The following is a 288,358-nucleotide window of genomic DNA, read 5'->3' on the forward strand; positions in this document are numbered from 1 at the left end:
GTTAGATCATGAAGGCTGGCCTGGGTTTGAATATTGATGAAAACAGTGACCAGGCTTGGCTGGGTTGCTTTTACTTCATTCTACTGCCTGGATAGTAGACCCATGGTCCAAAGTACATGATTGAGATCCAGGACACATGATGGTGTAAGGAGACGTGTCTTCTAGGGAGCTCTTAGTTCCTCAAACAGAGCAAGAGGCCTGGTCAGGTCAGAGGATTCCAGAACCACTTTATTTCATTTTTAAAGACAGTGGGGACTGGGGGCAGGCTAGCCCACTAGCCTGCCACTGTTTACCTGGACCTAATGTTTCGGATTCTGAATTTCTTGCTGCATCACAGTTCTGTAACTACAGGTTGTATAATTTCTTTCTTGCTCTTGTTATGCTCTTGTGCCTCCTTGAGTTTTGAGTACAGTAGTCCTACCATGACTTTCCACTACAAACACTGATGTTCTCAAGTGGAATATGAAGGGAGGAGGGAAGGACCATTATTATCCAGTTAGACATTTAGATGAGTTTTTCAAACTGCTTAGCATAATACTTATATAATCATAAAACTTCCATCTTTAGCTTTCCCAAATGGCGTTTTAAATGGTTAATGGTAGAGAATTTCAACGAAATAGCCTATTTTTTTTTTAAGAGTTATTTATTTATTTGAGAGAGACAGTGAGCGAGCATGAGCAGGAGGGGCAGAAGAAGAAGGAGAGAGAATCTCAAACAGATTCATTGCTGAGTGTAGGGCCCGATACAGGGCTTGATCCCAGGATCTTGAGATAATAACCAAGAATAGGACGGTTAGCTGATTGCATTGTCCAGGTGCTTCTACTGGACTATTAAAAATGTTTTAGAGCAAGTGGGTGAATCTCAGATATCAGAATCATTAGGTTTGGATGGGATAGGAGGTAGAGGAGAAAATTCAAGGTCATTAGCTATAAGAAATTTAAATTCACATTTGCTGAAAGGATGAGTGATAAGAGAAGGTGATCTGAGAAGAGAAGAACATTCAAGAGGGAGCTGAATTGGACTACTCCTCTTCTAAGACCATGTGGTGTGCTGGCAAAGAGCTTGGGTTCTGGCCTGGGTCAGCAGGCTTCAAGTCTTATTTAGCACTCATTAGTCTTAAGGCCTTGGAAAATTTATTTAACCTCAATGTGCCTTATCTTTAGAGTAGGGTTATAATAATAGTGTTTTCTTCAAACGGTCATGATGAGGACTAGATGAGGTAATTATGTGAAAGTGCTTCATCCAAAATCTGGTGCACAGTAAATATTCTATATATGCTGGACTAACTGTTGCTGTAAAAAGGCCTTTGGCATGGGAAGAAATTTTTGCTAGGGTCAGGGCATGGTACAGATGTCTGGTCCTTGGAGAAAATAGATTCCTAACACTTACAAGACCAAGCTGAAGAAACACACAAAAAATCCACAATTGATTACAATAGATGAAGAGGATACCCAAGTACCACATTTTTTTGGAGGGATTTAATGAATCACACAGTCATTTTTTCCTAATGGATTTGAGATATGAAATAGAGGATATTGGTATTGTATGTTTGATAAAACTGAAATCTGACATTAAAACAAAAGAAAAGGGGAAGAATATAAGTTACAGGGTGAAATAGCTGTGACTGAATTTCAACATTACATCGGACAATGTCTTGAGGCAAATGGAATGCTTACCTATTTTCAGTTGATTTTTTATGGATTGAGGGTGTAGTGGAAGGGGGTGAAGAAGGTAAGTAGGACAGTAGATGATTCTGCCATGGCTAAGGAAGCAGGAAAAGCTTGTAAGATGGGGAGGGGTGGTTAGTAGAAGAGGTACAGATCAAATTAGTAAATTGAGTGATGCTAATTTGAAAAGTGATTTTAAATTTAATGATTTTAGCTGAATGTTTTGTAAGACTGTTTGACAGCAGTGATGAAATCTCATCCTGTCCTTGCCTTGCATTCCTCATTACAAATGTTCATGTTCCTTATCATGGACTGACCTGTCCATCCAAAAAATCCACCCATCCATCCATCTCTATGTTTAGTCTCCAAGTAAAATAGAGAATGCCCAGAAGGATGGTGGAGCATACATGCCAAAACCAGCATATGGTTCCTTGCAGGGCCATTGGGAGCCACCCTTTTGATGTCAGATGAACTCTGCTTTGAAACTGTTGCTTTCCACTCAAATAAGCACATCTTCCTGCCTTTCATCAGCTCCTTTGTATAATAGGTGTGATTAAGAAAAGTGTGATGACTGACGGAATAAATACATTTGATTGAACAATGAACACTTATGTGATTAATCCCCTTCCAAGGCCTTTTCCCCAGACCCCATACAATGGCCCCTCCTCACCACTGCTTGCTGAAACACATCTGAAACTCATCTTTTGAAGTTACCTTCAAGTGTGTTGGTTGAATCTGATGATTTCCGGGGTGTCAGAGGTCTTTTCCTTTCATGGTCCATTTTAATTTGAAGATCATCAGCTAGATGTCTTGAGGAGACAATTTAGGTGAAACCACGAATTTCAGTGTGACATGAACATTTTTACTTGCCAGAAATTGGAAGATGGTGGTGAATGGTCTTATGATTTTAATGACTGGTTAATTTTATGCTATTTGAAGTTGTTGCTAACATGAATAAAGCCATTGATGGGCTGGAGTAAATCAGTCAAGAGTTGACTTATTCTTGATGGAATTTTCCTGGAATAAATTTCATCTGCTGAGGTTCTATCCTTACCCTGATCATTAATCTTTCCTAACTTCTAGAAGCCACCTGCATTCCTTGGCTTGTGACCCCTTCCTCTATCTTCAAAGTTAGCATCCGTGCCTCCTCAAATCTTGCTCTGACTATCCTGTTTCCTTCACGCACTTATGAGGGCCCTTGTGATACGTCGAGCTCACTTGGATAATCTAGTAGATGCCATCTTTCAAGAGTCTTAATTTATTCACACCTGCAATTTCCCTTTTGTCACTTAAGGTAACAGATTTAGAGGTTCAGAGATTAGGGCATGGACATCTTTGGGGTGGTGGTTGTATTATTTTTTTTTTTCTATCACTTCAACCTTGAATTTTCTGTCCCTTCCTGGCTTCCTATTACTTAGTAAGCCACAGCAGTAATAACCTAAGAGCCATTGACTCTGGGAGAGACCATGAAATGTTGGGGATATTTGGCCTTTGTGTCCTGGTCTCTTAGGTCTGTGCTCTTAGCCTTTGGCTCAGACCTTTGGTTTTACCTCTTTTGAGTTAATTTTTCTTTCCTTTTGGGGATCTGCATTTTTAAAGGCACTAGGAAAATTAACAAATTTTCTGGCACTAAAAGCAAGACAGAGGATGACAAAAATTTGACAGATATCGAAACTGAGGTTTCAACAGACTCAACAACTTGTCCAAACTAAGAAGAACTGAGCTTGAATCCTTAAATTCAAGGCTCTAAATTCTAAATCCCTAAATTCAGGCTCTAAATCTTCTCTTTTTCTTTTTCCTAACCTGAGAGTTCACTTTCAAGGAAGAAAGCAAGAATTACTACATAAGCGGAGACTAAAGATCTGATTTGGTATCAGTAATAACAGTAGAAACCTTTGAAAAATAATTTTCCACTTACAAATCAAACAGATTTAACTGCAAACTTCAGAAGCAGGAAACAAATGCATCAATATTAAACATATTCGAGGGGTGCCTGGGTGGCTCAGTGGGGTAAAGCCTCTGCCTTCGGCTCAGGTCATGATCTCAGGGTCCTGGGATTGAGCCCCGCATCGGGCTCTCTGCTCCACAGGCAGCCTTCTTCCTCCTCTCTCTCTGCCTGCCTCCTCTCTCTCTTCTCTGCCTACTTGTGATCTCTGTCTGTCAAATAAATAAATAAATAAAAATCCTTAAAAAAAATTTGAAATTTCTGGAGGAAGACAAAAGGTAGTGTTTCTCTTCTATATGAGTGTTTTTCAAATTTCATTTCCTCTTTTGAGGAACATAAACATACACTCTGCAACAGCTCTGATTCAGTCCCTCTGTCTGGTTGAGAGTCATGGCATCTCTTGTACATTTCCAGCCATCGAGAGGCTGTTGTCAACCTCTGTGGTTTATATTCTGTACTCTGTATTATGGAAGCACACCTTTTTTTCCCAACTGTAAAATTCCACTGTACTTCTTAGATTTATCTTTTCTAAACTACTTAGTAGAGAATCCCTGCCCTCCCAGAGCTGAGATGTGGGTTTCTGCATGATTCATGCAGAATCGTGGTACAGTATGAGGTTCGGTGCTTGGCTTGAGTGTAGATATTTTGAGGGTTGACATCCTTTGCTCTCAGGAAAATATAATTTACTGCTTCTGGAGTCAAAACAAAATTAATAAATGATATAGCACGCAAACCCATCTTGGCCTTATGCTGCTTAGCAGTGTTTTAGTCAGTTACATTTGAATGAATGAGAAACATATGGATGAAATATCCCTTGTGGGCTACTCCTGGACTCAGAGATGGAAGGGGGAATGTGCTTCACCAAATGAACCATATTTTTCTAATACCGTGTTTGAGAATGTATTTGGATCTATTCTCTAGAGCCAGTGGGAGACTGGTCTTTCTCTTCTGTCCCTAAAAGTCCATACTATCAAGGCTGGTGGAAGCTCCTCTGTGTCCGAGTCTTTGGCTAGGAGTTGGGGGTAGGGTGGGATGGCTAGAGGTTAGAATCAGATGGTGGTGGGATTCTCAAGGCATGGTAGTAGTAAGTGTTGACTTGGAACTGGGCTGTATTTCTTCCTTTTAATGTGAAATTGTGCTCAAGCAACTGTTCTGGGATATTAGATTTCCAATAAGCCAGCGGGACAGAGGGACATCCTCAGAATCAGAATACAATGAGGGAGACTCTCTAAGCAAAATTTCTTATTAGGTGGAATGGTTGACCAGTTGATTCTGCCAAAGATTGGGAAACTCGGTGGCAGGCCCTTGACATTATCTCAGTGCTGTAGTGATATCTCAGTTATCTCCATGCTCTAGTGATAGAGGAAGGCCCCATGACTCTCTTTGCTTCAGCTAAGATTGATCCTAAGGCTTTCATGCAATTCTCTCTTCACACCTTGCAGCAAGCTAATCAAGGCAAGTGCTGTTACCTGACTCCAAAAGAAAGAAATTTACAGTTCAGAGAAGAAAAACAATCCACCCAGCGTTGCCTGTCTAGTCACTTTCAGAGGTAGGCCCCCCCACAGTTTCATCTGAGCCCCCGTTCCCACGATCTTTGCTCTGCACCAAGCAAAGAGTCACACAGGGGGCCCCACTTAGCACTTCAGATGCTATGACTAAACTGACGGGAAGCATCCCTGTTTTCATCTCTGCCTTCCCCCGAGACAGTCCCTCTGGTCTGTTTCATTCTCTTCTCTTATTTTTTTTTGCATGGTGAGTCACCTAATAATACCAGTCTCAGTGAATAGGTCAGTGTTCATAATCCACTTTATTCCGGCAGAAGGGTTTCAGGATGAAAAGGCCATGCAAACAGGTGAACACAGGTTTCTGGCTCAGACCTAGATTTCTCTTGGAAAGGACGGTGGCCTTCATCTGATGTCTCTCCTTGGTTCTGACCTGTTTTTCTCCAGCTGGTCAAGCTCACCTTCATAGAGTCTGAGAGAGCCTTTTTGTGGTGTGTGGCTGTTCCTCCTCAGTTTTGGGGTAGGAGGACCCTGTGAAACCCCACAGCTGGTTACTTGCTTCTCCTGAGCTTCTGGCTAGAACCTGCCAATCCTGTCCCCTGAATTAATGCATCCCAGGGGGGCGTAGGCCTCTCGTCTTTTCCAGTTCTGTGACATTTAGTCTACTCTCTTGTTTGCTTTCTGCGACTCTTGTTCTGGCTTTTCTAGGACCTGTTCATGAAGCCCTGTGCTCTCCTTTCTCAGGTGGTATCACACGTGGCCTTTCCTTAGCCCTAATCACCTCTGCAGGGAAACGGGCTTGGGCTTTTATATTTCTTCATCGGCATACATCACGGTGGGAAAAAAAGTGAGCCAACATTTAAAGCATCTGTCACCTAGTACCCATTTGCCATGAAAGAAAGTTGAAGAAATTGAGTGGCACAGGATATGGTAGATCAGTGGTTCTCAACCAGGGGCGATTCCTGCCCCTGCCCAGGAGACAATTAATTGTAATGTCTGGAGACATTGTTGGTTGTCACAAGTGGTGGGAAGGTGCTACTGGCATCTAGCAGGTGGAAGTCAGGGATGCTGCTAAATGTCCTTCAAGGCGCAGGACAGCTCTTTACGATGTAGATGTCAGCAGTGGTCAGGCTGAGAATCATTACCACAGATGATAAACTGTACACTTTGAGCTCAAAGGCAGGTATGAGTATGACTTTGACCTTTGTAATATTGATGTCAATATATACTGATTATAACAATGAATAGCCATAATAAAATCAATATTAACATTGATATTGTATTATGCAAAAACTTGAATGAGCAACTTACTATAAATCAGGCAAATATATTGGTGGGTTTAATGATTTTTATTTATTTGTCAGAGAGAGCAAGCACAAGCAGGGGGAGCAGCAGGCAGAGGGAGAGGCAGACTCTCTGCTGAGCAGGATGTGGGGCTCGATCCTCGGACCCTGGGATCATGACCTGAGCTGAAGGCAGATGCTTAACTGACTAAGTCACCCAGCACCCCTATATTAATGGGTTTAATCATCACAATATGCCTTTTAAATGTATTTACTTTCATCATCCTTTTTAAGGTAGGATGAAAACAAGGCTCAGAGAGGTTGAGTCCCAAGTCATGTTTAATGGAATATGTGTCCCTAATTCCTGTATCACCTCAGTTCTTGAAGGCTATTGGAAGATGTTTGGGACAAAATGACCAGCAGGAGGCAGTCCAGGACTTCTGAGGAGCCTGGTAAAGTTCTTCCTTCAGTGTGAAGTGGAGAATTGGGGGTAATCAAACCTGCCCCTCACTCCTTGGTGAATTCTGGCCTCTTCTATTGGGTTTCCCCCCTCCTAGTGGCTGATAGGGACTCTCCGGTCTTCGGGGAGCGAGCTGGAGATCCCCAGGTTGCTGTATTAAGTCCATTTAGAGGGCGTTTCTACTGACAGCTAATGTCAGGGGGCAGGAGCGTGGAGGAAGGGTAGAAACAACCTGAGATAAGAAAAAAGCCTGTTACCAAGAAAAAAGAGCGTCTCCTTTTTTTTTTTTTTTCTCAGGGAAAGAGCTAGTTCTTTGAGGCTGCCCCACAGTAGTGCGCATACTGCTACAAGGCAGAGGAGGGAGGCATCTCAGCTGCTTAATAAAAAGGAGATGGGGAGGGGGTGCACAGAGAGGTCCCAAGGTCTTTGAATGCTTTCCTTCCCAGAAGTCGTTGACTCTCTAACGAGCCATTCAGGAGGAAGAAAGTCTGCTCGAATGTATTTTTGCATGGGAGGACTTCCTGTGGCAGAAAGGCTCACATGGATCACAGCCTCTGTTCATTGTGCACAGGCCTCTGGCCATCTGGACCACCCAGGGGCCAGTGTTTTCCTAGGGAGGGCAGGATGAAGGCGAGGGGATTGACACCGCAGCCCCAAGGTAATTACCAGATGGCAAAACGCTTGTTTGCGCCGGATGATTCAGAACAACCAGTCACCCCAGGAAAGCTAATCTGATTTCATCTTCAGCATCAAGCTTTTCCCCTTCCAAGATGCGCTCTTCTCTTTCCCTGGACAGGCAGCAGCGAAGCCTCCTCCTAAAGGTTGCAAGACCATTGTCCGAATCGGAGCCGCTGCCCGGTTGGGGTCAACGTCCACTCTCTCCTCTGGGGTGGTCGGCCTGTCTGGGGCCCGCCGTGCCCTCCGCGGGGCCTGCACCTGACTTCAGCCCGAACTGGCTGTGTGACTGTGAGCAAGTTACCTAACTGTTCAGAACGTTAGAAAACGGGGATGATTATTCTTGCCTTGGGGAGTTCAAGAATATATGCCTGTGAAAGGCCTGTCCTTGGCCTGCCGTGTCCACTCTCAAGAGACCTTAACTCCTCTTCCATTCTGGAGCTTCCCTGGCCTTATTAACCACCATCCGACACTTCCCTGATGTGAGGCCTCGGACATCAGCGTATTCGAGCACAGCTGAAGCAAAAAATGACTGAATTCATTTTTTAGTCCATCAGAGTAGGTGGGCACACGCATGGGCGTGTGTGCAAGGAGCGTTGTTCTTTCTGTGCCTTGAAGTCCGCAGACCTTTTGCCTACACCGCTGCACTGCCAACCCAGACTGGATTAAAGGAAAGAAACAGGTAGGGCCATACCCCTCGCATAGCATTTGCTTTGAGGAATGGCTGAAGACTTTACTTTTACATTTTTAATTTTTAATATTCTTCCTTTGAAGCTTCTGTTTTACTCAGCTTCGGAGTCTCTCCCCGTTCTGCTCCTCTTTGTAAAAAACAAAAACAAAAACAAAAAAACGGAGAAAATAGAGCAGGGACCTAGGTATCAGGGAGATTTTATTGAATTGCAGATCAACACTCTGGTTCACTCCTCTCCCCTGAGCCACAGCCCACCCTGCAAGCTGGTCCCCGTGTACCTTACCAGCCGCCAAGTCCACGACCAGCAGAGGGCACCAAAGCACAAGGCACAGGCATCTCCCGGACGCAGCGCTTTCCTGGTTACTTCTGGCTGCAGAGTCCAGCCGGGGCCTGAAGCCAGCAAACCTGGGTCTAAGCCCGTGCCTCAGCCACTGATTCCTTTTTTCCTGATACCTCGTCTGATGGGAAAAATCCCTTAGGAGGGAATTGCAGAGTGGCAGAAGTCACCTAAGTTTTCAAGCAGTGTCTTGAATCCCGTTCCTGATCTGTCCAGGAGCTAACAGTACTAGTGGCCCTTTGTCTGTCAAGGAGCTAACAATACTAGCGACCCTTTGTGGAGTGCTTGTCCCGTGCTCCGCACTGTTTAAGGTCTTCCTGCAGGAGGAGGTAGTGCCTGAGACCAGTCTCAAAGAATGAGTGCGAGTGAACTGATGTCAGCCAGTTACTCTTGAAAATGAGATGGCAATAAGTTTAGGAGTCTTGCCTGGAGTCTATGAAACCCTTCACCTATATTTTAAAAATATGACTTAACACTGTTATAGAAAGAAATAAAGCTTCTCTGATTTCACCCCTGTGATTTAAACCTATATTATTACTATTTTTTGTGTATTATTATCGGTTGTCATATAACCTCATACAGGTTTCCACATAATTGCAAACTCAAGGCTTACTGCATATTACATCTTTTAAATGTGATATTTCAACATGCTAAATGAAGCATAGTGAGCAAAGTCATGGGCCCTCAGTCGGCTCAGGCTGAGTGTCTTGACTCTGCCTCTTAGAAACTCAGGGAACTTGTGGGGCAAATCATACATTATATGTTAATTAAAAAAATAAAAAAAGAAACTCAGGGAACTTGGCTGCAGTATATAACAGCTCTGTGCCTCAGTTTCCTCACCCCCAAAAGAGAGCTAATAATAGCAGTTGTCTTCTAGAGCTGTTGTAAAACTTGAATAACTAAATATGTATAGAAAGTTGGCTCTTGACCAGGGGTGATGTTGCCCCCCAGGGAACATCTTTGTGATGTCCAGAGACATTTTTAGTTGTCACAACCAGGGGACAGAGGTGTTAGAGGCTCCTGGTGGGTGGAGGCCGGGAATTTTGCACATTTCTACAATGCACAGGACTGACCTCACAGCAAAGAATTCTCTGGTTCAAAATATCAGTAGTGCCAACACTGAGAAATCCTGCTGTCAATCGGAATGTAGTGTCTGGCACATGGGAAGTTCTTACTAGATTTCAGGTATTATTATTTCCTAAACCTTCCTAAATCTGTCACCTGACATTCAAGGATGTGAGTGATTACTGCCAACATTTCTGTATTTCTTCCCTATTTCTCCTTGTTACAAACCACAAACTCTAGCCAGCTGGGCCTTCTCACAGTGCTTTGACTATGTCATGCCCATCCCTAAGCATGGGTCTCAGTCCTTCTACCTGGACCTCCTGTCTCCTCAACCATGGCAGTGACTCTGCCCCTTCCAGACCTTTCTTCTCTGTGAAAGCCCTATGGTGATTTCTTGTGCCTGGGGCCCAGCCACTCCACTATGGTTACATGCATGTGGTTTAGCATGTAGGTTTTGATCCCCCTGTGAAGTCCTGGGCCACTCCAGAAGGAGTTTACTCTGGCTAAGGAGCTCAGTGTGCAAAGCTCCAAGTTCACAATGTTCAACAAGGCATGGGCCTCTCTGGGAGGGGTGTATGCTATGGCTTGCTTCATCTGGTTTGCTGTGTAGGTGCTCATTAAGCACTTGATGGGGGCTAAGAGGGGTCATGCAATGAGTTTTGGAGTCTGGCCCACCAGAAAGAGGTTAAATCTAGACTCTGATCTCATTAGCACTGTGACCCTGTTCAAATGACTGATCAAATGACATTCATTTATAATGAGCATGATAAAGAGATTCCAAGGTTGGGGGGAATGGGTTGGATACTTAGTCATGGCTTAAAAGTGTTGGTTCTTTTCTACCCTTATGGGCTGGTTTGCTTTATAAGTACCATCTACCCCACTTGTCTGAGGGCACTCCCTCAGTCCCCATCCCCATGAGAGCCACTCTCTGGGGTCCAGCCTTGTTCTAGTAAACATTTGCGCTCTGACTCAGCCTGCTGCTCAGTCTTTCTGTTTAGGTTGTACATCTGTGGTGTTGAGCCAGGGTTACAGCTCTGAAGTAGGATTCCAGGAAAAGTGAAGCCCTCAACGGAGCTGTACTTGGCCGAGGCTGTGTGTTCCCTGCCCCCTCTCTTCCATGTATCCAGAGTACATTCTGATTCTGAGGAGATTCCTTCTGGGTTGTTTCCACACAGTTGGGGGTAGAAAGAGCATCCCCGATTGGGGAGGTTCTTAATGTATCGCACAGAGGACACGTGTTTTGACTTACACAGTGTATATTGTCTGCTTTGCTGAGTCAAAAACCATGCAAATGTTTTTGGTTAAGCTGTTCATGACGCTCTGCATTTACAAGGCATAGGGCTCCAGGAAAGAAGACAGAAAGGCACAATGTGCTGACAAGCCAAAGGTGACAGTACTTTTCTTTCTCACTGTGGCATGGATGTTTATTAAGTGGGTCCCGGCAAGTCACTTACCCTTTCTGGGCCTCTCAGAGGCAGTTTAGTATAGAAGTTAGAATTAGGTCAGCCCGTATCTGCTGTGTGACCCTGGGCAAGTTACTTAATCTCTCTGAGCTTCAGTCGCCTCCTTTGTAAAATGGAAATAGCAACAACAGGGACAGCAGCATTGTTACAGGGATGAAATGAGATAAAGCTTAGAGAACTCTCAGCACAGCACAGTAAACCCTGGGGGATGTCGGGGGGGTGGGGAATCCTGCAGACTCCCCTAGCCTACCCTGGATGTTGTGTGCATACTTACAGCTTCCTGTGGTTTTCCTCCTGAGGATAATCTGTGGTCTTGGGAAGGTGCTTAGTTCATATGTGTAGCTGGCTGGAAGGCTAGAATGCCAAGGATTGAACGCCCCAGGAGCAATCACTGTGAACAGGATTTGGTGGATCAGTTCCTCAGTCTCCTCACCCCTCAGTGGGACAATCCTAAAATATACTCCACAGTTTCTTGGGGACCCACACTAAGATGGGGTCCTACACTAAGATGGGGTCCCAGTTGCCTACACTTCCTATTTGCTGATGTGCTCTTTAAAAATTTAAAAAAAATTTTTTATTAACATATAATGTATTTATTATTTGCCCCTGGGGTACAGCCCTGTGAATCATCAGTCTTACACATTTCACAGCACTCACCATAGCACATATCCTCCCCAATGTCCAGAACCCAATCACTCTATCTCTACCCCCTCACCCCCCAGCACCCCTCAGTTTGTTTCCTGAGATTAAGAGTCTCTTATGGTTTGTCTCCCTCACAATCCCATCTTGTTTCATTTTTTTTCCTTCCCTACCCCTGCAACCCCCTGCCCTGCCTCTCAAATTCCTCATATCAGAGAGATAATATGATAATTGTCTTTCTCTGATTGACATATTTTGCTTAGCATAATACCCTCTAGTTCCTTCCATGTTGTTGCAAATGGCAAGATTTAATTTCTTTTGATGGCTGCATAGTATTCAATTGTATATATATACCAACTCTTTATCCATTCATCTGTTGATGGACATCTAGGCTCTTTCCATACTTTGGCTATTGGGGACATTGCTGCTATAAACATTCGGGTGCCCCTTTGGATCACTACATTTGTATCTTTAGGGTAAATACCCAGTACTGTGATTGCTGGGTCATAGGGTAGCTCTATTTTTAACTTTTTGAGGAACCTTCATGCTGTTTTCCAGAGTGGCTGCATCAGCTTGCATTCCCACCAACAGTGTAGGAGGGTTCCCCTTTCTCCATATCCTCACCAACATCTCTTATTTCCTGACTTGTTAATTTTAGCCATTCTGACTGGTGTGAGGTAGTATCTTATTGTGGTTTTCATTTGTATTTCCATAATGCCGAGTAATGTTGAGCACTTTTTCATGTGTCTTTTGGCCATCTGGATGTCTTCTTTGCAGAAATGGCTGTTCATGTTTTCTGCCCACTTCTTGATTGGATTATTTATTATTTGGGTGTTGAGTTTGATAAGTTCTTTATAGATTTTGGATACTAGCTCTTTATCTGATATGTCATTTGTGAATACCTTCTGCCATTCTCTCAGTTGTCTTTTGGTTTTGTGGACTGTTTCCTTTGCTGGGCAAAAACTTTTGATCTTGATGAAGTCCCCAAATGAAGTTCATTTGTGCCCTTGCTTCCCTTGCCTTTGGCAATGTTTCTAGGAAGAAGTTGCTGCAGCTGAGGTCAAAGAGGTAGCTGCTGCCTTTGTTCTCAAGGATTTTGATGGATTCCTGTCTCACATTGAGGTCTTTCATCCATTTGGAGTCTATTTTTGTGTGTGTAAGGATATGGTCCAGTTTCATTTTTCTGAATGTGGCCATCCAATTTCCCCAACACCATTTGTTGAAGAGACTTTTTCCCATTGGACATTCTTTCCTGCTTTGGCAAAGATCAGTCAACCACAGAGTTGAGGGTCTATTTCTGGGCTCTCTATTCTGTTCCATTGATCTATATGCCTGTTTTTGTGCCAGTACCATACTGTCTTGATGATTCCAGCTTTGTAAGAGAGCTCGAAGTCTGGAATTGTGATGCCACCAACTTTGGCTTTCTTTTTCAACACTCCTCTGGCTATTTGGGGTCTTTTCTGATTCTATACAAATTTTAAGATTATTTGTTCTTTTTCTTTGAGAAAATTTTCTTTTTCTTTGAGAAAAATTGACAATATTTTGTTAGGGATTGCATTAAATGTGTAGATTGCTTTAGGTAGCATAGACATTTTCACAATATTTGTTGTTCTCATCCATGAGCATGGATTAGAATATTTCTGTCTTCCTCAGTTTTTTTCATGAGTATTTTATAGTTTTCTGAGTACACATTCTTTGGGTCTTTGGTTAGGTTTATTCCTAGGTATCTTGTGGTTTTGGGTGCAATTGAAAATGGGATTGACTCCTTAATTTCTCTTTCTTTTATCTTGCTGTTGGTGTATAGAAATGCAACTGATTTCTGTGCATTGATTTTATATCCTGACACTTTACTGAATTCCTATATGAGTTGTAGCAATTTTAGAATGAAGTCTTTTGGGTTACCACGTAAAGTATCTTATCATCTGCAAAGAGTGAGAATTTGACTTTTTTTTTGCCAATTCGGATGCCTTTTATTTCTTTTTGTTGTCTGATTGCTGGGGCTAGGACTTCTAGTACTGTGTTTTATAACAGTGGTGATAGTGGACATCCCTGGCATGTTCTTGACTTTATGGGAAGAGCTCTCAGTTTTTCCCGATTGAGAATGATATTTGCTGTGGGTTTTTCATAGATGGCTTTGATGATATTGAGGTGTGTAAGTTCTTTCCCTGCACTGTGAAGAGTTTTGATCAGGAAAGGATGCTGTACTTTGTCCAGTGCTTTTTCAATATTTATAGAGTATCATATGGTTCTTGTTTTTTCTTTTATTAATGTATTATATCACATTGATTGATTTGCAGTTGTTGAACCAAGCTTGCTGCCCAGGAATAAATCCCATTGGTCGTAGTGAATAATCCTTTTAACGTACTGTTGGATCCTATTGACTAGTATTTTGGTTAGAATTTTTTTGCATTCTTGTTCATCAAGAATACTGGTCTGTAATTATTTTTGATGGGGTCTTTTGTTTTGGGATCAAGATAATGCTGGCCTCATAAAATGAGTTTGGAAGTTTTCCTTCCATTTCTATTTTTTGGAACAATTTCAGGAGAATAGGTATTAGTTCTACTTTAAATGTTTGGTGTAGAATTCCTCTGGTAAGCCATCTGGCCCTGAGCTCTTGTTTGTTGGGAGATTTTTGATGACTACTTCAGTCTCCATACTGGTTATGGGTCTGTTCAGGTTTTTTATTTCTTCCTGGTTCAGTTTTGTAATTTATATGTCTCTAGGAATGCATCCATTTCTTCCAGATTATCAAATTTGGGGGCATATAGTTGCTCATAATATGTTCTTATAATTTTTTTTATTTCTTTGATATTGGGTGTGATCTCTCCTCTTTCATTCATGATTTCATTAATTTGGATCCTTTCTCTTTTCTTTTTGATTTAAGTCTGGCCAGGGGTTTATCAATCTTACTAATTCTTTCAAAGAACCAGCTCCTAGTTTCGTTGATTTGTTCTACTGTCTTTTGGTTTCTATTTCATTAATTTCTGCTCTGATCTTTATTATTTCTCTTCTCCTGCTGGGTTTAGGCTTTCTTTGCTGTTCTTTCTCTAGCTCCTTTATGTGTAGAGTTAGGTTGTGTACTTGAGACCTTTCTTGTTTCTTGAGAAAGTCTTGTATTGCTATGTACTTTCCTCTCAGGACCGCCTTTGCTGTGTCCAAAAGATTTTGAACTGCTCTGTTTTCATATTCATTTGTTTCCATGAATTTTTTCAATTCTTCTTTAATTTTCTGGTTGACCCATTCATTCTTTAGTAGGATGCTCTTTAGCCTCCATGTATTTGAGTTCTTTCCAACTTTCCTCTTTTGTGGTGGAGTTCTAGTTTCAAAGCATTGTGGTCTGAAAATATGCAGGCAATGATCCCAATCTTTTGGTAACAGTTGAGATTTGATTTGTGACCCAGGATGTGATCTATTCTGGAGAATGTTCCATGTGCACTAGAGAAGAATGTGTATTCTTTTGTTTTGGGATAGAATTTATCTGTGATATCCATCTTGTCCAGTGTGACATTTAAGGCCTTTATTTCCTTGTTGATCTTTTGCTTTGATGATCTGTCTATTTCAGTAAGGGGGGTGTTGAAGTCCCCCATTGTTACTGTATTATTTTTGAGATTTTTCTTTGATTTTGTTATTAATTGGTTTATATAATTGATTTCTTCCATGTTAGGGGAACAGATATTTAAAATAGTCAAATCTTGTTGAACAGATTCTGTAAGTATGAGGTAGTGTCCTTCCTCATCTCTTATTGTAGTCTTTGGCTTAAAATGTAATTTATGTGATATAAGAATTGCCACCCCAGCTTTCTTTTGATGTTCATTAGCACTATAAATTGTTTTCCACCCCCTCACTTTAAATCTGGCGGAGTCTTTGGGTCTAAAATGTGTTTCTTGTAGACAGCATATTGATGGGTCTTGTTTCTTTAATGCATTCTGATACCCTGTGTCTTTTGATTGGTGCATTTAGCCTATTTACATTCAGGGTAACTGTTGAATGATATGAATTTAGTGCCATTGTATTGCCTGTAAGGTGACTGTTACTGTATATTGTCTCTGTTCCTTTCTGATCTACTACTTTCAGGCTCTCTCTTTGCTTAGAGGACCCCTTTCAATATTTCCTGTAGAGCTGATTTGGTGTTTGCAAATTCTTTTAGTTTTTGTTTGTTCTTGATGCTTTTTATCTCTCCTATTTTCAATGACAGCCTAGCTGGTTATAGTATTCTTGGCTGAATATTTTTTCATTTAGTGCTCTGAATATGTCATGCCAGTCCTTTCTCACCTGCCAGGTCTGTGTGGATAAGTCTGCTGCCAATCTAATATTTATAACATTGTATGTTACAGATCTCTTGTCCTGAGCTGCTTTCAGGTTTTTCCTCTTTGTCACTAAGACTTTTAAGTTTTACTATTAGATGACCGGGTGTGGACCTATTTTTATTGCTTTTGAGGAGGTTTCTCTGTGCTTCCTGGATTTTGATGCTTGTTCCCTTTACCATATTAGGGAAATTCTCTACTGTAATTCACTCCAGTATACCAACAGTCCTCTCTCTCTTTCTTCGCCGGGATCCCAATTATTCTAATATTGTTTTGTCTTGTGGCATCACTTATCTCTCGAATTCTCCCCTCGTGGTCCAGTACTTGTTTGTCTCTCTTTTTCTCAGCTTCTTTGTTCTCCATCATTTGGTCCTCTATATCACTAATTCTCTCTTCTGCCTCATGAATCCTAGCAGTAAGAGAGCCTCCTTTTTTTTTTTTTTTTTGTTATTGTACCTCATTAATAGCTTTTTTGTTTTCAGCTTGATTAGATTTTAGTTCTTTTATTCCCCAGAAAGGGCTTTTATCTCTCTGGAGAGGGTTTCTTTAATATCTTCCATGCCTTTTTCTAGCCCAGCTAGCACCTTGATAATCATCATTCTGAACTCTGGTTCTGACACATTACCAATGTCCATATTGATTAGGTCCCTAGCCATCAGTACTGCCTCTTGTTCTTTTTTTGTGGTGAGTTTTTCTGCCTTGTCATTTTATCCAGATAAGAATATATGAATGAGAGAATAAAATACTAAAAGGTTGTCAAGGACCCTAGAAAAATATACGCTAACCAAACCAAAAGAGACCTGAAACTAGGGGGGGAAGAAAGGGGGAAAAATTAAAAAAAAATGTATATATATATGTATGTGTGTGTATATATATATATATATATATATATATATATATATATATTAGATTGGTGAATAGAACAGAGCCACCCACTTGATTTTGGGTATATTCTGGTCTCTTAGAAGAAACTACCTCCCAAAGTTTTAAAGAACAAAAATCTTATATATATATACACACAAAAATAAGGGTTAACATGGTAAAGGAATGGAAGGTGACTGTAGAGATGAAAATTTAAAAATTCCAAAAAAGGAATTAATAACTTGGTTGGAAAAAGAAAAAAAAAAGGAGAGAATGTGATCAGGCTGGAGACTAGAACAAAGCCATGTGCTAGATTTAGGGTATATATATATATATTTTTTAAAGGTTTCTTTTTATTTATTTATTTATTTATTTTACAGAGATCACAAGTAGTCAGAGAGGCAGGCAGAGAGAGAGGAGGAAGCAGGCTCCCTGCTGAGCAGAGAGCCCGATGTGGGGCTCGATCCCAGGACCCTGAGATCATGACCGAGCCGGAGGCAGAGGCTCAACCACTGAGCCACCAAGTTGCCCCTAGGGTATATTTTGATGTATTATTAGAAATTGTATCCCAGAATTTTAAAGAATAAAACCCTATATGTATACAAAAGATAAGATTAAAAATAATGAAGGTATAAAATATGACTATAACAATGAAAACTTAAAGATTTTTTTAAAAAAGATATTGCAAGGATAAAATAGTTTAAAAGTGTTAAAAGAGGAAAGAGGGAAAGTTAAGAAAATAGCATAGGACAAAAATAAAATTTTAAAAATTTAACTTTACAAGACTAAAGAATCATGTGGAAAAAGTCATGAATTCTGTGTGTTGCTTTCCCCTAGCTCTGGAGTTCTGCAGTTCTCATTGACTACTTAACTCAGTCTTGGCTGGATATTCTTGCTGATCTTCTGTGAGTTGCAGTGAGTCTCAAATGTCTTTGCCCGAGGCCTGAGTTGCACCACCCTTGCCAGGAGCCAGGCTAAGTAATCTGCGGGGTTTGGCTCTTGGTAGCTTTTGTTCCCTGAACGCTTTCCATATAGCTTTGTAGGACAGGAATGAAAATGGCCGCCTCCTAATCTCTGCCTGGGGGAGCTGAGAGCTTGGGCCCCCACTCCTCAGTGCTCCCTCAGAGAACAGCTGTCAGTCCCTCCTGTCTCCTTGGTCTTCGGCCACACTCTGAGTGCACACTGTCTGTGACCAAGTGTTTCTATCTCTGGCACATGGCCTCTTTTGGCATCTCCAAACCCAGCAGATTCCTGCAGCGTGCTACTGTGCTGCTTCTCCTGAAAGAGGAAGGAGGGGGTCTCTCTGGATCTGCCACTTGGGTCTCTGCTCAAAGAGCAGTGGCCTGACTGTACCTTGGATCACCGTTTCAGGTAACCCCGAGCTGCGTGCTCACTCCTTGGCTCCATCTCTAGCCAGCTTCTCCGTTCTGATACCTGGGAGACCTGCTGCAGTCAGGCACCCACAGTCTTTCTGTGACCCTGTGGGTTCTGAGACCACATTCTCCCTGTGAGGGCTCCACCCTCACGTTGCCTCTGAAGCATTGTTCCTCAGTGGAGCAGACTTCTAAAAGTTCTGATTTGGGGCTCTTCCCCTCCACCACTTGCCGGGACCTGGCCCCTCCCCACTCCCCCAGTCTGTCTTCCTGTTGCTTCAGATTCACTCCTCCGCATGTCCTACCTTCCAGAACGTGGTCAATTTTGTATTCCTGGAATTGCTTCTTTTCTTCTCTTCTATCTCCTATTGAGTTTGTAGGTGTTTGGAATGGTTTGATAACTATCTAGCTGAACTCCTGGTACCTGATGATATTTCAGTCTCCTAGTCCTCTGCCATCTTGCTTCTTTCTCCTGCTAATGTGCTCTTATATTGGTTTGCCTCTATTCCCTGTCTCAAGCTCCCAGTCCCTCTCAATGTTCCCTGAGATCACATCTCAGAAGAATGATGCATCCAAATTATTGTCTCGGACTCTGCTTTTGGGCAGACCATAGGCCAGGGATGCCTATGCCACATGCCTGCTGTTGGTGTTAAAATGTGGAAGCACCTTGCAAATGATAATATACCCTCCACATATAAGTATGATTCCATTTCTGTGGAGCTAATATGCTGCTGTTACTATATGGTCAGTGACACAAATTTCTATGTGACCTGCAATAAGCTCATTGCAGCAGGTGGTACAGTTGTAGCATGGGTCCCTTTTTGAGACCTAAACTGGCTTTTGTTTGGTTGTGGCCAAGCTTCATGAGTCCTTGGGATATGTGATTACTTTGAATATTTTGATAAAAAATTCTCCTATGATAGTATATACAATATTTTTTCTATGGAGAGTAAAATAGTTGGCAAATGATTTTTAGAGTTCAGGGAAAATGAGAGGGGAACACAGGTTATACATGTGGGTGATTGCAGAAGTCCACAAATTCTTTTTCCATTGAGAGATAGGGTCTAATTCTCTTCCCCTTGGTGGTCTTTCTGACTTACAACCAACAGAATGTGCAGAAGTGATGCTGTGTGGCTTCAGAGGCTAGGCGAAGAGGCATGAAACTTCCAGATGGGTCTATTGGGACATTCACTCTTGGGCACTACCAGCTTTTATTCTGAGAGAACCTCAGACTGCATGGACAAGCCATGTGGGGTTGCTCTGATTGACAGTCTTAAGCGGGTTCTCAGCCTCCTGCCAGCATTGACTTCCAGCCAGGTGAGTGAGATGTTTTGGGCATCAACCTTCAGACAACTGTGGATCCAGTCAAATTCTAACTGTGATGTAGGTGAGATCATCAGCCAGAGCCCCCAGAGGGCCTCTCTCAGAATTTTAGATTCAACATCATGAACGTGGTAAAATGGTTGCTTTGAGCCACTGAGTGGTAAGATAATTTGTTGTGCAATGGTAGATAACCAGATGGGGAAGGATGGTTGCAGAGTAGAGTAACATCATAGGAACATTTATATAAATTAAGGCATATATCTTTGGTAGCATGTGAGTGTGTATATGTGTGTGTGTGTGAGAGAGATTTAAATCATGTGGACAATTCCATTTTTCATTCTATCAGTGAACACATGAAATGAAGTAAGAGTAACATGAGTGATGTCAGTCTTCTAATTAGTGAATTGATTTCCCATCCTGTCATACTGGGTATGATTTTGTCATTTAGAGTTCTGTATTTTAATATAGTATGGTCTGTATAAGCAAGCTGGCTCTTTCATTTGGTGCTAGAACAAGGAAACAATAAAATGTATTCTTATATTAAAGGAGATACAGTGGTGTCAGTTTTCTTGGGAAATGGTATACTAATGTCATACATTATGACATATATTTGGAGGACATAATGTCCTCCAAAGGGAATTCCAGTATGAAATTTTAGCCTCATGATCTGCGTTCAAAGCACTCTTTGGCTTAGATATAACTTGACTGGGTTATAGTTCTTTGTATGACAGTACCAAAATGGTTTCTTCACAGAGTGGATATTTGATAAATATTGGTTGATGAAATGACTTTTGGATTCTGGGAAGAGCCCATTAAGTATATCCATAGTGACAATGTTGGCTCATTGCCAGTATTCCCACTATTGTTAATTGCAGTAGGGAAGTTGAAGTTTCCTCCATTCTAATGACTTTCACTTGAAATAGGATTTTTCTTTTTTTAAAATTTTGTATTTTTTTAATTAACATATAATGTATTATTAGCCCCAGGGGTACAGGTCTGTTAATTGCCAGGTTTACACACTTCACAGCGCTCACCATAGTACATACCTTCCCCAATGTCCATAACCCCACCTCTCTCTCCCTAACTACCTCTGCCCGCAACCCTCAGTTTGTTTTGTGAGATTAAGAGTCTCGTATGGTTTGTCTCCCTCCTGATCCCATCTTGCTTCATTTATTCTTTTCCTACCCCCCGAACCCCCACATTGCCTCTTAACCTCCTCAAATCAGGGAGATCATATGATAATTGTCTTTCTCTGATTGACTTATTATGCTAAGCATAATATCCTCTAGTTCCATCCACGTTGTTGCAAAGAAATAGGGTTTTTCTGTGCTAGAGAAAACTTTGATCACTGCAGGAATATCTGCTGAAGATATGGAAGTAGAATGGAAAGGTAAGATTATGTAGAATTCAACTAAGATGCTTATTTAGATCTTCTAAGTAAGCCTATTGGATGCAGGCATCATCTTGACTCTCAACAGATCTAACAGTTTAGTTAGGAAGGCAGACAGGGAACAAGTATTTAGAAATGTGGTAAGTCTCATCCAAAGGGATACAATGGGAGTGTAGGAGCAAGACATTTGACTTTCCCTGTGGGGTATGGGAAAGCTGCACTAAAGAGATGACTCTGAAAGGTGAGACAATATGGGCCAGATGAAGGGGGTTAGAGGAATGCATTTCAGGCAGGGAGCAGTATGTGTACAGTCTACATCAAGGGATGGCAAACCTTTTCTGCAAAAAAGCCAGACCACGTATTTTAGGCTTTGTGGGCCATATGGTCTCTGTTGTAGCTACTCTGCCATTGAAGCATGAAACTAGCCATAGAAAACTTGTTTAAAAAAGGTGTGTGTGTGTGTGTGTGTGTGTGTGTGTGTGTATGTTCCAATAAAACCTTATTTACAAAAATAGGTGGTAGGCCAGAATTGGATCAAGGACCATAGTTAACAAATCCCTGTATGAGCCTTCGTTTTATAGATGAGATAATAGCACAAAACTGATAAGTAACAGACCTGAAGTTCAAATCTAGTCCCATCAGGACTCCAAAACCTATGTTCCTTGAAACATAGTACACGCTTCCTTTCTAAAATCTTTTCAAAGATTCCAGAGCAACAGAGTGATGTAACTGTTGATCATGAAAATGCCTGGCACATTGTGCTACTGTGCTGACCACAGTGGCTTGATAGGGATGGCTAAGTGATCAGGGTTAAGTACTCTTCAGAGTCTATACAGATTATTTGATATGTATTTATCTTGATATACATATTATTTTCATTCATGGTAGTAACTAATGTTAGCTCAGTTGTGTGTGGTTTGCTATCCTATCAATAAATTCCACAGTCCAGCCATTATCCCAAGTATTCTGAGAATCAAGTGTTTCTTCTGGCATGGCTCTTTATCTGATGTTAGTACTATTGTGAAAACACTCTTGGAAGTCATGGTATTTATAGACATCTTGTTCCTTTGGCGGATGTCTGGGAAAGATCAGAATGTGCAGGGCTGGCATTGTTGGAGTCCTTTGTTCCACATTAATAGTCTACTTTGATGACATTCTCTAAGGAGTTGTAGGCATTTTTATCTCATGTGGTCAAGGTTACTTGGTTTATAGCATTCTAAAATTGATTTTCATTCATGTTTAAACAGTTATCTATAGGAGCACCCGGCTCTTTGGATATTAAGCTATAAATGTTTTGAAATCCATCTCGGTGGTTGAGTGAATGGGGAGCCTTTGGATAGGAGTTGTCGGTGCTGTGGGAGGGCTTCCTGATTCAACTGGAGGGTACACCAAGTAACCAATATTGTCACTTCCACTCTACACCCTGGAGACATGGTGACACCATTAATTTGGGAGTGACCTAGATGCTTCTTCTCTGTCTCTCTGAGTTCCTTCATTCATTCAACAAATATTTGTTGAGGGACACCTGAGTGGCTCAGTTGGTCAAGTGTCTGCCTTCAGCTCAGGTCATGTCTAGGATCAAGCCCCACGTTGGGCTAGCTGCTCAGTGGGGAGTCTGCACATCCCTCTGTTCCTCCTGCTACTCCTGATCTCTCTCTCTCTCTCTCAAATAAATAAAAAAATCTTTAAAGAACAGAAACAGAAACAAATATTTGTTGAAACCATGTGTGTCTGACAGTGCGCAAGGTTATAGAGCAAGAAGACAGGTCCTTATCCTTATGTAGCTTACAGTCTAGTGGGGAAGGGTGTGATGTCAAATAGTCATATCAAGAGTAAATATTTATAAACTATGAAAGAATATTTATAAACTGAGATGAGTCCTTTAGAATAAAAGAATGCAGTACTGAAAACCAGTCTGTCTCAGACTGGGTAGTCAGGGAAGATTCCTTGGGTTGGAGATGCTTAGGCTGGATTTAATGGGTAAAAGAGGTAAAAGGTAGATGAAGGTGGGATATTAGAACAGAAATATCCAGAAAAAAGGAAGTACGTGAAAAAAGACACCATGCAAAAAATTGAAAGGAAGTAGGTGGGCTCAAAACATGACTCCCTGTTCTCCGAGTGAATTACCCCTGGGAAGCCTGCATCCTTGCTCCTGCTGTTGGATGCTGGGCACGGATTCAGTCAGACTCCACGAGGATTTGTTGGCCTAGTTCATCCATTCATTATATTGCTCACACTCCCAGATGAGATGCCAGTATTCATGAGAAGTTTGTGAAACACTCTTCTACCTGGTAAGGGTTTGGACCCTAGAGCCATGACGGATAAAAGGTCTCCTAAGAGCCTGGACAGGGCAAGGGGATGGGCTGCAGGATGCAGGGTTCACAGGTGAATTAAATGTAGCCTCTGAAGACTGTTCTAGTCGTTCTTGAGGTTGGAGGGGCTGGGAAGTGAGGAATATTGACAAGAACAGAGTTTGAAGGCCAAGGGTGGGAGGCCAAGACTGCTACAATGTGACAAGCCAGAGCAAGTGGCTGAATTCATGCTTTAGAGAGTGGTTTTAACCCTTGGCAGGGGTTGGAGGAAATGGGGAAATACTAGAGTCAAGTATAAAGGCTAGATTTTAATATAATCAGATTTTTCTTAGAAGAAATAAAGCTTGGGGCACCTGGGTGGCTCAGTAGGTTGAGCGTCAGACTCTTGGTTTTGGCTCAGGTTGTGATCTCATAGGTCATGACATCGAGCCCTGAATTGAGCTCTGTGCTCTGCGCAGAGTCTGCTTGAGATTCTCTCTCTCCCTCTCCCTTCCTCCCCACCCCCACCCGCCACGCTCTCTCTAAAGTAAATAAATACATTTTTTAAAATCTTAAGAAAACAAAGCTTTCTCAATCAATCTCTTTTCAGTTCTTCTTGGCTCTATCCACCAAAATAATCTAACTCCACCAAGGGTTTTGGCTCCATAATTCAGTTTCTCAGGCCCCATTAACAGCTATCATTTGATCCTACAAAGGTTCTACCTGTAGTAGCCTTTCCCTTTTCCCTTATATTTCCACATCATCAAACATGCGAATTTCGATTTCCTGTTCTCTCTTCCTTTCCTGTCTGTGTGACTGGCTTTGAAACGTTGATTGTGTTTTGCTGTCCTCCTCTTTCTCAGATGGGGACCTTTTCAGACTGATTTCTGAAAAATAGAAAGCACACGAAAGCACCTTGCGCTGTGGTTGGAACATCATCCGAGCTCAGTGACTGTCAGCTTGCTCTCCCTGGAGTTGGTTTGACTTGTCTCTCATTTCCTGTGTGCTTTACCTGCGGACCTTTCTCCCTCTGCCTGTAACAGCCATCCTTGCTCCCACGCTGCTCATTCTCTGCAAGTGTTTGTATCGACCGTGGGCTGTCCACTGGGTTCGCTGCTAAGCCCGTGCCCACTTCAAGAAAGATGCAGCAACATTAAAGCGCAGACATGTGCAGATGGAAGGACTCTTAGACATCGTGCTGCTTTACCCTTCTTTGTTTAGAGATAAGGAAAACAAGGCCTGCAGAAGAAAAGGGACTTGGCCACGACTGTGCAGTCAGATATGGCCAGAGCCAGCTGACGACCTCCATCTGTGTAAGGCTCCTAGTCCATGTGCAGTTTCCTGCCCATTAGTTTGGTTGTTTGGTTTCTGCTTTGGTGAGTCTGGGTGAGTTTACACTTCCCATTGCTGCCTCTACTGTATGTGTGAGCTGGTTTCGCCACCCACCCTCTCCCTTCTCCTCTTTGAACCCTCTCCTTCCCTTTTTCTCCTCCTGTCCCCTCCTTCTTCTTTGAACAGCATTTATATTGCACATGAGTCCCTAGGACACTGTGCTTGTTCACTGTGGGGATGGACAGGAAGAACAAGATAGAATACCTGTCCTCAAGAAGCTTGAGCTTCTTGAGGGCCAAATAGGAGCAGCAACAACATAATAAAAATAACATAAAGGGTAACTGCTAGAATTGAGCACTTTGTGGCGTCAGTCACCGTGTAAGGGCTTTAGATAACACATGTATATTTATTTAAATGTGACCATAATCCCGTGAGGCAGGGACTATTTCCACATCTCACAGATGCGGAGTTTGAGGTCAAGGACACAGAGAAAGGAAGTGGTGGCAAAAAGGTATGTGCATGACTGGGTTGGGGAAGGAAGGGTAGAGAACCTGCGTGTCACTTCCCCAGGGCCATCCTGAGCACAGGCAAGTGGACTCGACATTCTCCAAGCAGCTGCAGCCTCAGGTTAAAAAAAAAAAAAAAAAAAAAAAAAAAGAGAGAGAAGAAGAAGAAAACTGAAGCTCTACTGAGACTCAGCAGGGCTTGAGGCTAGCCCTCCTCTTCATTAGCCTTATGCAGAGAACTTAAAAGAGATCCTTTGCAGGGCGGGACTTGGAAATTGTAGCCATTTACAGCTTCTGGTGATTATTTAGGGGAATCTGAGTAGGGTTAATTAATCAGCCTAAGGAATTTGCCCCTGTGCCTTGGTGGCAGGTCCATGGAAGGTGTGTCAGGCCTTTTCCAGGTCAGGGGCTACTAGCCCTTGACTGGGACCACTCTCCAGGATGCAGAGTCCCTCTTGGAGCCCGATCTCCTTGGGCAGGCTCCATGGCTATCAAGCCAACATAGCCTTTGCCATTTACCAGGATTTCTTCCATCATCTGTGACCCCTCCCCAGCTTCATGCTGTGATAAAGTTCCCCCAATCCTCTTCTGTGGTTTTCCTCCAGCCCTGCCCCGCCAGGCCATGCTGAGAAGCTTGGTTTGGAAATGGAAGACATACAGCATCTTTTTCCAATAGAGTAAGGCTGTCTATACGTGAGCCAAAAAATGTACGTACATCTCAGGGCTTTATAGGATTAAATATGTTTTGGCAAATTCTCTAAATACAAAGAGAGATTGGAAAAAAGGCAATCTAACAGGCTGTTAGGTTTCTATCATGTCCCCTTCCTGCAGAATGGGTGATCATTTCAAGATGGGCCATTTTGTTCAGTTCATTTTTAAGGAAACAAAGATCACTATTATTCATAAAGAACCAGAATGAGAAGCAACCTTCACAATCAAGACACACACACGCATGTATTGGGAAATACACTTTTCCTCTTCCTTCCTTTTCTGTGCTCTGAAATGATGGCTGTTCCTGGTCTTCATTCATTATATGTAAACAGGGTTAACACATTTTGGCATCTGTACCCTGTTTACAACCAAACGTTCTTGTCCAGCCCTTTAATGCTGCTGTGTGGTTTCTGTTGGGCTGCCTTCAAGTGATGAAAACAGGAGGAATCATGGGGGGTGGGATGAATGGGGGTGGAGGTGGGGGTTGTTTGTTTCTTTGGGTGGTGCCTCTCTTGGGGCAATTTGTCAGAGAGCTATTCTCTTCAAGTCCACGTTGCAAGGTTTCAAGTGATTAATAGCCCTTCCCACCACAAGGAATGAGAAAGATGTGATCAGTGAGTTCAGTGAAGTGAGTGGCCAGTGGCTTGGGTGGGGCTCTCCATGCCGGGAGGTCATGGCATGCGGAGTTAGCGGCCCAGGGATCCCCACCGCCAGACTGGGCAGAGGGCCCGAGACTGATGGAGACGAAGCCCGCAGGGGAAGGGCCAAGGAGGGAGGAAGTCTTGGACAATTATTCTTTTTTTTTTAAAGAGATAATCATCCTCTCTTCTGTGTGTTATACTTTTCTTTGCTACTAGATCTCTCTGGTCAGCATTTGAGCACACAGATTTCTCTCCTCTTTGAAAGAGTAAGCCTCCTCCCAGCCCCCATTCTCCTCTGTCATCTGCCTCTCTCTCCCTTCACCATCAACTTGTTGAAATAATTTTCTAACTGGCTTGTGACAATTTTCCAATTCTCCCTTCTTGTACGTTTACTCCAGTCTGCCTCTCCTCCTGAACACCTGCTAGGGTTCGTGTGTCCAGAGTCATGAATGCAAGGTGAGTCCTGAGCCTACATGCCCCCTAGGCCCAAGTCCATGCTCCTGCCCACACACTCCTTTGGGAGGGTTCTCTTCCTCTGTCATCCCTGGGACCAGCCTCCTCCCCATTTTCACCACCTTTGTGACAAAGGCACAGTGTACATTGGTGGCTCATCTTGCTGATGTATGTCTCAAAAGCTGGTATTTTTCTAGGCTTTGTCTTGGGTCATCTTCTTGGGGGTACACAGCAGCACTTACCTCCTTTGACGGCATTAGTTGACAGCTTTGTGTTGAAGACTGACATCATCCCTCACTCCTATTTCTCTGCTAAGACACCGACCTCTATGTCTAACCTTCTTCCAAAACCCTTGGTTGTCTCAGGAAATTTCAATTCATTCAGAATATCCAGAGTGACATTCGCACCCCAGTGAGTCTGCTCTTCTCACCATCTCTGTTTTTGTTTCCCCAAGCAGAATTCTGAAGTGGTCTTTTGACCCTCCCTTCCACACACTCTCTCTCATCAAGTCCTATTAAGTTTGCTTTTTATCATGTCTGCCCTCAGAACACTTCTGTTGATCTTTACTGCTCCTATTCTAGGTGAGACCCCTTCTCCTGCACTAGGAGACCTCTACCTCTCCACGTGGAGGCAATGGAGATCTTTCTTTACATCTATGAGATGTAAATCTGATAATGTTACTAAAGCCTATTATAACATGGTCTTTCTTGTCTTTCCTAACCATTTCTGCCTCTGCTGTAGTACCAAGCAGTACTAAGCATCTTCAGTCTCCTTATGCGGTTTCTGACTTTACTTGGAAATCTTTGAACATGCTTCCTCCCTCTCTCTTAGTTCCTATCCATTCTTTACTGCTACACTTTGTTGATTATGCTTACATGTGCTATCCTCACTGTGGGATGGGGCGCAAGTGCCTCCCTGCTGGTCTCCTTGGGTATGTTGCTGCAGGGAACTCCCCCAGTCTGTTCCCATTTCTCTGGCTCCAGGCCCTGGGTGTCCTGTCTCCAGACAGTGTCCTCTCACACTGGCTCTGCACTTGGCCATGTGGGACAACAGCAAGCGCCATACCTGCAAGAGACTTGAAAAAAAATGCTTGCACTTTGGAGTTTGTCCTCTCCTACTCCGTGTACCGCCATGCATGATAACGCTTACCAGCTTCTTGCACCATGAGAAAGACACAGCCCATCCACCCCTTTCACCCAAGCTAGCAGCCACTTAACCGTCAGGCAGGTAAGAGAACATCTGGAGCAATGTTCTTGGCCTGGGACAGTCTTCTTTCTCATGTTTCCTGTAAAGTACTACTCATCTCTCAGGAGGCAGCCTAAGTGTCCCTTCCTGGAGAGACCTTGCCTGATGCCGATCTAAATCAGGTCCCCTGGCATAGGCTCTCCTGGGCCCTTTAAATTTCCTTCACAGCCCTTACTGTAATTTGTGTTAGATACATTGAGTTATGCGATGATTGGTTTAACCAATGGTGCACTCCACAAAGGTGTGGAACAAATCTTTATCCCATAGCTCCTTGTATGCCCTTGAGTGTTTGAATGAGTGAATGAATGGATGAATGGATGAACCGTTAATGCCCAGGGTCAGAAGTGTTGCAGGAGGAAGAGAGGCCAATTGGAGAAACAGTGAGCAACTTTGCATTTCCGTCTGGCTTGGTTTCTGCAGTGACCCTGTAATATATCTTCTTCCTTGTTTGCACGTTTCTTGGTTTTTATGACTAAACGTCACACCTAAGATAAACGGTCAATTCTAGAACCTTATGATTTTCTGAATTTAGGGTCTCCCATCCCAGACTAATAGTCTGTTTCTGGCACTTTAGTGGTACTGGAATCACAACATTCAACCCTTTTCCATCTGGTATGTGGGCAGAAAAGAAGGAGGGGTAAGGGAGTCCTCAGGCTCAGGTCGGGGTCCCATCTCTGAGAGAGTGCCCAACTGTGTGACCCTGGGCAAATTCTCACATTTCAGGACCTTGTTGTGAGGGCTAAATGTAGTAATATAAGCAAAACCTGTAAGATCGTTCATCATGCACACATTTGTCCATTATTCTTTTTCTCTCTGCTGTGTTTAGCCTATTTCCTCCTTTTGGGGTTTTCTTGGTAACAACAGGCACATGATAAATATTAGTGCAGTGATTGAATGGGGGCACTGGAGGACTGATAATTTCCTGCTTACCATCTTCTTCCTATTAACAGCAAGTTTAGGATCTAGCACATAACCTGAGGGAACATAGCTTGGTATTTCTTGCTCTTCAATCTGTTTCTCGGCGGGAGTCCAGTCATCCACTTCTGACAGATTTTCTGTAATCTATACGTTTGCTACGTGCCAGACCTATGGCACAAACCTATACAGTCCTGTTTGTGCTGGAGTTGACAAAGCCAAGGACATTACATTCCATCTTTATTGGCGGCAAATCCTTCATTTCCAAATGAGAATCAGAGGATGATACTTAAAATAAGAATTCTAGTTGGCTAAGTTAAGGGGTCTGAGACAATTCAAATTCAAGACAATAATCTGGCTCTTATCCCAAGGTTTTTATGTTGGGATATAAATTGGATACTATGTCATTTGCTTTTTTAAAGTTTTCACCTCTCAGGGTCCTGTTTTCCTGAAATCACACACTTGTCCAACAACCACTTCAGTGGCCCCTGGATCGTGGGGCTGGAACTATGAGCCAGCATCGGGGGGGTTGAAGATGAGTCTCTGCAGGCCTGACAGTTCCCTCCCCAGCTGCCTCTCGCCAGTCTTAAACCTCTTTGCAGGCAGGGAGGCCTTGGACAGTTAGCAAGCCAGATGATGAACCATGTGAAGCCCCTGGGAAACATGTGGAGAGTAACTCTATCTCTTCTCTGGACCTGGACAGTAAGGAGGGATACCCATAGTCTCCAGTACATCAAAGGTCATGGAGGGTGGGAGCATTAAGACTTTAGGACATGGCATGTCCTCTCCTGGTCTGATGACTAAATGGTAGACTTTCCACTCACAGAACATTTTGTTTGGAAGATTCTGGTCAGGAACAGATTCTGTACACAAGAAGATGACTTCTATTTCTGTGACTATTTCAACTCTGGTTTTCTTACTACTTATCAGATAAGTAATTGCTTGTTCAAAGTCAGTCTTTCTGATTTGAAAGCTCCATGAGAGTGGGTACCATGCCTGTTTTATTCTTAGCTAAACTGTATGCCCTGCTCTTAGCACAGGGCATGGCAGAGTGGTGGTTGTTGAGTTGAATGATTTATATAGATCACCAGTCTTATCTGTGTACAGCATCACCTTTAATGTGAGGATAATAATGGCATAAAATAAATACATACAAGGAAAGAAAGAAAAAAAATAAAGAATGATCCAAATTTCCAAACCAAGATGGCAAAAAACACAGTTCATTGATTATTTATTCAGTGAATACTGATTAAGCTCTGTACTTGAGAACATTAATGGCCCCTATGTTTCACCTTCTCTGTCACTCTGTTGCGTGTCTTTGCATTTCCCCTCACTTAAGAGGCAGGGATTATTTCCTGGGCTCAGCATGTGACTTGTTTTGACCCAAAGTATGAGGCAGCAGTGCGTGTGCTCCTGTTCCAAGCCTTGCCCTCAGGAAGGCTTGCAATTTCTGATTTCTCTCTTCTGTTCTGTCATTGACATAAGAAGGCCATGCCTTGGCCATACCACTGATCCTAGAAGAGGATGAGAGAATGTGCAGTGGAAGTGCCCCAACCAGCCCAGTCTAGAGTAGGGCCCCAGCCTGGTTATAGATATACATATATATTATGTATGAGTGAACCCAGCTGGGATCAGCTGAGTCTAATCCAATGCACACTTCTGCAAGGTTAATAATAAATGAATATCTTTAAAGCAAATTAATTTTATGGTCTTCTGTTATATAGCATTTTTGCAGCAGTAGCTAAATTGATATAAACATTTATGATATGCTGAGCACTCAGAAGGGCAGAACTACTTGTTTCAGGAAAGCTTTGACTGGGAAATACAAGACTATAAATAACTTCACTGTTGGCTTCTGGAAATTCCTACAGATCAATTTATGAGACAATAGCCTGCTCACTACGGCAAAGAATTTGCTTATCAAAGAAGAATTTACTTGTTTTGTGGTAGGTCCACCAATGTTAAAGTATTATATCATGAGCTTTACCAGTTATAATCCATTCCTGTGCCATGAAAGACCTACCTGAAATCACGGGAGTTCTGACCCCAGTGCCCTACAAATATCCCATTTCTGACTTCTCTCTTTTGAGGCACTTAAAACTCTTTCAAGGAGTGTTTTCTACTGTACTAAGTTCTAAAGAATTTGGCTTTACTGGAGTAATAGGCTATCTTGTGATGTTTTAGAACATTCAACATTGTTTAGTGTTTTTAAGGTTCACCTTAAGTTTTATTCTTTGTAGATTTGTTTCCCCCCTGCCTTGATTCTTATAAGGTTTTCTTCAGTCTCATGATTCAAAAATTATCCAGAATGGTTTAGATATCATTTTTCTTTTATTAACTTTTTACATTGGTTTTCAACTCAAGAACATCAAAATTGTGGGAACAGTTTAAAACACACATAGCCAGGGCCCCCTCCTGGTGACTCTGATTAGGGAGATCTGGGAAGAACTTCCCTAATTCTATAGATTTTAAAAGGATCCCACATGAGAGTTATGGTTCTAGAGAAACAATCAAAGAAAATTGAAAAGTACTTTTCCTGAGGTGAATGAAGGTCCCAGATTATAAGAACACATTGCTGGCAAAAAACATGTGTCCTTAATCTCACCTTCCCTGGTGATTTCTTCATCACCTAGAAAATTGCAGTCTTGGCAGTTAGAATTTTCAGTGCACAGGGACTCTTGTCTGAGCTGGCACCTGTTCAAGTGCCAGGAAATCTCTATATCCTCCTTCTCTTGTCTTCTGATAGTTGAAGGACATGTGTTTGACCGGAAGCCGTGCTCAAAATCGGCTGTTGGGTCAACTGTGCAGTCGGAAACAGTCTGTTCATTCTGTTCATGAAATTAAACAGTTATGTTATTATGTTATTCCAAAACAATGGAATGCTGCCCTCCCTCCATGGTGCAGTCATTTCATTTAATTAATTGGCTTATTTACTCTTTCCTTTGATCAGCAGTGTTTTAATTTAATTCAGCACATAAGATAGAGGATAATTTATTTGTGACACAGTTTGTTTGTGAAAGCCATACGGAAAAATCTGTTTTGTTTCCATGTGATCTCATTTCATACACAGAACAGTGATGACCTGTTCCTTAACTTGTGGTTATAATTTGTGATTGGTTATATGGATAAGACTAGGGTACTATAGAGAACACCAGGCAAAGATCTCCAGAACTTTCTAGAAGAGTCTAGATGTAATACAAGTATAGCTTCCTTTTCCTTAGTAAAATGCTAGCACCTAAGAAGAGGAACTGGAAGTTACTGTCTGAATTCGTCTGAATACTCTTTGTGTGTGTGTCTGTGTGTACGTGATATAGGCTATATACACTGTGCACACTATTTAGTATACTATGTATCTCCTATATAAATACACAGACACTGTATATAGTATATAACATGTTCTCAAAAGTAGTAACAATATAACAAGAACAATATAACAATAAAACAATATAACAATTCCTTGTATATAACAAGGAATATACATAGGCACTATTCTAATGCTTTGCTTACATTCATTTATTTCTCACAACCCAGTGAGGTAGGCACTATTATTATCTGCCTATTAGAGATGAGGAAACTGAGGCATGGAGAAGTTAGGTGACTTGCTCCGCACTCAGCTGGTAAGCAGTGGGTGGAGCCGGGATTCAAAGCCAGGCCGCTTCATTACAGAGCCCCTGCTGATAACAGGCATCATGTCCTGGCCACAGTCTGCTTTCGTATGATGTGGGAGCTAAGAATGTTCTTTTCCCCCCGCTACATCTTTAAGGATTGAAAACAATGAAAAGAATATGCAACAGATACTGTATGTGGCCTGCAAAGCTTCAAGTATTTGTTATCTGATTCTCTTCAGAAAAAGTTCGCTGACCCTTGTGGGTCTTCACAAGTGTGCTCTGCTGCCCTGTGGTGAATAGAACACCCATTCCAGACTATGGGTTCAGCCCTAATAGCTGTCGTTACTGTTTTGTTTCTAACACTTATGAAATTCTTTAGTTTCTTCATGAAGTTCCAGGGAGGTCTTCTTCCCAGTTGTTTTCTTTCTTTCGGGGGAACATATGACCCCCTTTGCTCAGGGCAGTGTTAGTTTACTCCTCTTGTCCTGACTTAATTATTCCATAGCAGCCTCTTTCACTTTCACACGTGTCCCCAGGGTGCGTGCACCCCCTTGCTGATGATAATTGGTTTTGAGTTTGCACTTGCCCACAGCAGAGCACTTAAACCCCAAATCTTTACCTATTTATAACTAGAGAAATATTTTTTCCTCTTAGTTAGCTTGAGCGGTTTTAGTTAGCTTGAGCTGCAAAGTCCAATATCAAGGGACTGGCACATTCTGTGTGTGGTGAAAACTCTGCTTGATTTGCAAATGATTGCCTACTTGCTGTGTCCTCACACGGCAGAGAGAGAGAATGAAAGAGAGAGAGAGAGAGAGAGAGAGAGAGATCCAGAGCAAGCTCTCTGCTCCTTCTTGTAAGGGCACTAATTCTCCCATGAGGGCTCTACCTTTATGACCTCATCTAAACCTTATTATTTTCCAAAAACCCCACCGCCAAATACCATCACATTGGGGGTTAGGGTTTCAACACATCACACTGAGGTGTTAGTGTTTTATATATGAATATATAAAATATACTTAATACTTAATACTCTTCAGTACTGGACCTGTGCAGAATGGTGTCTACTTGCTTTAGTAGGTAAGAGTAACTGATTATAGATGCTGCGGTCAGTTTTGTGCTCTTTCTCATCTTTTCTACTCTTTTGGGAGGTGGGGTTCTGGCTCTTTACTCACTGGCAAGATCAGAGTCTCTGCTGGTTACTGGGTGGTCAGGAATACATTATCCTCCCTTCAGCAGAAAGAGTCTTCTTGGGGTCTGAGCTGCAAGGTGGCCCCATTGTAGAGTCCTGTGACATCTCCTCTGTGGCACCATTAACACTGAAGTCCCTTCCCCATCTTGCCTTAACCCCATTTGTAGGAGCAGCTGTAGTAATACCAGCAGGAATTCACAAAACTTCCTGTTGAGTTGCTTTGAAGCCATTTCTTGCTTATACAGCAGACTGGCATTACCTGGGAGCTTGCTGGAAATGCCAAAACTGGTGCCCCACCCTCCTGTTCACTCTTCAGAACTACTGAATGAGAGAGAATCTGGCAATTTGTCTAAACCTTCAGATTTGAGACCAATGGTTGTTTCTCTTGATTCTTAGAATAACCCTAAAAGATGGATAGTATGATCCCCATTTTACAGATGAAAAAACTGAGGCCAAGAGACTTAATGGTCTTGAATAACATCCAACAGACAGAATGTGACAGAGGCTGTATTTCCAGTAAATACAATCACCTTGCCTGGGGAGCTTGGAGCCCAGATCTCATTCCTGCTCTGTTCCCTCTTAGCTGCATGACTGAGACCTTAATTTCTTCATCTCTATAACAAGTTGGCTGTGCCAGAGGATGCAAGTTTCCTTCTGGGTTCCAAAATCTGTAAATTTAATGGGAACCTGTTTTTATATATGTTCCTTTTTGAAGAGGAGGAATCCACTGAACTTGGGCAATAAAAGAATTGCAAGGGCTGGGATTAGTGGAGGGGGAATTGATCTTGAAATGGACAACCTTCCTTTGCTTTCTATTACCAGGGTGGTATGTATTCCTGACTACTAGCCAGCAACTGTCTGCTAAGTGCAATTCTGATTTCCTTCCTCTCCTGAGTGATGGGGGGAGATATTGTCACCCCAGGGGGAGGATAGGAGAAATACAATTTTGGAACTGTGAGAGAATTCTAACTAACGGTAAGAAGTTGTTGGCATAATACAAAGGGTGGGAGAATCAGACGTGTCTTTGTTTGGGATTTATAGTTTTGAGATGATCTCTTTGGTAGAGAATTGTATTCATAACATAAATAGGAGCCTTCCTATAGAGTAGCTAAATTCTTTTATTTTTTGCTATTAGGGTTATTGCTAGTTTCATACACATGGCTTGTTCTCAGGCACAGTAGCAGAGAGGAGGAGTAGGACAGGCAGCGCAGAATAGTAGATGATGTAATGTTAGGGTGAGGCAGAACCTTATGGTGTAAGTCCTTTTTATGATTGAGAAAATGAGGTCCAAAGGAAGTTGGCCAAGATTATACTCTGCGTGACACAGCTTCAGCTAGAAGCCAGGACTCTGACCCCTGGTGCCTAGCCCACTGCAGCAGGGTTTCCCACACTGCCCAAGATTTACCATGAGGCGATGCGTATGGTCCAAATGACACACAGATACATTCTTTTTACTAGTTACATTTAACTTTTACAGCTCTCCTTGAGATAAATGTCAGTAGTGTTTCATATATTGTAGCGCTACAGAGTTTTCTTTGAAACTGCTATGCTTAGAATACAACCATGAGTAAATTAAAATACTCATTAAATAGCAGTAGAGTTGATCCACAGCTATGCGACAGTTATTAAGGTGGCAAAAGAATGTCTGAAGTTTAGGGCATGCTGTAGAATTTGTGAAGCAATCCACAAGCTCTGGTTATTTGACTGTTCTGTGTTCCATGGAAGAGGGAGGAAGGAACCGCACATTTACTATTACAGTTATATTTGGCTCATGTATATATGGGAGGTGTTCAGTTACCTTTTATCCCCTTCTTAGTATGCTAAGGCAGGACTCAATCTGGCCTATGACTCCATATAGGCAGTGTAGGCTACATTATTTCTCCATGACAAAAGATCTCAGAACCCCAGTGGCATAGTCCCCCTTTTATTGATGGCCGACCCTGTATTTCTGTCATTCATCCCACTTTGGCTTTTCACTCAGAGACCCAGACCGGAGGACAGCCCCTATCAGGGTCTGGCTTTGGAGATTACTAAGTACTTTTAGGCTTTTCTAGAAATGGGGGTGATTGAGTTGTCTTAATGTGCTTTTTCTGTCCTTATGGAATTGGGATGGGGAAGAACAAGAATGACTTGGCCAGCTCATACTCCTACACCATAGGCTTCGGTTACTGTGACCTATTCTGACTTAGAGCAATTGCAGGTTTGTGCTGCTGGCTTTTGTAGCCTGTTTTTTCCCTACCTCCTTCCCCCACTTAGCAACCTACCAGTTACACCAGGCCAGGCCATGATGTGTGATCCAAGTAAACCTGGCTTCCTGTAATAATCAACTGATAAACATATCATCGTCTAATTTAACAAAAATATTGACATTCAAAAAATAGTAATTTATATAAGTAAAAGGTATCAGATGATTAAGCATGCTTTAAAGAAACTCAAAGGCTTTAGATGGTTTTTCCAAGTTATCCATCTCAAGATGAAGTGGATGTTTTCTTTTAAAAAAAAAAAAAGATTTATTTAGTTTAGTTTAGTTTTGTTTTGAGAGAGAGAGAGAGAGAGAGGCAGAGGGAGAGGGAGAGGGAAGGAAGAGAATCCCAAGCAGACTTCTTGCTGAGTGTGGAGCCTGATGTGGGGCTCTGTCTCAGGACCTTGAGATCATGACCTGAGCCAAAATCAAGAGTTGGATGCTTAACTGACTGAGCCACCCAGGCACACCAAATGTTTGCTCTCTTTAAGGTCTTGTGTAGGTGAAGTCAACCTAAATTCTTCTTGTATTCCACGTGCGCCAAGTGGAAAACACAAATTCAGGCATGCGTTGGCCCCGACACTTTGGGCACCTGGGTGGTGGCAGCTTTCTTTCCGTCCTAGTTGTCCCCAGAGTGAGAGATCTGAGAGAACTACAGAAAACTCATGTCTTTTGTGACCTAGCTCCCCCTTTTCCTCCTATCCTGTTGACCTCACAAGTCAGTCCTACTGAAAGTGGAAGGGGGCTACAAAGGGCACAAAAACCAGGAGGGAGGGACCACTGGCGGCCATCTTGGGGACTGGTAACCACATCCAGCTCAGGCCCCATTTCTTCCATGTGACCCGTTGTGTAGCGCACACCTAATAATATTCTTTTCTCTGGACTTCCTTTGTTATTTTTTCTCTGAACTGCTACGGTGGGCCTTTCAGATTCTGCTTCGGATGGTTTCTTGAGTAGGTATTTTTGACTAAAATGCTTTCAATTATAAAGTGGTTGGAGTGCAGATCTTATGATTGCATGTGATGAGGAGGACGGGAGATGGGCACTGAGAACTCCAGGTACTGGGGTGAGTACCTACTCCATTGGGCAAGCCCTTCTGCTGGGCTATACCTGCTTGGAGGAAGGGGTACTCTCTAGGAATTCATACAAAGGCGGGGTCTGGGCTAAGAGAAAGCTCTAGCATGGGTCCTTAGCAAATGTTTATAAAAGGAATACATAAGTGAGTGAGAGTTTGTCCTGGCATCTTGTAGAATTCTGTAAGGACTCCTTGGAACTTTAATCTTTCCTACCAGTTTTAGAGTTCAGAGTGGCTCATCTTCTAGGGATAGTTTCTTATCTTGATGCAAAAGGAGGGCCTTCTCACTTCTGCCTGTGAGTGAATACATGAGGGTGGCTTTGGGAACTGGGTGTTATTAATTTCGTGTCATCCCTGCCATGTTCTGATGAGGGTCTGTGGGCTTGAAGGTAAAAAGTTGCCCTCGTGAGGGGCTTTCCAGACTTGGGCAGAACAGGGTGGGTGTCATTCCTCACCTGATTGTGGGTCAGTGGAAGGACAGACTCTTCTTCAACAGAAGGGCACTTCTGTGGCGATGCAGCTCCCAAACCCTCACCTCTGTCCCTCTCTTCTGCTGAGGTTCAGGGAATCTAGCGGATTCTAATCCAGGCACATCTAGCGGAGCACGTGAGACTTGATTGCTTGCACTGGCTTTTCTGCATGCAGGGCTCTGTTTCATTAATGAGCAAGACATGCACTGGCTGTGTGTCAAACCACCTCAGTATTTACTTGGCTTCAAGCAGGGTCTTTCTGGAACATATATGTCTCCAGGGGATTGAAACTCTTAAACAGTGGTGACTTTGGCGGCTTTGACTGAGCTGTCTCTGCAGTTCTTAAAACCCAGAGCCTGTCTCCCTTGATGGTGATCATGTCCTGGCCATGCACAAGGAGCTTAAAGGAACCATGGAGGGCAGCTTTTTGAGGACAGGAGCCACTAGCAACGATTCTCGAGTTCGAGGTGCCTGTCACCTCCTGGGCCTAAGAGTGCCTCCCTCATTCACCACCCGGAGGTCAAATTTATCTGTAGCAATTCAGTTCTTTCATTCAGGCCTGTTCAGTATGCATCATATTAACATATTTGCATCAGATTAACCTGTAACATACGGTTGAGAGTAGAAATTCTGGAGTCTGAGAAATCTTGGTTCATATTCTAGATCTGCCTCTATTTAGCTCTGTACTTCTGGGCAAGTTCCCTAACTGAAGTTTTCCTTTGCTCACCTGAAGAATGGAGGTGAATGATGGTGGCCAGGCATTTAGGCCCAGTTTGTGAGGGATTTTGGTGGTATTGTGGTTTCTCGTACATTTTTTTCAGGTTTTGGTGGCAGGGTTGTACTGGCCTCATTAAATGAGTTGGGGAAACATTCCCTCTTGGTGTGTTTTCTGAAAGAGTTTGTATAAAATTGGCAATTTTTTCTTAAATGTTTAACAGAATTCAGCAGTAAAATCTGAAGTTCTCCTTATGGGAAGGCTTCTGATAACAAATTTAACGTTGTCACTATTGAGAACCAAGTTGGTGATTAAGCAAGATCTGCGCCGCGGAGAGGCAGGTGCAGAGAGCCAGTGGTGACAGCCTACTGCCATTGTCCTACCAAACATCACCTCACCTACTATACGTGGGATCCCATACCAATGCATTGCAGGCATATGAGGAGCCCTGAGAAAAACAGGAGAAAACAAATTTAGGGAGCTGAGGTTAATTAATACACATCACACGGCTGATAGACTGCAGAATAAAACGAGGGCTTGATTTCAGTTATTTCGATTCACATCCTTTTGTGTTTCACCATTCCCCAGCCAGAACTCACAGTTCTTTTCATCGATTCCATGTCATCCTCCAATAACATTCTACTTCTCTCTGCTCTCCTGGTGGGCACTGGGATCAGGTGTGGGAATTCGCTCTAAGTGGATTCATTCCAAAATCATTCCCATTTGGGGGTGCCTGAGTAGCTCAGTCGTTAAGCATCTGCCTTCAGATCAGGTTGTGATCCCAGGGTCCTGAGATCAAACCCCACATCGGCTCTCTGCTCAGTGGAGAACCTGCTGCTCCATCTCCCAGTCCCCCTGCTTGTGTTCCCTCTTCTCACTGTGTCTCTCTCTGTCAAATAAATAAATAAAATCTTTTTAAAAATTCCCATTTTATTGTGTGTCTTTGAGGCTTGATGCAAACGCACTGCAAAACAAGCAAACAAACAAGGTCACAGGGGTGTGAATGCATTTAGCAAGCTTGAGGGGGGAGATAATTCATTTGAAAAAAGGTGCGCAGATCAAAAGGATACTGGTTTTCCCGCAAACCCCAAAGCCAGAGCCCGTAACTTCCAGCAAGCCTCTGTAGGCCATCAGTCTTCCCTAATCAATGTTCGATTAAGCAACCTCTTCCCAAAGAGTTTCTCCTGACCCCCGATGGGTTTTTGACATTGATGAGATAGCATTGGAAGATATCAAAGTGAGTGGGATTATGTACCAGATGGGGAAAGCGACATTCCTGGCCAAGTGGGGGCAGCTAAGAAGCAAGAAGTGGGGAAGGGGATGGGATAGTTTTTCCTGCTGTTAACATGCCTGACAAAGGGATAACGGAGGTGAGGAAGAAAGTAAGTCCACGGAATTCCACAGTTGAGAAGAGGACCTAGAAATCAGGGACCCTGGTCCCACCATCAAACCTGAAGCCGGCTGCAGGTTCTGCTGGTTATTGGCAGTTTGTGGCACCGCTCTTGCTGGTTGTGCACACCCACACACTCACACACACAGACACACAGCCCGGAAAAACTGCAGCTTCTCAGGGTTCACTTGCTTAATTCCAGCTAGACACACTACAATGGCATTCGTTCCAACCATGTGATAAAAACAGGTCGTTATCAGGCAAAGGTTTCTAAACCAAAATCGTATGTTTAAAAAAAAAAAAAAAAAAGCCACATATAAGGTAGAGCAAATGGCAGGCTCATTCAGGCCCCAAGGAGCCAATGGTCCGTCTGTGGGATTTTCATCTGCAGGTCTTGGCAAGAGGAGATCTAGTAACAATAGTAATAATAGCAGCTGCTGGATATCATGGGTTTTCTTTGTCCTGGACGCCATGCCAAATGTTTTACATACATTAGCTAGTTTAATCGCTCACTTCTATCCCCCTGGCTCAAGCCACCATGGCTTCCCCCTTGGACTGTTTTAATAGCTTTCAAATCGGAGGCCCTTTTTTTACCCTGTCTCCTATAATATCTTATTTTTACAGCTTTCAGAGTGATTATTTTAAAGATAAAATGGCTCAAAAATCCTCCCGTAGCTTTTTATCCCCCTCCTAGTCAAAGCCCAAATCTTTCCAATGGCCGTGGGCTCTCAACTTCCCCTCTGTCATCTCCAGTCTCTCTGCCCCAAACGTCAGCCATTCAGGCCTCCTTCCTGGTTCTAACGTACGTCAGGAATGCTCCTGCCTCTGGGCCTCCTTGCTCGCTGTCCCTGCCAGCCGCAGTGCTTTTCCCGGGGATTCCTTCAGTTTTCCATTGACATGTCCTTGATTAGAAGGGCCTTCTCTGCGGGCCCTTAATTACAAAATTGGCCCAAGCCCTTAATTTATGGTATTTGTCTTCTTACTCCTTAGACCCACCCTGCTAATTATATCTGTACTTGTTCGCTAGTTTATTTCCCCTCTTGACCCCCTAGAATATAAGCTCCCCATGGACAGAGGTTTTATTTATCTTATTTTCTGCTGTGTCCGTGACATTTAGAACAATGCTCCCAATTATTTGTTGAGTGGATACAAGAGAAAATGCACGATACTTTCCCTTACCTTTTTGTATTTCCAGTTGGCTATAAAATGTCTCCCAAGAGAATGTTATTATTTTTAAGGATAAAAAAATGATAACAATGCAAAAAGAAAAAAAAAAAAGACTAAACTTTGAGTAATAACAAGATTATAATCTGAGAAATCTTGTCAATGCACATAGCAATCTCTTTCTGATCCAAGGTGATGGGTGGTCAGTCCTACTTGGCCCTTGAGAACTGGCATGGCGCCCAAACCAGGAGGGGACAAGGCAGTGGATTAGAGAACACGAAGACACGTGTAGCCCAACTAGATATCACCTTTGATATTCCCAGTTATGGGTCTCTAGCACCTTAGGTAGTGCTCTACTCATACTACAGCCATAGCCAATCACCTACATATGGGAAGCTATGTATATGTGTATTATAGCTATTCCCCATGAATTAAATTTGGTCGATTTCATAGTGTGGTTTTAATTTTTACCTAATTTTTTTACAAAAAAGGATAGAACTTTCAGAAGTTGTTGATTCATTCATCCACATATTTAAGATGTGCCTTATAAACGAGAATATAACAGGAAGCGAGAGAGATAAGGTTCCTGTTCTCAGGAAGTCACCTGAACAGGTTAGAAATAAGTGACTTTTTTTTTTAAATTTTATTTTTTTTAAATTTTTTATTTTTTTATAAACATGTATTTTTATCCCCAGGGGTACAGGTCTGTGAATCACCAGGTTAGAAATAAGTGACATTTATTCAGTGTTTCAGACCCTCCATCTCCCAGAAGGAGAGGAGAGATAAGAAGTTTATTTTATGATATTCTCTACACTCCTCCACAGTGAATCCCAGCCCTCATAGGACAACTAAGGCAGAGCAAGACAAGCGCATGGTATGTGGAAAGAGAGCCACAGCATCAAATACAGACTCTTGCCTCCTTTGGAAACTTTTGAGCATTGACTGGATTTTCCTTTTATCTGCTATGGCACTTCTTATAACTCACAGAGAAACCCCAAATATGAATGATGAATGCTAAAATCTTGAATTGATAGTTTGAAGGAAACTGGCCAGTCTATGTAGACGATTATAAACAATGCCCCCTGAAATGCCACAAAGATATAAAAGGTACAAGGCTGTATACAGTTTTTTGGTTGGGTAGATAGAAGCCTAATCCAGATTTTTACAGATTTTCTTGGTGTGCAGTAAAACACAACCTTCTACCCATGGACAAAATGTGTCTTAGCAGCTTCTTTAGTCTTCCCCCTGCCTTGTTTTCTCCATGCCAAAAATGCAATGTTTGGGTTCTTATGAAAGGAAATATTGAAGGTGGCTCAGTACTTAGATTCCTACAAACCTTAATAGATTGGCAAATTCTTTAAAATTATTTATCTCATTTTATAAGTGAGTAGAACAGTTGCAGTAGAGAACTGTTTTTCATGCACAGGATTACCTCTTTCCTCTGATGACAGCATTCCATTTTTCCAGTAGGGAGCTTCCCTCCTTTCCAGCTAATTCTTAGTCATTGTGTCTCATCTCCCATCCCCCACAGCCACAGGATTGATCACACTTCACAGCTGGGGCAGCTGATGCAGGTTGTGCCCCCTGGACTCTGACCCTTCTAGAATCCCGTCCTTCAGAGAACACAAAGTCCTATGATCCGGTCTAGTCAATCAAACCTACTTTCTTGGCATCCTGAAAATGTTTACAACAGCCTTTGCAGATAGGTGATTGAGTCAGAAACTTTGCCCTCAGAAGTCTTCAATTGGGGGGCGCCTGGGTGGCTCAGTGGGTTAAGCCGCTGCCTTCAGCTCAGGTCATGATCCCAGGGTCCTGGGATTGAGTCCCACATCGGGCTCTCTGCTCAGCAGGGAGCCTGCTTTCTCCTCTCTCTCTCTGCCTGCCTCTCTGCCTACATGTAATCTCTCTCTGTCAAATAAATAAATAAAATCTTTAAAAAAAAAAGAAAAAGAAAAGTCTTCAATTGGGAGATAATGGGCATAAATGAAAATAATTACAAGGAGTTGCAGTGATAGCAATAGTAAAGGTATGTAATAGGACTTCAGGAGGATAGCAAAGAGATGTGTTATGGTTCGTCAGAGGTAGAAATGCCAGAACTGGGTCTTTCAGGATGAGTAAGAATTTGTTAGGCAACCAAGAGGAAGGAGGGGAGGAAGATCTTGGAAGACAGAAAAGCGAAGGTACAAAAAGGCATGGAAACTGTATAAAACACTGTATAAATGTTATTATCATTATATTTGATTCTTAATTTCTTTATTTATAAACTGAGAGATTGGATGACTGGGGTGTGGGGTTACTGAGTAAGGGGCTATCATAAGACTCCTGCCTGCTGGGACAAGCCACTTCTGACTCTCAGTATCCAGGAGGAATCTTCCTAACACACAGAACAAATCATAGAGTCACCTTCTCAATATTGGAAATCCATGTGAGAAGCTGGTAAAAGCTGTGAGCATTCTCCTCAAAAACAAGCAAACAAAAAAACAAGTTTAGAAAGAGAAAAAGAAATCTCCCAGAATCCACATAGTTTTACATATAATGCCAATATATGTAAACTTTACATATAAAGTCCAACCAAGAGTGGCCCCCGCCAAGAATAGTGATTCTTGACATTAACTATGGTGACGGACACGTTTTATTTATTTTTCAAAAATTTTTAAAATTTTATTTAATTTTTTTCAGTGTTCCAAGATTCATTGTTTATGCACCACACCCAGTGCTCCATGCAATACATGCCCTCCTTAATACCCACCACCAGGCTCACCTACCTCCACCCCCTCCCCTCCAAAACCCTTGGTTTTTTTTCTCAGAGTCCACAGTCTCTCATGGTTCATCTCCACCTCCAATTTCCCCCAACTCATTTCTCTTCTTCTCCCAATGTCCTCTGTGTTATTCCTCCATGTTATTCCTTATGCTCCACAAGTAAGTGAAGCCATATAATAATAGACTCTCTCTGCTTGACTTATTTCACTCAGCATAATCTCCTCCAGTCCCATCCATGTTGATACAGAAGTTGGGTATTCATCCTTTCTGATGGAGGCATAATACTCCATTTCCCAAAATTTTAATCTGTCACAAATCAATACTATTTCCTAGCTCATATCACAAGATTCCCCTGAAGTGGGACCATATCTGAACTGGTCAACACCCTGATATGAATCCACTGATCACATGCTTGGATATCAATGTCAAGTTTGAAAAGGCTCATTCTCAATTCTCATCTTGGTGGACTGGACCCTGTGGCCGTGGTCTGTTGACCACACCTTGAATGGCACTGTTCTAGAAGTCCGAGGACTCTCTGAGAATGCCTATGTTAAGGGCTCCCAATGTTTATAGACAGAAGTTCATATTCCGCCTCACGGCAGATGAAGCCTCTTACATCCTCTGCTCCAGCCTCTGTGTATTAGTATTCTGTTTCCTTTGCCATCTTACTAATTTCATCCCTGCTTTTACCTTTCTCCAGCTTTCCGTACCTTAACTCCTCTCAACCCAAGGAGGATTTATTGCTTCCTTACTTGTATTCCCCAGGCATTTAAAAGTTACTATTTATCATGATATATTGCAAGTATTTATTATATACCTTTACTTCCCTCCAAATAGTAGTAATCTCTTCAAGTGCAGAGACAGTATCTTTACATACCTTTTTGTGGGAGTGTGTGTGAAGGGCTATTGATAGAACCTGGAACATAACATGTGCTCAGTAAATGCATGATGAAGTGAAGTGAAGCAAGTAAGAGGTATTGGCCCAAATGGGTGGGGGAGCACTGATGTCTAGCTCCCACCAAGTCCCGTGTGTTCCTTTGCTAGTTCCTTCATTGGGGAGAAATCAAGGGCTCAGCCCCAGGTGCAGTTTGTAGTTGATGAGAAAAGCAGAGCTAAAGATTTAGCTTTGGCCAGTGAATATGTTTGTTACTTCTTGGCAGAGATTTGGCTTTGGCTGGAGGAAGGTTGATTTAGATTAATCCTGGGCCTCTGGGGGCTGAGCTCAATGGGAAGAGGGAAGAGAGTATTTGGAAGCTTAGGTACACCTGCTCTTAGCATAAGATGCTGCTACTTTTCATAATGTTTTACTGTCAGAGCAGGAGCCCTTGACTTGCTGAATGAATAATTGATACCACCTCTGGGTGGGAATGTTTATATTTTACTCATGGCCATAGCTTATTGGAAATACCCCCTACTCAAACATTAAAAGAGACCTGGGGTCATCGCCTTAGTGAGAGTCAGGGATAGAATTTGAATTATGTGTGTGTGGGGGAAATGGTTGCTTATTGGGGTTCAGAAGATAGGAGTCCCTTTCCAGCCCAAAGGTAAAGATTGGGGGTGGATTAGGAGAGAAGGAATCTCTGAGGCAACTTGGTTATGCCCAAAATTGGCATTTTTAAATCACTTGTACTTGTATATATTCTGGAAAAGGAATGTGGGCATTTTAGAAGGAAACCATGTATCTAGAAAGTAATGAGAGCCCTGATTAAGCTGAAGGACAGGCGGTAACCACTGGAAATACATTTAGAGCACATAAAGGCAATGAGAGAATGAGGGGATCCGAGTAACAGGCCAGACATATGGGTGATTTAGTATAGATGTCCCTGCTTAGCACTGGACCCGTGCACACAGCTGCGTACAGGCACGCCCCCACTGAAAATACAGTCAGAACCTCAAACTCAGTTGAACTATTGAGAAATATTTGCTCTTGCCCTTTTCTTCCTATGTTGTCTACCTGTGTGAGTGGTACCAGCATACTCTTAAGCCATAGATTTGGATGTGTCTATTAATTTCTCTACCTCATTCATCCTCTCCATCTCAATAATCACCAGGTTTTATTAATCCCAACTTCTAAACATTTTTATTATTTATTTATTTATTTGACAGACAGAGATCACAAGTAGGAGAGATGCAGGCAGAGAGAGAGGAGGAAGCAGGCTTCCCGCCGAAGCAGAGAGCCCGGTGCGGGACCCGATCCCAGGATGCTGGGATCACGACCCGAGCCAAAAGCAGAGGCTTTAACCCACTGAGCCACCCAGGCGTCCCCCAACTTCTAAACATTTTTATAATTCTACCTACCTCTTCCAGTCTTCATGGAAACAGTGTAGGTCAGGTCACCCCCATTTTATGCCCAATCAGTCTTGGTCCCTTCATCTGTTCTCCACTTCATGGCTGCCTTAGAATTCTGTAAAAACATATCTAGTTATGGTATTTCTTGGCTTAACACCCTTCAGCGATTCAACATTGACTTTTGGATAAAGTACAAACTCTTGGAAAAGGCTTGCAAGGCCTTCCATGAGATGCCTCATCTTCTCTTCCAGTCTCATCTCTTCTTGCTCTCTCTCTATTCCAGCCCTACTGAACACCCTCAGTTCTCTGTGCCACATTTGGACCATTTGCTCACGTTCTTCTCTGTTTTACTCTTCGCTTTTCTCCTGATTCTTACTTTCTTATTCTTTAAACCTCACATTGGGCATCCCTTCTCTTGGCTCTCCAAAATCAAATTAATTGTCCATCTTTTCTTTTTTTTTTTTTTTTTAAGATTTAAATATTTATTTGAGAGAGAGCAAGCAAGTGAGTGTGAGTGGGGGAGAATCAGAGGAGCAAAGGGAGAGAATCCCAAGTGGACTTTGCTGAGCAGGGAGCCCACCTCAGGGCCCAATCTCATGACCAAGAGACCATGATGCAAGCTGAAACCAAGAGTTGAATGCTTACCCGATTGAGCCACCCAAGTGTCCCTAATTAATTGTCCTTCTTACTGAGTCATATGTTCCTACTCTCTTTTCTTCCTTATTAATATTTTTCTGGTTTATTCATTTTTTAATTCACTGGGTGATAAGCTACTTGAAAGCAGGGATTGTGTCTTATTTGTGATTGCATTTACAATATTTGACATTCTTATATCTCAATAAACCTTATTTGGTGAAATGAATGAATAATCTCAGAGAACCTCAGGATGAAGTTGAGTATTAAGACCAAGGGAAAGAAATAACGTGGCTGGAGCCTCAAGAATATTGACTTAGAGATGAGTCAGGTAGAGCTGAACTGTACCCCATGGGAAAAGTGAACAACTATCCAGGGACTGAAGGAACCAAATATAGATGAGCTCTGGTGTATTAATAGGATTCTGGAAGAAAACAGAATCCTATTCAGATAGTTTATCTGAAGACATTTTATTCTTTATTTTTTTTTTAAAAGATTTTATTTATTTATTTGACAGACAGAGATCACAAGTAGGCAGAGAGGCAGGCAGAGAGTGGAGGAAGCAGGCTCCCTGTGGAGCAGAAAGCTTGATGTGGGGCTTGATCCCAGGACCCTGAGATCATGACCTGAGCCAAAGGCAGAGGCTTCAATCCACTGAGCTACCCAGGCACCCCTCTGAAGACATTTTAATAAAAGAACAACCTGTAGCAGTGTGGTCAGGGTTGAGGATATCAGCATAGGATATTGTTGTGCCCAGGGACTAGCAACAGTAGGAAGCTGTTACCACTTCCAGGGCTGAAGGAAGTAAGGGAGGAGACAGTGTTGATAGAACCAATGGGATCATTGAGGAGGGAATGCTTGGCCAGAGCTCCAGAGTTGAGCCAGGATGGGAACAGCGAAGGAACTCTGGTTGCTCTCTCTTCCTGATGGTGCCCCTGTTAGCCAAACCCACTGGAAAACCAGTGGATATGGGAACTGAGTGATATAACCTCCCCATAAGTGTCAGTCTCTAAGGGCTCAGTAGGATAGGAGAGGTGGAGTATGAGTCTGGATTCACAAGTGAAGATTAAACAGCACACATAGTTGTAAAAAGGGAGAAAAATATTAAGAAAAGAGAATGCCTCCAAGTGTTGGATTTAGAAGAGGATTTTTAATTATTGGTGGACCAGTGAAAATTGGGTGACCTGGGAAAGACTCTGGAATGCTTTAAGCCTGCATTAGGTGAACTGGAAGACGTCCTGTGATTAGCTCATGGGTAGGCTGTGCATGTGGATATTTGTTCCCTCTTAGGGTTGATGATCAGGAGCCTTTGAGCAATTTGGTTATTGACCTGGAGCAGGGGTTTTGCTGCTTGAGAAGCAGGGTGGGTGGGTGTGTGTGAGGAGGTGAAGGTTCTTGGAGAAGAGAGCTTCGACTTTGTAGATTATTGTGTGAGGCACTAAAAACATGCTATGCTAGAGGCGCTGAGCTCCCAGCCAGACAACCTGCATTCGTCACTGTCGTTGTTGTTGGTGCTGTTTTTATGTGTGTGCACAATTGCACATGAGCACGTGTGCACGTGCTTGTGCGTGTTTATGTGTGTGTGTCTTTGGGAGCATCTGGGGGTGTATATGGGGAATAGACGGCTCTGTTCTTTTGTTATAAGTGACCTGGCAGAATTCCTCTTGGAAATGCAGTACTTCAGAAGGGATTTTGCAAATAATCCACTAGTTTATTACCTGCTGTCAGGACATAATAAGAAGAAACAGTCGTAAGTGACAGCAGGAAGAATTTAGTTTAGACTTAAGGGATGGGTTTTAATAACCCGTAGAATCAGATTCCTTCTTGACTGCAGGGAGACATCATTTGTCTCTTCAGTTCTGAATGACATCACATATGCAAACAGTGAGAATTCCACATTTTAAAATCCACTCAAATGACCTTAAAAAAATATATCTATCTACCAATTTTCTTCAGAATTACTGCTAATATCCGGAATGTCCAGGTTGTTTGTATTCTGATTATTGATCCCTGTTTGTCTAGTCCCTCCTCTCTCTCTTTCCTTGCAGGGTGCAGAGAGCAGGGGAAAGACTCAACCATTGTCTGCTCATACGTGACCTGGCTTGTAGCCACCTCTGACTTCTTTCTCTTTTTCTCCCCCTTGATCACTGAGCTCCAGGCACATTGGCCTCTCAGCTGTTCCCCCTTATATTACACTGCCTCTCCCTTCTGGATGTATATGTTCATGGCTGGACCCTGTCACCTTCCCAGTGAAGCATTCTCTGACCACTATGTCTCTTCCCATCCCTGACATGGAACTGGTCACTATGTGTCAACCTGTTGGTCTTCTCATTGTCTATTTGTCTATTGTATGGTGTCCCAGTGAGAATACAAATTTGACAAGGTTGAGGAATGTGTCCATTCTGCATGTTATTGTATCCCCAACACCTAGACTAGGATCTGGAAAACAGGGGTGCTCAGTAAAGATCTGTGGAGTCAATGAGTGTATTCACAAGAAATATTTTAGTTACTTTAGCCCTTCCTACCCTTCATTATTTTAGGTAGAGAAACGTATTGCCCACTTCTTCATCATTATTGTGTGTTATTCTGACCTGCTGCCCACCTGCCTGTGCTGATACAAAGGAAATCGTGCAGGATTTGACTTCTTGCTCCTCCGCTCGTGTGTAGGCCTGTCCTAGAGAGCACCCAGGCTGTTCTGCCTCTGCGTCATGACGCTGGCCATGCTGCGCCACGAACTGTCTCAGTTAGTGCCTACTGCTGGCTAAGTCTTTCAGATTCTAAGATTCAGTGCTTGAGCTCGCTTGCTGCAGATAGAAGCTGTTCTTTCCAATGTAATGCTATTGGTAATGATGATATTTTAGTTCCTCATCTGCACTCCTTTTGATCCTGTTTCTCATTTGATTGAGGACTCAAGTACAGAAAAGAGACTCTGTGTCAGTAGGATTCTGAGTAAAGTATAAACATCAGGTGTGGGCTGACCCAGAGGCCTATCTTAGAGAATGACCAGGACTTTACCATCTTATAGCTCTGAGTCACTGGACACTACTGACTTAAGGTGCATGTGGAATACCATGTCTCTTTTGCAGTTCAAAGGATGGCACCTGGGTTGGGGGCATGGGGAGGTAGCATGCAGGGCTTGGGCTTCTGTGACTAGAACCCTGAAGGGAGAAATGGTGGGAAACATAGGCTATAGTTTCTATGGGTCAAGTGGCCACCCCAGTCTTTAGCTTTCATCTGTGTGAGTGAGGGGGGGAAACAGCTGTGGACATGCATATAGGTGCTTGTTTTTTCAATGAGCTGAAGGTTCTGTGCCAGTATTGTTCTGCAGAGCTAAGTGAAAATAGCACTAGATTAACAGATTAGTCTGTTGCATCTTAGGAGTTTGATTGCCAGTTTGAGCTCGTTAAACTCCTGTATTAGAGCATGGAAAGCCTGTTCTAAGAGCCCCGTGTTAGGAAAGACACAGAGAGAGGAAATCTCAGAAAAGGTACTATTCTGGAGGAAATGAGTTACTTTCAAGACTTAGTAGCAATAGATCCCTGCCTCATTTCTTCATCTTGAAGAATAGGGACAATTGAAATACTTTGGCTTTGCTATAGTACCATTCATATGTTCAAATGAGATAATAGTCATTTGAAGATGATTCCATCCATGCATTATTTCATATTTACAGTGACTTTATGAATTAGCACATGTGTATTGAATAGAAGGTGTAATTATTTGGAACAACAATCAGAGCTTTCACTTGCTGCACATGCCCCAGTGTAGTTCTTGTATTTGCTTCTTGCCTCCTTGCATGTCCAGGACTCTCCTTGCAAAAGTCATGTAAAATAATGATATCTGCTAAACCTTCTGGTACCATTTGAAAAATTACCCTGGATAGGTAAGGCCCTCTCATGAGACTGGATCTCAGTCCTCGCTGAGTTGCAGTTCTCAACATTTTGAGTCTTTGCTTTCTTGTTATCCAAATACAATTTCTTGAGACCAAGAAAGCTTTGTGTGAAAAGAAGAAGCCACGAGCCTCATGTGTTCTCCTCGAGATCCCTCCACCCCACTGTGTGTTTAAGCTAAATACAACTGTGAGTTATGTTTACATGATCACCATTGGCAGCTTCACAATACAGGAAACCCCATTCCTGTCTTCCCTTGTGACTTCTCAGTGAATCTAATTGTGTGTGTGGTGATGCCATTGACAAGTACAAGGATAAATCTTCTGAACATGGACAATGGAAAAGCCAGAATTAATAGTGCTGGTCTATTTTTGTGTTTCTATGCAGGGAGTAAAACATCTCTTGATACATGTTTGAGGAAAGTTCTTTGGATGTTGGAATATAGAGTTTTGAGGTTACAGATGGGATCTTATCTGCCCTGCATTCACCATGACTGGCAGAATTCAGGCACGAGAGATCGTCTGCTTAAAGTTGAAAGATAAGGGTTGAAAATCATACAGACTTGAGCTTAAATCTTGGCTCAGCCATTCCCTAGCTCTCTGATTTTGGGTAAATTCCAAGTTCCCTGGGTTTCACATCTTTAAAATAGCAATGATAATAATATTAATCAATAGTAATTATTAATTATTAATAATATTAATTAATAATAATAAATAATAAAATAAAACAGTTGTGGGGACTCAATGAAATAATGTGTATAAGGCAGTGAATATCCAACACGCATTGGTTGTTATTGCTGATACTTCTGTTACTATTATAATGACCATCAATTGTGTTGCATTACTTGGATTAGGCTGACCTCTGGGCATTTGTACTCATCTTTCTTCTTTCTAAAAAGTACTTCTTTGTGTGATGAACTCTTATTTATCCTTCAAAACTTTTCAAACATGTAGAGGGAGGCATTAAGACTCAGCCACCTTAGTATCTTCAAAGTCTACTGTAAGAGGGTCTACAAATATTTATTATTGTTTATTGAATAATAACCATTTGGAAGGAGATTTTGAAGATTCCCTGAGAGATCAACATATTTGTAGCCTGAATGTAAGGAGCTGTCCAAATGTTGGTTATCGTTATTATTAATAACAAGAGCACTCAGTCATGGAGTACATTCTCTGATGATGTTACAGAGAAGCTCAGGAAGTAGAATGAACTGAGACACTGGTGAAATGTCCTATATTGGCCAGCTGATAGGGATAGCTAGCCTCTACCACGCCCTCCAAATCTGAGATTGCCAAGTTGCTATGTGACTAATATGCAAGTATGTAGTAAAACAAACATTAGCCTTGGAATCCACAACCCCAGAGTCAATCCTGGATTTCCTTCTCACCAGCTGCATTAATTAATAAAAATCACTTACTTTAGTATTTTTTTTTCTATAAAATGAGAATGATAACAAAACCTGCTTCACATGATTTCTGTGAGGAGTATTTGAAGTAATGTTTATGAAGGTTTTGCATAAAGTTTCATGAATGAGTAGCTACTATTAATGATCTCTGAGACAGTAATGTTAATAATGGAGAATAAAGGGTGCTAATTTGAAAGACAAAAATAAGTCAACCAAAAGACTTTATATACTTGCCTGGAATTTTGAGATTAGTGCAGAGGAAAAAATACTCTGTGGAGAGAACTATCCCATTATTTGGGAAAAGAGCTTAATGCTTTCCATGACAAGCCCCAGAAAGATTCTAGTTACCAAAGGTTGAGACAGAGAAAGTGTCAAAATCCTTTTGTGTAATCAACCATAGGAGTTTTTATTTCTTTTCCCTCTGGTAGGCAGAGGCAGGAGGGCAGAGAGATTTGTTGGATAGGGAAGGGGCTTGGTGCAGGGAAAAAGGATCTAGCAACAAGTTGTGTGCTAGGCCCTAAGAGGAAAATGGCCCAACCTGAGAGAGAGAGACCCCATTGTCTGAGTCAGGTACTCTAAGCTCAATGGCATTACAGCCTAGATTAGCGTTTCCAGGTCTGTGTTGCCATTCACTTCTTTAATCCCATGCCATCAGTAAAGACAATTATATATACTAGACAGTTGCCACTTGAGTTAATAATACTGTGGGAAAGGAAGCAGATGGGGTGGGCTGTGTCCATGCAGAACAGTATAGAAAGGGGGCAGCAGCCAGAAGGAGCAGGTACCAAAAAACCCAGAGCTAATCATAAGGAGTGAAGGGACAAGAGGTAATAAATAACCACCATGTCCTCATTTGAGTAATTTTACTTCCATATTAAAGATAAATTTGACCTAGAAGGCCAGGATACTTGAGGTCGCTTGGGGAATAGTTGTTTTCAGTTAGATTCTGAACCAGGCCCGCAGAGACAAAACTTTTCCTGTTCCCTGTTGTGACTCTGGTGCCTAGCATAGTGCCTGGTGTTTCGTAGATGTTGAGTAAGTGCTTATGTTGCATTTTAAAATTATTTGTTTAAATAAACATTTAATTCTAGAATACTTCTAGATTTACAGGAAAATAGCAAAGATGGTCCAGAGAACCTTCATACCCTTTCCCTGGTTTTCTCCATTAATGTCTTATATTACCATAGGATATTTGTCAACCCTAGAAAATTACATTATGATAAACTAAAACCCAGATTTTATTCAGAGCCACCAGCTTTTCTACCAGTGTCTTTTTTCCCCCCACTTTTGGGATCTCAACAAGGACATGACATTACATTTAGTCATGACCCTGTAATCTCCTCTGGTCTGTGACAATTTTTCAGTCTTTCCTTATTTTCTATCACCTTGTCAGTTTTGAAGATTCCCGGTCAAGCACTTTGTAGAATGACCCTCAATTTGGGTTTGTCTATTGATTTTCTCATGAGACTGGATCTCTGGGTTTCTGGGCTGGTGCAATGCCCACTGGTTTAAGATTCTCCCCTGAAGAAGTTGCAAGTGGGAGGGTCTCTACAGCTGGCGAGGTGGGCACAGTTCAAGGGGCGCTGTAGCCAGCAGAGCTTGCTTTCTTCTGTGCTGAACTGCTGTGCTCCCGAGCTCAGCCACTTCACAGTCAGGACAGGAAGCTACTGACACGTGGGCACAAAGCCATCTGCACTCCTGGACCAATGAGCCTTCCCCATGACCCACAGCCCCTGGCCTGCAGCAGGCAGTTGATTCATGGTCGCTTTTATCACGATGCATCCGGGGGCTAACTTTTCATATAAAAATGACCTTATGATTTCCACCTTGAGAGAGCACGGAATTCCACATCCATCTTGTAGTGATTTCCTCAGCCAAGTGCTTCCTTTGTGAATATTTCTGAGAGGAAACTCAGGTTTTGGGATGGAAAGAGAGAGAGGAAAGAAATAAGTAAGACTCCATGATGTCTTTTTTGAAACTCCTTAAAGCTTATAATCCCAAAAGGCTTTCCATAGTCCTCTCTTTTGCGGTCTCCTCTGACTGATATTCTATTAAGGAGTAGATGTAATTATTAGCTTTTTGAGGTATTTTACCTTGAAGAGTCAACTTCCTGCCTTCTCAGTTTGCCTTCCCACCTGACTGGAATCATGTTGGTCTCAGAAGAGAGTCCTTGGGAAATAGAAAAGGGATGTGAGGTCTGGAGGTAGAGGATTTGAATCCACATCACCCATCAGGGTGTTCACTTGGGTAAGTCTGTTAATTCTCTCTAGCTTTAGGTCTTCATCTATAAAATTGCATGAATAAAACTGACTCTTTAGGAGTGTTGTTCGGACCAAAGGAGAAGTGAAATGTACGTGAAGAGTGTTTGGTAGGTGATGAAGCCCTGTTGAAAGTCTTGTTGCTACTTCCATAATATCCTTCTTATCTCTAAGGCAGAGCTGTTGAAATTATATGGAAAAGGAACAAATAAAGCCAAATGGTTGAGGTCTCCTATGCGGATATTGCAGGCCAGATTTTGTGGATAGAAGAGGGAGGAGACAGGGAGGGAAATGACTTTTGCATACAAACATTCCTTCTTCTTGGCTGGCCATAGTTTATGCTTCTTTCCAGAGCTTACTGGTGTCATTGGACTCCAGCCAGCAGCCAGTTCCGGGGTGTCTCTAGACCTTTGAGATCTTTGGATATCAGCTGAGAAAAACACATACTGGAAGTCATGATGTTTGGTAAACAGGAATCCTTACATGCTCTGAACCTGGGATAAGGGATTAGAGCCTATTGAAGCCTGGTTTTTGGCACACACCCTTCCTTCCTGTTCTGTGAGTTGTAGGCTACATGCAGTGGTGGTGTTTCAAATTCTGGGCCCCCAGGCAAAACAATTCTACAAAGACTGCTACCTTACCTTTTTAAATGGATTATATTCCCTCCTCTTAAACCTCCTAATTGCCTACGCATGTCCCACTGAGTTTGTCCCTGTATGGCAGGCCAAGTTTCCAGAAGACAGCAGGACCTTTCAGAGTGTATGTCAGACTAAGGAGAGAAGCAAGGATAGGAAAATATACCATTTTTAGGAAACTAAAAGCTTCTTTATCTTGGATGCATTTGGGAAGGTTGTGTCCCAGAGGGCTTCTGGAAATCCTCCTACTCCCCCTCCCCCTAAGGCCCCTGGGATGATGATCTTTGTCTTTTAATAGTGTTTGCTCTTCTTTGACTTCCCATAGCATTTAATTTTAATGTACATTATCTCATTTAATCAGCACAGCTCCAGAGAGGTTGCATGGTTACCTGGCCTTTTGGCACTTTCTATCCCATAGAATCAAGACGAGTGCACTGAAAAGCCTTGTTTCCTACTCAAGGCAGAATTTTTCATGAGGACAATGATTGTATCTTGTTCATCTGCATATTTCTACAATACTTTGCTAGTGCATGACACGTAATGTGTTCCCTAGGTTATTGTTGAATACATAAATGGCTTTAATGATGGTTTTCCATATTTTTGTTATGGCAATATTTTGCTCTAAAAACAATGGATGTTTTCAGAGCGTAAATGTATTTCCTGAAACTGTGCCAGACATAAACTTTAAATTTCAAGTGCCACAGATGAAAGAAATTGTTTTGCTCAAGCAGTTGTATTTATTGCCTTTTCTCTGGTTCATAATTCCTTTGGAATTCTGCAGTCCTTTTGGATATGAGAAAAGAGAAATCAGAGCCAGCCGTCAATGTTACTAAAAAGGCAAGAATAGAAAGAAGTATGAGAAGACCGAGACATGGACAGTGGCCCTGTGCTAACCCATCAAAAGAGCCAAAGGAATGAAGTTGCCCAAGACTAGTGTGAAAGCACAGGCATATGTTTTGAGAAAACTGAGTCCCTTTAAGAACTGTGCTCTGGGGCTTCTTGTTTTCTTCTCAAGGAAGTCTTACAGCTGGACTAAATGGAGGGTTGTATAATTTTCATAGATGGGGCTTTGATAATTCCTGGCATGACAGTTTGGAAACTAGAGCCCATCTAGGGGCTGAGCCAGCTACTGACCCATACCTCCATGTTGCTTTGTGTAGTTCTGACTTTTGGTTCCTCAGAGCTATGAGAACTGCTTTGTATGCTGGACCCAGGAGCTAACCAGTTTAGTATTATGTCTCTGACAAGGGGTGTGGTAGGGACATAGCTATTTACCTGGATATGATTGTCATAGGTAATAGATGTGCTCCAGTGTTCCAGCTTTTCTTGATAACCTATGTCAAGCATTGAATAGGTTTTAACTCTTCCTGAAGTGACTTGGTATGTTAGCCTGAACCATTTCTTTGGAGTTAAGACTCATGATTTTTACTGCCTACCATATAAAAACTCCCCTTTGTTCAAAATAAAGTACCTGGTTTAAAGGAAACAACCAGAGTTGGGTCAGACAATGAATTTTAATCTCAGGATTGCTACTTACTAAATTTGCATTTCTACAATCAAATGTTTCTTGGGATACACACACATGTAAATACGGATACACTGAAGTAAAATGACTGAGGGGATTTGCAGTTAGTTAGTCTGATCAGTGTGAATATTGGAATCAGATGGCCTGGTTTACAAAGTTCCTTCCATTACATTCCAGCTGTGAAATTTTGAGATATTATATGGTTACTTAAAGAGTCTAAGCTTCCTCACTCATAAAGCAGATAATAGCAGTACTCGATTCAACGAGTGGTTGCAGGGAATAAAAGGGCAGTTTAATGCATGAAAATGCCTAGTGCAGTAGCCAGCACATAGTAAAAACTTAAAAAATGTTAACTACCATCATTATAATTATTATTTACATTCATATATGTTGGTCGTGCAATCTTATACATCACTTAAAACCTTAGCTTCAGATTTGTTATTTGTGAAATGGAAGACATATAAACCCATTTTCACTGGAATATTGCTTTGTTTATCAGAAATCACTATTTAATTCACTAGAAATCTCTTCCTCAGGGATTCCAGGTGAGTGTTCTCCACTACTGGTATTTGAGATTTTCTGAACCAGTATATACTTGTTTTGTCCACATTTGTAATGGTTTAATAGATTTCAGCCATATCCCTCCTCAGCCTGTGGGTTTTGTTTTGTTTTGTTTTGTTTTGTTTTCTTTCACATTTTTGTCTTCATATGGCAGCTTGCCAAATCTTTTGGTCATTAGTTTAATTTTTTCTGGACCTTCTCCATCTCCATTGTATCATTCTTTATGGAACAATGACCAGAAATTTCCTGGAATATACACACACAGATGTCAAAAGTAGAATGAAGACAGCAGAAAGTTAAAGTGTGTGTTGGTGTTGTTCATTTTTATTTCTGTGACTCTGTCCTGTCAGATCTGGGAAGTAAGCAGAGGACAGATAAAAATTAAACAAGCTCCTCAAGTAGTATCCAAGGAGGAAGAAGGTTTTCTCAGGCCTGAGCCAGTGAGCTCGCATAGGCCAAGCACTTTTGCTGATGGGCCTCTCCCCAGTTCACAGGCTAGTTGTCATTTACTAGACTGACATATATAACTATGGGTGTAGGACAAAGACAATATTAGTTTTCTTTTATGAAATAGAAAATACCCTTTTTTCTGTGAGCTTCACTTCATTATTGCCTAAATTATTGGACAAACAGGAAGAAATAACATGTAAAAAACTACCCACTCCTCTGAATTGGTCCATTCTCCTAGAGAGTCATTGATCCCTGGCTCTGTCAACAAATCACAACTAGAAAAAAGTCATCCCTGCCAGTGAGGACTGGAATATGAACGCTCATTTCCTGGCCCATGGCAGAAACAATCTTGATGGCTTTCCAAGGAGCCTACAGTTTGGAGGGACAACAAGAACCATAAAATAACTTTAATAATGTTTGAAGAAATTTTGACCTAACTAAAAGGTTTCTGGTTCTTTCATGTTGAAAGAGTTAGCTTTTAGAACCATAGCTTTAGCTATATTTACTTCCAAGGGACAGTGTATCACTCTTATCAGTTCATATTCCGGATAAATCAACAGTTTAACTGCTTGATCAGTGACAGAAATTGTAGGCTGGAGTATTTTAAGTAGTTACAAAAAAGCTAATGTGGAGTCCCCTTGTGTCTGTTGCTGGAATAGTTCTTAGCTGTAGGTGCTCTGATGCTTAGGCTGAGGGCGCTGAACTCAGTCATTCCATGGTTCCGGAGTGAAGTCTTTATTATAGACACTGTTGCCTCTGCTACAGATGATTTTGGTTGACTAGTGCCATCTCTCTGCAGTTCAGGGAGAACTGATACAGTGATTCTCGAATCTGTTGGTGCATTAGAATCACCTGGAAAATTAAAGCAAAAGGAATGCCTGATTCTCAACCAATTAAATCAGAATCTGTGGGGTGTGGCTTGGGCTGTAGTAATTGAAAACACCCCATGTACTTCCAAGGTGTAGTGAGGGCTTATTTTATAATGGCCTCCCTGGTATGTCTGAAAAGTGACCCATCATTAGTCACTTAAGCTTCCTATATTCCGCTTTCTTTGGGTAGAACTTTGTGAGGTGGTTACTAGACACATTTTCTCATATTGTTAAAACTACCTTGAAAGCTATATAGTCAAGTAAGATTTATCACTCTTCATTCCCAAGCACACATCCTCACTGTTGATCCTAAGCATTCCCACCTGAACAACTGTCACCATTTGAATGCACAAGGGGACTTTTGTCTGTTTTTTTTTTTTTTCCTTTGATTTATCACAAGTTCTAAGTACAATGCCTGGCACACACACAATAATATTAAAGTCACTTCAGTGGAGAGGGAATGGTAATCTTTTAGAGAAATTAATTGTGCTCTTATTTTGCTACAGAAAATAAGTATTTGTATGTACACATACATATGTATTTGTTAATACAGGAAGAGTAACCAGAAGTCATGTTCTATGTGGTTCTTCATAAATTTACAGTTGGAAAATTTATGAATAATAAGAAAAATATTTTCCCATACTTTTTTTCTAGAAAATCAAAAGCCACAATCCCTAACTTTCTCTAACAGGTTTAAGAAATAAGAACAATAGGGAACAATAATAAGAAATACGAAATAATAACAAATAAGACCAATAGGGATACCTGTGTGGCTCAGTACATTGAGCATCTGACTCTTGATTTTCGCTCAGGTGTTGATCTCAGGGTCATGAGTTCAAGCCCCATGTTGGGCTCCAGGTCTGGGTGTGGAGACTACTTAAAAAAAAGAAATAGGCACAATAAAAATGACAAGTTGAACACTTTCTATGAACCATGCATGTATTTATTGCACTCGTATGCCATTTAATTCTTCAGAAGTTCCTCTTATTATTTCCATTTTATAGAAAAGTAGACTTGGGATTTAGATTGGAATCTTAGTGAGAAGTTAATCTAGTGCTTAAATACCACCTTTTTTTAAAATTTTATTTTATTTTTATTTTTATTTATTTATTTGTCAGAGAGAGAGGTAGAGTGAGCAGAAGCACAAGCAGACAGAGTGGCAGGCAGAGTCAGAGGGAGAGGCAGGCTCCCTGCAGAGCAAGGAGCCCGATGTGGGACTCGATCCCAGGACGCTGGGATCATGACGCGAGCCGAAGGCAGCTGCTTAACCAACTGAGCCACCCAGGCGTCCCTTTTTTTTTTTTTTTTTTAAAATTGCATACCTGGTCTTCTCAAGCCTTATATCAGTTGTGACATTGACATGCCCATTGAACACTTAGCAGTTTCCTCTCTCAGGTTTCGTGTGGAACTGTATTGTGGTGAGATTTTGCTATTCAACATAACTGCCAACTATCAGCCACAGAAGGCCCCTTGGATCTCCATCTCTTCCTCTTGTGACAGTTCCTTCCAGATTTAAGTCACACACATACTCACACTCACACACACAGCTTGAAACACTTTGCCTCCACCCCACTCAAGACACTGCATAGTAATGACCACATTGGAAGTATAACATTTGATGAGTTTTGACAAATACATATGCTGGTGTAACTGTTTTTACAGTCAAGATACCATCGTCCCCCAAATTCCCTAGTGCACATTCAAGTTGTTCCCCCCTACCCCTGTCCCTAGGAACCACCAATCTGCTTTCATCACCATAGATTAGTTTTGGCTTTTTTAGACTTTCATATAAACGGAAACAGACAGTATGTACTCTTTTCTATTTGCTTCCTTCTCTCAGCATGTTGTTTTTGAGACGCATCCATGTTTTGATGTGTATCAGTAGAATGTTCATTTTTATTGCTGAGTAGTATTCAATTGTAATGCTAAACTTCAATTTGTTTTTCATTCCCTTTTTGATAAACATTTGGGTTGTTTAGAGTTTTCTGTTATGAATAAAACTGCCTTGTTAAGCATTTTCACTACCTGCCTCCAAACTTGAATCTCTTTCTTGGAATTTTTTAAAAAATCACTTTTATGACCTCTTTAAAGCCACTCCCAATTTACTTTTTAAGCCAGTGAAGTCCTTTATTCAGAAAATGGAGTGAGGAAGGCCAATTTTAAGAAGCTATTTTCATGACAGCGGTAAGGGAGCCTGAAGTCTGCAACTCACCAGAATTTTACTCAGAATGGCTCCCAGCTATGTGTAACTTGAAATCCCATAGAATTATCTGAAATTCATTGGTGCAGTGGAAAGATTACTGTCCTAGAAGTTTGGATCTCTAAGTTCAAGGGGGACTTCAACATTAATGTACAAGAGGGACTTTGAGGCAGCAATTTAGATTTCATTTCCCTCAGGACATGACTAATTCTGTGTATTAGTCTGCTTGGGCTGCCATAGCAAAATACCACAAACTAGGTGGCTTCAACAACAGATATTTATTTTCACACAGTTCCAAGGCTTGGAAGTATGAGATCAAGAAGCTGATGGGATTGGTTTCTTCTGAAGCCTCTCTCCTTGCTGATGACTGTCTTCTTGGCTATGTCCTCACATGGTCTTTGCTTCTGTGTGTACACAACCATGGTGTTTCTTTTTGTGTTCAAATTCCCTCTTATAAGGACACCAGTCAGACTGGATTATAGCTCATCCTAATGGCACATTTTAACTCAATCACCTGTCTCCAAATACAGTCACGTTCTGAGGGTTAGGGCTTCAACATACAAATTTGGGGGGAACAATTCAGCTGACAGTGGTGTTTATGCTAAGGGTGGTTTGGGCAAATGAGAGATTAAGAGTGGAGTTAAAATCAGCCCCAGATTCTCTTGACACTCCGCTCTCTGAAATTTAAATGATTTTCCTCATCAAATATTAATTGGGTACCTCCTAATGTATTCCAGTCACTTAAGGAATTTACAGTCTAGGAGATAGACTTGTAAAGAAATCATTACAAGTAAAAAAATTAGGCAAAATCTAGTATAGTTGAAACTGCGTATACCTTGTGACCCATCTATTCCACTTCTAGAAACATATCTTCCAGAAATTCTGACACATATGCACAGAGAAACATGTTCAGGTTGTCCAGTACATCATTAATGAAATAAAAAAATAGAGAAAATTTGGGAACAGTGTAAAAGTTCATCAACAAAACAATGGAAAGTGGATTGTGTCATATTTACAGTATGGATTATTTTAAAGTAATAAAAAAAATCAACTTGATCTATTATGTATCAGCATGGATGGATCTGTCATCTATCTGTCTAAATAAAGTAAGCATCTCACAAGTTATAGAGGGAGAGAGACAAAACGAAAAACAAAATATAAAACATGAAAGGAAAGGCTGCATAGTAACTCTGAGGTAGTGGTTGACCAGAGAAGGAAGCAGGGGGGAAGAGCCCTGGAGAGGGGAAATTTTAGTTCTAGGGAAATGTAATTTATATCATTATTATTAGCAACTTTTGACTGGAGGGATGCTTGATGTCTCATCTGATGAATGTACCACCCTCTTGAAAATAGAAAGTGCTATAGAGTTAGTGAAAACCTAGGTATGGCTAAGACACTGATGAAGACCTATGTCCTGCTGGAGAATTTCAGGATTGCTAAAGCTCCACCAGTAAGATCCCAATCTCACTCGCCAGTTTTCACTGGAAGTTGCTATTAATCAAGAAGTCCTTTTTGGTATAGTGCTCATAAATGGGTTTCATCCTGAGAATCACTGATGTTGTGCCCTAGTGGCTGCCTGGAGTCCTGTGCTCTGAACCTTCATATGGGCTCAGTGAGAAAGCACACCTTGATTGAATAGTAATGCCTGCCACGAGTGAGGAGGAGAAGAGTGGTGGTGACCGTTACGAGTATGTGCAGTACGAGACTGAGTGAACCATGAATCCACAGGTGTGGGAATCCAGATAAGCCTGTAGCCTCCTTCCCTCCCCTCTTCCTTCGTCTTTCCAACGTTTTTGATAGTTATGTTGAATTAAAAAAAAGTATTGATTATCTTCTCAATTTAAAATAACATGCTTCCTAATGAGCAGATGAGGATACTGAGGCCGGAGAGACAAACAAAGTTTTTTGTTAGAGGAGAGATGACTGGCAAGAATGACTGGATTCAGAACCAACACTTATGTTATCCAGTTGCCTCCCTTTGGTACCAGTGGCATTCATTCATTCATGGATGCATGTGTGCATTCATTCATTCTTTCACACATTGATTCGATGAGCACTGTGTTCCAGACACTGCATTTCTCACTTATTTATTGATATGGGAGGGGACGTTTAGGAGGCTACTCTTCCACTCCAGAGGAGGCACAGTCTGCAGACAGTGCCTACTTAATGACCTTTGGAAAGTTACTTCTCTCCAGGTCTCTGTTCTTCTATAAAACGGGGATGAAGATAAAATTCAAACCTATCAAACTTGTCATAAAACACTTCATGAATATTGGTGGTTAGCCACTCTCCTGGTATTAGGGAATAAGGATATGTTTTTATGGAACTTTCCTAAAATTTCTGGATCATAGAAATCTCATATTTAAAAGTGCTCTTGACTAGTTACAAATTTGGAAAACCAACTTTAGATCACTTTGTATGGGGGAGAGTTTCCTCAAGGAGCCAATTTCTGCTCTATCTCAAGGTTTTTGTGAAAACTGCTCTTTCTGGCACACATTCACTCCCCTTTTCCTGTACACCCCAGTTTTTCCCCAGAAGAACTGCTTCTCCTCCTTCTTCAGAGAGGCCTTCTCTGAGAGCTCCCACCCCAGCCACCTCCCCTCAACAGAAGCTATAGGTCTCCCTGGAGAGCATTCTTATTATACTTTATGACTTACTGTTTTCCTATAAGCATTTGTCACTGTTTATATTATTTGTGTGCTAATTTGTTTAATGACTGATTCCGATTAGTCTGTGAACCCCATACAAGTAGGAGCTTTGCTGTTTTAGTCATCATGATGTTCCCAGCACCTGCACTATGGCTGGCACCTAGGCGGGAGTCAGAAAGTAGCAGGTGGGTGGCTAAATGCATGCTGGGACTCTGGAATCACGTGACACCTAGTAGATCTCTGACTTCTTGCTAGCCTGGTAAGTTAATTTCTTAACTTCTTTGAGGCCCAGATTCCCTATCTTTAAAGTGGAGGTGGATGGGGGGATGGGGTAAGTGGGTGATGGGCATTAAGGAGGGCACGTGATGCTACGAGCACTGGGTGTTACATACAACTGTAGGATCACGGAGCCCTACCTCTGAAACCAATAATACACTATTAATTAATTGCATTTAAATGAAATTTTTAAAAAAATAGAAAGTGGATGAAAATGTTTTCTTAATGAGGGTAAAAGGATCAGCGGTGGCTAGTGACTTAATGGGGAGGGAGAGAGGAATGAATTGGCAGAGCACAGAGGATTTTTAGGGCAGTGAAACTATTCTAAGACTGTAGTAGTGGGGCACCTGGATGGTTCAGTTGTTAAGTGTCTGCCTTCTATTCAGGCCCTGATCCCAGCATCCTGGGATCGAGCCCCACATCAGGCTCCCCACTTAGCGGGAGGTCTGCTTCTCCCTCTCTCACTCCCCCTGCTTGTGCTCTTTCTCTCTCTCACACACACTGTCTCTCTCTCTCTGTCAAATAGATAAATCATAATCTTAAAAAAATAAAGACTAGTGGTGGAAGCATGTCATTATATATTATTGTCAAAACCCACGGAATGTACAGCACAAAGAAGGACTGCTGATGTAGTCTATGGACTTTTGTAAGAAAAAGGTGTCAATACTAGGTCATCAATTTAAGCAAATGAACCACACTAATGCAAGATGTTAATGATCGGGGAAATGAGGGTAGGGAATAAGTGGGAAATGGAAATTCTCTGTACCTTCTGCTCAGTTTTTCTGTAATATTAAAATTGCTTAAAAAAAAAAAAACAAAACCCAAAAAACAACCCTGCTAACCACAGCAAAATGCTTCCTTCGAGGGCAGCTACGAGGGTCAAGTGCTTAGCACAGATCCTATGAATTCCAGTCTGAATAAGAGCTCTTTTCCTATAAGAACAGTCTTTGTAGCTTTTAGGTAATATTCAGTTACTCGACTTTTATGGCTAACCTTGGAGTGTCCAAATTCTTTAAACCTACATGTCTAACCAATTTGAAGGGCCTCTGAAGGTATCTTGGTGGAAAGCAAAAACGATTTTGAGATATATTTCAAAATAAGCTGCAGAAAATTTGACATCCCTTGAAGATCCCCTCAGAAGCCTCTATTTTGTATTTGTTGTGAGGTAACTCCCAGGGCTTCACGTGCCAAGGGAACGTCTCAGAATCTGAGTGACAGCCTGGCTCTGTGTCTGTGTGCTGTGTGGACCACATGGGGCTTCAACTGACACGGCAGATGCCAAGCCAGCTAGCAACAGGAGACAGGCCAGAGCCGTCCTGGGACTGATTTGTGGGTGGTTCTGAAGCCCGGGCTCCTCCGAGAAGTTCTGTAATTGCCTTGCACGTGGGCCTGGAGCGTGGGTCTGCTGGGATTCTCTGTCTCTGCTACCTTAGGACAGCTTGTCCTTGTCCCATTCTCCCACAAACCCATAGACCTCCCCCCTCCCCCCACCCCCACCGTGGGAGCATTTTAATATTTTTGCTGAAAAAATATTTTTTTTTTTATGCTATAGGAAAACTCGATTGCCCATAAGGAAGAAAACCTAGAAAGTAGACAAAGAAACAATAAAGACACGAAATTAAGCCTAGGGACTCAGTTTGATTTCCCCTGCAGTCATGAGCTTTGATTTCTAATCTTCCTCAATCTGGTTTCAGGTTCAATTACAGACTCTTAGCGGTGGAGACTCACACTGTCTGATTCCCTCTATTTCCAGAGCGGGACTTCATAGCCCACAGGCGTGACCCTAATTGCATGGGGCAACCCAGAGCTACAATAGAAGGCACTGTGCCTGCCTTTGGTCTTTTGAGCTACCTGTTTCACAGCTAATCTTTCTCCATGGAGAGCCTTTTCCACTAATAATATACTATTCTTTTTGCCATAGACCCCTGGGAGGAACGAGACATGATTATTTGCCAACAGACCCTGAACCCCAGATATATTCCTTTAGATTGATCCTTTCTATCATCTCCTCTTATTTTCTTCTGATTTATGATAACAATTGCATTATGTTAGAGGCAAGGGGCCTCCCTTTGGTATATTTTAAGTGTAGTTTCTGCTAGGGATGTTGGAGAATTGTGTGAATAAATTATAGGGCTGGCAATGTTAACAGCCTTTTACTTTAGTGATGAGAAATAGTCATGGAGACCTTGACCTGCACAGCCACAGTCATATTGATGTCTAAGTATGAGCCAGGGAGTCAGACTGAAGACTCTTCAGTTCAGCAAGGATTCAGATCAGAATGCAGAAGGCAGAAGGCGGCTGCCAGGGGACTGTTAAAGTGTATAAAATAAGGGTTGGACCATTAAGATAATGTCCACTGGACAGATTGGAAGTTTAGGCTGGGCTTCCTTAGCCATCCTTTGTCTAGTTTCCTGAGGTCTTTCACTTTCATTGGTCTCAGCATCTCCTATAGGATTAGCCTTAGCTCGCTCACAGATGTTCCATTGGATTCTGAGATCTGTTCTTAGGATAGCTGATGCTGGCTCTGCATGCCGGTGGTACCTGTGTCTCCTTAACCTCCATAGGGACCAGAGTGCAGGAAGTATGAGGAGAGAAGGGCTTGTTGGGGGCCATGCCAAGAAAGAGGAGCAAGTGATGCTACTACTCATAGTTTCTGGGGTCACTGAGACAAAGACAGGGGTTCCTGAGTGACTGTATCTCCCAAGGAGCTCCGGTCCTCTGACCTCTGGATTACCTGCACCCCATAAGTGCTCAGGTGCCCCGTGTGCCTTCAGAGAAGGTGGGATGTCTGAATGGGTTAAGGCAAGAACAGGACGGCATTGAGGAGGCCCCTGTGTGACATTAAGGTGATGATCTTCTCGCCTGTAAGAAGAGGGGTGATGGAATGCCTTCCACGGTTCCTTACAGTCCAGCCACTTCAGGGCTGCTCTGTTCAGCTCTGACATCATGACCTACCTTTGTGCTCCCAGAACTATTCTCCCCATCGGTTATATCACTAAGGATGGGTCCAACCTCAACCAAGCCAGCCCTTCCATCCACTTCCTTTCGGCAAAGTAGCCAAGTGCATGGACACTTCCTGGTTGTTTTATGAAGATGGGCCACTCTTCAGAGCTTTTACTTGCACAGCTGGCAGACAGCCCATTAGAAAGTTCTTATTTGTCTCCATCATGTTCCCTTTTTAAAACCTTCAAGTGACTCTTTACTGCTTATAATCTAACATCCAAGCTACTTTGCATGATTTACACAGCCTTCCTTGACAAAATACCAGACTACTTCTTTCTCCATCTCAGCCTTGAAACAAATGCCTTAACATTGAACTTCCTCACTTTCTTATGTGTACCTTAAATTTTCCCACCATTTGCCTTTGCTCACACTGTGCTTCTGTCTGTAATGCCCAGTTTTTCTCTGGTCTCCCATTTCTTTCTTCAGGATAATGCCCATCATCCTTCAAACACAAGCCAGACATTATTTCATAATAAGTAAGAGAATGAATGGAACAAGCATCAGATGTGGCATGGAATACTGTGATTTTTAAAAAGTTTTTTTTTTATTATTATTATGATGTTCAATTAGCCAGCATACAGTACATCATTAGCTTTTGATGTAGTTTTCAATGATTCATTAGTTGCTTATAACACCCAGTTTTTACCACAACACGTACCCTCCGTAATACCCATTACCCAGTACTCCATCCCCTACATACCTCCCTTCTGTAACCCTCAGTTTGGTTCCTGGAGCCCTGAGGACCATAGGGAAAGGGAGGGAAAACTGAATGGGAAGAAATCAGAGAGGGAGATAATACTGTGGTATTTTCTTGAAACCTTCTAGAATCCATGAATTCTGAGTGAGAAGGAGATTCTAAGTGGTGGTCCCATCCTGAAGTAACCCTAATAGTGCCTGGGTACAGAATTTTGATTTCATGACACTGTGACTCCTTACCTGTGGCATGTCTGCTGAAGATCACTCAGATATTAGTGTCATCTCTCATTTCATAGGGATAGTAAGACCTACAGCAAAAGGTAGTTATGAGGATCAAATTAAATTGTGGATGTGGAAAATGCTATGCAAATGTTAGTTGAAAATCACTCGTGTGTGGTCAGCAAGCTGAGAAAGTTTCTGGCACATGGTAATTAAGAGGATTAATAAATATATATAAATAGCCAGATAATGAATGAGTGAGTAAAGCAGCCCAGAAAACTATAGACAGATTGGGGAGGGTGCCACTCTACTCCCACAGTGTGAATTACTACTATTAGCCAACATTTATTGAGTGTCCTTTATGAGCCTGGCATTGTTCTGAGCCCACAGTACATCGTTAATATTTAAAAGTATCCACTCTGGGGCGCCTGGGTGGCTCAGTCGGTTAAGCATCCAACTCTTGCTTTTGGCTCAGGTCATGATCTCGGGGTCCTGGGATGGAGGTCTGTGTCATGCTCCGTGCTCAGCGGGAAGTCTGCTTGAGATTCTCTCTTGTTCCCCTATGCCCCTCTCCTTGCTCTCTCTCTTACAATAAAATAAATAAAATCTTTAAAAGAATCCATTTTGTAGGTAGTAGTATTCCTACTTGACAGATTTAGGAATCAAGGCATATTATGTAACTATTCTGAGCTAGATTATATTGTCCTCCCTGATTCTTCACTCTTTTGTAACTTTTACCATGTGCTTTTGTACTTCTTCCCACTGAAGAGTTTTGGGTTTGGCCGTGAGACCCATTTTGACTAATAGAATACGGCAGAAGTAATGGTATGCCAGTGCCCAGCTGAGACCTTGAAAGTCTCGTGTGTTTTTGCTTGCCTTCTGGTGCTTTTACTGTAGCCATGAAAATATACCCAGATGCTGAGGAATACAGTTTGCTGGTTCCAGGAGTAGAACTGGAGATATATGGAGCAAAACCACCTCAGGAAAGCTTTCCTGGCCAACCTGAAGGTGTGCAAGCAAGTGCTAGAGGAATCAGAAGAGCCACCTGACAGAGTAGCCAATTCTTGGCTGACCCATAGATATTCATGTGAAATCAGTGCTTATTGCCGAATGCTAAAGAGATTTTTTTTTTTTTTTTTTAGATTTTATTTATTTGACAGAGAGAGAAATCACAAGGAGGCAGAGAGGCAGACAGAGAGAGAGAGAGGGGAGGAAGCAGGCTCCCTGTGGAGCAGAGAGCCTGACATGGGGCTCGATCCCAGGACCCTGGGATCATGACCTGAGCCGAAGGCAGAGGATTTAACCCACTGAGCCACCCAGGCACCCCTGCTACTGAGATTTTGTGGTCATTTCTTAAGCAGCAGAAGCTAACTGATGCGTTGTCCTAAGTCACAGAGTTAGGAGTTGACTAAGTCAAAACTAGAACCTGGATTTGTCTGAAACCAAAGCTTTACCATTATGCCATGCTTGAAGACCCAGGAGGGAGACTTGACCTGAGCAGTTCCTAAGGGAAGCTAATTAACAATCAAAGCCATTTATGGGACACCAGCTATGTTATCTTACTGAGTCTACATAACCTTCTACATTCTATAGCCCAAAGCAGTAGATTATTATTTCCATTTTATAGATGAGGCTTGGAGAGGTTAAGTTGTCTTTCAATTGTTCCCATACTATAAATGGCAGAGCCAAGATTTATATCCAGTTTTTTCTGCCTCCAAAGACAAAGCAGTCTCTGCTACTGCTGTATTTGGGTAGGTTTTCTGGTGTGCACTTATGTGACTATTTGTATGTGTGTGTGTGAATGTGTGTTGTGAGGAATTTGAGGGGAAGTTCCCCCACTCTGTTTTATGTCCTTTTCATGTCTGACTGATTTTCCTACAAGGTGAGGATCCAGTTACCAAGACAGAGTATGCTCCATGGCCAAGAACACAATGTGTTCTGAATTTTCTAGCAAGGGAGAAGGGAGTGTTGCTTCCTCTTTTTTCTCTCTTTTCTTTCTTTCTTTCTTTCTTTCTTTCTTTCTCTTTCTTTCTTTCTTTCTTTTTTTTTTTATTACTACATTCGTGCTTTTATCAATGGCTATCATTGTTTGAGTTTTCCAAAAGTCATCTCATTTTTCCTGTGTGACATTTTCTCCCCTTTCTTAACAAATTGGCATGTGGGAAAGCACATTGCCTCTTTTAAAAGGATTTTTCAAGACGCATCACCAGCACCGCCCTCCCAGCAGACTGCTCATGTCGAAGCCATTGTCAAAATATGGCATTCTGCCATTGGTGAGAATGGAACTTGTCATTTACTCCCAGGGCTATTGTGGAAATTTGTCTTATAGTCGTATCCCAAATCAGCAAGATTTATTTTCCTCTCTTTACGACATAGTCAGAACTCTGACTTCTTTGAGTTCTTCAGATCCTGAAAACCAGCTTTCGGAGAGGAGGACGGTGTAAGGTGAGGGACAAAGAGAAGCGCGAGAGGCTGGATGAGTTCCGTGGGAACGTAGCTCCAGCAGAATCTGTAATCTAAAGGCATTTGTGGCCCGAGTAGAAACAGGCATGTCTGAAAATCAGGGTCCATGACAGAGGTCAGGGGAACAAGAGGCTCCAGGGCATTGTGGGGTGTAGTGGAGAGCACAGACTTGGGGGCTGAACTGGAATAGAATCACAGCTCTGCCATTTAGTGTACATGTGAAGTTTGTCAAGTTAATTGGTTTTTTGGCATTTCAGTTTCTTCTTTTACAAGAAGAAGTGTTAATTGGGAATCTTTTAGCTTCAGGCAATAGAAAGCGATGGGAACCAGCGTAAGAAAAATAGACCTATCTGCTCACAGTACTGTTGAATCTAGCTTCAGTTATGGCTTGCTGCAGGTTTTGCTGGCTTCAGGTGTGGCTGGATTCAGGAGTTCAGAGTGTGTCATCTTAGATTGCTCAGCTTTGCATGCTTCTGCTTGCTCTCATTCTCAGATTTTTCCTCGATGGTGGCAAGATGGCCCCAGGATTTTCAAGTTCCTCAGTGCTCATGGACTCAGAGAAGCAGCAAGTGCCTTTCCCAATATGCTTGTGATCCAACTCTATATGGGAGTGACTGTGCTAAATGTCCTTTGTGTTTTCTTCCAGAGAAACCCCCCAGAAACAGGAACCCTCCTCCATTCTGCTTTAGGAGACTGGATGGACCATGTCAATGTCTTCTTTGCCCTCTGGTTTCTATATTTGGCTGATGTAGATCCCTGGCAGGATATTGAAGAGAGTGATGTCAGGGTATTTATTCCCTCTGCTTCCTCCCTGAGATGCTCTCATGTGTTGGCTGTGTCCCTCAACTGCGGGTTACACCTGTCAACTCTCCCTACATGACTCCCTCGGCCTCCAGATTCTACCCACAGCTCCTGCTTTGGGCCCTCTCAGGACTAGGAGCAGTACCAGCCCCCACAACCACTAGTCCTGGGATACTGTACTGCTCCTTCTCATGTAGCTCCTCCACATGCTACATTTAAAAAATAGTCCTATTAACCTGTCCTCGAATGATTTAGAGTGTGCTCTCTGTTTTCTGCTAGGACGCTGACTGGTACAGTAGGCAATGTAAGTGTGTAGAGACTGCTAATCCAAGTTAGAGACTGCTGATACAAGTAAGAGACTGCTGATACAAGTTAGAGACTGCTGATACAAGTTAGGCATCCGTGTCCGGACTCTTCTTTTCTTAGCACTCACCCCCGCCTCACGGTTCATCCACCTCACTCCCCTTTGCACTCATGTTCACTCTCATGGAGAGCTTGCCTGTTGCACAACATGATTAATATTTGTCCCTGACACTCCTCTGGAGGCAGCAATGGTAGTCATTGCAATCTTTTGCATTTGCAAAATGTTTTGAGATTAAGGAGGCCCTTTCACATCAAACCTTGAAACAATTTGTTGGCATCGGTGTTACAGTCTATATGTTAGATACATGGAAAGTACACGTCACATGGGTGAAGTGGATCGCCCAGGTCCCAACCAGTAGTGGTCGAGCTGGACTCCAATCCTGGGTCTGTCTAATGCGCAGTGAATAAGAGGGAGTAATTAACTCATGGTTGTGTGTATCTTGGGGGACTTGAGAAAGAGAAAAGAAAAAAAAAATCATGATACTCCTTGCAAGCAAAGCCATATTTGGTGACAAAGTATGAAATGATGAGTATAGAGAATCATAGCGGAGCTAAATGACCCTTAAGAAGAGTAAGGAAAAAAAAAAAAACCTCACTCTCTCCAACAAAATCTTTAAGAGTCCCATGTTCTACCGAATGAGCTAGCCGGATGCCTTCCAACAAAATCTTTAATAACGTACCTTGGAAATGGGGAATTTCTGAGCTTACTTGCCTAGCAACCTAGAGGGAAGGAGTTCCCTGGGAGTCTCTGGATGGAAGCTCCTAGGACTTCCCAAAGCGCAGCTCTTAAAAATGTATTACCTGCGTTCTTAGTTTATGCCTCTCTAGGAGATTCGTAGTGCAAATTAACACCTTAACACTTCTGCCCTTCCTTTGGGCTTAAAATCATTTTAAAATAAAACTTTTAAATTGGTTTAACTAATGTTTCTGTGCTTTTGTTTGAGTACTTAGCTAGAGCTGCCTTAACACAGTATCATACACAGAGAGGTGCTTCTCACAGTTTTGGGTGCTGGGAAGTCCAAGATCAAGGAGTGGACAGATGTGCTGTCTGGTGAGAGTCCTCTTCCTGGTTCATAGACAGCTGTCTTTTTGCTGCGTCCTCACCTTGGTGGAAGGCTGCCCTCCTTTTTGAGGGCAAGGATCTCATTGATGAGGGCTCCACCCTTGCAACCTAGTCCTCTCCCAGAGGCCACCACATTAAGGATCTGGTTTCAACCTATGAGTTTTGGGGCAGGGAGACACAGATACTCAGTCTATAGTCAGGACAGAGAAAATTGTTCTATGTGTTTATTAATAAGAGCAGTTTTCTGAGATAGATGAGTTGGGGAAATCCTAGTGTAGATGATATGGAAGTGCATTGTTCAGTGGGGTAACCGCTAGGCTCGTGTGGTTATCAAGCACCGGAAGTCGGGTGAGTCTGAACAGAGATGTGCGGTGAGGATAAAATGCACACTTGGATTTGAAAGACTTCCTATGAAAAGTAAAATTTTTTGTTAATAATTTTTATATTGATTACATGTTGAAGTGATACTTTTTATGTGTTGGGTTAAATAAAATAGATTAGAATTGTTTGCTCCTGTTTCTTTTTTACTTTTTAAAATGTGGCTGCTGGAAAATTTCAGCCACATATGTGGCTTGTATTCAGGGCTCACTCTGCCTTTCTACTGGACGGCGCCCCCACAGTGTAGCTTGAACATCCCTTACCTCCCCATGGCTGAGCCTCATTCTCGGCTTCGCTGCCTCTCAGATCTCATTTCCCACCCCTCTCCCCCTTGTTACCTCTGTTGCAGCCACAGTGCTCCTCAGATATGCTGAGGATGACTTCCTAGGACCTCTACACTTACCATCTCTCTGGAATGTTCATCTCTGCCTACCCTCATGGCTGCCTTCTTCTCTTTGTGCATCTGCTCATATGTTACCTTATTAGAAATCTCCTTATTGTTTTATTGAAAATGGAGGTTTTTTTATAATCCGGGTATGGTGAAGTCAACAGATCAGAAGACAATTGCTGTTGAAAAGATGTTTTGCAAACTGAGGGTTGCCGGGGGGGAGGGGGTTTGGGAGAAGGGGTTGGGATTATGGACATTGGGGAGGGCATGTGATTTGGTGAGTGCTGTGAAGTGTGTAAACCTGGTGATTCACAGACCTGTACCCCTGGGGATAAAAATATATGTTTATAAAAAATTAAAAAAAAAAATAAAAAAATTAAAAAAAAAAAAAAAAAAAAAAAAAGAAAAGATGTTTTGTTACTCGTTGTCCCCAAGAGGAAGGAGCTTGCCTTGCCACACAAGGCCACACAGGGAGCAAGGAGAGGGTCCAGTAGGAGGCACTGGGAGTAAGGAAAATGTGAGCCAGAGTCTTTATTGCGGTTTCTCCGCAGAGGAGCAGGTGAAGCAAGGCAAATAGGAATTGGCTACTTTAAATAATTTCAGCGGGCTCAGGACTGTGGGGGCTCTTCCCAGTTGTCTGGTACCCGGGAGGAGTGGGGGTGTGTGTGCTCGCGCAGGTGTGGGCTTTAGATCGGTAAGTTTGCATATGAAAGGCACACCCCTGGGCCAGTTGCTGACTATCTCCAGGAACTGGTTCACCTTGGAAGGAGCAGTGTCTCCAGGGCCAGCCAGGCTCCAAGCTGTCAAGCATTACAAATACAGAAAATAAGGAGACATGATTAATACACCTACTACTCTTATGCACATCTATTTTCTTTTTGAGCACTGATCTCTCCCTAGCATATTTTATATTTGTTTACTTATTGCCTCTCTCCTCCACTGAAGTACAAGCCCCTTGAGAAAGGATATAGTGCTTGTGTGTGTTTTTACTGCTTTTCTCTCAGTGCCTGGAAGAATGTACGATGCACAACAGGAGCTTGATAAATACTTTTTGATAGATGAATGGATGACTCAGGTAAGGGACTTTTTCCTACTGGACTCAAATGCTCAGTTCCTACTGGACTCAGAATCCACTTTCCTGGGCACCCCAGACTGCCACGATCAATCAGAATTGGCATTTTGGATAACGCCTGTTCACTGTGGGGCTGCAGAGAAAACCTTCTCTCCATCGTCTCCGCAGAGTACATGTCTCCTGAACACATTCGCTGTGGTAGATTTTCTCTGAAGACAGCAGCCAGTAGGTCCTCTCTTGCCTCTCTGCACAGGTTTCTGCATAGAAATGGAGTCTGTTTCTCCTCTCCTAGAACTTGGGCTGGCCTGTGATTTGCTTTAATCAATGAAATGTAGCACAAGTGATGCTGTACCAGCTCTGGGACCTGCCTTTGGGAGAGGTGGCAGCTTCTGCTTTCATTCACTGAGAACCAGCTGCCATGCTGTGAGGAAGTCCAAGCTATACCCCTGGACAGAGAGGACATGTGTAGAGATCCTGGAGGCGGAAATCCCACACACGAATGCCAATCATCTGAAAAACTACTGCAGCTCCACAGCCAATAGCCAGCACTAGGGTCCAGACCCTTGAGAGAGACCTCTGCAATCTTCCAAGCCACCACAGACATCAGCTGATGTGTGAGTGATGCCAGAGGGATATGGCGTGGAGAAGAAGCATTGCCAGTTAAATCCCAGATCATAAGAAATAAATTGTGTTTGCTCTACCCTACTAAGTATTGAAATAGATTATCATATGGCAAAAGGTAATTGATAACCCATCTTGTCCTACGTCCCCATCCTATAGTGAGGATCACCTCTCACTTGGCTCAGGCAACTGGCCTGCATTGTCATGGTGCTACCATGATAATATAATTTTCTTCCTCTCCAAGGCAGCATCTTGGTCTGTTGTGGAGGCCAGAGTCAAAGGTTTATATCCATGGGCCTCACCTCTGGCCTGCTGCACAGTTCTGGGTAAGGTACTAACAGATGTGGAGACTGTCTGATAGGGGTTGTGGTATCAGGCCAACCTGAGGTCCAGTCATTGCTCTGCTGCTTCCCAAGTTCTGTGCCTCCGTTTCCTCTTCTATAAACAAGGATGGTCACCCTTCATTTGGCTTTTGTGAGGATGAGAGATGATGCATGTGTGTGTGAAGTGTGTGGTACAGAGATGGAAAACAACTGGCCCAAACAAATCTCACCCTCAACATTTCCCTGCATGAGGCTTTGTCTTACTTTTGGAAAAGCTAGGCATTTCCAGCCAAGCACAAAGTGGAGAACTAAGACCTGCATTCAGATTTGTGGGGACTCTGAACATTGGCCCCCTAGGAGGTTCATTCAGAAGCTTTGTTGTAGCAACAAGCCAGCACCAGCAGCACATTACTAGGAAGGCCTGCAGCAGGGCTCCTGCACAATAGGGGTCTGTGGGCTGATTGCCATGACAATGATACATGGCTTAGAAAAGCATATCTCATTGCCTGTTGGGACTTCTTTCAAATGCTCTCCCAGGGCAGACTATTTTGTAAGAAGACAATGAAATCCAAATTTACTATTGGGTAAATTGGGTGGTTAGGGAAGGAAACAAAGTTCTCCAATTAATTGTTCATCTTAGACCATTTTGTTGCCTCTAAACATTGCCTTTCCCTCAGTAAAACCAGTACTGCAAGGAAGTGGCTGTGTGGATGCTGACAAGCTAAAAGTGAGGGCTGGCTGGAATTCGTGGTTAAGAAATAGGAGCTGTCAAGTTGGCTTTCCTGTTGGGAAGCTGATCTATCCTAGGAGCCAAGGATGGGCCAGTGTAGACAGGCCTGACTTTACAGAGCAGACATGGGGATTAGGAGGTGCCCAGAGTCTGTGGGTACAGGGATGAGGCCAAACAGTTATCCCTTTAGCTCTTGTAGGGGGGAGGGAAGATATCCAGCAGATATGCATGGGAATGGCACACCAGGCAGTGTCTGGTCCAACTGGCCAGAGTTCCATTCTCATTGACTGATTGATTGGTCAATGCTGTGAATATAGCGTGTAGGAATTTTGGAAACCCAGAGGATTATATGCAGAGAACTGGTGCTACTCCTAGGTTACCAAACCAGGAGAGAGTCACCATGTGGAGAAGGATGATTGACAGGAGCCATGACCTTTGGGAGAGGCAGTGGCTATCATGGGGATGGAGTGATGGTGGGAGTGGTCTGCCCTGGCAGGTAGAGTGTGTGATCATTGTCCTTGTTTAGAATTGTGCACGGTCATAATTAAAAGTTGACTTTTATTTGGTTTTATTATCACTTTTATAATCTCTACAGACAATGTACCTACCCTTTATTGTTTGCAACCTGAAGTAGACCACTCTCACCTGTGCATTAGATGGAGGGATAGAGCCAACCCCTAGCCACTTGGAAGGGAGCAAGCTGAGGAAATAGATCCCTTAACCTCACTCTCTTCCATCTTCTCATCTCCTGAGTGTGTCTCTTATTGGCTACCTCCACAGAAGGCAGAGGCAAGGGAGCCCATGAATGTCACCCATTCAGGTGAACTCCCCAAGGCACGGAACAGGGTAGAAAAGGATGGGGAGTAGTTAGGGTGGAGGAACAAACAGAAAATATCCAGCGCAGACCGAAGCTTGCAGTGGATTTGCAACTCTGTGAAGTATCCTTAAAGGAGGGAGGTGTGCCTCCTCTTCTCATTTCCATTTTCCTACTGTGCATTCAGAAGTGATGGCTGGAACTGGAACCGAAATTTTAGAGCACGAGATAAAAGTACACGTTGCAGGTAGCAGAACAATCAGAAGGAGATCAGGAAGGCCTGCAAATTACACAGGCTCCACGTTTGCCTTCATTCACATGAAAACGGGATACATTTGTTTTGTTTAGTCCACTGTTATTTATTTATTTTTGGCCAAAATCTACTTCTACCCATTATGATGAGTACTTCTAGTTATTTAAAGACTTCTAAAAGCTGTGTGTGGATAAAATAGTATGAAGCCACTGCCGGCCCCTGTTTTCTCTGACGTTAATATTTGTAGAACAGAATGGTCTCATCCGTATTTTCTCAAAAGGAAAGATAAAGGATTTGAAGACATTAACCTTTGGATTAGGAAGATAGAGTCTTATCTGTGTGGGACTGTGGGTTCTAATCTAAAGGAGACTCTCCATGGGCCCAGCAGTCCCATTCTTTTTCTTAGGAATTTAGGACATATTTGATGGTTTATAGAGCTGCCAGCTGCTTTGAATAGGGGAAATAGATAATAGGAATATGTCTGCATAGTGGGATTGCAACTAGTTTGGGCTAGTGTATCATTTAATATTCTTCTGGCTACAAGTAACAGAACAGTCAAATAAAAGTGGTTGATGTAGATAGATTCATTTTCTCATGTAATGAGAAATTTAGAAAGGTGGGTTTGAGGTTGCCAATTCAGAAGCTCACTGATGTCAAGGCTCTAGGTCAGCTTCTTTCTAATTCACTTGAGTTCTTCTTCTGGTAAAAAGATGACTGGCTAAACGCCAAACACCACATCTTCAAATAAGAACATCAAAGTCAGGAAGGAAGGAAGGAAAAGAACATTTTCTCTGTTTCTTTCTCTTAAGAAGGAACATCTCTTCTAAATTACTGCTTCCCTTAACATTCTGAAGATTTCCTCTTAATTGTCATAGTCTCGATCTTGTCACATGGCTACCGCCTTAAACAGTCACTGAAAGAGAGGAAAGGGATTACAACCGCTTTACTAGGCCAGTCATGATCCATCTATGGGCCTGGAACCATCTTCCCTGAGTATACCAGTGCCTCAATACCAGCACCAAACTAGGGTCCTATTAATGGGGGAGAAGGGGAGAATGGCTAGCGTAGACAATCAGAGATGGAAGGAAGTAGAAAGTTGATTTACGGAAGAAAGAAAAGGAGATCCAACACATGATTGAACTGCAAAGAAGTTAAGTGGCATTTTAGGTGGAAGTTAACTGAACAAAAGTTTAGAGCCTCGGCCATGATTAGGGGACAGAAGGTTGATCTCTGTGACTGAAAGGAACTGTTGGATGGGGACTTAGAAGAGAGGGGAATTATAAGTAGAAAAAGGAAGAGGTCAATATTGATTCTCTCCTTCTGTATCTTGGACCTGGCAAGCTGAACTGCTATTTTACATGAATTAACTGTTAATGTTTGTATTTGTCAAGGCTCTGGTAGGAAAATAGGAAAATGATGTCTCATTCCAATTGGACAACTGAGGACCATTTGATACAGAGACTGTTTATAAAGATGTAAGCAGGGTATAAGGAACCAACAAGGCATACTAGAGGATCTAAGGGCTACCAAGGGTGTGGTGCCATTACCATCCCTAGGACTGAAGAGGTAAGCTGGGGAGAATGATTACTGTAACCTGGAAAGAGGTGTAAGGAAAGAGCTGCTTGATAGGAATTGTGGCTTTTGGCGAAGGAAGATAGCTAACTCACAGCAGCCTGGCAGAGGGGGTGTCAGAAGACTAGCCCAACCTCATTCTCTTCTGTCTCTGATATGATCCCCCCAAGTCTTACCTTTGATTGAACAAAACTGGAAACGGAGGGCAAGGAAACATGTTGCTATAAAAAGAGGGTTTTTTGGGGGGGGCAAAGTGAAAGTCTTGAGAGTGTATCTTGAGTTGCCAATGGAAATATAGGAGTTAGTATAATAATTACAGTAGATACATCAGTTTTGAACAAGTATGGTATTAGTATGGTTAATAAAAATGATATAGATAGGAACAGTGGGTAGTAATAGTAGTAGTACATTTTTACTATAAATTTTGCTAGATGAAGCTTGAGGCTTAGAGAGCTTAAGTTATTTACCCAAGTTAAGGGATCTTGGGATTCACTCATAAATCTGTGAGGGCTTGTCCATTTCCATCAGAGGCTGGAGGATGACCATGGCATGGCTTTCCGGGCATTATAAATCGGCATCCATTGCTTTTAGCTATTAAGGACGTGGGAAGAACAAGTGATCACAAGGAACTTCTTCCCTGTTGTTAATTCTTACTATGGGGGATATGCTTAGGACTCTGAAGCCTGGCAGGAAGCTCACCCTTCCCTCTGAGTCCTCTTGTATCCTGACAGCCGGCTTCTGTCATTTTGTATCTCATGTTATGAGACTATCTTTTGATTGTTAGCACCAATAGCCATTCTGGTGACTTCTTCCCAAGGAAGCTTTCATCTTTAAGCAGTAAGCCTGACTATAGGGATGGGTCTGGTCAAACATAAAGAACTATCATGCTTACTGCTCCCCGCCCTCCTTTCAAATCTGGTAGTCATACAACATTTTCCAGAGCAGTGATTTGAGGATAGAGGGAGTCACTGGGCTGTCAAGCAGGAGGGAATCTGGGCTACGGGACAGGAGACTCATGGTGGCTTGTAGTGCTGGCTTAATGAGTCTGGAGACCTATTTATGGTTCTGTTCTTCATTGCTCCTTATAGAAAAGATATGTTTTTATGTGATTTGCATACTGGTGTTTTGAGAGGACCCCTCAGCTTCATCTCAAATCTGGTGTCTGAAATTGTATAGTCCATGATACATTCCTTTAAAGCAATTGTTCTATTACAATTATAACACTTGCTGTTTTTCCCACATAGGTACTCTGTTGTATACATCATCTCAATTAATACCTACAGCAAGTGATACTGAGGCATCTAGGGGTTCAAAGTCACAGAGTGGATAGTTGGTGGAGTTAATGTTTTCAGTTGGCTTGCTTTGAAATCCAGCTCTCTGTTACATTTTATTCAGTATGGTTTGAAGTAAGATAGGCATGGATTCGATACTCAATTCATACATATGCAATCTGTAGGATCTCCAGAAAATTATTATTTCCAGGTTTCAATTTCTCTATCTCAAAATTGGGAGCTGGGTAAAAAGGAAACAACACAGAGTAGACAGGTTGGCTAAACTGGATCTTTTTTAGAATGTTTCTAAAATTAGTCCTGGAAGGTGAGAATGATTTCAGAGCCTTTCCTTGGTGGATCCGATTCTCTCAAGATGGGGCAGGGGTAGGGGGATTGGTGGGTAGAATACTGACATTGGGGAAGAAATCCTGGACTTGTAATAGTAAGAGTGCATTTTGTTAACCCCCTGTTAACTGAATGAACTTGTGCAAGACTCTTAACCACTCTGATGCACGCTTAGACTGTTTCTTTATCTGTATTGTATATATTTATTCTGTAAACCTACACAATACTGCTGAGCATCTCAATTGATTAGATGATAAAATGTCATGTTGTAAATTATTATATGCTAGGTCATGTCATTTGTTATGTCATCATCATTGTTTCTTCCATGAAGAAGCTAAATCTTTATAGGCAGAACTAATTTGTGACTAGCAAAGTATGTTTCTTTTTTCTTTGCCTGGTGGTTACATTCCCACTGAGTTATATAGAGGTGCTTGACTTTGATACATTACTATTAAAAAAAAAAAGATTTATTTATTTGTTTTAGAGAGAGAGTGGTGGGGAGGGACAGAGGAAGAGGGAGAGAGAATCCTCAAGCTGACTTCTACTGAGTGGGTAGCCCAGTGCAGGGCTCGATACCCAGGACCTGAGATCATGGAAATCAGGACGGGGCTGCTTAACTGACCCACCCAGGTGCCCCAGTACATTACTATTTGACTGCCATATTTGCTTTTAAAAAATTTTAAGATAGATTCAAATGAAGAGATAACTATCAAAGAGCATTTAAATGATGATCAAATTTATAAAAATAATTTTTATAAATTTCTGTGAAACATAAGCCAATAAAAGTTATTGATAAGTACATGGTAGATTGCTTTAATCTATTACATATGTCACAGAGAGGCAAGTATATCTATAATCAACCGATTTAATTCTTCCCTGAGCTTGGATGCCAGCATGGTAATTTTCTCATTTTCAGCATAACTGTTTCAGCCTTGTTATCAACCTGATTGATAGCGAACAAGTGTTGGAGGAGTAGGGGAACCATAGGGAAGATGATACAAGCTCTGGAAACCCACAGTGAAGGAGGGTTTGAGAGTAGTCATTTCTTAATCTCCATCTAAGCACCACTGAAGCTTGATTACATAGATAAGGAAAATGAGGCAAAGAAATCATCTGAGCTGTTATGTTGCCTACAGCCAGAAGTACCAAGAGCTCATCTGTGTATTTTTCAGTAGGCAAATCAGATTCTGGACATTCTAGAGAAAGTCAGCTGTGCCTATGCCATATAAACAGAGCCAAACAAACAAACAGACAAAACCAGTGATGAATTTTTAAGAGAGTAATTATAGGTCTTTGAGGTGACTTTAGAAACTGCAACTTTCATTACATGCCCCAAATGTATCTTCTGGTGTCTCTATTAGATAGAACACAGGCCTGAGATTGGTGAATCATTTCTCCTCTTTTTATATTTCAGAAACACAAGAAATGGACTTTGAAAAGCCACTATGAGAAACTAAAAAGCCACTTCTCAAGGTAGGATCTGTTCAATACTAAAATTATCTTGTATTTTTGTCCTTAGAATTATTATGGGACAGACAGTATGGGACAGACCAGAATAAGATCATATGGCCAACCCAGCAGATTTGGGAAGTATTTGCAAAATATCCTTTAAGATATGTTGTGTCTATGATGGATTTGTATCTTGAAGGAGGAGTAGGTAATCTATCTGATTTGCTTTATTCTCATCCATGGTTTTGATGATAAGACTAAGAAGAAACAGAGGGAAAACCTAATTAGAGGCTTTGGGGGTTTGCTAACCCAGCCTGGAAAGTACCCAAACTTCCTCGATTTCTGTAATTTAAATTATATGTTCTCTTTTGTTACAAAATTTGATGTAAAGCTTTCCCAAGTAAGGGAGGAGCCCAAACAAAGTTTAAATGAAATTCATATAAGTTTTAACACTCCGCTGCTGTACTGATCAGATCCCCACAGATGAGATTTCAGGTTTGTTCTCAGTTCAAAGAGGAGGCTAGAGATAAATCATGTCTACTTCTCACCTGTAAAAATCAGGAGTAGTGGCTGGTTGATGATTTCTTTTTACTAAAAAAAAAAAAAAAAAAAAATTTTTTTTTTTTTTTAACTGACCGAATGCAAATTGGTGTTAGACAAATCGAAGCTGTGTTTTCTTTTGAAAGCTGTTAACAGAATCCCAAAACACATGGAGAATTTTTGAAACAATGAGATTCTATAAGAAATTGTTTGGTAGATTGAGTCATTCTCTCACTCATTCATTAATTCATGGCACTCTGATAAAGTAGTTAAATGTGTAAACTTTGTAGTCCAAATTTTGGACCCTAACTTTGCTAAATATGGGGTCTTATTTTGAATGAGCAAAACTCTTTGAGCCTGTTTCCTGAGTGGTAAAATGGAGATAATTATAGTGATAACTACTTCGTAGTTCATTTAATAAGTGGAGTGAGCTCCAAGCATAAAGTTAGTACTCAATAAATGATAACTTATAAAGTCCAGCTATCTATCTGTCCATCCATCCATCCATCCATCCATCCAACCATCCATCCTCATATCTGTCAACTGTTTCCTGAAAACTTCCCATATGCCTGACCCTGATATAGGTGCTAGGGATTTGGTCTTTTGGATTTTGGTCCATGTTTAAGTCTTTCAGTCTGGTTGTATATTATAATTGTCTAATTATAATACAGAATGGTTAGTGGTATGATGAACATTAAGTAGAGAAAAAGCTCTTCTAATTTACCTGTGGAGGATAGTGGTGGTGATCTCCTTTCTCCTTCTGGGTGAAGAAAGATATGTAAGCTGTGTTCACAGGAGTACATAGGATTAGGGAAGGATACTTATTTTGGCTTAATACAAGGGAGGTCTTTCTGGTAGAGATACTGGAAGATAGAATAGGAGGCCATGGGAAGTAATGTTCTTGTCACTAGGAGAGGAATCTAGCAAAGGCTGGAAGGTCAATTTGCAGACATGTTTAAGGCAGATCTCAAGTGCTTGAATAAGAGATTGAGTCGATGACTTTTAAAATACAATTCTGAGAATCTATGATTCTTAAGGGATCTGGAAGGGCTTAGCTGAGCTTCTCTGAGGTGGCAAAATCAGAGTAAGGCCTGGCTAATCTAGGCAATGTAGAAGCCTTGGTAATCACGAATGACCACAATGAGGACATGTTTATGCTATAATGGAACTAGTTTTATTTTTACTTTGAAAAATAATATAAGGTCCATGGATGCATTTTCATTATAAGAAAATTAAAATATTATCAAAGCATATAGAGTAAAAATAAAGTCTTCTTTCTACTCTCTTCCTTGCCCCTCATTCTGTCCTGCCCTCCATTGCACAGTGCTCCCCACTTTCATTCCACCCAGGGAGATAGTGACTCCACCTTTCATTCCCCATCTTTCCACACTTCTTTTCATTAATTTCGGTGCCTATATGTGTTTGTATACACATATTTAGTTTTTCAAAAGCCATGAATGAGATCATACTATAAATATTATTCATTCATTTTTTTCATTTAGTACTTATTATGGAAATATATATATATAAATCTACATTGGGTGATACATAAAAACAAATGCTCCTTTTAATGTTCATTTTAAAAGTCGCTTCCTTTTCAAGGCTGCATTGTGTTCCATAGCATAGCTGTAACTTGACAGTAACATGACTTATAAGGCATTTCCATTGTATTCCTCTTATTGCTATTGTAAACAGTGCTACAGTAAACGTCCTTATGGATACATTTATGTGTCCAAGTGCAAGTATTTTGGTAGGATAGATTTTATAGATTCTCTGAAGTTGAATTACTCAACTAACAGGATGCACCCTGTAGATTCTGATGAATAACGTCCAGCCCTCTTCCAGAATATTGAACCAGTTTATATGTTCACCAGCAATGAAAGAAAGCAACAATTTCATCATAATATTTGTGAAATAATATTGAAGAAAACCAGAATATGTCACCCCAAAATGTGTCTCTTTGATGTAAAAGTTAGTTTGAGCTGAGGACAATTAAGAAAGAGCAGCGCTTGCTTTGGCAGCACATAAACTGAAATAGGAAGGATGCAGAGGTCAGCACGGCCCTGCCACAGGGATGACATGCAGATTTGTGAAGCATTTAAAAAAAAAAAAAAAAGAGCAAAGCTCCCCATCAGTCCAGAGATGGCACAGGGGGAATCTGCAAACAAATCCTACTCCATTAGTTTCCTCCACATATTCATCTTCTTGCTGTTCGCCACCTGGAGCAGCCTAAAACTTGGACCTGTCATTTCTCCCTGCATTATTGTCTTTAGTTGAAGATACTATGGAGCTGGAATCCTGGGCTGCCCCACGGAGATCCTTTAAGTTTCTCCCATGAGATGTGTACTGCATGTGTTTGTAAACTGGTTTTCTCTTGTTAATTTGTCTTTTTTCTAAAGAGCTCCAGCTTGAAAACTTAAGATGGGTGAAGGTAAATTTTCACCTTCCCCTACAATCTTTTATTTTTTGGTTCATCTATTAGGTAAAAATAGTTTCTAGTTGTTTTAATCTAAATTTGTATGATTACCAATAAGGTTGATCATCCTTTAATATATTACCTGGCAATTGGTACATCATCTGTGATTTACCTCTTTATATTGTTTGTCTATAAATATGCATGAGAAACACTTTATAATGGACATTTATGTCTTCTATGTGTATGCATATATGGCAGATACTTTAGTACAATGTACTAAAGTACATTTTAGTTTGTTTCCTATGGCTTCTGGATTTCAGATATTGATTTTTTAAAAAAATATTTATTTATTTATTTTAGAGAGAGAAAGTGAGTGTGTGTGAATGGGGGGGGGGGCGCCGAGGGGGAGAGTGTCTTAAGCAGACTCTGCATTGAGCAAGGAGCCCAACTCCAGCTCGCTCTCATGACCCTGAGATCACAACCTGAACCAAAACCAAGAGTTGGATGCTTAACCAGCTGTGCCACGAGGGACCCCAAGAATATTGATTTTTAATGTGGGCAATAACTATAAGGTTGCCGCTGAAATAAGGGGTCAGTACGTGCATAGGGAAATAGAACACATCACGATGTTCTTTGTTTCCAATCTCCTTTTCTACCACTTTCCTTCATTACTCTCTCCTTTCAAGTTGCAGGGTACCACATCCCTTCTGCAAATGCTGTGGTTTATGAACTTCTGTGTCTGAATCATTGCATAGACTATTTCCCTCTCAGGAATATCTTTCTCATATCCCAACCAGAGAACTTCTTTTTTATTCATCCCCTCCGACCCATCACATGGCAATTCCTTGAGTGTCAACTTCCATAGGCACTCTAGAAAATGGAGAAGAGAAATAATCCCCTCATTTGGTTGCTAGGGTTACATTACACTAAACAGGTAAAGTAGGATGCTGGGGTCATGGAAGTTTCTCAGTAATTGTGTGTTGTCTCTCACCTAGTACCTGCTGCACCAAAAACTATATAATTGCTTACGTACGTAGCCCAGTTTTCTGCTTCATTGTGAATTCCTGGTATACTGAGTTGTTTTTCTTCTTCAGCCTGTCTCTGGACGCTCAATATGCATGCAAAGGTTTCTCATTGAGATCGATTGGCATCTCAATGGTTGATTGGTGCCATATATGGTCTTTTTCTGACAAAGAAAAATAATGCATTTCCTTTTCTTTTTTCCTTTTTTCAAATACGAGCTGCTATCAAATTTAGAAAGAATATTGTGGTCAATTATAGTATTCAATTAATCTCGAGCACTTGGAAATCTCATCATTGCTTCCTTTACTTAATTCCTATTCTGTGATTTTGCCTAATTGGAAAGTTTTGGAGTGTGTGCGCTCATAAGTTGCTTCAAACATTTCATTAGTATACTTTTTAAATATATGAATTAAAAGATGGGTAATACCTGATGGTTTCTGTCTTTGTTATTATTTATTTTTATCTCAGATAATTTTGTTACAGTGATAACTGTAACATGAAGGAAGGAAATTTGTCATGAATGACAAATGAAGGAAATGAAGGAGAGTTGTCAGTTATTTGGAGAACAAATAATAGCAAAAATGTAAAATAGAAATTGAAAATTAATCACCCCTCAAACCTCAGTGCCAAGGGCATGACAATACCACAGGCATACATACTTCATGGGATATTATAATAGAAGTAATTGAACTTCAGATCAGATTCTGAGCATTTTGCAGTTAAGGTATAAAAGAGACACAAAATGACTTACATGATGTTTATTGTCTCAAATTATCCCCTTTCCTGATCCTTTCTTTAAATGCCCGTTCTTATTGGCAAATCCATGCTGTCTATAAGCATTTAACCTCAGCTTGTTTGCTGTGTGTTGGCCACATACCATCAAGTAGATTGAAAGATTTTCAAGGGTAAGGACTTGCCTTTGCTTTTTTGGAATCAAGAAGGGTAGGTGATTAGCAAACTGACGTTGAAGAATTAGTACTAAAATGACAAAATCTGGCAATCTCCCAGAAGTATACGATTTAAATAGAATATGGTGGCTTGGAAGAGCAGTGTGCTAGATCTGAAACTCAGGTCTGTGTGACCCCACAGCATGTATTTTTAACCACTTCCTGAGCTAGCTCCGCAGTGTCCCCATAGCTTGACTCATGTCAGGCAATCAGAATGGCAAAGGAGTCAGAGCTCGGTTTTAGACTATGATTTTTTTTTTTTTTAACTGCAGTGCTGTTCTTTTTGCTTTAGGTTTTGGTGCTGAAAGAGTAAGTCATCCTATCCGTGGTTGCTGTCTGTGAGGTTTACTTGACAACCTGAGTTGCTACAATGGCCACCATTTGATAAGGCAGAGGCTTTTCCTTTGCACTGCCTTTTTCTCTTAAGATTTACTCTATGAAAATGCCATGTGGTCTCAATCAGTTTTTCTCCCTTGCACCTTTGGCTTAATAGGCTTCTGGAATATGGGTGTGCCTGAAACATTGATTTTTATTTTCAACATTAAACAACATGCATATAAAATGTAAAATGAAATAAAGACAGAATTAATATCCTGTTTTTTGAGACACAGTGACTAATTAGAATGACACAGACCTGTGGGGGGTTTAATGTAGCTAATCTTTAGCAGGTGTGTTTGCTACCAGCCAACAACATCTTTCTCAGATGAGAAGTAGAGTCAAAAAGTGCTGGAATATCAGCAAAATAGAGCTGAGTGATGCAAGCCATCACCCAGTGGAGAAATCCTAGACCTTCATTGTCCAAGATAGAAACCTTTAGGCACCTATGGCTATTTACATTTAAATGATTAAAATTAAATGGAATAAAAAATTTAGTTCCTTACCCTAGCCACATTTCAAGTGCTCAATTAATCACATATGGACTATTGGGCTGCACAGATATAGACTATTTCTGTTCCTGTGGAATGTGCTACTGGGCAGCAAGAACCAGATTGATATGGGTAAGGAATGTTGGTAAGAACTCTAGCTCTGCCATTTTTTAGCTGGGTTGCCATGGTAAATGATGTAATCTCATTCTGCCTCAGTATCCCTTTTTACAAAATGAAGAAAATACTGCTTAGTGTGTTTGCGTCTAACAATGTTTTTCTTCTGAGAGACTGCCCCCAACTACCCTATGAAATGTGGCCACCACCTGTTATTCTTTATACCACTGAGTGACAGCAGGACATGCTACCTTGAAACATGCCACTTTGATATATTGATTATATTGACCTATGGGTGCTTGAAAATCAGCCACTGCAGACATAGCTTTTTCTGAACTCTCCTTACCTGCCAAATGACAGATCCTCCAAAGGAACTAGTTGTTACAAATCCCTTCTCAAGGCATTTCATCAACAAGGGAACCCCACCTCTACCTCTGCCTTATCACAGGAGAGGAGATAAGAAGTTGACCCCACACCCAGACAAACTTTGTTAGAAACTATCATACCTCCCATCTATTTTAAGGGCCCATTCATCTTTCCTAAAAATTGTTTCCTATCACCTAAAAGACTTACATTCCCCTCCCCTTTCCTGATGAAGATGGTATTTAAATCTGAATTCTAAGCCACCTCAGGAGTTACTCATTTTCCTTGGGTATCTCTCATGTATATTTTGTTTTTCTTTTGTCAATATGTCTTTAATTATAAGGCTGTCAATTAGGAGCTAAGAAGAATAGAGGGAAAATTCTTTTCCTCCCCTACACCACTCTATCCTTTTCTTCAGAGCACCTTACCATTATCTAATTGAGTCCCACGTCTCTCATCTGTCTGTCCATCTCCTTGTTTATTGTATCCTGTCACCATTCCCGATGACATATACATACTGTGGTTTTTATGAAACACCAACCAACTCTCCAATTTTCTGATATCAACTGGGTATCTAACAATTTAATTCATTTCTGACACTAGCAACCTGGAGTAAGGGCAGACCCAAGTTAAGGGATCAGTCCCATGAGACTTCTGTTTCAGATGAAAGCTGAAAATGGGGTGCCCAGGCTGCCCACACTTCTGCCTGGCCAATGACATGTTCAAGGGTTTCCATGAGGTACCCCTCGGGTTTGATAATTCACTAGAATGATTCACAGAATTCAGGAAAGTGCTTTGCTTAATAATTACTGGCTTATCATAAAGGATATGTCTCAGGAACAGCCAAATGGAAGAGATGCAAAGGACATAACAGCATCTTGATGTGTTTGCTGACCCAGAAGCTCCCTTAGCTGTATCATTTCAGCATTTTTATTGAAGGTTAATTATATAAGCATTATTGATTAAATCATTGGCCCTTGGTGATTGCATTCAGTCTCCAGCACCCCACTTTCACCTCTACCCCTTAGGTGGGGTTAAAAGTTCAAACCTTCTAATGCTGTGGTTTGTTTTTTGGAGACCCGCCCCCATCCTGAAGCTATCTTCAGGATATGTAAGACGCAATTGCATTGTGTCATGTAAGACGCAAATGAATGCATCTCCATGAGAAAGGGCACTCTCCTTGAGTTACCTCCTTAGTATAAATTCAGTTATGGTCAAAAGGAATCATTATTAGTAACAAAAGACACTCCTATCACTCAGGAAATTCCAAGAGTTTTAGAGACTCCATGCCAGGAACTAGGGACAAAGACTGGATGTATATTTTAAAATTAGAACACACACAAAACATGCCAGAATATAAACTTCATTTGAGAAGAAACTTTCTTTGCCTGCATTATCTAACAGATAATATCTAGCACATAACAGGTGATAATAAATATTTATTAATCTAATGAATAGCAAGCTCCTAATTATTTGGTTGAGGCACAATTAATGGTCATGTTTCTAATGAAAATGATAATTATGGTAATAGCAGCCATTTATTGAAAATTTTCTATGTACCAGGAACTTACTAAATGCTTTAAGTACATTTTAACATTTAATCCTCACAGCAAGCCCATGAAGCAGGTAATATTATTATCATTAAGATAATGAGGAATTTGAGCCACAGAGACATCAAAAAACTTGCAAGTTTCCTATCTTATAAGTTATAGAGTCAAGATTCAAACCCATATCTAGGCTTTTAATTGCTTTATCTCAGTGATACATATTATTAGAAGGAAATATTTTTTTTCTATTGACAGGGATTTTTTCTTTCTTTCTTAGATTGAAGTAGAACTTATAGCAGAGTTCAGAAAATATTCACGACCTTGGATTCAGTTCTCTTTAAACTGTTAAGACTGCTGTTTAGGGGGCGCCTGGGTGGCTCAGTGGTTTGGGCTGCTGCCTTCGGCTCGGGTCATGATCTCAGGGTCCTGGGATCGAGCCCTGCATCGGGCTCCCTGCTCCGCAGGAAGCCTGCTACCCTCTCTCTCTCTCTCTCTCTCTCTCTCTCTGCCTGCCTCTCTGCCTACTTGTGATCTCCGTCTGTCAAATAAATAAATCTTAAAAAAAAAAAAAAAAGTTGCTGTTTAGGCTTGTGGTTAGGCCCCTGGGATTTAAAAGTAGGTTTATCATTATACGTCATGCTTTTGCCTAAACAAGTCTGTGGATCAAGACATAATCAGCATAGGTGTAGAACAGTAGGTTGGACATCTGCGTTTGGCTCAGGTCATGATCCCAGAGCTCTAGGATTATGTACCACATCAAGCTCCCTGCTCAGCAGAAAACCTGCTTCTCCCTCCCTCTGCTACTCCTGCCTGCTTGTGTGCTCTTTCTCTCTGTCAAATAAATAAATAAAATCTTTTAAAAAAGAGAGAGAGAGAGAGAGAGACATAATCAGTGTTTAAATTATTTGACTTCCCAAACTTTCTCTAGATTTTAAGTCTTCCATATCTCTTCATTTGTGGTAAAATCAAACTGAAGAGTCATGTAAGACGCAAATGAATGCATCTCCATGAGAAAGGGCAGTGGACATTATAGGATGCCAGTGACATAAGCAGTGTCCCAGGAAATGTTAAAGGATCAGAACAGAGCCCAGGAAATACCCAGACCATTGTGGTGCTGGTAGGCGAGGCTGAGACCTCCTTAATCCTTTCCTGAGAGTGCCCACTATCAGTTCAATAAAGAAACTTTGACAAGATTGAGGACTGTACGCTGTGGCATCAGAGTCAACTCACAAAGCTCTTTGAGAAGCCCAGAAAGAAAAAAGGGACTTGTAATTAGCAGACTAGGAATGGCTGCTGCTAATTACCTGTTGGTTTTGACCCTGGAGTATAGCTGGGGCCAGAGCGGGTCTGATGATTTCTGGGAATAGGTTTTGGTAGACACAGCTTGCTCTTTCTGAATCCCCTTAGGTTGTGCATTCTTTGTTTGGAGAAGCATTGGGGTTTGGTGGAAAGGACTTTACTGTACATTTCCTTAGATGGGTAGGTGTAGGGAGCTAGTGAGGAGAAAAGCATGTATAGTGATGGGGAAAACCTTTCATTATGGAATGAAGGCTACTCAAGCAAATGTTTTTTTTTTAATGGAAATATTCATAGTTTAATCTTTTTTCTTAGAAATAATATAATAAAAACAATGTATTGTTTAGGGATTGCTGTGTGCCAAGTACTTTTCAAAATGCTTTCAATAGATTAACTCCATCAAATCTTAACAGCCCTAGGAGGTAGTTAGTATTATTCCCATTTCATAGATAAGGGAACGGGCACAGAGAAGTTAAGTAATTATTTGTATTAATATATTTTTAAAAGATTTTATTTATTTATTTGACAGAGATTACAGGTAGGCAGAGAGGCAGTCAGAGATAGGAGGAAGCAGGCTCCCTGCTGAGCAGAAAGCCTGATGTGGGGCTCCATCCCTGGACGCTGGGATCATGACCTGAGCTGAAGGCAGAGGCTTTAACCCACTGAGCCACACAGGCGCCCCTTATTTGTATTAATATTAATGTTTAGCCACGTCTCAACATAATATGTACATTTTCTAATTTGTTCATAAGCCACTAAGATATAGTCTTTATTATTATTATTAAATATTAATAAAGACTATTAATTAACAGACTATTATTAAAGATAGTAGTCTTTTTTAAAAAGGATTTTATTTATTTACTTGGCAGAGATCACAAGTAGGCAGAGAGGCAGGCAGAGAGAGAGGAGGAAGCAGGATCCTTCAAAGCAGAGAGCCCAATGTGGGGCTCAATCCCAGGACCCTGGGATCATGACCTGAGCCAAAGGCAGAGGCTTTAACCCCCTGAGCCACCTCAGATAGTAGTCTTATTTGCTTTTCCTCTATTATACCTTGGGTCCCAAATCGGTCTGATTGATTACTTTAGAGATAATATTGGCATTTTGGGATGGACTAGTTTTCATTTCATGGTCCACTGAAGGGTCCCAAGATATGTTACCCTAAATTGTGCCTTGTAGTCAGAGATCATTTTGAGCAAAAGGCCACTGGAACCAGCAGGTTCAGGAAAAGTTCTAATTTACCTCCCCCAACTGGCTAAAAATAGAGTATAAATATCCCCCTACTGAAAAGAAATCTATATTCATATAAGAAATTTCCATTTGTAAAAATGTCTCCATATTAGGAGGAGATCTGCTCCTTGGAGGCAACTCTTATCACCTGGCAGACTTGACCAGCATAGCAAGACAGTTCTTATTTACCACACATTTCAGCTTCCCATAGCTTGCTTCCCCATTCTGGAAGCCCCAGACCCTTTTGCTTTACTTAGCCTAAGATGGTAAAAAGTCTCCTTGAGCCACATCTTTTTTTTGTAAACTCCTGTGTGTACTGTGAGAAAATGAAATTCAGCTGAGAAATTTAAAGCTCTCACTGGTTTTACTCAACAATTCATGAGTCAGGCAGCATTATATCTAGCAAACAAGGCTTTAAAAGTTGATCAAAATGGAGACTTATGGGCAGAAGGAGGCAGGGCAAGGAAGTTATTCTAGCAAAGTGTTGGTTGTTTCAGGCAAGGTCACCTTTCCTTGGGGAATTATCTCATGGTTCTCTCCAGGTAATTCCAGAATGATGGGTTAAGTTTACATTCTGGGGAGAGGATGAAATTGCAATTAGGTTAGGTATTAAGTCTTAGTTTGTTGACAGGGGCTTAGCACAAGTGACTTCTTTTTGGATCTGTTGTCTCTCTCTCTCTCTGTCTCTCTCTCCCATACACACACACACAGTATGTACATACTTAAAACTTTTTTTTTTCTTGTTAACCTGCCTTTTTTTTTTCAGCTCCATTTGTGGGCCTCCCCTTGAACCTAAGAGGGTAAAAGGAAAATGACTTTTCCTCACCTATACTTCCTGCTATAGGACACTTAAAGCCGTTGGCACTCACCTTCTGCACACCAATAGCACATTTTTTTTCTGGTATTTAATGACAACCAGGCCCCTTCCTACATACCCAAAAGCCTCCAGTGGGGTAAGTTCACCTCTAGTTGAGAACCACTGAGGAATTTTCTATGCATTTACTTTCTAGACATGTCCTTTAGTTGTTTTTAAACATTGTAAATTGTTAGCAACAGGATAAGAATTATTATAGCTCTGTTGTTGGCATGTGTAGATAATCTTCATCATTGTGTTTTATTTGAAAAGTTCTTTCTTCTATCCCTGTTGTCAGCCTTAGTTTCAGGGATTGGGCTCCATGAAAAACTGAGAAAGTGTTTTCAACTAGGGTTAATTTACTCTCTCACTGTTTATATTCAAAACTACTAAATACCCTCCTTTTCCCCAAATTTTGACTCTACCCAACTTCAATTTCTGTGTCTGATTTTTTATAGAATTTTCATTCTTCTTGATTGTGTTTAATAATTGGATTTTGATAATCATGTTTGATTTCTGGCTTTCTCATCTCTTTGTTCTTGTAGCCACCATGTCACAAATGAGCATTTCCTGCTCTAAGACCCTGATTCTGTAACTGTGTCCCAACTTTGGTCTTTGAATTGGGGTTTCCTCTCTTTGTAATGTAGACCCCTAGAGAACCCCCCTGGATGCTCCAAGCCTTTATCTAAATAGAGCCAGTACAGACTCATGGTGTTCTTAAATGCAACCTAATGAATTGCCTTTGTTAAAGAAGAGAGCCTAATGGCTCATATTGGAAACCCACTAGGCATTTTTTTTTTAATGCTAATAGAATTTACTTCCAACCAGAGGTGTGTGAAGTAATTTATTATTCCTTTTTATGTTTTAAATTGCAGATGTGAAGGAACAATCCCAGTGGAAGACTATCAGCTGTCCCAGGTTTTCTCCACACAAACCATTCTTTTCCTTGTTTTGATTTTTCATCTCTGACCTTCTAGGAGTGGTGGTCTTAGAATCATAGAATGCCAGGGTTAAAACAGCTCAGAAATTACCTGACTCAGTACACCTTCAGCTGCTGAGCCTGGCATCTCACTTTGATTCTTATTTTATATTACCTCTGTCTGCTGAAATTCCCCTCATATTCATGCATGTTGTTTACCCTTTCTACTATACTCTTTAACACCTTAGTGGTTGTTATTTTGAAGTTCCTGCATCTGAGTCATCTGAGTCTGGTTATGTTGATTGCTTTATCTCTTGAAAGTGGCATTTTGTTTTTGTTGTTGTTTTTGTTTTGTTTGTTTCTTTTTGTTTTTAATGTGTCTCATTATTCTGAGTCATTGCTGTATATCATGTGCACGGTATAGAGGCTGAGGTAAATAGCATTTATGTTCAGAAATGGATATGCCTCTTTTTCTATCAGGCTGTTATTGTGTATGGGGTTGAGCTGGTCTAGTTAGATGTTGAGTTAAATTTGGGTTTGTGTTGGTATTGTTAACCTTTCATGCTCCAGAACTTCAAATTATTGCAGTAATTAAATTATCCAGTAACTAAGCACTACCATTACCTGTGCTTAGAATGGGACCTAAGGGCTAAGAGGAACTTTTTATTTTCTGACAAGCACTTTGACCAGAGTTTTATAAATTGTGGAAAAAGTTATATTATAATGATGCATTTGTACACTGGTTTCCTGAAAATAGATTGTTTTAATTTTATCACTCTTACATTGACATTTATAGGTATAGGCTTGATACACAGCCAAACCACAAAGTCTACATTTGGAGTAGGAGTATGGGGCTATAAAGATGGGTCATCTAATAGGAGAGTAAATCAAGCACTGACTCTGTGGCTTGCTGACTTGCACTAAATGAATGAGAAAAGGAATAAGTTTTAGGTTGTTTTTCCTAAGGTTGATATAAACTTCCTTTTCTCTTTCCTTAAGTTAGATTCTTTTGGCTACTAGCCCAGCAGAAACTGTTGTCAGAGCCTCTATGAGTCAGTGATTTTTTAGCTCTGCACTTTATTCTTTATCTTCAGGACATCCTGATGATTAAATTCAGATTCATAAAAGTGATCTGCAGGGTAATGGGATATTTTTCAGAAAAGGGTATGCAGGTGTTCTTATCTAGGATTCATAGATTTCTGGGGGGGGGGAGACTATGGATTATCTTTGAAGGGTCTGCAAAACTCCCAAGATTGTACATAAAACTAATATATATGTATATTTTGTCTGGAAAAGAAAGCCCATAACCTTCATCAGATTCTCAAAGTGGCTTGTGGTGCCTTAAATCTTTGCCACAATTTGAATAAGATACCAAAGTAGGCAGCAAAAAGACTTCTTCATAGACTAAAGCAGTATGGCCTCTCTGCTGGGCATTAGGGTCTGTACATTCCTAGATGCCAGGAATGTTTCCTTCACCATCTTCACCTTTCTTGTTTCCTTCACCATCTACCTTCTAGCACATTGGCTAGCACTAGGACACTATCACTGTAGGATAACTACAACAAATTAAAAGACATCTTTTAGAACAAAAAGGTTAAAGTGGCACCTGAGTGGCTCAGTGGGTTAAGTCTCTGCCTTTGGCTCAGGTCATGGTCTCAGGGTCCTGGGATCGAGCCCCACATTGGGCTCTCTGCTCAGTGGGGAGCTTGCTTCCCCCTCTCTTTCTACCTGCCTCTCAGCTTACTTGTGCTCTCTGTGTCAAATTAAAAAAATATGTTAAAAAAAGAAGAAATAGTTATATACTGTACATGTTTAGTGAAATTGTCACTTCGATTTTGAAAATACTAAAATGTGAGAAAATGTTGCTTTATGGATTGAGAAAATATGATAGCATAATTTCAACTGTTCCTTGTTGAATGGATCGATGAATACATGGTAATCAGCATGAATAATCTTAATTGTGACTACCATTTGTTAAATATTTATTATGTGCCTGGCACTTCACCAAGCCCCCTACATGCATGATCTCATTATTTGATATTTCAACACTGCACGGCAAGTCATCATCTCAGTTTTACAAATGGGGGAATTCAGGCTAGAAGAATGAAAACTTCTAAAAGATCTTAGTACTGGTAAGAGGAAGAACAGAATATGAACTCAGGTTTGCTTATATATAAATCTCACACTTAAAGTTTGAGAAGTAAAGCCATGGACAAAAAATTGATAAAGAGATCTCCTTTCTTCCCCCTTTCCCCAGTCAAGAAGATAATCCTGATATTAGTCTTGGTTTCTTTCATACACTCCCCACTGCCTCCAGTGTATCCATTCTAGCATTAATTAGAACTTTTAGCCATAAAAATGGCTACAGGTTTGATAAGTATTAATAAAATAGCAGCGTAGCTACAGGTGTTTTGTTAGAAGAGAAGGTGATGGTTGCTTTGTGAGAAGATCAGAGAAAAACTAGCATTGGGTATGCTACATAAACAATGAATCATGGAATATTGAAAAAATAAAATAAAAAAAAAAGAAATGAATTGGCTTTCATCACACATGGTTGTATGGGTGTGAGGGTATGCATATAAACATACCTGTTTCTTTCCCATATACCAGTAGACTCATTGACAGTAGTAATGGATTGTTCTTCTAAATATCTTGCATCTAGGGAGGAGTCAAGATGGCGGAGAAGTAGCAAGCTGAAACTGCTTCAGCTAGCCGGAGATCAGCTAGATAGCTTATCTAAAGATTGCAAACACCTGAAAATCCATCGGCAGATCGAAGAGAAGAAGAACAGCAATTCTGGAAACAGAAAAACAACCACTTTCTGAAAGGTAGGACCGGCGGAGAAGTGAATCCAAAGCGACGGGAAGATAGACCCCGGGGGGAGGGGCCGGCTCCCGGCAAGCAGCGGAGCAACCGCGCACAAAATCAGGACTTTTAAAAGTCTGCTCCGCTGAGGGACATCGCTCCAGAGGCTAAACCGGGGCGAAACCCACGCGGGGTCAGCGTGGCCTCAGGTCCCGCAGGGTCACAGAAGGATCGGGGGTGTCTGAGTGTCGCAGAGCTTGCGGGTATTGGAACGGGAAAGCCGGCTACAGAGACAGAGCCGACAGTAAGCTCGCAGCTCGGTGTTACCTTGAACCGGTCGCAGGCTCGGTGAGCTCGGAGCGCGGCCGGAGGTCAGGCAGACGGGAGTAACTGGGCGCTGTTCTCTGAGGGCGCACTGAGGAGTGGGGCACTGGGCTCTCGGCTCCTCCGGGCCGGAGACCAGGAGGCCGCCATTTGTATTCCCGTCCTCTGGAACTCTATGGAAAGCGCTCAGGGAACAAAAGCTCCTGAAAGCAAACCCGAGCGGATTACTCACCCCGGCCCCGGGTAAGGGCGGTGTAATTCCGCCTGGGGCAAAGACACTTGAGAATCACTACACCAGGCCCCTCCCCCAGAAGATCAACAAGAAATCCAGCCGAGACCAAGTTCACCTACCAAGGAGTGCGGTTTCAATACCAAGGAGAGCAGCAGAATTCCAGAGGAGGAGAAAGCCAAACACGGAACTCATGGCTTTTTTCCTGGGATTTTTTTTAGTCTTGCAGTTAATTTGATTTTTTCTTTTTCATTTTTTTTTTTTTTTCCTCGCCTTCGGGTAAAAAAAAAAATTTTTTTTTTTTAACTGTTACCTTTTTCTTTTTTAACGATTTTTTACTAGTTTATCTAATATATATATTTTTTCTTTTTTACATTTTTCTTAGGTGTTTTCTTTTTTTAAAAATTCTTTTCTTTTCTTTTCTTTTTGTTTTTTTTTCTTTCTTCCTTTTTGAACCTCTTTTTATCCCCTTTCTCCCCACTCACGATTTTGGATCTCTTCTAATTTGGTTAAAGTATATTTTCCTGGGGTTGTTGCCACCCTTTTAGTATTTTACTTGCCCCTTCATTTACTCTTATCTGGACAAAATGACAAGACATAAAAATTCAACACAAAAAAAAGAACAAGAGGCAGTACCGAAGGCTAGGGACCTAATCAATACAGACATCGGTAATATGTCAGATCTAGAGTTCAGAATGACAATTCTCAAGGTTCTAGCCGGGCTCGAAAAAGGCATGGAAGATATTAGAGAAACCCTCTCGAGAGATATAAAAGCCCTTTCTGGAGAAATAAAAGAACTAAAATCTAACCAAGGTGAAATCAAAAAAGCTATTAATGAGGTGCAATCAAAAATGGAGGCTCTAACTGCTAGGATAAATGAGGCAGAAGAAAGAATTAGTGATATAGAAGACCAAATGACAGAGAATAAAGAAGCTGAGCAAAAGAGGGACAAACAGCTACTGGACAACGAGGGGAGAATTCGAGAGATAAGTGACACCATAAGACGAAACAACATTAGAATAATTGGGATTCCAGAAGAAGAAGAAAGTGAGAGGGGAGCAGAAGGTATACTGGAGAGAATTATTGGGGAGAATTTCCCCAATATGGCAAAGGGAACAAGCATCAAAATTCAGGAGGTTCAGAGAACGCCCCTCAAAATCAATAAGAATAGGCCCACACCCCGTCACCTAATAGTAAAATTTACAAGTCTCAATGACAAAGAGAAAATCCTAAAAGCAGCCCGGGAAAAGAAGTCTGTAACATACAATGGTAAAAATATTAGATTGGCAGCTGACTTATCCACAGAGACCTGGCAGGCCAGAAAGAGCTGGCATGATATTTTCAGAGCACTAAACAAGAAAAACATGCAGCCAAGAATACTATATCCAGCTAGGCTATCATTGAAAATAGAAGGAGAGATTAAAAGCTTCCAGGACAAACAACAACTGAAAGAATTTGCAAATACCAAACCAGCTCTACAGGAAATATTGAAAGGGGTCCTCTAAGCAAAGAGAGAGCCTACAAGTGGTAGATCAGAAAGGAACAGAGACAATATACAGTAACAGTCACCTTACAGGCAATACAATGGCACTAAATTCATATCTCTCAATAGTTACCCTGAATGTGAATGGGCTAAATGCCCCTGTCAAAAGACACAGGGTATCAGAATGGATAAAAAAACAAAGCCCATCTATATGTTGCCTCCAAGAAACACATTTTAAGCTCGAAGACACCTCCAGATTTAAAGTGAGGGGGTGGAAAAGAATTTACCATGCTAATGGACATCAGAAGAAAGCAGGAGTGGCAATCCTTATATCAGATCAATTAGATTTTAAGCCAAAGACTATAATAAGAGATGAGGAAGGACACTATATCATACTCAAAGGGTCTGTCCAACAAGAAGATTTAACAATTTTAAATATCTATGCCCCCAATGTGGGAGCAGCCAACTATATAAACCAATTAATAACAAAATCAAAGAAACACATCAACAATAATACAATAATAGTAGGGGACTTTAACACTCCCCTCACTGAAATGGACAGGTCATCCAAGCAAAAGATCAGCAAGGAAATAAAGGCCTTAAACGACACACTGGACCAGATGGACATCACAGATATATTCAGAATATTTCATCCCAAAGCAACAGAATACACATTCTTCTCTAGTGCACATGGAACATTCTCCAGAATAGATCACATCCTCGGTCCTAAATCAGGACTCAACCGGTATCAAAAGATTGGGATCATTCCCTGCATATTTTCAGACCACAATGCTCTAAAGCTAGAACTCAACCACAAAAGGAAGTTTGGAAAGAACCCAAATACATGGAGACTAAACAGTATCCTTCTAAAGAATGAATGGGTCAACTGGGAAATTAAAGAAGAATTGAAAAAAATCATGGAAACAAATGATAATGAAAATACAACGGTTCAAAATCTGTGGGACACAACAAAGGCAGTCCTGAGAGGAAAATATATAGCAGTACAAGCCTTTCTCAAGAAACAAGAAAGGTCTCAGGTACACAACCTAACCCTACACCTAAAGGAGCTGGAGAAAGAACAAGAAAGAAACGCTAAGCCCAGCAGGAGAAGAGAAATCATAAAGATCAGAGCAGAAATCAATGAAATAGAAACCAAAAAAACAATAGAACAAATCAACGAAACTAGGAGCTGGTTCTTTGAAAGAATTAATAAAATTGATAAACCCCTGGCCCGACTTATCAAAAAGAAAAGAGAAAGGACCCAAATAAATAAAATCATGAATGAAAGAGGAGAGATCACAACTAACACCAAAGAAATACAAACTATTATAAGAACATACTATGAGCAACTCTACGGCAATAAATTTGACAATCTGGAAGAAATGGATGCATTCCTAGAAACATATAAACTACCACAACTGAGCCAGGAAGAAATAGAAAGCCTGAACAGACCCATAACCAGTAAGGAGATTGAAACAGTCATTAAAAATCTCCAAACAAACAAAAGCCCAGGGCCAGACGGCTTCCCGGGGGAATTCTACCAAACATTTAAAGAAGAACTAATTCCTATTCTCCTGAAACTGTTCCAAAAAATAGAAATGGAAGGAAAACTTCCAAACTCATTTTATGAGGCCAGCATCACCTTGATCCCAAAACCAGACAAGGATCCCACCAAAAAAGAGAGCTATAGACCGATATCCTTGATGAACACAGATGCGAAAATACTCAACAAAATACTAGCCAATAGGATTCAACAGTACATTAAAAGGATTATTCACCACGACCAAGTGGGATTTATTCCAGGGCTGCAAGGTTGGTTCAACATCCGCAAATCAGTCAATGTGATACAACACATCAATAAAAGAAAGAACAAGAACCATATGATACTCTCAATAGATGCTGAAAAAGCATTTGACAAAGTACAACATCCCTTCCTGATCAAAACTCTTCAAAGTGTAGGGATAGAGGGCGCATACCTCAATATCATCAAAGCCATCTATGAAAAACCCACCGCAAATATCATTCTCAATGGAGAAAAACTGAAAGCTTTTCCGCTAAGGTCAGGAACACGGCAGGGATGTCCATTATCACCACTGCTATTCAACATCGTACTAGAGGTCCTAGCCTCAGCAATCAGACAACAAAAGGAAATTAAAGACATCCAAATCGGCAAAGAAGAAGTCAAATTATCACTCTTCGCAGATGATATGATACTATATGTGGAAAACCCAAAAGACTCCACTCCAAAACTGCTAGAACTTATACAGGAATTCAGTAAAGTGTCAGGATATAAAATCAATGCACAGAAATCAGTTGCATTTCTCTACACCAACAGCAAGACAGAAGAAAGAGATATTAAGGAGTCAATCCCATTTACAATTGCATCCAAAACCATAAGATACCTAGGAATAAACCTAACCAAAGAGACACAGAATCTATACTCAGAAAACTATAAAGTACTCATGAAAGAAATTGAGGAAGACACAAAGAAATGGAAAAATGTGCCATGCTCCTGGATTGGAAGAATAAATATTGTGAAAATGTCTATGCTACCTAAAGCAATCTACACATTTAATGCAATTCCTATCAAAGTACCATCCATCTTTTTCAAAGAAATGGAACAAATAATGCTAAAATTTATATGGAACCAGAAAAGACCTCGAATAGCCAAAGGGATATTGAAAAAGAAAGCCAACGTTGGTGGCATCACAATTCCGGACTTCAGGCTCTATTACAAAGCTGTCATCATCAAGACAGCATGGTACTGGCACAAAACAGACACATAGATCAATGGAACAGAATAGAGAGCCCAGAAATAGACCCTCAAATCTATGGTCAACTAATCTTCGACAAAGCAGGAAAGAATGTCCAATGGAAAAAAGACAGCCTTTTCAATAAATGGTGCTGGGAAAATTGGACAGCCACATGCAGAAAAATGAAATTGGACCATTTCCTTACAACACACACAAAAATAGACTCAAAATGGATGAAGGACCTCAATGTACGAAAGGAATCCATCAAAATCCTTGAGGAGAACACGGGCAGCAACCTCTTCGACCTCTGCCGCAGCAACATCTTCCTAGGAACAACGCAAAAGGCAAGGGAAGCAAGGGAAAAAATGAACTACTGGGATTTCATCAAGATCAAAAGCTTTTGCACAGCAAAGGAAACAGTTAACAAAATCAAAAGACAACTGAAAGAATGGGAGAAGATATTTGCAAACGACATATCAGATAAAGGACTAGTGTCCAGAATCTATAAAGAACTTAGCAAACTCAACACCCAAAGAACAAATAATCCAATCAAGAAATGGGCAGAGGACATGAACAGACATTTCTGCAAAGAAGACATCCAGATGGCGAACAGACACATGAAAAAGTGCTCCATATCACTCGGCATCAGGGAAATACAAATCAAAACCACAATGAGATATCACCTCACACCAGTCAGAATGGCTAAAATCAACAAGTCAGGAAATGACAGATGCTGGCGAGGATGCGGAGAAAGGGGAACCCTCCTACACTGTTGGTGGGAATGCAAGCTGGTGCAGCCACTCTGGAAAACAGCATGGAGGTTCCTCAAAATGTTGAAAATAGAACTGCCCTATGACCCAGCAATTGCACTATTGGGTATTTACCCTAAAGATACAAATGTAGTGATCCAAAGGAGCACATGCACCCGAATATTTATAGCAGCAATGTCCACAATAGCCAAACTATGGAAAGAACCTAGATGTCCATCAACAGATGAATGGATCAAGAAGATGTGGTATATATACACAATGGAATACTATGCAGCCATCAAAAGAAATGAAATCTTGCCATTTGCAACAACATGGATGGAACTAGAGCGTATCATGCTTAGCGAAATAAGTCAAGCAGAGAAAGACAACTATCATATGATCTCCCTGATATGAGGAAGTGGTGATGCAACATGGAGGCTTAAGTGGGTAGAAGAAGAATAAATGAAACAAGATGGGATTGGGAGGGAGACAAACCATAAGTGACTCTTAATCTCACAAAACAAACTGAGGGTTGCCGGGGGGAGGGGGTTGGGGAGAAGGGGGTGGGATTATGGACATTGGGGAGGGTATGTGATTTGGTGAGTGCTGTGAAGTGTGTAAACCTGGTGATTCACAGACCTGTACCCCTGGGGATAAAAATATATGTTTATAAAAAATAAAAAAATTATAAAAAAAAAAATATCTTGCATCTAGTTAAAAAAAATGTGTGGCATACATGAGTGTTAATGCTTTTTATTTTTTTGAATGTAAACAAAGTGATGGAGTTATAATTTGAGGAGGATATTGCACCAAGAATTTTTAACACACAGGCAAAAAATATTCTGGAAAACATAGCACAAGTATTTTAAGATATAATTTGAGAGAGGACAAAACCAAAGGATAATCACCTTTCAAATATATGGCCATGCACCATTCACTGGTATTTTCTCTAAGAGAGTTTGGTAGATTCATAGTTTTTTTTTTTTTTTTTTTTAAGATTTTATTTATTTATTTGACAGCGAGAGAGAGAGAGATCTATCACAAGTAGGCAGAGAGGCAGGCAGAGAGAGAGAGGGGGAAGCAAGCTCCCTGCTGAGCAGAGAGCCCGATGTGGAACTTGATCCCAGGACCCTGAGATCATGACCTGAGCCAAAGGCAGAGGCTTTAACCCACTGAGCCACCCAGGCGCCCCAGATCTGCAGGTTTATAACCATTTGAGATCACTTCAATATTAGTGAATTTCAACTCCACTCTTGATAAATATAGCACGTCTTAGCGCCAGGATTCTGAAATCATAAGTCTTGCATTGCCTTTATAGGAATCTCTTAATCTCAGTTATGATGACAGTGTACAGTAGGTAGAATTCCTTAGTGGATCTGTAGGTTCTCGTAATGTAACTCAGATTCTGTTTTCTTGGGTTATGATATTCACTCCATCCACACTGACACATTACTTGGATCTGATGTTCAACGTATTCTTGGACCTTTACTTACTTCTTCCTGGAGAGTTGGCAAGGAGTTTGGTGAACATTTCTTTTTAAATACTGCAAAGGAAAATTTGGTTTAATTGAAACCCCTTTGGTGCTCTTTCAAGTCAGAGCAATAATTTCTTAGGAATAGTGTTAGCCTGTCAAAATATATTTTTTTTAAATGATTTCTCTTGGTTCACTTCAGAGGTTATCCAAAACTACTGCTGATATTTTTCATATATAATGGTTTAGAAAACATCTGTGTGCTGTGCAAGGTAAAATAAAGATATCTTTTTTAATATTTTGGTTTAATATGTATGTTGTGTTTTTGTTTTAAATATAGGAAGCAGTTTTATATAAAGGACTTAACATACATCATTATTTCTTTTCTTTGTTGTTATGAGGTAATGTCTCTTTGAGTATACTACCTAAATTTTATATTTTTTAGTTTTGTTGTGATGTCTTTATTTCTATTTTTGCTCTTTTATAGTGAGGGAATGGACTCTGAAAGCAAAAATACTCTGTTTGGAAGCAGAAAACCATCTAACATCTGAATCTACTTCCCCATCTGTAAAATGGGAATAAGAATTGTTTCACTTCTGATTTTATAGCATCCTTCTTGAGGCAAAATGCAAAAAATGCATGTCATAATTGCTTTGTAAACAAACAAAGGGAAATATGTGTATTTTCTTCATTTGTCAAATAGAAAAAATAATACCTATTCATGGATTTTGTTATGAGGATTAAATAATTCATACTTAGAATTGTACCTGGCACATAATAAGCATTCAGCAGATGTTAGACAATATTATTATTATTCTCACAATTGCATTAAGCTTGTAGTCTAGAGTTCAGTCTTGAATATTATGCAAGACAAAATAATCCATCTGAACAAGCCAGAACCAAATCTGGCTAAGAACTAGAAGCAAAAACAAAAGGAAAAAAGCAAAACACAGAGTCACAAAAATACAAAAACAATGAACAAAGATAAGATCCTAATGTGCTATATATTGTTTGTATCCTCTCAAAATTCGTATGTTGAAATCCTAACTTCCAAGGCGATGGAACAAGGAGGTGGGGCTTTTGGAGGTGACTCAGTTGTGAGGACAAAGCCTCAAGAATGGGGTTAGTGCTCCTATAAAAGAGGTCCAAGAGAGATCCTTCACCTTTACATCATGTGAGGACACTGTGAGAAGTAGCTGTTTGTGAACCAAAGAGCATGTAAGCAACAGAAACTAAATTTGCTGGTGCCTTGATCTCTGACTTCTCAGCTTCCAGGACTCTGAGAAATAACTTCTGTTATTTATAAGCACCACCAGTTTGTGGTGCTTTGTTACAGTAGCCTTCAATTAAGAACGTACTTCTCAGAAATAGTTTCAGGAGGAAAAATTGTGGGTGGGCTTGAAATACCCACCAGGTGCCCCCCCTTTTTGGGCAAATATAGTCTTTCTGGCTCTGGTGGGTGAGTCCACCTGGACATCTTGGTGAGACCTCCAAAACTGTCAGGTTAAGTGTTCAAAAACTTGGAAAGATGACTTAAGCAAATATAAAATGAATATGTATAAAATGAATATTTTATGCAACTCATTAATTAATGAGAGAACTAGTAAGATGGTCTAAAAGAAAATTTGGAAGAATGGAGAATTATATAGTCAAGTATTCAGTGAAAATGGAGAAATAAACTTACTAATACATATACCCTGATTCATATTCCATAGGACATTGCAGTTGTAAACTTGGGGTTATCTTTTTTAGCAGACTGAAATGTACAAGTGGAACTTCATAGAATCTGAGCTCTAATCAAAAGTTAAATAGCAAAGACAAGTTAACATGTCTTCTCACTGGTAATTAAACATTTCTTAGGTAAACCTGTTAAACAGCATCATGTTGAAAGAACATCTTATTTCCAAGTTTTATATATATATTTTTTAGTGATAGAAAGACACAGAGGGTTTTAAAGAGGGAGTGCCATGATATGATTTATGTTGTAAGAGAATTCCTGGGAGGATCTCTGCTTTGGGCTGATAGACTTCAGGAGACCAATGGGGAGGAAGCAAGAAGACCTTTCAGGAGGAAACATTTTAGTCCAAATGAGAGGTTATGTTGTTGTGGACTACAATGGTAGTGGCTGACATTAGGAGAAGTAGCCATATTTGAAACACATTTGTAAGGTGGAGCCAACAGGATTTACTGATGGATTAGATGTAGTGTGTGAGAGAAAGTGAGGGGTCAGTTTGACCGCTAAGTTTTTGTCTGAGTGCTGGGTATGCAGTTGTGAGGAACACAGATAAATTCTCTGCCCTCATGGAGCTCACTGTCTACTGAGCAATTTGTTTAAGAAAGCAAACACTATTTTAATTCCTAATTCCAAACTGTTTTACAGTAATTATGGAAAATACAAAGGGAAGACAAGAGCCCACTTTAATAGGTGCAGAAGGAAGTCCTCAGAAGGCAGGGAGGTGAGAGGTGAGAAGGAATTAGTTATGTAGAGTCAAGGAAAGAACTTTCCAGAAAGAGGACATAACAACACAAGGTCTCTTAAGAGAGAAAAGACTCAAGTTTTAGCAACTGAAAGACAGCCTGCATGACTGGAACACCTGGATTGCGGTGGAGAGAGGACTGGTTGTGGTTAGAAAAGCAAGCATTCTGGAGCATTGTATGAAATGTAAGAGCATGTTGGTTTTTTTCCCTTGGTACAACCAGAAACAGTAGTCCACATGAGAAATGCTGGTTGTTTGGACTAGTGAGGTGGTAGTGAAGTGTAGATGAATGAATAAATGTAGGAAATGGTGTGAAGGCAGAGTCCGTCATGTGGAATGTGTTACTCAGTGGAGAGATCCAAAGGGGGTTCAGTGGAGGAATAAAACCTTTGTTGATCCCTGGCTCTCTCACTAACCATGGATATCACCTATTGATAAAAGACTTCACCTCTCTAGTTTCCATGTTCCCCCACTGTGAGTCTGAGGTTGCAAGTCCTTAGGCAGTGAGAAAAGCACAATTAAGCAGAATCAGTTGGCTCATGGGAGTCCCAGAAAACACTGGAAGCACAGGGACTTCATCAGAGCTTCAGAAAATATTAGAATCATATGCTCAATGATGCCACTGACACTTTCATTTGTTTCTCTCTGGGTATCGCCTTTATAGTCTCTCAGGAAAGCTCCCAAATTGTATACCTTAAAACTTCTACCGCTTAGCAGAGATTGCTCTGGGGTACCGTGTTTAGAATTCTAGGAAAAAGCTCTGATGGGCCCAGCTTGGGCTAGGTGCTTATGGTGGGATAGAGGCATGACAGAGGTAGAGGCATGACAGAGGTAGAGGCATGAGGACATGTAGAAATATGGCAGCTTCCATTATATAAGTTGAAAATAGTGAGGAGTATGTGGAGGGGTGATGATATTACAATCCTCACATTTAATCTGAGGTATTCAGAAAATAGTGAGCATCTACTATGTGTTAGTGTGTGTCATATACTAACTGCTTAAGATATAAGATGTCTACTGAAGTCTCTTCCAATCATAATATTCTGCAATTCTGTAGGAAATTATAGGAAATGCAGAGTAGCCAGTGTTATTCTGGTATCTGTGAATTTTAATAATTAGGTTTATAGTTCTTTCTCAGTGGTAGAAATAAAATAGTTTAAACTCTCTGGACAAAACAATGCTTTAATTTTCAAATTTATTATGCCTTGCAATTTTTAAAAAATCCATTCAATGAAGGGAATGTTACTCAACACTTAACACTGTATACAAGGCTTTTAGTCTTGAGTCCTGAGTAGTCCAGAACATACATACAAAAGTAGCTTGGCTTTCACTTTGCTTTGTCTGGAAAGCTCTTCTTCCCAAATTTCCACAAGGTTTGCTTCCTTATTTACTTTACATTTTTCCTCAAATATCTCTGTGGTAGAGTAATGACCATGAAAGATGCTCAGGTCCTATCTCTGGAACCTGGGAATATGTTAGGTTACACAGCAAAGGATAATTACGGTTGCAGATGGAATTAAACTTGTAAGTAGCTGACTTTAGCAAGAATAGCCTGGATTATCCAGGTGTAGTCAATGTAATTGCAAGCCCTTAAAAAAGGGGGGGTAGGGATATGGGAGTTTTTTGGGGGGGTCTTGGGGGGATAAGAATTGGAGGTAGAAGAGTGAGTACCCAGTGAAGTTCAGAGAAGGGCAATATTGCTGGTTTTGAAGATGGAAGAAGAGGACTATGACCTAAGAAACGTGAGTGGCCTCTAGAAACTGGAGAAGGTTAAAGAAATGGATTTATATCGTGAGAAGAAGGGAACCCTTATGACACCTTGATTGTGCCCAGTGAGACTGATATTAGACTTCTAGCCCATTAAACTGTAAGATATTTCTCAGTGTTGTAGCTACATCATTTAAGTTACTAAGTGTATAATACAGTGGGTAGGCAGTGGGCCCCTTGGGGTCAGTGCTAGGGGCGGGTGGGGTGGGGTGGGGGAACTTTGGAGTTACTCTTTATTGGTGAAAAGAAAATATAAGAGCAGGAATTAAAGAGAGAAGGGAGAAGCAGGGTCACTGAAAAAGTCAATTACTCTAGGTCACCTATGGCTTTATAAAAAGGGGAACTTCACCTGTCGGGCAGCCTGATTCTTTACTGAGTTGTGTAGGTGGCAGTGTGTTCATTGGAAATGGATGTCTTTCAAGTGGATGTTTCAGGAGTCAAAAGTTTTTTCGTTATGATCACAAAAGGCAGTTGTCAGGCATTTTACACTACAGCTTGCTCTCGATCAGAGCATAGTCTAGAGAGGATTGCGGGAGTGTAAACAAATACCTGTGAAGCAGGTACGCATGACACTGAGTATGAAGCTGCCTGAGAACCTAGGTAGGGCAGCACAAAGGGTTCAGGAAGGCTTCAGCGAAGGTCAGAGATCAGTAATGAGAGAGGCTGATCAGGACACTTACATACAAGAAATTTTACTCTGTATTTAGAGCTTTCTTTCCCTTACTTTCTTAAACTTTCTGCCTTCTCTAAAAATCACAAACTTGAAGACATCATGGAGCATAGTCTGTGTTGAAACAGGCTAAGAAAATCATGCAGTGAATCCAGGGTGAGCTTAATATGCTAATCCCTCGAGTTTACATAGCTCTTTAGAATTTACGAGTTTCCTGCGTATCTTATTTAAGCATCAGAGAGACTCAACAGAATGTAGATCTGGTGTTTTTATCTTATAAGGGTTGAAACCACAAAGGCTAAATGAGAAGAGTAGCATAATTATTGGCACGACTCTTAAGTAGGGCTGGGGTTCTTGCAGTGACTTTGCTGAGAAATAAATTATGCCTGAGGGTTTGAAGTGACTGCCTGGGATCATGTGACTGTGAAGAATCAAAACTGCATTGAAACTCCAGTCTTATTTTTAATCTTATTTTTTAATCTATTGATTATGAAGAGTTACAATGAACGTAGTAGCGAAGAACTCTGGCTTCGTGTGGGAGTTCACCCGTCTCTGGCTTCGTGTGGGAGTTCACCTGTCTCTGGTTTCTCTTCTTTCTGTAAGTCCTTGGGTGCGTCACTTAAACTCTTTAGGCTTTAGTCTCTGTGTATGTAAATGAGAATAGTGTAGGGTTGTGGCAAAGATTTGGCAAAACAATTTCATGTAAAATGCCCACAAGAACCCTGCTTGGCTCCCCAGTAAATCATCAATGATGATTTTCGTATGCAGTTGGGTTTATAGGAGTTTAGGGGAGAAGTCTGGTCTCGATTTGGGGGACAATACTTGTATTGAAGGAAGTTTAATGAACAACCTATTTGGTTAAGACCAGAAGCATTGAAGCCTATGGCCTTTCTATAGTCTCCTGGGCACCTGTTTCAGTTTTGTTGACCAAAAAGAGACTAAATCTGCCACCTGATAACATCCTTAAGGGAGTACTAGGAACTTAGTTGCTCTAGCAACTAAGAAAAGGAAACATTACATTTTGTGTAAAGGAAAACATTACATTTTGTGTGTAGAGTTGTCTCAGGAATGTAAAAGCAAAATGCAGTCAGGCTTCAGGAATGAAAAAGCCACTTTCTTCACCTTTATTCTCTGCTTTTCTTTCTTTCTTTCCTTCTTTTTTTTTTGTATCTACTGAGTTATTCTCTCTTCTGAAGACCAGACTACTCTATTCCATTGCTTTTTCGTAGATCAAAATCCTATTGTTGCAGGCCACACAAGACTTGCTCAACACTTGTGGTTGAGCTTCTAATTCCTAGAAGACAAAAACTCCTTGTCCTGGCCTGGGTCAAGTGTCCTCTTTGGGCTGATTGCATTGACTAAGCTGCAGTGAGGAAGGAAGAACCGGGTGGTGTAGATATGACTTCTAGGGGCTATTTTGACAAATGGAATGGGGTTCTAGAGGCTGGGCAGATAACCCCAAAAGTTGTTCCAAAAGTGTTCCAATCTGTCTCTTCCTATGGTTCACCTCATACAGTGAAATAGATCATTATTATGAGATTCTCCATTCTCAAGAGCCCTGACCTTTTCCTATTCTATTCTTGGGTCTTGAGTGCATGGCACGCAACTATAATGTTGATTTATTAAATGCTCTCAGGCCCGGTGGTAAGCTTTTACATGCGTAAACTTATGTAATTCTCATATAGAAGACCAATGAGTACGAGTTACTTCCCATTTTTTTACTGGGGACATGAGGGCATAGAGATGCTAAATTCCTTCACCAAAGTCCACAACTAGTGCTAGGGGTAACATTCAAACCAGTTCTGACTGGGCTGTCAAAGACCACAACATTGCCTCTACCCTTTGCTGTCAGTACATTCTTGTCAATGGTTTGCTGTTGCCTAAAGTTTTAGCCTACTCTAAGAACTGCTCAAATTAGTGCTTTTGGATAGAATTTTGTTTAACTTATTTGAAAAGTAATGAATCACTGCCTTTGGAAATATCTTCTGTGGTTTCAAGAGTTTGTGTTGCAATGATGGAGAGAGTGGTGCAGTCCAGAGAGTCTGGAGGGTCTAATCTATCCTTCTGCATGTGAACTTTTTTCCTTTAATTTTGTAACATCAAGAATTAAACATATAGACACCCACAAGCCTATACATTTAGGGAAAGGCTCTGAGGTACTTTGTTCTTTTTGCTCAGTCTGGGCTGATTAGCGGGAGCAGCTCTAGGGTCTCAGGACTTGGTGGAAGCACCTCGCAGACCTGATGCCAGAAAGTTTGGTAGACTTTTCCTTCCATAAGGCAAGAATACACCACGTGAAATGCATCTGCAGAGCTGTATTTACTTAGTTTCTGGTTACAGCTGTCAGGAGTAGGCTTCCTAATGTGCTGCAGCTTCTGTGCTAGCTGAGGCTGGGGAGGAGGCAGGGAACACTGAGTCTTATGGTGTGGACTAAAATCACCTCAAAAAAATAAAATAAAATAAAATAAAATAAAATCACCACCTCTATTTATATAATAGCCCAATAGGAGTGTAATCAGACAACTGGAATTTAATGGGGATCCTGCTCATTTTTGCCCAGAGCATGCAGACTTTTTCTTATATGTGCAAGGGAGGATTAATTGAATATTTAGTGAATATCCTCTTGTGAATTTACTTTGTTCCTTTACCTCCTGAGTCAGACATAGTACTTTCTTTGATCTTTTTGATCTGGCCCATTTATAGAAAAACGATTATTTTTTAAAATTACAACTTTGGGGGTGACTGGGTGGCTCCGTGGGTTAAACCTCTGCCTTCAGCTCAGGTCATGATCTCAGGGTCCTGGGATCGAACATCGGGCTCTCTGTTCAGTGGGGAGCCTGCGCCCCCCTCTCTCTCTCTGCCTACTTGTGATCTCTCTCTCTCTCTGTCAAATAAATAAAATCTTAAAAAAAAAAATCACAACTTTGTATGAAGAGATACTGCAGACCTCCGCAGGTCATGGTCTGTATTTACAGGGACTTATGATTTCCCTTGGCACACTCTAGTTTCACCACTTTGTTAACTATCCTTGTTTAGTGTAGATTTCCATTTGTTGGTCAGTATCTGGGTGTGAGGGATTGGCCTACAGAGGGAGACAGAGGCTGCGTCAAAGATTGAGGCCAAGGCGAACATTCTGAAACTGGTTTGGCCACTGTGTTTTGGTCAAGACTGTTATTTTCATGGTCTAGATTTGGGACGTGAGTTTCCATAGGGATCAGCCATTTCTGATCACAAAACAATGCAGGAATACCGTAAGTCATGATACGATGGAAAATTAAAAGAAAACTGTTTTTCAGGACCTTTTAGCTTTCTTCTGTTCTGCGACAAGCCAAAGGGAAACAAGTTGCAGAACAACTCTTAGACCATGCTGGTCTTCCCTCAGAAGGACCAACTGTCTGCGGGATATAAAACTGTAGTTCATCTTGAGGATGGAGTTAACCATGTTTTATCATATTCTTTGCTACCGCCTAGTAGCACAGAGTGATGTGGTTGTTGCTTGGTGGCTTTAACATTTCACCATTATGTCTGCTAATGTTCTCTCTCCAGGACTCAGCATCTGTTGGAGATGGTGAGAACCACAGAGAGAGAGAGAGAGAGAGAGAGAGAGATAATAGTATAAAACCTTTCTGATAATCCATAGCCAGATTCTGAGTTCCAGCCTTACTTTCTTAAAAAAAAAAAAAAAATTAAAAAAAAAATCACAGCAGCTCAAAGGTTGGATCACAGAAGTTGTTAAGAAGGTTTCTCCTGGTTTGGAGAGAATGATGCATTCCCTTACCAGAACCAGCACAGCTTTTCTCCATCTCCACCTCGTGTTGGGCAAGTGAACAGGGGACTCCTTAGACTTCCTATCTGTTCTAGGACAATTAGGATGAATTTCTCTTGGTGGAAGGGATACCTCTTCACCAAAAAGAATGAGAAGTAGGAGGAAATACGGTTTTCTATGCGGGTTTTTGTAGGTGGGTAGGACTTCTAAGAGGAGGACTGGCACTGCCATGGAAGGAAATCCCAAACACATCTGTGTATTTAGGTACACAGAGCTGTAGGAACAAGGTGTGTGCACATTCAACTCGTGTGAGTTCATGCAAGTAGGTTCCAGCACACACTGCCCTCTACCTTCCTGCAACATCCTCATGTGCCCAGAGCCTGCCAGTGCAAGGCACAGAACCCAGACTTTCACTCCCATTCCTGGACAAAGCACATTTGACTTGAATGTTGCATCCTGGACTAATTTTGTTAAGTGGACTGGAAGAGTTTAGAAGCCTTCACTTCTTTTCTCTGGGAGAAACAGTAGTATGTTAGAGGCTGACACCAATATTTCTTCATGATGAATCATTTTCTTCTGGGGTTCAATCTGGAAGATATTATGTCTACCGAAATACCAGAGGCTTTAAGTTTCTCTCCCATTGTAGCAGAGACACACAGACATGGCTTACTGAATATTGAAGTAGGAGAAACTGTGTTGAGTTCTAGTAGTGAATTAAGAAAGCAGCCAATTCTAGAATTATAAGTGACAGGTGCTAGAATTTTTGTAGCGTGTATTGGCAGAAATCAAAACCTCATAAGAATTCATAAAAATACATTTGAGAACCGTCCTGTGATTAATAAAACATGAACTTTGAGCAACTGTAATCTTGGAGATGGCTGTTCTCTGAAAGTAGTATTGAATGCTCAGATACAAAAGTGTAACCATCACAGCACAGACTAGAAAGAACAAAAACAAAAAGGAACAATGACTGGGTAGAGTTGAGATGCTTCACTTAAGGTCTAGAAGACAGTGCTCTTGGTGCCTTAGTGTTTTAATGTGCATCAAATATCATGGAGAGGATTTGTTTAAAGTCCAGGTTCTCTGGTATGGCAGATGCTGTCTGTACACTGCACATTTCCTGGGCTCCTCCTGTTCTGCCCCTTGAGACCTGACACCACCAGTACCCACCACTCTCTGCCTGGACTTTTCCACTGACTAGAGGGACATACTCAACCTGAATACATGACAGACTGGAAATTCCAGAGAGTTAGTATACTCTCAGACACTCATGAATGGGAGTTGGAACAACCTAGTTCCTTAACCTTTGAATGGTATAACATTGAAATATGGCTATCTTAGTGGTTCTCAGTGTGTTCCAGGACCCTCTGGGAAATCCTAAATCCTTTTAGGTCTGAGAGATCAAAGTTATTTTGAACTTACACCAGCATATTGTTGCCTCTTTTGCTCGGCTTTTTCTTGTAAGGATACAGTAGAGTTTCCTAGAGTTGGTAACGTCACATCTAGGATGGCTAACGGAATGAGTGCTTGTGAGTTTAAAAAACTCAGTTTTTATGGGATGCCTGGCCTGGCTCAGTTGGTAAAGCATGTGACTCTTGATCCTGGGGTTGTAAGTTCAAGGCCTGTGTTGGGCGTAGAGAGTATGTAAAAATAAAATCTTAAAAAATTAGTTCTAATATCTAATATGGTAGGAGTCAGTGGCTAGAACTCCTGCAAACTTTTGAGAGTATAAAATGTTCTGAGACCAAAACATCTGAGAACCATGGCTGTACACCTTCTCCCAGACCCCGAGAAATTCAGCCCTCGGCGTCAAAGCAGTGAATTACTCCTTAACCTGCTTAGTGTTGGTTCCTTCCCATCCCTGCCTCATTTTGCCTTACCAATTCCGACTCAGAGTCTGCTGCTGGGGAATCCAGGCTGAAGCACTGGAAAGTTTGGGTGGCGTCTGGGAATTGACATTTTAATAAGCAACTTGGATAAGTCTAATGTAGATGGCACATGGACTTCACCATGCTAAGACTTCTACACATTCCTGACCAAGAGTGGGGATAGCGTGTAGAGGATATTGGGAGTTTGCACTTGAAGCACCAAGATGTATTAGTGTGTGTACATGAACAAACACATATGTGATTACTTCAAGCTTTTAACTCTTAGCTGGGAGTTTCAACTCCCAGCTCCCCAGGGTTTTCCTAATCTCCATAACAGCGTTTCTTTTTAATTCTTTAGTTTATAGGGAAGTCAAATACCTCTATACAGACTATTCCATATGGTTCTAGTTCTATAGTGAGGGTTGAGTTGGTTTGAAATGCATTGTTTTAATTGCCGGCGTTATAGAAGTCCGAGTTAAAAGGTACTCCCAGTATTGTCCGACATATATCCAAATCAGAGGCCTAGCGTCCAGAGTGGCAGCGCAAGCAGTATGTTAGGGAAAGTTAACAGTAGTTTTATGAATGCATGTCTGCACTAAAGTGTTCACCTTCCTATACCAAAACTTCATACACAAAATGAAGCTGCATGGGTGTCAGTCAGTATAGTACGGTAGGATGTGATTTTTGCAGTCAAATGCTCTACCACTGAGCTATACCCCCAGGATGTGATTTTTGAGTTCCAAAACAACTGTGTGACTAACTTTATGGAAATTACAAGAGAAAAAATGTAAAACAAAACCCAGTGAAACTCCTGAAGTAAATGTTCTGTAGATGTTAACTACTTTTACTATTATTAGCAGGTTTTAAGTAGAAGCCAAATTTTTAAACCTTAAGAACTTTTTTTTTTAAAAAACATCTTCAAGTTTTTATTTAAATCCCAGTTAACATAGAGCACAATTTTAGTTTAAGGTATACAATTTAATGATTCAGCACTTCCATACAACACCCAGTGCTTCTCAAAACAAGTGCCCTCCTTAATCCCCATCACTTACTTCACTCATTTCCCCCCACCCACTTCCCTTCTGGTAACCATCAGTTCTCTATAGTTTAGAGTCTGTTTCTTTGCTTCCCTTTTTCCCTTTGCTCATTTTTTTTTTTTTTTTTATGTTCCACATAGGAGTGAAATTATATGGTATTTGTCTTTGACTTACTTTACTTAGCATAATACTCTCTAGCTCTATCCTTACTATTGCAAATGATAAGATTTCATTCCTTTTCTTATGGCTGAGTAATATTCCCGTGTGTGTGTGTGTGTGTGTGTGTGTGTGTGTGTAGGTACAGGATATATACCATATCTCTTTTATCAGTTCTTGAGTCAGTGGGCACTTGGGCTCTTTCCATAGTTTGGCTATTGTTGATAATACTGCTATAAACATCAGGGTGCATATATCACTTGGAATTAGTATTTTTGTATTTGAAAAGGTACCTAAGCATATGATTGCTGGATCGTAGGGTACTTCTATTTTTAACTTTTTGAGGAATCTCCATGCTGTTTTTACAGAATAGCTGCACCAGTTTACATTCCCACCAGTAGTGCAAGAGGGTTCCCCTTTCTCCACATTCTTGCCAACACCTGTTTCTTGTGTTGTTGATTTTTAGCTATTCTGATAGGTGTAATGTGATATCCCATTATGGTCTTGATTTGTATTTCCTTGATCGGTGATATTGAGCATCTTTTCTTGTCTGTTGGCTATCTGTATGTCTTCTTTGGAAAAATGTCTATTCATGTCTCTGCCCATTTTTAATTGGGTTGTTCATTTTTAGGTGTTGTATAAGTTCTTTAAATATTTTGGGTTCTAGCTTCTATCAAATATATCCTTTGCAAATATCTTCTATTCAGTAGGTCGCCTTTTAGTTTAGTTGTTTCCTTTCCTGTGCAGAAGTTTTTTAGTTCGATGTAGTCCCAATAGTTTATTTTTGCTTTTGTTTCCCTTACCTCAGGAGACCCATCCAGAAAGAAGTTGCTATGGCAGATGTTAGTTACTGCCTGTGCTCTCTTCTAGGATTTTTATGGCTTCCTATTTCACATTTAGGTCTTGCATCCTTTATTTTTTTTTAAAGATTTTATTTATTTATTTGACACAGAGAGATCACAAGTAGGCATAGAGGCAGGCAGAGAGAGAGAGAGAGGAGGAAGCAGGCTCTCTGCTGAGCAGAGCCCGATGCGGGACTCGATCCCAGGACCCTGAGACCATGACCCAAGCCGAATGCAGCGGCCTAACCCACTGAGCCACCCAGGTGTCCTCTTGCATCCATTTTGAATTGGTTTTTGTGTATGGTGTAAGGAAGTGGTCCAGTTTCATTCTTTTGCATGTTAGTGTCAAGTTTTCCCAACACCATTGTTGAAGAGACTATTTCCTCTTGGATATTCTTTCCTTCTTGTTGAAGATTAATTGACCATATTATAGTTGTAGGTTCATTTCTATAACCCTCAAGAACTTATAATACTATTGGAGAGTAGCAGGTGAGAAATCAGTGTTTGAAATGAATACAAGAGTAAAAAACTAGGTATTAAAGGACAAGACTCAGCCTCAGAGACCCAAGTTCAGAGAAGGGAGTCAAACTTGTAGTGATGAAAGTTCCAGTTGGTTGAGCCACTTGAAGTAGTTGTCTTGGAAAACCAGTTGGCTTTGTTTCCAAACAAAAACATCATCTCCCAAATTCCTTTGCAGATTGGGTATGCAATGCATAAGGCCACCAAAGTTGGGCCACTTCTTATAGCAAATGTCCCAAGTTGAAATATAGGCTACTACCATGTGTCAGCGCACATGGGACACAGGGGCCTTTTACCTCCTGTGACTCAGTGATGCTTCTTCCTCTTGTTCTTCAAAGCATTTTATCATATTCACTTAGAAATTTCCCTGGAAGGACTTATAGTCATTATTCCCGTTCTTGTTTTGTAGTTGGAAAAATTGAGGTGCCAGAGTTTACCAATCTGATGTAATTCCTTCGAAGCTTCCCAGAGGGTATCTTTATCTTAGGAGCATTTATCTCCATTCTTCACTTCACTTCACTGGAAAAAGTAATCCAAAATGAATTCCATTTTATATATGTATATGAGTATTTGTATGTGAGTGTAAGCATGTAAGTATATACATATTTTTGAAGCACAGTCACCTGGACAAGGGGTTTTTAATTGTGTAAGTGGGCTTTTATTCTTATGAAGGAAAATGTACTGATGGTCTTTCCCTTGTTTGAATAGGTCATGTTCATGTTCTCACCCTGCCATATCCTATGATCATTATTATTACTTACACTTTTGTTGATACTGAGACCATTGATTTTTTTTAAGACCTTATTTTTTTGTAATACCAAAAAAGGAAGAAATGATGCTGCTAAATAAATTCTGACCTAATGCTTTCCAAGCACTTAGAATTTAGACTCCTAATTCTCAAGCTCTTTTTGACGTAGATAGAAATGTGTATCATATCATTTTTGTATATATAAGCTATAAACTATATAAAATATCATTAAGGTATTAAAGATTCCACACATTCCACATGCATATCCTTTGAATCATTTAAAAACTCAATGTCTTGCCACTAGCAGCCTCTGTCTTGTCCAAGCTGCTCACACTATTCCTTCAATTTTAACGTTGGCATTTTCCTATTTCTCTTTTGTCCAGCGCCCACACCCCCCACTGAATCCCATGTTCCCAGCCAGAAGCTAAGCAGTTTGTTTAAAGTCAGTGAAGTTTTGACACATTGAAATTTGGCAGTATAATGCGGTCCTGAATGATGTATAACTTGGTCACATGGGTACTTCATTGCTTTGAGATTAAACTATCTTGTGCAATTTGGCAGCTTTTCCTGTCTTCAGTTGCATTGCTTGATACGAGATAGGAAATCTTTTGGCATGTGTTTCAGTAATGAAATGTAACAAAACCTCATCTACTTGTGAGTATGCTTTGCCAGAAAATATGGAATTGTGGTTGTACCAGTCAGAGTGGGTGGATCATGCCAAAATCTGAGTGACTTAAAACCATAGAGTTTATTTCTTGCTGATGTTATGTGCTCTTCCAGGTCTGCTGAGAGATTTTCTCCACGTCACCCTCTCTCCAGGACCCACGTTGATGGAATCGTCATTGTTGGAAACATTGCTGGTCATTGTGGTCAAGAGAAAAAGAAATGATACACTGCTTATTGCTCTTAAAGTTACCCATACCACTGGTGCTTACTTTTCTCTGGCCGAAGCATGACCTATGGCCACACCCATCTTCAAAGTTTTAGAGAAGTACAGTCACACTAAATGTCTGGAAGAAGTGGGAATATTTGGTAGACAGAAATAATAATTACCACCATTTATGCTTCTCACAAAATACTCTGCATATAACAAAGAGAACGAACTCTCCTCTCTTTTGCAAAGGAATCAGCTCATAAGTGCAATCTGTTTCCTGCACCCAGGTTGAAAGGCAGGGTTGCTAGATGATGTAAAGTGTTTTTTTTTTTTTTTTTTTTTTTTACATTAGGAGAAGTATGTAGTGACTTCTATACCAGGTTTGAACGTAGTTCCTCTTGATCCAGAGGCCACTTGTTCTGCCCACCCAACCCATAATTAATGTAAAGGATAAAGATAGGATAGGGACATTACAACAAACCTTTTGTTCATATAGGGCATGAATGAGAGGGATACAGTAGTCACTTTTCTGAAGCAATTTTGAAATCCCACTGGGCAGACACTGAAGTTCTACCTTGGTGGTGAATGTTCCTTGATTACCCCTGGGTGGGGAGGAGGCGCAGGGGTCATCTTCCAACTCACATGTTATTTGTGAACTTCAGATTCACCCTTTATGGGTATGTTCTTTTCCATCATTCTCTGACTATCTGAAGAAGGCATTGGCAAATGCACCTTACTTTGGGTCTGAATGCTATCTTAGCCTACCAACAGTATTTAGGTAACTGAGAAACTCAAAGTTAGTTTTAAGTCTCAAACAGTACACTTATTTTTAATCCAAATTGGTGGTTCTTTTGGTAATGTAATACTCTCAAATTCTCTCTCTCTTCTTAATCTAATCTTGATCAGCTTCATGTGCCAATAGAGGGTATAGTTTTCCTCCAAATATACTCCTTAGATTGTATTATTTTTCTGTCTCTCCACTTAATTGTGGAAAGGTCTATTTCCCCTAAGACCTTTTAAGACTAGTATCTGACAAATGTCTTAATTGTGATTCTCTGGTGTGGGCAGCAGTTGGAATGGAGAAGAAGCCCTGATCTGTAGTATGTCTTATTCAGGTTGCTATAACAAATTACCATAAATTTAAATAATTCTTATAGTTCTGAAGCATGGAAGTCCAGGATCAGAGTACCAGTATGGGTGGGGTTCTTGGTGAATGCTCTCTTCTGGGTTTACAGATGGTCATCTTCTCATGTATCTTCACTTATGGGAGAGAGATAGTTAGCTGGCCCCTTCTTTTAAGGACACTGATTCATGAGGATGCCACTGTCATGAAATACTTACCTCCTAAAGGCCCCACCTTCAGATACTATCACATTAGAATTAGGGTTTCAACAGATGAATTTGGAAGGGACATAAAAATCCAGTTTTTTTAAATAGGATTTGCTGATTTCCAGGGTAAAAATACTCTACCATGGCCCATTTCAAGCTACCAACATAAAATCAGTGATTATGATTATGTGTGTCCTCCACAGAGATATGGTAATAACACAAAGAGCACAGATAATAGCAAAATGTCACAAAAAATTAGAAAGTGCATTGAGTGTTACTTTTGTTTTTAATAATTTGTTCTTTCAAGTAACAGCTAACAGTTGTCTCACAGATTTCTAAAACTTGCTCATACTAGTTCAGTAAGGGCTAAATTCATCATGCTATGGCCTTCATCCATTTAGATTTTCTGTAAGTGTGATGGCCATGCACTTGATTTTATTTTTCCTATGAGGCTGAGCTTTAACTGCCCATTGTTGCTTCACTCATTTGTCAGTTCTGGCATTGAAAATCAGTTGCCTCAAGTTTTAGAATGGCCAGCTGAGAGAAGAACCTTCTCACTTATAAACAATGAATTTTGGAGTAATTTGTTAATTGCAATATCTAACCTATATACTCGAAAGATCTTGTGCATAGCTCAAAAGAAGACTTACATAGGTTGAAAATGAGGAATTCATAGTCTAGATTCAAAGTGTAGTATTCAAGAACTGGACTGGGAGGGACAGGACTTTGGGAACAGCTGGAATCTGTGATCAACAGAAAACAGATTTCACTATTGGAACTGTCTCTTGTTGCTGCTGCTTTCTATGTGTCAGTATTTTCTCTTGCCAACTTCCTCTACTTCATGTTTTTCAAGACTTTTGTCTTGTTTTTCATTTTGGAGTCACCACCATAGTGTTAGTTTTTCCTTGATGTTTTTTTAAACTGTTGTTAAGTTATGATTGATCTAATTTGGAATTGGTGCCCACTCATTGACCAATAAATTAAGGGAGTGAGTGTAGGGAGGCAGGTAATTATGCTTGATACCCAGAAGTTAGGTATCTGCCCTGCCTATAGTAGCTCATTTTAGCATCTAGATAGTGGAGTGAAGGTTGTACAGTTATTCTTACAAGGCAAAGACATCCGTTACACTGTACCCTGTCCATGGCTGCATGCACCCTAGTAACAGAAGAAATTGTACACAGGTACCTGAGGATTTACCTTTACAAACAGTTTAATTGATCACTATCCACCCAAATGAATGGACTCTCTGGAGTGTTTGAAGTAAACAAAGAAAAAAGTATTCAGGTGTCTTTTAAGATAAATCTCAAAATTTTAAAATAACTTGTGCATTGAGACGGATTGGCTCTGTTAGGCTGTTGATCCATTTTAAAAAGGTAACAGATTGCAATCGTTTTTCACAGAAAACTTCACAAGTACACATTTTTAAACTCTAGGACAAAACTTGAGCTATCAGTGTAGGAATTAAATCCTCTAAATGAGTGGATTAGAAGTCAAGGGAAAGAGAGAAGATAAATGGTAAGACCAAATTCCTATCTTAGAATTGAATGCAGATAAATTGGTAAAAACATTCTCCTGCCTGGACACCAGTGGTTAGGTATCCATGAGTCCTGTGACCTGAAACATCATTGTGAGGAACAGAAAAGTCTGGCCCATTGCAAGGAGTCTCATTTAACTTTAAGATTCCATAATGATGCCCAATTTCTTTCCTTTTGAATAGGGTTCTGGTGAAGAAAAGCCTGCCAGAGAGTAATGGAGAGCTTAGGGGACAGGATGTGTCTTGTCCTACTAAGTCAGAGACTAGAGGTTGGTTCATGAAGGGGTGCCAAGGTCAATATAAAAAAATTCAAAACCAGGGTACCTTCTTAGTAGTTGAGAAAGAGATTTGACTAATTAGGGCCGAAACAAAGGAGGCTAGTATGGGCTGCATGTTTGTACCCCCAAAGTTTATATGTTGCAGCCCTAGTCCCCACTATGATGGTCTTTGGAAGTCAGGAAGAGTGCTCTCACCAAGAACTGAATCTACCAATATATTGATCTTGGATTTTCCAGTCTCCAGAACTGTGGAAATTTTTGTCTAAGCTACCCAGCTTGTGGTATATTTATGGCAGCCTGAACTGACCCAGACAGAGGCCAATGCATGAGGAAAATTGAGTGAACAGGGACAAACTAGACAGACACAACCAGCAGGAAGACCATAGATAAGAGTATTGGTACCATTAGTGGCTAGGTACTATGGTCTGGAGCCATGTTGCTTGGGAGGGTGTGGCTTATTATAGGCACTGAACAAGATGGACAGAATAAGTCCTGGTTGAGGCTGAATATGTATTACTTTGGCAACAAAGAATAATTGATTATTTTTCTGTTTTGTATATGTGGTGTTAGGCTTGGAATGATATTGAAAGAAGCAGAAAAGGGTAAGGGTGTGGAGGTGGGTGGCTTAATTTGTTGGGTAAAAGAAGGGAGAAAAGATTTGTGCGTAAAGTGCTCATAGGCAAAGCTGACCATATTTAATTTACTGGTCTAGTGGTCACAATTGGAGTAGCAACTCTTCTGTAGGGTTGGCCTATTCCCCAGGAGTATTTTGATGATTTTTACTGATGGGATAGTTGAATGTTTTCCGCAAAGTCCAAATGTGCATCATTTAAAATACTCCCTGCTAAATCATTGCTTTTAGGAAGGTCTAGATGTTTAATCATGCTGATTTTTATATTTAAAACATGGATTCTACTGGGGCGCCTGGGTGGCTCAGTGGGTTAAAGCTTCTGCCTTTGGTTCAGGTCATGATCCCAGGGTCCTCGGATCCAGGCCTACATCAGCTTCTCTGCTCAGCAGGGAGACTGCTTCCCCCTCTCTCTCTGCCTGCCTCTCTGCCTACTTGTGATCTGTCTGTCAAATAAATAAATAAATAATCTTTAAAAAAACAAAACAAAACACAAATTCTACTTTTAATGACCATAAGTGATTCTAATAACAATTTCCTTATGCTTTGTAAACTTGCATTTTATACTTAAGGTGAGTGTTACTGAACCTATTAAGAAAACTCAACTTATTTGCTGTGTGTTATTTTTTAGAATCCATATTTTTTTTATTAATTTTATTTTTTCAGTGTTCCAAGATTGTTTATGCACCACACCCAGTGCTCCATGCAGCACATGCCCTCCTTAATACCCACCACCAGGCTCACTCATCCCTCCACCCCCGTCCCTTCCCAAACCCTCAGTTTGTTTCTCAGAGTCCATAGTTTCTCATGGTTTGTCTCCCCCTCCAATTTCCACCAACTCACTTCTCCTCTCCTTCACCCAATGTCCTCTATGTTATTCCTTATGCTCCACAAGTAAGTGAGACCATATGATAATTGACTCCCTCTGCTTGACTTATTTCACTCAGCATAATCTCGTCCAGTCACATTCATGTTGATACAAAAGTTGGGTATCCATCCTTTCTGATGGAGGCATAATCCTCCATTATGTATACGGACCATATCTTCTTTTTTATTTTTAATTTTTTTATTAATTAATTTATTTTCAGAAAAACAGTATTCATTATTTTTTCACCACACCCAGTGCTCCATGTAATCCGTGCCCTCTATAATACCCACCACCTGGTACCCCAACCTCCCACCCCCCCCGCCACTTCAAACCCCTCAGATTGTTTTTAAGACTTCTTTATTGAGAATCTGTATTTGTTAAGATCTAGTACATTCATTTGCTCTGAATTTTTCCAAACATATGAAATGACTATGATTAATTACAATAGATTTTTAAAATAATCTATCATACTTTGCCATTTTTTCCCCCTTTTGGTTCCTTCTGTCCATTTTTTTTTTTTTTAAATGAGAAATCGAATTCCTAGAGAAACTTCTTGGCATAGATGACTGATTCTCCCAAACTGGTAGACAGCCATGCTGCTATAATTGGGTCTCCTAGTGGGATGGATTATCTGAAGTCAGGTTGTTCTCAAAAGTTAGACACTGGGGCCCTGGCTGTGACAGTAGAGTCCTATTCAGTCTTTTATTATTCTTATTCTGTAACCTGATTTTGGTCCAGGAAGAGGAAATCCTTGGCTTAATTGAAGACAATCAGCCTAAGGTCAGGAGGGTAATGCTAACCAAACTGTAGGTAAAGGGAGTATGGAAATAAAGAAGAAGGTACGAATAGAGTGGATTCAAAGGTTAGATCCAAAGATGGAAACCAAATGCACCTGGAAGGCAAATACACTTGAACCCTACAACCTAGAGAACCCTAGGGAGATATAAAAATAAATCAAGTTTATTTAGTTTATTGCCTTTCCTACTTCCCTGGTGGCTTGTCCAGCTGTTACCCCAGTTTGGGAAGGCTGTTTGTAGGCATGATTTTTAGGTGTTTATCATGGGTAGCTGTTAGAGCAGCTGCTGGTAAAAGGGCCCTCAATGCCTTCATTATATGTCAGATCCCAAACTTCACAGTTCCTGATATTAAACTGCTTTGATTGGAGATTATATAGTGTTTCATTTAAATTTTAAATGGCACATTGCAGTGTGCTTTTAGGTAATCTGTAATGTGCCTCTAGGCATAGCACCAGTTTTATGTAGGTGTCTAAATCCCTCAGGAGAGTGGGAATGCTTTAGATCAAAATGAGTATCCAGCGCTATGTAGGACCTTCTGTCAGGGAGCTGTGTTGCCCCTTGCAGTCTTGGATATGGCTAATAAAATATCATATGAAAGTTATGAATAACTCAATGGATTATCCTTTACAGAAGCCATTGAGAGTTGGCCTTAAGTTTTCCCTGAAAGGTAGCTGTTAATACTATTTTGCAGGGGAGGAAATCAAAGATTATTTAAATGGGACTCAAAAATTCTTATCCACTAGCATTATGGTCAAAAAGCTAGATGATAGAAACCAGGCTTAGATCTGAATCCTGGTTCCACTGTGTACTACCTGTGTTACTCTGGGCAAGTTATTTAGTCTTAGGTCTCTGTTTTCAAAACTGAAGGTAAGAATAATGCTAGTTTCTGCCTTATAGGGTTATTTTGAGGAATGAGTTAATATTTCTAAAGCATTTAGAATGACAACTGGACATGATAAGAAGCATTCATATAGGCCCATAGTCTCTTATCTGAGACATTGAGGGACAGACATTTTGGAATTGAGAATTTTCCGGATTTTAGAAAAGTGATAATGAGACAAAGGTTCATTTTACCTAAGAACTGCAGCAGGGTCTAGGCATACTGTAATCAAACATACTGACAGTTCTGCACCCCAAAATGGATGAATACTTAAGCTTAGTGGGGAAAAAATGTATACACATTAGGTTAAGCCAAGTTTAGGTACTAGGTTACAAAAACTTTCTGGTTTTCACAGGCTCTTTGTATTTTGAAATTATGGATAAGGAAGTATAGATATGAAGTTATAGTGAATGGTAAATTATTAGAATCCAGAAATTTCGAAAGAGCAAGCTAGAATTTTTTTTTCAAAGATTTTATTTACTTCTTTGACAGAGACAGATCAGAAGTAGGCAGAGAGGAAGGCAGAGAGAGGAGGAAGCAGGCTCACTGCTGAGCAGAGAGCCCCATGTGGGACTTGATTCCAGGACCCTGAGATCATGACCTGTGCTGTGCTAAAGGCAGAGGCTTTAACCCACTGTGCCACACAGGTGCCCCAGCAAGCTCGAATTTTAAGTCCAGATTGTTTTACAGTTTTGTACACTGAAAAGGGAGAACCTAAGTGGTTTGCTCAAGGTCATATAACTGTACCAGTCAGACTAGATCTTTCACTTCATGCTGTTGAGTCCAATATTCTGCTTTAATAAACATAAATGTTTTCAAAAGCATACTGCCCACCTCAAAACACTAATCCCATGGAATAATATGATACCTAATCAAAGAATTCTGGGATTCTTTGTTTTGGACACTTATTATTTTTTTCTTTTTTTTGAACCTTTATTCTAATGAATATTATGAATTTACAAAAGAGCAATATGTTGAACACCTTTCCTAAATTTATTTTCCCATACATTCCTTACTGTGAGAACATTTAACAGAGACAGTTTGGGTCATTCTGGTTTACATTTTTCTAAACAGGACAACCTTTAATGATCACTGCACTGAGAGGATACAGGCAAGGTAGTGATTCCCGTCATTATTAGAACTGATAGTCCATTTCTTTCTAGCAGCATCATTCAAGGGGAGCCTCATGCTTCCCAAGCTCTGTGCTTCTAGATGAAGTTGGTTTGATTGAAAAAGGCATTAGGATACCCAGAATTAAGGGATTCAGGAATCTGAATATAGCAATTTCTAAGAATGTGAAGTCCCAAGTATTTGTGGAAGATATTGTTACAAATCATGGCTTTTTTTTTTTTTTTTTGCAAAGAATGTGGGATTCATAGGTAAACAAAGTTTTTATGGGATCACTGACTTCATTTTATCTCCCATCCCACAACTCCATTAGAGTAGCACGATTTCCTTATCCTTTGGCTATTGAAGAATTTCTGTTTCATCATTTTTACCACAAGGCAGTGAGGGGGTTGATGCTTACAACATCTGTGGGTAAATCCATGGCTTGGATTGAAATGAACCTTGGGGTATGTATGCCCATGAGTCTTCTAAAGAAAACATAATCCTTTTAATGTTAAGATATTCCAGAAATGTTGCGCAGACCCTTAGAGATGCCTTGTTCTTCCTGAAATAATACCAGTTCTTTGGGATATGCAATGAGAGGGGTACATTATGTGCTTGAAGCATGTTGTTCTAAGGCACTGTTGGAACACTTGGTTAGGATTTGGCTGTTATGAATTTAATGCTGCTCTATATTCCTGTGAAATCTCTTGTCCCTTAAATAGTTGCTGTTGGTTTCTCTTACAGTCAACTGGCTTTGCTTCCAAGTTGATGATATTGTTTATTTAAAAAATGTTCACTACTTTGGGAGTGAGACTTCATTGTGGACTTCATGTGTGCTACCAGCAGCATAGTAAGTTTCCTTAAAAGGACCTTTGATGCTTACTTGGGTATACCTTAGCATCATTCAGGATCTTTCAAAGTGCACAGTACCCAGGCTACGCCTGGCAATTAGATCAGAATCTTTAGGGTTAGGATCCTAGCATTGTTTTTTGTTTTATTTATTTTTTTTCTTCAAATCTAAACATGATTGTGTGGCCAAAGTTGAGAAACGTGATCTTAGTCAAAATAGCCAGTTTATCCCACCTGATTTAGTTGTCATTCATTAACCATATCTCAGGGGTTATAATCTAGTATCCTATAAGCTGAATCCAGCCTGAAGATCTGTTTTGTTTGGCCAGTATACAACAACGCTAAATACACTTGAATTAGAAACTCCTTTGACAAGGTTCGTACTCTCTATTGGTCCCAGTCTCCACAGTCTGTTGTGTTAATACCCAGCTGCTTCTCAAACTTATGATACGTGCTGGGTTATTAGAGGTTGGAATTTCTGATTACTGAAATACCTGGAGAGGGGTTCTGTAGTTGAGCACTGCATAAGATTGACTGAGCACGACAAAACCTACACTAAAGATTGAAAATAGTTACTGTTCACGGAAGCAGAGATTCCTACTTGTCCACAGGTAGAGGTCATAGAGTTCCATTGGAGCAAAGAGGTGTTCCCTGGGGTGCTAGGTAAACTGAAACCCTAACTGGTGTCTGCCACCTGTGGTTAGTGGCAGTTGAATTGAGTGAAATGGACTCCTTCTCTGAGAGGAGTAAATGAAGAAGACATCCTCCCTGAGGGAGAGGCAAGAAGAAAATAGTGAGAAATAAAGTAGTAGTGGAGAGGGTTGAAGGTGAGAGAGTCCAGACAAGGAAGGGCTCCTGAGGGGTGTCCTGACTCAGGGTGATGAAGGAGAAATCTTGTGGCTTCCTTCACCTGGAGGGGTGTAGTGAGTGTGGCAGGTGTCAGGGGTTACGCTGGCTGGTTGCTGGGTCTGGCTTTCTCTCCATTTCAGGTTCAGGTATTCCACATCCATACACACCATACAAAGGTCAGTGAATACAAGTACTTCAGAGATTTATTATTCAGAGGTAGGTGAAATGAGGGGAGTCCCTAAGAGAAGTGTACTGCTGGTACAATGGGGCTCTAATGTTTGGGCAGAAAGAATGCCTGATCATGGGGACAAATACAGGACAGGCCCCCTCTGGGATTTTTGAATAATGCCAGGGCACACTAATTTCCATTGACCTGTCCTCAGGGGTATGTGTGGCGGGGGGGCAGGGCACAGGGGGCTTAAGTTGTTCTACATATAACTTAGAGGGTTAGCAGAAGTGAGCCAAGTATGATGTGCAGGGAAAGAATTAGAGACCTTTCATTTAACAATTTGAATTGTATTAAACAGCTGCTTTGTGTAGATTCCGTGATCCAAATTGTTACACACCCTGGGCAGAGAGAGACTAACACACAAACATACATTATATCAAGGGATAAGGATGTGACTAGAGTGGGATGTTCCTTTATAGTCAGGGAAAGCCTTTCTGCTAAGGTGACCTTAGAGCAGAGCCTGAATGAAGGGAAAGACGGAATTTATAAAGCTCCATGGGCAAAGCTTGCCAGCAGGGGCTCCAGGTAGTGCAAGGGGTGGAGTCAGGAGCACTATATAGCACTCCTCATGTAGAAAACTTGTTGCAAGGGAGCAGGTATGTGGGTCAGAACTATAAGAAGGAGGTAACGGAAAAGGAGATACATTTATTTTTCTCCTGCATACACCATCCTAAGGAAATGAGACTGGAAGAACTGTCATGAGTTAATTTGCCAAGGATGGAATCTGCCTAAAAAGTAAAGAAAGGAGAAAAAAAAAAAAAAAAGCCCTGAGCCTTTCACCTAAAACATATACTGGGGGAAAAGGAAAGATGGGCAGATTTGAAGTGCTCCCTGAACAGATGTAGCTGTTTCACATCTTGATAGAACGGTTGCCCTTGGCAGTTGGAATCAATTGGGTGAATCTGGTTTGGATCAGTTTGAAGTGCTTACATTTTAAAATCTCATATCTACTTTCAGAAGGGTGTCGATGTATCTTATTGTAACACTTAAATGAAAGCTAGCTATGGTGCTGTCTGCTCTGTTTCATGGGACCATTGAAAGCTCTTAGCATTTGGTGAGTGCTTAGCTGGGAGCCCAGTTCTCCGCTCTAGTCTGGGTCCTCTTCCACTTTATGCCCGTTGTTCTGTGTCTTTGACTCCCCCTGCCCCTGTGTTTGATGTTGTCTCCCATGTGTTCCTGATGAGACTTACTCATGCTGGGCACTTAAATTTTGAAGCTGATGATTCACTAATCATGGTTTTCTCTTCATCTAGGATTATATAAAGTTCAGTCTTTCCCAGTTTTCTGCCTCAACAAAGTTTAGCAACACATTTTTACTCTTCAACTAATCTGAGTCCTAATTGCTGTTGCATACACCTATGCAGAGCGAGTGCCCTGGGAGTAACTCTCAGGACTGCATTGGTCTCGGTAAAAAGCCACAGGAAAAAACTCAAAATAGCTTATCTTTGTTAATTTTTCCCCAAACATATTTGACCATGGGTTTTATTTTAAAAGGCAACACATATTAGTATCTTATGTATTTAGGATTCTGTGGGTCACAGGTTGGGAAATTTTCTATTTTCAAAATAGCTAGAGAACATTGTCATTGATAGAATCAGTTCAGAGTTCTATGTGGCACTCATAAGTTATGGCTATAAAATATGCATGTGAAGGACTCAGAAATTACTATACCCTGTAGTCACCTAGGAGATGGGCAGTTTATCTAGATGAAGACCATCTACCTTCATCAGGAATGGGGAGGGTTCACCCTGACTTGATCAAGTAGACCTGATTAGTATCTTTATCAAGTCCCGTTAAGACTGGTGTCTAGTCTAGGGGCTTGTCTAGGTGGATTATTGGTCTCATGAGAAAATTAGAGATACTGGTACAAGCATTCATTTCTTCATTCAATAAATGTACATTGAATTTCTATCATGTGTTAACTATGTGATAAAAACTTGAGACTTGCTATCTGCCCTTGTGGTGCCTACAGTGACAGTGGATTTGCAGAGTGGATGATGATTATTTGCAATTCTGAGTGATATATTTTCAAAGAGACAAAGAGAAATTGGAATGTGTCTGAAGAGGGGCAAGCCTGATTGACTCTGCAAACCATGGCAACTACGTAACAGTGGGTATTAGGTCTGATGGTTAAACAAGTATGTGCCTTCCAATGTTTGAAGGGTCACTATCTGAAGAGGACATAAGCTCATTGAGTGGTCTTAAGGAACAAAACTAGAAACAGTGCAGAGAAGTAACGGAGGCAGTTTCTGTAGGGAGAAGCTGAGGTGCCCAGACATAGAATGAGCTGTTCTATTGAGTATGGCACTTCCAATCTTCAGAAATGCTCAAACACAAATCTGTAGAGAAGATGCTGGGCAAATGAGGAAGTTGAGCTGAAGGACATCAGATTTCTTCAAGCTGTTAAGATTTTTTTTCCCCGCAATAGCTGTTAAGGATCTTGCAATGCATAATCTTAACATTTCTGATCTGTGTCAGTTAGGATGTTCTAGGAAACAGACACTAAGAATTAGAAATGCCTGTGAAGGATAAAGGGCAAAGTCACAGGAGCAGTTGGAGAGAGGCTTGGATCGTGAGGCAGGTCTGACCGCTGTGAAGGGGGAGAGGAAGCAAAGGTAGACTGAACAGGAAGATGCCAATTACAGGGCAGCTCTGAGAAAGTCTTAGCCGGACTTATGAGGAGCCCCTGAGCAAGGGTCCCCTGCTGCAGGAGTCCCGCTTTGGGCAGGAATGGCATGGCTGTAGTACCCCTGCTGTGCTCCTCCACGGCTGGAGGTAGCCCACAGGGAGCATGCCTTCCATGTGAACACCACTGTGGGTTAGACAGTGCAATAGCTACATAGTCTGCTCCTCCAATCCTCACCTGTAGTTCTATCTTGAAGAAAGATTGGAGCAGCACCCATGACTGCCAGATGATCTCTCATCCCTAGCATAGCATGTTATACACGGCCATTACTTAATAAGGGCTTGGTGTTAATGACAATACTTGTATTTTACAATATACAATATATAATAATTTACAACAATATATAATATACCATAATTTGCATTTTACAAATTACAATATTTGCATTTTAATAACCATCATTGTCTTAGCTAAGTCTACTCACGGTGAATTTTAGGTCTTGGGTAGGGATAATCTCACTATCCAAATAACCCTACTATTTTGGAGCTAAATTCACAGAGCTGGATCAGTTAGACACATGGCAGGACCAAGGAAACCTGGTGTTCTTCACTCTATCTATGGGGTCTTGAAATGGACAAGGCGAAGAGAACAGGAGTTGCTTATAGCTGAACTGTCTGCATTTCCTTGAATTCCATACAGATCAAGAGCCAGGACCAGGGAGGAACAGTTGTAGGAAGACATCCCAACCCTGTTAAGAGTTAGAGTCCTCCTTTTATTCCCAGCTGTATTGCTCTCTGCCAATCCGCCTTTGGATCTACCTCATTGTGCCTCTCTGAACTTTCATCTATTTCCTTGGAACTTGAATGGTTCATCTTTAGCTTTGCCTTTGGGGGCTTGTCTCTCTCTTGGGCTGCATCCTCTGTTTGTAGCTCCCACTAACCATTTCTTTCTTTCTTTCTTTCTTTCTTTCTTTTTAAAGATTTTATTTATTTATTTGATAGAGATCACAAGTAGGCAGAGAGGCAGGCAGAGAGAGAGGAGGAAGCAGGCTCCCTGCTGAGCAGAGAGCTCGTTGCGGGGCTCAATCCCAGGACCCTGAGATCACGACCTGAGCCGAAGGCAGAGGCTTTAACCCACTGAGCCACCCAGACGCCCTACTAACCATTTCTTTTAAGTCTGAAACCTTTTCTAGCATAGACCCAGTGGGCTGGAGCCCAACCATTTTTGATGAGAAAATGTACGTCTACAGTTTGTACATCTACAGTTTCCACAACTTGAAAATAAGGAACCGATGTTCGGTAATCACTGAACTGATGTTTTTGTGAACTGCAAATCCATTTCTAGCAGAATCAAGGTTGAGTGGACTTAGCTCCTTATCCTGAATCTATTTTCCTTTTTTCTCCATAATAAAATGCTGTTTGGTTCCAGCAGTCATGTCTTAAGGGACGCTAACCCCTGCACAACTTGAGAGGTGAATATGAGTAATTTTTTTTCTAATTGGCTGAGATATCCAAGCTCAACCAATCATCACATGACATTTCTTGTACAACATGGATTCATTTGGGATGGACATGTGAGCTCATTCAAGACAGCGAGACTTGTGAGGAAACCAGCTTGGGTATGTGAGGAGTTGATTTGTTCTTAAAGGAAGAACCACAAAAAGAAAAGGCCTTCCTTGGGCCTTGTTAGGATGTGAGGTCTGGACCTGCTGAGTACATTGTATTCTTAGTTTGACAATAAAGACTACACCTGGAGACTGGCAGAATTTCATTAAATTCACAAATATAATTTCAGAGTCTGAGGGGTAGGAAAGATATGAAATGATACATACTGTACTGAACTGGGAATTGTAAGTACCTGGCATTTCATAAGTGTTAAGAATAGCTTATTGGATGAATTTGAAAAAGTAGCATCCTAGATGGAAGATAGGCCATGGGATCTCTTCAGTCTTCTTTGTCTGAGGTCAGAGGGGACCTGGAATTCAGAAAACCTCCCTTTATTCCTTTAGTACAAGAGATTCGAATGGTGAAGGTGGGGGGATCTGGAATCAGATGGTCTTGGTTTAAATCTTAGCCTTCCATTCATGGTATGATTGAAATGTTTGACCCTTAGTTTTCTCATTTTAAAATGAGGCCATAATGTTTGCCTCATAAAAGTGGGCACTGTGTTTAGTACCCATGAACACTAATCCTTAGTAAATGCTGGCAAATATCATTATCAGTAGTAGTAGTAGTAGTAGTAGTAGTAGTAGAACCAGTAGTATTTCTTTGAAATAAAATGGAGCCTGCCCTCCCTGATAAGTCAGATGAATCCTACAGGGCAGGTTCCATTTTTGCCAATGAAATTCTGAGTGTTAACTGTTGTCCCACTCTTCTCAGCTCTCAGGAGTTCAGTTCCTTTCAGTTAAAGAAAGTACAGTCTAATTCTTTGATTCACATGATGATATTGGTTGCCAGGGTAACCCATTGTCAAAGTGAGCAGTGAATTCTTGTCTTCTCAATCCTGTGCAACATTTACTATCTCTTATCACAATGCCTTGTGAGCCAGGGAGTATGCAGCAAAGCTGGGTGCTCCAAATAACTTGTCCATTATTGTTTTTTGATAACATAAAACACACTACTACTCTTACATGGTGAAGACATAAGGGATTTGAATTAATATTGTGATCACGTGGTTTTCTAAGCATTTGACATCAAATCTACAGACTGTCCTGTACTGAATTGATCAAAAATTCAACTCTCCCACTTTTACTAGAAAAACAATTATGTTCCTTTCCACTTCTAGAGTGTGTCCTATACGAAGCCCACCTCTCTCTAAGTCCCACAAAGAACTATTGTGTATTTTTCCTTTACCTTCCATGCTTTCTGCTGCCTTTCCGTAATGACCTTCCATGGCTTCCCAGCCTGGATCTTTCTTTCCTGTTTCTCTGGACACCTGTCCCCTGTACATTGCCCCTTTATGTCCATTCAGTTGCTGATGCCACTCTCTTCTCCTTAGGTAGCAGGGATAGTATCCCTTACATATATTACTTTCATTCTCAGGTGAATGGCTTAGAATTGCACAAAGGCAGTTCATGATAGTAAGTAATTAGTGGAAGACCTAGGTTGCAAAGAACTGCTGATCTTGGCATAGCTAGAGTAAAAGCCAGCATAGGTTGTGTTTTAGCAGAGTTTTGAGGTTTTTCTATAAAGATGAGCCACTGAAAACTGATTTCACTTCAGATTTCTTAGTTGAAGAATTCTTGTTGAAGCATGGCTCTCAAATTCAAGTCTTCACAGGTAGAAGAAAATCTAAACTCACCATGACTTATCTCCAGCTCTGTCTGTTCCTACTCCCTTCCTTGCAACTTAGTGTATGTACACTGGCCTTCTTTCTGCCAGCAGACACCCTGAGATCATCGTCTCCTTAAGATCTCTGTATTTGTTCTTTGTCTGAATGGTCTGTCCTCAGAAGAGCTTAACAATCAGTGTAGTCTAAAAAAGCAACATCTCTATTGTCATTTTTTTGAGGGGGAGAAGCAAGGGGGAGAGAAAGAATCCTAGGCAGGCTCCATGCATGGAGCCTGAAGTGGGACTTGATCTTACAACCCTGAGATCATGAGCTGAGTTGAAATTAAGAGTCGGACACGTAATCGACTAGGCCACCCAGGCACCCTATCTACTGTTGTCTGTTTCATCATCTGATTTCTATTTTTATCCTTGCACTGCTTATTACATGATACTGTCTTGGTACTTAATTTTTTTTTTATCTCTCTTGCCTAGAATTAAAGCCCATGCATGTTTACCCCCATGGTTATCTTGTACAATGCTTTATCCTCAGCTCTTAGAACAGTAACTGGCACTTAGGACTCAACCGTTTGAAAGAATGAATTCCACTGTTTTCATCCACTCTTTTGGATTTAATACTGGTTGTACCTAGGTCAGTGGGTCTAAAATATTAAAACTTCAGGTATCCTTTATACTTGTTAAAAAGAAAATTAAGAATCTGTGCATTGTAGTTAATGGGGAAAAAAAAGCTCTTATGGTGTCAGGGTTCTAAAAACATTCATAAAATAATAAACATACTTTTTTTCTGGTGTGGATATATGCTTTCCTAATAATTTGTAGGTTACAGATGGCCCTTCTTTTCACTACATCTGTATCTTTAGGGTAAATACCCAGTAGTGTAATTTCAGGGTCATAGGGAAGCTCTATTTTTAATTTCTTAAGGAATCTCCACACTGTTTTCCAAAGTGGCTACACCAACTTGCTGTAGGTTACTTACTGAGGACAATTTGAAAAATTGATTTGTTTCCCTTTAATGTGCTTAGTAAGGCTTGTACCTGACCTCCACCTCCAGAAGGTGGGGCAACAGGAGGACTCATGATGAGATTTTGTTCAGATAAAACAAATTTTGTTCAGATAAAAAAGGGGTGCCTGGGTGGCTCAGCGGATTAAAGCCTCTGCCGTCAACTCAGGCCATGGTCTTAGAGTCCTGGGATTGAGCCCCGCATGGGGCTCTCCTCTTGGTGGGGAGCCTGCTTCCCTTCCTCTCTCTCTCTACCTGCCTCTCCGCCTACTTGTGATCTCTTCAAATAAATAAAATCTTTATTAAAAAAAAAAAAACCAAAAAAACACTTTATTAATAGGAGGTGTTCAGTACTTAATATGTGCTAGCCACTGCTTAGCTCAATTATGTCCCTTAATTAAGCACATTCAGGTATGCTTAGACGAATTAAATCAACCTGAAGCAGGAATTATCCTCTTTATAAATGAGAAAGGGAGTTTTAGAGAAGTCAGTGTATTGTTTTAAATGAAAGATATTAAGAGATAACGACAAAATATGAACCCAAATATAAATGAAATAGAGTCTGTTTCTGCAGAGAAGACAAGCAGAACTACTACCTTATGTAGTAGAAGCTCCACTAGAGTGAGAAAAGAAAAAGATTTCACAGAAAGTAAAGCCTCTAAGGTGAGCAGTAACCCATCAGTTCTTACTTTCTGTAGTGAAAGACCCAGAAAAAATGCAGTAGTTCCAAGAGCAGGTAGAATGCAAAGTAGAGGGGAAAATCTGCTCAGCAAGATGTTCAGATTTTTGTCTATTAGGCTCACCAGTCCTCTTCCGCTGGAGAGGAGAGTGAAGTACACAGATGCACAGAGGCTTCTTACATTATTTGCCAAGAGGATGAAAACTATTTTAGTGGACCCAGACAAATGCCACTATTTACATGGATAATTGGAGGGTATCTGTTCCTTAATCTGTGTCAGTTTCTAAGATTTTGGGCAAGACTTTTGGGAATACATGTTGGGATTTTTTGTTGTTATTGTTTGGTTTGGTTTTTGGTTTTTTTGTTTTTTGTTTTTTAGAATAAGCCTGACTTTAGTTCAAAAGGGTTAATCAGATTACTGAAGAAAAGGACTTACCCAACTCAATGTTGTGATAGGAAGATTCTAAACATATGAATCCCAGAGCCTTCTATTCCCATGTGAAAATCTTTCGTCTTTTGAGATACCGAAATAGTAGATGTCTGATTTCCTGTGCATGATCAGTGAGTTTTCTCTTAGCCATGAGTGGCTTGTCTGGATTCCTGTTATTTGTGAATTTCTTTCTCCATATACCAAACCTGATCTGACTTTTATTATTATTTTGTTTTTCTGGGAGAGGGCAGATGACTCAACAGTATGTCCCTCAGTGTTGACATTGTGGTTCAGAGCCACTTCATAGTCTTGAGTAAAATCTTGTCCATTTTATGCCATGCCTTGTGGGATCTTTTTTCTTTTAAGTCTCTTTGGGCAAGTGGAGCCCTCTCTGTGTTTACAAATCAAATGCATTACCCGCTGTTTTCTGATTCTTTGTCAGAATGTTGGCTCTGTCTTAATGGTGTTGCTTCTAAGTCTTGGCTTTGGGCAAACCAAGGAGAAGAATTGGTTATCCAAAACAAATTGCAATTAAAAATTAAAGTATCTAAGGACATGTGTTTTACTTTTTTTTGAACAGAGGCTAATAGTCATGTACACAGATACATGTGGTTATGATTTTCAACATTGATTATGTAGGTCTGTCTCCCATTCTTCTGGGTTAGGCTCATACAGAGTTATTCTTAGAGGTAACAGCCATTCCCTTTGCCTGGAATGCCTTTTCTTTCCCCATCTGGGAACATCTATAATATATTTATCCTTCAAGGTCCATCTCAGAGGACTGGAATGTGAAAATGCTTGACTACAAAGATAATTCTACTGGACTTGGCTGATACCATAGCTCAGCCACTTACAGGTTATGTAAGTATAGGGAAATTACTACTTGTAGACTTAATTTCTTCATACAAACTAGGAATAATGCTTCACAAAACATGCGTGAGAATCAAATACATGAATAAGGCTTGGCACTATGTCTGTTTCAATGTAAGCACTCAAATGTAAACCATTAACAAATTATTGGGTTCTTATGCTAATGTAAAATTCTTCATTGGTATGCATTCACTTTTTAGCTATGATTAATACCATTTCATCTCCAAATAGGAAGTGATGACTCCTTCTCAATCCAAATAACCCTGAATGTGTCGGTCTTCATGTTACCACTTATAAAATATCATAGATGACTGGGAATTGTGAAATACACCAGTGGTCCAGCTGTACCTTCCCACCCCCATTTTCCATCATGTGTAAGGTCTTGGAAATTTTCCCATGGGTGTGATTTATTAAGAATAGGTTTAAAAACATCATGTTTCTTAACTGCACTAAGAGGTTGCAGACACTAGGTATAAATAGGTTTGGTTTTTCATTATTCAACAAACATTTGATAATCTATATGTTTACAACATGTAAAGTGAGAACCCCTGCCTTTTGTTCTAACATCAGAATAACTAACTAAAATAGATATTAGCCATAATTTTGGAAACAAAACCAATGATACAACAACTTATATTCAACCTTTTGATGTCCTTGTGTTAATGCTGGCATTGTGCTGTAAGACAGAGGACCTCTTCATAAAATACATGTGTATCTTACTTTGAACAATGCTTCCCACCCCTCTTCTCCATAAATGAAAACCTCTTTGACCCTGACACTTTCTACAGATTATTATAAAGTTTTTATTTTTAACAATGTCAACTCCTCTGCTTCCTATTACCTATTTTCAATTGCTACATGCATTGGTAGCCATATCAAACCTCTCTGCTGAAAACATCTGGTCCTCCCTCTTAGTCCCAGAGAAATATCTGAAAACCTAATGAAAAGGGTATACTTGAGGGAGCTAGCCATCTGATTTCACCAAGCCTCTTGCTTCACTTCTTACAGGGCTAGTCATGCATGGTCATAGTTACTAGTGGCAATGCCTCTGGGGTAAATAGAAGTCCTGTGGGACATTACAGTGAGTATTGCATGGAAGTCTAGGGATTTTTCAGCTTATGAAGACAGACCACATCCCACTGCTTGGGGAAATTTGGGTACAGTTCCGCCTTTTCTCACAGAATCAGACTCTGATCTAATTTCTTTTACAGTTAAGGTTATCTGAAATATGTTCACACAGAAAGACCATGTATTTTGGGCTGTTAGTATTTGAATGTTGCCTTGGTGACAGTGTGCAGAACCAATTGCTAAAGCATTTTTTTTTTTTTTTAAGCAGCTTTGCCAGTTTTGTTAGATGAGCATATAGGTAGCCTTTCATGTTCAATGATATATGCCTTATTTTTTACTACTGGAAAGAACACATTTTGAAATAGCATAGGAGTATATTTGAAGACTTCAGTCTTATCTTCCTTGTAGTCATTTTAAAAAGCTCTTAAGGAAGTAATACTCCCTTCTAATAGCCTCAGAATTAAAATTTTAAAAATGAATTCCAGGGAAAGAAACTACCAAGTTCATCTCAAGAATCATTCATCATAGTCTGTGATAAACATGTGGAACTGATTCTTGCATTTAACAGCTGAGAAAACAACTTAATGTCAACTTACTGACAAATTAAGTTGCTCCTAGCACTATTGTTTTAAGAAACCATGTTGGAAGCAAAATATATCAAAGCTAAAATGTATGCAGTGTACTTTGTCAGTGTAGTATGCTAATTACTGAGAAAGTAAATCATCTGACAACCAGGAGTGGTCATTAGAGAGTGGTAAGATTATGAGATTATGGACTACTATAATGGAATGGTTATCTGGCATTCCTCTGATCACCTACTAGGAAAGCTCAGAGAGAGCAAGACACTTGCTCAAATCTTCAGCTCCACATTCTTCTAGCTCCTTCTAACTTCTGGCTGAAATTATGGGAAGGCCTTCATAGCCAAGAATTGATGCTTATGTGGAGTGGTATGGTACCTATTTGGCTATCCTTCCTACTCAGACATCTATTGAAAAAGTGTTTGTAAAGAAAATTCTGTTCCATGTACAAATCATAATAGCTAACAAACCTAGCAATTATTTCTTGTAAAGATAGCAGTTCAGATATGATACCTTTAAAAAATATTCTCCTTCCTAAAGGGCTGTCCTTGTTCATGAAAGAATAGGAACTCACTAAATTAGTGTTATTTTTCTGAGCATGGACAAGCTAAAATATGGAGCTATCCATCTCAATGATGCTATAATAAATTTTTCTGAGTAACTTTGTGTATGTAAGTCTAAGGTTGCAATATTTCAGTATTCCAAAACATACCCTGCATGTCAAATGCATTCTAAACAAGTTTATTAAAAAAGTACCATAATTAGGGAAAAATCCACAATAATATTATCACATACCCAGTAGCAGAAGTAGAAACAGCAGTGGAGTGTTCAGTGAAGAATGATGGGGGAATGTACAAAGATAAAAATTCAAAAATGAAGGCTCAGTATCCAATGAGAAGAATGGAGGCCATGCTCCAGTGTGACCAGTCTGAAAATTACACAGCATGGTCTGAAAATTACACAGCATGGTGATCTCTACCCCACCCACCCCCAACAGGGTTTCCAAATTTTCCATCTGACCATATCTCATTATAGTCTTTGTTCCTATAATAAATATATCTTGAGGCTGAGGGTTGGCAGTGGGGATGATTCCCTATGTTACAATCTCTACTGTATCAAGTTTGACTGAGACTTCACTAGAGTGAAACAAGTTACAAAAAAACGATTAACTTATTGTTCAATAGCTCTTCCAAATATGTCTTAAATAAGTCAAGTACACTGAATCTAGATAACAAAAGAACCTTGTTTTGGATTAAATTGCCAAGTCATAGGCATTTGCCATTAATTTAGACTGTTTTGAGTTTAGATCTTGAAGGTTGTGGATATAATCTTTCAATCCATTTTTCACTTAGCAGAAATCTGGGTATCTACCCCATGCCAGAAACTGTTAGACCTTGGAAATAATACCCGACTTTAGTATTTATGGGCCAGTTATCCTTTTAAATTTTTTACATGTCTTGTACTGCATGAATCTCCCAGTGATTCTGTGTATTCTCTGCTGTTATTGTCTCCCTTTTACATGTAAGAGTCTAAGACACACAATTATTGGGTAACTCTCCCAAGGACACAAAGCTATCTGAGATGCAAACCAGTATAATTTCTGAGTCTGATCTTACCCAATATACTGTTCTGCTTCTCTGATGGATGACAAGACTCAGGACCCTGGTCGTCAGAGGACTTATTGTTTAATGAAGTAGATAAATGGATGATTTCAAAAGCTTTTAGAATTAAAGGATTTTTAGGGGAGGCACTTTACTCAGTCTTGGCTGATCAAAGACTACTCCCTGGAATGATATTTTAGTAGAACTGTGAAATTTGTGTTGCCTTCCAAAATTTTAAAAGACTCAAATCAGAGGTGCATAGAAAACACTGACTTCAGTGCCTTCAGTGTATGGAGCAGGAAACGGAACCTCAGAGAAGTTAATTGGCTATAGGCTGATAAAATTTTTGGAAGAACTCCAGGATGTAGACACCCAAGTGCTTCTTTCATTATATTTTATATTTGGGCTATACTTTAAAGAATAAGTTAATGGTGTTCCTATCTGAATTGAAGATAAAATGGTCTCCCTCATTCTATTTATCTTATTCCCCTTATTCTTTTTGGTGTCCTATGACCTTCAAGCTAGATACAAAATGCCATGTGTTGGTTAAGTGATCTTGAAAAACAAAGGAAAACTTGTTGGTAATGGATATCACAAAGTGCGTACACACACACACACACACACACACACACACACATTTTTAGGTATACAACGTAGTGGTTCAACTCTTCCATACAACACCCAATGCTCATCACAAGTGCACTACTTCAACCCCATCCCCCTACCCACCTCCCTTCTGGTAACCATCAGTTCTCCATAGTTAAGAGTCTTTTTTGGTTTGCCTCTTTTTTTTTTTAAACCCTTGTTTTTCTTAAATTCCACATATGAGGGGGATCATATGGTATTTGTCTTTCTCTGACTTATTTCACTTAACATAGTACTCTCTAGCTCCATACATGTCATTGCAAATGGCAAGATTTCATTCTTTTTGATGGCTGAGTAATATTTCATTGTATGTATGTATATATACACATACAAATATATACATATATATTATTCATTCATTAATTGATAGACACTTGGGCTGCTTCCATAATTTGGCTATTGATGATAATGCTGCTATAAACATCAGGATGCATGTAGACCTTTGAATTGGTATTTTTATATTCTTTGGGTAAATACCTAGTGTGATTGCTGGATCATAAGATAGTTCTATTAACTTTCTGAGAAACCTGTATACTGTTTTCCAGAGTGGCTACGCCAGTTGTCATTCCCACCTACAGTGCAACAGGGTTCCTTATTCTCCACATCCTTGCCAACACCTGTTGTTTCTCAGGTTGTTGAATTTAGCCATTCTGATAGGTGTGAGGTGATATCTCTTTGTAGCTTTGATGTGTAGTTCCCTAATCAGTGATGTTGAGTATCTTTTCATGTGTCTGTTGGCTATCTGTATGTCTTCTTGGGAAAAATGTCTATTCATGTCTTCTACCTGTATTTTAGTTGGATTGTTGTTTGGGTCTTAAGTCTAAGTTCTCTATGTATTTTTTAAATTTTATTTTTTCAGTGTTCCAAGATTTTGTTTATGCACCACACTCAGTGCTCCATGCAACACATGCTGTCCTTAATACCCACCACCAGGCTAACCCATCCCACCACCCCGCTCCCTTCCAAAACCCTCTTTGTTTCTCATAACCCACAGTCTCTCATGGTTCATCTCCCCCTCCCTGTTTTCCCCACTTCACTTTTCCTTTCCTTCTCCTAACGTTTTCCATTTATTCCTTATGCTCCACAAGTAAATGAAACCATATGATAATTGACTTTCTCTGCTTGACTTATTTCACTCAGCATAATCTCTTCCAGTCCCGTCATACTGATACAAAAGTTGGGTATTCATCCTTTCCATTGTATATATGGACCATATCTTCTTTGTCCATTTGTCTGTTGAAGGGCATCTTGGCTTTTTCTACAGTTTGGCGATTGTGGCCATTGCTGCTATGAACATTGGGGTACATATGGCCCTTCTTTTCACTACATCTGTATCTTTGGGGTAAATACCCAGTAGTGCAATTGCAGGGTCATAGGGTAGCTCTATTTTTAACTTCTTAAGGAATCTCCACACTGTTTTCCAAAGTGGCTGCACCAACTTGCATTCCCACCAACAGTGTAAGAGGGTTCCCCTTTCTCCACATCCTCTCCAACACTTGTTATTTCCTGTCCTGTTAATTTTGACCATTCTAACTGATGTAAGGTGGTATCTCAATGTGACTTGATTTGAATTTCCCTGATGACTAATAATGATGAACATTTTTTTCATATGTCTGTTAGCCATTTGTATGTCCTCTTTGGAAAAGCATCTGTTCATGTGTTCTGTGCATTTTTTGACATGATTATCTGTTTTTTGGGTGTTGAGTTTGAGGAGTTCTTTATAGATCTTGGGTGTCAGCCCTTTGCAGTGTCATTTGCAAATATCTTATCTATGTATTTTGGATATGAACCCTTTCTGAGATAAGTCATTTGTAAATATTTTTACCCATTCTGTAGGTTGTCTTGGTTTCATTAATTGTTTCCTTTGGTGTGCAGACGCTTTTTATTTTGATATATTCCCAAGTTTATTTTTGCTTTTGTTTCTCTTGCCTCAGAAGAGATATCTAGAAAGAAGCTGCTACAGCCAATGTCAAAGAGGTTACTACTTGTGTTCTCTAGGATTTTCATGGTTTCATGTCTCATATTTAGGTCTTTAATCCATTTTGAATTTATGTTCATGTAGGGTATAAGAAACTGATCCAGTTCCTTTCTTTCTTTCTTTTTTTTTGCCTTAGCTGTCCAGTTTTCCCAGGACCATTTCTTAAAGAGACTATCTTTTCCCAATGTATATTTTTGCCTCCTTTCCCAATGTATATTTTGTCATAGATTACTTGACCATATAAAATGGGTTTATTTCTGGCCTCTCTATTCTGTTCTTTTGAGTAACATGTCTGTTTTTATTCCACTACCATACTGTTTTGATTACTACAGTTTTGTAGTATAACTTGAAGTCCAGAATTGTGATGCTTCTAGCTTTGTTTTTTCAGGGTTGCTTTGGCTATTTGGGGTCTTTTGTGGTTCCATAAAAATTTTAGGGTTGTATTTCTAGGTCTTTAAAAAATACTGTTGATATTTTGAATGGGATTGCTATAAATATGTAGATTCCTTTGAGTCTTGTGCTTCTAATGACAATCCCATTTTTGGCCAATATGCACTTGCTGTGTCTAAGCAACCTCACCTCACTTTCTCTGACCATTAAAGTAGTCAAAGGATTTGTCTTCAACACAAAGGAAGAAGAGTTAATTTCTGTATCCAAGATCAAAACATTATTTGAAAAAAAACATAAAAAACCCCCACCGAACTTTGGCATTAGACTCCCTAGAACAGTTTTTTGATCTAGAACCCAAAGCTAAAAGTTCTTACCAGTTGAAGTTTAATGGTTGCTTTAAGAATTCTTTCGTAGGGGGACGCCTGGATGGCTCAGTTGGTTAAGCAGCTGCCTTCGGCTCGGGTCATGATCCCAGCGTCCTGGGATCGAGTCCCACATCGGGCTCCTTGCTCAGCAGGGAGCCTGCTTCTCCCTCTGCCTCTGCCTGCCATTCTGTCTGCTGTGCTCGCTCTCTTCCCTCTCTCTCTCTCTGATAAATAAATAAAAAATCTTTAAAAAGAAAAGAATTCTTTCGTAGGAATTTAAAATAATTTTCCTAACTAGATGATGTTTTTCAGCTTTTTACATTTTCTCCCCGAAGACAAATTCAGCTAAATTTAAGAAAGTTGTTGCAATGCTTATTAACAAAGTCTTCTTTCTCCTAATATTTGGTAGCCTGAATGTATTTTAGAAAGACCTGTTTTTTTTTTTTTTTTTTAAACTGGACTTTCCCTCCCCTTTTGTAATGTATGGGGTGACATATAGATCATCTCTTTAAAATTCCTTAACAATCCCAGAATTAAAATCTAACCTGGTCAGTGGAATTCCAGATAAAGAGTTATTTTGAATATTTGGACATGGTCAGATTGAACAATCCTATGGCAGCAATAGTTTGAAAGGAGAGATGGAATTAATTTTTGAGAAACTTGGCGTGCATATTGCTTTTTTCCAAGGCTAATAAGAATGCTTTCAGTAATGCCATCAATCCAGAAAATTAGGTCACAATTGTGTGCTAAGCCATTCTCTCTTGATATCTACTGACTATTGGTTTTAACAACCAATTTTTACTTATGTTTTTGTTTTCCAAGTAAACTTAATACTCTGGGGTCCTAGGGAGGTATATGAATGTATGAAATATCCCCTGAATAAGACATCAGGGGACTGTAGGGAATAAAACTGTGTGTTGGGGAGCACCTGGTACCCATTTCCAGACAACTGTGTTATATAGGAATATAGGCCAGTGTAGCCAAAACATTTGATTCTTCAAGAGAAACAAAACATAGATTTTATGTGAAATATCCTAATTTCATTTATTTATTTATTTATTTATTATATTAACATATAATGTATTATTTGCACCGGGGTACAGGTCTGTGAATCATCAGGCTTACACATTTCACAGTGATCACCATAGCACATACCCTTCCCAATGTCCATAACCCAGCCACTCTATCCCTATACCCCCAACTGCCCAACAACCCTCAGTTTGTTTCCTGAGATTAAGAGTCTCTTATTGTTTGTCTCCCTCCTGATCCCATCTTGTTTCATTTTTAACCTTCCTATTGCCCATGACCCCCTGCGCTGCCTCTCAATTACTCATATCAGAGAGATCAGGTGATAATTTTCTATTTCTGATTGACTTATTTGCCTAGCATAATACCCTCTAGTTCCATCCCCATCATTATAAATAGCAAGAATTTGGTTTTTTTTTTGTTGTTGTTTTTTGTTTTTTGTTTTTTTTTTTGTAGGGGGCATAATCCACATAGCTATTTATTTTACAATTTAGCAGGGGAGATAGACAATAAAAATGACATAAGCCAATATATACTTAAAAATTGTGATTTGTATTACCATGAAAACAGAAGATGTTTATTTGTTGATTAAATATTGCATAAAACTGTAGTTAGTGCTGATGGACTCTCTTTTTGGGAGAAGGGGGTGGGATTATAGACATTGGGGAGGGTATGTGATTTGGTGAGTGCTGTGAAGTGTGTAAACCTGTTGATTCACAGACCTGTACCCCTGGGGATAAAAATATATGTTTATCAAAAATAAAAAATTAAAAAAAAAATATGCTACCATAGCCTGCTGCCAACTTTGAATGTTTTTATTTGTATAAATGCAATTTCAATAATTATTCCAGGAATCCACCAGATTTAAAATGCTTCTTTATGGTTCCTCCTAACTTAATACAACTTGGAAAAAGTTCTGAACCTATAAATAACTGTTGCCATAACTAAAGAGAATTTGGTTTTTGATGGCTGCATAGTATTCCATTGTGTGTGTGTGTGTGTGTGTGTGTGTGTGTGTGTGTGTACCACTTCCTTTTTATCCATTCATCTGTTGATGGACATCTAGGCTCTTTCCTTAGTTTGGCTATTGTGGACATTGCTGTTATAAACATTCAAGTGCATGTGCCCCTTCAAGTCACTACTTTTGTATTTTTAGGGTAATTACTAGTAGTGTGATTCCTGGGTTGTAGGGTAGCTCTATTTTCAACTTTTTGAGGACCCTTCATACTGTTTTCCAGAGTGGCTACATCAGCTTGCATTCCCACCAATGGTGTAAGAGGGTTCCCCTTTCTCTGCATCCTTGACAAATGTGTTGTTTTCTGACTTGTTAATTTTAGCCATCCTTACTGCTGTGAGGTGGTATCTCACTGTGGTTTTGTTTTGTATTTCCCTGATGCCGAGTGACGTGGAACACTTTTTCATGTGTCTGTCAGCCATCTGGATGTCATCTTTGCAGAAATATCTGTTCATGTCTTCTGCCCATTTCTTGATTGGATTATTTGTTCTTTGAGTGTTGAGTTTGATAAATTCTTTATAGATTTTAGATACTAGCCCTTTATCTGACATGTCATTTGTGAATATCTTCTCCCATTCTGTCAGTTGTCTTTTGGTTTTGTGGACTGTTTTCTTTGCTGGGCAAAAGCTTTTGATCATGAAGAAGTCCCCATAGTTCATTTTGCCCTTGTTTTCCTTGCCTTTGGTGGTGTTTCTAGGAACTAGTTGCTGTGACTGAGGTCAAAGAGGTTGCTGCCTATATTCTCCTCAAGGATTTTGATGGATTCCTGTCTCACATTGAGGTCTTTCATCCATTTGGAGTCCATTTTTGTGTGTGGTATAAGAAAATGGTCTAGTTTCATTCTTCTGCATGTGGCCATCCAATATTCCCAACATCTTTTGTTGAAGAGATGGTATTTTTTTCCTTTGGACATTCTTTCTTGCTTTGTTAATGATTTGTTGACCGGAGAGTTGAGGGTCCATTTCTGGGCTCTCTATTCTGTTCCATTGATCTATGTATGTGTTTATGTGCCAGTACCATACTGTCTGGATGATGACACCTTTGTAACCTGGAATTATGATGCCACCAAACTTTGGCTTTCTTTTTCAACATTCCTCTGGCTATTTGGGGTCTTTTCTGGTTCCATATAAATTTTAGGATTATTTGTTCCATTTCTTTGAAAAAAATGGTATTTTGGTATTTTGATAGGGATTTCATTAACTGTGTAGATTGCTTTAGGTAGCATAGAAGTTTTCATAATATTTGTTCTTCTAACCTATGAGCATGGAACATTTTTCCATTTCTTTGTGTCTTCCTCAATTTATTTCATGAGTACTTCATAGTTTTCTGAGTACAGATTCTTTGGGTCTTTGGTTAGGTTTATTCCTAGGTATCTCATGGTTTGGGGTGCAATTGTAAATGGGATCAACTCCTTAATCTCTCTTTCTTCTGTCTTCCTGTTGGTGTATAGAAATGCAACTGATATCTGTGCATTGATTTTATATCCTGACACTATACTGAATTCCTGTATGAGTTCTAGCAGTTTTGGAGTGGAGTCTTTTGGGTTTTCCACATAAAGTATGATATCATTTGCAAAGAATGATAGTTTGACTTCTTTGCTAATTCGGTTGCTTTTTATTTCTTTTTGTTGTCAGATTACTGAGGCAAGGATTTCTAGTATTGTGTTGAATAACAGTGGTGACAGTGGACATCTCTGCCATGTTCCTGATCTAAGGGGAAAAGCTGTCAGTTTTTTCCCCATTGAGAATGATATTTGCTGTGGGTTTTTCATAGATGGCTTTGATGATATTGAGGTGTGTAACCTCTATCCCTGGACTGTGAAGGGTTTTGATCAAGAAAGTATGCTGTACTTTGTCAAATGTGTTCTCAGCATCTGTTGAGAGTATCATATAGCTCTTGTTTCTTTTACTAATGTATTGTATCACATTGATTGATTTGTGGATATTGAACCAAACTTGCAGTCCAGGAATAAATCCCACTTGGTTGTGATGAATAATCTTTTAATGTCCTCTTGGATCCTACTGGCTAGTATTTTGGTAAGAATTTTTGCATCCGTGTTCATCGAGGATATTGGTCTATAATTCTCCTTTTTGATAGCATCTTTGTCTGGTTTTGGAGTCATGGTAACACTGGCTTCATAAAATGAGTTTGGAAGTTTTCCTTCCATTTCTATTTTTGGAACAGTTTCAGGAGAATAGGTATTAAATCTTCTTTAAATGTTTGGTAAAATTTCCCTGGGAAGCCATCTGGCCCTGGGCTCTTGTTTGTTGAGAGATTTTGATGGCTGCTTCAATCTTCTTACTGGTTATGGGTCTGTTCAGGTTTTTTATTTCTTCATGGTTCAGTTTTGGTAGTTTCTATGTGTCTAGGAATGCATCCATTTCTTCCAGATTGTCAAATTTGGGAGCATATAGTTGCTTATAATATCTTCTTATAATTATTTGTATTTTTTTTATATTGGTTGTGATCTCTCCTCTTTCATTCATGATTTTACAAATTTGAGTCCTTTCTCTCTCTCTCTCTCTCTTTTTTTTTTTTTTTTGGATAAGTCTGGCCAGGGGTTTATCAATCTTATTAATTCTTTCAAAGAATCAGCTCCTACTTTCATTGATTTGTTCTACTGTTCTTTTGGTTTCTATTTCATTGATTTCTGCTCTGATCCCTGATTTCTCTTCTGCTGTTCTTTCTCGAGCTTCTTTAGGTGTAGGGTTAGGGTGTATATTTGAGACCTTTCTTGTTTCTTGAGAAAGGCTTGTATTGCTATATACATTGCTATATACTTTTCTCTCAGGACCATCTTTGCTGTATCCCAGAGATTTTGAACAGCTGTGTTTTCATTTTCATTTGTTTCCATGACTTTTAAAAATTCTTTTTAAATTTCCTGGTTGACCTATTCATTCTCTAGTAGGATGCTCTTTAGCCTCCATATATTTGAGTTCTTTCCAACTTTCCTCTAATGGTTGAGTTTTAGTTTCAAAGCTTTGTGGTCTGAAAATATGCAGGGAATGGTCCCAATCTTTTGGTACCAGTTGAGACCTGATTTGTAACCCAGGATATGATCTATTCTGGAAAATGTTCCACGTGCACTAGAGAAGAATGTGTATTCTTTTGTTTTGGGATGGAATGTTCTAAATTTATCTGTGATGTCCATCTGGGTCCAGTGTATCATTTTAAACCTTTATTTCCTTGTTGATCTTCTGCTTAGATGATCTGTCCCATTTCAGCGAGGGGGTTGTTAAAATCCTCTATTATTGTATTACTATTGAGGTGTTTCTTTCATTTTGTTATTAATTGGTTTATATAATTGACTTATCCCATATTAGGGGCATAGATATTAAAATTGTTAGATTTTCTTGTTGGACAGACCTTGTAAGCATGATATAGTGTCCTTCCTCATCTCTTATTATGGTCTTTGGCTTAAAATCTAATTTATCTGATACAAGGATTGCTACCCCAGCTTTCTTTTGATGTTCATTAGCATGGTAAATTATTTTCCACCCCCTCACTTTAAATCTGAAAGTGTCTTTGGGTATAAAATGAGTTTCTTGTTGACAACTTATTGATGGGTCTTATTTTTTTTTTATCCATTCTAATACCCTGTGTCTTTTGATTGGGGCATTTGGCCTATTTACATTCAGGGTAATTATTGGAAGATATAGAATTAGTGCCATTGTATTGCCTGAAAGGTGTCTGTTACTATATATTTTCTCTGTTCCTTTCTGGTCTGGTACTTCTAGGCTCTCTTTGTTTAGTGGATCCCTTTTGGTATATCCCATAGGGCTGGTTTGGTGTTTGTAAATTCTTTTAGTTTTTCTTTGTCCTGGAAGCTTTTTATCTCTCCTATTTTCAATGACAGCCTAGCTGGATATAGTATTCTTCCCTGCATATTTTTTCATTTAGTGCTCTGAATATGTCATGCCATGCTGTCAGGTCTCTGTGGATAGGTCAGCTGCCAATCTCATATTTCTACCATTGTATGTTACAGACCTCTTGCCTTGAGCTACTTTCAGGATTTTCTCTTTATCACTAAGACTTGTAAGTTTTACTATTAGATAACAGGGTGTGGACCTATTTTTATTGACTTCTGAGGGGGGTTCTTTGTGCCTCCTGAATTTTGATGCTTATTCCTTTGGCCAAATTAGGGAAATTTTCTACTATAATTTGCTCCAATATGCTTTCTGCCCCTCTCTTTCTTCTTCCTTTGGGATCCCAATTATCCTAAGATTGCTTTATCTTATGTTATCACTTACCTCTCAAATTTTTCCCTTATGGTCCAGTAGTTGTTTGTCTCTTTTTTGCTCAGCTTCTCTATTCTCCATCATTTGGTCTTTTTATCAATCATTCTCTTTTCTGCCCCATGTATGCTAGCAGTAAGAGCCTCCATTTTTTATTGCACTTCATTAATATCTTTTCTGATTTCAGTTTGGTTAGGTTTTAGTTCTTTTATTCTCCAGAAAGGGAGTTTATTTCTCCAGAAAGGAATTCTCTAATATCTTCCATGCCTTTTTCAAGCCCAGAAAGCACCTTGATAATCATCATTCTGAACTCTAGTTCTGATGTATTACCAACTTCCATATTGATTAGGTCCCTAGCTGTAAGTACTGCTTCTTTTTCTTTCTTTCTTTCTTTCTTTCTTTCTTTCCTTTTTGTGGTGATTTTTTTCACCTTATCATTTTATGCAGTTAAGATAAATGGATGAGTACAAAATACTAAAAGTGTAGCTATGACCACAGAAAAATAACCCTGAAACCAGGGGGAGAAGAATGAAGGGGGAAAAAGGAAAAGGAAAAAAAAATGTATTTGATTGGTGAATAGAACAGAGCCAAAAGGAAAAAAAAAATGTATTTGATTAGTGAATAGAACAGAGCCACATTGATTTTGGATGTATTTTGATCTGTTAGAAGAAACTACCTACCAATATTTTAAAGAAAGAAAACTTATATATATACAAAAATAAGGGTAAACATGATGAAGGGATAGAATATGGAATATGGATGGAATATGACTTTGAAGATGAAAATTAATAAAGATTCTAAAAAAGGAATTGATAAGAAGTTGGTTGGAAAAAAAAGGAAAAAAAAGAGGAAAGAATGTGATCAGGTTAGTTACCAGAGCAAAGCCATGTGCTAGATTTAAGATCTATTAGAAGAAATTTTATCCCCAAATTAAAAAAACGAAAACCATATGTATACAAAAAGTAAGGTTAAGTACAATGAAAGGATAAAATATGACTATAACAATGAAAATTAAAAATGTTTAAAAGGTATTGATATGATAAAATAATTTAAAAACATTAAAATAAGAAAGAGGAAAAATTTTTAAAAGAATAAGAAAAAAAATTAAAAAATGTAAGTTTGAAAGACTGAAGGATCATGGGAAAAAAGCCATGAATTCCATGTGTTGCTTTCCCCTAGCTCTGGGGTTTTTCAGTTCCCATTGATCAATGAACTTGGCTAGATGTTCTTGCTGATCTTTTGGGGGTGGGTACTGCTGCAGTGATTCTCAAATATCTTTGCCTGAAGTGGAATTTCACCACACTTGCCAGGGGCCAGGCTGAGTAATCTGTGTGGTTTTGGTCTCTGGAGCTTTTGTTCCCTGAATGCTTTGCATACAGCTCTGGGGGTTGGGAATGAAGAAGGCGGCCTTCCAGTCTCCAGCTTATAGGACTTGAGAGCTCAGTGCCCCACTCCTTAGTGCGCCTCAGCGAAAAGCAGTCAATCCCTTCCTTCTCCTTTGTCTCTGGCCACCATCCATGTTCACCTGACCTGTGATTGAACATTTCTATCTCTGGTGCAGAGCTCCATTTGGAGTCTCCAAACTCAGCAGATTCTTGCACCACACTCCTGCATTGCTCTTCCCAGAGGAGGAAGGTGAGTCTCCCTGGATCTGCTGCTTGTTGGTTCCCTGTCTGAAGAACAGTTTCCTGACTGTCACTTGGATCACAGTTTAAGGTAACTCTGAGCTGAGAGCCCACTTCTCTCTGTCTCTGTAGCCAGTTCCCTGCTCTGATACCTGGGAGCTCTGCCACACTCATGTACCCCTGGTCTTTCTGTGACCCCATGGGTCCTGAGACCACACTGTCTCCATGAAGGCTCCACCCCTCGCTTAGCCTCTGGAGCAACATCCCTTGTGGAGCAGGCTTCTAAACGTTCCAATTTTGTGCTCTGCTGATCTCTCACTGAGAGATCCAGCCCCTCCTCCTTGGTCTATCTTCCCGAATGTTGCCTTAGATTCACTTCTCTGCATGTCCTACCTTCTGGAAAGTGGTCAATTTTCTGTTGCTTGAATTGTTGCTCTTCTTCTCTTCTCCCTCCTATTGAGCTTGTAGCTGTTCAGAATGGTTTGATAACTATGTCTAGCTGAATTCTTGGGATCTGATGATATTTAGGTCTCCTACTCCTTTGCCATCTTGCTCCTCCTGAAATATCCTAATTTTTAATTGATTATAATTAATACAATAATATAATTTATAAGAAATATATGTTTCTCAGATGTATTTTGTCTTTACCCGTAGTTCCTGAGAATGCTTCAGAGCCACAGAGGTGAAATAAGTATCTTGTTTATCAATGAAGGTGACTTTTGGATCCTATCCCAGGGCAGTGGCTGGTTGCCAGGAGGACCAACCATGTGATTAGAAGGTTGGAACTTAACAGTCCTACCCTATGGCCTTGGGCTGGAGTTGAATCAGGCAATGGCTTAGTCAATCATGACTATGCAATGAAACCTCCATTAAAAACTCAAAGGGACTGAGTTTGGATAGCTTCTGGGTTCATGAGCCTGTGGAGATGTGGGCAGAGAGGTACACCTGGAGAGAACATTAGGCCCTTTCCCTATACCTCACCTTATATATCTCTTCATCTGGCTGCTGATTTGTCTCCTTTGTCACATCCTTTAACAAACCAGTAAATGTGTTTCCCTGTTCTCTGTGAGCCACTTTAGCAAATGAATTGAACCTAAGGAGGAGATCACTAGAAACTCCAATCTGTAGCTTGTTGGTCAGACACAGGTAACAATCTGGAGCTACAGACTGGTGTCTGATGTGGGAGGTGGGTGCAGGGGGCAATCTTATAGGACTGAACCTATAACCTGTAGAATCTGATGCTATCCCTAGGTAGATGCTGTCAGAATTTAGTTGAATCCTCTGATACCAGCAGGGTGTCTGAGGATTGCTTGCTGTTAAGTGTTAGAGACCCTTTCCCATCATGTTGGGATTGGGTCCAGAAAGCTTAGATGTGTTGGTGTCAGTTAAGTGGGATTTACTAGAATGGATCTGGCTCATAGAAATATGTGGTATTTGAAGAGAAAGAATACTAAGCAAGGAACCTTTGACCCTTGGATGACTTCCTAGTCACTGATGGTATGAAACAATGGCTGCAGTGCTATCAGTTACTAAATGTGAATGTTACCAGTGGAATTTAGAAATTGTAGTAGAACAGACTCTGGAAGAGTTGGCTCATTGTATATATAAGGGAATGTGAAATAACAACTAGGGTAATATCTAATGCCCTGGTTACTGTCATTGAAATAGCCAAAATGAAAATAAGAGAATATTGGGTCAGGCCTTGATGCTGAACCAAGACCCAGTATCTGTGTTGATCTGTGCTTTTGCTGTTGGTTACAAAGCTGCCTAGAAAGGGCAAAACTATGCAGGGGCAATAGAAAGTACCTATAAGACCTCTGGTCACCAAGAAGGTAATTAATATAGAGTAAGGGCAAAATCTGGAAGCTACTGAAACCAGGGGATGTACAGTCATACCTCAGAGATACTGTGGGTTTTCCAGACCACCATGATAAACTGCGTCAAGTGAATTTTTTGGTTTCCCAGTGTACATAAGATTTGTTATACTCTATTGTACTCTATTAAGTGTAACAGCATTATTTTTAGAAAACAATGAACATGTCTTAACCAAAATATACCTTGTTAAAATGCTAATCATCTGAACTTTTAGCAAGTCATAATTATAGCTCACTATAACAAATAAAATAATGAAAAAGTTTGAAATGTTGTGAGAATTAAACATGATGCAGAGACATAGAATGAGAAAGGATGTTGGAAAAATTGTGCCAATAGACTCGCTTAATGTAGAATTGCCACAAACATTCAATTTTGTAAAAACAAACAAAAAACCCATGAAATATCTGAAGTGCCATAAAATGAGGTATGCCTGTAGCCTCATTTTGTGTATCAACGTCATCACCTTTCCAAGGAACCTTGACTGAAATGAAATGGATTGAGAGAGTAACCAGGTTAGGGGATATGTCTTGGTTTTGGATGCTTCAGAGTAGAAGAGCAGGTTTGGGTTGATACAGGACCTGCAGATCACTATTTAACAGTTGCAGATGGTGATACATGATCCAGAAACATGGGAAATTATTCCTGAGGGAAGAGCTGGCCTGGTGGAGTGGAGTGGAGCCACTATAAAGTATATTTATCCTGAGATGGGCAGCTGCCCAATTTCCCCTATAAATGCCAAATGGAACATCACAGATAAATGGCTTTCTGATGATCAGGATATTTACCCCCTGAATATGCATGTTACCCAGGTTATGGTAAATGTTTTAATTAAGAAGGCCCCTATTATAGACACTTTGTGCAACTTTATGGTTACAGAACTGAAGAGTAGTTTCAGAAGCCTTATCAGGTTTGCTGTCTCAGCTTCCCTGTATTGGTCTTACTGATACTAAGAACATTAAAGTAATTAAGAAAGTGAGAAGAGACAAAGAGGAGAGCCAAGGGACTCAATCCAGTGGAGTGGAAATTTTTAACTAGTTATTGAAAAGTGGGATGTCTAAAAACAGACATTGATGGAGTTCAAACAAAGGTGTTGATGCAGTACTACCAGAGATTGGGTGGACCATTAGGACTCCCATTAAAGGCCCCTGAGCAAGTCTGCTCTATTAACCTCAATTTGGAGGAATTTAAAAAGCCAGAGTTCAAAGATTACAATGAGAAACTTGACCAGAAATTCCCTTGGACAATGCTTAGGAAGATTAACCAGGGTGAAGATTGATGTAGAGGCTAGGGTCTTCTGGTCCTACCCCCAACCAGGGATCCAAGGCCATATGCACACACCTGGGTAAAATGGCCTCAGGTAGGGGGAGGGAAGGGAAGGAAACTCGAGACTATTTGATAAAAGAGCCCAATGCACTATGGTTCTACAACCTGTTGAACTATTAGCACGGGCTAAGTTTAAATTGGAAGGATACAGAGATATGATGGTTGATGGAATAAGTTAAGTAAAAGTCTGGGTGAAAATTGGGGTTTTTGAACAGATTTTGTGTGATGTGGTCACATATTCTTTACCTGGATGTATTATTGGGAAGGATACTATGATGATGGATTGCTCCCCTACCTCATATTTTAAAACAAAAGGCATGTAAGCCTACCCTCATGCCAGTTTTAATCAGGCATGCTCCATGGGAATTACTAGAAATGCCCAAGCCAATGCAGGTGTTCAACTGAAAGCAATACAATACTTGGTAGATCAAAATACTGATGATCTGCTAGACAATGGAGTGCTGGTGCCAATGAATTTGCTATACTTTTACCCTGCAGGGACTGTGGAAAAGGCAGATGGTGCACAGAAACTAATAGTAGGCTAATCTAGTAGTACTGCCAGAGCTTCAGCAGTTCCAGATATGGTCTCCACCAAGCAGAAAACCTACCAGACTAAAGGAGGCTGGTACTCAGAAACAGACCTTACTCTGTCCCAGAAAATAGCCCACCAGTTTTTCCTTCTTGTGGGAAGGATCCCAGTTTATTTCTGTGCTGCCCTGTTTATTATCCTTTGGCTGGGGATCTGGACATGATGCACATCTCAAGTATAATGTGTTGTATTCATGCCATGATAAGATCAGAAACTGAAGAGCAAATTAAAACTGACTTGAATGTGACTCTGATATGCCTGACCTTCTGGGGCTAGTTAGCCCAGCAAAGGTCCAAAGATCTGTCCAAACGGTAAAATTCCCAGGAATAACTTAGGAAGGAGCCACCCAAGACATTTCAAAAATGACTGAAAAAACCTGCTGTCACTACCCACCCCTAAGTTCAAAGATGAAGTCCAGAATTTGGTGGTTTATCTGGATTTTGGAGAGCACATATTCCACATTTGGCAATATTAACTCCCAACTATAAAGCTACCTGAAAGCTATATTTAAGTGGCAACCTGCACAAAAGCAGGTCATGTCTGAATTACAAAAAGTGGTAGCTCTCTCAATGCTGTTGGGCCTTTATCACTCCCATAAGGTATGATTTTGGAAATGTCTGAGACCCATACTCATGCATACTGCGATATAAGTAGCAACTGTTGGAATTTTGAACCAGAAAATCTCCAGATGTTGCTGCCCAGTACATACCATCAGAACGATAATTATTAGCCTGCTGTTGGGCATTGAGACTGCTTTAGTGTCTGAAGGTCATAAAATGATTATGAAACCTTAGAGTTTCATCATGTCTTGGGTGATGTCAGAGAAACAGTCTAGTAAGGAAGACAGAGCCCAGAAGAGTGACATAATAAAACGGAAATTGTTCATACAGGAGAATACTACCAGGGGAAAGCAATGGGTCACCCCTTGTATCCATGAGCTGTATCACCCCTAGTATCCATGAACTTTAAAACCCTCTGAACCAACTGCTTTATGGATACTGAACAGTTCTCCACTGAAGAAAGACATGTTTGGTTTATGGATGGTTGTTCCAAGATGAATGGACAGTAACTTGTTTAGTAAGCTGCCATATTAAGTCCAGTGGATGCCAAGATTCTGAAGAAGGCAAGAATTAATTGGGTCAGTAGGCTGAATCACATGTCGTTTGCCTGGCAGTAATGGAGGAATTAAGCAGTGGTAAAAAGCCCCCATGCTTGTTTTTTTCTGGATCATGGGCTGTAGCCAATGGCTTGGCTATCACCAGAAGCCTGGATATCTGGTCAGGTAGATGAGCAGTGGAAGACTGGACTACAACAAGGTTGTCTTTGCGGAACATGGCCCTGTAGAAATCACTCTGTGAGTTTGAGGGGCACATTGAAGTAGGACATGTTGATGCGCATCAGAAGAACCCTCTGCATCCCACCCCCACACTTCCATGTTCAGAAGGTGATTAGAACCACCAAATGGACCTTCTGTTGCATTACCTTGAGTTGGCCATATGGGTCCATGAAATGAGTGGAGAGAGGGGACTGCAGCAGTACAGAGATAGGATGAATCTACACCTATTCCTCTCGCACCCCGTGAGGCACAAAACACCAACAAGAACTATCCTGTCAACAAGGGAGATGGGCTACTGGTGGCCATGTGGCAGATTTGCTGGTGGAAGGCCCTCAATATGGCTGGCAACTCTGGTGCCAATAGCCCCAGGGGGCACTCCAAATGGGTCCTGACAGGAATGGATGTTGCCCCTGGACCGAGTTTTGTGGTAGATACAACTGTTCAGGATGTTATAACATAGCAAGAACAGAAGACCTTGCACAGCCAACCATCCATTTCTTCAGACCAGGAACTCACTCTACAGCCTATAATGTCTGACAATAGTCCGAGATCCTCCTCACAGTAACAGAAAATTGGAATGGGCAGTTGAAAGACTTACTGTCTAAAATGGGGGGAGATAAAAGCAGGAGGGGTGGTCTTACATGCCTTCAATGGTGTGTGCTCACACTCAACCTGAGGGGGGCTGAGGGAGGGTCCCCACTGTTTCTTCTACCTTTCTGGGGAATCTGGGAAAGAGGGGTGGGGAGGATAGTGGTACAACTATGTAATTCTTCCCACACATCGTAGTAACTGTTTTTCCTACCTCATGCAGTGGTCCCAGAGCCAGGTATGCAATTGTGGCTACCTGAAGCAGGGATGATTACTGAGCAAGCAACTATAATATCCCTAAGTCTTTCTCAGTATTCCTAAGAGTCTAATGGGGTGGGCTGTTTGCTCTTCTGGCAAAGTTGTAACTGATGGTGAATGCTGCTGGGTTGTCTCCTGATTGGGACAATCCATTAGTTCTGTACCTGTGTAACCCCACCTTGTATGAGTGGGAGGGGACTGAGGGGGAGGTACTTGTTAGACTAGTATTACTGCCAGCAATCTAGATCAGCAGAGTGGCCAAACCTAATGTACCTTCCGAAGATGGAAGAGTCTGGGTAAAGATAATTGACAGATTGAGAGAAGGATAAATAGCTGAGGGTAAAGGGATATGGGTAATATGTGGGTTATGCAATGAGGGAAAAAAATCCAACATTTTTTATTGAGACTTCAAGAGATGCTGAAAATGAATAATGTTCTCTGTAGCATATCAGATGCCCAGAAGGGTGAAGCTGTATTTGCTGAGATCACCTCTGCTTTTGGAATCAGACAGGATTGAATGGAAACCTGCAAACCTGAGTGATGTTGTTCTGGGGGGCATTATCATCATCAGATATGTCGAGGAAATGGACCAAATGTCAATGATTCAATGGAACTCTAGTGGTGCCAGTATCTGTTGACTCCTTTTTTTCAGGATGTATATATCACTTGTGCCCTCACCAGAGGGGGCAGGTGGGACCTATGTAACAACACTCAGTGGTAACCAGTCTTAGTACAGACCTGTGAGATGAGGCAGGGTGGTGGTGACTGGCGTTGTTCTCAGCTGATTTGGAATCCAAAACTAACTGGATTAAGGACTCTTGTCCTTAATAATATATGGTATATGAGCAAGGACTGTTTTTTTTTAAATATTTTTAAAAATTTATTTGATAGAGAGATGAAGAGCATAAGTAGGCAGAGCATCAGGCAGAGGCAGAGGGAGAAGCAGGCTCTCTGCTGAGCAGGGAGCCTGACACAGGGCTAGATCCCAGGATCCTGGGATCATGACCTGAGCTGAAGGCAGATGCTCAACAACTGAGCTACCCAGGTGCCCCACAAGGACTGCTTTTGTTGGACTGGCAAGGTGAACACCTCTGTAATATTTCTGGATTTGTTCTTTAATGAAACTGAGTTGTACCATGACCATTCTGTAATATATTATAATACTGGGAAGATTGGTAAAATTCAACTACTTCATGTAAATAAGAGTTTGGGTAATATAGATGTTGATCAAATGTATTGGGAGATTGAACTAAAGTTGCCTCAAGATATAATAATGGAAGGTGACTGGCCTGAGGAGGAACTGGATCTAGCTAATCACCAGCTAATTTCTGTGCTAAATCCCTCTGCACAAATTTATCCTAAGATACAAATAGCAGTAGATGAGGGGGTGGGGAAAGAATAATCACACTAATAGAATATAAAAATGTAGGGGCACCTGGGTGGCTCAGTGGGTTAAAGCCTCTGCCTTCAGCTCCGGTCATAGTCTCAGGGTCCTGGTATTGAGCCCCGCATTGGGCTCTCGGCTCTGTGGGGAGCCTGCTTTCCTCTCTCTCTCTCTACCTACTTGTGATCTCTGTCTGTCAAATAAACAAATAAAATCTAAAAAAAAATTTTTTTTAATGTAATGGCTTTATAGGACAAATGAGCAGTTTTGGTAAATCTATCGCTACCCCACACTAGCTTCTCCAAGTGTTAGGTCTATTTGTGTTGGTACTATTCCCATACCTGTCCTAGAAAACTATACCAAGTAAAAGTGCTTTGACAGGTATCATTTTGCCACAAGGGATCCTGGTATGAAAATCAGGGGGTGGACTGAGCTATACAGTTGACCTTTGAACAGTGTGGTGGGTGAGGTCTTCCTGGGTGCTTTTAACAACCTGCATGGAACTTTTGACTCTTGAAAAACTGAACTAAGAGTCTACCATTGACTGGAGGCCTTACTCCTAATAGCCAACAGATATTTTATATATGTAACATATACTGTATTCTTACAATAAAGTAAGTTAGAGAAGAAATGTTAAGAGAATCATCAGGATGAGAAAAGGGAATTTTAAAGTTGTAAGGAAAATGCATTTATAGTAGTACTGTATTATAAAAACATGTATAAGTGGACTCACAGTTCAAACTTGTGCTCCAGGGTCAACTGTAATGATTTGTAAGAAATACATATTTGGTCATTCAGATGACCAAATTATATTTCTTAGATATATTTTGTCTTCATCCATAGCTCCCAAGAATGCTTCAGAGCCATAAATGTGGAATGGGGGTCTTGTTGTTAATGAGGGTGGGGTCCAAAAGTCACCTAAGGGTGGGGACTGATTGCTAAGAAGACTGACCTTTTGATTTGAGGGTTGAAACTTTCAGTCCCACACTGTGACCTCTGGGGAGGGGGGAGAAACTGGAGGTTGAATCAGGCAACAGCCAATGACTTAGTCAACCATGACTATGTAACGGAACCCTCATTAAAAACCAAAAAGGGCTGGATGTGGAGAGTTCCTGGGTTGGTGAGCATGTGGACATGCAGGGAGAGTGGCACACCTAGAAAGGACATGGAAGTTCCTAAGTCTTTCCCCCTACCTCACCTATTTTAACTATTCCCTGGCTGTTGATAAGTCTTTAATGATATTCTCTAACAAACAGGTAAATGTGTTTCCCTGTGTTCTGTGAGCCACACTACCAAAAGAATTGTTATTGGACTCTCCAGTCTATAGCTGGTTGGTCAGAAGCACAAGTTAGCAGCCTGGAGCTTATGACTGAGGCCTGAAGTGTGGGGTGGGGTTTGGGGCAGTCTTGTAGGACTGAGCCCTTGACTTGTGGAATCTGATGCTACCTCTGGGGGTGATAGTGTCAGAATTGAGTTGATTTCTCAAGTACCAGGAGAGCATTAGAGAATTGCTTGGTATTTTATATATTCTATCCTCTCCTCCCACCCCAGCCCAACACTGGAATTGGATCTAGGAACACCAGAAGAATTGGTGCCAGTGAAGTGAGAATGCTAAACCCTGGCTCATGGAAACACGTCTCCAAAGGCAAAGGGTGGGGTGGAGAGAGATGAGAAAGCTTTGACTCCTAGGTGGTAAGTCCTGGAAGAATTAGCCTTTTTTTTTTTTTTCCCTCCTCTCCCATTATCAAGGAGAACAGTTACATTCTGCATCGGGATTCTCAGAGCGCTCATAAGTCCACATTGAGTTGTTCTAACTTACAAAAAAGAAACTGCAGAAAAAAAAAATAGTTAATGCCTGGCCCAAGGTGACACATCTATGATGAAAACAGAAAGCAGGATGAGAACCCAGGTGTTTATAAGTCCCACCTTAAGTGGACCCTGTATGCAGATGCAGAAAATAGTCCTTAATCACAGTTTAAGATCTTATACTGAAATTTCATTCTTGTGCATTTGATGCCTCTGCTTTTGCATTGTATATAACTTGTGTTCTCTCCCCAAAAAACACAGAGTAATCTGGATGTATCAGGTTTGTCTGTTTCATTTACCTGGCTTTGAGGAGTAACCAGGCATTCCCATAGGAGAATGAACCGTCATCTGTCTAGTTATTTCTTTTTCTATGATATCAGGACATTTGTAGTTGGGAGGCTTTACTGAAGTCATTATGAACAGATTATGAATATAACTGCAAAAAGAAATTGTTTTATTTTTGTCCTACACTCTCAGAACAACTGTAAAGGAAATCTCTGTCTAAGAGGCTTAATTGTACCAATGTGCGTTATGGTCAATTATGGGGATTCTTCCAGTGCTGTAGTTTGTGATAGTCTAGACCTTCTAACAGCTTCACTGTTAGCCACCTAAGCAAGAATCAATGGCTTTCTCTTAGTAGTTAGAAGGAAAATTGTACTTAACTAAAACCAAACTTTTTTAAGTAGAAAAGATACTTCATTTCTATAAATCCTCTTAGTAAATAAGGATTTTATTTGTCATCTTAGCAATCAAGAAATCCCCCAAAATGAATGACAAGGTGACTTGAGGGTCTTTTGATTGAATCATACGATTTTCTGGTGTTATGACAAGTTTCTGGATTGTTTTGGTAAGCTTCTGCTTCCATTTCAGCAAGATATTTGAGTATTACCAGTTTGATAGGCTGTGGTTTGCTTCCCAAAGGGACAGCTTTACCAGCAGCTAATATGGTTCTTGAAAACAATTAGTGGTGTCCTCAGCAGCACCTATGTGTTCCCTCCATCTGTTCTCCAAGTTTGTGCTTTTAAAGCCAGGCTAAGTCTCAGGAACAAGAAAATAGGGCCATGGTGATGGTGTGGAGGTCAAAGCATAGCCTTTTCCCACAATTACGCATGAAAACACATGTTAAGCATTCTTTAATCACTTCACAACACATCTACTAGATGTGTAGAGTAAGCAAAAAAAAGGGGGGGGGGAGGATAAAACCTGCAGGAGAGAAGGAACAATTCATAATTCCTTACCCCCTTACCTTTTATTAGAGATTTGATTATCTTAAAGACAGAATATCTTAAGACCATTTATAATCCTAAAATTTGTCTGAAACCAGAAGAGACCCCGAATTGCTAAGGAAATGTTGAAAAAGAAGAACAAAACTAGGGCATCACGTTTCCCAATTTCAAGCTTTACTATAAATCTATGATCAGCAAGACCGAGTGGTACTGGCACAAAAACAGACACATAGGCGAAGGGAACGAGTAGAGAGTCCAGGTATGGACCCTCAACTCTATGGTCAAATAATCTTCGACAAAGCAGGAAAAAATATCCAGTGGAAAAAAGACAGTCTCTTCAATAAATGGTGCTGGGAAAATTGGACAGCTATAGAAGAATGAAACTTGACCATTCTCTCACACCATATACAAAGATAATGTGGAAATGGATGGAAGACCTCAACGTGAGGCAGAAATTTATCAAAATTCTAGAGAAGAACATAGGCAGTATCCTCTTTGACACTGGCCACAGCAACTTCTTTCAAGACCCGTCTTCAAAGGCAAAGGAAACAAAAAAAAAAAAAATGAACTTTTAGGACTTCATCAAGATAAACAGCTTCGGCACAGCAAAGGAAACAGTCAACAAAATGAAGAGGCAACCCCCAAAGATACAGATGTAGTGAAAAGAAGGGCCATCTGTACCCCAATGTTCATAGCAGCAATGGCCACAATCGCCAAACTGTGGAAAGAACCAAGATTCCCTTCAGCAGATGAGTGGATAAAGAAAATGAGGTATATATACAATGGAATATTTTGCCTCCATCAGAAAGTATGAATACCCAACTTTTATATCAACGTGGATGAGACTGGAGGAGATTATGCTGAGCAAAGTAAGTCAAGCAGGGAAAGCCAATTATCATTTGGTTTCACTTACTTGTGGAGCATAAGGAATAACATGGAGGACATTGGGAGATGGAGAGGAGAAAGGAGTTGGGGGAAATTGGAGGGGGAAACAAACCATGAGACACTGTGGACTCTGAGAAAGAAACTGAGGGCTTTGGAAGGGAGGGGGTTAGGGAGGTGGGTGAGCCTGGTGGTAGGTATTAAGGAGGACATGTATTGTGTGGAGCACTGGGTGTGGTGCACAAACAATGAATCTTGGAACACTGAAAAAAATTACCAAAAAAAGGGGGGTATGTATTGCATGGAGCACTGGGTGTGGTGCATAAACAATGAATCTTGGAACACTGGAAAAAATAAAATTAAGATGTTAAAAAAGAAAAAAAAGAAAACCATTAACAGACTTGTCAATCTTCAGCTCAGTGATTCTTCAGTGTTCAAACACAAAAGCATCATATAGGGTTGTGTGCCCAATCCCATCTTGATTCTGATGCTGTTTGGCCTATCTGGGTATGGTTGTGTTTACTCTGTTGCTCCCCTTCACCAATTTAAACATGGGGAAACAGAGAATCAGGGATTTTAAGAGACTGGGATTAGGCTACACACTAGGTTTTACAACAGATCATTTTCTGAATTGAACTCAATATTCATTATATGTGTGTATATGTGCTATTTATCTGAACTTCTATTTTTTATTTTTCCTATTAGAGTAGATGGCAAATTCTTCTGGATTATTTTCTTAAGCTTGTGGTATTCTAAAACTGATCTCTGCCCTTTGCCTTATGTTCAAACATTTTGACCATTTAATGATACATTTGGATAGGAGCATTAAAAAAAATGGAATATAGTAATAACCTTGCACAAACCAACAATGACTAGATTTATTCATTTGAAGTGGTAGTTGCAACATTCCACAGGCCCCGAGAAGGATGAAATGTTCCTAGAATTCTGGAAAGAGAGCTGTAATACGAGTAGGAATATGGACGTGAGTTTTTGTCTCCTGACTCCAGGATCATTGCTCTCTGCACACCATTCTGTTTCTTCTTACTTAGTGATCATCCTGAGGTTTCTGGCATGATCCTTATCACAGGATAATTTCAGAGCCTAACTCTTTATTGAAAGCATGATGCTGTCCCTTCTGCATCATTTGTTTCTACCGGAAAGCCTCAGATCTGTAGGAGTCAAATTAGGCAGCATCCCGGTCTTCTCATTGAATGGAGTTTGACTTTGCCACCTGACTCCTCTGGCATTTTTCACATTTTTTAAAATTTTCTTAATTGAGATATTGTTAACATACAATGTTATGTTAGTTACAGTGTAGCGACTTGACAATTACGTATGTTATGCAATGCTCATTACGGTAAGTGTAGTTACTATTTGTCACCATACAGGATATTACAATATTGGCAGTGTTTCCTATTGGTATACTTTTCATCCCTGTGACTTATTTATGTGACTTCACATAAATTATTATGTGACTTCATCCCTATGACTTATTTATAACTGGAAGTTTGAACCTTCTATTTTTCTCATCCCTCCATCCCCTCCCCTTTGGCAACCATCAGTTTGTATTTATAGGTTCATTTCTATTCATTTGTTTTGTATTCTTAGATTTTATATGTAAGGAAAACATAGGATAGTTATCTTTCTGTCTGACTTGTTTCACTTAGCATAATACCCAATACACCATCCACATTGTTGCAAATGGCAAGGTTTTTTTTTTTTATTTTAAATGGATGAATAACTTTGTATATACATACACACAATGCACAGTGCAAAGTTATCTTCTTTATCCATTCAATTAACAATGGATACTTGTGCTGCTCCCATATCTCGGCTATTGTAAATAATGTTGCCCTAAACATAGGGGTGTATATATCTTTTCAAATTAGTGTTGTTGTTGTGTTTTGGTAAATACCCAACAGTGGAATTAATGGACTATATGGTATTTCAGTTTTTACTTTTTTGGGAGCCTCTGTACTGTTTTCCAATTGATGGTTGCACCATTTTATATTCTCAACAGAGCACAAGGGATCTCCTTTCTCCACATCCTTGCCAACACTTGTTATTCTTGTCTTTGTGATACCAGCCATCATCATGAGTGATATCTCATTATGGTATTAACTTGCATTTTCCTAGTGATTATTGATTTTGAGCATCTTGTCACGAATCTGGTCATCTGTATGGCTTTAGAAAAAATGTCTATTCAGGTTCTCTGCCGTAATAATTGGAAAAAAATAATTTTTTTGAGGGTGGTGTTGAGTTGCAAGAGTTTCTCTTATAGCTTGGATATTAACCCCTTACCAGATAATGTCATTTGTAAATATCTTATTCAATAGGTTGCTTTGTCATTTTGTTGATGGTTTCTTTTACTGTGTTAGCTTTTAAATTCGCTCTAGTCCCAATAGTTTATTTTTCCTGTTCTCTTTGCTCAAGGAGACCTATCCAGAAAGACGTTATTAAGGCTGATGTTCAAGAGATTATTTCCTGTGTTTTCTTTTAGGAGTTTTTTGGTTTCAGATCTTACATTTAAGCCTTAATCCATTTTGAACTTACTTTTGTGCCTGGCATAAGAAATTAGACTGGTTTCATTCTTCTGCATGTAGCTGTCCAGTTTTCCCAACACCAGTCTTTGAAGAGAGAGTCTTTTCCTCATTGTATTTTCTTGCCTTCTTTGCCATAGATAAATCATATAAGCATGGATTTATTTCTAGGCTCTATCCTGATCCATTGATCTATGTCTCTGTTTTTGTATTGTTTTGATTACTATAGCTTTATAGTATATCTTAAGCTCCAGCTTTATTTTTAAGATTGCTTTGTTATTTGGGGTCTTCTGTGTTTCCATACAAATTTTAAGATTATTCTAGTTCTGTGAAAAAAGCTATTGGTATTTTGATAGGGATTGCATTGAATCTGTGGGATTGTTTTGGTAGTATGGACATTTTAACATTATTCTTCCAACCTATAACCATAGTATATTTTTCCATTTGTGTCATTTTCAATTTCTTTTATCAATCTTTTTATAGTTTTGAGAGTACAGGTCTTTTATGTCCTTGGTTAAGTGTATTCCTATATATTTTTTTGATGCAATTGCAAATGAGATTATGTCCCAAATTTCTTTTTCTAGTGCTTTATTATTATATAAAAATGCAACAGATTTCTGCATATTTTGTATCCTGTGATTTTTTGCTAAACTCATTTATTCTAATAGTTTTGGTGGAGTCTTCAGTGTTTTCTATATAAATCCCATGTTATAGTTTTACTTCTTTCTTACCAATTTCTATGCTTTCTATTTCTTGTCTGACTGCTGCAGCTAAGACTTCCAGTATTATGTTGAAAATGGCAAGAGTGGACATCCTTATCTTGTTTTTAATTTTAGAGGAAAAGGTTTTAGTTATTCCCCATAGAAAATTATGTTAGCTCTTTGTCATATATAGCCTTAATCAGACTGAGATCTGTTCCGTTTCAAGGCACTTTTTGAGAGCCATAATGATTATTATTTGTTTAAAGGGATGTTTCCATATTTGTCTTATTTCCTGTGCTTAAAATGTGCCAAACCTTCCTTAGATCTAGGAAAGTCAATCTAGAGTCAATCTAGGAAAACCACATAATCTTCATGCTGCTTTCTAGATACTTTAAGTAAACAATTAAAACATATAGGTCTTCCTCCTAAGTTTTTATGCATCTGCATCAAAGGACAATGGCATGCTAATAATGCGTTTTATGCCACTTTCAACTTCTGAATCTAAGTGCTGTGATTAATATCCAGTTCAGTCATTTATCTTTGTTTACTTTTTCTCTAGCACCTGAAAGTCTTAATTTTTTTCACCAGTTTTTTTTTTAAAGATTTTATTTATTTATTTGAGAGAGAGAGAGCATGAGAGGGGAGAAGGTCAGAGGGAGAAGCACACTCCCCATCTGGGAGCCCGATGTGGAACTCGATCCTGGGACTCCAGGATCATGATCTGAGCTGAAGGCAGCCACTTAACCAACTGAGCCACCCAGGTGCCCTCATCAGTTTTTTTTTTTTTTTAAAGATTTATTTCAGAGAGAGAGAGAGCGCACAAGCAGTGGGGAAGGGCAGAGGGAGATGGAGACAAGGAGATTCCCTGCTGTGCAGGGAGCCTAAGGAGGTGGTTAATTTCAGGACCCTGAGATCATGACCCAGCTGAAATCAAGAGTCAGAGCCTTAACCAACTGAGCCACCTAGGTGCCGCTTCTCCATTTTTCTGGTTTGTATTTTTGTTCAAGGATATATAGGCCTTGTTTTCCTAATTTGGTTGATCTCTATATCCTTTCCCTTACATAGTTCAGGAAATTTTAATTTCTCAGATGACATTTTTGATGTATATAACTCTTTTTAGATGGACAAGATGGTTAAACAGTTAAATAACCTTCCTTTTGATTTTTGAAGGTGAAACCAGGCATGGCTGTGGTAAAGGTGAAATCAGGCAATTGTGGTCTAGCTCTTGACCCAATCTCTTTCTACCCTTGGGAATAAAGATGACATTTTCAACATTTCTTGCAGTTAATGTGGCCATATTACTGAGTTGTAACCATTGAAGTGTGGGTGGAAGTCCTGTACATCCCTTCCAGGCAAGGGTATCAAAATCATCCACACTCCATTAATTCCACAAACATATATTGAGTGCCTGCCATGGTCAAGGCATTTGACCACAAGAACTTGTGATTGTGTTGACAGAAGGATGACCACAGACAGGGTTAAAGATTTATGAAATTTCTTTAATGGCAAAGAATATGGAAACTTATTTGTAACATTCTCCACTTCGCCGAGAGATGTTGATGAATTCATAATATATCCTTTATATTTTGAGATATAATGAACAAATAACTTCATGTAAGTTCAAGCTACATATTATTCACTTGATAACATTTATATGTTGCAGTATGGTTACCATTGTACTGTTAGTTAATATGTGTTATGTCACATAATTATTATTTTCTGTGATGAGAACATTCAAGATCTAGTCTCTTAGTAACTCTGAAGTATATAATACAGTACTGTTGACTATAATAATTATAATACATTATCAATTGCTATACACCGTAAGGTAGATCTCCAGAATATATTCATTTATAGTTAAAATTTTGTACTTGTTGTTGGTCCTTTGACCAAGATGAAACTGATTTAGGAAGACTCATAACTAAGTCTTGAGAGGAGGTAAGAGAGGTAATCTCAAAGACTTAAAAAGGATCCTGCCTTTTTTTCTTTCTTTTCTTTTCCCTTTGCTGTAATGGGGGTAGTGTCAAAGTGGGATGACTCAAATCATAGCAACAATAAAAACAGTGGGTGGTCTCACTGAAGAGCAGAGTGGCTGGTATGCCCTGATAACACCATTGCATCAGGGGATGTGAGGCTCTGTGGGGATGTTGGGTAAGGAGTTGGTAGTGATTAAAAACATACTGCCAATGTATTGGCAATTAGAAAATATTTGGCAATTGTTTTAAGGTTATCTTTTTCTTGTTTAGACTACATCCTTGGCAGTTTTGCATCCTCAGGGGTCACAATGCAGACCAGAGAATCCTGCTCCTTTCCCTATTGTAGGCTTCTTTGCTTCTTGCTCTGTGTGTGCCATATATTTCTTCCATGAAAGGTGTTTTACTGTGTCTGTTGGAATTTTTCTGTCAAACACCATCACCCTTGTGACCATTCTGGAACAATGGTGAATGAAACACAGGACCTATTTTTTATTTGCTTGTAGGTTATTTAAATAGGCATACAAATGAATAAGGAAACAGCCTAATAAAGCCACAAAAAAAAAAAAAACCTGTGGAAAAATCTAAGAAGGAAATTAGAAGGTGGGTAGTGCCATTGTTGGCCCATTGTGTACCTTCATGACAATTAGAATGGCATTTTCTCTGAGCGTAGAACACAGAGCTTGGCAAGCAAACAGAGTTGGATTCAACTCCTGCTGGACTCCGGCCCCTGGTTGGATGCCTTTTTGTAGGATACAATTTGCACAAATGTACATGGCAGCCTCCACCCTTTGGGGGTGGAGGTAGAAGATGCAGCTTAAGGGATGGGAATGTGCTCATTTTGTAAAACTGGTGAGGGAGGTTGGAGACCTTTTAGAAAGCATGACCAACACTTGTAAAACCTCTAAGATGAAGAGCTCTGCATGTTCGGTAAAGCAGAAATCAATAAACAGAGGCCAGTGAGGGCAGAGGTAGCAAGTTGAATGTGTGGAGATGGAGATATCTAAAAGGTTCGGGCCATGCAGGGTTTATAAGGCAAGTAAAGAATTTGGATCTCATTCTGAGTTCAGCAGTGGTTGGAGAGTTTTAAGAAGTAGAGTAACATACTACGAGGGTTATCCTGGCTTCTGTGTATAGAATGGAGGCTAGTGGAAGAGTCCAGACAAAAGAAGGTAGCTCGAACTGGGTAGAAATGGAGCTGGAGGGATGGGACAGGCTGCAGCTACACATGCATACAGGGTGGGCAGAACATCTTTGCTCAAGCACCCATTGTGATGAGGTCACGAGTTCCCCTGTGGAACTCTTATATCCTGAGTAGAGCAGAGTGCAGTCCTTGAGAAGATCAACTGTCTACCTTTGTTCATGGTTTTATCCCAGGGCCTCATATAGGCACTTCTCAGTTCTTCCTGGCAATGAGTAGATAAATAATATAGATGAGTGCTAAGCATTCTAACTACTATTTTCACACACCTCTTCAGGAGTAAATTAGGCAGTACCGTTACTTTCCCATTTTACAGATGAAGAAACAGACTCAGGTTGAACTTCTCTAAGGTCAAAGAGTTAGTAAATGCTGAAAAAGATTTCAAACTCAGGTCTGTATACTCCTGTCACACACTCTTAACCATCATGCCATACTTTAGTTGACACGTAGGACAGCCTCAGCTGCTCATCTCATTAAACTGCCATAATGTGTTAGTACTTAAGGCTTTCCAAATGATAAGAATAAAGTAATTAGTAAAATGCTTACAGAACTGTTCATTGTTGCTCTGTGTAGGTATTGTCTGAATCAGATGGAATATGAGGGATGGGTTTTAGCCTTCCCACTTCTACTGTACAATCTGTGTTTAGAAATCTAACTTATCTGAGCCACATTTTCTCAGCTATAGATTTAGTGATTGGACTGATCACCATGATCCTTTCTAGGTCTAAGATTCTATCTAATCTGTAATGTTCTCTTGGAGTCATGAGATGGGGGCCAATTGGAGGCTACAGTGCATATGGCCATGTGGCCTCTATAGTGCACAACTCCAGGAGCATTCCGGTTACCATGTCCACATCACGCTCTGGAGTTGTGCCTCTGATAGCGCTGCTCTCTTCTTAGATATAGATATTTGGAGAATGATTTTGGGGGGTAACCTAGTATGGCTTTCAAAGGGATATAACAGACTAGGCTAAGAGTTATTTGAAATGAGTGGGTTTCTATGACCCAGAAATTGGAGTATTTATCTCAGAGATGCAGATATAGTGAAAAGAAGGGCCACATGCATCCCAATGTTCATAGCAGCAATGTCCACAATAGCCAAACTGTGGAAAGAACTTAGATGCCCTTCAACAGATGAATGGATAAAGAAGATGTGGCCCATATATACAATGGAATATTAGTCAGCCATCAGAAAGGATGAACACCCAACTTTTACATCAACATGGATGGGACTGGAGGAGATTATGTATGCTGAGTGAAGTAAGTCAAGCAGATAAAGGCAATTATTATATGATTTCATGTACTTGTGGAACATAAGGAGTAATATGAAGGACATTAAGAGAAGGAAAGGAAAAGTGAATTGGGGAAAACTGGTGAGGGGTGGAGAGCGAACCATGAAAGACTGTGGACTCCAGGAAACAAACTGAGGGTTCTAGAGAGGAAGAGGGTGGGGGAAATGGGTGAGCCTGGTGGTGGGTATTAAGGAGGACATGTATTGCATGGAGCACTGGGCGTTGTACATAAACAATGAATCTTGGAATACTGCATAAAAAAACTAATGGTGTATTTTATGGTGACTAACATAACACAATAAAATAATAAAGAGAGAAAAAAAGAAATGAGTTGGTTGAAAGGGCATGGTACCATTGTGAAACCCTGGTCTTGACTACTTAGGACTATATTCTAAATGTGGAAAGGGAAGTTTGTAAAGAAAGACTTCACAGAGCTCCATTTCTGTTATGTCCCCCATAAGATATAGGGGGCTGCCTAGGACTGATTCTCTTAGTGTAGGCATCTCTGGAATGCTGAGAATAGCCCTGGGAATTAAAGATAGTTATTTTTTTTTAAAGATTTTATTTGACAGGGGAGGGAGGAGAAGGGGAGAGAGAGAATGAATGAGCAAAAGCACAAGCAGTGGGAGCAGCAGAGAGCCCCATGTGGGACTCTATCCCAGGACCCTGGAATCATGATATGAGCCGAAGGCAGACGCCTAACTGACTGAGCCACCCAGGTACCCCTAAAGATAACTACTTTTAATCTAATGGTTTAAAACAACTCACCCACCAATGTGCCAGTTGATTAGCCAACTGACCCGCTAACCAATGAATAAAATAAACTAAACATCTGACTTAAATACTGAACTGATGTTTTTCCATTCAAGAAACCACTGAACACATTCATGCTGGAACCTGATCTAGTGTTCTCATAATTACTGTACTAAACCAGAATCAAATTGAAAATTTTTTTCCTCCTAACCAATGTGTTATTCAAAAATTCAAACTATTCTGATTTCAAAACTGTTGTATTATAATTTTCTCTTTTTTCATTCTTTCCCTACCCCAACAACCCACTCCTGGATAGAAATATTGATATATAAATGCCACTGGGATATGTAGGATATTGAAAAGAGCAGAATTTAGAGGATTTGGGTTTAAGTATCTTTCTGCTACTTGTTACATGTGTAATCTTGGTTATGTAACAACCTGTTTTCTTTATTTGTATCCTGAGAATAATCTTGTATTCTGACAATACATGTGAAAGTACTTGGTGGGTACCTGGTACATAATAAACAATAACAAATGTTTCTTAAATTGTAATTCAGTTAAATGAAATAATAATATTAGGCAAGATTTGGAGGTGACATAAGGATGCCCTGAAGGGTTTTCTTTTTGCCTTGTGCCTGCTCAGTGGGTGACACATTTCAGTCATGAGCCCAGCAAGTTTTACCCTTAGGTTGTATGACATAGTTCAGGAATGAACTATGGGGAGGAGAAAAAAACTCTCCAGATAGAATCAACCAGATCATACTTTATGCAAATTTGAGTCATGCTGATTTGGAGTAGTAAGCCCATAAAAACACTAATGAGGTCTTCAGTTCATGCATGTAACTTTAAATGTGAAACCCTTCAAACTGAAATTTTCCACTTCTCAGTAAAATTTTGAAGTTAGGACACTTAGCAGATTATAAAGTATACTTTCTCACTGTCCCCACTTAGCGGGTAAACAGAAATACCCAGCATGCTTAGAGCTCTGAGTTTTGGATAAGGTAAGCATTTAATGTATCCTTTGTAAAAGTGTAGAATACAGTTTTAGGTGAGGGAAAGAAAATTCTGAAGGAATCGAAATGATGTATTAGTGGTTGGCCTAAAAACTGTAGAGAAAACTGATTTCTGTGCATTGATTTTATATCCTGACACTTTACTGAATTCCTGTATAAGTTCTAGCAGTTTTGGAGTGGAGTCTTTTGGGTTTTCCACATATAGTATCATATCATCTGCGAAGAGTGATAATTTGACTTCTTCTTTGCCGATTTGGATGCCTTTAATTTCCTTTTGTTGTCTGATTGCTGAGGCTAGGACCTCTAGTACGATGTTGAATAGCAGTGGTGATAATGGACATCCCTGCCGTGTTCCTGACCTTAGGGGAAAAGCTTTCAATTTTTCTCCATTGAGAATGATATTTGCGGTGGGTTTTTCATAGATGGCTTTGATGATATTGAGGTATGTGCCCTCTATCCCTACACTTTGAAGAGTTTTGATCAGGAAGGGATGTTGTACTTTGTCAAATGCTTTTTCAGCATCTATTGAGAGTATCATATGGTTCTTGTTCTTTCTTTTATTGATGTGTTGTATCACATTGACTGATTTGCGGATGTTGAACCAACCTTGCAGCCCTGGAATAAATCCCACTTGGTCGTGGTGAATAATCTTTTTAATGTACTGTTGAATCCTATTGGCTAGTATTTTGTTGAGTATTTTCGCATCTGTGTTCATCAAGGATATCGGTCTATAGCTCTCTTTTTTGGTGGGATCCTTGTCTGGTTTTGGGATCAAGGTGATGCTGGCCTCATAAAATGAGTTTGGAAGTTTTCCTTCCATTTCTATTTTTTGGAACAGTTTCAGGAGAATAGGAATTAGTTCTTTTTTAAATGTTTGGTAGAATTCCCCCGGGAAGCCGCATTTCTCTACACCAACAGCAAGACAGAAGAAAGAGATATTAAGGAGTCAATCCCATTTACAATTGCATCCAAAACCATAAGATACCTAGGAATAAACCTAACCAAAGAGACACAGAATCTATACTCAGAAAACTATAAAGTACTCATGAAAGAAATTGAGGAAGACACAAAGAAATGGAAAAATGTTCCATGCTCCTGGATTGGAAGAATAAATATTGTGAAAATGTCTATGCTACCTAAAGCAATCTACACATTTAATGCAATTCCTATCAAAGTACCATCCATCTTTTTCAAAGAAATGGAACAAATAATTCTAAAATTTATATGGAACCAGAAAAGACCTCGAATAGCCAAAGGGATATTGAAAAAGAAAGCCAACGTTGGTGGCATCACAATTCCGGACTTCAAGCTCTATTACAAAGCTGTCATCATCAAGACAGCATGGTACTGGCACAAAAACAGACACATAGATCAATGGAACAGAATAGAGAGCCCAGAAATAGACCCTCAACTCTATGGTCAACTAATCTTCGACAAAGCAGGAAAGAATGTCCAATGGAAAAAAGACAGCCTTTTCAATAAATGGTGCTGGGAAAATTGGACAGCCACATGCAGAAAAATGAAATTGGACCATTTCCTTACACCACACACAAAAATAGACTCAAAATGGATGAAGGACCTCAATGTACGAAAGGAATCCATCAAAATCCTTGAGGAGAACACGGGCAGCAACCTCTTCGACCTCTGCCGCAGCAACATCTTCCTAGGAACAACGCAAAAGGCAAGGGAAGCAAGGGAAAAAATGAACTACTGGGATTTCATCAAGATCAAAAGCTTTTGCACAGCAAAGGAAACAGTTAACAAAATCAAAAGACAACTGACAGAATGGGAGAAGATATTTGCAAATGACATATCAGATAAAGGACTAGTGTCCAGAATCTATAAAGAACTTAGCAAACTCAACACCCAAAGAACAAATAATCCAATCAAGAAATGGGCAGAAGACATGAACAGATATTTCTGCAAAGATGACATCCAGATGGCTGACAGACACATGAAAAAGTGTTCCACGTCACTCGGCATCAGGGAAATACAAATCAAAACCACAATGAGATATCACCTCACACCAGTCAGAATGGCTAAAATCAACAAGTCAGGAAATGACAGATGCTGGCGAGGATGCGGAGAAAGGGGAACCCTCCTACACTGTTGGTGGGAATGCAAGCTGGTGCAGCCACTCTGGAGAACAGCATGGAGGTTCCTCAAAATGTTGAAAATAGAACTGCCCTATGACCCAGCAATTGCACTATTGGGTATTTACCCTAAAGATACAAATGTAGTGATCCAAAGGGACACATGCACCCGAATGTTTATAGCAGCAATGTCCACAATAGCCAAACTATGGAAAGAACCTAGATGTCCATCAACAGATGAATGGATCAAGAAGATGTGGTATATATACACAATGGAATACTATGCAGCCATCAAAAGAAATGAAATCTTGCCATTTGCAACAACATGGATGGAACTAGAGCGTATCATGCTTAGCGAAATAAGTCAAGCAGAGAAAGACAACTATCATATGATCTCCCTGATATGAGGAAGTGGTGATGCAACATGGAGGCTTAAGTGGGTAGAAGAAGAATAAATGAAACAAGATGGGATTGGGAGGGAGACAAACCATAAGTGACTCTTAATCTCACAAAACAAACTGAGGGTTGCCGGGGGGAGGGGGTTTGGGAGAAGGGGGTGGGATTATGGACATTGGGGAGGGTATGTGATTTGGTGAGTGCTGTGAAGTGTGTAAACCTGGTGATTCACAGACCTGTACCCCTGGGGATAAAAATATATGTTTATAAAAAATAAAAAATTAAAAAAAAAACTGTAGAGAAAAGAAAAATACATTGCTGAGGAAAAGATAAAAAGTTTGAAATGTCTTCTTAAAACTCATAATCTTAAATGAAATTCCTTCCTTTCTGTACTAGAATCCCAGATTTCTCTGATACTTGGAGACCTACCAGAGGTGTGAACATGCCTTGGTGATTTTTCAACTCCAAGTTAAGAAAATGTGAGTCTGGCCTGGGGGGATAGCTGTGCTTCACTGAGCAGAGAATGACTGTTTGGGTCTCGTGAATATTAATGAATGGCAACATATTGGCATTCATTTTGTTCTAAAATGTATATTTCTAAAAATGTATATTTTAGGATATTTCTAAGATATATTTAAGATATTTCTAAAAATGATATTTTAAATGTATATTTTAAATGTTTATCTCTTATATTTAAGAGATATAAATAATTATGTATATTTTAATGATGACCACGGTTCTTATAAACAGTTCTGGTTTTACATAATAGCTTCCTTTAATGTGCTAGGGACTTCATAGGTATTTTCTGCAAGGTGACACTATTATTCCTCTTTTGTAAAGGGTGAAGCTGAGGCTCAGAAGCGCAAGGTGACTTATCTGGGGGCCATACAGACAATAAGTAGCAGGAAAGGGATTCCAGTTCATACCTGGCTCCCAAGCCCATTTTCCTCTGGTGTACCTGTCTTCAGGATACCACCTCTACTTGGGAGAGGTTAGCCCCATCCAAAGCCCAAATAGGAAGAAGTCAATAGTATTTCGAGGACAAGCCTAATAAAACACAAGCATAAATATAAGAGCCACACACAGAGGCACCTGATCATTAGCACTACTCTGCGGTGGACCCTCGATTATCTGGATGGCTCTCTGGATAACCTCTCCTCTCTGTGCAATCCATTCACTGTTTCCATCTTAACGATAGAAAGCGACCATCTGCTCTAGTCCATTACACTCGGATTCCCTGCTTGTCTGGAATCAGTTGGTAAACCTACCTGCTAAAACCTGCCTCTTTGTTTTTAGTACTTTTGATACAAATGGAAATATTTTCTGAAAGCCTTACTTTTTTTCTGGGTGAATTCTTATTTCCAAGATCTTTCTGTGGAATTCTCTCACTCCCCAGTTCGTGTGTGTTGGAGGGGTCTAGAGATAAATGCTGAGAGGGAAACACACACCTGGAAGGAGAATCTGAGGTGATTATTTGTCATGTCTGGAGGAGGATGAATGTCGCTTCATTTGGAGCACCAGGAAGAACGGAGATGTGTGTGGTACTTTGCCCAAGGTTCCTCCTCAAATATGCCCTGAGAGCTCTGGGACCTGGGGTAGTGCAGGGACATGTAGCCATTTTCTCAGTTGGACCCAGAGAGTGGTTACCTGAAGGAGCATCTCTAGGAAGGGCTAAATCAGAAACTGTGGACCTGCTGAACTGGAGTTACTGGTTCAAGGAACAGAGAAAGTACAAACCATACCTGGGACAAAGTGTGAGGCTCTGATGACAGACATGACAGAACATAGGATTGGGACTTGGACATGGCTATAGTTGAATTGGTTGTAGAGACCCTTTATGCAAACTCTAGAACAGAGCTTGGGGGAAAGTCTGAGAATCTCTCAAGGGCGTACTGTAAATGGGTGCCATTGAGGTGAGAGTTGGGAGTAAGTGGGGACATGCTATTTTTATTTTTAAGTTTATTTTTAAAGTTTTTTTTTTTTTTAAACCTTCTATTCTAATTCCAGTTACCATAGTGTTCTATTAGTTTCAGGTGTAATTCAGCATTTCTATAGGAACATGCTTATTCTATATCTGAGTTCTCCACAAGAAAACCTCGTTTCAAAAGAGAGGATTCATTAGTACATTAAAACCCAAGGATGAATAACAGATCAAAACAGAACAAACCTTGGCCTTTCTTCCTCCATCCTCTGCCAATAGAAATGTCTTTCCTGCTAAATTCTTGGATACTGGGGGAGCTTTAGTCTTATCTATCGTTAAGATGGAAACAGACTGTATTTGTTACGTGTCTACTCTTATGAGTAGACAGACAGGAGATGAAAGTCCTTGTGACCTGCAAGAAGAGGCTTTGCTTTAGGTTTTTTCTGATGTTAGGACTGATGGGGGGTTTGAGGCTTCTTATGGAAGGGGTGACTGCGTGTTTGTCAGTTTCTCACAAGAACCCCTATCTGAAATTGCAACCTTGTCTCTCGCCTGCACCCTGTTCTTTTCCCACCATAACACTTAAGCTATCTTGTGCATTACCCGCTTACCTATTATTGTCTGACCCTGCCCCTTACAGGAATGTGAGCTCCATTAGAGAAGAGATTTTGTCTCTCTCTCTCTCTGTCTCTCTTTCTTTGGGGGGTGGTGGTTATGGCTGAATGCCCAGTGCCCAGCTAGTACCTGACACATAGGAGATGCTCAGTAGGAATTTGTTTTAATGTATGAGTGGGGTGGGGTGAAATCCAAAAGGAAGTGGCAGGGGCCTATGGAGGACAGGAAAGATTTTACCACCCTAAAGCATTCAAGTTTATTTTTGTCTTACATGTTCTTTAAAACATAAAATGATAAAATAAATGAAAGCCAGCTGCTTAGATTCAAGAAGCCATCTGTGTTCTCCCTTGAAATAAGATTTAGATAATCTTAGTACAATGTCATGTGTCACCCAGATTTATTGACAATGAATGGAACTTGAACCCAGGACTTCTCCCCATCCAAGGAAATGATCCTTAATGATGTCTGTAGCCTCCACCCGTCTGCTTTGTTGCTGTGATAAACAACAACTTGATAACATGGAATCTCAATTTATTATAGGCTCTTGAGTAGCTCATAACTATTTCAACATGGCAGCCCCATTAGGCTCATCACACACCAAGCGCAGGAAGCCATTGTGGACAGAGAAATCAGGCCTACTGAAACTTGGTCTGAAAACTTCATCGCCCCCCCCCCCCCAACTTAAAAAAAGAAAAATACTGCATGCAGCAAGTTGAAAGCTGCTTTTTCAGGAAAGAGGCCTCTTTTCTAATCACTTCCAGGATTTGGTTGGATGTGACTGCTGTTTTGGGATTCTGGTGAGTGAGTACGTTCCCTCGCCTGGGGGCCTACTGCAGTTGGAGCCCTAGAGGAGGAAAGCTATTCATTCAGAGCTGTCAGCACATCTTTCTCTATGAATAACTCTCCCCAACCCATCAGGCTTTTTTTTCCCTCCTTGGTATAATAGAAGACTTTCTGGGAGAATGGGGCAGGTCACCACAAACATAGATTTCCTTGTTAATACACATTTAAGCCAAAGTACACTTCTCAGTAAATGGGACTGGGAAGAAATGGAGTGGTTGAATCAGACTGTATTTGTTACGTGGGCTTTATGAATAGGTTCATATTGCCTCAGCCAAGCAAAATCACCTTTTTTATTCTGGCAGTGAACCTGGGTGGCATGTTTGATACAGCAACCAGAACATAGGAGTTTGTCGTGGAAATGAGTAACAATGTGTGTTGGGTAGAGGAGTAGGAAAAGAGTGAATTTGTATTAACTCTGTATACTCCGCCGCCCCCCCCATCAAAGGGCCTCCCCAGAGCCCTTGAAAATAGTAGGAACAGTACACTAGGTATAGAGATCCAGCCAACTTTGCCCTTTGGCCTTGGCTGCCACTTCAGGCATGGATTTTATAAAGAATTAAGCTGACTCCATCACTCATCCATCACTGACCTTGAAGGCAATGGCTATACAACAGCAAAAACAGAGTGACTCAGGCTGTTAGCTACACCAGGGATTTCCCAATCTGTTGTTGCTTCTAGTGGTTTCCAGGCATGTTGTAAAATTTGACCCACAGATTTTTTTTTTTTTTTTTACAAATTAAGTTAAATAATTTTTTTTTAAGGAACTGAATAAGATAATGTTTGAGGCTGAAATTTCAAAAGAGATCACCCATCTGTACAATCCTAAATAAACAATGCATATCTGAAGAATTCATTCATCAGCAGGTTATTTGGCCTTCAACAGACCAAACCACCCTTTTTTGAAGAGATTTTTATTGAACAATGTCCATTTTTCATGTTTCCTTGAGAAACAGTGTGCTGTAATAAAAGTGAAGTTGGTTATTACAAGTAAGGGATGTGCGTGAATCTTCTAATCAAGCAAAATACAAGCCTTTCTTCTTCCTTCCTTTTGTCCTTCCCTTTCTTCTTTCCTTCATTTCATCCATTGTTGGGGAGTGGAGTTGTTTGCAAGTCAGGAATACAGCAGTCCTTTTTAAAGTAGGGAGATATGTAAATCCTTAGGTTTATGAGAAAACATTTGTTTATACCAATAAACTAGTTAGATAAGCCTTTGAATTTTCTAGTAGTAAAGGGGTAGTATGAAACCTTTGTTGTCATTCATTGTCCTTTTTGGATATACCTTTTGTCTATACTTGGCCCAGTTGTGTATGGATACATAACAACACTGTGGCAAATATTCTCTTCAGCTCTGACACGATGCACTTGGAAAATTACCTTTTGTGAGTCTTACAGTTTTAAATTCTATATCCTGTATTTCCTGTTTCACCAAGCAGTTTTAGGATTATATGAAAATACCTTGAAAAGCAAGAGTTAAAAAGAGGTGATTTAGCTCAATGTTCAGATAGGATTCTGGAGTTATCATTCATCTGTTTAATTCCAGTTGCTCTCATACTAGCTGTGCAATCATAAGGTAGCATTTCTTAATCTTTCAATTTCTTTATCTGCATACTAGGGATAATAGCAATTATGTTACTGATAAGATTGTAAAAAACTAATGAAAAACAGCATAGTATGTAGTGCAAAAGTAAGTTCTCAATAAATGCTATGAAAATATTTAAGATAAACATTTCTTGGTTATATTATATAATGCAAAAGTAATCTTCTCTACACAAATATCCTAGTTATTGTGAAACTGAGTTAATAGAATGGAAATAAAAACGATGTTTGGTTTATTTGGTTATATCCACAGGTATGGTTAAAGAAACAACTTGTGATAGAGGCAATGGAAGTTAATATACCTGAAAAAGAGGGGAAGAGATTGTTAATGTTGCCATTCATGAGAGCTCAAAAGCTGGTCTCCTCTCTTCTCTGTACACCCTTTCATGAGATGATCCCATCTATTTTAAGACTTAAAAACATAGATTTCTAAAAATCAGTCTTAACCTGGGCCTTTTTTCAGAGTTGCCCATTTCACATGTCCAGTTGTAAGTTTGTCACTTCTTTTAGAGTAAATTACCAAGCACCTCAAACAGAATATCCCTGAATCTGAACCTTTGATTTCTTTTTATTCCTCAGTCTTCAGTTGGGGAATGCAACTGGGGCTGCAGTCAGTGGCATCACAGACTCCTTAACTGAATGCAGAAATGAAGAAGTCCCTCTTGATTCTTCTGTCTTAATCCCACTATTTATTCTATCAAGGTTTGGTTGTACCTACATACCTATTCTTGAATCTATGCGATTTCCTTCATCTCCATTATACCCACCCTAGTTCAAGCTGACTCCTCTTATCCAGACTTGGGTTTGCATCTTAATAAGCTTCTCTACTTCTGCCCTTGGCTCTTTCCTTTGGTTCAGTGCCAGAGTGTTCTTCTACAGAAGTGAATTTGACCAGGTAACTTTCAAGCTTCAAATCACTTGACAAATCATAGATTACCCATTATCTTAGCCCATGAGGCTCTGCATGGGTAGATTCTAGCCAAATGTACTTTATGTAGTTTTCCAACAAGTTGAGGCCAAGATGCGTCTTGTTTTTGAAACTTTTTTCCTCCACATCTTGATACGCATACCTTCTTTTTTTAGGTCAGAGCTTAAATTTTCACACCTTTCCCAGATCCTTCTAAGTAGATATCCATTCCAATGTTCTATTTCAGAGCTAGGCGCCTACACAACTCTTTCTTGGAGTGCTTGGTCGGTAGTGTGTTCTCACTAGACTCTGTAGTCTAAGGGAAGAGTTTTATCTGTTTGTAAATGATACTCAGTACCTGACACAGAATATGGCTTGACTTAGAAACTCAGAAAGTACAAAGACAACAAAAAAAAGAGATGGTTTTGTAGTCTAATCATTGATTGTGGTCTAAGAAGATAGAATCTAAATCTCTTAAGTAATCTCTTTTAGGTTTTCCATGAATAAGTCTTATGATCTAGAGGTGGCTTAACTTTATAGATTCCCAGGTTACCTTTTTATCCCTATAAAATTAAGAGTTAGAATGGATAACATACAAGGCAATTTTATCTTATTATAAGAATTTATTTTTACATCTCATGATGTCTCTGTCTCTATAATCTCATTATTTAAGGAAATGAACAAAAAGCTGACCGGTGCATGAAGTTGGATCTTAAATTTTTTTTTCTTGGAAAAATTATTTGTACTGGTGTTGGTGAATTGTACTCAGTTGTTGAAAAACAGTATCTGTTTTCATGAGTCTTGAAGAAATTTGCATGATCCAATGTCCAGTAGATTTTATGATCTTCATATCCATTTTCTTGAAACTATACATACACACATGCACACACACATGTACTTCTGTCTCCTTAAATATAAATTAATCTTTAATAATTTTCAGGTGTTTGATGATAGTTTCTACTTTTCATCCAGATGTTTTTGACTCCTCTAGTGTTGCTGGTTCATTGTGCTAACTCCCTGCCATCCTTTTGAAGTCCTCTTCATAGGCGTGTCTTTTCAATTCTCTGTTCATTATTGCACTTTGAAGCCTCTCCAGGGCTCATTATCTTTCTGATTCTACTCAGAGTCTCAACTCGTTGGACAGTTAGGAGGAAGCACTAGATTTGTGAATCTTTTGTTCAGCTCTGCCCCCTGAAACTATTTGAAGGTTTCTAATTAATCACATACATTTCTGGCCTTTCTACTAATGTCAAGATATCTAGAGATATCTATGCTGGTGACATTCAGGCATACAGTTTCTGTTGAGATTTTTCTCAGAATTAACATTGCTTTATGTATTTTGGTATTGTCTAAATTTTGTAAATGAATCTGAAATGTTTAGAAATATTTTGAAATGAAATTTTTTAATCAAGATATAATTGACCTAGAACCTTGTATAAGTTTAAGATATATATCACTCATTTGCTACATTTATGTATTTTAGTGTGATTATCAACAGAGTGTTAGCTAACACCACTAACATGTTGCATATCAAATTTGCCTAGCAAGTTTAGAAAGCAATTTGTGTTCATAGCAGTTTGCATAGTTCAGTCAATAGTCACTGACCACTGTGTCTGTAAAGTCTGTACCAGGTGTGGGACTGCATGGTGTAATAAAGAACTTGGGTTTTAGTGGGAAGAACAATAAATACGAAGGAGTACTCACTCCGGTCTGTGTGAAGGTTTGTAAGAGGATCAAATGTTTCAGTTCAGTGCACAGCACTCAGACAAGCTATCATTTCAAATGAAGAATTCATCGGAAAGGAATCAAGAAACATAGAATGGAAAAGGGAAGAATGTTGGCAGACAGCTCTCATTAGATTAATGATAAAAGCTGACATGTGTCAGGTTGTTTCAAGTGCTTTATATAACTTTTTTTTTTTTCAGTAACACCATGATGGTGGGTACTTTTATTTTCTGAAATTTATAGGTCAGAAAACTAGGACATAGAGAAGTAGGTCATTTGCTGAGAGTCACATGGCTTATAGACCTGGGCTATAACCCAGGCTTCCTGGCTCCAGAGCCTAAATGTCTAAGCATGATGGAAGACTGGCTCACAGGCTAACCAGGGGATTGCCCTTGCTTGTTCATGCTCATTCTCTGCTCCCCGCCCCCCATTCCTTTCTGTTTCTCCTCTTTCCATTGTAGAATGGAAGAGTAAAAAAAGATGAAGACCTAGCCCATTTTATAGATAATGAGGAAAGAAGGCTAAATAAGAAGGCTTTCCTTCATTAATTCTGGCAGCCAAGTAACAAGGCTATGCCAATTGAGTGAAGTTGTAGAAACCCTGAGAACTGGGTGAAATGGGTGCACTGAGCCCCAGGGCTTGCACTGGGCATGTCTGGTGAGAGAGTACAGAGTTGGGAATATTTTTCAGCAGGGGACTTCCTCTCTCTAATGTGAGAATATTCAGAAAGGAAGTATATGAAAGGCAAGTTTTAAAAAGTAGTGCCCCTGGGGATAAAAATATATGTTTATAAAAAATAAAAAATTATAATAAAAAAAATAATAATGCAGAAAAAAAGTAGTGCCTTCTCTAATGTAATGAGCACTGGTGTTATATGCAACTGATGAATCACTACACTCTAACATAATAATTTACTCTATGTTAATCAAGTGAATTTAAATTTTAAAAACCATAAAAATTGGGGCACCTGGGTGACTCAGTGGGTTAAGCCACTGCCTTCAGCTCAGGTCATGATCTCAGGGTCCTGGGATTGAGTCCCACATCGGGCTTTCTGCTCGGTAGGGAGCCTGCTTCCGTCTCTCTCTCTCTCTCTCTCTCTGCCTGCCTCTCTGCCTACTTGTGATCTTTCTCTGTCAAATAAATAAATAAAATCTTAAAAGAAAACCATAAAAATTTAGAACTTTAAGGAAGAAAACAAAGAGTCGTGCCTTCTCCTAAGTCTCCATTATTAGTAGTAACGATCTTTGAAATATGTGTTAGCCATAAATAAGACTTAAACTTGGTTTAATAAATGTCTAAGAATACATAATATTTACTAAGCAACTAATGTGTGCAGGCATTGTTACAAATACTTCTCCTAATTCATTTATTCTTTATAACAACTAAGAAAACCATGCACTCTTTTACAGATGAGGAAACGAGTCATAAGAGAACAGATCAATTGCCCAGGGTCATATGGTCACATGGCTGGTACAGAACCCATACTCTTAACCCTTTTTTATTACCAGGGCACGTGTATCTGTCTGCGTGGCATATTATAAGCACTCAATAAATATTAATTACTGAATTCCATGGATTTTTGCTAAGATGGTTTTCCATTTCAGATTTAGTTTTATAAAAAATTAAGATAACTCCTAACATGGGGATGCCTGGGTGGCTCAATGGGTTAAAGCCTCTGCCTTTGGCTCAGGTCATGATCTCAGGGTCCTGGAATCAAGCCCTGCATTGGACTCTCTGCTCAGCAGGGAGCCTGCTTCCCCCTCTCTCTCTGCCTGCCTCTGCCTACTTGTGATCTCCCTCTCTCTGTCAAGTAAATAAAATCTTAAAAAAAAAAAAAAAAAAAGATAACACCTAAAATGAACTTCAATATAGAACTGGGAACTGGAGCAGAAGTAAGAGTCACAGAAGCTCTCACCATGATAGTTTCAGCTTTTTGATATCCCACTGCTTATTTCAAGCTGTTTCCACACCTGCCACTCTCATGCCTCTGCAACAGTGCTGGGGAGAACTGCCACTTAGAATATTCTTGTACCACTCAGTCTGATTAGTGCAGTTCACTGCTCACCTTTCAAAAGTTCCTGCCTTGTTAGCCACTAATACGATGTTTGAATCTTTTCCAGTTACCAATGATTTAGTTCTCTCTCCCTCAAGTTCACAAGCCAGTAGCTGCCCCAAATTGGGCTGGACAAGTTAAAAGGGCAAGGAAGATTTTATTCAAGACTACTGCAATAGAGGAGTGATATTGAAAGCCCCTTGGAAAATAGGGGAAGATTTTTAAGCCTTCAGCATATCCTGGAAGGTGCTGGGAGAGGAGAGGAACTGGTCAATGTGACTACGTTCTCTGTTTGCTAACTGCTGCTTATTGAAGCTGGGCTCCTGTCTCCTCACAGAAACAGGGAGATATGCTATCTTGATGAATTCATTTCAGGGGAATGGCTCCCAAGTCCTTGAGAAAGCTATTCCTGGGTTGTAAATCCGGCAAGAGGCTAGGAGAAGATTAACATCTCAAAGGGATCCAGACCTTTAAAATGAAAAAGTTCTTAAAGTAAACCTTCTAAGAAAAAGGAGGTCAGGGGCCTCTAGTCTAATGTTCAGTCAAGCTGAGGGAAAATTTAAGGCTGTCTTTGACCTAGCACATACAGTCTTTGGTTTTTATTATGTTCTAATGAGGTCTGTGGTCTCCTATTGGTGTGAGCCCCTTAAATATAAGCCACCTTGTCCTGCCTATACCAAGCCCAGTGGCTGGCTTATAGAAATACAGAGTGATGGGGCACTGAATGAGCAAATGGAAACTCCTGACATTCATAATAAAAGGTCTCCAGTACCTGACTTTTCAGTTGTATTTCTGTCCCCAGATGCCTTTTGCTATAGACTTTGAACTGACATGAAACTGAAAGAGTTTTGTCTTGCGTACTTTTTCTCTAAAGTAAGTCAAGTTGAAGGAATCTTGTTGAGAGAAAATGTGAGGAGTTAACCTTATTGCTGATGACAGCCATGTTTAAAATGTCTTCTTTAATAAGTACCTCTTTTGTTCTCTTTTCTGCCTCTTGGTAGAGCTGTCTTGTTAGGCCCCTCTACCATCTGGCTGCCCTGCCCTCAGCCTCTATGCATACACATGTGGTGTAGTGTTTGGCTGAAAGTGGTGTAAAGAGAATACACCAAGTCCAGAGCCAGAAGACTGGAGTGTCCTAGGCTTGGATCTGCTCTAACTGAGTTGTTGAAGGGCAAATGTCCTACACTGGTCAGCTGCATCAGCTCATAGAGAATACACCTAGATTATCTCACATTCAGACAACAATTTCCATTATCTTTTGGAAATTGAGAAGCCTCCATCCTGTTGGGAGATAGTCAGCTGGTGCTGGAGGGTGGCCCTGGCCCTGGGAACCTCTTTCTTGTAGTTATGCCTGCCCCAATCACACATAACTGAATGAGTGGGCTGTATCACTGGCATGGTTCAAGGTCAAGCCAGTCACTTCCTTTCTCAATTTCTTCATCAATTAAGAGAAGATAATACTTAATAAGAACTTCTGGGAGAACAAGAGGGACTTTAGGAATGGTCCATACTATTTAGACATTGCATATCCTGCCATCCCCTTCCCATCCCCACCCCGCCAACTGCTGGCATATAACTTCCCTCCAGTATTTGGCTCTGTACAACTCTGTACTACCTCCCAAATCAATCTCTGACCCTGAGATCTACTTATGTGCATATGGGCTTTTCTGGCTCCTACTGGTTTCATCGTCAAGACACTCCAGAATGAGATGAGGATGGGAGTCTAGTAAGGAGAGAAGATATGAGACAAGATTCAAGGGAAGGCAAGAAAAGAAGAGTAGAGTTAAATGATTCATGTTGTGTAGCCCATAATAAAAAGCATACTGTTAAGAGCTTCTACAAACCATAGTTTCTGGGAAGTGCATTTTGCAATTTTTTTTTTTCTTTGAACAAGGACAGTTTATATCCTTTAAGTTTTCTTCTCCGATAGCTGGGATACCAGAAAAAAATCCATTTGCTGGAGGGAGTGATCGTGTCTCAGTCTTTGTTTCCCTGACAGAGTTCAGAGATGAAGAGCTATAATACAGTAAGCGTATAGCTCTTTCAGTCAGGAAACCTCTGCTATTGAATATTTTGATAATTACCTCCATTTTGCACATGTTGTCCTGCTGAGACACGTGGGAATTAGGTAGCTTCCTCAATGCAGTGAGATAGGGAGAAAGCTGTCATGACTAATCTGGCCTCTGATAGTATTGAGGGGAGCACTTGCTTTGGGGAACAGATGAAAGAATAAAGGAATCTTCAAGAAAAAGTAGGGGAGACATTTTATTTCTTGGGAGGAATAGAAGACTTCCTCAACTTTGTTAACCAGATCTAAGTATGGTTTAAGGACTATGAAACTTTGGGAAATGGAAGTCCTATGTAGCTTATCTAAAACAGAACCTAAAAATTTCATACTTTCTCAGATCTCCTCAGAAGGTAAAGGACAAAAATGAGAAGGCATTATAATTTGACAATCAATACCTTTGAAATTCTACACATCTGGATTCGAAATTCCTTTCTCATATATGCTTTCTATGTGATTTGGAGCAAGTTACTTAACCTCTACTTTATATTTTAGAGATATCATTTGTAAAAATGTCAAGCATATCAACAAATCTAGTTCTTGAACTAAATTATGTACTCAAGAAATTCTAGTTCAAAATGTAAATTTTCTGACTGGGATTGGGAATGGCCATGTTGGGGGAGGTATGGAAGAGATGGAAATAGAGAATGAAGTAAAAGTAGTTTTCAGGAATGACAGAGGGACTATAAGTCAGTGATGTTGCGTCAATAAGGCATTTTTGGCATTAAGGATATTTTTTTTCTATGAATTGGGGACCACTCTTCAAGGATGCCTTAGGATAGACAGTAAAATAAGGATAGACATAGACAGTAGACAGTAAAATAAGGATGTGCTTCTTCCTGTCTATGTCTCTTTGGATCAAGGGGCCTTTGGTTCCTAAGACATAAGACGTTGGAGACACTGAGATAGTGTCATAGTTGACTGGTCATTCCTCTAAGGGACTGTTCTTATCAGTAACTTAGTATTTTCTTTCCAGAAATTTTAGGAATATTTGGCCATTTGTTATTTTGAGGCATACAAATCCAATTGCCTTCCTATTTTGTGGGAAATTTGCCATTTTGAAATGTGTTGTTAGAAGACAGTGCCAGCTATCCATAAAAATGCCCAAGAGGGTATCCACTTTCTTAGCCTTCCTATGGCAGCCAGGGAGAGGATATGTCATCTTGGCTTGCCTGTTAGACCCAGTCACCTGGGTTTTGAAACTGGGCAGATCAACACAGACACAGTGAACATTTAGGGCATATAGTGGTCATGGTTTGCAGCAAAAATCTAGCATTCTCTAGCAGAGCTGGTGCTGAAGCTTTTGTTACTCCTTCCTCCTCAGTTCCTGCCCACATTTAAGTAGATGCTTCCTGCAGGCATCTATCCTGTTAATTGTGAAAGGCCCTCCATATCCTCAAGTACATCTATTTTGACAGCCAGAAGTAACAAAGTTTTCATTTTCTTGTAAAAATGTACAAACATCATAAAAAAATCACAAAAATCAATTGTTAACTTTCCTTCGCATAACCAATTAGGTGTTTTATGCACACACATGAGATATGGGTGTATCTCTCTCTAAAACTAAGACAGCAAGCCTCCTGAACAGGTTGATTAAATGGAAGTGTTACATCTGCAGTAATCATCTGTCTCCTCTTTTTGGAAGCTGTTATCCCCAAATCTTTGTCTTCTTTTTTATGGTTTATAAGAAGGGAAAGGCAGCCAGTATTGATAACTAATCTTTTACTATGATCTTTTACCATTTACCATCTTTTACCATTTATAAAGCACTTTTATAATTTTCTGTAACCCTTTTAGAGACACCTTAGTTGTTAGACAGGTAAGATGTTATTGACTCTACACTACTAAATAAGAGAAAATGAGGTTTGGAAGTGTTTAGTGTCTTGCCCCAGGTCTCCCACTAACAGGTGTCAGAGTTGGGGTTCAAACCTTGTCTAACTGGCTGGTTTCAGCGTGTCTTGCATTGTCCTGCACAGCCGTCTGTAGATAGCCTCCACTTTCTTGTTTCAGTTCAACTGGAAGGCAGAGCGCCATTTTATTTCAGTTCAGCTAGGAATGTGTGAGTGTGGACACTCAGATATTCTCAATCTCTGAGCCTGTCCATGAATGCCCAGAAAAGCACCTCAAGTATTGATTTTGGGGTTGTCAATTTTAGCAATGGGCAATTTCGTAAATATGAAGTCCTGATAATGAAGATAATGAAAATTGACTTTGCATGTCTCCACTGTCACTTCTAGACTGGGTTAGAATTCCAGCTGGTTACTCTTGAACATCATAATAGCCTTTATCATGCAGTATTGGAGTTGCCTATTTATCTCTCTATCCTGTGAGACTATATAATCTGTAAGAATGGGAACTTCTCTATATTGTCCATTATCATATCTCCAGGTCCTGCCCAGTGCTTGACACCTAATAGGAGCTCAAAAAGTATTTGTTGGCTAAATGAATAAAAAAGACTACAAAGCATCCTACACTGCCATACTATAAGATGATTACCTCCATAATGGGGGTTTAGTAGGTCTTTGGTTAGGATCTTACCAACAAAGGAAAATGGACAAGTGTCTTCATCAGCTTTCCTATAGTCCTTGTGAAAGAGGAGGTTGATGTGGAAACTTTGAAGTTCTGGGAGTTTCCTCAGTTTCTTCCACATATGAAAAAAAGTCTGAACACATGTTAGAGGAGTCCTTATTTCAAAGGGCTCTAGTATTACCTTGAGTTAGAACTTTCTCCTTTTGCCCAACACACCCACAAAATTACAGCTATGCCAAAAGCTTAAAAGGAGTGCTGACAAGTCCAATTTCCAGGTCTTGTCTTTGAATACAGAGAAACTGTCCAATGGCACAAACGATGAAATGTTAATCACTGAAGTTTGACAGGGTCAAAATCAAAATAAATTATTTTGTGATTGATTTTAACCAAGCCATTCCACTCTCAGAGGTATGATTATTTTTGTAGTAAGAGCAAATATGTTGCAATAAAATGAACAAACTTTATATAAATAGGGGAAAAGTTTATTTTGATACAATAGAATTCACTAAAAATTATCATGTCACACCTGATAGAAAATGAACCAGCTCATGATTGATGGGATTATGACTCACATGAATAAGCCCATTCATTCCCCTTAGACCTCTGTCTTATGGGTGGTGTCAAAGCTTCCATGAAGAAATTTGCCCTGGCCACATACCAAGTCATCATAGGAACCATGGACTGAACTCGAGGACCCTGGCTCTCAGCAAGGGCCCTCTCTGTCAGACGGTTCTAATCTCAGCCATGTTTATCTTGAATACAAAGCTTGGCAAGATGTAGCCTAAATTTAATGGAACTATGGTCATTCCAAAATTTTTACAAAAATTCACGCCTTTCTCATTCCAATATAAATTTCTATGTTCCCATGTTCATAATTATGCATCAGGTGAGGGTCTCAAATGTTTTGTTAAGTAACTTTGTTATAAAAAATCAAAATAGAACATTAGCCCTAACAATTGATTTGATCTAAGTGAGAGAGCTGATGTATAGGTTCATGGTTGTTTGGGAAGGAAATATCATTTGCCAACAAAAACTATCAATGTTAGACAGTAAAATTGCCTCTGGTGACAAGTCTTTTCAAGGTGCACCTAAATTGGAAATAATTTGCATTGATCTTATTCCTCTCTCTAATATTGGCCTATGTTGTAGAAATGCTAATGTGAAGTCTTCTTATTTTGAACTGATTATTGCTAACACATTATTAGTAAGGTCAGTTAGAATATATAGAATGTTGGTGTTAAACCTAGTAACTTGGCAAGAGTGTTCTTTGGTATCAGTGATAATTTCATTGACATCTTTAAAATTTGACTGCTGAGTTTTTCTTATCAAAACCTTTATCCTTAGTTATGACTGGTATCAAAGCTATTTTTAATATAAGATTTATGGCTAGTTCCAGATGGCCACATGGCCCAAATGCTTTTTTCCCCCTGGTTGTCTATATATCTTCATAATTTCTTTTACTTTGTTCTCTTTTCACTTTCCCTTTTTCTTCTCTCTCTGCCCTAACCTATCATTTGTGAAACAAGCAATTAAAAAAAGAAAAAAATGGTAAATCCAGGGCTGCTGCTTAGACATTTCTTTTAACAAATTGCCTCCTAAAGTTAACTCGGGGAATGAATCTAAACATGTAAATGACTTTATGTACCCAGAGGATATTTTGTTACATTGACTAAACATCTTTTTGTGATAGAATGATTGTATCAATATGACCAACAGAGAGAAGGTGAAGTTGTCCTTGAAGAGACACAGAATCTTACTACATTAGTTAAAAAAAATAGAAGAGGAAATCGGGAGGTCAGTCTGATGGAGTTCTGATATTTTTGAAATTTTCTAATCTTTTTGTCAGTTTTCATGTTTCGCACATGGGAATTATTGGAAAGAGGTAAAAGACCTGTTTGAGTACTAACGAACTTTTAGTGGTCTATCAGTGATTTCTGAAAACTCTTGACAAGATTTGGAATTTTGTAGAAGAAACACTATTTTGTGAGTTCTCCCTAATTCCTCACTGGAATCAATTGCCAAAGCTTTTACAAGCATGTAGAAGTTGATTTTTCTTTTTGGCATGGTCACATGTGTAAATATAGTCATGTTGCCCTCTGTCAAATCAAAACTTCCACCTTCCACTAATAAAATATAGCACATATTAGTTGCCCACTAAGGAGAGATACTTTGAAACTTGTAATGGTATTTCAACAGTTTTCAAGTCTGGGGGAGAAAATGTATTTGCTGAGTTTAATGTTTAGGCATTCTGATGTTACTTAGGTAATCACTAGCATGAAGTGTATTCATCACAATTAAACCCAACATAACATAAAAGAACTCTTGATTCTTTAAGAACAAAGATAAATGCAAATTCAAAGGCGAGGGTTATTGGATCTCATTTATATCAGGACTCAGAAGATGAAATTACAAGGTTTTAAGAGAGGATCAAAACTTAATGAGTAGAATATTATAGTTTATATTTGACTTTAGAACCCAGGATCTAGATGGTTGTAGGTATGTGTAATGGTTCCTATAACTGTTCATTAGACTCCGTTGTAAAACAGTCATTATGATATGCTGGAAAACTGTAGTTCGTGGAGATGCGAAGGATTGATCCTGACACATGCATTCTGAATCTCTGGGGATTACAATGAATAAGCCATTTAGTTGTATTCAATGTTACTACTCATTGTTACCCTGGAGTGCACACAAAATGTCTGTAATAATGGGACATGTGACTATTGTAAATCCCCATTTATTCTGATTCTGGAATTCAAAGGAAAGAATATGGCAGCAGTCCACCCTCCTCCAATTCTCATGGGGTAGTGAACATAGAGAGGAAATGGAGACTTTTTGCCCCCTTGGAATGAAAAGGAATTACAATTCCTTTACTTATTCAACAGTTTTTGAATACAAACATTTATATAGACATGAGCTACCCATGGGTTTATGTTTTTGTCAGTTACTTTCCCATTTGGATCTGAGACCTGACGTAAGAATTCTCTAGTAAATGATGGGAACACATGTTAAACCCATTGTTTCTATTGATTTTCAGTCAAATTTGCTGTCCAACAGAATTATTTTTTTCCAACAACTCACTTTCAGCACAGCAACCAGAGTGATTTTTAAAAAACACAAATCTGGTTACAAAATGCTCCTGGTTAAAGTCACTAAGTGTTTCCAATTACACTTAGAATTGGAAAAAGAAAATCCTTACCCTGTTCCACCAAGCCCTACATGATGACTCTGGAGAGTGTTTCTTCCTGAACCACTCCATTCCAACCTGTTTCTCAAGAATCCTATCCCTCTTTCCATTGCAGGGACTCTGCATACATGGGTCTTCTGCCTGAGCACTGCCCTACATCCTCCTCCCTGGGGCGGTGCAGGGGGGCAGGGGGTGTCTTTGCATGAAGGTCATCTTTGCGTTTTTATTTTGGGTTTCCATTTCTAGGTACCTGCTAATGTTTACATGTTTATCATTAAAAATCATAGGCTTGTATCTTTGGAGAGGTTCCCAAAGGCTGTAATCATAAATTTGCTCTTGTTTTCATAGTCTGAAAAGTTATTGTTGTGGTATTTTAGATACACTTAATCTTCTCAAAACTCTTCATTTGTGATACTTTTTGAGTCTGAGAAAAGAATTTTTCTTCCTCTTAGTTTCTCCTAAATTACCTTAATTAGAAAATGTTTTTCAACTTACCATAAATAAAATAGTTTCAACTATTATTATGGAAAATGAGGGGTACCTGGGAGGTTCAGTGGATTAAATGTCCACCTTTGGCTCATGGTGGAGCCATGACCTCATAATATTGAGGTCCTGGGGTAGAGCCTGCCTCGCATTGGGTTCCCTGCTCAGTGTGGAGTCCGCTTCTCCCTCTGTCTCTCTCTTCCCCTCCCTCCATGCTCTCCCAAACAAATAAAATCTTAAAAAGATACAGAAGCCTTTCATTTTCTACCCCCTAAAGTAAGTAAATAAATAATTAGCTTTCTCAGCAAGATAAGTATAATACATATAGTGGATTAAGGATATCCAGAAACTGCTGCACAAGACCAGTAGAAAAAACCAACACATACCAGACTGTAATATTTCAATGGCCCTCTAACACAAAACATGACAAAAATTTAAACCTAATTACATATTAGAAATATACTTCAATTCATCCATGGATCCAACAGACTTCATAATGGAAAGAGAAAATATTATTAACTTACATAGGAAAAAACACTACCTGTAATCTTAGGTAGTTTTGTTGAAAGATAACTCAGAATTCTCTCACCTCAATATTCATTTCTGAGAGTGATTAGTAAAAATTCACATTGCGATGATGTGCTTTTATGTGTCCAAATGTGTATATATATATGTATATATATATATATATATATATATATATATATATATGTGTATATATATACACACACATACACACACACAACTTTAATAACAATTCTTCTGTGTTGAAAGTTTCCTGGAACACTATACATGTATTAATTCCCATCAAGCTTTTTCATGTTACTTTGTATTTCTTTTCAGGAAGAATTTTCACATTTAAGGTTGTGGGCCAACTGAAGTCTTTTCTACAGCATTTACATTAGAAGTTCTTATCCATTGAGTCTTTTCATGCCTTCAGTAGAACCTGGGGTGACAGAAGGCTCCCACATTCTGCACATTTTCTTGTGTGTCTCCAGTGTGCACTCTCACAGGTCCTCTAAAGTTTGCATGAAATGTGAAGGCTTTCCCACATTCCTCACATTCATAGAATCTCTCTCCAGTGAATTCTTTCATGTCTTCAAAGAAAATGGGAAGAACTAAAAGCTTTACTACATTTTTCACACTCATAGGGTTTCTCTTCTGTGTGAGTCCTTTGGTCTATTTATATGGAACTGTAATATTTGAAGGCTTTACTACATTTTTTTCATTCATAGAGTTTCTCTTCAGTATGACTTCTTTCATGTCTTCTACAACTCTGATAACATCTGAAGGCTTTTCCACATTCCTTATATTCAGAGGGTTTCTCTCTAGTGTAAGTTCTTTCATGTGATTAAAATGAGACAAACCATAAGTGACTCTTAATCTCACAAAACAAACTGAGGGTTGCTGGGGGGAGGGGGTTTGGGAGAAGGGGGTGGGATTATGGACATTGGGGAGGGTGTGTGCTTTGGTGAGTGCTGTGAAGTGTGTAAACCTGGTGATTCACAGACCTGTACCCCTGGGGATAAAAATATATGTTTATAAAAAATAAAAAATTAAAAAAAAAATGAACTGTATCCTTGTAGGCTTTGCCATGTTGTTTCCATTTATGGTTTCTTTCCAGTGTGAAGTATTTTCACATTTTCAATAATAACTGGAAGAACTGAATGTGTTATTATACTTTTTACATTTATGATTTTCTCTCCTTTGTGATTTCTCTCACGTATTTGGGAATGTAGGTGAGCAATAAAAACTTGACCACACTGTGCATTCACAGGGTTGTTCTGTGAGTCCTTCCATGTGCTCAAAAAGTTTGATGGTATTTAAAGACTTTTTCAGTGTTATGAAAACTTCTCCATAAGGTTTCTCCATTTTCATGTGTTCTCAGTGAAGTGGAACAACTTAAGGCTTTCCTACATTCTTTATGTATATAAGGTACATCTCCCATATTCATTGTCATGTGTTTTTGAAAGCTTGTGTGCCACATAAAGGCTTTCCTACATTCTTTACATTAGGAGGGGTTTTTTTTTTCCCCCCTCCAGTATGAATCCTTTCATGTATTTGAAAAGATTCATGAAAATGGAAGGCTTTCCCACATTTCTTACATTTGTAGGGTTTTTCTTCATGGTGATTTCTTTCATGTCTTTGGAAACGTAGATGAGAAATGAGACCTTTCCCACATTGTTTCCCTTACTGTGACAAGGTTTCTGAAGGTTTTCCACAGCACATCTTTGTAGAGTTTCTTCTGTGAAGGAGCCAGTAGAGCCCATTTCTCCAGGGTGAAGTTCACAGCTACATCTTTAATGGCCACTGAGACCATTTCTACATTTTTTTGTGTGCCCAGTGTCTTTCCTGTGACCACAGCAACAGAGGCAACTGCAGACACACCAATAAGTGCTGAGGGACTGGGATGGGAAAACTCCTCCTAAGAAACCTTTAATTTAAGCTCTGGGAGAGGATTTCTAGAGTCCAAATGTGTTTCTATGTGTCTGTTCTCTACTGTTCCATCTTTACAGGGGATTTGTTTAGATATCTTTGCTACAGCATATTCATTCAGACTCCAGGAACCATCAAGGACAAACTAAGTCTTGGTGTGAATCAAATTAATTGAAAACAAACAAAAAACAAAACCAATGAAAAACCCAATAGGCTTTTCTTGGTGGATGCAGTTGTCTTCCAGAGTATCAAACTTCCCAAACAGAGCGCTGGTTGAATTTTAGCATTTCCATAATGCACAGCCTACACAGCTCTCCATGGCTCTCCTGTCAGGGAAATCTGTTTGAAATTTGCTCACCATCTGTGTATAACTCGCTGGCTCTCAGGCTACCAGTTTCAGGTCCAATGGGCCAATGTTTACCTCAGTGGATAGAATGACTGAGGTTCTAATTCTTTCTACTGCTTCATAGTAAGCATGTAGAAAGATAATGAAACAGTATCTCTGAGGATTCTTTATTCTGATGTTTATCAGACATGATGGCACTGTCTCTAAGAGTCTTTCACTTCAGATGGAATAATCAGACACTAAATTCTTACTAAAAAGATTAAACAGCACACTCTGGATTGTTTATAATCTTCCTCAGGGCAGAGAACATGACTTCTCTATCTTTTTATCCCCAGAGACTAGTATGGTATCTACTACAGAGTAGCTACTTGATGAATATTTAATAAATGAATATAAGGATGTGTAGGTATTCCTAATATAACCCAGATGGGACAATTCTCCCATGCACATAGTTGCATCTTCTAAACCAGATTTAACTCCACAATTCATGAAAAAGGAAAGATTTTACCAAAGATTTTGTAGGAAAACAAGAAAGCAGACTCAGATTCCACAGTCTCTCCATTTGATCTTCTCTAATGACTATTAGTTATCCTTGCTTTTTCTCAGAGCTCTTGTCCTTTTTCTGCTGCCTGATTCTCCTTCTAAAAACTACAGTTTTGTGTGAGTCAGCTTTGAACTCATGACCCCAATGCAGTAACACCCAAACCTCATTAGCCAAAATGTAACTTCTTGTCGTCCCTGAAGAATGCTCTTAAGTAGCAAGAATGGAGGTACACATACCATCCTTTCCCCTCAAGTGCACAGCTGTGGGTCTAGTAAAATCTCTAAAGGGGAAAGTCTGCTAAAACAATGAGGCATAACTATATGATTACTCCCAATAGTTTTCCTTCTTTAACCTCTTAATTACCCCTGAGACTCACTGTTGTCTGGCAGGGGAGAGATTTTGATTCTTATCTGAATCAGAACACTTTCAGGTGTCATTATAGCTCCTTCATCCCTCAAGAAGATTAGGGACTCTGTTCCATCTCTGATACAAAATAGTGCTATGACATTAGTCACTCAAACTCCACGCTCTTCTTCTGATAAATGGAACTCTTGGGTTAGCAGTTTTACTGACTCAGCTGCATATCATACTTAGCAGGGAGTTTCACAAAAGAAGCCTGATTTAATTTGTATGTGCTTGGTAGGGGGATGGTGTGGGTAGTTTCAGGGCACCTACCTTTTAAAGCCTCTCTCACAGTGATCCCAATACATAATTATGGTTGAGAACTACTAGCTTAAGAGTTGTGGCAATAATTAATGTGTATGAAGTCAAAAGAATTATGTGAATAGAAGACTTTCCTCTAGCCATTTTATTAAAGTAAAACCTTACAGGTTTTCATAAGACATTATGAGGTCTTTGTTTCATGAGTGCAAGTAGGGTAGCCAACTTGTCCAGGTTTGCCTAGGACTTAACCTGGTTTCAATCCCAAACCTTGTGTCTTTGGAACCCCTCCAATCAGGTCAAACCTGAAAGGTTAGTTACATTAACTGCAGTCTTTCATTGTACAAGTGTATTGCGTTCAAAGAATGTTAAAAAAAAAAAAAAAAACCATCTGTTTTTTTACAATACTAGGGTATTCAGTTGAGCCCTACGTCAAAAGTATAGAACTCTTAACAGAAGTGAATGTTTGAATGCATTTATTCTCCTTTCATCTTAAAAAAACAAACAAACCGAAAAACCCAAACCAAAGCCATCCTATTGTTTTTCCCTTGTTTTCAATGCCTTTAATCAGGATAGTTTTTAAATCTAAAATGTCCTTACTTTCCATCTATTCCTACCTGTTGTTCATGTGTTTGTGATTTTGGTGATTCTCTAAATTTAGAAGAAAAAAAATTAAGCAGACAGCAACATTTGTGTTAAATTCCCTGGGTGATGATGTTTTTTCTCCTTTGAAAATATAGCTTATACAAATGTTTAGAATTCAAACAGTGAACAGGTTTATGCTCAAAATATGTCATGGATCAAAGATAACTTTGTTATAGGTCACTGTGTCCCAGCCAGAATGATTTGGCTTTAGATTTAGATTTAGATTTGATTTAGAAAACTTGTCTTGATCAGTAAAATCAATTGATCCAGTAATCATTAGGACTTGGTTTTGCTGTCTGGCAAAGGAAGAATCAAGTCAATGAAAGTCTTGCTCCTAGAGAATGGAGTGAGTGTGTGTTGGGAAAGTGTTGACAGCAGGGTGGTGGCATTTCCTTCTCTTCCACTATCCAAATTTCACACAAGCATCTCTCATTGTCTGAATCTAACTTCCCTCCTGACAAAGGTATCAGGGATATGTGTTTTCCAGGTGCTGTCTACCTGATTATACAACAGAGAGCATAGAAGGGTGGAGCAGACACCTGCCAAATTACCACATCAGCTTCAACTTGTTAAGTAGGGAAGGCAATGGGCTCCATGGAAGATGATTAAAAAAAAGGTTTTCTGGTAGAATTTGATTTAGCGCTAATAAATTGGGGTCACATAAATATGTAGTCCTTGGCTCCTTTTACTGTGCAGGGAACAGATTGAGGAAGGCCACCATCCATCTCATATCTGGCACTTAAGATGCCCTCAAGATATGGTGGTTGCCATTACTATTAGAGCAGCATGAAGGCAATTAGCTCTTGGCAACATGTGGGGCAACAAGGCTGAGTCACTCAGGAAACTTGGGCATTGGCCGCAAAAATCTCTGTCACTACCACATGCAAAAGACAGAACAAAAGGGACAGCTGATTAGAAAAACCACATGTTGAGTTTTTTTTTTTTAATGTCATATTCTATACCTCATCGCCCAGCATTGCAAATATATTTATAAATTTCTGTTAACAGATCTGTCCCTCTTTTTAATAAGAAGTAGTTTCAATTCTTCCCACAGATGCTTACTGAGTACTTGGTATATGAAAAGCACTGTGCTGGGAACCAGGGAAATAATTATCTTTTTTATTTGTATAGTTATAACTTCATAAAAGGGAGAGAAATGTGTGTGTGTGTGTGTGTGTGTGTATGAACATATGGTACTTGGTATGCCCTAGGTCCTGAGGATGGCTAGAACATTATTTTCCCTCTTTGGGATTTTGTTGGCCTAGTAGGGGGGCCAGGACAGCCATGAAAGAATTTACACAACTCAACACCAAAACTCCAAATAATCCAATTAAGAAATGAGCAGAATACATGAACAAACATTTTCCCAAAGAAGACATCGAGATGGCTAACAGACACATGAGAAGACGCTCAACATCACTCATCAGGAAAATGCTTTGCCAAAACCACAAGGAGCTATCACCCTACACCTGTCAGAATAGCAAAATTTAAAAACACAAAACAAGTGTTGGCGAGGAAGTGGAAAAACAGGAACACTTGTGGACAGTTGGTAGAAATGCAAATTGGGATAGCCATTGTGGAAAACACTATAGAGGTTCCTCAAAAAGTTAGAATTACCCTATGAACCAGTAATTACATTACTGGGTATTTACCCTAAGAATATGAAAATACTAATTTGAAGGGATATATTTACCCCTATGTTTATTGCAGCATTATTTACAATAGCTAAATTATAGAAGCAGCCTAACTGTCCATTGATAGATGAATGGATAAAGTTGTGGTGTATATATACAATGGAATATTATTCAGCCATGAAAGTAGAATCTTGCCATTTTCAGCATGGATGGATCTAGAGTATAATGCTAAGTGAAATAAGTGGAGAGGAAGACAAATACCATGTGATTTCAGTCATATGTGGAATTTAAGAAACAAAATAAATGAACAAAGGAGAAAAGACCAAAAACCAGACAGGACTTAGCTGTAGAGAACAAACAGATGCTTATCAGAGGGAAGGTGTGTGGGGGGATTGGTGAGCTAGGTGAAGGAGATTAAGAGTACACTTGATGGACACTGAGTAATACAGGGAATTGTTGAATCACTGTATTGTACACCTGAAACATAACATTGTTAACTATACTGGAATTAAAATTTAAAATACAGACAGACATGAATGAGGGGGGGGATTTGAATATTAAGGAGTTTACAAACAGAGGAAGTATATTCCTACTGGATTTACTTCTGAAAGTTTTGAAGAGTCAAGAGATAATCAAGTATGGGTTTTGTGTGTGTGTGTGTGTGTGTGTGTGTGTGTGTTTAATGGGACATATCCCAAGGACGTGGGAGTCAACATGATGGGATTCCTATTGACCAAAGCTGGGACTATTTGAATGCAAAATAATTGATAGTACGGAATTATCTATTGTTGGAAAAAACAGTATGCTTTCATTTTGATGATAAATACAAAGATCGGGAACAAAAGAGCTCTTACAGTGGAATGCTGTGTCTAATGGTAAATGTGGAGAGAGTACAGGTGTTGGTTACTCCTAATCCTGCAGTCAACATACTGATGATTGTTCCATGCAAGAATTATCAGTGAAGGTTTAATCAAGGAAGAAATTTTTAGAAGAAGCAACACTTTTGCATGGTCTTAAAAGGTTTCTCCTCTGATTGCTTATTAGTTGCCAAGAAAAAAAAAATAGTTAACTATGCAGTAGCTATAGCATTTTACATTCCCATTAGCAAGGTATGAGTTCTACATTTAAAAAAAATCTTACTGATAAAGTGTATTTTTAATAAAATATTTTTACTATTTTTATTAAAAAATTCAAACAATATGCCCCAACAAGGAGAGAAAAAAATTTCCTATGCCTGGAGATACCCACCATTTACTTTCTTATTTTAATTTTTGAGGATAGCACATTGTCATATTAGTTTTAGGTGTACAACATGGTCATTCAGTGTCTCTCTACATTATGCTATGCTCACCACAGGTGTAGGTACCCTCTGTCACCCTACAACGCTATTGCTGTATTGTTGACTCTGTTTCCTAAACTGTACCTTTTATTTCCATCACTTTTCATTCCATAACTGGAAGGCTATATCTCCTATTCCCCTTCCCATGGGCAACAGTCAGTTGTCTGTATTTCTGGGTCTGGTTCTGCTTTTTGTCTTTTTATCTTTCTAAATTTTAGCTATCCTAGACGGTATGGAACAGTATCTCATTTTTTAAAAAAATCTTATTTTATTTAAGTTCAATTAACATAGTGTATCATTAGTTTCAGATGTAGAATTCAGTTATTTGTCAGTTGCATATCACACCTGCTGTTCATTTTATCATGTGCCCTCCTTAATGCCCATCACCCAGATGACCCATCCCCTCACCCACCTTCCTCCAGCAACCCTCTGTTTCCTAGAGTTAAAAGTCTCTTATGGTTTGTCTCCCTCTCTGATTTCATCTTATTTTATTTTCTCCTCCCTTTCCCTTCCTCTGTGATTTTACTTTGCACGTCCCTGATGACTAGTGATGTTGGGTGTCTTTTCAGTTACTCCACTTCGCCAGAAGCAGAGTCTTCAATATCTTTGCATCTGCAAAGGGCTCTGCCCCTCGATTGTAACCTGTGTGAACCAAGGGAAATAGATATCTCTCAAGATACCTCTTGTTCCTTTGCTTGCATGTGTCATTATGGCTGGATTGTAGAAGGCTAATTTCAGAAACCAGACTAGTGACTCAAAGACTATATAATTGCAAGTAGAAATTCTAGGCTGATGATGATAAGCTATGGAATTCCAAACTCTTTTTTGTTTCATATACTCTCTGCTCATCTTTTTTTAAATGCACACCCGGATCTCTTGATCCTGTTATATGATCATGATGATGACTGCCATTTCCTGAGTACTTCTCAGATTTAAACTTCATGAAAATATTGTGACGGTCATTTGACAAGCTCTGTCATCAATACCATCTTTTAAAGTCATCCCAGAAATCCCAATCTGAAAATTACCCTTTTACAGATGATTGAAACAATAGTTTTAGTATAGTCTCAGAATCACATTGCTAGTTGCTAATAGGATAAATAATGAGGACCCTGCCTGCTGGCTCTTGTTCTCTATACGACAGTGCTCTGCTTTAAAAAAGAAAATGTCTAAGGGGCATTTACTATCATGCTAATACTAGAAAGATATTTTTCCCCCGGATTATTCTGGACCATTGCTCTTCCTTTTTATACTATTGCCTTTTAGATTATTTCACCATCAAATAACACCTGCTTTAGGACACAGAATAGGGAAAGAGCAGACCAAATGAAGGACATCTCAGTTTGTTATAACTAAAGTGTTGGGAGAATAGATGAGAACTACTTGCCAGTCTGTTATTTCCTTTCTTCCCCTCTTTGCTTCTCCTCTTCTCTAATTCTAAGGGAATGCCTGCTCCATACTAACTGTAAGTTGGGGTCAGCAACTTACATTTTTCTGTAGCATGGGGATGTTCGAGTAAGTTTTCTTGGTAGTATACCTTTACTATTATAGTCAATGTCCATAGGGAAGCGCAAGGGATAAGTGCTGCTTGCTTCCTGTCCTTAAACAGTTTTCAGTGCAGCACAGAAATGTCTTTGACCTTTTTTTTTTTTTGAGATAAGACATTTTATTATTATTATTATTATTGTTATTTGTATTTCCTCAATTTATTTTGGTCTTTAAAATTTTTTTTTAATTTTTTATTTTTTATAAACATGTATTTTTATCCCCAGGGGTACAGGTCTGTGAATCAGCACTCACCAAAGCACATACCCTCCCCAATGTCCATAACCCCACCCCCCTTCTCCCAACCCCCCTCCCCCCAGAAACCCTCAGTTTGTTTTGTAAGATTAAGAGTCACTTATGGTTTGTCTCCCTCCCAATCCCATCTTGTTTCATTGATTCTTCTCCTACCCACTTAAGCCCCCACGTTGCATCACCACTTCCTCATATCAGGGAGATCATATGATAGTAGTCTTTCTCCGCTTGACTTATTTCGCTAAGCATGATACGCTCTAGTTCCATCCATGTTGTCGCAAATGGCAAGATTTCATTTCTTTTGATGGCTGCATAGTATTCCATTGTGTATATATACCACATCTTCTTGATCCATTCATCTGTTGATGGACATCTAGGTTCTTTCCATAGTTTGTCTATTGTAGACATTGCTGCTATAAACATTCGGGTGCACATGCCCCTTCGGACCACTAAGTTTGTATGTTTAGGGTAAATACCCAGTGGTGCAATTGCTGGGTCATAGGGCAGTTCTATTTTCAACATTTTGAGGAACCTCCATGCTGTTTTCCAGAGTGGTTGCACCAGCTTGCATTCCCACCAACAGTGTAGGAGGGTTCCCCTTTCTCCGCATCCTTGGCAGCTTCTGTCATTTCCTGACTTGTTAATTTTAGCCATTCTGACTTGTGTGAGGTGATATCTCATTGTGGTTTTGATTTGTATTTCCCTGATGCCGAGTGATATGGAGCACTTTTTCATGTGTCTGTTCGCCATCTGGATGTCTTCTTTGCAGAAATGTCTGTTCATGTCCTCTGCCCATTTCTTGATTGGATTATTTGTTCTTTGGGTGTTGAGTTTGCTAAGTTCTTTATAGATTTTGGACACTAGTCCTTTATCTGATATGTCGTTTGCAAATATCTTCTCCCATTCTGTCAGTTGTCTTTTGGTTTTGTTAACTGTTTCCTTTGCTGTGCAAAAGCTTTTGATCTTGATAAAATCCCAATAGTTCATTTTTGCCCTTTCTTCCCTTGCCTTTGGTGATGCTCCTAGGAAGATGTTGCTGTGGCTGAGGTCGAAGAGGTTACTGCCTATGTTCTCCTCAAGGATTTTGATGGATTCCTTTCTTACATTGAGGTCCTTCATCCATTTTGAGTCTATTTTCGTGTGTGGTGTAAGGAAATGGTCCAATTTCATTTTTCTGCATGTGGCTGTCCAATTTTCCCAACACCATTTATTGAAGAGGCTGTCTTTTTTCCATTGGACATTCTTTCCTGCTTTGTTGAAGATTAGTTGACCATAGAGTTGAGGGTCTATTTCTGGGCTTTCTATTCTGTTCCATTGATCTATGTGTCTGTTTTTGTACCAGTACCATGCTGTCTTGATGATGACAGCTTTGTAATAGAGCTTGAAGTCCGGAATTGTGATGCCACCAACGTTGGCTTTCTTTTTCAATCTTTCTTTGGCTATTCGAGGTCTTTTCTGGTTCCATATAAATTTTAGGATTATTTGTTCCATTTCTTTGAAAAAGATGGATGGTACTTTGATAGGAATTGCATTAAATGTGTAGATTGCTTTAGGTAGCATAGACATTTTCACAATATTTATTCTTCCAATCCAGGAGCATGGAACATTTTTCCATTTCTTTGTGTCTTCCTCAATTTCTTTCATGAGTACTTTATAGTTTTCTGAGTATAGATTCTGTGCCTCTTTGGTTAGGTTTATTCCTAGGTATCTTATGGTTTTGGGTGCAATTGTAAATGGGATGAACTCCTTAATTTCTCTTTCTTCTGTCTTGTTGTTGGTGTAGAGAAATGCAACTGATTTCCGTGCATTGATTTCATATCCTGACACTTTACTGAATTCCTGTACAAGTTCTAGCAGTTTTGGAGTGGAGTCTTTTGGGTTTTCCACATATAGTATCATATCATCTGCGAAGAGTGATAGTTTGACTTCTTCTTTGCCGATTTGGATGCCTTTAATTTCCTTTTGTTGTCTGATTGCTGAGGCTAGGACCTCTAGTACTATGTTGAATAGCAGTGGTGATAATGGACATCCCTGCCATGTTCCTGACCTTAGCAGAAAAGCTTTCAGTTTTTCTCCATTGAGAATTATATTTGCGGTGGGTTTTTCATAGATGACTTTGATGATATTGAGGTATGCGCCCTCTATCCCTACACTTTGAAGAGTTTTGATCAGGAATGGATGCTGTACTTTGTCAAATGCATTTCAGCATCTATTGAGAGTATCATATGGTTCTTGTTCTTTCTTTTATTGATGTGTTGTATCACATTGATTGATTTGCGGATGTTGAACCAACCTTGCAGACCTGGAATAAATCCCACTTGGCTGTAGTGAATAATCCTTTTAATGTACTGTTGAATCCTATTGGCTGGTATTTTGGTGAGAATTTTCACATCTGTGTTCATCAAGGATATTGGTCTATAGCTCTCCTTTTTGATGGGATTCTTGTCTGGTTTTGGGATCAAGGTGATGCTGGCCTCATAAAATGAGTTTGGAAGTTTTCCTTCCATTTCTATTTTTTGGAACAGTTTCAGGAGAATAGGAATTAGTTCTTCTTTAAATGTTTGGTAGAATTCCCCCGGGAAGCCGTCTGGCCCTGGGCTTTTGTTTGTTTGGAGATTTTTAATGACTGTTTCAATCTCCTTACTGGTTATGGGTCTGTTCAAGCTTTCTACTTCTTCCTGGTTCAGTTGTGGTAGTTTATATGTTTCTAGGAATGCATCCATTTCTTCCAGATTGTCAAATTTGTTGGCATAGAGTTGCTCATAGTATGTTCTTATAATTGTTTGTATTTCTTTGGTGTTAGTTGTGATCTCTCCTCTTTCATTCATGATTTTATTTATTTGGGTCTTTTCTCTTTTCTTTTTGATAAGTCTGGCCAGGGGTTTATCAATTTTATTAATTCTTTCAAAGAACCAGCTCCTAGTTTTGTTGATTTGTTCTATTGTTTTTTTGGTTTCTATTTCATTGATTTCTGCTCTGATCTTTATGATTTCTCTTCTCCTGCTGGGTTTAGGGTTTCTTTCTTGTTCTTTCTCCAGCTCCTTTAGGTGTAGGGTTAGGTTGTGTGCCTGAGACCTTTCTTGTTTCTTGAGAAAGGCTTGTACCGCTATATATTTTCCTCTCAGGACTGCCTTTGTTGTGTCCCATTGATCTTCTTTTATTCATTTGTTCATGGTCTTAAATGTTTCAAAATTGAGAAGGCCACAAAACCTGATCAACTTGTCCCTTTGGGCTAGTAACTTTGATAAGAAAACACCTAATTCTGGGATATAGTGGGAAAGAAGTTTGGGTCCTTGTATTCTTTCCTGAAAAGACAAAATTCTCCATAGCAAAATAAGAAATTATTGTTTACACATAGACACCCATTTTGTAAGGTTAAATAAATAACTAAAATGATGTGGAATTTAAAGCCTTTCATTTTATGTTCTTGCAATAGTGTTTTGGTCTGCATCAGTTGTGTTGGACAAAGAATTTTAAGTCTCTAACTTCAAGATACCTGCTTATTCAACCTTCCTCAAGGAGGAAAACAGTCTTCTAGAGGTATATTAAAAATCCAAGGCTGCCAATGCTATAAGCACCTTGCTGACACGATAGGATTTTCTATTTCTTTTCTTTATTTCTTTTTTTTTTTTTTTTTTTTTTTACTTACCTTTGTAGGCAAGGGGATAAGTGCCTACAAATTAATACAGTCTCAATCTAGACATAGTCATGTTCAGGGGATATTTTTCTCCCTCTGGGTGGGAGCGGAGAAATTCAAAAACACACATGCATTAAACTGATAAGTCCTCAGGCAACTTTGCTGCCAGAATGCATTGCCAAGAGACTGTAAGTCATCAGGCCTTTCTGACTCGTTATAAAACATATTCTCCTGGTATGCAAAACTGAATATAGGAAAGATTTGATTGAATACAAATGAGAAAGGTAAGTGATTAGAATACCTACTCAGAGACAAGAAAGCCATCTTTGCAGAAAGGCTGGAGAAGCCATTAAGAGAAGTCTACCTGGTGGCCACAAAGAGAGAGGATAAATATCAAGGAACCATGTTGTGTGTTGGCTGTGTAGACCTGGAGCTATTTTTCTCTGCTTGATTCCTCATCAGTGAAATGGGGATATAACCTATGCAGTGAAGTGAGAATACACACAGAAGAATTTGTCCAGTTAAAAGACTGGTAAGCTAGCAAATCACAAATAGGAATCTATAGTCTTCCATATGATTTAGAAATTCTAGCTAGGTAAAAATTACTTTTTGCCTTTATTTTAACAAAGAATTGAATTCATGCCTGGAGAAAGTAAACTCAGCCACTTGGACCTCCAGTCTTGTCAGGATTCAGTGGACTCCTTTCTTTCAGTGTAGTAACTGACTCAGGCACAGCTGGGGCCCTCAAGATGGGACAGAGGGTTATGGGACCTTTAACAAGGGGCAAGTACTATACCTCAGTTCTAATGGGGGGACAATTTTCATATGGTTTTAGTCCTAAGCAATGTCAACTCGGCTAATTCAGCTTTTCTAATGGTTATTTGCCAATGCTTAAAATATCAGGGGTGTTTTTGTGTTTTAAGGACCAGTGTGGGTGTCGTAGGGTAGAAATGAATCACCAGAAAAAGATATAGATGCATCATTCTAGGCCCCACAGAGAATAGAAATGAAACAGGGGAAACTTAATCACTGAAGTGCACAGAAATTTTTCTTCTTCAAAAATCATTTTACTGATTGGCTCTGAGGATTGATTTTATTAAATCTGGAATTCAGAGCATTTGAAAGTCTAAGAGTAATTCCGTTTATTAAGGCCTGTGGTGAGATCAAGGTCAGATCCAGGGATAGGGCCATGTTCTATTAAAGTACCTATATTAGTCTACATTAAAAAAATTAAAACAGCTTAAAACAATGTAAACTTACCAAGTTGTAGTTCTCATGAGTCAGGGATCTGGATACAGCTCAATGGGGTTGTTGGCTTTCAGGTTTGTCACAGGGTACACTCAAGACACTGACTGGAGCTGAACTCCTATTAAGACCCAACTGGGGAAAGGTCTGTTTCCTCCACACTCATTCACATGGTTGTTGGTGATATCCAGTTTCTCAAGGATTGCTGGAGCAAGGGGTTCAGCAACCCTCTGGCTGTTGATTGGAGGTAGCCCTCAGTTCTTTTCCGTGTGAGCCTTGATACTCAAAGTGAGGTTTGAGGACAGGGAGCTTATTTATCTTAGGCCCCACCCCAGACTCACCCAACTAGAATCTAATTTTAGTAAAATCTCCCAGTGACCTCTGTGTACTGCTTCACAGTATAGAAACCCCTGCTTCAGAGGAGCACTTCTGAGATATCAGCTTAAATTATGGTATGCTACCTCTGATACCATAACTCCTTTTCACAACAGAGCCTGGAGAGTGGACACTCAGATGTTCCCAAATGAGTAAAACCATATGATAATTGTCTTTCTCTGCTTAACTTATTTCACTTAGCATAATCTTCTCTAGTTCCATTCATGTTGATGCAAATGGTGGGTGTTCATTCTTTCTGATGGCTGACTGATTTTCCATTGTATATATGGATCACATGTTCTTTATCCATTCGTCTGTTGAAGGGCATCTTGGTTCCTTCCACAGTTTGGCTATTGTGGACATTGCTGCAATGAACATTGGGATACATGTGCCCCTTCTTTTCACTACATCTTTATCTTTAGGGTAAATACCTAGTAGTGAAATTGCTGGGTTGTAGGGTAGCTCTATTTTTAACATCTTGAGGAACCTCCATTCTGTTTTCAAGAGTGGTTGTACCACCTTGCATTCCCACCAACAGTGTAAGAGGTTTCCCCTTTCTCCACATCCTCACCAACACTTGTTGTTTCCTCTTGTATTAATTTTTGTCATTATAACTGGTGAGAGGTGATATCTCATTGTGGTTTTGATTTGTATTTCTCTGATGGCTAGTGATGTTGAACATTTTTTGTGTGTCTGTTAGCCATTTGTATGTCTTATTGTGGTTTCGATGTGTTTCTCTGATGACTAGTGATATTGACCATCTATTTATATGCTTATTGGCCATTTATTGATCTTCTTTGGAGAAATGTCTATTCACGTTTTTTGCAGATATAAAAAATAAAATTATTTTTCTGGTTGAATAGTAGCTCTTCAATATTTTGGACATCAACCTCATATCAAGAATGGTATTTGCAAATATTTTCTTCTGTAAGTTGCCTTTTCATGTTGTTGTTTCCTTTACTGTTATGTAATCTAATTTTTGCTTTTGTTTCCTGTGCTTTTGGTGTGGTTTTTTTTTTTTTTTTTATATACTTATTTATTTGAGAGAGATCATGAGCGGGGCGGGGGGGCAGGGATAAAGGGAGAACCAGACTCTCTGCTGAGTAGGGAGCTCAACACAGGACTCAATCCCAGGACCCGGGGATTATGAACTGAGCTGAAGGCAGATGCTTAACGAACTGGGCCACCCAGGTGCCCTTGTTGTTCTAGCTAAGAAATCATTGCCAAAAATTTGGTGTCATGAAGATTTTCCCCTTATGTTTTCTTCCAGGAGGAGTTTTACAGTTTTAGGACTTAAACATTTGGTCTCTTAACCATTTTAAGTTAATATTGCCATATGGAGTAAGGGTCCAAATTCACCTTTTTGCATGTGGGTTTTTTCCCCCATCACCATTTGTTGAAGAGATTATCTTTTCTCTTATTATATATCTGTGACACTCTTGTTGAAGATCATTTGGCCATATATATGAGCACTTGTTTCTGGGCTCTCTATTCTAGTCAATTGGTCTATGTCTTTATGCCATTTTGTACTCTTCTGATTAATGGAGCTTTGCAATAAATTTTGAAATCAGGACTGTGAAGCCTACAGCTTTGTATTTTTCAAGATTGTTTTGAATATTTAAAGTCCTTTGAAATTCCAGGTTTTTTTTTTTTTCTTGATAAAAATGCCATTGGCCCCCTTGGGAGAAGGGGGGTGGGATTATGGACATTGGGGAGGGTATGTGCTATGGTGAGTGCTGTGAAGTGTGTAAACCTGGCGATTCACAGACCTGTACTCATGGGGATAAGAATATATTATATCTTTATAAAAAATAAAAAATTTAAAAAAATAAAAAATAAAATAAAATCCAGTAAGATAGCCTTAAAAAAAAATGCCCTTGGCATTTTGACAGGGATTGTGTTGACTCTGTAGATTGTTTTGGATAGTGAGGACATCTTAAAAATATGAAGCCTTCTAATCTGTGGATAAGGAATGTCTTTCCATTTATTTGTGTCATCTTTAATTTTTTTCAGCAATTGTGGTTTTCAGTATACAACCCTTCCTCCTTCTTAAGTTTATTCCTTGGCTAAGTTTATTTTTAAGTATTTTATTCTTTTTGATTCTCTGTCACTGTACTTTGACCTGTTCAAAGCTGGAGAATGTATTCAACAGTTCTGCTTAGGGCATATTAATGATTTTAATGACCTTGCTGGATGGCAGTGATAGCCCACAGTTCAGGAAGATTTCTCTACTTTATTTCCACTGTCTAGATCTCATAGAACCTATTTCTAATACAGAACCTTAACTGAACTGAAGTCAGGGAAATACAATTTTGACCTCCTACCATCACTAGTAGAATGAAGGTAGAAGAGAGGCTGAGTGGGCAAAAATAGTAGACCTTATCTTCTTTATCCATTCATTAGTAGATGGACACTTGGACTCACCCCATAATTTAGCTATTGTAGATAATACTGCTATAAACATGAGGGTGTATGTATCCCTTTGAATTAGTATTTTTATATTCTTCGGATAAATCCCTAGCAGTATTAATTGCAGAATTGTAAGGTGATTCTATTTTCAACTTTTTGAGGAACTCCCATACTGATTTCCAGAGGGGCTGCACCAGTTTGCATTCTCACCAACAGTGTAAGTGTTCTCCTTTTTCTGCATCTCCACCAACATCTATTGATTCTTTTGTTAATTTTAGCCATTCTGACTAGTGTAAGGTGATACCTCATTGTAGTTTTTTTTTTTTTCCTTTTGGGCTATCTCAGCTTTTTTTAATTTAATTTAATTTAATTTAATTTAATTTTTTTATTTTTTATTTTTTATAAACATATATTTTTATCCCCAGGGGTACAGGTCTGTGAATCACCAGGTTTACACACTTCACAGCACTCACCAAAGCACATACCCTCCCCAATGTCCATAATCCCACCCCCTTCTCCCAACCCCCCTCCCCCCAGCAACCCTCAGTTTGTTTTGTGAGATTAAGAGTCACTTATGGTTTGTCTCCCTCCCAATCCCATCTTGTTTCATTGATTCTTCTCCTACCCACTTAAGCCCCCACGTTGCATCACCACTTCCTCATATCAGGGAGATCATATGATAGTAGTCTTTCTCCGCTTGACTTATTTCGCTAAGCATGATACGCTCTAGTTCCATCCATGTTGTCGCAAATGGCAAGATTTCATTTCTTTTGATGGCTGCATAGTATTCCATTGTGTATATATACCACATCTTCTTGATCCATTCATCTGTTGATGGACATCTAGGTTCTTTCCATAGTTTGTCTATTGTAGACATTGCTGCTATAAACATTCGGGTGCACATGCCCCTTCGGACCACTAAGTTTGTATGTTTAGGGTAAATACCCAGTGGTGCAATTGCTGGGTCATAGGGCAGTTCTATTTTCAACATTTTGAGGAACCTCCATGCTGTTTTCCAGAGTGGTTGCACCAGCTTGCATTCCCACCAACAGTGTAGGAGGGTTCCCCTTTCTCCGCATCCTTGGCAGCTTCTGTCATTTCCTGACTTGTTAATTTTAGCCATTCTGACTTGTGTGAGGTGATATCTCATTGTGGTTTTGATTTGTATTTCCCTGATGCCGAGTGATATGGAGCACTTTTTCATGTGTCTGTTCGCCATCTGGATGTCTTCTTTGCAGAAATGTCTGTTCATGTCCTCTGCCCATTTCTTGATTGGATTATTTGTTCTTTGGGTGTTGAGTTTGCTAAGTTCTTTATAAATTCTGGACACTAGTCCTTTATCTGAAGACAGAAGAAAGAGAAATTAAGGAGTCAATCCCATTTACAATTGTACCCAAAACCATAAGATACCTAGGAATAAACCTAACCAAAGAGGCACAGTATCTATACTCAGAAAACTATAAAGTACTCATTGTAGTTTTGATTTGTATTTCCCTGATGATGACTGATATACAATGAGATATTGCTTGGTCATAAAAAAATGAAATTTTGCCATTTGCAATGACGTAGATGGAGCTAGAGAATATTATGCTAAAGGAAATACATCAACGTCAGTCAGTGAAAGACAAATACCATATGATTTCACTCATGTGGAATTTAAGAAACAAAACAAATAATTATGGGAGGGGGGAAAGAGAAAAGAAAACCAAGAAACAGACTCTTAACTATAGAGAACAAACTTATGGTTACCAGAGGGGAGGTGGGCAAGACAAAGGATTAAGTGGGTGGTGGAGATTAAGTTGTACACTTGTGATGAATACTAAGTGATGAATGTATAAGCTTTGAGTCACTGTATTTTGTACCTGAAACTAATATTACACTATATGTTAACTAACTGAAATTTAAATAAAAAATTAAAGTAGCTAGCCCACAGTAAGAGCTGTGTTGGTTTACTCCCTAATTTCCCTGTGATCCCTTTAACTGACCTGTGTACCCTGACACCCCACTTCTGTGTGCTTTGCTGCTAAAGTAGAACCTTAAACTTTTTTTTTTTTTTTAAGAGGTTACCCTTGATCTATTAGAGCCATCTACTTCCCCAGTCCCACTTGGAAATTTACCCCCTGCTTGCCTGCTCACTGTCAGTGGTTTATACCAGTGACTGGCTGGTACAGGATTAAATCATCTTGTCTGAGGCTGGTACGTAGCCAAAAATCCCATCCTTTCCTGACTGCTTCCCCCTTCCTATCTTACTTTATTTACTCCTTTACAATCAGGAGCTCTTCCTTAATACTTGGCACATGGATCCTGGACTTATGTTCTGCTTCCAAAAACCTGACCTAAAATACAATGGACAGTTAGCTTGCGGTAGTTAAGAAAGATTTATGCTCATATTTGTAACTGCTTCACCATATGTTGCTTTATTAAAACCACTAATATGCAATCCATAGAACCTCTTCCTTCAGGCATAAATTCAGTATTTCAGTCACAAGAATAGGTATTGTTTTCTTGGGTCGGACATTTTGTGAAGTTATGTTAGCTGGTCATGAGTTTATTATTTTCTGAACACTTAAAAATGTTCCTTCAGATTTATTTCATTATTTCAGAATTGTCTTCTTTTAAAATAACACTGTTTTGGGATCTACTGTTTTTTTTTTTCTGAAACTGTTAAATTTGAAATGATAACGATTAAGGCCATTTCTATAACTTATGTTCTTCTGGATCATTTTGTCAGTAGAAGATTTGAAGAGTTTAGTTTATTTGTTCACTGATTATATTTCTTATACAGAAGGCATAAAATCTGAAATGGTTTTTATTAACTGTGACAAAATTAGCATTTTTAGATTGTTCATTCACATGGTTATTTTGATCTTGTAGCTACTCTGTCCCATTTACAGAGCTAAGTAGTATGGAAAATTCAAAGAATTGAGAGATATTATCCAATGTAGAAAACAGACAAAAGAAAAAATTAAAGTTCCTTACAACTTACAGCCCATTGATAAGTCCTTGAGAGAGTCAGTGACCTTCTGCTAGGAACTCAATGGCCTCTATGTTAGTACTACACTAAGAGCCAAAGGTTATCTTTAGATTAACATTATCCTGATCCCCCAGAATCCTGTAAGTCTAATTTAACATATAAAAATTCTTTTGAATCTTCCTTTCTCTCTATTCCCAAAGATAAATGTTAGCAGTCATTTTCCAAGAATATGGTCCACTAATACACATCTGAAGGGTTCATGACTAAGATGTTATTAGATAATAATAAATGACCTTTTCCTACCAATACCTAGCCCCTCAAGGTCCTGGAAACCTTGCTTCCAAAATCCCTTAGAAACATAAGCTATCCCTAACCCCCTCCCAGACTGAAAGTATATAATCAGTCACGTGTCACAACCCCAGTGCAGCTCTTTCTGTGCATGGGTACTGTCCCAACTTTTTGCATCAAAGATGTCTCAAGAATTCTTTCTTGACCATTAACTCTGATTCCCAAATTTCTGCATCATTATCTGTTTCAGGAAACGTGTAGTCTGTTTGGATCCATGAATTATCAGGTCAGTCCAGGGGCTGGTGTGATATTCTAGATTTTAGCTTAATTGCACTGTGTATAAAAAATTAGAATAATACATGGGCATGGATCAAATTCTGTTCAGTTCACTCAGAAATGTTTTTCTTAATAAATTCTTTCTTTTCCCCCATCTTAGACTTTAAAAAGAGTAGCTAATAATTACTGCTTCTACTTCTTTCTCTCTTTTACTTTTTTTTTCCCATTCTAATCTCTTTCCCCTCCTTAATTCTACCAGATGTGCTCTAGCATTGATCACTAATCCAGTGGATATTTTCTTATTTTCATCTCTGTGCTTTCTGTAACTTTTGGAATTCTTGAAAGTCCTCTCTTTTAGTTTCTATGACCTCACTAATTTCCTGCATTTCAAATTATTCTTCACAACTCCTCTCCACTAGGAAGTAATCAGATTTTTGTCTTAGTCTTTTTTTTCTCTCATATTTTATTCCATGCTCTTCTTCCTGATCTTGTTCATTTCTGTGTTTTAAAAATGCAGTAACATCTGATAATACAACTTTTCTGGTCTAGAAGTCCAGAGGTCTTTCGCAGTTAGCAAATCAAAAGTAACCTGAAAAAGTCAAGGGATCTGGAATTTGTGACTGATTTGTTGTTAGTGAACATTGGTAGTGAATTTTCATCTAGTGTATTGGCAGAACTGCTGTTGTTCGTAAATTACACATTAAAGACTGAATAAAATTTGAAGTAACCATGGTTTGTGAGCAAAAAGAACAAATATGTAAGTAGACATAATGTTTTTTATGTCACCTTGAATTAGAAAAGGTAATATACATGGAATTTGGTAAGAGGTGAGAATTCTCTTTGGATGAGAATGATAGAATTCTCAAAAGGCTGACTTAAGGAAATTAATACCGGCACTTAATTTAAACATGGCTTTCATTGACATGGCTTAATTCAATCTTTAGGGCCACTACATAGTTAGGACCCTGTTATTAGTATTCTTCTGGCTGCAAATGTTGGAAAACTCTAAAGGGACTAGCTTTTAAATTAAGCCAGTCTATTGGCTCATGTTCCTGTGGGGGATAAAGACTATTCCCTAAAGTTTGGGATGGCCTGTGCACAGCTGGGTTCAGATGCTCAAGCAATAGAACAGTGGAGATTTCTTTCTTTACTCTGCTTTGATTTGATTTGTTCACATTATTCTCGGGTAGCCATCTGCCACATAAGGACAAAGATGCCTGCAAATAGCTCTAGATCTTCTACATTCAGTAATCAATGAAACATATTACTGAGAGGTCATGGGCATGATTTTTTCCAGCTTCAGCCTATGTCTTGTGTCACCTTTGGTATCAGAGGATGGAGTCAACTCTGAATATATTAGGCTGACAATTGGGGGAGAGGTGGGTTACAAAAACACAACAAACACCCTATGTGTGCACATGCATGATAGGTTTTATTATCTTTTTTTCTTTTTTAAAGTCAAAGAAGCAGCTCAGAGAACATAAGTTACCTGCCTAAGGTGATATGGCCAGTAAGAGGACTTTGAGAAAGAGATGTCATCCCAGTGTCAAAGCATGATAGATATTTACAACTCAGTATGACCATGGTTTTCACTCTTATTTGCTGTGCCATAGGGATTGTGCAAAGTGTTCCAGGAGAGGTGGGAAATTCCTCCTCGTATTCCAGCAAACCAGCTTTGTGTTTATCGGTTTGACATTTGGACTATGTAAGATTCTGTAAGAGGGAATTTTTCCTGTGTTACAAAACTTTCCAAACATTGCACAGAATTTACTATCCCAGTGATAAAATCATAAAAGGTGTTCAATTCTTTTAACTCCTCTCTGCCAATATAGACCAATACTAGAAACTGATCTTCAGTGATTCTCGAGATACATTTTCTGAACATAGAACAGATCATCAAATTTGTCCAAATTTGTCCATTTCTTAGATGATTCAAGTGTTGATAGATGTTTCAGGCTAGACAAGGGAGAAACTTTTATAATGTAAAATTTCCTAAAGTTCTAAAATTCTAAAGATTTCTCTTTTCACCCCACATGGGATACATACTTTGATGAAAAGGCCTTAACTTTTTTTTTTTTTTTTTTTTTTTGCATCAGAAGTTGTAAACTGGAATTCTGGAGGGGCCTGGTATAGAAAACACATGGGTTTACCAGGCTGGGCATAGTGTTGAACTGGATTACATATGTTGCATCTGTAGGAGGCAGCCTCTATTCAGCTTCAGCTTACTGTGGCACACACACACACAAAATCTTAGTTGATGGTTTTGTGTGGCAACAAACTGAATTTTATGTGGATTTTTAAATATTAGAAACCCAGACTTCTTTTTTTTTTTTTTTATAAAATCGATCCCTTAAAAATATAAAATAAAACAAACCAACAAGACAGGCCTGTGGGTTCTTGTGTGTGTCCTGTTTTAACTAATTCATCGATGATTGTACAGTCATTTACTGTGCACTTTGTTGAGAAAGACTGTTTTTACTTTAACATTTAATCCAAACCCCATAGAGTGTACAAACCCAACCATGTAGATTCCATACAACAGATAGGTCAAGGAAGAAATATTCAGCGGACACAACAAACTGAACTAGGGAGTGCTATTTTTTAAACTATTTTTAAATTGAAACTTGATTGAATGTTGTGTTTGGCTGAATTTATATACTTTTTGGTGCCGAACTTATCTGCGTTTAGATGTGTTGGCCCCACCCGGTTAATAAGCACATTCTTAACAGAGAATGATTTGATTTCTGTTAAAAAACAAAATAAACAAAAACCAAAAAAACCCAACATCCCTCCCCGCAACACCACCAAAAACAGAGCAGAGGAGACGGTTACTGCCTTCCCTTATACTCTCCACCCTCAACGTAAAGACATTCAGCTTTTAAATGTATTGCATGTTTGGCTAATGCACAAGTTTGCATCTTTGATCCTAGTCTTGGCAAGGTCTTGTCTAAGTGCATAATAGTCCTTTTTCTTCCTCCTCAGTCTCTACCATTCTCCCTCTACTACCCAGAAGAAAGACTTAAACTCCAAGGAGGCAGCCAAAGGCACGCTTGGAAAAGTCTGAAAGGACAGGGCAGGGCTGGAAATTGACAAATGGAGTCCGGATATAATTAAGACCAGGAAAGGGAAAAATAAAAGTGAAGGGGTTTTTCTGGAGTTGTATTTACCTAAAGTCTCGTTCAGTTGCTTTTATTCTCTTGGGTTTTGGATTTGAATAGGTTTCTGAGAGTCTGTTTCTCTAGAAATGCCTGAGGTATAGTGGGAGTGGTAGGGCTTTGTGAAGAGGAATCCATGAACTGGTGTCAATGATCATTCTCTGGTCAGCTCTCCTGTGAGGAACATTAACAGCTTATGGGCTAAGAGGCTGCATTGAGTAGTAGCCAAATCCACAGAGTTTTGGGTCAAAAAGAAATGGGTGGTGGGGCTTAATTTGGTCCCTGCTGTGCAGTCTAAACCAATTATCTTCTCAGTCTCAATTGCTTATCTGTAAAATCGGAATCCCATTAGCCCTTCTCTCCCAGGGAAAATGAGTTTCTGGCACCGAAGATAGTGCTCAAGAGTTGCTAGAGATTTATCAGCATAAGAATTCCTACAAGAAGAGGAGCCACGCCAATATTGACTGAACCCTTGCCAAATATCCAAGTTTGGCAACAAAATCTTTTGTTGGGAAGTCACTAATTCCCTAATTTAATGGAATCCTTCATCTAGACAATATATGAAACACCTGAATGCAAAACAAGGAACAATTTGTATAATAGTAATAAAGTGTATTATCCATTTATAGGAGCACATGGTCCACAAATATTTATTGAACAGATGGCAGGGCTATTTAAGGCCAATAATGGCCTGGTGCCTCTTGCCAGAGGCATAAGCGGTAGGTAGCCCCATGCCTCCTTAGCAGGGTTGCTACTGTTGGTAGCTGTTGAATAAAAACTTTGGTTTGGGGCCAGGACTCTGATTTCAGAGGAAGCAACAAATCTCAAACTGTCCTTGGTAGATGGCTTTTGTTCAGCAGGTGGAAGGGAAGTAGGAGTTGGGGATTTATACTAGGATTTTAGGCCAAAACTTTTGTGATAAGAACAAACTCGTAAACTCAAAATTATAATGACTACTTTCCTGCTGTAAACCCCACAGGGCTTAAATCATTAGTCTCAAAGTTTGTTTGAATTAGAACTGAAAAGACTGAAACCATGGAGCACTTTGATTCTGATGATGATGTGCCTTTCTCTAATCCCAAACCTTTTAAGAAACATGGCCCATCTCCTTTGAAATCCCCAAGCTCAAGAATGCCCAGACTTGTCAAAACTTTCATTTTCATGAATTTCATGTTGTCTCCAGAAACATTTATCTTTGACAAATGATTTCTCAAGCAAATTTATTTAGACAGACATTTTGGTTTTTCTGAAGAATTTAGGATTAAAGACCGAATTCTCATTCTTTCTAGCCAGAGGCTATTTTCAGACTGTTAAATCCTTGATGCTAAGAATCTTATTGTGAAGCTAATGAACCAATGCTTAGTGTGTTTACACTCCAACTGCTAAATTTAATTCAAAGAACATGCCTGCTGCAAGCAACCTTGCCAGACACAGACAAAGGGAGACTATTCATTAAAATGGTTTGGTTTCCACTAGGCCTTAGTCCAGATTTCACTAAAATATTTAGCCAGGGGAAACTGCTCTGGTTCTTCCCAAACTGGGCAGTAAAAGCTGCAGAGGCCAGTGCCTTCCTATAGTTGTTTCCCAGTGCTGGGGTTGGTAAAATACACTGGTGAATCCAATCTGTCCCATTGCCTATTTTTTTTTTTTCTTCCTGTTTCCCATGAATTAAGTAGGTTTTCTTCATTTTTAGATGGTTGGAAAAAAATCAAAAGGATGATAACTCATGATGTCTGAGAATTACATGAAATTCAAATTTCAGTGTCTAAGTTTTTGGAGCCCAGCTGTTCTCTTTCATTTTTGATTGCATGGCTGTCTTCATGCAACAAGGAAGTAGAGTTGTGAGAGAGACCACGTGGCCTGCAGAGTGTAAAGTACTATCTGACCTTTATAGAAAATGTTTGCTACTTCCTGTACTAGAAGAATCTTAAGAGCAAGTTTGGAAAGCTTAGGTTGTTATACACTCTGTCTCTTACTTGGAGGTGGGAAATCAGTGAAATCAGCCCAAATAGACCTATAGGATGGTGCAGAGAAGCTGGCACCAGAGGGACTAATTGCCAAATCTGATTCTCCATTTCTTCTATTGTAAAATAAAATTAATTCTTCATTCTCAAAGGGTTGCTTTGAGGTTTAATTATATATGTACACTATATATATAATATATATAGTATACACACATATATATTTATTACATGTAGGTGTAGCTAGACACAGATATGTCCCTCTCTTATGTGAAAAAGTTTGTCACATAATTAATAGTTGCTTAAGAAAAAATAGTTGTTTTCTTTTTCCTAAAAACCTTCAGAGAAAGAACTTTGTTTTGGTAGTCACATTTTCGCTCAACTTTACATTGAGGAATCTGTGTTTATAAAAATCACTCACTGCCATGTATATTCTCAAATGAAAAATGAAAAGCGATTTAATATCAGTCTCCTGTGGGGTGGAGAATTTATATTAAGTATCTTACATTCCATGAGAATCCTCTCTTTTTCGAGGATAGGCAAACAAAATTCTTTTGTCTATCTCATGGCAGCTATTTTTCCCCAAATTTAATAATTTTACCTTTCCCTGGGCCATTCCAACCCATCCACTGTGTTGAGTGATTATTAGAAACTCACTCTGAACTTAGGGCACATAAATTGACTAGATCTGGGAAACAGACTAAGGTAGGAATCCTCAGTCATTACCAACAGAGGACTGAAACTTGATTTGCTGCAAATCTTAGGATCTGCAAGAAAGGACAGATAGGCACTCTATGTGCATTTTTGCACTGGATAAGCACACAGCATTGTGAGGAGATCTAGTGGTGACTTTTAGAGTCAGAGTCCTACGTGTTTTGAGAATTTAGAATTATAATCATGTCCAGCCAGTTGGAGCATCAGGGGTTTTATTAGACTTGACCCCAAATTGTTTGCCCATGAAATGTAATTATAATAATGCAAATTCTACATGGTACAGGGATCTTGTTTCTCAAGAAATTACACATTTCATTGTTGTAGAATAAATGTATTCACTTAACCTGAAGTCTAATTTTCATTCCAACATCTAAGATATATGGAAGCAGAGAGAGCCTTGTTCCATTGTATATGCATGATGAACTGTCTGATTCATATTAAACTTATATTAACCAAATACCTGAGGGAGATCTGGAATACAGTTTTCACTTTTATATGCATTGTATTTAATATTCATGCATTGTGAAATATTTTCCTTTTTACTATGTATTTTTTCCTTTTCTTTTTCTTTTTATACCCTCTCTTCTTGTTTTTTGGGGTTTTTTTTTGGATTGTTTTCTTTAGATTATGTTTCTAATTTCTCCTATCTTATCCCTCTATGTTTTGGAATGTACATTCTGTATATTTATTCTTTTAGTGTCCACTCCAGCTATCTTAACATATATACAATATTTAACAAAATAATAACATTTTTATTTTTTTGTATAATAAGTATATTAGAACAACTTATCCCTGATGACAACCTTTCTAAAATAATGAAATTTTTGTTATTTTAAATATATCATGTTCTTACACACACATTTTAAGAAAATCAGTAAAATGATTTAATAAAATCATTTGATATTTTAAATATATACGCATATATTTATAATATATTTTTTCTTTATCTCATATCACCCATTTGGTATCCTTTTGTTTTGGCCATAAGTACAATCCTTTATGATTACATTTCTGAATGACTGCTGGTGGTACATATTCTCAATTTTTGTTGGTCTGAAAATTGTTTTACCCATCACAAAACTAATGATGTTCATTATAGAAAATATAGAAAATCTTACAGAAAATGCATATTATCATGTATAGGCTGTTTTCACTTTGAATGTTTTCAATATGTACAAATTGCAGCAATCATGAACATCAGTCTCCCATTAACACATTCCATGTTTCAATTACCATGTTGTATTAACTGTGAATAATTGCATAAAATATATATTTGCAGCTAGCTCTTAATTCTGCAAGTGACTGTTAATAAAAAATGCAAATTCATGATTAGTGACCAATCGTATCACTTCTTTCAAACTCTATAAGTGATGGCTCACAGCACATCTATTCAGTTGATAGAGAGCAAAGTATGTAGTTGAGTGACTCCTTTTCTTTCAGTGATAAACTCAGGTAACATTTTACAAAAATAGATAACCAAAAGAGGAAATTGGTCAATTAAGATGGAATTGTAGCAGAGACAAAAAATGACAAAGCTGCAAGCGAAACTTGAACCTTCTATAAAGGGAGTTCTAGAAGAAATAGTTGCCTCTGAGAACATTGACCAATGTTGCCATTTGAGATTGATATGAAGTTAGAGGGACCTAGTGAAGATGAACTTGTCAGCATAAATGAAAAAATAATTGTGATGAAAGATGTCCCAGGGGAGGTGGAACTGGCAAAGAAGAACTCCTAAAGCACATGTTTGAAGATGACCCAAAATTATAAATATGACAAGTTAGCAAAGTGTAACAAAGATACTCACTCTTGTCAGTTGTATAAAGGCAAGGATTGCTTAAACAAATCTTGATAAGTTTTTACCAGAAATAACACTTAATTTCTTAATGTTTCTAATCTTTTCAATTATACTATATTAACTAAATAGTAGTAGGTTTTTTTTCTTGTCTTTGTTACTGATAGGAAGAAGGTAGTTAATATTTTGACAAATTTTAGGAGTCATTGAACAATTATAATTTTCCCCATTGATTAAGAGCACTTTATAAGGTTTTCACTTACATAGTCATTTTTGTGATCCTGCACTATTGTGTAAAGCCAGGACTGACTTTATAATTATTTATAAACATAATATTGTGAATAATCACAATAGTTAAAAATAACCATTGTTAATTTTTTTATTTAAATTCTTCTGATATTTAGGTCTCTTTTTGAAATATCTGTATTTAGTATTTGTTCTTGATAATTTTGTGGAGTATGTACTTCTTGGTGTATAGTTATTTTCCTTCAACTCATCAAAGGTAGTATTCCATCATCTTTAGGATTGCATTGTCGCTCTTGAGAAGTCAGCTGTCATTACAATAACCAATAGATTTTAGGTGATCTGTAGTTTGGCTGTTAAAAATTCCTTTCCTTTTTTTTAGAGTTCTCCAGTTTAATTGTGATGTGTTTAAGGGTGTGTGTTTGTGTGCGTTAAATCTTATCTGTTTAATCTTATCTCAGTGTTTTACTCATATGTATATATACATACATACATGTGTATATATTCATTCAGTTGTCCAAAGGCAGCCATACACATAGAACTAGATATTAATCCTAAAATTTTCAATTAGAAGTGTCTTAATATGATATATATTTTTTATTTTTATTTATTTATTTATTTATTTATTTAACAGACAGCGATCCCAAGTAGGCAGAGAGGCAGGCAGGGCAGGGAGGGGGTAACAGGTTTCCTGCTGAGCAGAGAGCCCAATGTGGGGCTTGATTCCAGGACCCTGGGATCGTGACCTGAGCTGAAGGCAGAGGCTTTAACCCACTGAGGCCACCCAGGCTCTCCTTAATATGATATTTTTATTTGGGGGGTGTGGTTCTAAGAATTTCATATTCTCCACCCTGAAGCCATTGTTTTTTTAAACTCCAAGTCTGGCTAAAATTTTACTTAAATTTTTCAATCCTCTTAATAAATGTATATTTAAGAAAAAACATAGACCTAAGAAAATTGTAAACAAAGATGGAAATTTTTTAGTGCACATATGACCAGAGGAATATTTTGAGTACTATATAGTTTGTGCTATTACTTGACATACTTTTCCTAGAGAACCTTGAGTAGGAAAATGCTTTACCCCAAAGATTTTCTCTTCTTTTCTTTTTAAAAAAGATTTTTATTATTTATTTATTTATGTAGAGAGAATGCACATTAGGGGGGTAGAAGGAGAAGCAGACTCCATGTTGAGTCTGGGGCTCAGTATTACTACTGAGATCATGACCTGAGCCAAAATCAAGAGTCAAATGCTTAGCCAACTAAGCCAACCAGGTGCTGCAACATCAAAGCTTTCCGGCAGCTTTTTCTTGGTATTAGGGGTGTACAGGTTATATAGATTCCTGTACCTGGCTTAAAAGTAGGCCTGAAATTGCCACCACTATCAACAGAAATATTTCTGGCTTCCAGTCAATATTAGAAAGCTTGAAGATCTATCCATGTAGAGGAATATTCTAGGTGAAAGCAAACTTCACAAGTACTGAGTTTTTAATGTCACATCAGAACTGTGTGTATGTAGCAGAGCCTGGTGAAAGCCACCCCTAGCTTCCATAGTTGAGGCATGAGGCTAATGAAAAATGCATGGTTAGAGTCATGTGTATTCTGTGGTCTGTCTAGGCAATGAATAGCAAAAGGTGGTCATGATCTGTGGATTTCCTCCCAGAGGAGGAATAGATCTAAAATAGTGAAATCTCTACTGGGCTGCTCTATCAGATAATAGGACAATGCATATAAATGAGAACTTTCTCAGATGAGGAAAATACAAAGGAAAAACATTGAAAGGTTACTATATAAATTTTATTGACCATAATTAGTATGTTTTGGTAGTGGTTTTGCTTTTTAATTACATTCTTCAGTTTGAAAAATAAAAAATACATTATAGAGAACTGAAATATAGGAAATTACGTATTTTAAAAACCCTTCCCATGATCTCACAGCTATTAAGAGATCACATAACTGTCCACTTAAAACTTTTGCTTTTTGTATTGGAAGTTTTACATTTCTTCACTTGGATTTCATTTTGCTCTGTAGTATAAATGGCAAATCTCTGGTGATAGATTCGTGTGAAATAGAACAATGGGCCAGGATCTATGCTTTCTACTAAACAGCAGGCAGAGCTGGAACTCGCCTCTAGCAGTCCTCTGTTCTTCAAAGCCCTATCATAGCTACTTAAAGTGCTTCCAAATATAACTCAAGTCTTAGGTTTATCCTGCAAGGTTGGTATTATCCTCATTTTAAAGATGAGGACACTGAGACTGAGAGACTTAAAGTGACTCATTCAGTCTCCTATAGCTGTGTTCAGAGCACAACAGGAGTAAAATTCAAGTCTGTATGAGCCTGAGGTTTGAGTTTTTCATCATTCAATATGCAGAGACGACTCTCCACAGAGTTCCTGGAGCTGGTATCCGAGAGCTTCCTGTGGATGGCTACCAAAATTGGAAATCCCCAGGGGTGATTGACGGATGACTTCAGATTCTGGGATTTTGGAAAATAGTCATTGCCCACAATCCCATTTGGAATAGAATGCTCAGTGTCTGGGATTGCCCGTTTTTGAGCAAACATATGAGTTTGGATGATGAATCTTCAGGCCCAGAGATAGAAAAAAGCTCTCCAGAGGACAGTAAAATTCATCAGTCAAAAGCTGTTGTAAAAGCAGTTTCCTTGGGGGAAAAAAACATCCAACTAAGCCCATCAAAAGTATTGATTGTTAACATGTTCCTATTTTGCAAAAGAATGGGACATCCTTTCTCCCTATTTTCATCTGTCAAGTATTTTACATTCTATTGCTATTGCATCATATGTTGAAACCTTCAGTGGGTAAACAGATTTTCAAAGCTAGAAACTTGATTGTGTCTTTAAGTATTTTTTGTTAATTTTGTAATTGTCTTATTAGAATTTTTAGTCATTTTGGAGTGGCTATCAATTTGGCATATGCTAGATGATGAATTATTGTTAGATTTCAACTTACCAATTAATGTAACTGGAACACTAGGTGGCATCAAGTTAGTTATTTCTTAAATACTCGTTGTGAAATATTTTTCCCAGGTGGCTATTTCTGCTCACTTGGTTTTTGTCCTGCCACCCTCAACCCAGATTTGTATCCCACCTGCTAATGATTGCTCTTCTGAATAGAGAGATAAAGCAAGAAATAGTCTGGCTGTCAACATACAAAAGCACTTGATATTGACACCAGGATTTTTTATATTGTAAGTGTTTTAGACTTAGTTTCACTCTCTTTAGAAATACTCCATGGCGTGAAGGGCTGAGCTGTCATCCCATCAACAAATAAACACACTCATGAAGGATGGTGAGACTCAGAGAAATTTTGCCTTTTATTATTCTTTTGCATGTGCATATATGTATATATGTATAAACAAACATATATATTAAGACACTGAACATATTTTTTAAAGAAACTATATTTTTCATAGCCATGAGGATTTAACTCTCAGGAGGAACCACAGACAACTATTCTATTGTTCCATGAGCAGCGAAACAGCAGTTATCAATCATCTGGGTGTTTGTTTAATCTTGATACCATTGCTTTACTAGAAATACGAGAGTTGATTGCATTTAACGTCTGTCTTGTAGTACACTTTTCATTAGTCTGTAACAGGGCATCTGGATCCAGATGTGGATCACTGTTGAATACTGTTTAATACATTGTTTTACATTTCTTACATTATTATTAAAATAAGCCCCAAATGAGAAGCTTGATATTTATTTATTTATTTGTTTATTGGTCACTTCTTCAGAAACCACAGTAACTACTTTTGGAATTTTCTATCAGGCAAATGTTTTCTTGGGAGGAATTGTACAGTAACAATTTTCAAATACAAGTCCTATATCTGCTTTTTTTTTGTATTGTCTATTTTTTTTAAAGATTTTATTTATTTATTTGACAAACAGAGATCACAAGTAGGCAGAGAGGCGGAAGCAGGCTCCCTGCCAAGCAGAGAGCTCAATGCGAGGCTGGATCCCAGGACCCTGGGATCATGACCTGAGCTGAAGGCAGAGGCTTTAACCCACTGAGCCACCCAGGCGCCCCTGTATTTGCTATTTTAAAAGACAGTGTTCTCACAGACTTGCATTGATGGAATTTTTTCCACTTTTACATAATTCACGTTCACATAATCTAGTTATAAAACTCACATTTATAGTTCTTATATAACTATAAAAGCAAAGTAAATTTATAAATCATTAAAAATTGTAAAGCCAACAAAATTCAAATTAACGATTTAATGATAGAGGATTTTGTCTTGTGGGGAAAGTGCAGACCTCCAAGAATAAGACCATGGATTCTCAGAAGTGAAAGTAGAAGTTTTGAGGTAACCCTCGAGAGATGCAGGAATCTTAGGAAATTCTGTAGCAGGGCCTGGTTGAGCCACTTCTTCCTTGCAGATTTAATAGTGATAATGCTGAAATTTTCATTTCCACTTATCTGCCTCCTGTGTCTCTTTCAGCTTTTTCTGAATTTAGTAGTGGGGAGGATGGTTGGGGTAATAACTTCCAAACTCTTAGATACTCGTCTTTTTAGGCTGAAACCATGGCTTCCATTTGCCTATAGGAGTTATCTATCCCATCCTTTGTATTTTGAAACTCAGTATTTCCTCTTTAACTTACTGAGCATGTTCTTACTGGAATGTAAGTTTCATGAGAGCAGGAGCTGAGTAGAATATGGCGATGGCGATATCACCGGCACTCTAGCATAGGGCCTGCTGTGTTATTGAGTGAAAAATATTAAGTACACATTTATTTATTTGATACTTAAAATTATCCATTGTATGTCTCTAGCTACCTTTCTAGGCATATCTCCCTTTCACCTATTTTTCTATCGAGATACAATCGAAGGTAGAAAACTCTTTGAGTCTTAAAATGTTACTCAAATAATGTTTCTTTCAATTTCGGCTCTATTTTTAAAAAAATCTTTTTAAAAATGTCTTCTTGGAGTTTTGGATGTTATAGAGCTGTCAGATAACTGCATGTCTTTGATATGGGATGTGATAATATTTTTCCCAGGCTGAGCAATGTTCATTCCCTTGTGCCATTAAGTACAAAAATGTTCCCTATGGCTATCCACATTTCTTTGCAGAAGGATAGTACATTTGAAAATCCTTACTGATGATACACTATGTTTCTTTTTTACTCATGTGGACTATAAAATGAGACTTTCTAGTCAAATATATTTCAAATTTCTTAAAATAGTTTTAAGCTGGAGCTAAAGCAAATACAATAGCCCTGTTAAAGTCACCGGTATTATAATTTCACTTGAAGTCAATCATTGAAGTTACAAATGTGAGGATATTTATAGTTAGTATTTTTCTAATAGTAAGATCTGAGCCATGCTACCTGCACACACTTAAAATTAGAAACATACAATATAGTTACTGTGTGTATGTATTGTGAACACATGTCTGAAAAATGGAGATATTTCTTTAAGGTATGTGCCCCCTTTTCTTGGCTATTAATCTTTTTGATTTAAGTTTATTTCCATTTAAAGCTCTGCTGTATTGCTTTGATCAGTTCCATTTTGCTGAAATACTGAAGCTTTTGTAATGGTTCATTCAACATAACATAATATTTAAAGCTGGCTTTGTCTATGAAAACTGGCATGTATGATGACAATGTCTATAATCATGTTAAAATAGAAGGCAGCTTTAAATGCAGAAATTGTCTAGACATTGACTCTATTTATACCTGGAAAGAATAAATATTTTTTTGCACATTTTACCTCTCTTTAATACATCTGGACATTTCCAGTGTTCTTACAGAATAGTCTTCATTGGCATTCTGACTTGGCCACTTTTGCATTTTGCTAGAAGAGATGATTTCTTTACTTCCTGGCCGTGGTGACTCCTCTTAAATGTATTTTTACCGGATTTAACAAACTTTCTTTTTCAGACACAGTATCCTTAATCTTAATTGTTTTTGTTATCATAGTGGACATTTGAAGAGCGGCAACTTAAGGTTGTCTTGTATCTCTTCAAATCAATTAACGCTTCCATCTGATGACTTGTCTGGAGAAGAAAAGAATCCAGATGTATCCCACGTTCATGCATATAAACACAAATTTGCAGTTGCCATTAAAAACTATTCTAATGTCCTAGCAACCCTCCATTTTAGTGACAAATTTTGTTCAGGGAAATGGCACCATCTAGTATTTAGAAAGCACTAAATAGAAGGTTGGTTATTGTTCTGCTATTGACTCTTTCCTTCTGTGTTCTTTTGTCACAACAAATACTTCTAAGGGTCCCTTCACTATCTTTCAGCCATACAGACAAAAAATCTTTCTAGAGACTATAGCTTTTGTTCCCAGGAGGGTAGGGCCCCTGGGGCAGATGATGGGGCACATGATGGATTCACAAACAAAGTTGCAAAGGTTTGGGAACTTCTGACCATTTCCTGGCAATGATCAGTAACAGTGACCAAGTTTTTCACATGTGAGTCCTTGAATTTATCTTTCCCTGGCTTGTTTCTCTCTCTGCCTCTGACTTTCCTACAACAAAAGCAAAGAACAACAAAAACTGAACATCACTTGGACAATATGGGAAGAAAGTATATTTTTGTCATTGAGCTGATTAACATTTCAGACTTTGTGCCTTAAAGATTACCCATTCTGACCCTTCTTTCAATGCTTGAATTCCATTATCTCCCTCCCCTGTGGTTTCTTACCCTCTATCCCTCCAGGTACGTGACCATTAGTTTTAGGTTTTTAAGCTAATTAATGTAGTTCAAGAGGCAGGAAGAACAGTAGCTGTGAAGTTAGGGGACTTGGACTCTTGTCCCACAGAGCAGAGAGCCTGCAGATGAGCCAGCAGACCTGCATTCCAGCTCCACTGACATTTACCATTGAATGGATCAGCCAAAGCAAACGGCTTCATTTCTCCAAACCCATGTGCTTGCAAACTAGAAAGCATGTGACAATCTTATCATTGAGAAGGAGTCATAAAATGTTCATTCAGGAAGCAAACATGATAGGTAGAAATTTTGGATAACATTAATTTATAATTAAAGTCTCTGTATGGGTCACAGAGTCCAGGCCTTTCACCAAAACATGTTTATTTGAAATTGAATGAATTCAATGATATCACAACCCTGATAAGAAAGTATAACGTGTTCTTTTGGGTTTTTGTTTTTGATTGCCTCAGTTTGTTCCTCTGTACACTTAATGGGTACTATGGAGTAAAAGCCTGGGGTGAAGCAACAAAATTCAACTGAGTGAATCTGAAGATCTAATTGGCTTTATTAAATGATCTATGAAATGATCCCCATGCAGCAGCTAGAGGGGAATGCCAAGAACTTACAAAAATGGAAGATTTTTAACGACCCAGCAATTGCTCTACTGGGTATTTACACCAAAGATACAGATGTAGTGATCTGAAGGGGCACGTGCACCCCGATATTTATAACAGCAATGTCCACAATAGTCAAACTATGGAAAGAGCCTAGATGTCCATCAGTAGATGAATGGATAAAGAAGATGTGGTATGTGTATACACACGCGTGTGCACACACATACACCCACACTCTGGAATATTATGCAGCCATCAGAAACCCCAAAATCTTGCTTTTGCACCAGCATGGATGGAGCTACAGGGTATTATGCTAAGCGAAATAAGTAAAAGAAAGACAATTATCATATGATCTCACCGATATGAGGAATTTGAGAAAGAAGACAGAGCATCATAGGGCAAGGGAGGGAAAAATGAAATAAGATGAAACCAGAGAGGGAGACAAACCATAAGAGACTCTTGATCTCGGGAAACAAACTGGGTTGTTGGAGGGGAGGAGGGTGGGAGGGATGGGCTGGCTGGGTGATGGACACTGGGGAGGGTATGCGCTATGGTAATTGCTGTGAATTGTGTAAAACTGATGATTCACAGACCTGTACCCCTGAAACAAATAATACATTATATGTTAATAAAAAAAAAAAAAAAGGAAGGTTTTTATAAGAAGCAGAGTAAGGCAAGAAAGTTATTAGCTGCTGGGAAAAATTGTTCCAGGCAAGGCCCATTCCCCTAGAGGGAAGTGGAAGAAGTCTTGTCATGAAAATGACCTTGTCTTCCTTTGGGGGATGGAGAGGGCCCAAGTGACAGACTCTGCTGTGAGCAGAAAATTTGTGACTTACCATTAAGACTACATTTCTGGGGATGGTCAAACTGAAGTTACATTAGGTATTAGAGCCCGGTTTGGGGACTCTACTTAAGTGACTACATTTTGGGCCTTTGGTTTTCTTTTTAACACTAGAGGAGGAGAGGTATAGTTTTGATGATTCACAGAATAGTATCAGTGGAGTGGTGGTTAGAGATCAACTATTCCCCCCCCTCCCAATCTATTCTTGAGAATAAAGACCCCACAATGTTGCAGTATTTACCCATGTCACAGAGCTGGTTAGAATTAGGGGCAGGATTAGAATTCATGCCTTTTCATGGCTGGATCCTAAGCCCTTTCAGTGGTACCAGAGGTGACATATAGCATGGTGCACTATCATGTTTTTCACCACTTTGCCTCATGGAGATCATTGTGAATCAGTCTTTTCTCTAAGCCCAAACATGCTTTGCAAATATGATCAGTGATGTGACCCGGGAAGTTACAGCCAACTGATTGGAGCTAGCAAGTAACCCCAATGCTAAACTATAGAATTTCTATTGATACTTGTCTAACTTGTGATATGTTGCTAGCATCTACAGTTATAGTAGCTTCGTCTAGATGTGTCCAATTCAGGGTCACTAGGAATAACTTGTTGTGGGAAATCATACAGTTAGCTCAGCAGCCACAGAAGAATGTACTTTCTGGCCACCCACATTATGTGGGAGCCCTAAAATTGACAAAGGTGTTTGGATGAAGATTTGCAGCTATCAGCACTACTAACATGGGCTCCATTCCATCCCAGATTCTCCCCGAGCTTCCCTAGAGCATAAGAATCTGGCGCATTTAGGCAATGACACAGTAATGGAGTTGAGATGTCACTAGGAAGGGTAGTATTGGATTGAGGACATCACGAATCATACCTATAGGACTGACTGTACAAAGGGGCCTTTTAAGGGGGAAATGACTGAAGAGATTGTGGGTTATCACAGGAATCTTGAGTGTAGGTCTAAGAAGCCTCACCCTACTTCCCCTCAGAGCATTCACAGGGCTTCCCTCTTATCTGTTGTCAGTCTGATGCCAACCCCCCTGTTATGCTTCTGGGGACACCAAGTGGGGAGCAGATGGGGATTCCAAAGCTAGTACTTCACTTCCCTCCACACCCAGTCCTTCATCTGTCTGGAAACTAACAATCACTTCAAAGGAAAGCCCCACCTACCAGTATACTCAGTTTAGTTTTAGACTCATTTCCTCTGTCAAATGGGGACATAAGAATTCCTCTTCAAAGTATACATTGCTCAGAAATGATCAAAACATTCTACTTCTTTAAAACCCATTTAACTTATGGGACCACTTCCATACCCCTGTTACTCTCTTACAATTTTTATCAAGTATAATTTACATACAGTAAAATGCACAGATCTTGAGAGAATGGCTTGACCCTTGACAAATGTGTACATGTAACCAATATACCTATTTACTCCCTACTAGAAATAAGCATTTTTTTAAAAATTTCTATCACTATAAATTTAATCACTTATTTTAGATATTCATATAAATGGAACCACACAGTTTATGTACTTCTGTTAGGGTATTTTGCTTGGTATATTGTTTTTGAGGTTTATTAAAAATATATTTTACAGGGCACCTGGGTGGCTCAGTGGGTTAAGCCTCTGCCTTCAGCTCAGGTCATGATCTTGGGGTCCTGGGATCAAGCTGGGATAGAGCCCTGTATCAGATCGAGCCCTGCATGGGGCTTTATGCCAGCAGGGAGCCCGCTTCCACCTCTCTCTGCCTGCCTCTCTGCCTACTTGTGATCTCTCTCTCTGGCAAATAAATAAGCAAAATCTTTATATATATATATATATATATATATATATATATATATACACACACACACACACACGTATATATATATATTTTTACATTGCAGGGTTTCTGTTGATTTAAACACATGCATTTATTTTTCTGCATATCTGACCTGTTACGACTTACAAGTCAATTTTTCATTCCAGATACCTTATTTTTTTAGGCTTTGAATCCTATTTGATTTTCTTTTATCCTTTTCACTTACTGAGATTCTCCTTCTCACTCATTGTATCTATCTTTTGCTTATTTGTCATTGAGTATGCTTATAATAGTACTTAAAACTTCCTGTCAATTGCAATTTCTGTGTTAAATCAGTATTTTTTTCCCTCCAAATTATGATGACATTTTCCTTTTTTTTTTTTTCTCAACACCTGAGTAATTTTTTTATTACATGGACAACAGTATAATTGCTACATTACTGGGAGTCTGGACTTCCTTCCAGAGCTTTAATGTTTACCCTTGGTAGGATATAACAAATTTGTTGGTAAATTAACTACATGCCAAGATATGTTTTTAGGCTTTATTGGGGTAGGTCTACAGTAACCTTTTTTCTAGGAGACCACAATAGACTTCATTTGAAAGGGCAAGATTTCTGGAATTCATCTGAACACCTAGAGCGTGTTCAAAATTTCTCCAAATTGGACTCTTGGACTCCAACACTTTCTAGCACTGTGCAGCTTTCTCAACGTGAGTTCAGCTCACTGCCCCTTCCTCCAGTAGTTATGCGTGTGTGTGTGTGTGTGTTATACGTGTGTGTGTGTGTGTGTGTGTACACACATGCAGGCATCTGTATATACATATCAAAATAATACCCACTTTCTACATATAAAATTGGACTATTTTCATGTATAAATTATAGATGTAAGGGTAATTCTCTCTGATGAAAAAGTTATAGATAGGGTTAATCTAGAGAAGAGAAAACTGTAATAAATAAATCTTAAAAAAAAAAAAACAAAAAACTTTATTCCTTTAGAAAGCCAGAGAGAGGGAGAGACTGAGAGAGTGCACACATGCTCATGAGCAGGAGAGGGGGAGAATCTCAAGTAGATTCCACTGCATGCAGAGCCCAATGTAGGGCTTGGTTTCATGACTCTGAGCCAAAATCAAGAGTCGGATGCTTAACCAACTTAGCCACCCAGGTGCTCCCCTGCTCCTTTTTTTTTTTTTTAAAAAAAAGCTTTTATCTGAGAGAGAGAGCATGTGCATGTGTAAGACAGCACAACTTGGCGGGGGGGGGGGCAAAGGGAGAGGGGACAAGGAGACTTCCTGCTGAGTGGGAATAGAGTACTTTTATTTTTATTTGCTATAATTAATGATATCTAACATCTGAATGACACCTGTTTATTTTTTACACCTGTGAGATATTTTTTACACCTTGTCAGATTAGAAAGGAAAATGGCTTGGAGATCAGGTATACTTGGGTTCAATTCTGGCAAATCCCCTTATTTATATGACTTCAGGTAGATTAATTTTCTGTGTCTCAGTTTCCTCTTCTGTCAAATGAAGATGATAATGCTACTTTGTAGAATTAAATAAGATAATGTACATACAGTGCTAAGCACAGTGGAACATAGAAACATGCTAAATGGAACGTGATTAAAAAGGTACTTACGACCTGTTAACAGGGAAAATAATCATAATAATGTAATAGCTACAAATCTCATGAAGTTTATACCAGAGCTTGATTAAACACAGGGCCGGAAAACTTAGGTATGAGTGTAATGCCACTAAATCAAATGCTTTCTCTACTGAATTATGAATTTGGTTTAAAATAATTTTGGGAAAAAGTTATGTGAAAATCTTGTGGGTCTTCTGAAAAAATGATTCAACCATACCACATCGAGGTCTAGCCTCGATGACTGAACAAGTCCCTTGCCAAACTTTTAGACTCTTTTCTTCTGCAGATTGCGTGTGGTCTCTCTGGCTATCGGCAGGTTGAAAGAACTTATCCTTTGAGCTGATGCCAAGTAGACTTGAATGGACACATCAGTCTCACTGGATGACAGTGCTTACTAACACTTTCTCCGATTTCTTAAAGAGTGAACCATTATGTGCCCTGTTGTTTTTCTCTCAATGGTGCCTCGAACTCCCACTTTGCTAGTTAGTGGAAAATATAAGGTTAGACACGAGGATCCCAGATGAAGATTTGCAAAAAGGCTTTCCTCCTGGTTTTCATTGCTCTCTGAAATATCAGGAGCTCCTTCCTTCAGGGAACTCCTATGTCTCCAGGCTGTGTCCTCTTTATCTCTCATGCTAATTATCACAAAGTCAGATCTATTCATCCTTTGAGATGTTTCTATTATTGGATGTTGCCCCATTATGCCTAGTGTCCTTGCCTGGGTTCAGTTTTTGAGGAAAAAGGGACAGTATCATTTCAGTGACTACCATATTGGATGCTGGGCATTAATGGGGTCAGCTGCAGCTGGGGCATCATAGCTCCCTTCCTTCACAGCTGCCAAATATTTTTGGGTTGGATTTCCTTGAATAAATGACATTTTAGAAACTCTTTGTATTTGTTCCTTTTCTTTCTCCCATATACTTTACTGGAGATGTTTTTTTTGGTTGTTGTTGTTGTTTTGTTTTGCTTTGGGTTAAAAAAAATGAATCCTCTTTTTTTTTTTTTCCCACTGTCCTTGCTCATGGACTTCATCTGTCCACTTCATCTGTCCACTTGCTCTCCACGATGGTAAACCTAACTCTGAACAGTCACTGATCCTTGGTGGACATCAGGTAGAAAGATGGAGGCAACTGAAGACAGTTTTGTTGTCTGATTGTCTCATCCCCAGCATATACTTGTCCCTCTTCCAGGCCACTTATTAGCACTGTCAGTAAAGCTAAGAGTAGTCTAGGGCTCGAGTATTGTCATAGTCCCCTGTATTCACTTTGGCGGAGTAGTAATAATTTTTGTGATTTTTTATTTTTGTCTTCAGTGATAGGAAGTTTTCCTGTCTCTGAGCCTTAAAGGAAGCCAAATATCAAATTCAATTATTATAAAACCAAAAGGATCAATAGCTAGTTGTGTGGAAAAATTCAGTGTAACCCCTAACTTCTGAAAACAGCTTCACAAGTCACTATAAGAGACTGGTGACACATTAATAGCTTTCAGGTGGTATAGTTGATCTTGAAATAAAAGCTTGCCAATACTATGTTAAAATCATAGGCAACTGATAGTTTTCTCTGTTACTAGAGCAATATCAGTGGCATGCTGGGGACCCCCAACTTGGCTCAAGATGTATCTGTAAATATTCAATCTTAAAATAGTTGCTGACTTTATTCTGCTTTGTCTGCTCCATTTGAAGATGTTCATGGAGAGGAATTCTTAGATTCATATTGTGATATGATCGTACATATTAATTTTTCTAAGTCCATCTCTGCCTATATCATGTAAGATTCTCATTTATTTGTAGAATAGAATTCTTTATAACTAGGTGACCACACCTTTTATTGTCCAAATTGACATCTTTTTGAGAATGAAAGGAGGCACTATTAATTTCCAGACAACAGTTGTAAACTAGACAATACTAGTTATCCTATTTAAACACAATAATTTATAATTTTGGTGCTGGATTTATATCTGCTGACTAAAGTATAGGTTATATAGTAAGATTTTTATTTTATTGCAAATACAAAAAAGAAAAAACCTATAAATGCAGTATTTGTGGTACATTTTGCCTGTTATGGTCTTGCTCTATCTTCTCATGATTTTCATGGGAAGTCAGTGAATTAAAGCAGATGTCAATATTTATAATCTCTAAACACCCTACTTCCAAAGTATCCCCCCTACCATTTACTTATGCATTTAAGGGCTCTGAAGATATAATAGTCATTCTATGGATCTTGATCAAAGATAGTTTCCTGAGATGGAGATTCACATGCAGTAGTGCTTTTAGGTTCAACATGAGTGGGAAAGTGAAGAGAGCAAGATCAGGCAAAGAGGTTGAACTGTGATACAGTTGCAAAACTGAAGAACTTCCCAAGTTCCAAAGTTCCCTAAGGACCAGCTGAGGTTGAGTTGTCTTGAACTAAGGCAAGGAGGCTGGACCTTTGAATTTATCATTATTCAGTTATTGGATATGGACTGCCCCTGGGCCTGGGGTGTGAGTTGGGAGAGGCAAATCTGTGGTCTCTTGGTCAGTTCCTGAAGGTGGACTCAGCCATGAGCTGCCTGTAGCCAGTATTACTAGCAGTGGGAGTGGGGGTAGGGTGGGTGGAGTGGGGAGATGAGTACCTGTCATGAATTGGGGGTATAGGCAGTATACACCAGTATCCACAACTGAAACTCCCCTTCTCTTTAGATAATCTCAATTCAAACACTGAAACATGTTAACTTCACTAGTAATTAAGCATATTAAGACACAGACTCGCTATTATAGGTAAAAAAAAAAAAAAAAAGTATTTTAAATGTGAAAAAGAAAACAAAAGAAAGGCTATTTTCAGTTAATTAGAACTAGCTATGAAATTTTCAGGAACCTCTTCAGAAATGATGCCTGATATTTTCAAATGTGGCTATCCTTGCCTGGTAAAGTTAGTAAAATCTGATCAGTTTTATAGTGCAAATATGTCAGATTTTCCAAACCATGGCTGAGAAGGTGGATAGGACCTAGTGTTTCTAACTTGATCTCACTTTCCCAGGATGATCCTGATTTTAGTGATGAGAGTCTTTAATCCCAGGAAATTGGGTCAGTCGGATGGTTGGTCATCATGGATAGGAAGCATATCTAGAGATAATTAATAGATAAAAGTGAAGTGTGATGCTATAAGATTTTTCTCTGGGAATAAGTAGGTAGATGGAAGGAAGGAATGACTCTTTCTAGCTTCTATAAAACAAAAAGTTTCCCTTAGTCATAAGTAGAGATGTGTCAGAATCTAAGCCATGGCTGACCCTGAGTGGGTCATACTTAAAAATTAAATGTTGAATTGCAGAATATCAATTTCTTTTTTCTTTTCTTCTTTTTTTTTTCCTTTTTAAAATCCATTCATCTAAAGGTAATTGTAAAACTTTTTACATCCATTTTTGTAAAATAATGGGCAGTTGTATTTAAAAAAAAAAATTTTTTTTCTTATTTATTTTTTAGAAGGAGAGAGAGAGCATGAGAGGAGAGAGGTCAATGGGAGAAACAGACTCCCTGGTGAGCAGGGAGCCCGATGTGGGACTCAATCCTGTGACTCCAGGATCATGACCTGAGGCGAAGGCAGTCGCTTAACCAACTGAGCCACCCAGGTGCCCCCTGGGCAGTTGTATTTTTAAAGTTGTTTGGGAATAACAGAGGATTGCAGTCTGGGGCAAGCAAGCAAGCTATGGCAAAACCATAGGCAAGTTCAGAAACCAAAGGAAAGGAATGCTTCTTTTATAGAGGAAAGGGTTTAGTTGGGGTCTGTTGAATAAAAAAGTCCATTGGAGTAAACTGGCAGTTTGAAGTATGTTTGCCTCTCATTGATTGAGTTATGATGGTCCCTCATTGGCTGGGCTGTTGCCAGGGAAGGAGAAAATCGTTTTTACTCCTGCTGAGGTAACAAAATAGTATCCACCTGCAAAGTCTGTACCTTCCTTTTGGATCTGTAATTGACTGAGTGGTAGGTCTTGAGAGCTCTCCCTGCTGGCCTCTTGACTCCTTTTAGTGAGGCTTCCTTTTATGAATTTTCACAAGGTGTAGAAGGCTGGAAATTTGGAGAAAACGAAGATTCTGTTAATGATAGATTGAGCTAAGGAGAGCTGTTCAACTATCACCAAAACCATTTCACAGGGAAATTAATCTTCCAGAAAGGACTGAGAAGAGTTTCACACTCAATGTGTGAGAATGCTGGGTCTTTCTCTGAGTAGATTTTCTATTTCAAGGTGACATTGTCTATTATGTAATAACCCTGGATTTGTTGAGGTAACTATAGCAGATGGGACAAAATGGGCTGCACAGAACTGTTATGTTACATTCCATCAGGAGGCAAGGATAGGAGTAAGTGCAGGCTGTATCATATGGATTTCTACAAGTGAGAAAGGCAGAGACAGTGACTGCAGTCTTCTTAAGCTAGAACCTGGTAAGGTTATGTAGGACCTATTTGCAGGCTCTTGATGTCATTCTTTCTGTCATGAATAAGCCAAGAGGTAATGAAAAGACAGTTAAACCTGAAAAGACAGGCCCCATGAACTACCTATAACAGTGGCATCTGCAATGTCTTAAGCTGTCTGGGCAATTTGGATGAAAATCTAACTCTCTGGGTGGTCACCAAGAGTTTGATCTGTGAAATCAGCTTTGCTTTATAAAGTTTAAGACCTTGTTTTCTCTCTAATGTGAAAAACAACTTGGCCCTTGTGCTTTCTCCTATTAAGGAGGCACTGTACTTCATGAACCACTTTAGACTATGAATGTAACATGTATTATAGTTAGAGACTCTTCTTTAATTTGGAAAACACTCAAAGTCAACAGCTTTCAAGAGCATGGTAAGAAGGTCAAAGTAGCGCATCCAAATGTAAGATTATATAAGGTAAGCAGTTTTACCATTCAGCCTTATGAATTAATATATACTATAATATTCCAAATGTCTATGGGAGAACAAGATGCTGAATGTTGGTCTATCAGCTGGTCCACTGGGGGAAAATCATTCAAAATACTTTGGAGCAAGATTATCCTCATTGCGTGTAAGTGGCTCTCACCCTTCTAAGAGCTAATGGCTTGTGGCTTGCTACTGGGTCTTAATAGAGAATAAACAGTTGATCATGAGATATCAAGTAACCATGCAGATGGAGCCTCTCATTTATTTACTCAATCGGATACTTGTGTGTCAGGTACTATTCTAATTGCTTAGGATGGGTCATAGAACAAAGTAGATAAAGGGAATGGCAAGTTTGTTACATGGGATACCTTCTGTGATTTATAGGGGACAGTGATTTATCTTCTCTGGAATAGGCATTCATACATAAATTTCCATTTATTGTTTGTCTATTACTTTTTGACAACTCTACTAACAATGGGCTTACTGTATAATCAATGCCCGGTCATATTATTGCTTTGGAATAGGAAACATATTGTGATGCAAAAGTAGTAAGACAGTAAGCTAATTAATGCTCATATGATTCTTTGGTTTCTCAATCACCCAGATGCAATTGACTTTAAAAATGGCAGAATGACATAATATTTTTTCTCCTCCGGAAGTTCATACCATATTGCCTTAAAACTTTGAACACCCAAGAGACAGACAAAAACTCATCACTGCTCACCCTGAAATGGAAGCTCAAACATCCATGTTGACAATTTGAACTTCTTAGGGAACTGGTTAATGAAGGATTATAAAGTGGGTTATGCGATTAGCTGAAGTTATTAGTCTTCACCCTAAAGTAGAAATGGTGTAGCTTCTACAAAACTAGGGTGGGAGAAAGATTTTAAAAATTTCAGGAATCCACTACATCCCCTAATTATGGCAGGTTTGTTCATAAGTTTATAGATGACTAAACCTGTGTTATACCAGAATAATCCAGAGGATTAATTCTCAAGGAGTAAAGTTAGGTAAAGAATCATGGCCATGTGAAATCTGGCTGAAGCCAAAGGAATTCAATGCTGATTGTATATTGTCAGTATTTTTCTTGAATTAAAGATTTCTTGTATTCTAAGGTATTTGCTTTTTTATCATTCATAATCAAGGACTTTTGGATTTACATGAATGTTTGGAATTTCATCCACTGTAGTGATGGGAGGATGTTTAGAGGTCATTCGGAATAGTGAGCATAATTATTCATCTACTTCTCAAAATATGGATGCCTGGCTCCTATCCCAGTTATTGAAACAATTTTTAGAGGCCTGGAGTGTTTATATATATATATTTTAAATTTATAGATCCTATGCTAGATTCATTAACTAGAAAAAATTATTGTTTCTTCCTTTGGTGGGTGATTAAATTTATTAGGAATATAATTTGGGGTTAAAAATACCTGAGAGAAAAAGCATTTTATTTTGATGTTGGCCAACCTAAGGAAATGACTTTATTACACCCCAGCCTTTCTTATAGCTAGGGGATATGGTCAAGTGACCTATAGGTCAATGAAGTGAGTTGGAAATGAACTGGATTTTTAATTGGAAACTGGTATACATGGAGAATCTTGCTGTCAATAGTGATGATTTTCGAAGGGAAATAGCTACATCATTGTCAATGGTGGCATTTATTTCTCCTATTTTAAGAATCTTACATCTCCTAAAGAGCATAGGACATAGTCTGATACATAGTAAAGGCTCAGTAAATGGCTACTAAATTGTGTTGAATTCTTATCTATCTTCATGTAATTCATAATAATTTAGAGCAAGATCTCCTAGAGGTCATTTATTCACCAGTATTTAATTAGGATCCCATTATGGGCCTCCTGAATAAAAATCTCTATAGAGAACAGCTGTATTTGTCAGGATCTGATTAAAATAGAATCCACTTTAAATGTTTCAAATAGAAGAAACTTAATGAGGTAATATGGGAAAAATCAAACAGGACAAAACAAGGCACCCAAAGATGAATTAGTAAGAACAGGACATTACTACTTGCATTTAAGGTTATAGAGACAAATAGGAGATGGTAATAGCAGCACCCAGAGGCTAGGACTCTCCAAGCAGCTCAAACCTCAGTGGACGTTTTGCTGTGGAAACTGGAACTAAAGAATTAGAAGCTCTCCAGCAAGAGCTGGAGCCATGGAAACAACACAGCTCTTAGCAGGGATACCACCCAGAGATGTTTATTAGTTATTGCAGACTGGTTGTCCATGTCTATTCATCCCCTTAGATAAGTCCTGATGTCTGAACTTTAAATCAATATTAACATGACAATTCCTATGTTTCTATCTGTATTTCCCAATCTGACTTTAAAAGAAATAAAGCTGCAAGGGTGGGATTTACACCGTGGCTTCTCCTTTCTTACCCACGAATTTCTTTTCGGTGTTTTCCACTAACCAGACCATTAACCAGAGCTAGCTGGCAAGGAATCCTTGGAAATGGAGCATGTTTGGATAGTGTCTTGTAGCTGGCAGCCAACTCCAATCATTTGTCTATGTATATCCAAGTTGTACAGGTGATTTTGATGTACACCACTTGTTAATAGCCCCAGAAACAATCCTTCATTTTATAGATGGGGAAGTTACTTATTTAGAATGTAGTTTTCTGAGTTCCAGCAACCACTCAAACACTGAGATGCTGCAGTTCCTCTAAAGTCTTCTGTATTTTTTAATAAGTAAGGATGGGTAGCTGGCAGCACCAAGTGAGACAGGTCTAGAGAGAAAGGATTAGGGATATGGCTGGTCTTTATAGTCCAATCCTATCATCATTTTCCTTAAATAATTAGTCTTAAAGGAATATGTTTAAATGTGTTTATATAATATTAGGCAGATTAAAGTTAGATATTTTAAATCAAAATTTTTCTTTATCTTCCTGTTATCTCCTTTTTGATCTTCCAGTCACCCAACTTCTTCACATATTTACATAGGTTGGTGACAAATGAAACCAGATAGGAAGGAGGGGGACCAGAGTATGGAAATAATAGTGGTATGGATTTGGTCTTTAAGGTATATTCTAAGAATGCCATGGGCAAAGTAGCACAAAGAACCTGGACTTCATTGAGGTAGTGACATTTTTGGGGGAGTTTATAATTGGTGGCATGTGCAGGCTTAGAGTATGGTTATATATTCACAATCAGATTATTTGAAATATTTTAGATGAAAAGGCGACCAAAAGCACATTCCCACAAAGTCCTGCTTGCCAGGGAGGATGGTTAACAAGAGTGCTTATAGGTTATTGAGACCCAGATTCTGACTTTCAGAGTAAGAATCTACTCTTAGCAGGGAATTGAAGAGCTAAACAGAAGGTAAGTCAGTGAGAAAAGGAAAGGATTAGAATACAGTGAAGTCTATGGCTCAGTGGTTGTGCAAGAGTACAGGGTTTCTCCAAGCTCAGTACACATAAGCTAATGTAATGGTGGCATTCCACAATTCAGACCCTTAACTGGATGTTCCTAAAAGGGTCTTGCCCTGATTGAGATGGGTTTAAGACCAGGATGGGTTTGAGCCTATGGGTGAAAGATTGAACTGACCACTTCTGGGGTGATGTCCTACTCCTTGCTATTATCTGTCAAGTGGAATTGAGATGTAGTCTGATCCAGTCTATCATTCTGTCAGATCACGATTAGATCAGTCAGTAGTTGTCCTTGATGGTTGTCATAGCTAATGGAACCCCCTAAAGAAAGCTATCATTTTTTATTTTTTAGTTTTCAAAATTTTGGAAGCAATTTATGCTAATTAATAATTTTGAGACAAAACTATTTAATGTAAAAGCATAAAAGTCTATCATTTTCTCTCTTTAGTTCTACTCTCTTAGTAAACAAAATTTAGCTACTTGGGGTTCTATAACATTCTGAGTGAGGAGAAATTACTTGGTAAGGCCCTATTGTCAAGGGATATATATTCTTTTTACTTAAGGAAGTAGTCATTCTAACTTCAGACTCTGAGATACCTTGAAAAGTTTGGGTCTCAGAGTTTGACAGGTGACCTTTTTTTGAGTGGGTTAAACAAGGGTTGTGCTATTTAGGGAAAAATGCAGGCAGTTATTCTGATGTTTCTTCCTTATAGGATGCCAAACATCTGGATAGTTGAAGAGCTGGGGAAATGACTTTTACCTTAACAACTTTAACAGGAATTACTCCTCAGTAGAGTTCCAATGAATCAAAATATCTTAGTCTTTCAATCATTGGAATGATTGGGTAAAGGGGCTGCATAGGAAAAAGAAATCTACTTGAAATGGGAAAAAAAAAGAGTGAATTTGTAAAACCTGCAGATGATTGATGTCAAGTAGACAAAATCCCTGATGGTTAACTATATTTTCAATATTTTCCTAATCGTTTCACATCATACAGATCTTGCTATAGATCTGCCTGGAGGGCAGAGGATTAGATTGTCTGATCAGCTCTCAAGGGCCCTTTTGTGGTTAGGAATCCAATAAATTTTCTACATTTTGTCAAGTGTACAGTGGAGGGGAATCCTGCTTTGCTTCCCCCCAGCAGGTGCAAGGATCATTTTTGGCCAAACAGTTCTTGATGTTGAACTTCTAAAAATCCTATCATAAATCTGTCTAGGTTCCTGAGTCACAAAGTAATTGGTCACTTGATTTTTTGAGCTTTTATTCCTAAAACAAGAGAAATAAATGTCCATGTCATCAACATACATTTGACAGATGTTCATGATCTGTTTTCTTAGCCCCTTTTGTTCCCCTTCTTCAGTTCCCTAAGATTTTCAAATGAAAACCATTCACATTTAGAGAATAGTTTGTGAACATGGCAGGTGAATCTTGATTATTTTGTGAGTTTGTTAAGGGCTGAAAGCTGTGGCAGGCATGGGCATAAAGGTAGGTTAGGGCACCTGTTGACCCTCACTCTAGATCTAATAACCACATTCACAAGAACAAGGTGACGTGTTTTCTCAGGATGGTGGGAATTCAGGGCCTGGATGGAGGAATATGTAAATAATGGATAGCTCTCTGGGACAGAGACAGTTTGTGTAGATTAGTAGAATACTACAGAAGACCAAGGAAACTACTGTTGCTTTTTGGGGTGGAGGTGGGAGTACAAGATGGTTGTAGCACCAAGGAAATGACAGTAAACATTCTTTAGTATTGAATTACCTACAAGTGAAAATATGGTAACTTGACAGTAGAAAAGATCTGGCAATGTTTTGGGCTTTTGTTCTCCCTGGGGTTTATGACAGAGCTACTGTGGTTACCATGGATCTTGCACTGAGACATTCATGTTGGGAAACACTAAACACATTTTTAAATTTCCTGGGACTAGTATTCCCAAGATTCCTGAAAAAGGAAGTTCTTAGGGCTTTGAAGATGAAAGAACTCTAGGCAAATCAATGATTTTGCCATGTAATGGTAATACTTGAGGACAAGACATACTTCATGTATGTACACATACATATAAAACAGACACATTATCAGAATTCCATTTCACACATTTCTCTATTTTCTTTTGATGTGCTAATCCTAAATAAATCTCCTCTATTTTGATAAAAGACATGCATACGCCCCACATTTTCCCTCTGCACCACCATATCCCACCATCACCTCTAGTTCTGGAACACTGGTAGAGAAGAAGAGCTTTTTGATGTTAAGGCACATAAATGAGTTATCTGTAATCAAAATTATGATAATGTACAAGATGGTAAGTGATTGTTGCCTCATACAAAATGTACGGGCATTGACCTTAAACGTAAAAGTGTTTTTTATCTATTTGGTGCCAATTCATCATTTTAGTTGTTTCCATTTTACCACATATAACCTAGCTGCTTTTCCACTCTGTACCAAGGATGAGCGCCTGAGGAACCAATATAGTTAGGCACTTCCATCTCTGGTCACTAGGGAATATTGTATGGGTGATTTGACTCTCAATAAGCAGGGAACTAATAGAGGCTTAGATGAACCATTAATAATCAAGAAGCAATTTAGCTTAAAAAGAAAAAGAAAATTTTATCTTGAGGGGAATCAGTTACATTGGCTGAAACTGTTTTGTAATAGATACAATATAAATGTGACCTGTTATTTGAAAAACCTAAACTCTTCTGACCCGTTTGCTTTCTTTTTTTTTTTTTTTTTAAGATTTTATTTATTTATTTGAGAGAGATTTATTGAGAGAGATCACAAGCAGGCAGAGAGGCAGGCAGAGAGAGAGGAGGAAGCAGGCTTCCTGCTGAGCAGAGAGCCCGATGCGGGCCTCGATCCCAGGACTCCAAGTTCGTGACCTGAGCCGAAGGCAGCAGCTTAACCCGCTGAGCCACCCAGGCGCCCCGACCCATTTGCTTTCATTCTATGATCCTGTTCAGGACTCGAGTGAGCAAATCTATTTTAGTTTCTTTTTTTTTTTAAATTTAATTTAATTTTTTCAGTGTTCCAAGACTCATTGTTTATGTACCACACCCAGTGCTTCATGTGATCCATGCCCTCCTTAATACCCACCACCAGGCCCTCCCACCCCTCCAGCTCCCTCCACTCCAAAACCCTCAGTTTGTTTCTCAGAGTCCAGTGTCTCTCATGGTTTCTCTCCCACCACCCCAATTTCCCCCAACTCACGTCTCCTCTCCAACTCCCAGTGTCCTCCATGTTATTCTTTATGCTCCACAAGTAAGTGAAACCATATGATACTTGACTGACTCTGCTTGACCTATTTCACTCAGCATAATCTCCTCCAGTCCCATCCATGTTGATACAAAAGTTGTGTATTCATCCTTTCTGTGGCATAATACTCCATTGTACATATGGACCATATTTTCTTCATCCATTCATCTGTTGAAGGGCATCTTGCTCTTTCCACAATTTGGTGACTATGGTCATTGCTGGTATGAACAATGAGGTACAGATGGCCCTACTGTTCACTATGTCTGCATCTTATTTTAGTTTCTAAACTTAACTCCAGAATTTTCTCTTCTGGAGGAACTTATGTTACTATAGTAATATATACTTAAGTCTGTGTATAGACTATACAATGATGTAAGATGTTACCATTTCAGTTGGACATCAAAGAACCTAAATCCATTTCCCTAATGCCAGTTTGATCATCAGAAATCCCCTTCATGCCAAAACGTAACATATCGTGAGCTGCTTTTCAATTTACAAGACAAGTTTCCCACAGAACTAGCATGAACTTCAGTGAATTTCTCTATTCCCTAAGCGACACCAACATTTTTTCACTTACAAAAAAGAAGCTTCTATGTAATATCTTTATTTTAAGAAACTGGCAATAATCAAGAAATAACTTGGAGAATTAGGATGGGAATTTGATCTGATATGATTAAGATGGGAATATACTCCCTGTGTAGAAAAGAAGGAAATCTCATGTTGCGTTGACAGAAGAAAGTACCTGAATTTAGCTCAACATCAAGCCATTAGGAATTAGATTTTTGAGCCAGTTTGTGGGTGTATGACAGGCAGGGAACACATTTAACAAATGGAAGCAACAGTAGTGGGGGGGGGGTGCAGAGACAGATTGAGACACAGAAAGAGCCATAGAGAAGTAGTCAGAAACAAATAAGTAGATACAGAGACAGAATAAGAGAGAACAGTATAGGTACAGAGGCAGGACCCCCAACAACATCATGGTGAAAACACATAGGAGATGTTTTTGTGTAATAAAAACACTCAGTGTGTTGTGCCTGTATTATACATGAGCAAATTGAAGATTAGAGAGAATAAGGGATTTGCTTATAATCAGAAAGCCGGCCAATGAAAAGAGTTGGAACTGGATCCTAAGTAATCCAAATCTTATATTCTTTCCACTCTTACTGATAAGTTTAAATGTCACATATTAAGCACTATCCTTGTAATTGGTATAACCAAATTTAATGTTTTCCAAGTAATTGCTACATAGATTTTAATAGGACAGTAGCTGAAAAAGGAATGTCCTGGTTATTATATTTATATTTTATTTTATTTTATTTATTTATTTGACAGAAAGAGACACAGTGAGAGAGGGAACACAAGCAGGGGGAGTGGGAGAGGGAGAAACAAGCAGGCTCCCCACTGAGCAGGGAGCCTGATGTGGGGCTTGATCTCAGGATGCGGGAATCATGACTTGAGCCGAAGGCAGCCACTTAATGACTGAGCCACCCAGGCAACCCTTTTTTATAATTAAAATTGAGTGATTGGTTTTGTGATCATTTCTGATCCTTCACAACTTTTAATAACTATACAGGTAATATTTTGTAGAGGGCTTTGACTGAAAGACCTATTATTTCCTGAAACACAAATTGCAGTAATTAGCATCTCCTCAGAGTTCTTCAGACTAAAAACCATTTCATTGGGTTAAAGGCATTCATCATTTGCTGTGCCATCACCAAAAAAGTTACTGAGCACTCAAAAAATCTCATTTTGACTCATTTTCTCATTTCATCACAATTGACACTTCTTTAGTATAATATATAATGTATAATGTATAATGACTGCTGTACAGACAAAGAACCTGAATGTGATAGAGGTTAAGTCTTACAGTGTTGCACATCTAGTAAGTATTGAAGTTTGATGTTAATATGGATATGGCTGAAGAGTTGGCAAGAAGCAGAATCTCATAGGAAGAATATACGTAACAAACAGCAGCAGGAACGAATGAATTTTAAGGCAATGTATTTTTAGAGCTTTGCTGACAAAACCAGTATGTGGGCCAGTGTGAACACTTGGTTGAATCCAATAATAATCCAATAGATCCAATAAATGAATCCAATAAATAAGTCCAGTTGAGTGTAAAAAAATAACATGGGAGGGGAATGATAATGGCTATACCAAAAAAGTATTTTCAGTCACCACTGAAAGGATCTATAGTAACAAACTCACCAAAATGTATAGTTAAATACCTTCTCAGTTTCCTAATGTAATGCCTCAAGTTTTCAAGTTAAAACTTCAATATCCAAGAAGGACAGGAATACATTGTGAAATGCCTTGCTAAAATTCTCATATTCTATTTGTTTAGTGTCAGTGTGAATATCCCAAGTTCCAACTTTTCATCACTTTTTACATACATATGAAACCGATGCTTCTTGTCCTATAATAACCTCTCATATGAAATAGATATCTTTATTGAGTGGCAAAAATAATTTTCCAGTATGTGGAAGGGAAGAAAATGAACACAAAATCCAAGAGCGTTGTATTCCTAGTTGAATACCTCATTCTACTTTTGAGTAACTTTGCAGCCTTGGGCAAGTTACATGAAGTCTCAGAGCCGTTGGGAAGCTCATTTTGATCATCTTTAAAAGGAAAATGTTAATTTTGTACCACTTTCTCAAGAGGATGTTGACAATTAATGCATGTGTAAGAGTTGTATAAACTATAGTGTAGTGTGCCCCAAACTTAGTTTTCAGAAATTTCTTCTGGATCTGTTATGGCTATTTACTTGTTTATCTTTTTCTGGTTTTATTTTACTGATAAACTTAGGAATAAGAGCCACCAGATAGGAAAAAGAGTCCTTTTGGAAACCACCGAGCGCTAAGGAGATCAGAAAAACCCACAGACTGGAAGAGCTAGACATAATGTCCTGTAATGCCAAATAATGTAACCTCAAACTTTGACCTTTGGTGGGTGTTCACTAATATAGCTATTAGATAACTTACAAATATGTGTCAATGAAAAAAATGTACATTTATAATTTATAGCATTATTAAATATTAGAAATCAGGCTCCCGCCATAAAAAAAGAACAACAAATTAGTGCAATAAAATTTTTTTCTTAGATAACTTCAACTTTCATTTTAAATGGACCTATTCCAGGGGCACCTGGGTGGCTCAGCATGTTAAATATCTATCTTTGTGTCAGGTCATTTTACTAGGGTCCTGGGATCAAGCCCTACATGGGGCTCCCTGCTCGGTGGGGAGCCAGCATTCTCCCTCTGCCCCCTGTTCATGTTTACTCGCTCTCTCTCTTTCTCAAATATATAAACAAAATCTTGAAAAAAATGGCTCTATTCCATCTAATTCTAAGAAGCATCATTTATTTATTTATTTATCACCATATAATGTATTATTTGCCCCAGGGGTACATGTCTGTGAATCATCAGGCTTACACATTTCACAGCACTCACCATAGCACATACTCTTCCCAATGTCCATCAACCAGCCATCCTGTCCCTACACTCCCCCATCCCCAGCAACTGTTTGTTTTGTGAGATTAAGAATCTCTTATGGTTTGTCTCCCTCCTGATCCCATCTTACTTCATTTTTTCCCTCCCGACTCCCTGCCCTGTCTCTCAAATTCTTCATATCAGAGAGATTATATGATAATTATCTTTCTCTGATTGACTTATTTCACCTAGCATAATACCCTCTAGTTCCATCCATATCATTGCAAGTGGCAAAATTTTGGTTTCTTTGATGGCTACATAGTATTCCTATATATATATATCAAATCTTCTTTATCCATTCATTTGTTGATGGATATCTAGGCTCATTACATAGATTGACTATTGTGGGCATTGCTGCTATAAACATTTGGGTGCATGTGCCCCTTCGGATCCCTACATTTGTATCTTTAGGGTAAATACCCAGGAGTGTGATTGCTGGGTCATAGGGTAGCTCTATTTTCAACTCTTTGAAGACCCTCCATGCTGTTTTCCTCAGTGGCTGCACCAGCTTGCATTCTCACCAACAGTGTAGGAGGGTTCCCCTTTCTCTGCATCCTCGCCAACCTCTGTCATTTCCTGACTTGTTAATTTTAGCTATTCTCACTGTGGTTTTGATTTATATTTTCATGATGGCGAGTGATGTTGAGTACTTTTTCATGTGTCTGTTGGCCATTTAGGTGTCTTCTTTTCAGAAATGTCTGTTCATGTCCTCTGCTCGTTTCTTGATTGGATTATTTGTTCTTTGGGTGTTGAGTTTGATAAGTTCTTTGTAGATTTTGGATACTACCCCTTTATCTGATATGTCATTTGTGAATATCTTCTGACATTCTGTCAGTTCTCTTTTGGTTTTGTTGATTGTTTCCTTTGCTGTGCAAAAGCTTTGATCTTGATGAAGTCCCAATAGTTCATTTTTGCCCTTGCTTCCCTTGCCTTTGGTGAAGAAGTTCCTGTGGCTGAGGTCAAAGAGGTTGTTGCCTGTGTTCTCCTCAAGGATTTGGTGGATTTCTGTCTCACATTGAGGTCTTTCATCCATTTGGAGTCTGTTTTTGTGTGTGGTGTAAAGAAAAGGTCCAGTTTCATTCTTCTGAATGTGGCCATCCAATTTTCCCAACACCGTTTTTTGAAGAGACTTTTTTCCATTGGACATTTTTCCTGCTTTGGCAAAGATTAGTTGACCGTAGAGTTGAGGGTCTATTTCTGGTCTCTCTATTTTGTTCCATTGATCTATATGCCTGTTTTTGTGCCAGTACTGTCTTGATGATGACAGCTTTGTAATAGGGCTTGAAGTCTACAATTGTGATGCCACCAACTTTGGCTTTCTTTTTCAAATTCCTCTGGCTATTTGGGGTCTTTTCTGGTTCCATATAAATTTTAAGATTATTTGTTCCTTTTCTTTGAGAAAAATTGATGATATTTGATAGGGATTGCATTAAATGTATAGATAGATTTAGGTAGCACAGACATTTTCACAATATTTGTTCTTCTACTCCATGAGCCTGGAACATTTTTCCATTTCTTTTTGTCTTTCTCAATTTCTTTCATGAGTACTTTATATAGTTTTGTGAGCACAGATTCTTTGGGTCTTTGGTTAGGTTTATTCCTAGGTGTCTAATGGCTTTCAGTGCAATTGTAAATGGGATCAACTCCTTAATTTCTCTTTTTTTCTGTTTTGTTGTTGGTGTATAGAAATGCAACTGACTTTTGTGCAATGATTTTATATCCTGACACTTTACTGAATTCCTGTATGAGTTCAAGCAGTTTTACATTGGAGCCTTATGGGTTTTCTACATAAAGTATCATATCATGATGAAATCCCAGTAGTTCATTTTTTCCCTTGCTTCCCTTGCCTTTTGCGTTGTTCCTAGGAAGATGTTGCTGCGGCAGAGGTCGAAGAGGTTGCTACCCGTGTTCATCAAGATCAAAAGCTTTTGCACAGCAAAGGAAACAGTTAATAAAATCAAAAGACAACTGACAGAATGGGAGAAGATATTTGCAAATGACATATCAGATAAAGGACTAGTGTCCAGAATCTATAGAGAACTTAGCAAACTCAACACCCAAAGAACAAATAATCCAATCAAGAAATGGGCAGAGGACATGAACAGACATTTCTGCAAAGAAGACATCCAGATGGCGAACAGACACATGAAAAAGTGCTCCATATCACTCGGCATCAGGGAAATACAAATCAAAACCACAATGAGATATCACCTCACACCAGTCAGAATGGCTAAAATCAACAAGTCAGGAAATGACAGATGCTGGCGAGGATGCGGAGAAAGGGGAACCCTCCTACACTGTTGGTGGGAATGCAAGCTGGTGCAGCCACTCTGGAAAACAGCATGGAGGTTCCTCAAAATGTTGAAAATAGAACTGCCCTATGACCCAGCAATTGCACTATTGGGTATTTACCCTAAAGATACAAATGTAGTGATCCAAAGGGACACATGCACCCGAATGTTTATAGCAGCAATGTCCACAATAGCCAAACTATGGAAAGAACCTAGATGTCCATCAACAGATGAATGGATCAAGAAGATGTGGTATATATACACAATGGAATACTATGCAGCCATCAAAAGAAATGAAATCTTGCCATTTGCAACAACATGGATGGAACTAGAGCGTATCATGCTTAGCGAAATAAGTCAAGCAGAGAAAGACAACTATCATATGATCTCCCTGATATGAGGAAGTGGTGATGCAACATGGAGGCTTAAGTGGGTAGAAGAAGAATAAATGAAACAAGATGGGATTGGGAGGGAGACAAACCATAAGTGACTCTTAATCTCACAAAACAAACTGAGGGTTGCCGGGGGGAGGGGGTTTGGGAGAAGGGGGTGGGATTATGGACATTGGGGAGGGTATGTGATTTGGTGAGTGCTATGAAGTGTGTAAACCTGGTGATTCACAGACCTGTACCCCTGGGGATAAAAATATATGTTTATAAAAAATAAAAAAATAAAAAAAAATAAAAAAAAATAAAGTATCATATCATCATCATCTGCAAAGAGTGAGAATTTGACTTCTTCTTTGCTGATTTGGGTGTCTTTTCTTTTCTTTTTGTTGTCTGATTGCTGAGGCTAGGACTTCTAGTACTATGTTGAATAACAGTGGTGATAGTGGACATCCCTGGCATGTTCCTGACCTTAGGAGAAAAGCTGTCAGTTTTTGTCCATTGAGAATGATATTCGCTGTGGGTTTTTCATAGATAGCTTTGATGATATTGAGGTATGTACCCTCTATCCCTACACTGTGAAGAATTTTGATCAAGAAAGGATGCTGTACTTTGTAAAATGTCTTTTCAGCGTCTATTGAGAGTATCATATAGTTATTTTTCTTTCTTTTACTAATGTATTGTATCACATTGATTGATTTGTGGATGATGAACCAAACTTGCAGCCCAGGAATAAATCCCAGTTGGTCGTGGTGAATAATCCTTCTAATGTCTTCTTGGATCCTATTGGCTAGTATTTTGGTGAGAATTTTTGCATCCAAGTTCATCAAGGATACTGGTCTGTAATTCTCCTTTTTGATGGGGTCTTTGGTTTTGGGATTATGGTAATGCTGGCCTCATAAAATGAGTTTGGAAGTTTTCCTCCCATTTCTATTTTTGGAACAGTTTGAGGAGATTAAGTATTAATTCTTCTTTAAATGTTTGGTAGAATTCCTGTGGGAAGCCATCTGACCCTGGGCTCTTGTTGTTGGGAGATTTTTTATGACATTACTTGTTCAATCCCATTACTGATTATGGGTCTGTTCATGTTTTTTATTTCTTCCTGGTTCAGTTTTAGTAGTTTATATGTCTCTAGGAATGCATCTATTTCTTCCAGATTGTCAAATTTGGTGTTGTATAGTTGCTCATAATATGTTTTTATAATTGTTTGTATTTCTTTGGTGCTGGTTGTGATCTCTCCTTTCATTCATGATTTCATTAATTTGGGTCCTTTCTCTTTTCTTTTTGATTTAAGTCTGGCCAGGGGTTTATCAGTCTTATTAATTCTTTAAAGAACCAGCTCCTAGTTTCATTGTTCTATTTTTCTTTTGGTTCCTATTTCATTGATTTCTACTTGATCTTTATTATTTTTCTTCTCCTCCTGGGTTTAGGGTTTCTTTGCTGTTCTTTTTTCAGCTCCTTTAGGTGTAGGGATAGGTTGTATACTTGAGAGATTTCTTGTTTCTTGAGAAAGGCTTGTATTGCTATATACTTACCTCTCAGGACCGCATTTGCTGTGTCCCAAAGATTTTGAATAGTTGTGTTTTCCTTTTTATTTGTTTACATGATTTTTAAAAATTCCTCTTTAATTTCCTAGTTGACAATTCATTCTTTAGGAGGATGTTCTTTAGCCTCCATGTATATGGGTTCTTTCCAAATTTCCTCTTGTGGTTGAGTTCTAGTTTCAAAGCATTGTGGTCTGAAAATATGCAGGGAATGATCCCAATCTTTTGGTACCAGTTGAGACCTGATTTGTGACCCAGGATGTGATTTATTCTGGAGAATGTTCCTTGTGCACTAGAGAAGAATGTGTATTCTGCTATTTTGGGATGGAATGTTCTAAATATATGTGATGTCCATCTTGTCCAGTGTGTCATTTAAAGCCTTTATTTCCTTGTTGATTTTTTGTTTAGGTGATCTATCCATTTCAGTGAGGGGGGGTGTTAAAGCCCCCTACTATTATTGTATTTTTTGAGGTATTTCTTTGATTTTGTTATTAATTGGTTTATATAATTGGCTTCTCCCATGTTGGGGCATAGATATTTAAAATTATTAGATCTTCTTGTTGGACAGAACTTTTAAGTATGCTATAGTGTTCTTCCTCATCTCTTATTATAGTCTTTGGTTGAAAATCTAATTGATCTGATGTAAGGATTGCTACCCCAGCTTTATTCTGATGTCCATTAGCATGGTAAATTGTTTTCCACTCCCTCACTTTAAAACTGGAGGTGTCTTTGTGTCCAAAATTAGTTTCTTGTAGACAGCATATCAATGGGTCTTGTTTTTTTTATCCATTCTGATACTTGTGTCTTTTGATTGGGGCATTTATCCCATTTACATTCAGGATAACTATTGAAAGATATGAATTTAGTGCCATTGTATTGCCTATAAGGTGACTGTTACTGTATATTATCTCTCTTCCTTTTTGGTCTCTTACTTCTAGGCTCTCTCTTTGCTTAGAGGACCCCTTTCAATATTTTGTAGGGCTGTTTTGGTGTTTGCAAATTCTTTTAATTTGTGTTTGTCCTAGAAGCTTTTATCTCTCCTTCTATTTTCAGCGACATCCTAGCTGGATATAGTATTCTTGGCTGCATATTTTCCTCATTTAATGCTCTGAATATATGATGCCAGTCCTTTCTGGCCTTCCAGGTCTGTGTGGATAAGCCTGCTGCCAATCTAATATTTCTACCATTGTATGTTACAGACCTCTTGTCCTGAGCTGCTTTCAGGATTTTCTCTTTGTTACCGAGACTTGTAAGTTTTACTATTAGATGATTTCATTGATTTTGATTTTTTTATTTTATCAGATTTGATTAGATTATTGATATTATTGATTTCTGTGCCTCCTAGATTTTGATGCTTGTTCTCTTCACCAAATTAGGGATATTCTGTGCTATAATTTGCTCCAGTATACCTTCTGCCCCTCTCTCTCTTTCTTCTTCTTCTGGGATCCCAATTATTCTAATATTGCTTTGTATTATGCTATCACTTATTTCTCGAATTCTCCCCTTGTGTTCCAGTAGTTGTTTGTCTTTCTTTGCTCAGCTTCTTTATTCTTCATCATTTGGTCTTCTATATCACTAATTCTCTCTTCTACCTCATTTATCCTATCAATAAGAGCCTCTATTTCCTATTGCACCTCATTAATAGCTTTTTTGATTACAACTTGGTTAGGTTTTAGTTTTTTTATTTCTCCAGAAATGGATTTTATTTCCCTAAAAAGGGATTCTCTAGTATCTTCCATGCTTTTTTTTGAGCACAGCTACCTCCTTGATAATCATTATTCTGAACTCTAGTTCTGACATATTACCAGTGTCTGTACTGATTATGTCCCTAGCTGTCAGTACTGTCTCTCTCCCTCTTTTTTTTTTTTTTTTTGGTGGTGAGTTTTTCTGCCTTGTCATTTTATCTAGATAAGAAAAGATGAATGAGAGGAGACTACTAAAAGGGTAGTGATGACCCTAGAAAAATATACACTAACCAAATCAGAAGAGACCCAAAACCAGGAGGAAAGGAAAGGGTGAAAAAAAAGAAAAAAAGAAAAATATATATATAATACTGGTTAATAGAACAGAGCCACACACCTGATTTGGGGCATATTTTAGTCTGTTAGAAGAAACTACCTCCCAAAATTTTAAGGAAGAAAAAACTTTATACACACACACACACACACACACACACACACACACACATAAGGGTAAACACAATGAAAGATGGAATATTACTATAAAGATGAAAATTTAAAAAGATTATAAAAGAGTAATTAATAAGATAAGAAGTTGGTTGAAAAAAGATAAGAAAAAAAAGAGGAGAGAATGTGCTCAGGGTGGAGACTAGAACAAAGCCACATGCTAGATTTAGGGTATATTTTGATCTTTTAGAAGAAACAGTGTCCCAAAATTAAAAAAAAACAAAAAACATATATATATATATATATATATATATATATATATATATATATATACACACACACACACAAATAAGTTTAAATACAAGGAAGGGATAAAATATGACTATAACAATGAAAATTTAAAAATATTTTTAAAAAAGTATTGATAAGATAAAATAGTTAAAAATGTTAAAATAAGAAAGAGGAAAAATTTTAAAAAATAGAGTAATAAAAAAATAAAATTAAAAAAAATTTAAGTTTGAAAGACTGAAGGATGATGGGCAAAGAGCCATGAATTCTGTGTTGCTTTCTCCTAGTTCTGGAGTTCTGCATTTCTCATTGATCGGGGAACTTGGTCTTGACTGGGTGTTCTTGCTGATCTTCTGGGTGAGGGGCCTGTTTTAGTGATTCTCAAATGTCTTTTCCCACTGTGGAATTGCACCACACTTACCAGGGGCCAGCCTAAGCAGTCTGCTCCGTTTTGCTCTTGGTAGCGTTTGTTCCCTGAAAGCTTTCCATACAGCTTTGGAGAATGGGAATGAAAATGATGGCTTCCCAATCTCCATTCCATAGGAGCTGAGAGCTCAGGGCCCTACTCCTAATGCACCCTCAAAGAAAAGCAGTCAGTCTCTCCCATCTCCCTTGTCTCTGGCCACACTCCTAGCTCACCCAGCCCATGACTGAACATTTCTATCCCGAGTGCACAGCCCCGTTTGGAGTCTCTAAACCCAGCACATTCCTGCAGCATGCTCTCCCAATGCTCCTCCTGGAGGAGAAAGGAAGGGGTCTCCCTGGATCTGCCACTTGTAGGGTCCCTGCTTGAAGAGCATGAGCTCAGAGCCCTCTCTTCAGCTCTGTCTCTGCAGCCGTCTTCCCTGTTGCGATACCTGGAAGATCTGCCAGACTCAGGCACCCCTGATCTTTCTGTGACCCTGCCGGTCCTGGAACCACACTGTCTCCATGAGAGCTCCACCCCCCATTTAGCCCCTGGAGTGATGTCCCTCAGTGGAACAGAGTTTTAAAAGTTCTAATTTTGTGCTCCACTGCTTTATCACTTGCTGGGAGCCGGTCCCTCCCCCTGCAGTCTATCTTCCTATATATCACCTCGGATTCACTTCTCTGCACATCCTACCTTCCAGAAAATGGTTGCTTTTCTGTTCCTAGAATTGCTGCCCTTCTTCTCTTCTGTCTCCTGTTGTGATTGTAGGTGTTAAGATGGTTTGATAACTGTCTAACTGAATTCCTGGGACCTGATGATATTTAGATCCTCTAGTCCTCCACCATCTTGCTCTTCCTCCCTCCAAGAAGCATTTTAATTCACATTTCATAGTTGCCATTGGAGATATATATTTTGAGTTGAGAAATCTGATAAGAATAAGCATAGGAAAGATATTGAACATGATGAATTTTGTGATTGTCACTTACATGATGAACTGCTATGAGTCTCCAAGTAAAGCTAAGTCTTAACTTTCTTTTTGTGTTTTAAAAGCACTCTTTAAAATACCCTGCCTGTCACATATATGTTTAACATTTCAATGTTTTTAGACAAACTATAAATATAACAAGGATGGAGTTTATCAATATTATGGTTAGGAATCAGAAAACTAGCCATTGTTCCCATTCTGGGTAGTAACTAATGGGTAAACACTGTATCAGTTTGGGAGTCACATCAATGAGAAAACAGATGGAAAAGTACATGTTTAACACATATTGCCCACATCGAAGTTCTCTGATAGAGGCTGGATTTGAGGAAGCAAATTAAGCATGATTGTGTCTTATGAATTAATATATTCTGGCCCTTTTGGAGTATATAGAACCCAAGTTCTTCTCAGCTATGCTGATCACAGGTCTGCCTCATAATCTGCCTTGTGTGCTTCACACAGCACAAAATGACATGAATGATTGACACTTTTACTTCTAATGCCCATTTTCATGCTTTTGCTAAATTAAAGAGGTATAAAGATTAGAGGTTGCTTTTTCTCTTTAAGGCATAGGAAATTTGTAATGTGAAAATTTTTTCCCATTGTCTGTGAGTTCTCTACAATATGATTAAGTAAATTATGTTTCCTTTCTTGGAGATAATGAAAGAGGAGAGAGCATGCTGCTCATTTTTTCATTGAGATATAATTGACATAATGTTATATTACTTAGGTATACAGTGTAATCATTCAATACTTATATATATAGCAAAATGATTGACACAGTAAGTCCAGTTAACATCTGTCACCATACAGTTATAAAATTTTTTTCTTGTGATGAGAACTTTCAAGGTCTACTCTCCTAGCTACTTTTAAATATGCAATATGGTATTAACTCTAGTCACTAGGCTGTGCATCACAACACCCTGATTTATTTAATGACTGGAAATTGGTATGTTTTTGAGCCCCCTTCACCCATTTCACCCACCTCTTGACTCAGGGAACCACCACTCTGTTCTCTGTATCCAAGAGCTCTGTTTTTTGTTTTGTTTTGTGTTTTAGACTCTACATATAAGTGCGATCATAAGGTATTTATCTTCTTCTGTCTTCAGTTAACGTAAAGCCCTCAAAGTCCATCCCTGTTGTCCCAGTGGTATTCCATTGGGCATGTGTACCATATTTTCCTTATTTATTTGTCCACTGATGAACATTTGATTACCGTGAATACTGCAGTTGATCGTGAAAACACAGGTATATCTTTGAGCTAATGATTTTGTTTCCTTTGGATATACCCAAAGATGGGATTTCTGGGTCATATGGTAGTTCTGTTTTCAATTTCTTGAGGAACTTCCATGCTGTTTCGCAGAGTGACTGTACCAGTTTACATTTCTTCCAACAGTGTACAAAAGTTCCCCTATTTTCCACATCCTCACCAGCATTTGTTATTGCTTATCTTTTTCTTTTTTTTTTAAATTTAATTCCAGTAGTTAACATGTAGGGTTACATTATTTTCAGGTATAATATACAGTGATTCAGGAATTTCATACATCACCCAGTGCTTGGCTGGACAAGTGTATACCTTAACCCCTTTGCCTATTTTACCATCCCCCCCTCCACCCACTTCCTGTTTGGTGTTATTGCTTGTCTTTTTTATAATAGGCATAATAAGAAATGTGAGGTGATATCTCATTGTGGTTTTGATGTACATTTCCCTGGGCACCTTTATATGTACCTGTTGGCCATTTGTATGTCTTTGGAAAATGTTTGTGTAGGTCCTTTGTCCATTTTAAAAAAATTGGCTTATTTTTTGCTATTGCATTGTATTATTTCCTTGTGTATTTTGGATATATATTTATCAGAAAATTTGTTTGGAAATATTTCCTCTCACTGCATAGATTGTCATTTCATTGATAGGTTCTTTTGTTGTGAAAAAGCTTTTTAGTTTGATATAGTACCAATTGATCATTTTTGCATTTGTTGCCTTTGCTTTTGGTGTCAAAAAGTCATTGCCAAGGCCAGTGTTAAGAAGCTTACTCTCGAAGTTTCCTTTGAGGAGCTTTATGGTTTCATTTCAAAATTAATCCATTTTGAGTTAATTTTTGTGCATGGTAAGATAAGGGTCCAGTTTCATTCTTTTGGATGTAGATCCATTTTTCCAACACTGTTTATTGAAGAGACGAGCCTTTCACTGTTATATATTCTCGCCTGTTTTGTTCACTATTAATTGGCCAAATAGGCTGTTAATTTAGTAATTTAGTCATGGTGAATGTTATGGACTGACTTGTGATCCCTCCCAAATTCACATGTTGAAGCCCTAGCCACCAGAGCCTCAGCATATGCCTATATTTGGAGGATTATATATGACTATATTTATTTAAAGAAATAATTAAGTTAAAATGAGGTCATTAGGGTATGCCCTAATCCAATGTGACTCTTTTCTCACAGTTCTGCAAACTAAAATTCATTCGTTTTAGTTATCTCTTTTGGTATCTTGTTATGGCAGCTCTAGCAAACTAATACAGTGAGGAAGATTTCAATTTGCCTTCTCCTCTATGACACATCTTACCACACGGGTTAAGGAATCTGTTCAGCATTGTGCCAGCTACCAATGAGTCTCACAATTATAAAATCAGGCCTAAGAACAGTGTATCCATGGGTCACTTAGCTCCCTGTAAGCCAGACTTGAACCATAATTTCATTTTATCAACTAATCTCCATGCTCTGCCATTCTAACAGGGGACCATGGTGACCCTTTGAAATTTTGGATTGTGATGTCATTTTAGGTACAGTGTCTAATAGTCTTGGAAAAAAATTTAGTGTATGGTTATAACCCAAGTTCATATATATCCCTAAATCCTTAAGAGTGCAAATTGAGGAAATTACTACAAAACTAACTGTTTACTGAGGACAGTATAGAGCATTTTAAACTCATTGAGTAGTTTCATATTTCACAACATTGTTGTAATATTTATTTATTTCAAGATTTTATTTATTTATTTGTTGGAGAGAGAATGAGACACAGAGAGTGTATGTGCACACAAGCAGGGAAAGCAGCAGGCAGAGGGAGAAGCAGACTCCCAGTTGAGCAAGGAGCCTGATGCAGGACTGGATCCCAGGACACTGGGATCATAACCTTAGCTGAAGGCAGACACTTAACTGACTGAGCCACCCAGACAACCCCACATCACTGTTTTTGTTTTGTTTTGTGTTTTAAAGATTTTTGTTTATTTATTTGACAAACAGAGATCACAAGTGGGCAGAGGGGCAGGCAGACAGAGAGAGAGGAAGAAGCAGGCTCCCTGTGGAGCAGAGAGCCCGATGTGGGGCTCAGTCCCAAGACCCTGGGATCATGACCTGAGCTGAAGGCAGAGACTTTAACCCACTGCGCCACCCAAGCACCCCCCACATCATTGTTTTGAATATGCTCCTAGAATCCCATTTTTTTCTTAATGACATCCAGGTATCTCTCATAACTTCTGGAATCTCAAAGCTAGAATTAGTCTGTTTCTATTATTTTTGGTCTAGTACCAGTTAAAACTCTGAAATCATATTTAATTCAAGTATCTTAAGGTCCTCATCAGTGTAGACTGGACATCTGCTTATAGATCTGGAAGTATGGAGAAGGCATTTTCTGTTCCAATTCAAACTCTTGGCATCTGGAATAAACAGTTGGATATGTGTGTGATCCATTTCTGAGACATTTTCTTTGCTTATGATAGATATAGGCTGCTAGAGAAGAAGGAAACTGTGTCCCCCTCCCCATTAGCTATTATCATCAACTCCTTGTTGGTTTGGCTGCAACTGATAAAATGTTGATTTCCACTGAGTAAAAAGGTATTTGGTGTTGGTGCTTTTCTGGGGAGAGAGTAATTATGTAAGTTTTAAGGAAGGACCCTGTCCTATGGTCTTCCCATTATATACTTTGATCTAGCTACTTTAAACCTGTTGTCCCGTTAGCTCCTGTCAGAGCAATCCACCCTATTCCTTTCCCTCTTTTGGTAAGAAGACTCTTGGTTAAGATAGTAGAAGATGACTCAGGCCCAGGTGCTTTCTGCAATGTTCACTTGTCCTTCATACTTTCTACAGGTAATAACAATCATGTAGGTTTCCCTCTTTACTCTTTCACTGTTTTTTTTTTTTTTTTAAGATTTTATTTATTTATTTGACAGAGAGAAATCACAAGTAGATGGAGAGGCAGGCAGAGAGAGAGAGGGAAGCAGGCTCTCCGCTGAGCAGAGAGCCCGATGCGGGACTCGATCCCAGGACTCCGAGATCATGACCTGAGCCGAAGGCAGCGGCTTAACCCACTGAGCCACCCAGGCGCCCTACTCTTTCACTTTTATATCCATGTCCTATTTCATGTTTCTTCTGCTCATTGAATCCCAGATGTAGATCACCAAGTTATAAGCAGCTGTCCAAATAGGAAAGAGATTTCAGTCTTCTCTTCCTCCTGGCATTCCCAATATTTAGTTAGGAGTGATAGGCCTGAAGCCTTTTGTTATCAAACAGGGAAACTGTGCTTGCCCCCTGCTGCTTTTGAGGAGGGCATCACCTCTCACATTGTATTGTATTCACTTGGTAATAGTTGATGACCACAAATACTACAACCTTCTTCCCTTTTCATTTTTATTTTGGCTAGTGTTTGGGTGGCAGGAATAGAGTGATAAAAGGTTTTATGAAACCTATGTTGTAGAAAATCTCTTGTGTGTATTGAGACTAATCATGCTGTGTTGCAACCCCTTTTAATTCACAATATAAGATATTACTCATCACTTCCTTAAGAAAGAAAAATCCCTCTCCTCATTCTGTTACTCACCAAAGTTTAGAATGACTGAAGATAAGGAGTGGCATCATATAATAGGAAACGAAGAATTATGAGCTGAAATATAAGATACAGTGGTTCAGATTTAGATGTTTATTAAATTTACATTAATGGCCTTGAATGTCATCTCTCTCTGTGTCCACACCTTTTTCCATGTGAATTTGGAGTTTTTCCTCACTAAAAAAATTGAAGGCTAAGATGATTTCCCTGCTTCTTCTTTTTCTGTCCGCCCATAATCCAAGGGGATGTTAGAAAAAGTGATGCAAGTTTGAAATCGCATTTACCTCTGAGGTTCACTGATTTAAAATTATATTTTTGACAAGTTGAATATGTAATGGTCATAACTCAGAGAAGTTCCTTTTTATGAAATTCTTTATAACTGATTGGGTTAGGTTTCACCGGTCGATATATTTGTCAAATTTCATTGAACTGTATCTTTACGACGAGTGCATTTTACTGTATGTTTATAATACTACACCAAAAAACAATAAACTGCCAAAAGTAATCTATTACCTTTTTTCAGTCTTGCTAAAATTAGATTATTTCCTGTTCTGGTTAAGTATGTTAGTGATTTATTTATCTATTGATAAAAAATTGTCTTAAACATTGGCTTTTTAACCTGGCTTTAAACAAGTATTTATAGTATCACATGGTTTGTTGGGGTTCAGGAATTTGCGACAAGTTTATCTGGGTGGTTTCTGGGTCTGAAGAGGTTGATGTCAAGTTATTGGCCACTGGAGCTAAAGTCTTGGTAGTGGTGTGAATCTGAGGAGTGATTTCTCTAGTTCCAGTCAAGCTGATGCTGATTGCTGACAGGAGGTCTAAGTTTCTCATCATGTGGTCTTCACCTTAGTGTCCTCGCATTGTGATAGCTGGCTATCCATGACAGGGAGAAAAAGAAGCCACATTTCATCTTACTAATTATTTTGGGAAATTTTTGAGGTCTTAATTATGTTGTGGAAATTGAAGAAATACGAACTTCAAATATTTCTCATCCATTCTTTCTTCCCCTTCTTGTATTCTGAAACATGTTTTAGAAAACTTCGTATTTTTTGCTGTTCTTGGATGCACTGTCCCAGTGTTTTTCATTGATTTTCCCTTTGTGTTTCATTGGGATAATTTCCAGTTAACATTCTTTAAGTTAGTGGATTCTTTGCTTAATTGTGTTGAGTTGAAAATGAGCCCTTTCAAAGACGTTTTTCATCTTTTCTACAGTGTTTTATTTCTAGAATTTACAATCAATCTAAACAATGTAAACCATTATTTGTTCAAATAAGTGTTTTGTCTTATTTTTTGTCCACCAACAGTAGGTAATTACAGGGTTGCATGAATTTGTTCTACTACTTACTGATGCTATGTTCATTTGCTTTCCAATATTTTCCTTTCTGGGCTTTGTTATGGATAGCAATTATTGCTATGTCTTCCAGTTCACTAATATTTTCTTCTATTCATTATATTCAATATGTTTTTATGTCTAGAAGTTAAATTGGTGTATTTTTATATTTTCCACGACTCTCCTTAACATGCTCTTGCTTTTCTCTTAACTTTTTGAACATATGGACAATATTAATAACTTACTGACTGTCGGTGGCTACTAATTCTATCATTTCCATTGTGCAGTGTCTTCAGTGAACAAGAACATTTTAAAATAGTTTTCACAAATTATAACATTGAAACCTTAAAATAATTCCATGAGAATAGTTTTTATTATGAATTAGAAAACTGAGTGTTACAAAGAATAAGAACCATACAAGATATCACTTAGTTTGTAACTTCTAACCTGTATATTGCACCCATCTATATAATTCCAAAGAAACAACTTACATTTTTTTCTTCCTTATTTAGGTATATTTTATATTACCAACAAAACAATTAACAAATTATCTTTTTTTAAAGATTTTATTTAATTTATTTGACAGAGAGATCACAAGTAGGCAGAGAGGTAGGCAGAGAGAGAGAGGGGAAAGCAGGCTCCCTGCTGAGCAGAGAGCTGGATACAGGGCTTGCTCACACTGAGATCATGACATAGTTGAAGGCAGAGGCTTAACCCACTGAGCCACCCAGGTGCTCCAACAAATTATTTTTTATCCTTTCCAGTCAGTCTTCTGAGTTCGTAACTGCTTGCCTGTGTTCTATAACTGAGGCTAGTTTTATATCACCTTGAATTTTATACAAATAGAATTCTGATATATATATATATGATTTATTTCATTCAATATAGTATTTTGGGATTCATACATCTTAGGGCATGTATAAGTGTTTACCAGTTGGCCAGTTGGGTGTATATTAAATTATGTCATACCATGGTCTGGATAAGGTAATTTTCTGATGATTAATAGGACTAAAGAATTCATTAGCCAGATATTAACATTATTGATAGAATATTAATTTACTATAAAATGGCTATTTGTATATTTTTTATACTTCTTCTAGATTGTTTCTTTGTGGTTTTTAGGAAATCATGTCATAGATTGTAACTTTTCTCAGTTTTACATGTTGCAAATATCTTCTCCCAGTATATAACCTGTCTTTTCAATATTGAGGTGTTTATTAATGAGTGTAAGTTCATGATTGGTGCTAACTTAGATTTATTAAAAATTTTTCTTAGAGTTAATGTTCATGAGATTGTTTGATTTTCTTCAATAAATTAAAATATTAGCCATTTCTATTTTTTCCTTTGGTATTCAATACTTTTAATTTTTTACTTAGACAAACATTTTTTCAGTGTATTTATTGAATTATCACTCATCTTCCACTGATGCACTTTGATATGCTATTCCTGTTGTAAATAAAGATCTACCACCTGTATTAGTGTGTGTTCATTCTATTTCTGAGATCCGTGTTCTGTTCCATTGTCTTATTTATGTTTTAATACCATACTATCTTAATTACCATGGGTTTATGGTTTATAGTGTGTATGATATTTACTAGGAACATTTAAAAAAATTTTTTTGGAGGTACCTTTGATATTCTTGGCCATTAATATTTATAGACATTTTTGAATCAAGTTTTTATGAAAATTCCTATTGGGACTTTTACTGGAATTGTGTTGAATTTATAGAACATTTGGAATCCATACAATAGTAAGGTATATCCATAAATATCCTGTAATATGCCATATATAGTTATTCTTTGTAAGTTTTATAGTTTTTCCCAGAGATTGTACATATTTTTCTTAGATTTTTAAAAAATTATTGCAAGGAGTATCTTCCTTTTAATAATACTTTCTAGGAGTTATCTCTTCTAGCATTGTAAGTGACCTATGTATATTGTTTAAAGTATAGTTGCTTTATCTGATAAAGTATACATATGAGAAATACACAAAAAACTGTATTTTACATTAGAGAGAAGTATAATCATTGCTTTTAAAATAGGAACAGTTAAAGGAAACCCACTATGACCACTTAATGTGACATTGAAATGTGATAATTTAAAAAAAAGGAAAATATCTAATTTGCTGATTATAGGCTTGTCAGTTTCAAATCCTAGAAGAATCTGTGGGTAGCATAAGAAATTACAGGATACATCAATAATTTTCTGGATAAAATAACTCATTTTCAAATGTTTACAATTTAATTTTATACATTTTTTTCTTGCAATATTTGTATGAAGCTGAAAGGGAAGAGTGTATTATTCTATTTCAGAAATGAGGGAAAAATTCTGAATTATGAAGACTAACACTTACTATGTGGCTAAGAATGAGTTGTAACTTGGGCCTAAAATATGAAAACCAAGTTTTACTTTTCCTAGGAGATAAATATCTGGGTAGAATATTTAGGATTTCGTTATACTTAAATTGGACCTTTGACTCAAGTATGGAGGAAAGGTTGTCTTGAGTAATGCTTTTAGGAATCTGCATATGAGCATGTTTTTGATTTGTCTTCTTTGAAACAGTCCAACACTTCCTTAGAACTCTGTGTGTTCTGAAAGTTCATTTCTTTGTGCTTCTCTGCAGTTAGAGTTCTTATAAGATCTGTCTCCAAAATGAAAGAAACTAAAAGGTAGATTTAAGTTCAAGTAAAGTAAAGTACAACTTACTGAAACTTGTTCATACATAACATGATGCTAATCTGTGCCATAATTAACTGCAACCTATTGATTTTAACAGCACATACATTTAAGGTTAGTGAACAGTCATGTGAAGTACAAATAAATTGTTTAGAAGATAGAACTGAAGCCCTAAGGAAATGATATTGAAGAATGTGTTGGAATATGGAATCTGAACAGATAGATGTATGGACTTCTCCCAAGGTGGGAGAAGATGAAATCTAAGTGCTGCAGAGGAGAATGGTATGGTTCAAAGATATGGAAATATGGCGATTAATAAACCCACACATCTGGGGTGCCTGGGTGGCTCAATGGGGTAAGCCGCTGCCTTCGGCTCAGGTCATGATCTCAGGGTCCTGGGATTGAGTCCCGCAATGGGCTCTCTGCTCAGCGTGGAGCCTGCTTCCCTCTCTTCTCTCTCTCTCTGCCTGCTTCTCTGCCTACCTGTGATCTCTCTCTGTCAAATAAATAAATAAAATCTTAAAAAAAAAATAATTAAAAAACTCCACACATCTGTGACTTTATTTTTCCCACTATGGCAGGAAAAAAACCCAAAAAATGTTTTTTAAAGAAATTGTGAATTGAGACATTAGACCCTCTTCTTCATTCTGCTTCTGCCCCTTCCTTTTACACATGTTGTTATCCAATAAATAGATTGTACCCCAAACTCTCTCTCCTTTGTCATCTGTTCTAAAGAACCCAGACTGTAACAGGAGCCATTACATCAGTGTGTGATATGAGCTGACTTAGGTTTTGGAAGGAACAAGAAGTGTTTCACTTTTCCTTTTTTTTTTAAACATGATCAGAAATTCAGCTAAAAGATTCCCTGATGGATGTCATGGGAGTAAGCAAGAAAAGAAAGGAGAGAATGATTATAATATTTTATGACCTGAGCAAGTAGAATGGCATTGCTGCCACCAATGGAGTTGTTGATTGGGCATCTGGATATATGAATTGAGGTTGGGATAAATGATTAAAATTTATGAATTGCAGCATGTAAATGGTGCAGTGATTAGTGGCCTGAGCCTTAGGTTGCTCTAGCATTTAACTGTTGGGAGAAAGGAAGATCTGGAAAATATAAGAAGGAAACACCAGTATTTTGGAGAAAACCAAAGTACTGTGGGACTCTGTAAACCAGATAAGTGACGTGTGTCCTTGGAGGAACAGTGATTAATTGTAGCACATGATTCTATTAAGTAGGATGAAATTTGCTCTAATATATTAATGGCTTTGCCTCAGGGGAGAAGATCTAGAATGAAGCAACCACATTAGTAAATTTGGTCTGTATTATTCCAGTACATTATTTTAGGCTTAAAATACTACAAATATATAAAATATTTTATATTTCTATAATTCTATAATTTTCTAATATTCAGCATTATGAGATATATACATACCAATATATAGTTATAAATGACTACATAAATGTGCATATGTTCCTATATACAAGCATACCTATATAAAAACATGTATATGTATACATATACACACATATGTATATGCATGCATATATAACATCTATGTACATGCATTAAATGTATATAGACATGTACAATATATATGTATTATTTCATATAGACATATATATGCATATGTTTATTCTTTTGTTCTATTCTAGTAAAATTTTTCTAATTTGATGCCAATATCAAATTTGTAATCTGCCCATTTGAAATAGATATTTGGGCAAGCACCATTCTCTCTCTATTTCTTGGCATTTCCACTACTCACCTCCATACATAAATATCCTTTCTTTCATTTTCTTGGCTTTTCTTGTATTCTTTTTAAAATGTACTTTTATGTAAGCCTTAGTTGATATTGTGATTAATTGCTCTGAATTCATAGATTAAATTAGGAAGAAGTGATATTTGTTGTTTGTTAATCCCATCTGTATTTGTTGTGGTTAAGTGCTTCCTTTGATCCCGTATATAAATGTAATTAAATATTACAAAGTTTCTTGTCAATATATGGATTACTAATATGTATAATAACCACTTTTTATTGCAATCATTTGTTATGGTATTTTTGAAATCTAAGTAAAATGACACATGTACACATTGACCACAGTAGATCACTATAAAGAAATTTCCAAATAGGTAAATGCATGTAAAATTTGGATTCATCCTGTGTCACTATACTACAGTGGTATCTAGTTTGTAAAAAATAAATGAATTATGCTCACTGTCTTTCCACATCCATTATGGTATCATGAAGAGAGAGCTTTTGGGTCTCTGGTAGGAAGTAAACACATATGGAATCCATGATGGCAGGGGTCATAGAGAAGGTTGAAAATGGTGCAAAATACCATCAGTTATCAATACTAAAGAACACAGTGTTGCAACTAAACCACTAGTAAATGTAGATATGCCCTGAATAATGCACCTATGTAAAGAGATAATTTATTTTAAAGCAAAACACTTCAAATTGACTCTGCTTCTTACTTTTTTTTCCTACAAAATCTTTTCCATTCCACTCAAGATTATCTTTACATTATGTGCATTCTAATAGCATTTATATGTATACGCCAAATACTTTCTTACTAGTGACAAAACTAAGATATAAAAACATAACTGGCATTTGTATTAGCTCTGCTTTTGCTTGAAGCTCTTTGATGCTTCCCTTCACACCAAAGTGATACTGAATTTTCTTACTATGCCCAAGGATGTTCAAATCAGGGGTCAGCAAATTTTGTCTAACAGTAAATATTTTGGGCTTTAAAGACTAAACAGTCTCAAGCTTTTTACAATTACTCAACTCTGTCCTGTAATTTAGAAAAAAATGTTAACTCAAGCTGAAAAGTCAAGAGGAAGACACTTAAGTGGCCTGTGGGCAATGATAGTAGGAAACAGGTATTATTGATAGGTCTTGGAAAACAAAGAGAAGTCTGGAATTTTAAAATTTAAAAGCTGGAAAGTAGTAGAGCTGAAGCTTTTATCTACTGAGGAGGTGGCACTCATTTAGTGCTGATGTCTCTGAATTAAGAGGAGGGGCCTGCATGGCCTAGACCCAGGGCTCTGAAGAGGGGGCAAAAACCACTTGTTAACTCTTGGTGGGGTATGATAAAGCGGGTTGAGTTGATACAAGGAGGCGTTGCCACTACTGCAGTGAAGAGGCATTATGGAGGGACACTAACAGGAATAGGAAATAGACCCAAAGAAATGTGTCTTAGCCTCCTGTTGCACCTTTGCAATACATGTCTAGCTCCCCCTATTGGCAAAGGTTTACAGGGAACAAGCTGGAAAAGCAGAAATGTGGTTTTCAGTTCCAACTCCAACATCACAAAGTAGAGATAGGAAGAGTGTGTTTGGAACTGAGAGATATTAATCTCATAACTACCCTGATGTGTTCACACACTATGCCCATTTGTGGGCAGCATCACTAAAAAGGTCCACTGATCATGGTCATGTCTTATTTATGTGTGCATATATTACCAGTGACTAATTCTTCCTTTTAAATAAATCATTTAAAAAAAATGAACTGTATCGTTTTTGAAGACAGATCTTGAACCTTGTATTTTGCATCACTCAGTCTACTCAGTTACTTTTATGGATATGTTTTAGGGAAATTGTTTTCCCTAAGGTCTATGTTTCTCTGAAATTTGAAACCCTAGTGTAAATTTGATAGTGTATCAATCAATTCAATTTAATATTTAATTAATATTAATTGCAACATTTTTTTAGTGTGTATGCTATCCTGACTTTATAAAGAACACAGAATGATTTTGTATTTGTTATAGTATTAATACAAATTAAGTAGAATAGAGGAGTTATTTTGCATTTTATATGTGAGGAAACAATTACAATGATTAAGGAAACTTCCCATGATGAGAAATCTTATAGCGAGTAAACTTAATCTTTAATAAAAGACTCCATTATTCTAAACCTAAAACAGATCTCATCTATTTCCAGGGACTTAGACTTAGAACAAGCACCATTGGACTGCGTATCCTAAAAAATAAATATAAAATCTTTTAGTTCTAATAATTGTAACAAATCAACCGAGGTAGGATTGATATAGAAAAATTGCCTGTATTAAGTGATGCTTTGATGTACATTGACATGCACTGATGTGCACTGTGAAAGGATTAGCACAAGTAAGCCAACCAGCATATCTGTCACCCCACATAGTTATCACTTCTTTCCTGTGTAACAACAGCACTTAATATCTACTCTTGGCAGATTTCAAGTATGCAGCACAGCATTATTAACTGTTGTCACTGTGCTGTACATTAGATCTCTAGAGCTTATTCATCTTATAAGTGGGAGATGTTGGTCAAAGGGTATAAACTTTCAGTTTTTCCTTCCCTTCCCAGCCTCTGATAACCATCATTCTACTCTCATGAGAGAACTTCTAGGAGTGATGAACATTTTCTATATCTGCATTGTGGTGTTTAAGTGATTATATTGTGGAAAGCCACCAAACTGTAAACTTTTAAAAATTATGTTGTTAGTCATCATACAGTACATCATTAGTTTTTGATGCAGTGTTCCATGATTCATTATTTGCATATAATGAGGAGGAGATGAAACAAGAGAGACTATGGACTCTGGGAAACAGTCTGAGGGTTTCAGAGGGGACGCGGGGGGATGGGTGAGGCTGATGGTGGGTATTAAGGAAGGTATGTGTTGTAATGAACATGGGTGTTATACGTAAATTGTATACTTTAAAAAGGTGGGCTTACATAGGCAAATGAAAATTTAAAAGAAGAAAAAGTAAATTGTGTTAGTTCAGATGCATTTCTTGATTTTGGAAAATGCATGGACTCTGGGTTATATAAAAAATGAGGAACAGTTCATGGAATGTATATAAACAGTTTAATTCTCATTGATGCTGCCATATATTGTTGGCTGAGTGATTTTATGTCTTAATATTCTGATATACTTCTCATTACTTTTCACTCAAGATTCAGAATCGTTTTATTCTCTCCTTCTATAAATTGTTTTTTTCAATTCCACATATGAGATCCTGCAATATTTTTTTGTGTGTCTTATTTATTTCACTCAGCATAGTGTACTCTGGGTTCATCAATGTACCTTAATTATATACAATTTTAATTTTAACAACTTTATTCATTATCTTCAAAGCCGTCTTCAACAGTTAAAGTCTCTCTCCCTTTGAATGAACAATTTCATCTTTTTACTAATAAGGGAGTTGGATAAAATGTTTTAAAAATATGTCTCACCAAGAACCTTGTCTATATTATATAAATTAGATACTTCTGAATATCTTTTTACCTTTTTGCTTTTTGATATTCTTCCTGTTCCTCTAGGCTAGTCCCTCCACCTATAGTTGTTGTTGTTTTTTAAATAGTATTAAATGCTCTTATTAGAAAACAAGAAAGACAAACCATGAGAGACTCCAGACTCTAGGAAACAAACTGAGGGTTACAGGTGGGAAGGGAATGGGGGGACAGGGTGGCCGGATGATGGGCATTAAGGAGGGCACACATTGTGATGAGCACTGGGTGTTATATGCGACTATTGAACCATTGAACACTACATCAAAAGCTAATGATGTACTATATGCTGGCTAACTGAATGTAATAATAATAAAAAAGAAACATTGAAAGTATTTTTTCTTAAATGTTCAACTCATGAAGCTTCCCAGCAATGTATACATCAGAACAGCAAAAACAATTCTCCCAAAAAGTATTAGTCAGGAGCTAACAAAGTTGAAGGTAGAAGTTAGTGAAATAGAACACATAAACCCACAAAATAAATTATCCATATAACCAAAATAGCATTGTTGTTATCAGATTTTACCCAGGAGAACAGAGCCCTGGCAAAGTAGTTCAGTCGACTTTAATTTAGGGGAGGAGTTATAAGAGAATGGAAAGGGCTAAAAAGGTCGATGGGATATTGAGTCAACCCAGATATTAGCAGTGAGGAACCCACTGTGGACTATAGGGCTAGGGGGATAGAGGAATGGTTGATGTTATCAGAGAACAACAAATCAGACTATTTTAGTTCTCTTCATGAAGGGAAAATAACTCATTTTGAAGAAGTTACTCAAAGATGAAGATGGAAAAAATTAAATATTTACTTTGATCCTTGAATCTCCCACCGGTACTACACATGGGGGAATCTGTTCAGAAGTCAGTTGTGAAGGGATCTAGGGAAAGATTCTGTGCTCTCAGATTCATTCTCCACTCTTCTTCAAACAAGCAAATGATGAGGGTACCACCCTCCAAGCTTTATGACCTCTTGAAAGTCCATGTCATGATTAGTTCTTTAAAATGCAAATAAAATTATTTTAAAACTTGTGGGTAAATTGAGCACCTGGGTGTCTTGGACAGTTAAGCATCTGCCTTGGGCTCAGGTCATATCCCACGGTCCTGGGAATGAGCCTGGCGTCAGCCTCCCTGCTTAGCGGGAAGCCTGCTTCTGCCTCTCCCTCTGAAGCTCCCCCTGCTTGTGCTCTCTTATGCTCTCTTTCTCAAATAAAATCTTTTAAAAAACTTATAGGTAAAGATGGACATACCTGCTCAATTTCAGCATGAATCCCATGAATAAATTGTTTTCCCCTGAGGTCACTCTAATGTCTCTAGACCATCACTGAGCTAAAACTTGATCTTGCCTCTGAGATTTAAACCTTTATATTCTGCTTATTAGAACTTTTTGGGGGAGAATATGACAAAGTACATGCAAATCAACATGTTCAAAAATAAACTTCCCTTGTTTCTAACACTTGTTCTTCTCCTGGGTCCATATTTATTGCCACCTACCTAGCTGACCCAGTGAGAATCATGGAGGCCACATTCTTGACTCCACCCTCACTGTCCAGTTATGGGGCCTTTTAATAAATACATCTTGTTGATTTTTTTTATGCTAACCAGGAATGTTTTATAAACATTCCAAATAGGATTAATTTGACCAACCTTGGTAATTAAGAGAGAATTAAACCCTTCATATTTTTAAAAGTACTTGTTAAAATTAAGCAATGTGTTGAATGCACTCTATCTCCTGTACTGCAGGTCCTCCAATGAAAGCATAGAATATTCATCATTTTATCTTCTGTTGCTAGCACAAATCTTAGCATGATTTTTTTGTTTTAAGTTAGGTGAGTTTCAGTTTCTTTCTTTTTCATTTCTTAAAGGTTATCTTTATTTAATGCCTTTGATTCTTTAGTGATATTAATATGTTACATTTCATCAGGTTAAAATTGTTGGCAGTAGGTAATTTTGAAGCATAAAAATCAGCATAAAAAATGTAAAGTGAACATGATAAATCTTCTAATTTTTCCTTCAAAGCTCTGATAATCTCAGTTTGGCAAACAAATAAATTGACTAGAACAGAACTTCCAGCAACAAAAAAGACAAAACTATCAAGGCTCATCGACTGACATATTTTATTGCAAAAAATGAAAGATATTTTGTTGCAAACTCTATTACTCCAAGTAAAGATCGAGTCAGAAATATATTATTCCTCAAATTGTGTAAATCCAACCACAGGCCAAAACGGAAAAAAAAAAAAAAATTGTTGGGTGCCTGGATGGCTCATTTGGTTAAGTGTCTGCCTTAGGCTCAGGTCATGATCTCAGGACCCTGGGATTGAGCCCTGCATTAGTTGCCCTGCTCAGCAGGGAGTTTATTCCTTCCTCTGCCTCTGCCACCTTCCCCCGCTCAAGTGCGCACGCGCGCTGTCTCTCTCTCTCAAATAAATGAATAAAATCTTTTAAAAAAATTGTTGAAAACTTGTAATAAACAAAGGAAAAGTTAACAAATGCTAACTACATGATCAATTTGTTATTTCTACCTTGGTGTTTATTATGTTCACTCATTATTTATAAATTGCCATACTGAGGATTTAAAGGTCTTAAAACAAGAAAGAATATTCCAATAATTCTGTGTGGGGGTGTGTGTGTGAAAGTACAAAGCTCAAAAACATAAAAAGGTAGAAATGGAAATATTTATACAAAATAATGTGGGCTAAGTAGTGCTCCAAAATGAACTCAGAGCTTCCAGGCAAGCAAGGTCTGAATTACTTGAAAATCACTGAATGTCTCTACTATTTGTGTGTCCTGAAAATAAGAAATAGCATGTTCTTTGCTGCAATTAATGTTTTAATTTGATTTATTGGTTGTTGCTATATATCTGTTTCTTAGTATACTGACTTGGAAAACGAGCACAATATTAGGTACCTCATGATAGTCTCCTGAAGTTAAGATTATAGAACAGAGGCTGTAATATTTTAATTAGTAAATGTTAATTTTAAATTAATGTAATTAGTACATGCAAAACATTTGAATCCCTGTCTTTTAACAAATCAGTGTTTGGATATAGAAAGAATAAACAATTACTTAAGTAAGAGTAAAAGTATCTGAAAAATGCAACACGGTCTGTAGTGGAAAAATTGTCTTATTCCTCTGTAGTTTAACTGCTGCTTCTGTTTGTATTGTCTTTCTGGAGCACCGTCATGTATCACTTGAGGTGGTTTTTTTGCCTAAATTTCTCTCTCTCTCTCTCTTTCTCTCTTTGTCTTTGGTTTAGTTATGTTCTACTGATGCATTTTCTCAGTCTAGTCTGCATATTAATCCATCGAATCAGTTTCTAATATTAGATACTATGTATTTCACTCTGACATTTTCATTTGATTATATGTAAAAGAATTTCAACAGAGAAATGGGAATCCATATAAAATAAAACCCAACTTTTCCTCTATTTTCTTATTATATTAGTCAGTCATTTTATATAAGTTCCAATTATCTGTTAATATTCTTCATGTTTTTATATATGCCATCATCTTTTCCTCTACTTTTGAACATAATAATCATAGTTTTTTAAAGTTCATTAACTGGATATAATGCAGGTTTATTTCTATTATTTTTGCTTTATTGTGTTTTTTTTTGTTGTTGTTGTTCTCACTATTGATTTTTATAAGGTATGTTGTCCTAGCTTTTTGGCTTGTCTAGTAATCTTTGAATTAATACAAGTTATTTATAAAAAGATGAAGGAGTTCTATGTATTACTTTGTTCCAATCTTCTAAGGTAGTAGAATGGTGACTGCTCACTTTCATACTTCAAGGACTGTGTGACTCAAGATTCAGCTGAATCTGTGGTAAGGCATAGAATTGTACTGGGTACCTTTGGTTCTCCATGGTTTTCAAATGGAAGCCTCCATATTCTTTCTCACCTCCCAGAAGTGAATGACCATAAACTTAAGTATTTTTCTTTCTAAAGTGCTGAAAGCTCTGCTCTTTGGTTTTTAATTACCCGGGTTGGGCACTCAAAAAACTTAAGCAAATATAGATGAAAAGGACTATGTGATTGAGCCACCCTCTACCAAATCTTCCTGAAAAATTCTGATTTTGTCCTCCAACAATTGCCCTCTTTGGGCACAAAATCTTCATTTTTTTCTTCTTGTGTCCAGATTTATTCAATGCCTACTGAAAGCAGCTAAAGAAATTAGTTCTGCTATTAACTTTTTCCTCCTTTGGAATCTCATTCCCTCTGCCCCTGTCTTCACAGCTCTTACGGCTGGCAATCGGTTTATATTATTTTATCTGGCTTTTCTAGTTCTTGGCAGAATATTGACCTGCTTCTAGCTATTTCATCCAAAACAGAAATAGAAAGAGAGAGTCCTTTTAACATTGGATTTTCTAATTACTTGTTCCTGGCATATTGCTATCAGGTTAAATTTTATTGTTGTTTGGTTATATTGACTGAGAGATTTTTCTGTGAAAAGATGTTGAATATTTTTTATATTCATCATTATCATATGATAATTCTCTCTTAATGTGATATGTATCAACTGATTTTCTAAATAAAATTAATTTTTGTGTTCTTGGAAAAATCTATATTCAAAACATGTAACACTTTTAACACTAGATTTGTTTCTTAACATTTTTTTTTAATATATTCTAATTCTTTAGGGGTTCCCCAACCTTTCATTTTTTGGTCTCTCTTTTAACTGTTTGTTATGTATCATATTTATTGCAGTGGTTTTAAAGTCCTGGTGAGCTAACTTCAAAGTCTGAATCAAACCTAATTTAGTTTGTGATAGATTTCTCTTTATTTTCAATGATGTGGGCCTGTGTTTTTCAACATGCTTATAAGGTATGGGCATTGTGCATAAGAATTAAACAGGCTCTTTGGACTTTGTGCATAAAAATTGGATAGGCTCTCTATGCTGCCATCTCGAAAGGATTTACACTTCCTCTGCTGGGCAGGTAGCATGACGACTATTTACTATAACGCAGGCAGGACCTGTGATGAATTGATGAGTCTCATTGTACCTGTGATATTTACCTGTGCTACATGCCTGGTAATATACTGTTTTTAACTAGGGCTGTCTGTATTTTGCATCGTATCTCTCCCTGTTGTGTCCTAACTTCTAATTTGGCTTCCTGAGACCAGTATACTCCTCTTTTCAAGTCCTTTTTGCTTTGTTTTTAGCTTCCCATGTCATGTGTCAAATGTCCTGATGAGGGAAAGACTGTGTGTGCTTAACACCCACTCAGCCTGTAAATGCCAATGCGCTTTTCCTTTGGTTTCTTCCATATACCCAGAATTGGCAACTATTTCTAAGTCTCCATCCAGAAGATGAAGAAATTGACTCCCTTTCTGAAGTTTTTTGTTCTCTCAGTTCTAGTTCTCTTTTCTCTTCTTTTTAGCAACTGTCTGCTTTCTCTAAGCATCTTATGATCATATTTTTATACAACTCTTATTTTTTAGTGTAGTCATTTGCTCCTATACCAAACTTCTAGTAATTTGCTTTTAAAGATAAATACAAATTTTTAAAATATTTTATTTATTTATTTGTTAGACAGAGAGAGATCGAGAGCTCAAGTAGGCAGAGCGACAGGCAGAGGGTGAAGGAGAAGCAGGCTCCCTGCTGAGCAAGGAGCTCAATGTGGGACTCGATCCCAAGACCCTGGGATCATGACCACAGCTGAAAGCAGACTCTTAACTCACTGAACCACCGAGGCATCCCTAAATACACATTTTAACATTTTGAAACTGATTAATAAACACATCTATCCAATTTTAGTAGAGGAATTTATTTGCAATAAGGAGATAATTTCTCCAACTTTTGATTTTATGAAAAAAAGTTTGATTTCACCTTGATTTCTTTCAGGAACGGTCACTGGGTTTAAAAAGGCTTGGTTGATAGTGTTGAACAACAGCAAAAACAGTAATTGGGATGTTGGTTCATTGTCTTCTGGCTTGCATAGTTCAGAGGAGAAGTCCGTTATACTGGTCTTTGTTCTCATATCAGTAATGATTTTTTCCCCCCCCTCTGGCTTCTTTTAAGATTTCTTCCTCAATACTAGTATTCAACATTTGCTTTCAACATTTTTATCATTTATTCAACATTTGTATCTTTTTAGTCTTCTTGGAAACCACACAGAATACATGCAGTGAACTTCTTGGATTTGGGGGGTTTATAGGTTTAGAAAATTCTTGTCAGGATTTTTTCACTTCTGGCCACCCCTGCCCCATCGCCCAATCTTTCACTCTGCCTTTACTGCCTCTTGGGATCCAGTTACCTATAGATTAGAATGCTTGATTTTCCCACATGTCAGACTCTGTATTTTTCTATTCCTTTCTCTCTCAACTGTGGTGATTAGTTTCTACTGCCATGACTTCAAGTCACTGAGCATTTCTTCTGAAGTATCCAGTCTTCTCTTCATCAAATCCAGTGAGTATTTCAGTTTCATTTAGTTCTTTTTTTTTTTTTTAATATATCATCCAATTAGCTCCTCTGTGTATTCATGCTTTCTTTCTTTTCTTGAACATAGTTAATAATAGCTGCTTGGACTTTGCTTTCTGTCAATCACATCAACACTGTTTTTTTTTTTTTTTTAATGGGTTGGTTTTTCTCCTGATTATGAGTCAGATTTTCTGTTTCTTTTGTAAGTACAATGATGTTTAATGTGATGGTAAACATTGTGAATTGTAAATGTTTTGGGTGTCTGGATTTTACTGTTTTCCTTAAAGAGTATTGAATTTATGTCGACAGTAATGTAAGTTCTTTCCCATGGAGATCATTTTAAGTTTCTTTTAAGTGCTCTTGATGAGTATTTCCCTCAGCTGCATCTTCCTTAATTTCTTTAATCATGCTACTTCAAGATCTTTTCTCTTTCTGTTCTTCCTGCTTGAATGAAGCCATAAAATATCTGGTAAGCTGTCTGAATTCGTACAAATCCTAGTCAGGGAACCAGCATTAAACTATGGCTTTCTGGTTCTAGGCCTTGAAATCTTAAGAAGTATGCTGTTTGTATTTATTTTATAGAACCAAATGGGTTAGTGTGATCTCTTCATTCAGGTTTTTGCTTAAATGCCATCCTATTAAACAGACTATTCATTAGCCATGTGTTTGTTAGCTTATATCCACCTTCGCCTGTCAGCATGTAATCCCCAGTGAAAGCAGGAATTGTATATGTTTTATATTGCTATAATTTCAGACTTAGAATGATTATGTACATCATGTACATCGTTATGTACATCATGAGTATATGATCAGTATTTGGTGAATTTCAAATAAATATAACAAACTGAGCTGCTATGTGAATTTGATATTGGTATCTTAATTTCCCAGGTAACATATTAATGACTAAGGAATGTAATTAATTTACTCTAGATTATCATTAAGTTAGGAATAAAATGAATAGAGATTTGAATATAATTACCTATGAATTAAAATACCACACCTTTACCCCCTATTGTCTTCTAATATAAATGAAGTTGATTCCCATGGATGAATTGTGCTACCAGGAGTTTTCTGCTTGTGTGGTTAGTGTCTAATAGCCTTCCATTAAAAATGCATCATAAATGCATGATTTCAAACTTTTATAGAAAAATTTGAAGAAATTAATGTTCAGTGTTTTAATTTTGTTTAGTTGTATTTTTGGTCTCTGTCTATACAAGATGTATATGTATACACAGGAAAGATATATGCAAATATATTATACACACACAAATTTCTATTCAAATATATATAACTGTTTTGTTTCAAAGCCCATTAAATTAGACCTACCCATAATGCATGGAATGTGCTAGAAAGCTTTGGAAAAAGTAGGGAATGATGAGAATATTCAAACTGGTTAAAGCAGAGGCAGCACAGAGTTCTGCATGTGGCAAAACTGGCAACGATCTCCTTGATTTTAGGATGGTACTGTTCTAGAGAAGCCAGTTCTTCTGGTATCATGGATCTCAGAACTCCCACCTTAAAAATTAGTAAATAAATAGAAGCATATTTATTGTTAGCATTCTAGGGAAAGTGCCAAAAACAATATCTGAATGTAATCACCATTAGCAGTTCTTTTTTTCTGGAAACATTTTCTATTACTACTTAAATCCTACTCAAATAGACACTCAATTATGATTTCCTCTCTTTCCATTTGTTAATCAAGTGGGAGTATTTTGAAATATCTCATTTGTTTCCTATCAGTTTTATTTTGAAATATACATATTATTAAATGTAATATTCTCCACAAGTTTTAATAACAAATAGGTTATTCTTACAGGAAGTGTCTTATATTGTGTCATCTCAACACAGGGTCTTCCATACTCAAAGATTGCATTTGTACAATAGTCCATTTTGCATGTATCTTTCACTATACTGTGCTAAGTCCGTGCATGCCTTGTTACTGCTGTGAGAGTATTGCTGTCTTAAAGCAGTTAGTTGTATCTAATTACCCTTCCATAACACCCTGGCATCCAGCTCTGGTACCTGTGTGGATCTGAAGCTTGGTCCAATTCAAGGTATTATCAGTTCATTGGCATAATCCTAATTGAAAAATTTACCTCATGATATATAAAATAACTATGGACCAGTAGTGGAAAGGTAAATGAGAAAATAATTTCTCTCTTTATCCATCTCCTTTAACTCTCTAGAGTTTGTAAAATAATACCAAACTTCTTTGTGTTTTTAAAGAGAAAATGGAATGCCTATCTGAATAAAATAGATTTTATTCAAGGCACAGTGTGCATCTCATAAGTACTAGTTATGTGCTATGGGCATATTAAAATAAAGGTTTGTAGATATCAGTCTTGAATCCATTTCAATAGCAGTCAGTTGTCATTTAATATTATGGCATGTTCAAATCAGAGCAGAATTTTCCAATCAGTATCAGTGATGAGAAGGGAAGTAAATAGAAAAATCTGAGAGCAACTTTAACCAAAAATTATCAGATGTAGTTAGGAACACTGGGTCTTTTCTCAGAAGGGTGAGCTATGCTGATATATAAAACTTAGAGGAGATATACTATGTATGTATGTCTATGTGTATGCATGCATTGTACTCTGAATAATGCATATTATTCTTGTCAGTTATCATAGTATACAAAGTAAAAGAGGTTTAAAATCTTTTTCTAGTAAGATAAATTGATTGCCAAGAATGACAACTGTCATTGATAATATTTGTTTTGAGGTTGTATAACGATGATATATCATCGTTGTAATTCTTGCTTTTGTGATGTTTTCCAGGGATGAGAAAAAAGCTTCATGATAGAGCTATTTTTTTCTCCCACCTCAATATTTAGGTTCTCTGCAGCATCTTTTTTGCCATTAAATTGAGCAACTTTCTTCAGTGCTTTTCAAGGCTTTCTCTAGTTTGCCAGCTATAATCAGCCAGCATGCAGATTCTGAAAAAAACACCTATATGAAGAGTGGCAGACATGTCATCAGAGGCCAGTCCTATTTCCACATTTGAACAATTAGCCTGTTTATGGCATTATTTAATTTTTGTAAACTTATCTTATTGAGTCTCCAGTAAATCCACTACTTTATTATTTGAAAGTGTTTTTCAGAAAGCAATGTCTGATAGTCAAGTACATGTATACTTTATTAGAATAAGAAGCAAGAAATAGAAACCCTTAAAATCTATAGGTTTTCAAAGAGGACATTTAAACATGGTAAATAATAGTTGGAAGTGCAAAGTTAACCCTTTCCAATTTTGTTTTCTTACTTGCTGCAAATGTCTTTCTACTGGTAACATGCAAATAATGTTCATAACAAAGGGATTGCTTATTCATCACTTTTTAGCCTCTTATTGGTTAGAAACAGAGGTGAACCTGTCCACAAAGTAACCACTTATGGTAAAGAATAGGAAAACACAAGGTTGATGTCAGTTTAATAAATTAAACTGGTGAACATAATTGCTTAAAATAGTAGATACTAAAATGCATCTTCAAATTTCTCTAAATCCAAGTCCTAGTATTTAAGTATTTGTCTTTTCACTTCACCTATTTATAAGGAATAGAATTCGGTGGAGTAAACTTATAAGTTTGGCAGCTCAAAAATGGCTGCAGAGTTCTGGGCACACCTGGTAAGAAATGAAGACTGATCTCTTCCTCTAGACTCTCCACAAGATCTGATGGATTTGTCTAATGCCATATGGAGGATATTAGCTGTGTCAGCTTCTGAACCCAGACCTTAATAGATTGCCAAGTTTTGCTTCCTGTCTCTTAGAATGTTCGCTTTGGGGAAGGCCAACTGCCATATAAGAAGTCTGAATAACTTGAGACTGCCTTGCTGTGAGGAAGCCCAAGTTAGCTCTCCGGAGAAGCCTTGTGAACAAAGAGATGCTCAACCAGCCCTACCCATTCCAGCCATCCACTGCAGGAAGATATATGAGTGAAAGGGCCTACAGATAATGGTAGGAAAAAAATTATTATTCTCTCTTGTCTCTCTGTTTTGAATCTGCTGGGGATTCTTGCTTGGGGTCTCTAAAATGATGCAATTAGACAATGGAGAGTTTATTGCAGAGGAATAACCAGAACAGTGCAGCAAATCTTTTGTTCTTATGTCCCATAAATAAACAAAACCATAAAATAAAATTTAATATACTGCAGAAATAAACAGGCAATATAAACAGGGCACAGGGATGACTAATCATAGAATGTGCCGTTCTTGAAAGATACAAGGCAATGCAGCAAGTAAAATTTGGTCACTGCTGATAGACAAGGAGAGTTGTCATGACTATGGGCTAGGATTTCGTTGGAATCCATTCTACAACTGAAAGGGGGAAAAAGAGTTTTAATGGACAATAAAATGGGAAGCATTTAAAATATTTCCCAAATTGGAGGTGGAGAACTAAAACTAACTTACAAAGTACAATGTTATTGCCAAGTATTGTGCCCAGTGCTATTGCCATAATGAATCTTAATATACAGTAAACTTGGAAAGTTGGAGCAAGTAATGAGCAAGTTCCCAGCAATCCAATAATCAGAGAAGAATATAGCAATATTTGTTTATGGCCACATCTAGAGAATAACAAATTGAGTTTGTATTTTGATATTCAAAAAATATTGTGTACTTGTAGATAAAGACATAACTCTTACCTAGACCTCCCAAAGATGATCCTACAAGATCTGGTTCTTGCCTCAATTGTTACATTTATCAGCCTAGATGGAATTGTTCTAAGAATAGCTCATATTCCTCATGAAAATTTAAACTACTTGCCATCAGAAATGATATTAGAGAAGCAACATTCAGTACAATTCCTGGCAACTTTTAAGCACTAATTAATCATCTGTTGTCCTGAGATACTTACAAAACAGTCTTCGTCTTAGATTTTCAAAGCGGGATCATGTTTTCATTATAATTTTTCATGTTTCTATTATGTTAATTCCTTTCTTATAAAGGGGGTTTAGTTAATTAACTCGATTCTCTGTGTCTGAGTATTTCATCACCTATTACAACTTTGCAATGCTGGAGGCATTTTATTTTGTTTATTTTATTTCTGTAGTGTTTGCATACCTACTGTATCATATTCCTCCCATCTCTTGTGCTTTTCTCTATCAAGCCATTTTTCATAAAACCCATTTCCATATTTCACAGAAAATATCAATAATTTTCCATTGTACCTTGGGGCCTCAGAAGACAATGAAATCTCATTAGACTGTCTTTCAAAGGTCTTCAAAATCTGGGCATTTTACCTTCTCTAACATTACACCTTTTATGAATGGTATGCAATTAACTTATGCCCTTTATGCTCTTCTTCCCTTACCTTGAGTATACCTTTCTCTGCTTATTTACTGATCTTATTCCCACTACTAGGATTTTACTGTAATGTATCCTACATTATCAGAGTTCTTCTACATATTATTCTTCCTATAATTAAAGCTTCAGATGGTCTTCTTAACTTCTGGAAGTCTGTTCTTGCTGATTCTAGGCCTTATTCTTTCTTTGGAGCTGTTTATCTCTATCCAGTTTGTACTGCTCATTTAAAATTTTCCAACTTTAAAAAAAAAATTTAAAAAATATAAAATTTTCCGACTTTTTTTCATTTACTGTAGATCTCTTTCTAACCGTCAGCATGTGGAATAATGATCTTAAAGAGGTTGTTTATTCATTACTTTTTAATCATTTGTAGGTGAGGAGACTCACCTCTCAGCAAAGTTGCCACTTATTGGTGTTCTGATCATTTGCCCTGACATAAATATGGATTGTGACAATGACTTGAGTGACTGTTTATCACACACTAAATCCCACTGAAAAAATGTAAATAAAAACAGCAGGTTTTTATGAATGAAGGGACAGAATTGCAAGGTAAGTATTTGAGAGGCAAACTAGCTATCTGGTAAGACATTTGGATTTATTTAGTGCTTTAAACTCAGAAGGCCATTAAATTCCAAATAGTTTGACAGGCACTGGAATTAAAGCAGAGATCTAGAAAGACTGTCTCTGCTTTCATGTTTAAGAGATTCTGGGAAGAATCAAAGATATAAGACAAATTAAAGCTTGAATACTGAGATCCCAGGAGTAAGTATAGAATGGTCTGTGATTGTAATGTGCCTAGAAACTCTATCATGAGTGCTATTTAAATCAAGATTTGAAAAACAAGGAAAAAATACAATGTAATCTTAAATGAAGAACTGAAAATTATGGGCAGAGAAATAAAATTTAGTCACTCAAGAATAAATGGATTACAGCACTTCAGGGAACACTTAAAGTTGAGTACAGATAGGTACAAATAGCAGGGAAGATACGGAAATGACAGAAGAGCAGAGAAATCTTTTAAAGTCATATATCATGTAGGAGCTCATAATTCTGGATATAGACTTGAGCTTTTACCAAAAAACCCCCCAAAAACAAACACCAACCAACCAACCAACCAACCAAACCAAACATATAGTGTAAAGTCCTGAAAAGATCTTCAAGGAAGAGGTATAATATTTCTGTTTTCAGAATAATCACTCTTGTTGCATTTTGGGAAATCATATGGATAAGGGTTCAAACTTCATGGTTGGGAGAATATCACGGCGATATAAATGAGAAACACTATTGAGACATATTTGTAGGAGTTGAGGTATAACAGTTGAAATATTTTAAGTTCTTAATTAGATGATATTTGGGGAGAATTTGAAAAATAAAAATATGGAAAAGAAGCACAAGTAATGCGTTTATTGGATAAATGATGTGTTCATGTGCCATTTCTATAGAAAGTGAGCACTTAAGGGGCAAGTTTGGGGAAAGATGATGTTTGTGAAGCATGTAAAACAAATGTTTTCATAGATTTTTGATTGGGTTTTCTTTTTCATGTTTTCTTGTGTGTTTTTTTTTTAAGATTTTATTTATTTATTTGACAGACAGAGATCAGAAGTAGGCAGAGAGGCAGGCAGAGAGAGAGAAGTGGAAGTAGGCTCCCTGCTGAGCAGACAGCCGGATGCAGGACTTGATCCCAGGACCCTGAGATCATGACCTGAGCCGAAGGCAGAGGCTTTAACCCACTGAGCCACCTGGGCGTCCTTTCTTGTGTTTTAACACTAGAAAAGTATAAGATTTATTTTGTTAAATAAATTAATGCATTAATTAAACAATGAAAAAATATGAATTATCAATCATTAAAAAGAGACTCCAAATTTATTATAAGAGTAAACACGATATCCAGAAAAATGGAGGTAAGTTACAGATTTTATATGCTTCAAAATCAGATTATACCATTAAATTTAACAGTGGCAGCAGATCTAGTGGTGGGTCATGAAAAATGAAAGTATTCCAAGATGATAGAAATCAAGACACACAAAATATATGTCATGATATATGAGTATCAGTAAGTCAGGGAAATAAGGAATGCTTTGTTTTATATTACTATTCATACTGGAGCTCGTGTATGTTTCATAATTTTCTGTTAGACATCATGTTTGTGTATTTATAAACTAGCATAAGCTCTCAAGTAAGAACATGGCAAGCGTGTGCCAAATCAAGGACTTTGATCTGTTTGGAAGTATATGATTCCATAACCTTTAGTCTAAATCAATGTTTTCTATGTTAGAAAAAGCAACATATTTTATGGATGATAAATACTCAGAGTTCCATTTTCTTATTTTACTTATTACTCGCGAATTATGTCTTATAGTTGAGTGCATTGAGTAGATTTACTATAGAACCATGCCCTAGACAAGTTTGATTACTACTTGTTTTCATGGTATTTGTGTCATATCTTAGTCATAATAGTAGAGGTGAAAATGCTTTGTTCATAAATCCACCCATCGAAGCATGGTTCTGCCTCTAGCTCACTGGTATTTGTGGCGAACACACTGGAGTCTGAGAGTTGTCACTGTATTGAAATTGATGGCATTGTTCTGGTTTATAGTTTTGATCCATGGGAATGGAGACCTTCAGGAGAGCTTCATTTGTTAAATTCATATAATTGCTGGTGACAAACATGGCATTGTCAAGGAGATGTGTATAGCAATGGTGAGCAGGGATGGCTGCTGAAAAGTTTTCCACAAAGTTGCCAGTATTCGTCAGGGTATTTATCAGTGAGATCAAAATGCCTAAAAAACCCTGAAATTTTCCAACATCTCCCACATGTTGTAAAATTTGAGCAAAGGCCATGATGCTTGAATCAGGACAACAGATGAACGATTACTTTACCTGAAATATATCTCTGCTTTATAAACACATAGCTCTAATAGCAGTTTTTCTTTCAATTAACCAGATATTGAAATATTTATTTCCCACATTGAAAGAGGAAAACTTACATCAACTTTGTTTAAATTGATAGTAAGAGACACTGGTGGGACAATGGATATGGGTTATTCCATTTCACATAGGTAGAAACTTTTAAACACAAGACATCTAGCAATGGGAAAAAATGAATTCTAAAAACTGGCAATTGTTATGTCAATACGCAGGTTCTCTTCGGAGATTAGATGTGTCATTAAGTCATTTTTTTCATGTATTTATTCAATAATTCTGATAAATAATCACTAAAGATGACTGCCCTTTATTTTTTCCATCTTTGTACTTACATCAGAAGATGGAGTTAAATTTTTTCCCCCTTGATTGAGGCTCAACTTTAATGCCTTGCCTGACCAACAGAATGTTACACAAATTATATTATGGTACTTTCAAAACTAGATAACTAGAAATATTACACTTTTCACCTGAGTCTCTTGGAAAACTTGTCTGAGAGTAGCCAGCAACCAGCTACAAAACAAAGTTCTACTGCCCTATGACTTCCAAACTCTAAGGATATGTAATCAATTCATGTGGAGGGAGATTCTTGGCCAACTCAAAGCTGGTGTAGTCAGATAGTACGAAGAAGTCTTCCCATGATTCCTACACCACTTCCATATAAAGGCAAACACATGAGAAATCTCAAATGAAAATTATTTTCTGAGGTGCCTGGGTGCCACAGTCAGCTGAATGTCTGATTCTTGGTTTTGGTTCAGGTTGTGATCTCAGGATCATGAGATTTATCCCTGCATCAGACTCCATGTTCAGTGCCATGTCTGCTTAAGATTCTCTCTCCCTCTGCCCCTCTCCTCTCCTCTCTCTCTCAAATAAATAAATATTTGTAAGAAATTATCTTAGAAAAAATCCCAGAAACACAAGAAATAAGAATTCATTTTATGCTATGACATTTTATGTTTAGCTGTTACTCAAAATTAGGAAACTGGGACAATGAACAGTAATCATTTGATGACTGACCAATGTGTGCCAGGAAATTTGCTAGTCACTAGGCATATAGATTAGAGGGAAAAAAATGACATTACCTTGACTCACAAATTTTACCATCAGAAGAGACAGATTTTATTTATTTTTCATGCAAACTTTCTCTATTGTGGGCATTTTCAAACATAAAACCTTAAAAGAGTACAGTGTGCAATAATGTATACTTCAGCTTCAGTAATTGTCAACACATGGCCAATGTAGTCACCTCTGTTGCTACTTTTCTCTTCCTCTGCTCTATGCTGCAATATTTTATAGTCAATCTCAGACATTTTATGATTTTATCTGTAAATATTTAAGAGAGGTTAAAATTTGAATAAGTAAGAACAAATAGTTGTGCTAGTAAATTATGTTTTATGTAATAAAAGCAAGGAACGCAAATAGACAAGAAAACAAGGAGAGAAAAGGAAATTGTCATAGTATGGAAAGCCACATTGTTGCAGCAAAATATAAATTGAGATTTGATGAGTCTGCAAAAATGATGAATGGGAGTAAGAGAGTTGAAATGCAAAAAGAAAAACATGGGTTGGTTGCATGGGGAGTGTTAGTGTTTGGGGAGAGGTTGTCACTGAAGTGTCATATCATAGGTGGACTTGAGACTGGATTCCCACTATCTGCTTATAGTCAACACTGTGTTGATGATCATAGCTAGTGCAATTAGGTAAAAATGAAAATATAAGTAAGAGGCAAGGATTTTTTTATAATGACAAAATGTTTAATATATTATTTAATTATAACAACTATAAACATATATGTGCCCTAAAACAGAAACAAACCTGAGTATATAGAAGGAAAAAGTGACACACTGGAAGGGAGGGAAATTTCAATCAACAGGAATAGATATTAATACTCAGCTTTCAGTAATAGATGTAATAGGCTGAAGATTAACAAGGAAATAGAACACTTGAAAAATGACATCCACATACCTGAACATTCTACAGATGTCTATACAGTGGACATCTGTAGAACACTCCACACAGCAACAGCAGACAAACATATTATCTCCAACGTGCATGAAACACCCATCAGATAGATCATATGCTAGTACATGAAACCAGACTCAAATTGAAAAGGGCTGAAATCTTACAAAGTATATTTTTCAATCACAGTGACATGAAATTGGAAATTAAAAACACATATGGTTAATTCCCAAGTATCTGGAAACTCAACAATATCCTCTTAAAAAATGTTTCAAAGAAACTATCACAATGGGAATTAGAAAATACTTTTCTACAACTTAGAATGACACAGTGGGAAATTTGCAGCTTTAAGTGCTTGCATTCAAGAGAAGAAAGATCTCAAATCAACAAGTTGAAGTTTTACTTTGGGACATTGGAAGCGGAGGGGAAAATTAAACCCAAAGCAAGCAGAGGGAAAGAAAGAATGAGACTAGAGCAGAAAATAAAGAATCAGAGAATAGACCGACAGCAGAGAGAATCAACCAAAGCAAAAGTTAACCCCTCTGAAAACAATTCTCAATACTGACAAACCTGTAGCTAGACTGGCAAAAAAAAAAAAAAAAAAAAAAAAAAAAAAAAAGTCAAATTACTAAAATCAGAAATTAAAGGAGCATTATTATCAACTTTAGAGAAATAAAAGATCATAAGGGATCATTATGAAGAATCAGGGAATCATTGTTGGCATTTGTATGCCAACAAATTAGATCCTGGATGAAATGAACAAATTTCAAGAAAGATCCAAGAATATGAACATGAAACACATTTAGTTCTTAGTTTTATATGAGGGTGCCCATGAGACAAGCCAGATAAAGTTGTTTTCAATCCCTCTGGCAAAAAGAAAATTTTCTCTGATAGGAACATAGACAACAGCCTACGTTTTTTTGTTTTTGTTTTCATTCTCCCTCTCCCTAATGACTTAAAAAAAAAAAGTCCGACATCTTGAATCTTTAAAATAGAATATTAGTGTAATATTAGTGTGATATTCTCCTGTAAAGTGCAAAATAAAATACCTCACATCAACCGAGAACTAAAAATAGATCACACACTCATTTTATACTGATCTTAAATATTTTAACAGCTCTTCTTTTATTAATACCCCTTCTAATTTTTGTTATGAAACAAACAAACCTGAAGAACTGAAATGTCCTGTATTTCCTAATGATGTGACCACAGGCAGACTATTTGAACTGCAGAATCATAGTTGCCTGGGTTCCAGCTCTGGGAGACATCCTGAAGAATAAACCAGTCCTCTGATTTTGCCAGTGAAGGGATTAAGGTTCACACACATTAGGCATGCCACTTTGCATGGAAGAATGACTTCCCACTTACATTGGTCTGCCTGTGCAGTTAGATGTCTGTGCTGTGACTGCTCCAGCAGCAGTTGATGCAGACAAGAGTAGGAACTTTCTCACAGGGACAAGATGGCCTTCTCTTTGGCTTCTAGACCTGTTGAAACTTTGGGTATTTTGAGTATCTTTATGGGCAGTTTAACTTCTCAAATACTGCAAATACATACATTAAGGATTTAAATTCAAAGGGCAAGTCAACAAAATGCAATATATACATATTACTATTACTAGATGTTTCCAGGTTCATAATTTCAGTGGACAACCCATTGGCTGGAATGGGATAACAAATCCATTAGTGGAGAGCCCATTGGTTGGAATCTGAAAGATCTAGGTGTAAAAACTATAAACATCAGATTTAACTAGATTGTGTTTTTATTTGTGACCTTTTTTGGATCCCTTATTTCACATTCTAACTAGTCATATTTGGAAACGGTTTCATTACTTAATATGAGCTATTGTTTTTTACTGTACTTCCAAAAATCATCTCAGTAATTATCCCTGAGTCATGGAAGAGTAGCTGCATGCTAGTTAATCATTTCCCCCTTATCTAGGTATCTTTTTTTACTGAGATATAATTGGCATATAACATTATATTAGTTATATACATACACATATTGCAAAATGGTCACCATAGTAAGTCTAATCAACATTCATCATCACACACAGTTACAATTTTTTTCTTGTACTGAGAACCTTCCAGATCTACTCTTTTAGCAACTTTCAAATATACCAGAGTATCATTAACTAAAGTCATCATGCTGCTTGTTAGATCCCCTGGACTTATTTATTTTATAACTGGAAGTTTTACTTTTTGACCACCTTGACCCATTTTACCCAGCCTGCTTCCAGAAACAGCTAATCTGAATTAAAAGAAAATTTTTTAAAATTTTAAACTTTTAAAATTTTTTTAGGTTCCACATACAAGTGAGATCATATGGTATTTGTCTTTCTCTTTCTGGCTTATTTCACTTAGTATAAAGGCTTCAAAGTCCACCCATGTTGTTGCATCTATATTAGTGTTCTAGTCCTCTTGATTCATAATCTCAAAAATTTATGGCCCGGCAGGCTCACCTGGCTCCCTTGGGTCTGTTTCATCCAGGGTTTGCAATTCCTTCAGTGAGAAGTTGTGCTTTCCTTTTTTATTAGGTTCAACACTTTGACACTTAAACATGATGAGGGTTGGCCCTAGTTACTGGTTTGATGTAATTGAGTTAAGCAAATATTAAGGGGAATAAGCACTGTTTTTATTCACAACTTCTCTTGCATAGTATTCAGGTAATGGTGGGGAATGTGTTGGTATAAGCTAACAGAGGTGAGTGCGCATAATAAAGAGTCTGACTAGTTTTTGATGTTTGCTGAGTTTTGAGTTCCACATTCCACACTCTTTCCCTCTTGTCTCCATCTTGGTCAGCTGATGATAATGCCCAAGTGCTTTTTGATGGTGCTGGTGGAAAGTTCATACCGTTCTCAGGAAGCCTCCTCCTAGCCCAACCCTATAA

The sequence above is a fragment of the Mustela lutreola genome, chromosome 3 (genome assembly GCF_030435805.1).
Source record: "Mustela lutreola isolate mMusLut2 chromosome 3, mMusLut2.pri, whole genome shotgun sequence".
In the NCBI taxonomy this organism is placed as follows: Eukaryota; Metazoa; Chordata; class Mammalia; order Carnivora; family Mustelidae; genus Mustela; species Mustela lutreola.